Source organism: Pan paniscus, chromosome 4 (assembly GCF_029289425.2).
Source record: "Pan paniscus chromosome 4, NHGRI_mPanPan1-v2.0_pri, whole genome shotgun sequence".
NCBI lineage: Eukaryota > Metazoa > Chordata > Mammalia > Primates > Hominidae > Pan > Pan paniscus.
The window spans coordinates 42,546,346-42,799,213 of NC_073253.2; the positions used below are offsets into that span (position 1 = coordinate 42,546,346).

The window sequence follows — 252,868 nt, forward strand, 5'->3', positions numbered from 1 at the left end:
TAAGATTCACACTTCTGTGAGAATCTAATGCCACCGCTGATCTGACAGGAGGCAGAGCTCAGGTGGTAATGTGAGTGATGGAGGACAGCTGGAAACACAGATGAAGCTTTGCTTGCTTGCCCACCACTCACCTCTGTGTGGCCCAGTTCCTAACAGGCCATGAACCGGTGCCAGGGGTTGTGGACCCCTGCTCTAAGTAATAGTTTTAGCATCCCCAAATAGATTTATATAATTTGTACAATTGTGTTTATTAATGTGTACTAATAGGTACAGTTATTTTCTGGGTAAGTTGAAGTATTTGCCTATCAAAAATCCACAGCCCTTACTATAGCAGAAAACAAAATAAAAACAAAACAAAGCAACAAAATAAAAGCACAATTAGATTTTGTGTTACTAACTTAGAATATTCCAATTATCTAATACAGACATATTTAATTAGAATGCTTATTTATAGAATGCTTACATAAAAGCTATGTAAGTCTTTTTCCATTAGTCATAAACTTTATTATCCTTATCACTCTTAATCCTCTGAAAAAACGAAAAGGTCCTTGACCAAACTGAAAAGTTACATCTGCTAGATATGTTAAATTGAGGTTCTCCAGAGCCTTCAGCAGATGGTTCACAGAAGTTGACTGCTAACCCAAGAGCCTCAGAATAAGCTAATGATTACATGGAGTAGATAATTTTGGCTCAAGATCGTTGGAAGAAGATTCTTCTATATATTACACTCTCTATTGCATATTCTTATATACTATGTTTGTGGTAATACTATTCTCCTTTATTGCCTTAAAGTATTCTACTTCTGACTTAGCTTATCATATTCACTTTACTAGTGATAATGAGTTACTATGTCTAGACCAGAGTTGACAAACTATGGCTTACAGACCTAATCTGGCCTGCCACCTGTTTTTGTAAATAAAATTTTTTTGGAACACAGCCACAGCCATTTTTTTAACATGTTGCCTATGGCTGCTCTTGTGCTACAACAGCAGAGCTGAGTTGTGACCAAAAAACAATATATGGCTCACAAAGCCAAAAATATTTAATATCCAGTTTTTTACAGAGAAAGTTTGCTGATCCTTGATCTAGATAATTATCATCATAACTCTATAATTCAGCTATTCCAAGCTATTTTTAGCTCAGCCATTTAAATAAATGATGTTAAGGTATGTTACTCTGACTTTCCAATAGCAATACTCTTTGTCCAAGAAGCATAATGAGAAGGAAAACAACAACAACAAAAAAACAGAAAAAGCCAAACAAACAATACTCTGCATGCAATATATAAATGAAATAAAATGTCCTTGCACCAGGGAAATTACAAAATACAGACAACAACTATTTGTCAACAGTACTCAGAAACAGTATATCTGGAGTTCCATCAATGTTGAATTATCTCTTGTATATCTTTTTGTTAATTTTTTTCTATAAAACAATGAGACTCTTTAGTGCCAATATAGGACCAAGATTAATTGTTCTGTTGAATTATTAGTTAGGCCATTCCAACAGTGTAATTTCTATGGTAGTCAGTCTCTAAGATAGTACCTAATGATTTTCGCTTCTTGGTGTTCATGCACTTGTACACTGTACCTCTCCCACACCGTGCTGAGGTTGATATATGTGACCTCTATGGCAACAGTGATGATATGTCACTTCCAATGTTAGGTAATAAAAGACAATGTACTTTCTGCCTTATTCTCTATCATACAATTCACTCTAGGGAAACTTAGCTGCCATGTTGGCAGCAGCTCTGTGGAAAGGCCCATGTGGCAAGGAATTGAGAAATCTTGCCAACCGCCCATGAGAAACTGAGGCCTCAAGTCCACAGCCAGGTGAGTGAGCCTTCTCGGAAGTATGTGGATCCTATACTCTATTCCAGCCTTCAGAGAACGGCAGCCTTAGCTGACATCCTGGCTGCAACTTTGTAAGAGACACTAATCCAGAACCACTCAGATAAGATGCTCCAAAACTTATAAACCCTCAGGAACTATATGACATAATTTTCTTGTTTTCAAGCTTCTAAATTTGGAATCATTTGTTATAGAGCAAACGATAACTGATACAATTTAGCTCCCCAACTAAATTCCCCAACATCCCGAATGAATTATGTATCATTTCAAAGAGTACATAAAACCCTTTATGGAGAGAGAATTCTGAGAATAATGATTCTATCCACAGGAGTGAAGCTACTAGAAGCTTTCATAAAAAAATTACTTTGGTTGACATAGTAAATACTACGTCCCAAACTGTGAGGCACAGCAAACACAACAAACCAGTTTAAATTCCTTAAACCAAGTAGTTATAAATAATAGAATTGTCTTGGATTTTATTTTGGCCAACCAGGGAAGATTCTTTACGATTGCTAACATTGTGTATTATACCTAAACACTTCCAGTGAATTGGAATAATCTACCTCAAAGCTAAAAGAAAAGGCAACCTGGCTATCTAAAATAAACTTGGAAAATCTTTGAGACTTGTTTTTATGATCAGGTCTGGGAAATTTGGGGTCATGGTTCTGAAATATCTCCCGGGCCTTTCCAGTTATACTTATCTCACTGGTGTTCAATGTCTATGTTCCAGAATCTTAAATGCTTGTGTGCAGTCACCATCCTGACAAATGATTCAACAAATGATTCAAAGAGAAAAACCAGAATACAATTATTTTGATAGACACGTAAAACTGAAAATCAAATATCCACAGATGAAACTTCACCTTCAAGGAAAATCTCCAACAGTGGTAAAGAGCTGCACAACACTTGAAGTTTTCTCCTGCAGCTTTGATTGAACAAGCACCAGTAGGAGGGACTAAAAATAAAGAGGTTCCTACAAACATAGAAAAAGACTGTTTTTTTTTTTCTGTAGCAATGGAAACAAAATATCCACAAGAACCAGTTTTAAACCCATTCAGTTGGTCAAGAATAACCTGCATCAGTGAGCCCCTCTCGCTTGAGTCAGCTCACGGGGAAAGATTCACTCCAATAAACACCCCTCTCAGTGCCAGCTAATCAGCAGCAGTCTCACCTGAGTAACTGAGCTGCCGCAGATGATGTCCAACCACTCATACCCCTGAAAGTCTGTCAATTCCTAGCACTTCATGCTTCCCCTAAAGAAAAATCTGATATAAGGCTGTCTGCTGTGCCTGACTGGCATAGCCCTCCCTGATTATAGGAAGCAACGCATTCAGCTTTGTCTTGTCAATATTTTTGATGTTGAGTGCTCGTCTCATCATCTTCTGACCAATTCCCCTGATTCTTTTATCATTTTTTTAACCTCTTCCTGTTTAATACTACTAAGAGTAATAGTAAGGATGATGATGATTTTGTAACTGCTACTCACCATATGCCATGCACTGTGCCAAGGGCTTTCATTATCTTAATATCTGGCTACCAGCACTTTTTAGATTTTCAGGTAGCACTCACACCTGAGGCTATCCCTGGCTTATTCCATGTGTCAGTCATTTGCTGGTTGCCTTCGATTCATTCCTCACCCTTTCTCTGTTCTGTCACGGAAGGCTGACTCCTGCCGGTGGAGTTTGCCAGGCTCTTCTGTCAGCTGGCTTCCAGCTCATTTCTGCTAATGGGAATATGTGGTGAAAGATGAAAGGCTGGAAGGGAGAAAGGAAGAATATTTCTTCCCTCTCTGCTTCTGGAGGTGGCTTGGCCAATATCTGTGTTTCTTCCCATTGCTCCAGCTCCTTTGAACATGCCTTATTTCTTTTGGTGATGAAGGCATGATGCTGTAGATATCTAGGTTGTTTGGCAATCCTGTTTGGATTCTCAGCTTTTACAACACCCAATAATAAATTATTTTTAAAACAGCTTCAGTCTTTGTAATTTCCTAGAACACTGACAGAATGAGCAAGAATAGGTGGTAGAATTTATACCAGGTAGAATTGAGAGTCTTGAGATTTAGTCCCAAGTCTGTCTCTGAATCACGTGTGACCTTGAAACAATTACAGGTTGGTGCCTTAGTTTTGCTATCTATATAATGGAATTATTGATCTTTAAAGGTTCCCCTCCTGGCCACTACCCTGCCCAATTAGAACCTTCTATAATGCTGGGATTGCAAGAATTAGTTTAACATTTATAAGAGTTATAACTGTTCTATTCTCTCATGTAAGAGTTCAAAAATTGCTTTAAAATGAAAATGCAGAGCCCTCATTTAAAGAGCAGGAAAAAAGTGTCATTAAAAGTGTTATAAATAAAGATTTTCCTTTAAAATTTGTATTATTTATAAAATGCTATAGAGGTAATAGTGATATATGAGCAACAATTAACTTAAAAAGTACAAAAAATTTTCTGGCATTATAATATTATACAATATATAATACTACTTTATTAATGTCATATCTTGATTAATGTTAAGATTTTTCAGGCTTGCTTTTCCACAAACTCATTTAATGGATCATCAAAATTTAAACTTTTAGAAATTTTATTTTCAATTGATGCAATTGAAAGTGACATTAGTTTCTCTTGGAAAATGTCAGATTGCAAATAATTTTTGATAATTTTAAATTTTGATGAGGATCTTACTGCTGATGCAATTGTTATTGGAGCTGTTAAGAGTATTTTGTAGCCTGTTACATTTGGGATACATTTCTGATAGATTATTATTGCTACTATATTTTAAGACTAGTTAAGTATAGTAGTGAGAAGGCGGAAAGAGTAGAACAAAGAGTTTGATCTGTAACTGACTGAATAATCAATTGAGATAACTCACTACTCTCAGGTCAGCCTGATAAATTGTTTTGAAATAAAAATTTTAGCATATGTAGAGCTGATGATTCTCTTGGAGCAATTTTTCTAAAAATATTTAATTCTTTATACAAATTAGTTTTGTATAAGACTAAATTTAATTTTAAATGTAAATTTATACAATGGTTTCTTAATGTTTCCTTTGACATTTCCTATAACTTGTAGAGGCTGTACAAGAAATTAAATGTGGCTTCTTGATTTGTATAAAATTCAAAATGATGGTTTATGCAGTCTACCAATGTATCTTCAATTATAAGGAAAAAACTAATTTAAACATGGTCTCAGCTGCCATGATGGCACCTACCTGCAGTCCTAGCTCCTTCGGAGCCTGAGGCAGAAGGATCCCTTGAATCCAGGAGTTGAAGGCAGAATCCCTTAAGTCCAGGAGTTCAAAGCTATAGTGTGCCATGATCATGTCTGTGACTAGCCACTGCTCTCCAGCCTGGGCAACACAGCAAAAGCCTGTCTCAAAAATAAATAAATAAATGTGAAATTGTTTTACTCATTAATAGTTTGCTCATTTGAAGCTTCATATGAAACTAGTGTATTTTTCTATCAAATGCCACCATCTTTAAATTTGTTTTATATTTTTAAGCCACGATCTTTAAATTTCTTTTCCATTTCCAAGCCTATTTCTCTTTCTAAGCAGCTTTGTAATGTTGAGGCTATTTTCAAAATGTAAGATTCTAAACTCTTTAGAGAATTTTAATGACTCCCTGATATGCTTTCTCGCAATGTCCGTGTGTGCAGTTTTATTTTGTAATAATCTACTGAGAGTTTACTGCCTGTGTCCTGGCAGTACCTATCTTGGCCTCAGGCCAGAATTAATATTTGTACAGACACCACAAGGTTAGGCTCCAGGGACTGATGGCCAAGCCCATCTCCCTCTATGGGTCCCAGTGATGCCTACACGCAGAATCCCTTCTTTCTCCCTTGGCTGCAGCCACTGCTGCTCTTGCGGCTGCTGTCACTCTCCCTGCTGCCATCCTGGTCCCATGTCCAGGTCCAGCAGCCTTAGTCAGTTAAATATAATCTTTTTGTGTACTTAAGACCTTGAAAGATGAGCAGAATACTGCACAAGAGGAGCCAGGGGTGTTTATCTTCTTTGTACAAGAAATTTTTGTAGCCTCAAATGTGAGGGACTTCAGTCATTGAGACTTACTGGCACCAGTAAGTCTAAAATCAGGGGCCCAGACACAGAGCCACAGATGCTCAGGAAAAGCCTTAGCATTGCCAGGGGACCCAGGGGATTGAGTACAATTGTTTCCGAGATGTTCAACAACATATTCAGTATTATAGGTGACTGAGAATCTTCCAGAAGTGGTGTTACGTGAAGATCGGTGTGTTGGAGCAAACAGTATCTGACCACCTTGAGGAAACTTGACAAGTTTACTTACATGCCAGCATGTTATCTTTAGTACTTCTTGAATATTCTACATGATTCATTCACTGTAGGTGTGAGATATATTGTACTTTTTTTTTTTTACAATGATACTGTAAAAAATTTAATGGAAACGTGTTTTAAAACAAGTTTTGAAAACTTTTTGTTATGGAAAATTTCAAACATATTCAAAAGTAGAGTGAATAGATAGTATAATGAACCCCGCTTTAGGTACCCGTTAATTCAGCTTCAGTGATTTCTTGACTGAATTTTATCTACGTCTCCATTCCCTTCCCTCAGTCCTGGGTTATTTTGAAACAAATCCCGAACATCCTATCATTTTATCAGCAAATATTTTAATAATATCTTTAAAAGATTAAGTACTATTATTTCACCTAAAAAAATGAATGATTCTTAATACTATAAAATAGTTATTAGTTAAATTTCTCTAATTATCTCAATTTTTTTTCAGAGTTTGTTTGAACCATGATCTAAACACACACTGCATACTGCTATTAGTTGGTATGCTTCTTAAGTCTCTTTTAATATATAATTGTTGGCTGGGTGCCATGGCTAATGCCTGTAATCCTGGCACTTTGGGAGGTCGAGGTGGCCAGATCACTTGAGCTCAGAAGTTCGAGACTAGCCTAGGCAAAATAGAGAAACCCTGTCTCTACAAAAAAGTACATAAAAAAATTAGTTGGGCACGGTGGCGTGTGCCTGTGGTCCCAGCAACTTGGCAGGCTAAGACAGGAGGATTGCTTGAGCCTGTGAGGTGGAGGTTGCAGTGAGCTGAGATTGCACAACTGCAATCCAGCTTGGGTGACAGGAGTAAAACTCTGTCTGAAAAACAAAAAACAAAACAAAAAACAAAAAAGAAAACCCTGTCTCAAAAAAAAAAAAAACAACACGAACAAACCCAGATGTATGTGTGTGTGTGTGTGTGTGTGTGTGTGTGTATATGTGTATATATATATATATATATATATATATATTTGCCCCATCTCCTCTTTTTTCCTTTGTAATTTCTTTGTTGAAGAAACTGGCTCATTTTGTCCTGTAGAATGAATCATGGTATGGATTCCGCTTCTTGCATCCTGCTGTGGTCTGAATGTTTGTGTCCCTGCAAAACTCATATGCTGAAATTCCAGTCTCTAAGGGAATGGTATTAGGAGATGAGGTTTTTGGGAGGTAATTAGGTCATGAGGGTGGAGCCCTCATGAATGGCATTAGTGCCCTTCATCAAAGAGATCCAAGAGAGACCTTGTGTTCCTTCCACCGTGTGGGGACATGGTAAAAATATGGTTGTCCATGAACTATAAGTGGGCCCTTGCTAGACATCAAAGCCTTGATCTTGGAGTTCTTAGCCTCCAGAATTTGAGAAATAAATTTCTGTTTTTTATAAGCCATTCAGTTTATTGTATATTTTTTAGAGCAGCCTGAATGGGCAAAGACACACCTCTAGGTGATTGTTTAACACATTCTGCTGTTCTTTGTATTTCTGTAACTTGTTCCTTGTATTTTTGTAGGCTTAAGAGATTTCTCTTTGATTATTTGGTGTGTGGCTACTTCATAGATGGTCTTGTGTACTTCTATCCAGACACAATAATGTCGCTTTTTTGTGATGTTAGCAGCCATTAAATCTTTTTTCAGATCCATTATTTCATGAGGGTTTACAAAAGGATTATATTTAAATTGTATCATTATTTATTAGCTGGGCTATTTCTATAAAGATAAACCTCTCTGTATAAAATATGGTTATTATGGTCTGAAGTATAGTATGCATAAAAAAATAAGACTTATGCTTATGCTTGATTCTTTCTCTTTATTTATCAGTTTTCAAAATAGTGAATTGCTTCTCCAGCATCCTCCATATGTGACCAATGAGTTTTTAAAAGAATAATTATGAATTCATGAGTTTAAATTTATTTGATGTGTTTTAATCCCTACTAATGCCCACATTGTCTCATCTTTGGCCAGTGAGAGAATTGCTTGGCTCTTGAGTCCTTTGACAGGCTCACACTAGTCTTTTATAGTTTCCTTGCTTTTTGGTATAGTCTGATATTCCAGCTTCATCTGGCACATTTTCTGTCCCAGGTTTGGAAACAGCTATTTCTCCAATGTATCCTGTGTTTTTTAGTGGAAATGATGTTTTCAAACTACAGTCAAGTTTGTAGGTGTTTCCAGTAGACAGAGCCAGGAGTTTTAAAAAATAAAATAAATGATGAATTCATACTGATACTTCTAATTCAAACTCAGGATCACAGGGTTTTTGTTTAACATTATCAATCTTATGTCATCTGTATCTTCTTTCTCCATGAAGAAATTGGTTGCTTCTCAAGGACACCAACATAATTATTCATTTGCTTTGTCCCACAGAACATAACCCCCAAAAATAACTGTATCAACACTATACCAACGATGTGTTTAGTGCAGACAATTTATAATTATTTTATTTTATTTTTAGAGAACAAGGTCTCACTTTGACACCCAGGCTGGAATGCAATGGCATGATTACTGTAATCTTGAGCCCAGAATAGCTGGGACTACAGGAGCACTCCTTTACACCCAGCTAATTTAAAAATTATTTGTACAGGCAGGGCCTCACTATGTTGCCCAGGCTAGTCTTGAACTCCTGGGCGTAAATGACCCTCCTACCTCAGGCTTCTAGAGCCCTGGGATTACAGGTGTGAGTCACTGCACTGGCCCAATTTATTGTTATTTATATAGTACTTTTTGTCTTTAGGTTTAATCCTACTAGGATTAAACAACCAAATTATTGTGTTATAAAGTCATTGGAAATAATTTGTGTGATCTATTTTTAAAATTTTGTTTTTGTTTTATAGAATTTAATTTTTAAATTTAATTTTGTTTTATAATTATGTAAAATATTTATGTGTCCTCAAAGTCAAATATACAAAATGAAATATATTCAGAGTAGTGCAACTTTTGCCTCTGCCCCTACTCTATTCTCTCTCTCTCTCCCATAGTTTTTTTAAAATTAAATTTTTGGTTTAGTATTCTATTTTTTATAGTTATTATAGTGTGTCAAGAAGATATATAAAGTTGGTCAGGGTCATTAGCAAACTAGGTATCTTTCACAACCTGAAGTTGTAGAATCTGGGGGTGAGGAGGGAAAAGGAGGATGGAGGTAGGCATTGGGCTTCTGATGGGCACAGCAAGAGTAAATATGACCTGGAGATTGAAGAGTCTGCTGTTGCTTGCTCAAGTAAACAAAGGAAAATGCTATAAATACCTGGGAGATATTAGAAAAACTAGAATGATAGTGAGAAGCAAGGTAAAGATTCATTCAACACTTATCAAGAACTCATTGTTTTCTAGGAATGGTGACAAGGCAAGACTGATCAAGTTTCAGGGAAGGTCTAATTTCTTAGTCAGTATACATTTTCATTTGTGATTCCTTGGGTTCTCTTATTTTATTCATATAGTAATGAAGTAGTTGAGAAGAAGTTGACTTTGAATTGGGCATATCAGGAAATGTTTCTAAGGTTCTATAGTGTCTTGTTTCAGTAGCTGGCTCTTGGTAGATAGACAGCCAAAGAGATAGATAGAGAGGCAAAGAGAATAGATTGAGAGGCAAAAGCTAGACAGGGAGACAAAGAGAAAGGGCATCCCAGGAAGAAGGGGACAGGTGACCTAGGTGTGTTTGTGAGCATTCATTCATGGCTGTTCTCATATGAATCATTTCTTTTTCTTTTTTGTGTGATGAAGTCTTGTTCTGTTGCCCACGCTGGAGTGCAGTGGCGTGATCTTGGCTCACTGCAACCTCTGCCTCCTGGATTCAAGCGATTCTCCTGTCTCAGCCTCCAGAGTAGTTGTGATTACAGGCATGTGCCACCACACCCAGCTAATTTTTGTAGTTTTATAGAAACAAGTTTTCACCATGTTGTTCTTGAACTCCTGACCTCAAGTGATCTGCCCACCTTGGCTTCCCAAAGCACTGGGAATACAGGTGTGAGCCATTGCCCCTGGCCAGGTAACTATGGAAGGTGATGGATATATATATATATGTATTTTTAAGAGATCGGGACTTGCTATGTTGCAGGCTGGTCTTGAACTCCTGGGCTCAAACAATCCTTGCACCTTGGCCTCCCAAAATGCTAGGATTACAGGTGAATCATATGAATCATTTCTAAAACCAGGACTTGGGCCAAAATAACTTAACATGCCTAAAAATACTAGATGATTTGGCAGAACCAACAAGTATAGGATAAATGGAACATTTTAAAATAAGGATAATTTATTTTCTCTCATAGAATTATGTTATCTGGAGTAAGATGATTAATTGTGTGTGTCCACTTGACTGGCCACAGGGTGCCTAGACTAAATATGATTTCTGTTGTGTCTTTCTAGATGTTTCTGGATGAGATTAGCATTCAAATTCGTGGACTCATTAAAGTAGATGGCCCTCTCCAATATGGGTGGGCATCATCCAATCTGTTGAAGGCTTGAAGAGAACAAGAGAAGGAGGAAGGAAGAATTCACCTTTTTTCTTGCTGCCCACCTGCTTGGGCTGGGACATTGCATCTCACCTTCTCCAGCCTTTGGATGAGGATTTACACCCTGGTTCTCAGGCCTTCAGGCTCTAACTGGAGCTACACTATCAACTTTCCTGGGCCTCCAGATTGCAGATGGTGGATCACGGTACTTTTTAGCCTCCATCATAATGTAAGCCAATTCCTAATAATAAATCTATTTCTCTCTCTATCTATATATCTATCTCCTCTCTAGTTCCGTTTCTCTGGAGAACCCTGACACATAGAGTTAGAAATTAGGTTTTTTGCTTTTTGCTTTTTTGGAGATGGAGTTTCGCTCTTGTTGCCCAGGTTGGAGTGCAATGGCGTGATCTTGGCTTACTGCAACTCCAGTTCTCATGCTTCAGCTTCCTGAATAGCTGGGACTACAGGTGCATGCCAGTATTCTTAGTAGAGACGGAGTTTCACCATGTTGACCAGTCTGGTCTTGAACTCCTGACCTCAGGTGATCCACCCACCTCAGCCTCCCAAAGTGCTGGGATTACAGGCGTAAGCCACCGCGCCTGGTCGAAATTAGTTAGTTTTTTTTTTAAATTTAAATAAGGCCCGTCTGTGAAAAAGGCAAAAAGAGCCCTTTTAAACAATCCTGTTATTTCACAAAAATCTCAGTTGTTCTTATCACAGCTCTAAAAGTGAAATAGTCAGGTGAAATGGGAAAAAATAGTTCTCGATTATTCTAAATGGTTGTAAGGCACCCCTTGTTATAGTGCTCCTTTTATTTTTTGTGTTACTTGTCAGGTTTGTGAGGAAGTAAAATACATTCTTGGATACAGTAGTAAGAGAGAGAAGAAATTACTGCATTTCATCAACTTAAGATGCCATGGACTATAAGATGTACTGTTATTTTATGCACATTAAGAAAGAGAAAAAAACTGTCATTAAACCATAACACAATATAAGATCCATTTCAATTTCAGAGATGTTAAAATGTGAAAATAAGTGTGCATTTTAGAATCAATATGATATAGTAATTGTTGACTGCCTACTGTGTACCAGGCTTTGTTGCTGATCCTTGACAAACACTATCTTCATTAACCTAGTGATGTGTGTACCCCTGGCCCTATTTTACAGATGAGAAAAAAGAGGCACAGTGAAGCTAAATATATTGGCTAAAGATCACAAAGCTAGTAAGTAGAACAAGCTACTTACCTACTTGAACAAGAAACTTCCTCTTTTCAAACCTCTGTTCTGTTCTTTTTTTTGTGTTTTTTTTGAAACTACGACAGTCATTTATTCTCTCTAACAGTTACTATTGGTGAGGAATTTTGGAGTAATCTGATTGGGTGTTCTGGCTCAAGGGTCTCTTATGAGTTTGCAGTCAGATGTCAGCTGTGGCTACATCATCTGGACACATGACTGAGGGTGGAACATTCAATTTCAAGGTATCTCACTCATATGGTTGGTAAGTTGGTTCTGGCTGTTGGCTAAGAGTCTTAATTTCTGGCCACATGGGCCACTCCATGAGGCTGCTTGAGTGTCCTCTCAACATGGTGTCTGGATCTTTGGATTACAAAAGACTAATGTGGAATCTGCAATGCCATTTATAATTTATCCTTGAAAGTTCACACACTTCTGCTGTACAAACTTCTGTTCTTACCCGTGACTCTTTTGTCAAGCTGTGTCTTGATAAATTGTAACACTTTTGAGTCTTTGAAGAAAGTGATCTGTTTTTAGTGTGGGTACTTTTCATTGATCTCAAACACTTGTAGCATAATACTGGGAAGATAATGAGTCACTGAGTTTTAAATCATTACTTGAGTAATGTTAATGAACATCTTTTGGGGTATGTATTTGAATGCCAGCTAGTTATTGACTATCCAAAAAGTGGTTTTCCTTGGTCTCTAGACAGGGACTTTGCATTTGTCAAGAGTTCTTAAGTAGATAGAAAGAAAGCAAGATAAATCAATAGATAGATTTAGATACAGCCATATGAGAGGGGATTTAGTAGGGGAATTGGCTTACATGATTATGGAGGCTGAGAAGCCCCACAACAGGCCATCTGCAAGCTAGAGACCCCAGGATACCTGTAGCATGTCTCAGTCTAAGTCCGAAGCCCTCAGAACCAGGGAGGCTGCTGTTTAACTCTCAGTCTGAAGCTGAAGGCCTGAGAACCTGGGGGGCCACTGGTATAAGCCCTGAAGTTTAAAAGCCAGAGAGCCTGGAGTTCTGATATCCAAGGACAGGAGAAGAATGTATCCCAGCTCTAGAAGAGAGGAAATTTATTTTTGTTCTATCTGGATCCCCAGCCAATTGGGTGGTGCCAGCTCACATTGAGGGCAGATCTTCACTGGTCAGTCTACTGACTCACACACCAGTCTCCTCCAGAATCACCCTCACAGACACACCAAGAAATGATCCATTACCAGTTCTCTAGATATTCCCTAATCCAGTCAGGTTGGCACCTAAAATTAACCACCACAGGGCTTTACTTTATATGTCTAACATTCCTCAAAGAGTTCCTGGCCAAGGGCTATTGTTGTGTTCAATGGTAGAATGCTAAAATGCCTTTTATCAAGACAGTTCCATATTGCTTTTAAAACGCTCTGGGCTATTTCCATTCTAAACTACTGAAGCATACACTTGTGGAAAAGCAGCAAGAATCCTAACACATAATCTAGTTGAGAGCAGAACTCAGAAAATGAGACACTTAACAGGTAAGCATTTGTCTTTGGGGTGAAACTTCCCTTTGTTTTAGTGTGGACAAGTTGAGTGAATTATTTTAGTAATGTATTTGTAGAGCAAACACCTATCCAGTTTTTTGGGGGAAGTCCAAGATGTAAAGTAATAATCTCAAATGCAAAAGTTTTAGAGTAAGATATTAAGTGTTTGTTTAATAATATAAATGTAGTGTATTAGCAAGTTAATGAAAAAAAATCCTAAATCTGGATTTAGACTATCCTTTACATGAAAATTATTGTGTTAGTGGAATTACATGTCTTTTTGTTCAAGCAGCATCGTTTCAAGGTTGGGAACCATGGCAGGAAGATCATGCAGGTCTGGACTTCCTTTCCCCTCAAGGCAAATAGAATTCTGTGATAAAGATATAGAGCGGCTTGAAGCTAGATGAACTGGACCATTGGTGTCCTACACAGAAGCTATTTAAGAAGGAACAGCCCTGATTTGGAAAAATGTTTAACGACTCACTCTAGTGATTGTCCCGGGTGTGTCTTTGAGATGAGGGCAGCCTCACCCTGAAGGAACTGGGTTCTCATATTCCTGCCATCCTGAGGTGAAAAAGAAAAGGGTCTTGGACAATGGAGTGAAGGCAATCAATCCTTGTTTCTTGGGAGCAAAGAGGGAATTGAGATTGTCCTCTGGTATATGGTAGTGTCTGAAGATTTCTGTGGATGGGGGTGCAGCTGACTCCCACTCCTATTAGAAAAAAAACCTGTGGGAGTCGGGTAGAGAGAGTCAACTTGTGTTTGGTCTGTGGCTTTCAAAGTAACCACCTTTAGTCATGCTATAGGTTGCCTTCTAGGGGTATTCTATTCTTTCAAATCTTTTAGTGAAGCCTTATTTAAAGGGATAGCCCCTTCCTAGATGTGCCTTGGGGGCATTAATGAAAGGATCTATGTCCATACTTGGGGTCTACATGACACTGGGGAGGCAGAAAGAGTCTAGGGCAGGGGGTTAGGTCTGAGCGGAGATGCTGTGCATGGAGTAGCCCAATAATCCAGAAACAGCATCTGTCTGGGGGATCCCAAGAATTTGCAGAACTTGCCATCATTCCTCAGGTTTTCACTGCTATACTTGAGAAAGTAACCAAATGAAAGATGTGACTTTCTGCTTTTACAGGGATGTAGGTCAGGCTATTGTCATTTGGGCATTGAAGAGAAGGTTGCCTTTGGAAAGCAGGAGAACTTGGGGGGAATAGCTGACTTGCACATCCTTCAATACTCCACTTAGCTATCATTCCTTCTAACGTCTCCTCAGCTTCATGTCTGAGTTCAGTGTCTTTTCTAGTGTTCCTTTAGTCCCCGGATGCTATCATTTACACAAGCAAATAATAATTACAACAGACTCTTATTGAGTACTTACATTGTGCCAAACACTAAGTTAAGTGCTTTACATGGATTATCTCATTCAGTAATTTGGTAATCTCTATTTTTCAGCAGAGGACACTGAAACCTAGAGAAATTATGTGATTTGCTTCAAGTCCTACAGAGGGACACTCATAGAGCCAGATTTTAAACCAAGATGGTCTAGTCCAGAGCCAGTACATGCAGGATTTAGAATATACTCATTTTATTTTTCCCCTTTTCCAGTTTTTTTTTTAAAGTACTATGAGCTTTCTTAGAATAGTCTCTTTCCTTTATATCTGCATCCTTATCTTTTAGTATAGGGCTAGGCACCTTAGTAAGTGTTTGACAAATGTTTGTGAAAAGGATAAATGAAAGACAGAGCCTAAGGCATAAAATTTTAAGACAATACACTGAAGCTGTTACAGTTTATTACTGAATAAATAAAGTACTCAGCACTCCTCTTGGTACATAATCATCATTTAATAAGTGTTAATTGTTTGTTATCATTAAGTTAGTTATTTTATTATCATTTAAGGCCGGAGGATCACTTGAGGCCAGGATTTCAAGACCAGCCTGGGCAACATAGTGAGACCCCTGGATCTCTGCAAAAAAAAAAAAAAGTTATATTTATTTAGAAAAACAATTATTTTTGCATAGGAATGCATCATATGTCTTAATTTTTCAAAATTTCCTTCGCTTTAATCACGTATTTCCATATGATTTTAGAAAGAGGTGAATGGTTAGTTTCTATGCAGTATTTTGAATGTATAGGAGTTAAATGTCACTTTTGATAGTTTTCCCTTGAAATTTGAGCTGTGCTTGCTTGAAATATGAATATAGTTAAGTAGAAAAGCAGGCTGCTACAAGTTCAATTTAAGAAATCTGTAGTGTAACAATTTGGGAATGAAGATGACAGTAAATGTAAATGGTTTCTTATCATGTGTGTCCAGCTACACAGCCTGAGGACAAAAGCCAACCACCAGATTAGAGGAATATTATGATTTTGGTATACAAAACTTAGCTTTCTCATTTTTTGCTTCACAGCCAATCTATTCCCATTATTCTTACTACAAAAGTTCCTAAATTGATTTTACATTAAAAATTTTATAAATCTAAAATGTATTATGATACCTACTTATGGTATTGGAATATCCTGATGTGGATGTCTTTGAGGAGGTATCTCAAGTAAATTATTATATCTCATTATTGTTATATTTACCCTTTACCCATTTGTGGCAGAGCCTGGTGGTTGTACATTCAAATATCCATTCTCTCTCCTCCTTACGAACAGAATCTTGCATTTATATGGCGGCAATACACCCAAATAATGGACTTAAGCCTTCCTTGCAACTAGGTGTGGGTGGATTATCTGCTCAAAAAGATAAAAATGCAAGTGCTGTGAGTTATTTTGGGAAAATCTCTTTTAAAAGGAGAGAGTAGACCCTTCTTTCCCCCTTCTTTTTTCCCATTGCCTGGAATGTATACCTAATGCCTGGAGCTCCAGCAGCTATTCTGGAACATGAGGTGACATCAGGAATAGAAGCCATAAATGGCAAACAATAATGTAGAAAGATCCTGGGCCTCTAACACCATGAAGCCTTAACACTAGCATTGAACTACCAATTTCTGGCCTTCTGTTATGTGAAAGAGGTATAAACTTTCATCTTATTTCCACTGTTACTTTGGGTCTTTCTGTTATATATGGCCAAACCCAATCCTACTAAATAAACCATTATTTTAATAAAGTATCAGAAACTTTTCAAGAGAACTTTCTTTGTATTTCTATCAGTGTGTCAAGGTGCCTTCATTATGTGGTGTTTTGTTTTTGTTCATCTCTAGCCTCCTGGTCCTATCTTCCCTTCTCTAACACTCTTGTTAGTTTCCCTTTAAGATGTCAGCTATTTTGAGGACCCTTATTGCCATACTCCTGTTTTCAGTATTACTGTAAGGATCTTATCATTTTCTCAGATATCGCTCTTTTCTCTGAAATTTGCCTGGGGCCGCAGCATAAATCTACAGTTACAACCATGAAGATAGAAGTTGCTCATTAATTCAGAGGGCAGGAACTTGTGAACATAACTGTTGTAAGTGATATTTTATTTAATAGGATTTGTGGATACTAATTTTTAGATGGTGTTTCTAGGATGATAGATTAGCAAATAATGAGTTGAATACAGATAGTCTTGATTTCAACCAAGCATTTGATAGTCTCTAATGAGAAACAGTGCATACAAAGAACCCTGACCAAGGAGTCTAGAGCTTTGACTCCCATCTCTGACATTCATTAGCTATAAGAAAATATATCTTTTGACTTGGAAAAGACATCTAAACTCCTTGACCCTCTGTTTCCTTATCTGTAAAATGAGCTGTGATAATGATAAAATGAGTTGTGATAAATATTAAATGAGTTAATGCACATGTACAAACATTTTTGTTTTTAGTTCTAACGTACTTTGCAAATATAATGTACTATGCAAACATAACGTACTTTGGGCCAATGGTAAAAAATCTGAGTCCAGAACTAAGTATAGTCTTGCTAGCTATGTGATTTGGGCCAAATTATTTAATGTCTCTGAGCCTCAGCTTTCCTATCTATAAAATGAAAATGATGATAGTACAGCCTTACATGGCTGTTATGAGAATTAAATGAAATAATATATGTGAAGACTCCAAGGCAGTACCAGGTACTCAAAAAATGAAAAATATTAGTATTCTTATGGTTATTGCCATTATTACTTTCTTGGAGATAAATGGTGAACTTGGAGATAAATGTCTTGCTGACATTTAGAGTAGATAAATGGATGTGTAGTTGACCCATACTATAAAAAGAATATCTATTACTAGCTTAAAATCAACTTAAAGGAACAAATTGGGTAGAATATTGCAGGCTCAGCCAATGTTTTTATTAATGTGATGTGTGAAGATCAAGTTTGCTTATTACATGTGATCATAACACCAAGTTGATAGGAATGAAACCATGGATGTAATATAATGGAAAAGACTTGGAGTTTGAACACTTTGGCTTTGAGACCCAAAATTCAACCATATGACTCAGTTTCTTCATCTGTAAAATGATATTAATGCTAGCAAAATTCCAGGAAGATGCATTGTGAGTATATGTTTTAAAGTATCTCACATAATTCATGACTCATTCTGAAAAATGACAGTAGGTTTGCTTGTTTACCATTTAAAGTAGATCCAATAAATGGCAATAATATAAATACCATTTACAAGCTTCAAACTTATGCAATTTCTTTTAAAAAATAGGGAATTTGAATTATTTCAAATTTTATGCACAAAATATACCTTTACTAGTATTTCCAATTCATGTACTAAAAATTTGCATGTACTAAATGTACTAAATGCATGTACTAAAAATGAATCAACCTGGGCTGCTACTCAGGATATGGCTGGATTTTTTGGATTCTGAAACCAGCCTGAAACATTGGGAAGATTTGAGAAGAGCAATTTGACCAAAACCTGATGGTTGTTCCTAGAAAGATCAATTTTGATAGAAGACTGACAATACATTTTTTTGTCTCTCAGCTGTATCTCGAAGACAATGATGCCCTGCTGGTATGGGGTAAATGCTGGCTGAAGCTGACTAGATAAGCTAGATTTATGTAATAAGTTGGATAAAACTGAAATTTGAAGCTATACTGGGTACCTGTTATTTTCCTGTTTGTCGTTCAGACTACAAGAAGGGTCTAGCCACAGATATCTACCAACAATGGCTATATCAAATGCGGTCTTTCAGTCTTACTTGACTTCTAAAGCCTTGTGTTTTTATGGCTTTGCCATAGCTACTGTGGTGAAGAGCTCTACGTGGGCCCATGCATTTCTCTTACCTGAGGCTAACACTCAGAATCTCTGGCCTATCTTACCATTACTAGATTTCTATGAAGTCCTACATAGAAGACTAGCTGCTAGTGGCTGCCGAAGTGGCCACCGCCTGGGTGTTCAGAGGAATCCACTCCTCATAGAGCAAATTTTGATTAGGGGGAAATAGGAATCAGGATGGAGCTAGCAGAAAAATTCCCTCCCTACTTCTCCCTGTAGTGGACTGTTCTGAGTTATGATTTTTCCATATAGCCTGCCCAGACAGGTCCTGCATGGCCAAGTGGGAGTCAAGCAATGCTTGTTTTGGAATAGTAGCCAGTGTGATCAATGCATTACCTTACATTTGCTTCCCATATTCTGCTGCTTCAATTATCTTTTCCTTTTCTCTTGCTGCCCTGGGATTACGCTTGTCCATAAGCCTTGCCTCACACTCATTTTTTTTTTTTTTTTCTAGAGAACTCAGACTAGAGCACTTACTATGAGCAGTAAATTCAGCTAGGTACTGAGTCCGTACTTTCTAAAAGCTACCATTTAGGTTAAGAGACAGACACATGAAGCGTATAATACAAAACCACACATGATGACAACACATGATCTCATCTTTGAGATCCTCCAAAACTTGGGTAGTTATCTCGGGTTCTGGTGATTTCTTTTTGCACTACTTATCACATCCTAATTTGCCTCTAACATTGCAGTTAGTCCTCTGAGATTTATTTAAGCTCTTCACCTTATGTGAAGGCCAGCATTTTCCTTGGAGTTTCAATAGCATATTTTGAATGTGTTTGTTTCTGTGGATATTTTGCTTTAGAAAATATACCACTTAGTTTTTCTTTAATAATAGCATTTTATCATAGTTCTCTTTTAAAATCAAATTACTGTCAGATTTTTTGGCTATTCTTCTGAGTCAGATAATTGAATATAATGATGTTGTTTACCCATAGATACTATTTAGACTAATTTTTGTTCTGCTTTGTTAAATTAATTTAGCAGTCCTTGCAGCCTAGCTAGCTGCCTGTATGGTACTATGGTGGGTGTTTTGGACCCAGACTTTATATTTTTGAACACAGTTGTCTCTAAGTGGAGACAAAAATGTGACTCAATTTGAAAAGTGCCAGAAATTTGCTTTAGTTGACTAAAGGTAGAAGATAAAATGTGTTGTGGGGGAAGTCTTTTTCTTCATTTGGGAGGATTACTTTGTTGTCTTATTCATGTAGATATAAATTAGGTATATAGGTTAAATATTGCTGCTTAACAAATCATCCTAAAACTTGCAACAAGAACAGTAATTTATTTTTCACAAAGTTTCTGAGGGTCATTAACTCAGGAATAGCTTAGCTGCATAGTTCTGGCTCAGGGTCTGCCATGAGATTTGCTAATCCATCACTTGGCAGTTATGATGTTGATCAGGGCTGTAGTCTTCAAAAGGCTTTACTGGGGCGGGAAGATCCATTTCCAAACGGGCTCACTCATAGGGTTAGCCAAGTTGGTGCTGGCAGTTGGAGGAGTCCTCAGTTCCTCACCACTTGGATATCTCCATGGGGCTGTTTTGGTATTCTCATGACATGGTAGCTGGTTTCCCCAGCATGAATGATCAAAGAGAAAACAAGGAGGGGGTAGAATGTTTTAAATGACATAGCCTTGATAGTCGCACATTGTCACTTCCATTGGATTCTGTTGGTTGCACAGACCAACCCTGTTACACTGTAGGAGGGAACTATACAAGGAAGGTAATGAGCACCAGGAGGCAAGAGTCATTAGGGAGCCATCTGGAGGCTGGCTACCACATTAAATTATATCTGTTATTTTTCTTGAAAGCCTTTTAACTGTGGAGTAATCCAAATGCAAATCTTATCAGACAGGGATGAGAGGTATTTTGTTTGATAATAACATTCTCAAAGGCTGACCTGATGGGAGATCAGCATGCATCTCTGTAGAGATTAATTTAATGGTAAGTGATTTTTCTTCCTCCTCTGCTGGAGAGACCACCAGTGGTAGTGAGAAGGGAAAAAACGAGATGCCCATTGGAAGGACTCACGGGGATGGGGTAAAATCTTAAGTTTTTGGTTTTAACTTTAGTAACTCAAAGTTCCTGTAGCTCACACTTCTGGCAAAATTCCCACAGAAAGTTCTGTGATTCTCCAAAGGGCCCCTGGCTTCATGCATGCCCACAGTCCAGCCTGTTAGGAGCAATCATCACATGGGACTGCTGTGTTCTCTCTCATGTTCCAGCTTCCCTGAGTCCATGTCTGCAGCCTCCATTTTTTTTTTCTGGAATATACTTTTTTCCCTGAAGCTACAAATCCCCTAGGAGCCAAAGGGATGCTGGATCCAGTGCAGCTGATTTCTCACAGGGAAATCAGCCCTTTCTCTAACTTTTGGGTCCTACGTCATTGCCAGGGCCCTGAAGCTGCACCACCTATGCCCAGACCATCGCAAGGTGTTTCATGAAAACAGGTCCTTTATATCTTTGATTAACTATCCACCAAAAATGCGCAAGGACCAATAGTAGCGTTTAGGCACAGTTAGTCTAAAACCACAATCCAAAAGGAAACATGCCTCCAAAGGAAATGGTGTTTGCAGAAAATGAGCTCGTCCTATAACATAGATAACATTTTCTTGTCTCAGCTTGAGCATTCTTTTTTCCTTGAGAGGTACTCTCTTAACTATTTCTTTTTTCATTATGGCCTGTGACTTGCATACCCAAAGATGCTTTCTGGTAGGCTTTCCTAGAACAAAGAGTGAGGCTTCTGTAATGCCTTATCAAAATCTCTACTTCTTAGGCTAGCAGGGTGGCTCATGCCTGTAATACCAGCACTCTGAGAGACTGAGGAGGGAGGATCACTTGAGCCCAGGAATTCGAGACCACCTTGACAACATAGCAAGACCCCCCATCTCTAAAAAAATTAAAAATTAATCGGACACGGTGCTTCAGTGAGCCATGATCACACCACTGCACTCCAGCCTGGTGACAGGGTGAGATCCTGTTTCAAAAAAACAAAAACAAAAACTCTACTTCTTGCATATCAAAAGCTCTTGCATAGCTGGACTAAATCCTTCTTGGTCATGGTGTATAATTCTTTTTACACATTGTGGGGTTTGATTTCCTAATATCTTAGAGGATTTTGTGGCTGAGTTCATGAAAGATGCTAGTCTGTAGTTTTCTGTTTTCTGGAAGAGATTGTGTAAAATTGGTGTTAAATTTTTGGTAGAATTCTACAGTGAAACCATCTGACAATTGATCGGCTTCTCCTTCCCTCTTTCCTTCCCTCCCTCCTCCCTTCCTTCGTCTTTCTCTTCCTTCCTTCCTTTCTTTTGATAGACTTTATTTTTTAGAGCAGTTTTAGGTTCACAGCAAAATCGAGCAGAAGGTACAGAGATTTTCCACATGCTCTCTTGTCCCCATGCATGGGTGCCCTTCCCCATTATCTACTTCCTTCACCAGAGTGGTGCATTTGTTACAACTGATGAACCCACATTAACACATTATTATCACCCAAAGTCTGTGGTTTACATTAGGCTTTACTCTTGGTGTTATACCTTCCATGGATTTACACAAATGTATAATGACATGTATGCACCATTATAGTACTGCACAGAGTTGTTTCACTGCCCTGCGAATCCTCAGCCTATTCATTCCTCTCTCCCCTGGCAACCACGCATCTTTTCACTGTCTCTGTAGTTTTGCTTTTTCCAGAATGTCATATACTGTAGTATGTGACACACAGCACAGCACATAGCTACGCACAGCACGTAGCTTTTTCAGGTTGGCTTCTTTCACTTAGTAATAAGCATTTAGGTTTCCTCTATGTCTTTTTATGGCTTGACAGTCATTTCTTTTTAGTGCTGAATAATATTCTATTGTTTGGATATACCACACTTTATCTATTCATCTACTGAAGGACATCTTGTTTTTTTCCAAGTTTTGGTAACTGTGAATAAAGCTACTATAAACATCTGTGTGCAGGTTTTTGTCAATTATATCCAGTTGATTGATGGGTCACTGAGTTCAACTATGTCCTTATTGATTTTCTGCCTAATGGATCTGTCCATTTCTGACAGAGGGATATTGAAGCCTCTAACTACAGTAGTGGATTCATCTCTTTCTCTTTGCAGTTCTATTAGTTTTTGCCTACTTTATTTTGATGTGTGCTTGTCAGGTGACAGGTTGTTATGTGTTCTTGGAGAATTAGGCCTTTTATCATTATGTAATAATGCTCCTCTCTATCCCTGAGAACTTTCCTTGCTCTGAAATTTGCTCTAACATTAATATAGCTAGTCCTGCTTTGTTTTGGTTAGTGTTAGCATAGTATATCTTTCTTTATTCATTAACTTTTAATCTATGTGTGTCTTTATATTTAAAGTGGGTTTCTTGCAGACAATGTAGAGTTGGGTGGTTTTTTGATCAATTTGGATAATCTGTGTTTTAATTGGTACACTTACACCACTGACATTTAAAGTGATTAGTAATATATTTGGATTAATATCTAGCATATTTATTACTGCTATTTGTTCCTCCTTTTTCTTATTCCCTTTTTGTCTTCCACTCTTTTTCTATCTTTTGTGGTTTTGATTGAATATTTTATGATTCCTTTTTTCTCCTTTCTTCACATATCAGTTAAATTTTTTTTTTTACCTTTTTTTCAGTGGCTGCCCTAGAGTTTGCAATATATATTCACAACTAATCCACGTTCAAATAACACTATACTGCTTCACAATTAGTGCAAGTACCTTATAATTAAAAAATAATCACAATTCCTCCCTGCCATCCTCTGTGTATCACTGCTTGCATTCATTTCACTAACACAGAAGGATACATAATCAAATACAGTAGTCCCCCCTTATCTTCAGTGGATACCTTCCAAGACCCCTAGTTGATGCCTGAAATCAAAGATAGTACTGACACTGATTGGCATCAAGTGGAACACACTTCTGTTCACGTCTTCCACCCACAAATTTAATGCCTTTTTCATCTTAACAAAGCACTTATCATGCACTGTGACTGTAACTTTTGCAGTCTGAGGTCTGACAACAAAACTAGCATGCATTTGTTTTTCTTTCTGCACAGTTCATGGATTGAAATTCATTCTTATTGTAGAATTTAGCAACCTCAGCATTTGGTTTTTTCCCCTTTCCCTATTAAGTAAAAAAACTCACCTTTTCATTTAAAGGGAGCACTTTAAGGCTTCCGTTTGGCCTATTCAAACTGCCACCATCACTACTCTTGTGCTTTGGGGCCAAGCACAAGGACTGCGATACTGAGGCAGCTGATCTGATTACCAAAATGGCTGCTAAGTGACTGACATGTGGTTAGGGTACACAACAGAGGTCCCCCACCCCCGTCGGTCGCGGACCTGGACCTGTTTGTAGCTTGTTAGGAACGGGCGGCAGAGCAGGAGGTGAGCACCCGGCAAGCATTACCTACCGCCTGAGCTCCACCTCCTGTCAGATCAGCAGCGGCATTAGATTCTCATAGGAGCGCTAACCCTATTGTGAACCGGTATGCGAGGGATCTAGATTGAGTGTTCCTTATGAGAATCTAATGCCTGATGCTCTGAGGTGGAACAGTTCCATCCAGAAAGCATCCCCTCACCACCCTGCCGTCCGTGGAAAAATTGTCTTCCACAAAACCGGTCTCTGGTGCCAAAAAAGTTGGGGACCGCTAGTATACAGCATAGATACGCTGGATGAAGGGATGATTCACGCCCCAGGCAGGATGGCATGAGTTCATCACATTGCTCAGAACGGCGGACAATTCAAAACTTACGAATTGTTTATTTCTAGAATTTTCCATTTGGTACTGGTATTGTATTGTATTGTATTGTGTTGTAATTATTTTTTGAGACAGTGTCTCTCACTCTGTTGCCCAGGCTGGAGTGCGGTGGCGCCATCTCGGCTCACTGCAACCTCCGCTCCGCCTCCCGGGTTCAAGTGATTTTCCTGCCTCAGCCTCCCGAGTTTAGCTGGGATTACAGGCATGCGCCACCAGGCCCAGCTAATTTTTGCGTTTTTAGTAGAGATAGGTTTTGCCACGTTGGCCAGACTGGCCTCAAACTCCTGGCCTCAAGCAATCCACCTGTCTTGGTCTCCCAAAATGTTGGGATTACAGGTGTGAGCCACCGCGCCTAGCCTTCATGTAATATTTTCGACCTTGGTTGACCATAGGTAAATGAAACCAAAGAAACCGGAACTGCAGATAAATGGGAACTACTGTACATTGTTGTTATTATTTTTTTGAACAAACTCTTCTCTGTGGGATTAATTAAAATAAGAACAAATAAAACTTTTAATTTTACCTTCACTTATTCATTCTTTCTTGTTCTTCCTTTTTGTAGATATGAGTTTCTGACTTATATATTTTCCCTTCTCTCTAAAGAACTTACAACATTTCTTGCAAGGCAAATCTATTGGCAATCCATTCCATCCATTTTTATTTGTCTGAGAAAGTCTTTATTTCTCCTTCAGTTTTGAAATATAATTTTGCAGAATTTTAGGTTGGCTTTTTTTCTTTTTATCTCAACACTTTGAATGTTTCACTCCATTCTTTTCCAGCTTGCATGGTTTCTGAGAAGCTGGATGTAATTCTTATCTTTGCTTCTCTGTAAGTTAGGTGTTTTTTTCCCCTGTGGCTTTTTTCCTGATTTTTGGTTTATCTTTAGTTTTCTGTAGTTTGAATATGCTGAGGCATAGTTTTTTGACATGTATCCTGCTTGGTGTTCTCTGAGCTTCCTAGATCTGTGGTTTGGCATCTGACATTAATTTGGTAAGGTTCCCAGTTATTATCGTTTCAGATATTTTTCTTCCCTTCCTTTTGTCTCTTTCTTGTATTGTCATTGTGTGTGTGTTATACCTTTTATATAGTTGTCCCACAGTTCTTGAATATTCTGGGGGGTTTTCAGTCTTTTTTTCTCTTTGTTTTTCAGTCTTAGCAGTTTCTGTTGAGATATCCTCAAGTTCAGAGATTCCTTCCTCAGCCATGTCCAATGTGCCAATAAGCTCATTATTCTGTAGTTCTGTGTTTTCGATCTCTAGCATTTCTTTTGGGTTTCTACTTAGAATTTCACCTCTCTGCTTACATTGCCCATCTGTATGCATAGTGTTTACTTTACACATTAAAGCCCTTATCATCTTAATCATAGTTGTTTTAAATTCCCAATTTGGTAATTCCAACATCCCTGCTATATCTGGGTCTGGTTCTGATACTTAACTCTGTTTTTTCACATTATGTTTTTCACCTTTTAGTATACCTTGTAGTTTTTTCTTTTTTGGTGTCATCTGAAATAAAGATAATTTATTTTTCACTTTTCAAACTGAAGGTCTTTTTTTTTTTCTTGCATAATTTTCCTGGCATCACCAGAACAATGTTTAGAGGAAATAATAAAAGTGAACATTCTTATCTGGTTCTCAATCTTCTGAGGAAAATATTCAGTGTTCAGTCTTTCATCATTAAAACTGAGGCTGAAGCTGGCCACCGTGGCTCACGCCTGTAATCCCAGCACTTTGGGAGGCCGAGGCAGATGTATCATTTGAGGTCAGGAGTTCAAGATCAGGCATGCCAACATGGTGAAACCCTGTCTCTATTAAAAATACAAAAATTAGCTGAGTAGTAGTGCGTGCTCCTGTAATCCCAGTTACTCTGGAGGCTGAGACAAGAGAATTGCTTGAGCCTGGGCCTGTAATCCCAGCTACTCTGGAGGCTGAGACAAGAGAATTGCTTGAGCCTGGGAGGCGGAGGTTGCAGTGAGCCGAGATCGTGACACGGCACTCCAGTCTGGGTGACACAGTGAGATGGAGTGAGACCCTGTCTCAAAAAAAAAAAAAAAAAAAAAGATAAAAAGATGCTAGTCACAGATTTGTAGTCTTTATCAGCCATCTGTAAATAGCAATCATTTTTTTCTTTCTATGTAATTTTTTTTTGATAGCCTGACATGATGTACTGGGTAAAGAGAACTTTGTAAATAAGCCTTTAGTAATTAAGATGTGGGGTGAGGGGAAGCCTTCCATAGCCCTGTGGTTAGGTCTCAGTCTTTTAGTGAGCCCATGCCTCTGGACTGTAAACTTAGGGAGTGGTTCTCAGTTTTTCCCCTTTAGGTGGGACAGGATGGCTAGAGGAGGCTTGAGTTGGGTATTTTTCTTGTGTTACTAAGAAGGCTTGAACCAGCTGGTTGGATATTTCCTTTCCCCCAGGTCAGCTAGGCTCTGATAAAACCCCAGCAGGTTAGGCTGTGATTTGTTTCTTCTGAGGGCAGGCTTTGTTAAGAAGAACAGAATGCTCTGGAGCATTCACAATTACTCATTTTCTTTCCTTTTACTGGAATCATTAAGGGATGCTTCTCTGATATTTACTCTCACAAAAATGTGCCATCTTCCCCATCCCCCTTGACTGGGTATCCCTGGAGTTTTTATCTTCCAGACTTGTCCACACTGAGCCTCCAGCAATTTGTCAATTACAGTTCAGATTCTCCCACCCTGTCACCAGTTCCACATAGGTTTCTGCTCATGAGCTCCTGCTTTGGTAAATTATGATTCTCTGTATTTACCTGCTTCCCAATTTGGGGGGCAGCAGTTTGCCCTACAAGCTCTCTTCTCTTATGGACCTAAGAGGAGCTGTTGATTTTTCAGGTTATTCAGCTTTTTACTGTGATTAGGGCAGAGTGACCACGTCAAAGTTTCTTATATGTTGGACCAGAAATTGGGAGTCCAAGATTTCTTATTCAGAAGCTTTTAAATTATAAATTTGATTTAATGGCTATAGGGGTAATTTGGTTATCAATGTAATCTAGGCAGAGTATTGGTAGTTTGTTATTTTTAAGGAATTGATTGGTCTATTTCTTCAAAGTTGTTGACTACATGAACGTGAGGTTGTTATGTAGTGATATGGTTAGGCTTTGTGTCCCCACCCAAACTTCATCTTGAATTGTAATCCCCATAATCCTCATAACCCCCATGCGTCAAGGGAGAGACCAGGTAGAAGTAATTGAATCATGGGGATGGTTTCCTCCATGATGTTATTGTGATAGTGAGTGAGTTCTCATGAGTTCTGATGGTTTTTATAAGGGGCTCTTCTCCCTTCTCTTGGCATTTCTCCTTCCTGATGCCTTGTGAAGAAGGTGCCTTGCTTCCCCTTCACCTTCCACCACAACTGTAAGTTCATGAGGCCTCCCTAGCCATGTTGAACTGTGAGTCAATTAAACCTCTTTCCTTTATAAATTACCCAGTCTCAGGCAGTTCTTTATAGCACTGTGAAAATGGACTAATACATGTAGTATTTCCTTATCATCCTTTTACTGGCTGCAGGATCTGTAGTGATATCTTATTTCATTCCTGCTATTGATAACTTTTGTCTTCTCTTTTTTTATTTTTTACCAGTATCGCTAGAGGATTATCAATTTTATTGATTTTTTTAAATCCACCCTCTTATTTCGTTGACTTTCTCTATCATTTTCCTATTTTTTATTTCATTGATTTCTGCTCTTATTATTTCCTTTTTTCTGCTGGGTTTGAGTTTGCTTTGATCTTGTTTTTCTAATTTCTTGAGGTGGGAACTTAGTTTATTAATTTGAGATCTTTCCTCTTTTCTAATGTAAGCATTAGAAATGTAAGTGCTGTAAGTTTCTCAGCATTGCTTTAACTGCATCCCACATATTTTGATATGTTGTAATTTTAATTGCATTGAAATTTTATGTGTTTAAAAATTTTTGTTTGAACTCCATCTTTGACCCATGGGTCATTTAAAAGTGTGTTGTTTAATTTCTAAGTATTTTAAGAAAATTTTATCTTATTACTGATTCCTGGTTTGTTTCTGTTGTGATTAGAAAAACACTCTGTATGATTTTAATTTTAAAACATTTGTTGAGGTTTTATGGCCCAGGAGATGGTCTACCTTGGTGAATGAATGTTCCATGGGCACTGGAAAAAAGTGTCTATTCCGTTTTTTTTGGGTGGAATGTTTTATATGTCAATTGGGTACTGTTGGTTAATTATATTTTTCAAATATTCTATATCCTTGATGATTTTCCATCTAATAGTTTTCTCATTTGCTGAGCAATCAAAAGCTCTTTAGTTTTAAAAAGAGGCTTTTTGGAAGAATCATCATCCTCAATAATAAACAGTTAAAGATCAATTTCAAAGCAACATGTGCTTTCTTTCCTTCTAGGAATATCTCTGTTGTTTCCAAACTCAGGCTAGAATCAATCAGTGGTCACTCTTTCCTTTTGCAAATAACCCAAATTATATTCTAGATTCTTTATTTTGGATGCAGCTGAATAACCTTCCAACCTGACTTATATTTATAGTTTGCTATTTTCTTCCCGTATATTTACATAGTCTGCTAGTTATTCCCCATACTGCCAAATGTCTTCTGAAATAATCAGCTGTCAGAGGTGAGAAAAATCTGTTAACACATGATGTGTGGCATAGCACAGAGCTGTGATTAAAAAATGATCTGGAGTATTAGAAATTCAAGCTGTCCTCTTCTAGCTAAGCTTTAAGCAAGTGCTAGTCACCTGCCCAAGGTCATTTGACTTTTGCCAGATTCTCTGTACTTTGAACGCTCTTGTAATACTTCTTATGTGGCACCATTTACAACTTCCTTGCATACCGTCTAGATATTTTACATGGAACTGCTAAGTAAACTGTGCTTAATGTCTTGGATCCATCCAGTCTCTTGGGCCAGAGCTCTGGGAATCCCTAATCGGCGGTTTCTCTGTTATTGCACACATTGCACGTATCTCCTGTGGATTCTGCCTCCAAAATTCCTTTCAAATTTATCTCTTTCTCCTCATCTCCACTGCCATTGGCTTGGTTCAGGCCCTCATCAAGACTTTCCTGGATAATTCCAATAGTATGCACACTGGACTCACCTTGCTTTAATTCATCCTCCATGTTACTACTGTGAGAATAATCTAAATATAAATGAAATCACATTTCTCCTTCTTTAAGTCCTTCTATAAATCTTCTCATAGGTACTGGGATCAAATTCAAGCGATAAGTTAGCTGACAGATATTTGCCTACCTCTCTAATCTCATTTTCACCAACCTCCCTTCTGTGCTTATTTGCAGCCACTTAAACTGCAATTACCTTAAGTTTATGCTATTTATTGCTCTATGCATTAGCAGTTATTGTTGCTTCTGCCTTACATGAATTTTCTACTCATCCTTCAAGACCTAGGTCAGGCATCATCCCCTCTAAAATGGCTTTCTGGTGTGGGTTGGATGTTTCTCCCATGTTCCACAGCATCTTCTACATGATTCCTTCCATATGAGATGCTGTATTGCATTGTGTTGCGGGCTCTGAAGCCACAGTATGTGAGTGTAAGTCGCCCTTTTTAATTTTTTTTTTGACAGAGTGTTGCTCTCTCACCCAGGCTGGAGTGCAGTGGCGTGATCTCGGCTCACTGCCACCTCTGTCTCCTGGGTTCAAGCGATTCTCCTGCCCCAGCCTCCAAAGTAGCTGGGATTACAGGCCTGTGCCACCATGCCCAGCTAATTTTTGTATTTTTAGTAGAGACAGGGTTTCCCCATGTTGACATGCTGCTCTCAAACTCCTGACCTCAGGTGATCAGCCCGCCTCGGCCTCCCAAAGTGTTGGGATTACAGGTGTGAGCCACCGCGCCCGACCATAAATCAGTTTTTTAAAATGACTACCTGTGTGACCTCTGCAAGTTTTTTAGCTTTTTTCATTCCTCAGTTTCCCTGTCTGTGAAGTGATAACAGTATCTGTCTCATGTGGTTGCTTTGGGTTTTATATTGAGGTGACAAACATGGAGTCCTTAGAATTATGCCTACATGAGAGTCAGACGCTCAATGCATGTCAGCCGTTCCCAGTAATTTATTTTCTTTTCAGTTTGCTGTTTCATAAGATCCTAAACTTTCAAAGGGATGGAACTAGTCTTTGTTTTCTCAGCATCTAATGCAAAGAAGGCATTCAATACTTTGTGAATGCATAAATGAACTATAAGCACCATATGTAAGGTGTTATTTTACTTGGTGATACTTTCCTATTCCCCAGTACTTTCTGACACATTTAGCTCATACAAGAACAAGCTAGCAGTGTGCATAGCAAGTCTTTAAACAATTATAGTAAATTATAGCATATATATTATATAAGATAGTATATTATTTATTTCCAAAGCAAGGTTTCTTAAGTTAGAGAAGAATAATCTGTAAATTTGATAGAACTTTATTGTTTGGGTGATTTGTTTTGAAAAGCCAGCACTGTTCTTTCTTGTTGGTGTGTGGCATCTTCTATGATACCGTGTGCCACTAGCTTCAAATTATGACAAAATCCACATATTGTTCATGTTGTTGACATAGGGGAAAATTCTGTTTCCTATCTTCTTTGAATCTCTCACATATTTTTGCATTTTACACAATGTTTCATAATCATATCATGTGTGCAATAGACTAAAAACAAGCAAGCTCCTGCCATCTCCCTGAGAAAAGGCTGCTAAGTGGCACAAGATTTCATTTTCCAGCAACATTGTCTGGCAAATATATAAGACGTTCATCTTCCTCCATTTCTAGATTAATATGTTTTTATTTAATAAAACTAACCACATTGTGTAGCAGTCCATAGTCTTCTGGATGTCTATATTAGAATTAGGTTTGACTGTGAATGATAGAAACTCAAAATAACAATGGCTTAAACAAGTTAAAAGCTTATTTCTCTTATGTAAACAGAAGCAGTCCTGAGCTAGAATGGCAGTTCAATCATCAGAGACCAAGGCTGTCTCCAGCATGCTGCTCTGCCATCCTTAATACACAGGTTCAACTCCTAGTTTAAGAGAGCTCTTCCTTTCCAGCCTTCACATCATCAGTCCAGCCAGCAGGAAAACGAAAACACCCTGCTGCTATTTAAGGACACTCCCTGTAAGTTGCATATGCGTCCCCATTTATCAGAACTTGGTCACAGGGCCACATCTAGCTCAAAGGAAGTCTTGGGAATGTAGTCTTTGTCCTGGGTGGCCATGTGCTCAGCTGAAAATTGTGGGTTCTATTTCTGAGAAGGAATAAATGTATATTAGATAACTACAACCAGTCTGTGCTACTTTGTCTTTGCCATTTAAGTGTCTGAGCTTACTTGGGTCCAAGATTAAAAAAATAGTGGGGTAAAATGGCCTATTGATGTAAAAAATATGTATTTGATCCTTCAGAAAGGGTCAAAATTAGGGTGTTAGCTAGTATGAGACTCTTTTTAAATTTTAGAAGCTATGTTAATTTTATGAATTGACTCCAAAATATTTTTTAAAATTTTAATATTGTTATAGAAAATGTTTCTCATAAAGGAGCAACACGAAAATAAACTGGCATATGACACCAAAGGCACAGGCAACAAAAGACAAAGTAGACAAATTGTACTTCATCAAAATCAAAAGCTTTGTGTATCAGTGGCCAGGTGCAGTGGCTCATGCCTGTAATCCCAGTACTTTGGGAGGCTGAGGTGGGAGGATCACTTGAAACCAGGAGTTTGAGACCAGCCTGGGCAACATGGCCAGGCCCTGTATCAGAAAAAAAAAAAAAAGAAAGAAAAAAAAGAAAGACATACCTGAGATATCTGAGAAGGGAGAAATATCAAGAATATGTGAAGAACTACAACTCAACAACAAAAAAACCATACAATCCAATTTTAAAAATGGGCAAAGGACTTGAGTAGACATTTTCTAAAGAAACTATATAAATGGCCAAAAAGCACATGAAAAGATGCTCAACATCACTAATCACTAGAGAAATGCAAATAAAAAACACAAGGAGATACCCCTTTTCACCTATTAGAATAGGTATTATTTTAAAAAATCAGTAAATAAGGGTTGGCAAGAATGTGGAGAAACTGGAACCCTTGTGTAGTGATGCTGAGAATGTAAAATGTTATGACCTTGGTAAAAAACTGTATAGTGGTTCCTCAAAAAGTTAAAAATAAAATTACCTTATGATCCAGGAATTTCACTTTTGAGTATATACCCAAAAGAATTGAAAACAGGGCCTCAAATGGACATTTATACACTCATGTTCATAACAGTATTATTCACAATAGCCAAAAGGTGGGAGCAATCCAAGTGTCTATCAGTGGATGAATGGATAATACAAATATTGTGTCTACATATAATCAAATATTATTCAGCATTAAAAAGAAAGGGAATTCTGATGCATATTACAATATAGATAAGCCTTATAGACATTATGTTAGGTGAAATAAGTCGGTCACTAGAGGACAAGTACTGTCTGATTCTACTTATATGAGGTATCTACAATTGTCAGATTCATAGAGACAAAAAGTAGAATGGTGGTTGCCGGAGCCTTGGGGGAGGAGGAGTGGAGATGTTTTGTTTAATGGGTATGGTTTCATTTTGGGAAGATGAAAGGGTTCTAGAGATGGATGATGGTGATAGTTGTACAATATGAATATATTTAATGCCACTGAACTATACTCTTAAAAATGGTTAAAATGCTAAATTTTATGTAAATTTTATATTTTACCATTTTATATAAAAATATTTTATATTTTTATACACATGCATTTATAAAATCAGTCTTAAAGGCATTTCTAGAATTTTTTTTCCCAAGAATCTTGATCTTATTTTGAAATGTTATTTTTTTTAAAATGCTATAAAACATACACAAAACAGAGATAATAACATATGGAAAAATTCCTAGTTCCCTTTACTTAATGTTAACACCTCAATTTGTAATAAATATTTTCTGTGAATGATTAGACCACTGCCCCAATTGTTGAGTGCCATTTGTATTCATCCCTCTCATTCCAGTGATTTGAAAAGCCAGCTATGAACTTTTCATATCTGTGAACTGAACTGAACTAAAAAAGCCTTAGAAAACCTGACTTACTATAGATTCTGCAAAAATAGCAGCATTGTACAGACCAAGAGTTGGCTAACTTTTTCTGTAAAAAGCCAGATAGTAATTAAACATCCTAGGCTTTGTGGACCACATTAGGCCTGTTGAATAGTCTTTAAAAAAATTTTTTTAAACATCCCTATAAAAATATAAAAACTCTTCTTAGCTAGTGGGGCCCTGAAGTAAAAGGCTATAATTTGCTGACCTCTGGAAGATCATGAAGCCCTTTTGTCACCAAGCCACAGTTAATAGGTAGATGTGGGCATGAGATAAAGGTAAGCCAATCTTTAGAGTGCCAGCAACCCCTCTCTGGGCCTGACTCAGATAGAATGAGTGAAGCACATTGGGTTTATTTCCTGAAACTCTGATAAGGAAGCATGTAGAAGTAAGCCACCCCAGGAGGAACAGAGTGGGTCCTAAGTGAGAGACGAGGGGGTGGTTATTCCCTAGAATAGGCTCAGTTCCAATCCCACAGTATACATATAATAAACCACTTTTTGTTGAGGGAATTTATGTGTTCCTTGTAACCAGAAGAACCTAAATTACTTTCATCTATTACAAATGTAAATTGATACAACAGAAGACAGCCTGGCAATATTTAATAAAGTTGAATATGGGCATATTAATGATCCAGCAATTCCATGCTTAGATAGTTTTCCTAAAAAATTATTGGACATGTGTACCAGAAGACATTTATAATAACACTCACAGCATGTAGCAGAGGGTCCACAGAGTCTCTTTTAACCTGATCAAATCCCAGCTCTGCTCCTTACACAGCTGTGTGACCTCGGATAAATTGCGTAGTTCTCTGTGCCCCATTTTCCTGACGTGTGGGGTGAGAACAATTATTTTATCCTTACAAGGTTGTGATGGGGGTTAAATAAGTTAATATACATAGAGTGCTGGGCACAATCCAAATGCTATATTTTTATCTATTATTACAACTCTCATGATTATAGCATCATTGTTCGTAATAGTTAAAAACTGAAAACAAGCTAAACCTCTATTACTAGAGCATGGGTAAATAAATTGCAGTATGTTTATACTATAGAATCTTATAGCATAGGAGTAAAAAGAGTGAACTAGAGCCACATATATTAATAGGTACAAATCTTGGACACATAGTGTTAAAAGAAAAGTCCAGGCACAGAAGAACACATGTAGTATGATCCCTATGTTATAACATAAGCAAAATTAAACCTATTCTTTAGAGACACACATATAGGTAGCAACAGTACAAATTAAAAATGGGAAAGAAACAAAACTCAAGATAGTGAAGAGGCAGATGGGATTGGGAAAGAGCTTCAGAGACCTTTGTGAGGTTCTTAAGTTCATGAATTTGGTGGTAGGTTCATGAGTGTTCTAAATGTGGAACAATTAACCTCAATGAACCAAATCTTTAAGAAATTTTCTTCAAGAAAATTTACATGGACGTGAACTGCGCAGTGGAAAATCTGGAAATAAGAAGGAAAACAAATAGTTTTAATAGTTAATATGCTCTTTCAAGAATTCATCCAGGAACTAAATTGGTTGAATGAAATTTGCTCTATGAAATACTTTTTGATGGAAATTTATCACTGCTAGTATACTTATTAGGATGTTTGTCTTAATATGTCTCAATAAATTCAAAGTCATTATGATCTGATAGTCATATTTAGCTGAATAAAATCATCCTGTGCATAGTTAACAAAAACTTATGGTACAATAGACATCGAATTTATATAATGAGCTTTACATATTCATAGGAAAAACAAGGTTTTGACAGAAGTCTGGGTGGGAATCAGGTGTCAGGTAAACCTAAATGGCCAACTAGCTAAAAGGCAAAATAGCAAGAAAGTATTCATCTCTGGAGATAAGAGAAACAGGAAAATACCAAGAAATAGATCATCAAGGCAGAAAACTAACAGATATTTGGGACCCAAACTTGACACTTGACCAAATGGACCTAACAGACATCTATAGAACACTGCACCAAACAACAGAATATACATTCTTTTCATCTGCACATGGCACATACTGTGAGATTGACCACAGACTCAGCCATAAGGCAATTCTCAACAAATTAAAAAAACCTGAAATCATGCCAACCACACACTCAGACCATGGAGCAGTAAAAATAGACATCAATACCAAGAAGATCTCTCAAAACCATACAATTACATGGAAATTAAGCAATCTGCTCCTGAATGACTTTTGGATAAAGGCAGGAATCAAGAAATTCTTTGAAACTAATGAAAATAAAAATACAACACACCAAAATCTCCAGGATACAGCTAAAGCAGTGTTGAGGAAAGTTTATAGTGCCAAATGCCTATGTCAAAAAATCAGAAAAATCTCTAACAACCTAACATCCCACCTAGAGGAGCTAGAAAAACTAAGAGCAAACCAACTCCAAACCTAGCAGAAGAAAAGAAATAACCCAAATTCGAGCTGAACTGAACAAAATTCAGATGCAAAAATCCATGCAAAAGATTAATGAAACCAAAAGTGGGTTTTTTTAAGAATAAATAAGATAGTAATAAAAAGGAAGATCCAAATAAACAGCATTAGAAGTGACAAAGGTGACATTACCACTGAACCCACAGAAATACAAAAGAAAACCCCTCAGAGACTATTATGAACACCTCTATGTACACAAATGAGAAAACCTAGAAGAAATGGTAACATCCTGGAAGTCTACAGCCTTCCAAGATTGAACCAAGAAGAAATTTAATAACTGAATAGACCAATAATGAGTTCCAAAATTAAGTCATTAATAAAAAACCTACCAACCAGAAAAATGCCCTTGGACCAGATGGATTCATAGCCAAATTCTACCAGATATATAAAGAAGACCTGGTAGGCCAGGCACAGCGGCTCATGCCTGTCATCCTAGCACTTTGGGAGGCTGAGGTGGGTGGATTATCTCAGGACAGGGGTTCAAGACTGACCTGGAAAACATGACGAGACCCTGTCTCTACAAAAAGTACAAAATTCACTAGATGTGGTGGTGCATGCCTATAGTTCCAGCTACTTGGGGGGCTGAGGTGGGAGGATCGCTTGAGCCCAGGAGATCAAGGCTGCAGTGAGCTGTGATCACACCACTGCACTCCACCCTGGGCAACAGAGTGAGGCCCTACCACAAAAAAAAAAAAAAATAAATAAATAAAGAGCTGGTATCAATTCTACTGAAAGTATTTCAAAAAATTGAGGAGGAAGGACTCTTCCTTAACTCATTCAGTGAGGCCAGCATCATTCTGATAGCAAAACTTGGCAGAAACTCAATGAAGAAGAAAACTTTAGGCCAATATCCCTGATGAACATAGATGCAAAAATCCTCAACAAAATACTAGCAAATCGAATTCAGCAGCACTTCAAAAAGCTAATCCACCTTGATCAAGTAGGCTTTATCCCTAGGAGGCAAGGTAGATTCAATATATGCAAATCAATTAATGCAATTCATCACATAAACAGAACTAAAAACAAAAGCCACATAATCATCTCAATAGATGCAGAAAAGGCTTTTGATAAAATTCAACACCTGTTCATGTTAAAAACCCTCAACAAACTAGGCATCAAAGGAACATGCCTCAAAATAATTAGGGCCATATATGACAAACCCATAGCCAACATCATAGTGAATGGGCAAAAGCTGGAAGCATTTCCCTTGAGAAATGGAAGAGACGGATGCTCACTCTCACTACTCATATTCAACATAGTACTGGAAGTCCTAGCCAAAGCAATTAGGCAAGAGAAGGGAATAAAAGGCATCTAAATAGGAGGAGAGGAAGTCAAACTATCTCTCTTCATGGATGATATGATTCTATACCTAGGAAACCCCATAGCCTCTGCACAAAAGCTCCTAGAACTGATAACTTTAATAAAGTTTCAGGATACAAAATCAATGTACAAAAATCAGTAGCATTTCTATATACCAATAATGTCCAAGCTGAGAGCTGAATCAAGAATGCAATCCTATTCATAATCACCACAAAAAGAATAAAATGCATAGAAATACAGCTAACCAGGGAGGCGAAAGATCTCTACAACAAGAATTACAATAAAATACTGCTGAAAGAAATCAGAGACGACACAAGCAAATAGAAAAATATTCCATGCTAATGGATAGGAAGAATCAATATTGTTAAAATAGCCATAACTGCCCAAAGCAATTTATACACTCAATGCTATTCCTATCAAACTACCAATGACATTCTTGATAGAAAAAAAAAACCGTTCTAAAATTCATATGGAACCAAAAATGAACCCTAATAGTCAAAGCAATCCTAAGCAAAAAGAACAAAGCTGGAGGCAATCTGACTTCAACTGTACTACAAGGCTACAGTAACTGAAACAGCATGCTACTGGTATAAAAACAGACACATAGACCAATGAAGCATGTTAAACAACCCAGAAATAAAGCCACACACCTACAATCATCTGATCTTTGACAAAGTCAATAATAAGCAATGGGGAAAGGATTCCCTTATCAATAAATGATGCTGGAATAACTGGCTAGCCATATGCAAAAGACTGAAACTGGACCCATACCTTCCACCATATACAGAAATCAACTTGAGACGGGTTAAAGACTTAAACATAGAACCCAAAACTATAAAGACCCTAGTGGGGAGAACCTAGGAAATACTATTTATTCTGGACATAGACCTCGGCAAAGATTTCATGACAAAAGCTGTAAAAACAATTGCAACAAAACAAAGAAATTGATAAATGAGACCTAATTAAACTAAAGAGCTGGGACACAGCAAAAGAAACTATCAACAGGGCAAACCGATAGTCTACATAAGGGGAGAACATTTTTGCAAACTAAACATCTGACAAAAGGTTTAATATCCAGAATCTATAAGGAGCTTAAACAAGCAAAAAAGAAACCACCTCATTAAAAAATGGGCAAAGAACATAAACAGACGCTTCTCAAAAGAAGACATACAGGTAACCAACAGGCATATGAATAAATGCTCAAGATCATTCATCATTAGAGAAATGCAAATCAAAACTACAATGAGATACTATCTCACACCAGTCAGAATGGCTATTATTAAAAAGTCAAAAAATAATAGATGTTGGCAAGGTTGTGAAGAAAAGAGAATACTCATACACTCCTGGTGGGAATGCAAATTAGTTCAGCCACTGTGGAAAACAGTTTGGTGATTTCTCAAAGAACTTAAAACAGAATTACCACTAGACCCAGCAATCCCATTACTGGATATATGCTCAGAGGAATATGAATTATTCTATCATAAAGACACATGCATGTGCATGCTTATTGCAGCACGTTTCACAATAGCAAAGACATGTAATCAACCTAGATGTCCATCAACAGTGGACTGGATAAAGAAAATGTGGTACATATACACCATAGAATGCTATGCAGCCATAAAAGAGTGAAATCATGTTCTTTGCAGCAACATGATGCAGCTAGAGGCCATTATCCTAAGTGAATTAATGCAGGAACAGAAAACCAAATACTGCATGTTCTCATAAGTGGGTGTTAAACATTGAGTATACCTGGACACAAAGGCAGGAACAACAGACACCAAGACTCGCTTGAGGGTGAAGGCTGGGAGGAGAGTGAGGATAAAAAACTACCTATTGGGTATTATGCTCACTATGTGAGTGATGAAATCATTCGTACACCAAACCCCAGTGACATGCAACTTATCCATGTAACAAACCTGCACATGTACACCCTGATCCTAAAATAAAAGTTGGAAGAAAAAATAAATAAATAAAAAAGAATGAATTCAATGTTGAGTTGATCATTTGGATGATAAGTTTGATCAATGAAGCTGGCACATGCAGTTTAGGAGTGGACATATCTGTGGACCACGTCACTTCCAAAAGCCGCTGCATAGTTAGCTGTTTTCTGAGGCAACAGCAAATACACTGCCTTCAGGATATCTTCAGGGGGAGAGTACAGCGATTTCTAGAATACATCAGCCTGTAAGCTTTTATGACAATGTGTTGAAATAAGAAGTTAATCAGAGCGTTCATGAGGTCTAAAGTGCGAGACGATATGCCTCTACAGGGCACCGCTTCCTTTAGGACCTTGTTTACAAAGAATGAGTAATTTCCGTGGCCAAAATCAATGCTGGAATATGCTTTCTTTGCTTTCTTTCTGGAGGTTGGGGTTTGATGTCTTTTGGAGTACTTATACTTTTTGGTGCTGGACCTAGCCATTGTGGATGTTGTTCCTCTGATCAGTTATGAATGGAGAGGAGAAGGGCCCAAGAATAGGTGGGAGTGCTCATCTTTATTATTATTATTATTATACTCTAAGTTCTAGGGTACATGTGCACAAAGTGCAGGTTTTTTACATATGTATACATGTGCCATGTTGGTGTGCTGCACCCATTAATTCATCATTTTCATTAGGTATATCTCCTAATGCTATCCCTCCCCCGTCCCCCCACCCCACGACAGGCCCTGGTGTGTGATGTTCCCCACCCTGTGTCCAACTGTTCTCATTGTTCAATTCCCAACTATGAGTGAGAACATGTGGTGTTTGGTTTTCTGTCCTTGCGATAGTTTGCTCAGAATGATGGTTTCCAGCTTCATCCATGTCCCTACAAAGGACATGAACTCATCATTTTTTATGGCTACATAGTATTCCATGGTGTATATGTGCCACATTTTCTTAATCCAGTCTATCATTGATGGACATTTGGGTTGGTTCCAAGTCTTTGCTATTGTGAATAGTGCCGCAATAAACATACATGTGCATGTGTCTTTATAGCAGCATGATTTATAATCCTATGGGTATATGCCCAGTAATGGGATGGCAGGGTCAAAAGGTATTTCTAGTTCTAGATTCTTGAGGAATCGCCACACTGTCTTCCACAGTGGTTGAACTAGTTTACAGTCCCACCAGCAGTGTAAAAGCGTTCCTATTTCTCCACATCCTCTCCAGCACCTGTTGTTTCCTGACTTTTTAATGGTCGCCATTCTAACAGGTGTGAGATGGTATCTCATTGTGGTTTTGATTTGCTTTTCTCTGATGGCCAGTGATGATGAATATTTTTTCATGTGTCTGTTGGCTGCATAAATGTCTTCTTTTGAGAAGTATCTGTTCATATCCTTTGCCCACTTTTTGATGGGGTTGTTTGATTTTTTTCTTGTAAATTTGTTTAAGTTCTTTGTAGATTCTGGATATTAGCCCTTTGTCAGATTCGTAGATTGCAAAACTTTTCTCCCATTCTGTGGGTTGCCTATTCACTCTGATGGTAGTTTCTGTTGCTGTGCAGAAGCTCTTTATTTTAATGAGATCCCATTTGTCAATTTTGTCTTTTGTTGCCATGGCTTTCGGTGTTTTAGTCATGAAGTCCTTTCCCATGCCTATGTCCTGAATGGTATTGCCTAGGTTTTCTTCTAGGGTTTTTATGGCTTTTGGTATAACATTTAAGTCTTTAATCCATCGTGAATTAATTTTTGTATAAGGTGTAAGGTAGGGATCCAGTTTCAGCTTTCTACGTATGGCTAGCCAGTTTTCCCAGCACCATTCATTACATAGGGACTCCTTTCCCCATTGCTTGTTTTTGTCAGGTTTGTCAAAGATCAGATGGTTGTAGATCTGTGGTATTATTTCTGAGGACTCTATTCTGTTCCATTGGTCTATATCTCTGTTTTGGTACCAGTACCATGCTGTTTTAGTTACTGTATCCTTGTAGCATAGTTTGAAGTCAGATAGCGTGATGCCTCCAGCTTTGTTCTTTTGGCTTAGGATTGTCTTGGCAACGTGGGCTCTTTTCTGGTTCCATATGAACTTTAAATTAGTTTTTTTCCAATTCTGTGAAGAAAGTCATTGGTAGTTTGATGGGGATGGCATTGAATTTATAAATTACCTTGGGCAGTATGGCCATTTTCATGATATTGATTCTTCCTATCCATGAGCGTGGAATGTTCTTCCATTTGTTTGTGTCTTCTATTTCGTTGAGCAGTGGTTTGTAGTTCTCCTTGAAGAGGTCCTTCAGGTCCCTTGTAAGTTGGATTCCTAGGTATTTTATTCTCTTTGAAGCAATAGTGAATGGGAGTTCACTCATGATTTGGCTCTCTGTTTGTCTGTTATTGGTGTATAAGAATGCTTGTGATTTTTGCACATTGATTTTGTATCCTGAGACTTTGCTGAAGTTGCTTATCAGCTTAAGGAGATTTTGGGCTGAGACGATGGGGTTTTCTAAATATACAATGATGTCATCTGCAAACAGGGACAATTTGACTTCCTCTTTTCCTAATTGAATACCCTTTATTTCTTTCTCCTGCCTGATTGCCCTGGCTAGAACTTCCAACACTATGTTGAATAGGAGTGGTGAGAGAGGGCATCCCTGTCTTGTGCCAGTTTTCAAAGGGAATGCTTCCAGTTTTTGCCCATTCAGTATGATATTGGCTGTGGGTTTGTCATAAATAGCTCTTATTATTTTGAGATACGTCCCATCAATACCTAATTTATTGAGAGTTTTTAGCATGAAGGGCTGTTGAATTTTGTCAAAGGCTTTTTCTGCATCTATTGAGATAATCATGTGGTTTTTGTCTTTGGTTCTGTTTATATGCTGGATTACGTTTATTGATTTGCATATGTTGAACCAGCCTTGCACCCCAGGGATGAAGCCAACCCGATCGTGGTGGATAAGATTTTTGATGTGTTGCTGGATTCAGTTTGCCAGTATCTTATTGAGGATTTTTGCATCGATGTTCATCAGGGATATTGGTCTAAAATTCTCTTTTTTTGTTGCGTCTCTGCCAGGCTTTGGTAACAGGATGATGTTGGCCTCATAAAATGAGTTAGGGAGGATTCCCTCTTTTTCTATTGATTGGAATAGTTTCAGAATGAATGGTACCAGCTCCTCTTTGTACCTCTGGTAGAATTTGGCTGTGAATCTGTCTGGTCCTGGACTTTTTTTGATTGGTAGGGCATTAATTATTGCCTCAATTTCAGAGCCTGTTATTGGTCTATTCAGGCATTCAACTTCTTCCTTGTTTAGTCTTGGGAGGATGTATGTGTCAAGGAATTTATCCATTTCTTCTAGATTTTCTAGTTTATTTGCATAGAGGTGTTTATAATATTCTCTGATGGTAGTTTGTATTTCTGTGGGATCGGTGGTGATATCCCCTTTATCATTTTTTATTGCACCTATTTGATTCTCCTATCTTTTCTTCTTTATTAGTCTTGCTAGCAGTCTATCAATTTTGTTGATCTTTTAAAAAAAACCAGCTCCTGGATTCATGGATTTTTTGAAGGGTTTTTTATGTCTCTATCTCCTTCAGTTCTGCTCTGATTTTAGTTATTTCTTGCCTTCTGCTAGCTTTTGAATGTGTTTGCTCTTACTTCTCTAGTTCTTTTAATTGTGATGTTAGGGTGTCAATTTTAGATCTTTCCTGCTTTCTCTTGTGGGCATTTAGTGCTATAAATTTCCCTCTACACACTGCTTTGAATGTGTCCCAGAGATTCTGGTATGTTGTGTCTTTGTTCTTGTTGGTTTCCAAGAACATCTTTATTTCTGCCTTCATTTCGTTATGTACCCAGTAGTCATTCAGGAGCAGGTTGTTCAGTTTCCATGTAGTTGGGCGGTTTTGAGTGAGTTTCTTAATCGTGAGTTCTAGTTTGATTGCACTGTGGTCTGAGAGACAGTTTGTTGTAATTTCTGTTCTTTTACATTTGCTGAGGAGTGCTTTACTTCCAACTATGTGGTCAATTTTGGAATAAGTGTGATGTGGTGCTGAGAAGAATGTATATTCTGTTGATTTGGGGTGGAGAGTTCTGTAGATGTCTATTAGGTCCACTTGGTGCAGAGCTGAATTCAATTCCTGGAAATCCTTGTTAACTTTCTGTCTCGTTACTCTGTCTAATGTTGACAATGGGGTGTTAAAGTCTCCTATTATTATTGTTTGGGAGTCTAAGTCTGTTTGTAGGTGTCCAAGGACTTGCTTTATGAATCTGAGTGCTCCTGTATTGGGTGCATATATATTTAGGACAGTTAGCTCTTCTTGTTGAATTGATCCCTTTACGATTATGTAATGGCCTTGTCTCTTTTCATCTTTGTTGGTTTAAAGTCTGTTTTATCAGAGACAAGATTGCAACTCCTGCTTTTTTTGTTTTCCATTTGCTTGGTAGATCTTCCTCCATTCCTTTATTTTGAGTCTATGTGTGTCTCTGCATGTGAGATGGGTCTCCTGAATACAGCACACTGATGGGTCTTGACTCTTTATCCAATTTGCCAGTCTGTGTCTTTTAATTGGAGCATTTAGCCCATTTACATTTAAGGTTAATATTGTTATGTGTGAATTTGATCCTGTCATTATGATGTTAGCTGGTTATTTTGCTCGATAGTTGATGCAGTTTCTTCCTAGCCTTGATGGTCTTTACAATTTGGCATGTTTTGCAGTGGCTGGTACTGGTTGTTCCTTTCCATGTTTAGTGCTTCCTTCAGGAGCTCTTGTAAGGCAGGCCTGGTGGTGACAAAACCTCTCAGCATTTGTTTGTCTGTAAAGGATTTTATTTCTCCTTCACTTAGGAAGCTTAGTTTGGCTGGATATGAAATTCTGGGTTGAAAATTCTTTTCTTTAACAATGTTGAATATTGGCTCCCACTCTCTTCTGACTTGTAGAGTTTCTGCCAAGAGATCTGCTGTTAGTCTGTTGGGCTTCCCTTTGTGGGTAGCCCAACCTTTCTCTCTGGCTGCCCTTAACATTTTTTTCCTTCATTTCAACTTTGGCGAATCTGACAATTATGTGTCTTGGAGTTGCTCTTCTCAAGGAGTATCTTTGTGGCATTCTCTGTATTTCCTGAATTTGAATGTTGGCCTGACTTGCTAGGTTGGGGAAGTTCTCCTGGATAATGTCCTGCAGAGTGTTTTCCAACTTGGTTCCATTCTCCCCATCACTTTCAGGTACACCAATCAGATGTAGATTTGGTCTTTTCACATAGTCCCATAATTCTTGGAGGCTTTGTCCATTTCTTTTTATTCTTTTTTCTCTAAACTTCTATTCTCACTTCATTTCATTCATTTGATCTTCAATCACTGATGTCCTTTCTTCCAGTTGATCGAATCGGCTACTGAAGATTGTGCATGCATCACATAGTTCTCGTGCCGTGGTTTTCAGCTCCATCAGGTCATTTAAGGACTTCTCTACACTGTTGATTGTAGTTAGCCATTCTTCTCATCTTTTTTCAAGGTTTTTAGCTTCTTTGTGATGGGTTAGAACATACTCCTTTAGCTTGGAGAAGTTTGTTATTACCAATCGTCTGAAGCCTTCTCTCAGCTTGTCAAAGTCATTCTCTGTCCAGCTTTGTTCCATTGCTGGTGAGGAGCTGCATTCCTTTGGAGGAGAAGAGGTGCTCTGATTTTTAGAATTTTCAGCTTTTCTGCTCTGATTTCTCCCCATCTTTGTGGTTTTATCTGTCTTTGGTCTTTGATGATGGTGATGGACAGATGGGGTTTTGGTGCGGACAGCCTTTCTGTTTGTTAGTTTTCCTTCTAACAGTCAGGACCCTCAGCTGCAGGTCTGTTGGAGTTTGCTGGAGGTCCACTCCAGACCCTGTTTGCCTGGGTATCACCAGCGGAGGCTGCAGAACAGCAAATATTGCAGAACGGCAGATGTTGCTGCCTGATCCTTCCTCTGGAAGCTTCGTCTCAGAGGGGCACCCAGCTGTATGAGGTGTCAGTCGGCCCCTACTGGGAGGTGTCTCCCAGTTAGGCTACTCGGGGGTCAGGGACCCACTTGAGGAGGCAGTCTGTCCATTCTCAGATCTCAAACTCTGTGCTGGGAGAACCACTATTCTCTTCAAAGGTGTCAGACAGGGATGTTTAAGTCTGCAGAAGTTTCTGCTGCCTTTTGTTCGACTATGCCCTGCCCCCAGAGGGGGAGTCTACATAGGCAGGCAGGCCTCCTTGAGCTGTTGTGGGCTCCACCCAGTTCGAGCTTCCAGGCCACTTTGTTTACCTACTCAAGCCTCAGCAATGGCGGATGCCCCTCCCCCAGCCTTGCTGCCACCTTGCAGTTTGATCTCAGATTGCTGTGCTAGCAGTGAGCGAGGCTCCGTGGGTGTAGGATCCTCTGAGCCAGGCACAGGATATAATCTCCTCGTGTGCCATTTGCTAAGGCTGTTGGAAAAGTGCAGTATTAGGGTGGGAGTGTTCTGATTTTCCAGGTACCATCAGTCACGGCTTCCCTTTGCTAGGAAAGGGAATTCCGGGACCCCTTGTGCTTCCTGGGTGAGGCGATGCCCCAACCTGCCCTGTGTGCTGCACCCACTATCTGACAAGCCCCAGTGAGATGAACCGAGTACCTCAGTTGGAAATGCAGAAAACACACTTCTTCTGCATCGCTCATGCTGGGAGCTGCAGACTGGAGCTGTTCCTATTCAGCCATCTTGGAACCTCCCTGCTGGGAGTGCTCATCTTTATAGAGACATGTCACAGTCAGACTTCAGAGGCTTCTCTCTGATTGGAGGTTGCTTTACCTATGTCAGAATCACCCAGCAATAGCACTGATTTGTTGTTAAGGGCAAATCTTGTTCTTGACCACTTAAAGCTTTCCTAAGAAGGAGGATTGAGGCTGATTTCAGGGCAGAAAAGAGGAGTACTCATTCTTTCAACTTTGTTTCTTAGCAATTTGCAAGCATAATATACAGTATCGTCAGATTTTCAAAATCCCATCAAACTGGGAGGGTTAGTGAAAGGGAAGGAAAGTTGCCATAGGCCTTTTCTCAGGGCCACTTTGTTCATAAAAGCATTCATAAATTCATTTTATGAGCAAATGAATAATTAAATAAGCCACTAAAGTCTCAAAATGATTATTTTATTTAAAAAAGTATGGCTAATCTGGTTTTAAGAATTGTGACCATTACTTTAAAAATGCTTAAGTTTTTGTCTAGACTCATGCTCCGCAGGAGTGAGTATGTACAACCGAAGAATAAAACAAAAACTCCCCTATTTTATTGTTAAAATTGTGACATGTGGACTGTATTTTTTAACCTTTTATAATGACATTAATATTATTCTTGCAAATTTCACAGATTTCATTGCATGGTCTGCATTTACTTGATATTGATTTTTTGTTTTTTGTTTTTGTTTTTTTTTGCAGAGACAAGTGAACATTTATTTTTATGCCTTTCTTCCTATGTGTATTTCAAGTATTTTTCAAAACAAGGCCCCAGGACTCTCCAGATTCAATTATGTCCTTGGCCTTGGTCTACTGCTGCAGGAGTCTTAGGGAGCCTTGTACAAATGCTAGAGTGACTCATTTACCAACATTAAACCCTAGGATAGATGCAACAAAGCGGGACTCCTTCTTCCACGGAATGTGCTGATTTCAGACAATGCAGCACCCAATGTAGAAAACGCCGGAATTTTTCCTTGGAACTGGACTGTGATGAGAGGTGCTTGCCATGAACATAAGCTACTGTCTTTTCCTTTCTTTTTTTGAGATGGAGTTTTGCTCCTTGCCCAGGCTGGACTGCAATGGCGTGATCTCGGCTCACTGCAACTTCCACCTTCCAGGTTTGAGTGATTCTCCTGCCTCAGCCTCCCGAGTAGCTGGGATTACAGGCATGCACCACCATACCCGGTCAATTTTTGTATTTTTAATAGAGACGGCATTTCTCCATGTTGGTCAGGCTGGTCTCGAACTCCCAACCTCAGGTGATCCACCTGCCTCAGCTTCCCAAAGTGTTGAGATTACAAGCATGAGCCACCACACCCGGCCAGCTAATGTCTTTTCTTTGACACTTCCTTTCCAGTTTTTGAAGATAAAGCAGGAAATAACCTTCTCTGAAGATACTTGATAAAAATTCCTAAAACAGCAAAACACATGCTTCCACTTCATTGATAAAAATTTACCGCAGTTTGGCACGTGGGTCTAGTTCAGCTGGCGGATGAGCTGATTGATGCGTTCACCCCGATAGCCAGGTGTGCCCATCTCCTTGAGGAAGCCCACTCTATTTTTGGTAGCATGACGGGCCACTGAGAGGTGGAAAGGGCGCAAGAACCACGAGATCTCCTGGAAATGCTTCCCTGGGAAGGCAATTTCATGAATGAGGTCTTCCAAGCAAATGATGCCAAACTTCCCCAGGTGCTCCTCAATCACTGTATTGTCTGTCAGAGGGATGGTCTTATTCTTGACCTTGGCTTGTCCACGTTTCAAAATGAGTTCTCGGACAGACTTCAGATTTGGAAATCCCCAGGTCACATAAGGTTCCACTATACACAGCATTTTTAGATTCTGGGGGGTGACTTTTACAAAGACACCACTAAAAATTTTCTTTAGGCGAAGTCTTGCAATGATTCTCTGCACCAGTAAACTCACGCCATCAATCCTTTTGATGCGTACAGCAAAGGCCAAGGAATGTTTATCTGGCAATTCCAAGGCTTGAGGTTTCACTTCTAGTCTTCTGAAATGTCACGTTTCTGCTGCCAGGAATCATGTAGGAATGATTCCAGTCGCTTAAACCTGAGCCCTTTTCCTTTCTTCTGCTCCTTCTTTGCCAAAAGTGCCTGCTTTGACTGGGTGGCATTGAGGGCTTGATAAGCCTTACTCTTTTTCAGGAGATTTTCTGGAACCAAAGGGATTTTTCTTTGCTCTTGCTCCGCCATCTTTCTAGTGGTGCAGCTACTGATCATCTACTTGATATTATAGTTCTGTTATTAACCAAAAGATGTTTGTAAGGTCACTCGAACATGTGCTTTTAAAACATATTTCACTTGCTTTCTTAATCAAATTTATCCTTAAGTAAAAGAAAAAGACATACAAGTAACTATAAAAATAATAGGCTTGGTGCCATGGTTCACACCTGTAATCCCAGCACCTTGAGAGGCTAAGTGGGGTGGATTGCTTGAGCCCAGGATTTCAAGGCCAGCCTGGGCACCATAGCAAAACCACATCTCTACAAAATATATGAAAATTAGTGGAGAGTGGTGGTGCACACCTGTAGTCCCAGCTACTTGAGAGGCTGAGAAGGGAGCATCACCCGAGCCTGGGAAGTCAAGGCTGTGGTGAGCTGTGATTGTGCCACTGCACTCCAGCCTGGGCAATACAGTGAGACCCTGTCTCAGAAATAAAAACAAAAAACAGTGTATGAACATTTCAATTATTCACAATTGCCACAACTCTTAATGCTGTCACTAAATGTCCTTCACTAGGAGCTTCTTCACAGACAAGGTAGACTGGCTAATGTGTAATTTCTGGAATGTTATCTGTAGTTTCTCCCCTTTCTCTCCCACTCAAGAAAGTAAATCTGAAATGAGGTAAGAATAATGTTACTATAGGGATACTTTGAAAAAGCTCTGAATTCTAAAGACAACAGACATCGTTTGAAAATAGCCATACCATATTGTAAGTAACACACCTCAGACTGTTCATTACACTAAGAGGGAGGCTGCTGCTTCCAGGGGTGCTTGGGAGTGATGGATCTTTAGTCAGCTCTTGCTAATTTTGCTTTCAAATTTCTCTCTATATAATTACTTAGTTAGCTTAATTATAGCATAGTTTTATTTGCTGCCATTTAGAAGTAACTATCAGGTGGAGAACATTGATTCCCTCTTCTTCAATATATCCATGTTAAAGAGCTTCCACAAGCCTAACGATCCTGGCCTCTCTTCCTGCATCACTTACTCTTCCCTGGAACAAATGACTTACTGATGGGGAGGTGAAGACCGGACAGCCACGCGGGTCTCAGCCCCTTCAGGATTCTCCCTGGGATATGACTGTGGGGAGCTCTGTCACTGGGAAAGGGTCACTATTTGCCAGCTGCTTGTGACTGAGTAGGTCCTTCTGCTTAATGATTTGGTGCTATATTAGAAGCTTATTGTTGCTCCACACCTAAAGACTGTTCTCCAAATAGCTTGCCAGTAATAAAGCTGATGTTTTCTTCTCCATCTTTCTGGCTCCTTTGACTCTCTCAATTGGTTCTGTGCTTCAGTGAGGAGAAGGAAGGATGCAAAGTATTACAGTAGCTAAAAGAAAAGCATTTTTAAAGCCCAAACAATAATCTGTCTGCTAAGATACTGAATGACCAGAAAGTCCAGAAAATGAGGAATACTGGTTCTGTAAAAGTTATGGCTAACTTAGGGTTAACTCAAATTTCCTTCTAAAATTCAATGAATTATTCTAAAATATGTATGAGTTCACCACTGATAGGCTGTTTTTTTTTTTCCTCCTCACTTCCTCCTCCTCCAGACAGACTGGGACAAAGGATAAACACCTTTTTGCATAGTGGCCTGCAGGAGATGCCCACAATATGATTAATCCAGGCAGTGCAGCAAGTCTGTTTACTTTGCATCTCTCACACCCTGAGAATGGACAGTGTAAGAACCTCTGTCTCTTCTCCCCTTCCCCTCTGCCTCCATCCCAAGATCCCAGCTTTAGAATGAAGCCTGGTGTCCTTCAGCAGGAGACACAATAGATTGAAAGGACTGATGACTAGTATACCAGAGGTCCTCGGTCTCCAACCTATTCAAAAGGCAGACTGGAGTCCAAAGTCAAGAACTGTTTCATGCATTTTTCCAGGCTCTTGTTTTGTGCTCCATCATATTATGTCTATATAGGACATGGACTATATTGTATCCTCCTTTCCATGATTGAGTAGGTAAAGGATTGGAGTTATAGCGGCTTTTTCTTTCATTGATGACTCAGGATCTTGTAATGATTCAAGGTCATCAACAAGACTACCCGTGATTATCTCACAATAATATAACTGTGGCAGAGGTGACATTAACTCAAAGCAGAAGCATGCACTGACAGGTATGAGTGTACTCTAGGAACATTTTTATACCCACAGTATTAGTTTTCTATTGCTTTAACAAATCACCACAAATCTAGCAGCTTGAAACAACACAGATCTACTGTCTTACAATTCTGGCCTCTCGCTGGGCTAAAATCAAGATGTGGTCAGGGTTGCTTTCCTTTCTGGAGGCTCCAGCGGAGGTTCTGCTTTCTTGCCTTTTCCAGCTTCTAGAGGCCACTTGCGTTCTTTAGCTTTTCCTCCGTCTTCCAAGCCAGCAGTGGCAGGTGGAGTCTTTCACACATTGCATCATCCTGACTCTGACTCTCCTGCCTCCCTCTTTTACTTAGAAGGACCCTTGTGATCACATTGGGCCCACCCCGATAATCTCCAGGATAATCTCCCTATCTTAAGGTCTTTAGTTTAATCACATCTGCAAAGTACCTTTTGCCATGCAATGGAACATATTCATAGGTTCCAGGGTTTGAGACATGGATGTTTTTGGCAGTGGGGGTGGGGGTGGGGATTTATTTTGCCCACCACAGCCACCATCAACAGAATGGGATTGTCATAGAAGATCTGGGTCACTGATGGTACAGTAGTGAGAGATGAAAAATACTGTCCTTAGTAGGTGACCAGAAATATATTCTAAAAAATACTTTCTATATATATGGGTTTTCTTGTCACTTGCTTATTTTTCTTCTAAAAAATAGAGAGAGTTGCCTTGGATTTTTACTTTCTGTGCTGTGTCTCTACATTATAGTTCCAAAAATATGCTTAGTAAAACATTTTACCCTTGGAAGGCAGGATGATGACAGTAGAGGTGAGGTATTTCTTCTTCTTTTTTTTTTTTATTTGAGACGGAGTCTTGCTCTGCCACCCAGGCTGGAGTGCAGTGGTGCAATCTCGGCTCACTGCAACCTCTGCCTCCATGGTTCAAGCAATTCTCCTGCTTCAGCCTCCCGAGTAGCTGGGATTACAGGCAACTGCCACCACGCCCGGCTAATTTTTGTGTTTTTAGTAGAATCGGGGTTTCACTATGTTGGCCAGGCTGGTCTTGAACTCCTGACCTCAAGTGATCCACCTGCCTTGGCCGCCCAAACTACTGGGATTACAGCAAGATATTTATTCTTTTCTTTCTTACTTCTCTTCTTCTCACATTCCCTTCTCCATCTCTTCTCTCCTGCTTGCTCTTTTTCACAAGTATTTATCTGATGCCAACCATGTGCCAGGCACTGCATGAGTTACACTGTGCAGATACAGAGATGAAGAAGATATAATTCCCACTCTTAAAGAACTCACAGTTTATTGAGGTAGGCAGACATGGAAATAGCTGATTATTATAAACAGAGAGATAAAGGCTATGCCAGGCATCCATAGGGCTTAAGCAAGGAGAGAGCGAGAGACAGTGGTTTGTAGATCACTTGGCCTCTCAGGGCAGTCTTCTAAGAGGGGGAGTTACTGTTTTAGTTGCATTTTGAAGGACACAGATGTTATTCAGGCAGATAAGGTTGGTGGTGGTGGGGAGAGGGTGTGTGGGGCACGCAAATAAAGTACTTTCAGGAAATGTTTTCCTTTGTGCATGCGGATGGGAGACCCAAGGTCTAGAAGAGGCAATGTGGGGCCTGAGATTGACGGTCCCATCTTGTCTGGCAGTACTCTGGTATGGGAGGATGTGGAATCTCCAGAGAGAGGCGCAGGAAGCATGTTTGCCAGGAGATAATCTAGGTACCAGTTAAGGCAGTAGTTCTTTAGACTGGGTACACCCTGGAAACACCTAGGGATGTTAAACAAACAAAACCAAAACAACAGAACATCCACGCCAGGGCTAGACCCAGGCTAACTAAATCAGATTCTGCAGGGGCCAGGAGAACCAATGAGCTAAGACAGAGCAAAATATTTGAAGGTGTTGGGGAGCTTTTTAATTTTTTTCTCAAACACAGAGGAAAGGGTTAAGAGGGAGGGAAAAGAAGAAGGATAGGAGGTGAGCAGATGGGAGGGCAGATGAGTGGAAAAATGGCCTCAGAGGGCGACACATGTTCTCTGATCATGAGACTCCTAGCACTGAGACATGAAGAGAAGTAGACTTTGATGTAAACTTGTTTCTGTGCATTATAGATTGAAACAATCTGAAAAGTTCCTTCAGCGTTTGACAAGAAAGAGATCTAGAAGAATTGAGAAAGGCTGAGGAGGGAGGAGCCAGGCTGGTGTCCTCTTTGCTGGGGAGACCAGTTTAGCTTTTGCCTGTCTTATATTTCTATGTTTGGAAATAAAGCAACAAACAATGTTCCATGCTCCCCTTTCCTGACTTGTTGACAATTTTCTGGCCTAGGTAATTTCTCTTTGACTTCCCCGTCTTTCACTGCATTCCTAAGGCTAATGTTCCTGACCTCACCAGTGCAGAGATCTCCCACACCCAAGTCACTTGTGTCCTGCTTTGGCTAATCTGAAAGCTGGGTCATTGTTCTCAGGTGACCTGAGAGAGAGAGAGAGAGAGTGAGAGAGAGAGAGAGAGAGAGAGAGAGAAATTAGAGTAGCTTTGTGCAGAGTAAGAATGTCATAATAAAGGAATTAGCCTTGAGATTAAGTTGAAGGTTGTCAAATCCTGGATGAGTTTCCTGAGAAGTCCGAAGATCTTTAGTAGAAAACGGAAAATGTACTAGGACAACAGAGAGAAGAAAATTCTAATTTTGTTTTGGGTTCTCATTCACTTATTGTAGTAAAACATAATGAACTAAAAAGCAATTAAAGCCCTCTGAATCAATACTTTTATCACTGTAAGTGGATTTTTCTCTTACTATGCTAAGAGTGTCCTTGTTCAGCACACGGAATTGGCATTGAAGTTGCCCAAGATCACATGCCTGCCAAGTTATGGAGCCAGAAGGTAAACGAGGCCTGTCAGACATCTAAGCTGGGGCTCTTAATCACTGTACTACACTCCCTCCCATTCACTGGCCGGAAAGGGAGGATGTTCTAAGCAGGAAGAAAAGAATAAATAAAAACAGTGAGGCATGAAATCACAAGCTACATTCAAGAACTAAGGGGAAATTATTTTGCTAAGAGTAGAGAGATTACGTGTGAGAGAGAGATGGTTCAAAAGGTATGGTCGGGCTGGGCGCGGTGGCTCATGCCTGTAATCCCAGCACTTTGGGAGGCCGAGGCGGGTGGATCACGAGGTCAGGAGATAGAGATCATCCTAGCTAACAGGGTGAAACTCCGTCTCTACTAAAAGTACAAACAAACAAACAAACAAAAACCACACAATTAGCTGGGCATGGTGGCGGGCGCCTGTAGTCCCCAGCTACTAAGGAGTCTGAGGCGGGAGAATGGCGTGAACCCGGGAGGCGGAGCTTGCAGTGAGTCGAGATTGCGCTACTGCACCCCAGCCTGGGCGACAGAGCGAGACTCATTCCCAGAAAAAAAAAAAATAGGTATGGTGGGCTCAGTTTATAATGTCTCAATTGTAGTCTAAGGTATTACAATTCTTCTATAGGTATTTGAGAATCACCAAGAATTGGAAGCATGAATGTAATTGGCTTAAAGTGATGTTTTGAGATGATCGATTTGGAGCCAGGTGCAGGAGGGAATAGAAGAAATGAGGTTAGAGAGTCCAGCAATGCTATTGCTCAGTGGCTTGGGAGGGGCAAAATAGAGGCCTGGACTGGAGGCAATGGGAATGAAAAGGAGGAATCATCTCTGAAAGAATTGGTGAGGTGTGATGATTGATTTACTACTTAGACCAAAAAGAAAGAAGCCTCTAATAAAATGCTAACATGTACTGAGCACCGATGATGTGTCAGGCACTGTTCTACATACTTTCCAGGTATCAGTCGGTTCTCACAACAACCCTATTATACAGGTACTATCATTAGCATCTCCTGTTCCCAGGTGAGGAAACTAAGCGGGCCTCAGATCACATAGCTAGTAGCAGAGCCAGGATTCAGAGCCAAGCACCTTGGTTGCAGGCCCCATGCTCCTTACTCTCAGACACCCTGCTTCTCCCTGGGCCCTTAGGTGTGTGGTGCTCTACCTGCACGTAACCACTGTGTCTCGTTCATCTCCACAGGCGTCCAGGCAAGCAGGGAGTACTTCTGCCTCACAGCTGTAAATTAGCTGTTGCCAACAAATAAGTGTCAGAATCATGACTTGAACCCAGATCTTCTAACTCTGTCTCCAGTGCCCTGGCCAAAACTTCATGCTTGAGACTACAAGGGAAAAAGAAAAAAGAAAGATTCATGAACCAAAATAGTGCACTGGGGGCAATGGAGACGATATGATTTCAGGATTTAGGATGAAAAATCTGATTTTAAGCAACTTCAGGAGTATGCTTTTCTCATTTTATGTTCAGTAGAATTCCTGAGGCTGTGGTCTGTATAAAGGGGGAATCATTTCTTTTCTCAGCAAAAGAGAAGATTCTGACAGCCGTCATGTAGGTTTACATTCTAGATGAGTCGGAAGGAAAGCGACACCTTTACCTAGGGGGAAAGGATGATTGATTCTAAATTGGGAAGAAAGGATTTAAGGAAGGGAGCCTACACTAAGAGAATCCTAATACGGTTTTAAAAGCGTGTATCTTCTTCAGTTGTCCTGCAATGCCCTTTTAAGCTGGCTTACACATAAAGAAACCAGAAAGATGAATATATTACACATCATAAAATTAGAGGCTAATAAGCATAATAAGAAAATTATGTCCATTGCAAAATAGCCAACTAGAAACCAGGGGCTGCCAAGTGTTTTCTTTAAGTGCACAGGAATATTTTCCAGTCTAAGTGATATAATAAAGTCCTGCCTTGGTTATACTCAAATAACAAAATCCAGTATTGAATTTGATGATATCTAAAGACCTAGATCCACTGTCCCTCCAGGGCCCGATGAAAGAAAAGAATTCTCTAAGGAGCTCAGTCTGAAGACATTCATGCCAAGGCTAGTTCCCAATGTTCTTGTTGCTGAGTTTTATTTTAAATAAGTTTTATTTCAATGTAGTACAGTCTTTCTCTTGGTTTCCCAGTCTCTCTAGTCTCTCTGGGCAAGGCTGTGCTGCTAGAGACCTCTTAGAGGAATGCTAGACTGAGTGAGGCAATTCATTTCAGTGTGTGCTGGAGGCTGCCATCTGGGGACATAATCTCTCTGGTCTATTGTTTCCCGAAATCATCATTTATGATTAACATCTGCAGAGTACTTTCTGCCTTCCAAAATGTCAAGAGTTGATCAACTGAAAGAGTAATACTATATCCTGGAGTAGGCCTTGTCAGTTTCCCTGATGAGGCCCCATCTCCTCTCTCTTGTATAAAAATGTATTATTTTTTCACAAGAAAGGGTTTAGGGGACATCTGCTTACATGGATCTGTCTAGGATCCACAGAATATTGTAACCAAGAGTCTTGGGCCAATAGAACACCTTAGACGTGCTTATTTTTTTCCAGCTATACAGATAAGGCAAGTTATGATATAATTGAGGACTCTAAAATAACACTGTGGTTCTTCTCTGAATGGTGCTTCCAACAGAGCTGGTTCAAGAAATCTCTTGGCTTCTGGGCATTTTATCTTCACTATTGAGAATCTCATCACCTTGAAGAAGTCAAGGCAATACAACACAAAGAATTTTTAAAACACAGTTTCCTTCCATTTCCTTACTAATCCTTTGATATGAGCAGGCTAGCCCTACTGCTTTACAGGTGAAACTCAGAGAAATTAAGCTACTTACTTCAAAGATGCATACCCCAGAAATATGTTAAACTGAGCCTAGAACTAGGTTTTTTTGTTTTTGTTTTTGTTTTTTTGAGACGGGGTTTCGCTCTTGTTGCCCAGGCTGGAGTGCAATGGTGTGATCTCAGCTCACCGCAACCTCTGCCTCCTGGATTCAAGTGATTCTCCTGCCTCAGCCTCCTGAGTAGATGGGATTACAGGCATGGGCCACCACTCTCGGCTCACGCTTGTAATCCTAGCACTTTGGGAAGCCAAGGTGGGGCGGGGGATCACCTGAGGTCAGGAGTTCGAGACCAACCTGATCGACATGGAGAAACCCCGTCTCTACAAAAAATACAAAATTAGCAGATCTAGGTTTCTTTACACTGCATTGTACTGCTGGAATCAAAGCACATACCTAACTCTGCAGCCTTAGTGCAGTTGGTGGTTTTCAGGGGACTTAGTAGTATTTGTTAGAGAGTCTCTTTGGGGTTCTGCAGGCCCTTCATTCGTGTAAGAATCTTTGATGTGCACCCCAGTACTTAGGGAAATACTGACTTACATGTCTCAGAGACTCATGAACTATTTCCTTTCCAAAATGCTCTTCTTCTCCTACCTGTCACTTCATGATTTGTTCTACCATCTTGCCATCCAAATCAACTGCAATTTCAACAAAAAGAGAAAAAACTATTATAAAAAGGACTGTGGAAGTAGTCAAAATTGGCTTATTTTTTCTGCGTGGGCCTTTCCTCTGGCTCCTCACCTCCACTACAGATCGTACTCCTAACAACCTAAATCACTCACTTAACACTTGCATTTCTCTACCTTTTCTCTCTTCACTTAAGTAGGATTTTAATGCACTGAGAGGTAAAAACAGATTATGGAGAGGAGCTCAAATTCTGGATCTGCCACTGAAGTTTAAGCTGCATGTCTTTGTGCATACCCATTCTCTATCAGTGCTTTCTCCATCTTTAGGACATTCTCTAATGGAAGACAGGGCCTAAAATTCCTAGAATGATAGGAAATGGGAGCTCCTGAGGGTCTTAGTCATTATTATATTCCTAGTGCTAGCACAATTACTTATACCTACTGGTGTTCAAAAAGTAATTCTGAATGAATGAATAGGGCCCTCCCAGAGCAGTTGGCAGGCCACATCTCAATCTTTCACATTGCAGGGAACTGCAGGGAACAAATATTTGTGAATGCTGTTGTGCGGGTGCTTTATATGTGTAATCTCATTTAATCCTTGTAATAGCTCCATGAAGTAGGTTTTATGAGCGCTGTGCTCCAGTGAGGGAAGCAAGGATCACAGATAGAGGTGAAGGAATGTGCTCAAGATCATAAGTCAGTGATAGGACTGGAATTGGAAGTTCATTCTGCCCATCTTTGGAGCCTGTGTTTTCTGATACACTGAGCTACTCCCAAAGGACATAGGTATTGTCTCTAGAAGTCACCTTATTTTATTTCACTCTCCTCCACCCCTTCAGAAGGAACCTTGAATACCACTATATTCAAATATTTAAACGTTTTCTCTTGGGCTCAGTTCAAAGTTTTCTTTTTTCCCCTTGGCTGTTTGTCTACTTTCTCACCTATGATGTAAGTATTTCACAAAATGCTCCTGAAGTTAAAACCCAATATAACAATATCAGGAGCAAATTTAGAGAAAAGATGTCACATGACTTAAGAGAGCTATATTTAGCAATGTTTATAATACTGTAAAAATATTTTTGTGGAATAGCTCTTACTACAGAAGTTTTTAAAATACTTAATCAAGAGTTGAGTTTATTACTGATTCTCTAGCATGCAAGCAACCTCCACCTTTTGTAATTGTTAGTCCCCTCCATGGTGAAGTGACTCCATGGCTGAGCTGGGTCTGCTGTACATCCAGACCCTCAGACATCCTCAGGTGTTAGATCTGCCACAGGAAGCAATGAGATGTGAGATGTGTCGGCTTTATGTCTGAAGATGTCTTGTGCCATGACAAAATTTAACTGGTCCAATATTACTTAACCATGCATACTTTGGAGTAGTCAATAAAGATTCCAAATGGGTTCAGAAACCCGGGAACAGGAATGAGCAACCTAAAGCTCTGGAAGTAGTTTCATGACAAAATGTTAGAAGCTAAATGTTATGACATTTACCTAATTTTCCTTCATATTATACATGTTTTGTCTTCTCTACTAGACTGTAAACGACTTGATAAAAAGAATGTTTTTGTATTCCTCCACTGCTCTTATCACAGTGCCTTTTAAAGAACATTTTTTCAATAAACATGTATTTTTCCTATTTATTTTCCTATTTCATATATTACACCTTGCTAAATGCTTCATTGTTTCATTTTGGCCCTCATCAGCAATGTGAGGAAGGTATTTTTTCCCTTAAATTAGTGGTTTCATGGTTATCCCTATCAGTATATTTACCTTTTCCTATTTCTTACATTCTTATTTCTTTTATTTCTATTTCCTATTTCTTATGGAAAACGGGATAACTCTTTTATCTTTCCTAAGTAGCCAACATAAACTCATATTTTTCCGAAATAGTTGATTTCTATAGAATCCACTAGCCTGTTAGAACCAAGGTAATTCTTCTACTTAGAGTAATAAGATAAGGTTCTGGAAGGAAAAGATATTATGCGGATCTCAATTTTCTTAGCTGTGAAGTAAATAAAAAATAAATATGGACTCATGATGCCCTGAATTAATAGAAAAATAATTTCCTGGAGACCAGGAGAAAGTGTTCCTTAGGGGAGATGACCACCTTCTTCTTGGAGCAGCTCCTGCTGGTGTAAGGGATGGCCATGGTCTGCAGACACAGTAACCTTTGGTAATGAGATCACATCAATTTTTTTTTAACTGAGCAAAAATCACTGAAGTTGTTGAGTAATTCATGTAAACAAAGAGGAACAAATTATTGAGTGCCTACTATGTGCTAAGCGCCCTGCTAAATGCTTCATTGTTTCATTTTGGCCTCTCAGCAGCAATGTGAGAAAGATATTATTTTCCACAAATTAGTGGTTTCATGGTTATCCCTATAATTATGTTCACTCACTTGTATTCTGATATACTTCCTCGAATAAGAAAAAAATAGGGTAGGGCTCCAGGTTTTCCACAAGAAGTTGCCCAGAAGTTCAGACACTCACATGAGATTGTGCTGGCCATGGCAATGCCATCTATGTATATCTTGGTGGAAAGAAAAAAAGATTGAGAATGGCTGGACTGTAACTTGAAATGTAACCCTGGGCAGAATCACTGGGGTTTCCTATCACTGGGGAAATAGTAGGTGGCTCATTCATACATATTTTTATTTTTAAAGTTGTATTATTTAAGGTATAAGTGAACAGCACATCCTCAAGTTATAATTTCTCACATGTTATGACTTAGGACAAGTATAAACAAAAACCCAGGATGGTTTACTTACAGACAATGTAGAGGCGAATATTAAGTAATTAATGGTGATACGAATGGATGATATGCAGATATGACAAAATCTTGGAGATGACATGTGATTGACTGGCATTTGGAAAACCAGGGTGCTGCCTGGTCTGAGGTCTGGAGCTCTGTGTCAATCTTTATTGAGTAGCACTCACTCACCTTCTAGGACCCAAAGAATCTTCTCTGGGTGACTTTAGGCACTCCAGATTGGAGTGTTCAAGAGTGGAATAAAGTTGAATCTGAGTCAGACAATCAGTACCCTAATATGTCAGTTCTCCCTTCTAAATATTGGCAGAGAACAAATTTATTTTATAAATTTGTATATATCTATCTATAGAGAGAGATGGGGGGAAGGAAAAGAGAGATTTGTTATAGGAATTGGCTCATGCCATTTTGGAGGCTGGGAAGTTCTGTAAGCTGGTGTCTGCAAGCTGGAGAACCAGGAGCTGGTGTTGTACAGATCCAAAGGCCTGAGAACTAGGGGAGCAGATGGTATAACTCCCAGTGGGAGTCCAAGGGTCTGAGAATTGGGGGCAGGGGATGAAGAGGGGAAAGTGGGTGGGGAGGGAGCTGCTAGTGTAAGCTCTGAGGTCTGAAGAGCCTAGAATCAGGAGCTTTGATGTCCAAGGACAGGAGAAGATGGATGTTCAGCTCAAACAGAGGGAGTGAATTCACCCTTCCTCCTCCTTTTTGTTCAATTTGGGCCCTCAACAGATTGGATGGTGCCTACATGCATTGGTGAGGGTGGATCTTCTTTATTCAGCCCATGGATTCAAACATTAATCTCTTTTGGAAACACCCTCACAGACACACCCAGAACTAATGTCTCACCAGTCTTCTGGGCATCCTTTAGCCCAGTCAAACTGACACATAAAAACCGTCACATGGGTGAAACTCAAGGACTCTTATCAACCGGCTTTCTGTGGAAGAGACAGAAAACAATCTGTTTTTCTTTGACATTGGTGAGGCTTCCTTGACTCTTGCTTTATTTTATTGTAGTGGTTTTCTTCACTTCTCAGAATGGAAAATAGTCCAGGGACAGTTTATCAAGTACTATCTATGTGCCAGACAGTGCTGACTAGAGAAATGACAGAATCATGCCCCTGAAAAGCTAAGTAAAACATTTTTAAGGGGATCTCGGGATACTGATCAGGGAGATGCAATACATTAAAGATGCTGATTAAGGACAGGTAAGCCCAGTAAATAACAAAGACTTCTAAGAAAATCTCTGTGTATTATACTGTGGTGAAGAGGGAATTGGATTCGAGAAAATTCAACACAGAATCATAGCTGCGTATGGATGGATGCATTTGTGAAAGCTCAGGTATCCCAGGTATCCAGTTTGCCCTTAAGCCACTACTAAAAGATAGTAGTTACCCTTATTTCTTAATATCTTCAAAGATGGGATTTCCACATTTTCCCCACAATGCTTATACCCAGGCTATTTTCTAATGTCTATCCTAAATCCCTCCTCTTGAAAGTTAAGCCTGTCCTTTCTTGGGGAATGGTTGTCTCATGTTTCTTTCAATATCATGAATGATTGAAAAGAACTTCTTATGAATCTGCCCTCCCTGTCCATCTATATTCCATTCCAAATTCTACTGTTCTCAGCACCTCTGGCCATGAATGCTATCATCCTGTTTTTTCCTTCTTGTATTTTTTTTCTACCCCCAGATAATTGCACCATTACTTTTAGTGTTTCCTTCAAACTATATAAACATAAATTTCTTTTGGCTTGTCATGCCTTCTCCCATATTTCAAATCTCTAAGGTTTCACATTCTCCCTTTTTGCATTTTTTATTCTTCTTCAAATTTCTCTTCTCTTATAAACTCTAAATTTTAATTTTATTTAAGGTCCACATCTTTTTATCTCTTAGCTGGATTTAAATTCCTTCTTAGAATCAGTATTGCCTCTTTCATTCCAAGCCTCAGAGTGTATTTAGGCATTTTCATTTCTCTCTCTCTAGAGATATCTTTGGGCTGAAGCTTGATGAGAGGAGTCTGCTTCATGGAGATCTGTAGAGATGGGCTGAGAAGGAAGTGAAAATGCTTTCATGTGCCCACTGCAGTTGGTGCATCCCATTAGGGGCAGTTATTGGGAGGTACATACTTCTTAAGGGAGTCTCAGATTATTTCTTACCTCTGGACCAGAAGAAACATGGACAATGGTCACCTCTCATATGTATGTACCATCGTACATACAAGACAAGGGAGCCCACCGGTTTAAATTGTGCTTTGCTGTGTTCTGAGCGTTATCACTACATTATTCAGTGTGTGAGAATTTGAGGGAAAAAATTATACTTCCACTGTTTTGAATGCTTTTCTGGGCTGTAATTTCCAGGACCTGGATCTTTAGGGGTGTATTACTGTTATTGCAAGAAGGGAGGGAGCAGATGGAAAATAAATATACTCAAGGGCTCAGAGGCTATTACTGATGCTGGAGGCAGGTAGTCAGGCAACAGGAAGTAAATACAGTGAAACAGTGGGAAAAAGACATTTACCTTTGGTCTCTTGAGCTGCACGAGTCAGGAGCTAGGGGATGATTAGTCCCAGGGCTTCTGCATGGGGCAGCCTTAACAGGTGGTTCATAGAATATTCTACTCGTATAGCAATTGACTCTGAGCAGCTGCATCTTATAGACCTAAAAATAGCCCCAAAATGAGATTTCTGAGACCCCAGAGCTGCATACGGCAGAGCTGGTGACAGTAATGACAGCTGGGCATCAGTGATATTGAACAGCTCTTTGCAAAGCTCCTTCCATGCCTATTGTTGGAAAGAACCTGGTAACAACCCTGTGAGGGACAAGGGCAAATGTCACTAAGACTGTTGTGCAGATGAAGAAACTGAGGCTGAAGGAGCTTAAATAAATTGTCCAAAGCCACGTACTTAGTTTTAATGTTACCCCACGCTTCCCAGGGCATAACAGCTTCAGGGTAGAATTGGATCCTAATAACATTTTCTAAGCAGTATTTCTTTTATTGCTATTCACCAACTTTTGGGAATTCCAGGTCTCCTAAAATTCCTTATAATAATAACATTAATAATGGTAATTGCATTTAAAATTAGCTATTATTGTTTAAGCATTTACCACATGCTCTTTAAACCTCACAAAAATCCTAACACCTCACAGTGTTATTGTTACCCCTACTTAAAAAATATATATATAAAAAAGGTTCAGAGAAGTTTAATAATTTCCTGAGATAATACAGCTAGTGAGCAGCTGGTCTAAGATCATAACCACCGGATATATAGTTCCAGAGTCACGTATTTGCATTAGGACATATTCAGGTACTCATTTAGGGAGTCCCCAGGGATGTTCCTGTGTGCTAATAAGCACAGCCCTCCTGGCAACAACAGCCTTTCCTCCTTTCCCGCGTGTGGCACATTGGGTCTGCTCTGACTCTTGGCCTTGGTGGATGTGGGTCTGGGTCTCTGTTCATGGTGGCTCTGGCTGCTTCATCTCTCTCCCCATTTCTATTCCCTGTTAAAGTGGCAGTAGTCACTTCAGTGAAGGAGGACCCAGTGTAAACTACTTCTCCAAGAATCACAGCCTGATGCTCTGGTTTCTTAAAGAGATGTCAGCAGTAAATACCTTTTTACCTTTGTATGTATCTCTTCTTCCTAAGAACTTGGGCATGAACCCAGAGGGGCAGTGCAGAAGGGCATGCTCTTTGATCTGTGAAAAATTGCTCTTCTCTTTCAACTGCTACTTCTCAACTTTACACAAATCATGCTGCCCCTCATCTCTTTCATGCCTAAGCACACTTTCTTACCTTTCACCTACATAGGGCCCAGGGGGCCATTCAGATGTGAGCAAGACGGTCTGACCTCTCAGAATTAATATTTCCTTTGGGGTCTTAAACTGGAAGACCCATTATCCCCACTGTTACAATCATTGCTTATTATACATGTCTTAAAACCTCTCCTACTAAGTTGTGGATGTGAGGGTTTTTTTTTGTTTTTGTTTTTGTTTTTGAGATGGAGTTTCTCTCTTGTTGCCCAGGCTGGAATGCAAAGCTGCGATCTCAGTTCACTGCCACCGAATGTGAGGATTTTTTTGGGGCAACACATCTTTGCATTTCCATACACAGCAGGGTGCTTGATATGTAGTTTATGATATGAATGAAAATATGAATGAATGCATGTAGGTAAACAACATTAAGTAGTGTAGTTACTGTTGATTTTAGATTATATTTCTATCAGAATATTAAATTAAACCTTGGCTTGTACTCATTGGAAAGAATTTACATTTTTATTAAAAAAGAATGTTAAAATAAACCCAACTCATTTCTGCCACAGGGTATTTGTACTTTCTATTTCCTTTCACCGAATACTCTTCGCTGAATCTTGCATGGCTTCCTTTCTCATTTCTCTTAAATCCAATGTAACCTTCTTATAGAGGCTGTCCATGATAGCTCCATTTAAAATATTATCTACAGACGTTCTTTACTCTTTTACTCTGATCTATTTTTTCTTAACAGAGCTGTTGAATGTTTTCTTATTGTGGGTAAAATAAAGTTCCATGAAGATTGAGATCCTTGTCTTATTTCCTGCTCTATCTCTAGGACCTTGAATAGTCACTGACACGTAAGTAGTGATGGTGGCAGTGGCCCATCTGGAGCAGCTGCTGTGGGAATGCCAACTGCAGCAGGGGAGGCATGGTTGGGGCTGTACACTCCATGGAGCTGGCAGGGCCTGGGAACAGGCAGAAGCCTCGCCCCCTACTGAGTTGGTGGGATGGGAGCCCTGTGATCCTGGGCAGGGCTGCAGCTGCCCAGCCATGGCTCCAGATCCAGGCATCCCTGCACTCTAGGGAGCCCAGGAAGCTCTCCTTCTCCACAGGCTCAGAAGTGCCCACTCCTGCTCCCTGGCCTCTCCCTGCTCCTGGTGCCTGCTCCAATTTCAGAGCAAAGTTGAAGCCAAGCCCAGGCATTGTTGCAACCAGCCCTCACACTGCCTCAGCCCCCTCTGAAACTTTGGGCACCAGTGAGCTCAGGGAGGGAGGCTGGGGGCTGCTGAGGGCAGTTCGGTGCAGGCCTGTAGGTGCCCCTTGGTGCAAGCAGTCTGGGCACCATGGAGAGCATGTTGATAGTTGCAGGAGGCAGACAGATTTCTAGGAGGGAAGGGGTGGGTCCCTGGTGAAGATCCACCTTCGAGCCAGGGATGACCTGCAGCCTTGGGGCCAGGCTGCCAGTTCCAGGTGGGGTCCGTGACCCAGGACGAGAACTTATGGTGCATTTTCCAGGCCTGCCCGTGGCCACCCATGGTCCATTCAATATGCACTTCCTCCCTTCTGAGCCCATAAAAATCCCAGACTCAGTCAGACTTGCACACTCATTGGGATTACCTGCCTGCTGAAAGGACCTACCCACTGCAGGTCTCCTCTCCGTTGAGAGCTGGACAACCTGTCTGCAGAAAGGAGCCACTCACTTCAGGTCTCCCGCAAGCTATTCTGTTACTCAGTAAAGTTCTCACTGCCTTGCTCACCCTCCAGTTATCTGTATACCTCATTCTTCTTGGATGAGGGACAAGAACTTGGGACCCACTGAAAGGTGAGATTGAAAGAGCTGTAACATAAACAGGGCTGAAACATGCTCCCTATTCACCACCTTGCAGGTGATGAGAAGGAGAGAAGAGCTGCCACCTTTCTGGGAGCCTAGACCTTGGAGCTCCCCAAGCCAGGGCCGTGGCATGCTGTAACACCCTCTTTGGGGCTCTGCAGTTCCTGGTGTCTTTGAGTTTTCTGGCACCATTGCGTTCTCCATGTCCAGACGCTGGTGCCCACAGCGGAAGCTGCTTGCAGTATGTCTGGTCCAGCTGTAGCTTTACATGGAGCCAGCACCTGTGCTGGCAGCTGGAGCTGCCTGCCCTGCTATAGCTGGTACACCTGGCTGTACACAGTGGCCAGACCCTGCACTCACTCACTCACACACCTCTCACTGCTCTGCAGCTGGCTCACCCTTGGCAGGTATGGGATCTGGGCCAGTAGCGCAAGCTGAGTGCAGCTGCTGGACTGAGTGGGCAGAATGAGCCAGCGGGCACAAGCAAAACCCAAGTAGAGGCACTGCTGGCCACAGAGATTTCCAGTTGGTGAAGCGACACCCTAAGGACCCTGTGACAATAGGAGCTCAATAAATTGTACTGAGTCAATGAATTAAGCCAAGAAAGGCTCCCTAAAGGGGTGTGTGCCCACATGCAGAGGTTTCCTTAGTTTTTGTTAGATGCCACTCTAGTGAAGACATTCAAAGTTCAACAGTTTGGTAACATCTAAAATGTCGACTCCTCAAAAAAGTTAATTGTTTATTGATCTCTTGTTATTGCTCCTTGAAAATGTGTATCTAGACCTATACAACTCTTAGTTCAGAGTCCATTATTTCCTAGTATTTACAGCTGGACAGTCTCATGATGAACAACAGCTTATATGAAAACCTGGTTTTATCTGCCAAAATTGAAAAATAAGTAGACTTGAGTGCAGTGTAGATTTTAAAAATACATTTATACTAAAAAAACAAACTATTTTGCTGACATTAAAATATTTGACAAATTTTGGACCTTTGCTTCTGGTCATGATGAAGTAATAACGATTAGATTTGCTCTCTTGCCTGAAATAAGTAAAAAATAGGACAAAGTATATGAAACAATGGTTCTCAGGATATTGGACATCAGATCGGCAAAACAGTGACCTTTGAGAGACAGTAAACAAGCAAGGCGAACCCTACAGTTGCCCCAGCTTACTGTCTTGAGACAGTGTCTAGGCTGTGGAACAGGGAGAAGAATCCAGAACAGAGCTTGGCAGCCTCCCTGAGTCTAGGGGCTGGAGCTGGAAGTCCAGGTAAGTTAAGCCAAGTGGTTGGAGTTCAAGGACAGAGTACCAGAGAAAGAGAGATGCACAGAGAACTCAAGAGACATGCATAGGGTCCCCTCAAGCATTCCGCTGAGTACTGATCAGCTCATGCATATGTAAAACCCAACTGGGCTCTGGGAATAACCACTCAGAATGATTAGAGGGAGCAACCTCTCGGGCTCACATGGCACAGGGAATAGTGCCTGCTCCCACCAGCGGTGGTGGAAAATGTTGTAATTCACAGGGTATCCAGTGAAGTATTAAGAAGTATTTTCTCTCAGTAGCACAGCAAAATTAGCTGTATCCTAAATGCTACTCTGGTCCTGCCTGACAAAGCCTGAAAGCAAGACTTGAAGTTTCCAAGTAACTTAACCATGTCCCAGATTGTGATAAATACGAAATACAACCTGCAATTAGGTAAAAAGAAAAAAAAAAATCTGTCAGTAGAAACTGACCCCAAACTGACACAAATGTTAGAAATGCTAGACCAAGACGTTAAAACAGCAATAACTATATCTGTTCAAGAAGCTAAAGGAAAGGTTGAACATGTTAAGTAGAGATATGAAAGATATTTTTAAAAGACCCAAATTGAACTTCTAGAGATTAAAGCAACAATAAGACCAAAAGCACACTAAATTGTGTTAGTGGCAGATTAGACATTACAGAAGAAAAGACTAGGAAACTTGAAGGCATATCAGCAGAAACTATAATTGACAGGTTCAACAGTCATATCTCAAAAATTGCTAGAATAAGTAGACTAAAATTCAGTAAGAATATAGAAGACTTAACTAATACTATCAACCAACTTGACCTTTTTGATATTTCTAGAACATTCCACTTCATGACAGCAAAATACACATTCTTTCGAGTGTACACAGAACATTCACCAAGGCAGGGCATATTTTAGACCACATAACAAATCTCAATACGTTTAAAATAATTCAAGTCACACACATTATGCTCTCTGACCACAAGTGACTGAAATTAGAAAGCAACTGAAAGATATCTGTAAAATCCCCAAACATTTGGAAGATAAAGAAACATTTCTAAATACACTGTGAGTCCAAGAAGAAATTAATAGAGAAATTAGAAAGTATTTTGAACTGAAGGAAATGAAAATATAACATATCAAAATTTGTGGCATACAGCTTAAGCAGGACTTAGAGAAAAAAATACAGTGCTATATAACTGTGTTAGAACAGAAAAAAGTTCTCAAATCAGTGACCTTAGCTTCCACCTTAAGAAAGCTGTAAAAGAAGAGCAAATAAAATACAGATAGGCAGAATAAGGAAACAATAATTATCAGAGCACCATTGAATGACACAGAAGACAAAAATAATAGGGAAAAGTTAATGAAACCAAAAGCTTATTGAAAGGTCAATAAAATGGATAAACCTCTAGCCAGACTGATTAGGATTGAGAGGTGGCGTCACTACAGATTACAGGGATATTAAAAGGATAATAAGGGAATACCATGAACAACTTCTTGCCAATAAATTCAACAATATAGATGAAATGGACAAATTCCTTGAAAGATACAAATTACTAAAGCTCATTCAAGAAGAAATAGATAACCTAAATATCCCTATATCTACAAAGTTTGAGTTTGTAGTGAAAAACATCCCGCAAAGAAAAATTCAGTACCAGATAACTTCAATGGTAAATCCTACCAAACATTTAAGAAAGAAACAATACGAATTTTCACAAACTCTTCCAGAAAATTGGAAAGGAGAAAGTACTTTCCAACTCATTTCATGAAACTAGAATTGCATTGATACCAAAACCTGACAAAAACATTACAAGGAAAAAAAAAATCACAAATCTGGAGCCTGGCTCTGGCCAAAATTCTATGTATGATCTTTTAGGGCTGACCAAGGTAATTACAAAGGTTTTATCTAGCAGGTCTCATGAGGAAAGCTGCCCTCCCAACACCAGACTTGCACTGAAGTTTCTGAAGGGAGTTGCAGTCCAGGACTCAGGCCCCTTGGCTAGCCACTTGGAGAGGCCTTTGGTTGGGACATCGCTGCCAAGACCTCCCTCCTCATTGGAAAGTGGAGTTGGGGAGGATTTGAAGACACTTTTCCCCACTCTGACTCAGTACTCAGTACTTTTCTACTCTGGTCCTTCCCCTTTACCCTCCCTCCCCACCCTCTGGGTCCCATAGAATGGTAGGAGCCTTTTATATGGCGAGCCCTTGACCATGAGACAATGTCCCTCAGTCCATGCTGAGACATCTGACCCCAACTGGATGTCATTCTATAGGGCAAAAAGGGGACATTGAGGGAACCAGCACTTTCTCCTGTTTGGCCTCTTGCTTATACTATTGCAGTAAGTGATTCAGTTAGGGGTGTCTAATCTTTTGGCTTCCCTGGGCCACATTGGAAGAAGAATTGTCTTGGGCCACACATAAAATACACTGACACTAATGACAGCTGATGAGCTAAAAAAAAAAAAGCAAGAAAATGTCATAATGTTTTAAGAAAGTTTACAAGTTTTGTTGGGCTATATTCAAAGCCATCCTGGGCCACACACAGCCTGTGGGCCATGGATTGGACAAGCTTGGATTCAAGGCTTCAATGTTATTTTCATCTTGGTTTGTCTTAATGGCTACTCTGACATCCAGAAGCTAAGCACTCTCCAACTCAGTTCAACTCTTGACAAAACCAATATTCTTCATGAAATATAGAAAATCAAACCCTACAATATATAAAAGGAATATGTATCATTACCAAGAGAGGTTTATCCCAGGAATGCAAGATTGGTTTAACATTTGAAAATTAATGAAAATAATTCACCATATTAAAACAAATTTAAAAATAATAATCATATGATCATCTCAAAAGATGCAGAAAGAGCATTTGACAAAGTCTAATAACCATTCCTGATTAAAAAAATAATCTTAGCAAACTAGGAATAGAAGAGAAACATCCTCATTTTGATTAAGGACATTTATGAAAAACAAAACTAACATCATACTTAAAATGCTTTCTTCCTGAGATAGAAACAAAACAAGGTTATCTGTTATTATACTTCTATTGAACTGGAGGTTGTAGTCCATTCAGTAAAGCAAGAAAAAAAATAAAAACGTCTAGATTAGAACAGAAGTAGTAAATTAGTTTTTATTCATAGATCATCTATGTGGACAATTTTATGGACTCTACAAAAAAGTCACTAGAATGAATAAGTAAGTTAGCAAGTTTGCAGGATACAAGATCAATATACAATTAAAATTGCATTTATATTTACTAGCAACAAATAATGTGGAATTAAAATTTTAAAATAATATTATTTATAATAGAATTAAAATCATGAAAATCATGAAATATTTAGGGATAAATCTGACAAAAGATGTGCAAGACCTGTGCACTGAAAACTATAAAATATTGGTGAGAGGGATTAAAGAAGACCTAAACAAACAGAGAGAGATAATGTCTTCATGGATCAGAGACTCAGTATTTTAGAAATTTCAATTGTCCCCAAATTGATTGATAGATTCAATGCAATCTATCAATCTAAATTCCAGAAAATTTTATGTAGAAATTGACAAGCTGATTCTAAAAGTTATATGAAAATGCAAACAGCCAAAGAACTTTAGAAAGGAGAAAGTAGAAGGCTAACACTACCTTATAAGATTTTAAAGTCTTATAGTAATCAAGGTCAGTATGGTACTGGCATAAAAATAGACAAATAGATCAGCACAACAGAATATAGAGTCCAGAAATAGAACTACACATATGGGGTCAACCTGATTTTGACTAAATAGCAGAGACAATTCAAGGAGGAAAGATACTCATTTCAAAAAATGGTGGTGTTACAATGGGATATGAAAGAACCCCTGATATTATACACAAAAATTAACTCAAAAGGGATCACGGACCTAAATGTAAAACCTGAAACTAAAAACTCTTACTGTCACTGAACTGAGCTGGGTCCATTTGCCAGTACACAATTGAAAGCCAAACACTGAAGCGCTAGGTTTTTGTACAAAGAAAAGTTTGTGGCAAGGCTGTTGAGCAAAGAGATCAGTGCCTGGCTCAAATCTGGAGCTGGGGTTCAGGGCAGATTTTATAGGCAGAGGATAATGAGGCATGATGTGATTGGATCTTGCAATGAGGTGATGCTGGGAGGTCTAATTTGACTGGCTTCTACAATGGGGTGACACCAGGGCTTGATCTGATTGAATCCTTGATCCTGCCATTTGCCTTCTGCATCTTAATTTGGCCCCTGTTTCTTGGTCCAAGCACTTATGTTCTGCTCATCGCTGCATGCTTGGTTCATCTGGGTATGCTCAGGTTACATGACCTTCAGCCTGGGGGCGGTCTGTGGCAACTGAAAAACAACTCAGCTTTGTTACATAAAAGTTGAACCAGATTGATTTGGTGATTAAGAAAACATGGGGAGAAAACTCTTTCTGGCCTTAAATTAGGCCCTTCCCTTCCCTCCCCTTCCCTCCCCTTCCCTCCCCTTCCCTCCCCGTCCCTCCCCTCACGTCCCCTCCCCTCCCTTCCCTTCCTTTCCCTTCCCTTTTTTTTGAGACAGGTCTCACTCTGTCACCCAGACTAGAGTGCAGTGGTGTGATCTTGGCTTACTGCAACCTCCATCTCCCAGGTTCAAGAGATTCTCCTGCCTCAGCCCTCCAAGTAGCTGGGATTACAGGAGCACACCATCATGTCCAGCTAATTTTTTGTATTTTTAGTAGAGACAAGATTTCCTCATTTTGCCCAGGTTGGTCTTGAACTCCTGAGCTCAAGCAATCCGCCTGCCTTGGCCTCCCAAACAGCTGGGATTACAGGCGTGAGCCACTGCACCTGGCAAAATTAGGCAAATATTTCTTCATGAAACACCAAAAACATGATATATAAAAAAACAAATTAAACTGAACTTCACTAAAACTAAGAACTTCTTCTTTTCAAAAGATCCTTAACTGGCACAAGACAGGGAAGCCCTCTCTCACCACTCCTATTCAACATAGTGTTGGAAGTTCTGGCCAGGGCAATCAGGCAGGAGAAAGAAATAAAGGGTATTCAATTAGGAAAAGAGGAAGTCAAATTGTCCCTGTTTGCAGATGACATCATTGTATATTTAGAAAACCCCATCGTCTCAGCCCAAAATCTCCTTAAGCTGATAAGCAACTTCAGCAAAGTCTCAGAATACAAAGTCAGTGTGCAAAAATCACAAGCATTCTTATACACCAATAACAGACAAACAGAGAGCCAAATCATGAGTGAACTCCCATTCACTATTGCTTCAAAGAGAATAAAATACCTAGGAATCCAACTTACAAGGGACCTGAAGGACCTCTTCAAGGAGAACTACAAACCACTGCTCAATGAAATAAAAGAAGACACAAACAAATGGAAGAACATTCCATGCTCATGGATAGGAAGAATCAATATCGTGAAAATGGCCATACTGCCCAAGGTAATTTATAGATTCAATGCCATCCCCATCAAGCTACCAATGACTTTCTTCACAGAATTGGAAAAAACTACTTGAAAGTTCATATGGAACCAAAAAAGCACCCGCATTGCCAAGACAATCCTAAGCCAAAAGAACAAAGCTAGAGGCATCACGCTACCTGACTTCAAACTATACTACAAGGCTATAGTAACCAAAACAGCATGATACTAGTACCAAAACAGAGATATAGACCAATGGAACAGAACAGAGCCCTCAGGAATAATACCACAGATCTACAACCATCTGATCTTAGACAAACCTGAGAAACACAAGAAATGGGGAAAGGATTCCCTATTTAATAAATGGTGCTGGGAAAACTGGCTAAGCTGAAACTGGATCCCTACCTTACACCTTATACAAAAATTAATTCAAGATGGATTAAAGACTTAAATCTTAGACCTAAAACCATAAAAACCCTAGAAGAAAACCTAGGCAATACCATTCAGGACTTAGGCATGGGCAAGGACTTCATGTCTAAAACACCAAAAGCAATGGCAACAGAAGCCAAAATTGACAAATGGGATCTCATTAAACTAAAGAGCTTCTGCACAGCAAAAGAAACTGCCATCAGAGGCAACCTACAGAAGGGGAGAAAATTTTTGCAATCTACTCATCTGACAAAGGGCTAATATCCAGAATCTACAAAGAACTCAAACAAATTTACAAGAAATAAACAAACAACCCCATCAAAAAGTGGGCAAAGGATATGAACAGACACTTCTCAAAAGAAGACATTTATGCAGCCAACAGACACATGAAAAAATATTCATCATCACTGGCCATCAGAGAAATGCAAATCAAAACCACAGTGAGATACCATCTCACACCAGTTAGAATGGTGATCATTAAAAAGTCAGGAAACAACAGGTGCTGGAGAGGATGTGGAGAAATAGGAACGCTTTTACACTGCTGGTGGGACTGTAAACTAGTTCAACCATTGTGGAAGACAGTGTGGCGATTCCTCAAGGATCTAGAACTAGAAATACCATTTGACCCAGCCATCCCATTACTGGGTATATACCCAAAGGATTATAAATCATGCTGCCATAAAGACACATGCACATGTATGTTTATTGCAGCACTATTCACAATAGCAAAGACTTGGAACCAACCCAAATGTCCATCAATGATAGACTGGATTAAGAAATTGTGGCACATATACACCATGGAATACCATGCAGCCATAAAAAAGCATGAGTTCATGTCCTTTGTAGGGACATGGATGAAGCTGGAAACCATCACTCTCAGCAAACTATCACAAGGACAAAAAAACAAACACCACTTGTTCTCACTCATAGTTGGGAATTGAAAAATGAGAACACTTGGACACAGGAAGGGGAACATCACACACCGGGGCCTGTCATGTGGTGGGGGGATGGGGGAGGGATAGCATTAGCGATATACCTAATGCTAAATGATGAGTTAATGGGTGCAGAACACCAACATGGCGCATGTATACATATGTGACAAACATGTTGTGCACATGTACCCTAGAACTTAAAGTATAATAAAAAAAAATTTTAAAAAAGACAGAAAAAAAAGAGAATAAAAAGACAAGCCACAGATGGGGAGGAAATATTTGCAGATCATATATCTGATAAAGGACATGTACAAATAATATATAAAGAACTTTCAAAGACTAATAATAAGAAAACAAACAACGCAATTAAAAAATGGACAACATATTTGGATAGTAGTTTTACCAAAAAATATATATGTATGGGAAATAAGCACATGAAAATATGCTGAACCTCATTCGTTACTAGGAAAATACAAATTAAAACTACATTCAGATACCACTACAGACTTGTTAGAATATCTAAAATGAAAATGACTGACTCTCTACCATGTGTTGGTATAGATATGAAGTAACTGGAACTCTCATCTACTGCTGGAAGAAATGGAAAATACTACAGTCAGTTTGGAAAACAATTTCTAAAAATAATTTCTGAAAATGTTAAACATATACCTACTGTCTAATCCAGTCATTCCTTTCTAAGGTATTAATCCAAGAGAAACGAGCATATCTCCATACCAAGAGTTATACATAAATGTTTTCAAGAACTTTATTTTTAATAGCCCCAAGCTGGAAACAATTATAATATATCCATCAACAGGTAAAAGGGTAAACAAATTATAGTATGTTCACATAATGGAATTCTATTCAGCAATTTGAAAAAAATTAACTATTGATACACACAGCAATATGGATGGATTTCAAAACAATCGCATTGACTGGAAGAAGCCAAACAAAAAGATTAGATAGTGTATGATTCCATTTATGCAAAATTATAGAAAATGAAAACTAATCTACAGTGACAGCAGATCAGTAGTTGCCCAGAAATTGTTCATGGGGCAGAGATATGCAGGAAAAAGGCATTACAAAGGGTTGTGAATAATCTTTTGGAGGTAATAAGTATGCTCATTTTCATAATTTTTGGGATGGTTTTACAGATATATTCATATATCAAAACCTCCAATAATGTACACTTTACATATATGGATTATATTGTTCATTAATTATGCCTCAATACAGCTCTTAAAAATATGTAACAACTTTTCATTAAAATCTTTTAAAAAAGAATTTTACTTATTTTGCATTTTTAAAAAGAGTGAATTGAACACAATTCAATACCTTCTGAGTGACTCTGGGTCATCATTGTGAATATGAATTATTATGAGACAGCCTCAAAAATGAACTCAGATGAGTATAAGTGATTGAGTTTATACCTGGGATTTTGGTCTGTTCTTCAAGTTCTTCAGGCCCCTCTCTCTGCTGTCAGTGTTCATGACCCCCTGCCACCAGCACATCCTCCTCTAATCTGAAACTTTCTTTAAAGCACCGTAGGCCAAAGGTGTATTGCCAAACCTTTCTACAGACTAAAGTTCACAGGCCACCTCAGCAGATGCCATCCCCCCCTTATTTCTGAATACTAAGAAGTTCTCACTTGCTCAACATCGTTGGGCTAGCCCCAGCCTTCTCTCCCTCTTCATTTTCAAGGTCAATCCCAGCCAGTGGGACATGTGTTACCTTTCAAAGGCATGGCTAGTAAACGTTCTCTGTTCAGTAAGTGAATGAATGAAAAAGAGATGAAAAAATTCTATAACCTGACATATGGTATCTTCTTTTTGGTGCCTCTATCTGAGTTGCTGATCTTTCAGTGCTGTTTTCTGGAAATGCTGCACTGTGGGATCCTGCTGTGGCTTGTGGTGACACGGACATTAGAGACCAGGGACCTAAGGTGTTAGTCACATTACATTGTGAACATCTAAGTCCCAGAGATGAAAGGAACAGCGTGATTGCTGTGGAAAATGACATACACTTTGTTTTGTTGCTAGCTCTGTGTATATGGAAATCGGGATAATTTTTGTCTGCCAAGACAGCTAGATATTTTCACATTTCTTTTTCTCCTCTTGATCATCCTAAATGTTTTAAGTTATTTCTGGTGCCTCTTCTATCATTTATTTTGAATGCAGTAAGCCTTTCTCTGCAGGTTTGTTGACGTCTTCTCATTGAACTTTCCTGGAAACAAGCATGTTAATGACATATTTAATGTCGGTATAAGCCATTGATTTGGGTTTGTAATATTTGCTGGAACATTGTGTCCTGAATAAAACATAAAAACACACTAAAATGTAACCTAAGAAACTGAATATTTAAATGGTCACGAATGAGAAAGCACAATCCAATTATTTTTTTCCCCTGGAGTATAAAGAATGTGGAAATCTAAATCTGAGGGATTCATATTTGATTTTAAGAAGTGTTATGTTTCAGAAAAATTCTTTTTAAGAACAAATAAAGAATATAAATAATGACATCTAAAAAGTTTCTTGCTTAAAATTGCTTTAAAAGGTGTAGTATAGATGATAGTAAAAGTCACTTGCTGGCATTTATCATTGAAATGTTGGTCTTTAGAAATGAATTGCTGTAAAAAAATAAATTTGGTATTGCTGCTGTTCTTAAAAAAGCATACTGAAATCATAATCCCTCTGAAGTTGATGACTTCATTTTTTTCATTGTTGAAAACTGTTACTCTGCTATTGGATTAATTAAGAGTCTGTGTTCAGAAATCTTTTTTTTTCTTTTTTCTTTTTTTCATACAGGGTAATGCTTTGTCACCCAGGCTGGAATTCAGTGGCACGCTCAAGGCTCACTGCAGTCTCAACCTCCTGGGCTCAAGCAATCCTCCTACCTCAGTTTCCCAAGTAGCTGGGACTACAGGCGTGCACCACTACACCTGGCTAATTTTTCTATTTTTGTAGAGATGGGGTTTCACCATGTTGCTCAGGCTGGTCTCGAACTCCTGGGTTCAAGCGATCTGACTGCCTTGGCCTTCCAAAGTGCTGGGATTACAGGAGTGAGCCACTGTGCCCAGCCTGGAAATCTTAACTTTGAAATAGGAAAACAAAATTAAGGTTTTTTTCTTGCTGTGGTAAATGGTAGCATTGGCCCTAATCCTTCAACCCTTGCTGTGTCTCTGTCCTTTGCTATGTGAATTTACAGTTCCCTTCACTCCGGTGAGTGGAGGATATTTTCTCTGCCCTGTGATATTGTGCTGGCTGAAGAGAATAGAACAGAAGCAACAGTGTAACAGTTCTGAGTCCAATTCTTTTGTGATTCTGTTTCTCTTGTGCCTCTGCCATTACCATGAAAGAATATGCCTCCTCTCAACTGCCCATAGGTGGAAGAGGGTGAGGGGCACAAGGAACAGAGCCACCCAAACTGAGCCCAGGCTAGATCAGCTGGGCCCTGGCCCACACAGCGATGTGCAAATTAAATAAATGCCTATCGTGGTATGCCACTGAGATTTCATGGTTATATGTTACACAACATTATCATAGCAATATCTAACAATACTGTACAAAGAGAATTTCAATGATAGCACCAAAAATAGTTATCCACAGTGAGTTTTCTAAACATTTGTAGCAAAATGACATATATAGTGTTTTGCTTGTGTGTTAAGAGCCTAGATTAAAAATAATTGTGGTAGCAATTCTTAGAAATATAGATGTTAATCAATCCATGATAATATTAAATTAAATAAGTCATATGAAAAGTATAAAAGTTTGGGTTGTGCTTGCCTTACTTATTCATCTTTTACACAATGTCTGTTACCTTTCAATACATTCAACAAATTCTTACTGAATTTGAAATAAATGAATGAAGGAGTGAAATATCTTTTCCTTCCTTAATTTTCATTATTTTTTTCCCCTTAAAAGTTTACTACAAAAAGGCAAAACATCTAAAGAAGAGACTTCAAACAACAAACAAACCAATCAGAAATTCACAAATCATTGCTCTAGGTCAGTGGTTCTCAATGGGATGTGACTGTGCCCCTCAGGGGAATTTGACAATGTCTGGAGACATTTTTGGTTGTCATATCTAGGGGTAGGGTGCTAATGACATCTAGTAGGTAGAGGCCAGGGATATTGCCAAATATCCTACAAATGCACAAGATAGACACCCCCCCCATAATAAAGAATTATTTAGCCCTAATAATTTTGTGTGTCCTTTGATTATTTTTGTATTCTTTTGTCTTGCAGGTTCCTAAATCTTTCCCTCTTGTTTCTTTTTGCATTCTCCACGCAGTCTCCAAAGATCACCTCTACTTTTCCTTTGTCTTTTTCTTCCCCAGCCTTTCCAGAACTGCCTCCCTGAATCTCATGTCACTTTTCAGTTTCTTCCTTGTTGTCTGTATTCTTATCCACAAAAACTCTCTTTCAGTATTTTGACATTGAAGATGGGCTTTCTCTTTCTGGGAGCTATTTTAGCTTAATCCCCTCTTCTCTCTTCCTCCCAGATTTTCTGGAGATCCTCTTTCCCCTGATCAATCTCTGCTAAGGTTTGTAGTGGAAGATTTAGTATAGTGTGTCTGTACATACTTTTTTTTGTTAATTACAGATAATTTAAAGTTTGTAGTGTTACTGGTTTTGATGAAGGTGTGGAATTTGTGTATGTATCTTTTTTCTTCTTTTTGACCTATGTTGTTTTTGGGAGGATGTGTGGAGAGATTCAGATTTAGGTAGCCACCATTATCTCAGCTATCCAGAAATGATGTCATTTGTTTTTTAACTTTGCTTGTAGTATCCTGGTTGTAAAGAAGTTTTGCAATTTTGTGTAGTTAAATCTGTCTTTCTATGTTGTTTGTGGACTTTCATCATGCTTGAGAAATGTTTGTTCCCCTCAAGATTGTAAAAATGTAATCTCATATTTTTTCCAGTATGTTTTTTTAAACAAAAATTTAAAAATCTGAATGTATTTATATTGTAGGACATAGGATTCAATTTTTTTTTTCTTTTTCTACTTCTATTTTAGAGCAGAGTACATGTGCGGGTTTGTTACAAAGGTATATTGTGTAATGCTGAGGTTTGGATAAACTGAAATCATTACCCAGGTGGTAAGCACAGTACTCAACAGGTAGTTTTTCAGCCCTTTCCCCACTTTCTATCTCCTCCTCTCTAGTAGTCCCCAGTGTCTATCATTCCCATTTTTAGGATATAGGATTCTAATTTTAATTTTTCCTATAGATAGTAGATTTAAAAAATAATATAGGATTTCAGGCAGGTAAGTGTCCTTCCCAAATTCTTAGGCTAAAGAAATATTAAAGCCTGTATAGGGCATTTGTAAAGAATTTTGATTTGAAAATTCCCTGGTGCAACCTATACCAACTTGTGAATAAGCATTTGAAATACAAGTATTTAAAGATTAGGAAATGATTGTGCTCTGTGCACACAATCAGGCGTGGCAAATAAATTTTGATTCATGTACCATCTCTAGTTGATAATGGCTGCCTTGGAACTCTGGGTTGAGAAAGGCTGTCAGGCCAAATTTGAGCTCAGCTGAAAAGAAGGACATAATGACTACTGATAGGGAGAAGTGAGCTCTGCATCAGTGGAGATGCTGTGAATACAACACATTGCCATTCCCATAAGCACCTTTAATTTTGATCATCATTGCCTAGGATGGTGTCTGGCATATGGTAGAGCTTGAGCACAAAAGTTAGGCTGCCTGGGTTTGGTTGGATTCTGGCTTTAGTACTTACTAGTTTTATAACTTTGGGTTGATTATTCAGCCTCTCAGCATTTCACTTTATCTGTGAAATGGGTGTAATAATAACATCTATCATATAAAGTTGTTTTAAAGAATAACAACTTATATGTAAAATGTTTAGAATAGTCCATGATTTATTATAAACAATAGTTATTATTATTATTATTCCAGATGTTAGTTATCTGTGGAATGAATATATTCAGCTGTTTTATTACAATGTTCCTTGTGTGTATAGGAAATTATGCTAGTATCTGTGAGTCTAATGGTGTTAACCACTCTTTTGGAAAGTTTAATTATACTCAATAAGAGAATCATATTCAACATAGATGTTCTATTTAGTATCTACTTACCCGAATTATAGAAAAATTATATTGCCTTTAGATATTAACCTTGCAAATCCAGAAATTTATAATGTGACCCATTGTCTTAACAAACTCAGAAAAGTTTATTGGGAGAATGAATATGAGGTGTTATGAGCTCCTCAGAAGAAAGTTGCTATTAAGTACAGGATCATAAAATCATGAAATGTGAACTAGAATATTGTGAATCTTTGACATTTATCTCCATAGTTGAATCTATATTAGGCTAATAAATTTCGAATGGAGTTAATTTTAGTAATTTCAGAAATCTTATTTAAGTACGTCACACTTAAATAAACTTTGCACAGCAGATGCTATAGGTGAGAACGTGAACTTGAATCCTATTCTCAGGAAGAGGTTTTCAAAAATAAAGAGAGCATATTTCGATTTGTTTATGTACATTTACTGCAAAGGAAGAGCCAAGCAGTCATCAATAGTGCAGCTGTGGATAACTATTGGCTTTAAGCTTTGCTTTAAATGAATCTGTGTGTGTTCTGCCTTGGATCACTTCCTGAAGTCAATACTCCTTGGCCTCAAAGGACCTCTCTGAGATCTAAAAAGATGTCTATCCATGGAGATAACATTTAGGGAGATTACTACTGTGTTTTAAAATTCATGTTTAAAATCCACTCTCTTTAAAAATAATCATTGTTATCTTTCAGGAAACAAATCACATGCAATTACGTAACTGTGTTTCTATTTTCTGTTGGAAATTTTAGAGAAGATTATCAAGGTTATCTGTGCTCAATGTGTGCATCTCAGATCAGCAGCATCAGCATCACCTGGGAGCTTGTTAGAGATGGAGACTCTCAGGCTCCACGGCAGACTTCCTGAATCAGAAGCTACAATTTAACAGGATCCTCGGGTGATCTGAAAATGCAATAAAGTTTGGGAAGCACTGCTGTTGGTCATTAGACAATCTAATGAACTAAGACTTTTGCCGAGCATCTGGTAGGTGGAGGGGGTCCATCATACAATTCTGAATGGCAGTCATTTAGATAAGTACAAGTTGGCTAAGGTGGGAATAAAATGTTTGCTCAAATGATCTGTTAATTTTTGTAAAAAGAAGAAAGGGCAATAATACCAGGAGTTATTAAATTGTAATACCCGAGGGTATTAAAATGAAGAAAGGCAGTGTCTGATGGCTGTGTGTCAGGGGAGTCATGCCCTATTGCATAATTAGGAGTGTATTGTTTCTGTTCTCTGCTTTTACAGTCAGATAAACATTGAACAGACATCACATCTGTTTAGTGATTCAGGAGTTGGACTTTCGAGGGGGAAAGTTATCTAATTATAATGTCACTAAACGTGTGCTAATTTCACAACACTCATTTTTCGGTCTTCTATGGAGAGTGAGATTAGGAAACATCCAGAAAGGGCAAGTCAGGTCTGTAGAATGAAGTCAGCAATCATTGGTTAATTTAAACAAAACAGCCACCCAGCCCAACCCATACACAATCATCCTGTTGCCTTCTGCAGACACTTTCTCTGTTGGAGCTGATATCCAAGGACATTTATCCTCTCTTTCCCAGGCTTAAAGCACAGGTGGATTTAAAGCTCTCTTTCGTATGGTTTGTCACGAAGTAACAGTAACTGATAGATGGTGTCTCCACTCTGGATATAGAGCGAGCTAATGAGATTTGACGATGGCCACTGGTTAAAGACCCAGGACTGATGAGTGCGCTAGTGACTCTAGTGACCCCAGCCTACTGATTTTTATTGACAGCCTGTTGACATAACTAAGAGTTTGTGATTTAAGCTTTTTTAAGCCCTTAAATAAAATAAAAATAAGGTCTTTCTAATAGTACTTCTTTGTAATTTGTCTTAATTAAACATACCACCTTTTTTGGAAGCACTCTGTTTTTTAGTTATTTGCAAAATGGCTTTGTCTAAAGAGAAGTGTGTGTGCGGGTGTGTGTGTGTGTGTGTGTGTGTGTGTGTGTGTATTTTTTACCATCCCGCCTCCTGCTATGGCAAAACTCAGCAACATATGAAACCCGAGAGCTGTAATTGATTTTTCCATTTCTATGTTCTTGGGAGATGGAAGTAAAAGGGTTACATCAGAATCTTTCTAGAAACATTCTGCTCTAAATCAAACTCTGCTGGTGAGTAATCGTTGTTGCCTTGGTGAGCTTTATTGCCATTTGCTGATGCAGCTTGCTGTAGCCAAACTACCACAAGGGACGTATAATGGGAGCCCTGTATTCAAGCCCTTCTTGGAAGAAATCTATAAAAGAGCAGAGATGTGAACCTAGCAATAAATCCTAGAGGCATTTGTGCTGGAGCCATGAAATGATACCAATAACTCCTTAGTAACACATTAAAGGGACAATAAAGGGAACTCGCCAGGGAATTTTATGTATTAAGGCTATTTTTAATTGAAACTCATCAAAGAGACAACAGAGCATGAGACAGCAGCTGTTTCCCCATTGCTTTTCATTCATTTTAGATTTTATTGTGAACTCTACTTTTATCTTGCCACTTAACAGCTCATTATTTAAAACAGCCTCAAAGATTGGTCAACGCTACTCAAGAGCCCCTAAGTGGGTTCATCAACCTATAAGCTCCACACTTGTTCTCACCCTTTCAGAGCTGCTTTCTGTGATCTCATCTAGACGTCCTCAATAAGTCAGTTAAGTAATCGGCCAGTCAGTTTAGGCTGAGTTGGTGCCTACTATGTGTCTAGTAGTATGCTAAGTGTCACAGAGAATATGAGGAAAGAGAGATCACTGCTCCTCAAGGGGCTCAGAGCTTATTTAGAGCTGCTCAGAATAAAACAAGGGGGCCAGGAGAATAATGCAAAGTAGAGTTAAATGCTAAACCGTTTAAGGAGTGGGGATCTCAGGGTGGTGGGAATAATGAGGGAGGGTTTCTTGGAAGAGGAGGACCCGAGATGGGCTCTGAACAGGAGGCAGAGAGTAAGGGCAAGTGGGAGGTGTTGTAGGTGCAGACAGGGCTGTCTGAAGCATGAGCTTTATGTTAGAGACTGGTGGGAAAACTTGGATGAATTGGGGGTGGGATGTAGGGTAAAGAAGATGATATAGGAGGACTTCACTTGGAGAAGACCAAACTGGAGCCAGAGAGGTAAAACTGTGGTGCCTCCAAGGCGGGAGAAGATAAGGGAAGGGGAAGGGGAAGGGGGTATAGTGGGGGAAGGAAGAGCCGAAGAGACATTGTAAAGGGCTTGAGGTCTCTTTCCCCCATTTTAGAAATTCCTTAGCTAACTTCCTTCTACTCAATGTTTCTCAGAATGTGTTCTGTGAACCACCTACATTGAACTTGTTAAAAAGGCAGATTTTTGGCAGACTCCTTGGACCTACTAAATTAGAATCATTGGAAATACAGATCTTTAATAATTCCTATACATTTTACCCAGGAGGAAATGGAAGCTCAGGGAGGCTAAGTAATTTGCCCAATTATCACAAAGCTCAGAAAGTAGTGGAGCTGCGGCTTGCATCCAGCCTCCAAAGTTCATTCTGTTTCTATCCCAGTTGCCTCTCTGTTTACTCGATCTCTATGTTGTATGGAGAAACTAGGCTGGCCACATTTGTGTTGTGGCTTTCATGTGTTTATGTTTTTAAAAAAGTTTTTTCTTGTGTGCTGTATGTTTGCGGGACAAACATTCTGACAATAAAGGGAATAAAAAAGTTATCCTCAATATTTTACCTCATCAAGTGAACTATTTTCATTTATAATGTTTCTAATGGGCTGGGAGAGATAGCGTAAATGTAGCAAAATGTCCACAATTAATCAATCTGGGTGAAAAGCTCTTGGTTCCATTTTTTTGTCTTTCCTTTTTTTTCTATAGAGTTGAAATTTTTCAAGATGAAAAGTTGCTAAAGAAAGAGAAAGGGAAGCGGTTTGCTCCAGTATTCCTCTTTCTACCTTCCCACTGACTGGGAAGCAGCAGTTAGCAGAGCCACAGCCTTGGATTAGAGATAAGAGGGACGTGTTGAGGAAGGTGGAGTCTCCCCCACAGCCCTGGACCAGGTACGTCTGTGCTAGCGTTCAACACAGAAATAAACACCTATCTTATTTAACAACAACAAAATGACAACACAACCACTTTTAGTTATCAGTGTGGTTTCTGGACTGCTTGGGTCCAATCCCAGTTCCTCCGCTTGCTAATTAGGTGAGTTATTGAAACCTGTGTCCCAGTTCACATGTTTTAAATGGGTGTAATATCACTTTTCCATAGGGTTGTTTTGAACATTGGTCACAACATGTGACACATGTAGAATAGTGCCTGGCATACAGTAAGCATTCAATACATGTAATTACTATTACATGCATTTAATACGTGTATCACATGTAATTAAATATAACTATAAAACACCAACGAAGTTGACAATGAACTGCAAACCTGGCTCTGAGGGACACTGGGCAAGTTTTTGTGGAAGTCAGAGGAAGAAAGTGAGTTTCATATTGGTTTGGGATTTGAGGTAGTTCTGCAATAAAAGGAATGTTGGTGTCAAACTAGGTATAAATCTGTATTTTATGTGATAAACAACCTATAAAAAGGCCATAGGAAAAGCAAGTCTATTCATTTACTTTCAGGCTCCAGTGCCAACAAAAGCCAAGAAGAACCTCTGGGGCAATCAGTCTGTGAGTGCCTGGGATATATTGCTGTTACAATGGGGTCAGTGAGGGCCAGTTGAGAGAGTGCTAGGCTGACAGACAAGGACCTGGGCTTCCAGCTCTGCCACCTACCAACTGTGTGATTTCTCTGGTTTTAGTTTCCCCATCTGCAGGAGGGGGTTTGATTTTAAAGATCTGGATTCTTAAGTAAGCATTGCCTGGAGGAGTTTCTTTGAATTTAAGCAGAGATCATTCAATAATGCTTCACCTTTCATTTCCAATATAGCAGGCAGATATTTATTGTTATGCCAGTCCTTTGATGCCTACTGACTCAACCCATGCCCTCAGCTTTACAGCCTGATGCACTTATCTGGGTGGAGACGTTTGCTTTCCTGCATGGATCCTTGTTCATTTGTTCATTCATTCATTCATTCATTCATTCATTTAATATATATGTATGTGCCAGACTCTAAGCTAGGCTCTGGCTACACAATGATAAACAAAACAGCCATAGTCTCTGCGTCCTGACATGTAGAGTCTCATGGATGAGGCAGCCAATAAACAAGGAAGCCAACAAAAGAAAATATACTTATAGAATTGTGTTAGGCACTATAAAGGAACACAACGAGCATCACTTGGTAGGCTGGCTGGGAGATTTCTGAGGATATGAATTTAGGTAATCGTCTAAATTTTAGGGGAAAGAAAGCTCTCTTTTTATTACTCTCAGATATAATCACTTTAGTAGTATTAGGCATTATATCTACATCCATCTCTGCATCTATGTCTCTGCTGCTCAGCCTGTGTCTGTATCCGCATCTGTTTCCATTTTCATTTCCATATCTATATCTATCTCCAAGGAAGCATATAGCTTGTATTATTTTACAACTTGCTTTTTTATTTGTGAAACAAATCCCAGGCATCATATCATTTCATCTGTAAATATTTCAGCATATACACATGTTTTTCCTAGGGGGGGTTCGTACTGTACTGAGGTGGTAAGGGAAATAACAATGACAGCTATCAATCATTGCATTTGGGCCACTGAGAATAATTGGACAAACAGTTCTTACTCTAATAGCTTTCCAATAATAGCAGCAACAATCATTAACATTTATTTAACATTTACAACTTTATCCCAATTTTCTCATTTTATTCTGTTAGGAAGCATTTTTTACTCATTTTACAGACAAGGAAATGGAGGATCAGAGAAGTGACACAGACATCCTCAAGTTGACAAAAGAGGAGAGACACTGCTTACACACTGTCAGTCTAGGTCTGAATTCTCTGCATCTTGATGTCTTCTGATCACCAGGATATGCCCAGTGCTCCTAAACTCTAGTTAACAAGATGCATTGGGATTTTAATTGGATATTAATTAATAATTTGGACTGGAAGTGTTTCCTCAGCATGACAGAGCAGATAAGACCAAAGTAAATATTCGATAATGTATTTAGTAAGATCCCACTTTTAAGAACTTACTGGCACATATGCAATGTGAAAGAATTATACCTTCCAAAAAATATAAAGAGGCCCTCAAATTCTAGGAAATACTGGATACCAAGTGAGCTGTTTGATTTCATTTCTGTCTGTGAGTTTTTCAGTTTCTTATAAAGTAACATGTTCTTTCCTAGCATATACATTTGAACACAAATTTCAAGTCCTGAGTCATATTATTAAGCACAAAGAGCTAGATATGTAACCCATGGATAGGGAGGCAACAATGGATGTGCTTCCTCTCCAGCAGAGGAAATCAAGCCCTCCTCCTTGTTATTCCAGTCTATCACAGCAAACTGATTACTAGGATGCATTTTGAATAGCTCATCTAAAATGACTCGAGGCAAGCAGACACTTGAGATTTTATAATCAACCTTTGGGCTTCTATAGATCATTCTTATGCACAGAGGGCACCTTTGACAGATGAATAAACATGCGTGGGTTTTGCTGGGGATTAAACTGGTCATTCTTGTATGCTATTAAAAGATTTTCTATCTGGGTTGCCAGATTTCTGCAGAGACAGAGAAACAAGTATTTTTTAACTTGAAAAGATTCCATGATACTACTAGTAATAATAATAATTAAACTTTCCATCATGCTTTGTAGTTTATCAGGAGCTTCTAATTATCTTATTAACAACACATTGAATTTAGCATTCTTTTCACTTTCAATGTTTTAGATGAGGGAACTTAGACTAAGAGACATTTAGTAACTGGAAACCATGTGCTTCAAGCATGGGTTCCAGTGTTTTCTGTAGCAATTTGTAGCTTTGCACACTCAGCAATCATAATGAACAATAAGATTTCAGTTCCAGGGATGGTGCTAATATCTTTCTTGGATGATGAAGGTTATCTAAAGAGGAGACAATCCAATCTATCACCTTCTTATGCTTCCAGCTCTGCTGAGGGAGTGCATTTTGCTTCCAGCACAGTGCTCAACTCACACAGTTCCCATGGAAACCCAGGGGCTACAGAGGTGTCTAGACCCTGTTTGGCACTCTAACCAGAAGTATTCCCAGAGACTACAAGCACACTGCACACCTTGGCTCAGTATCAAACTGGAGACAGGCAGAGAAAGAAAGATCTTCCTCCCCTACTTTCCTGGGGAGGTCTTGAGGAGACTTCCTTTTTGTTAGTTGTTTCCAAATTGTCCCTATCTGAGTGGTTCTCAAATGGTGGGTCTTCGCGTGGTCATGAAGGGCCTGCAAGAAGATAAGGGCACCAAGCGTGGCCTGTGGCTGAGATAAATGAAGCATCTCTCATATATGTGTTATGATTTTTCAAGTAAATGAGGTTGCTATTGGGCTTAATTAAAATAAAAACTAATTTAAGAGCAATGCTACATAGCTTTTTGCCATGATGTATTTTTGTAACCAGTGATTATGAAAACTACTGCCACTCTCACATGGGGAATGGCGGAATTGTTTACTGTGAAACTCTGCTCTTACATGGAAGGCTGGGAACCCCTGCTTACTTCCAGAGGAGTAGGGCTGCGATATGCAGCTGATGATGTTCTCTTCTTTATGTTGCTTACAGCTATGATGGCTCCCATTATTGATGGGACACAGAGTCTCATCCTTTGAGGTTAGAGCCACAAGGATCCTCAGAGATCAGCCAGTCAGAGTCCTCATTCTAAAGATGAAGAACCTAAAGCCAGGAGAGGTGGAGTGACTTGCCAGAGGTCATATACTTAGTGGAGGCAGGCTGGACCCAGGTCTGAAGCCCTCTGACTCTTTGAGTCCAGAGTACCCACTTGGCTGCCACTATCTGTAGTAGCCCTTAATTATAATGGCCTCATTATCTGAATCTTCATAGCAATAGGTGGTAGACCTTTGCATTCCCCTTTTATAGATGGAGAGGCTGAGGCACTAGGCAATCGGGAACTTGCCCAGAGTCATCCATCTAGTGTATATGAATTGGGCTGTACCCCCGGGGCACCTCAAAGCCCATGTGCTTGACTACTGCACCATGTATATATGGGGTCATATGACATTATTTTGTAATCTGCTTTTTTCACTTAAAAATATATCATTAAATTTTTCACTAATGTTTTCTACCCCATGATTTCAATTTTATTATATACATTATACTCTGGTACGAGCAGCTTCACTGTCAAATTTCACTAATGGAAACAGTGCTAAATTTTGCAGAAAATTATTTGTTATTTCCTTAGGCTAAATTCCCAGAAATTAAATTGCTGGACTAAATTTAGGCATACACATTTAAAAATATTTTGCTATGTGTATTAGTCTGCTTGGACCATCATAACAAAATACCACAGACTGTGGTTTCAACAATAGAAATTAATTTTCTCACTGTTCTGGAGGCAGCAAGGTTCCAGCAGTGTTTGGTGTCTGGTAAGAACTCTCTTCCTGACTTGCAGGCTACCACTGTGTCCTCCCATGGCCCTTCTCCTGTGTGTGCATCAGAGACAGAGAGGTCTCTGGCCTCTCTTTCTCTTCTTATAAGAACACCAGTCCCATCGGATTAGGGACTCACCCTTATGACCTCGTGTAACCTTAATTACCTACTTAAAGTCCCTATCTCCAAATATAGTCACTTTGATGGCTAGGACTTCAAAACATGAATCTGGAGGAGGGAGGAACAATTCAGCTCTAAGGACAGTATTCCAAACTGTCCTTTAGTTGGGATGTACAGTTGATGTGTCTACCATTGGTGCATGAAGAGCTTTCCCCTGAACCCTTGTCAACACAGTATTGTTTAAAAATATTTGTCAATTTGATGGCTAAAAAATCATCTTTCATGGTTCTAATTGCAATAATTTTTCATACATATACATTTTGGATGCATTTCCTATTTATTCCGTTTATCCATTTTTCTATTTGTTATTTATCATTTGAGACTTACTTGGGCGTATATACTTTTTGTCATATGCTACTAAGTTTTTTTGCAGGTCATTTTTACTTTATAATTTTGTTTATGAGTATCACTTTTTAAATTTTATTGTGATTTATTAGATAATATTATACTTTAAAATATGATTTTTAATTACCAGCGTGTATCTTTGCTTCTTTATTTTATTTTATTTTTATTTAATTTTTGAGATGGAGTTTCGCTCTTGTTGCCCAGGCTAGTGTGCAATGGCGTGATCTTGGCTCATCACAACCTCCGCCTCCCAGGTTCAAGCGATTCTCCTGTGTCAGCCTCCTGAGTAGCTGGGATTACAGGCATGTGCCACCATGCCCGGCTAACTTTTTGTATTTTTCTTTTAGTAGAGACGGGGTTTCTCCATGTTGGTCAGGCTGGTCTCAAACTCCCGACCTCAGGTGATTCACCAGCCTCGGCCTCCCAAAGTGCTGGGATTACAGGTGTGAGTCACCGCGCCCGGACTTGCTTCTTTATTTTATACAGGAAATACGAATTTATTATAGCAAGCCTAAGAGGCATAGACAAGCAAGACAAAGAAAAAAATCACTTAGATGTAACCCCTGTAGACATTTTTGGGTATAGCCCTTCAGACTTAACCATGCAAATATATACATGTGAATATCTATGTTATACATAGCCTTTTAAAAGTTTTGTAAAAATGGGATCATACTTGTACCAAACCTGGTTTATGCAACAGCCCAAATTTGTTTGGTCCTGCTTCTCCTTGCTTGTCTGATGGAGCTGCCCTAGGTAGCCCTGGTGACCACCCCTGCCCCTGCCATTGGCACCACCTCCAACAAGACACACCGTGAGTGTCTCTGGATGGGACCCACAGAGGCCATAGCATTCCCAGTGGCTGCTTGGAGAGGCCAGGCAACACAACCCAGAGAAGGAGGGAGAGAGAGGGCTATTGCCCTGTGGGGGGACTTTGACAGTGAGAAACAAAAGGTGGAAGGGACCAGCAGAAAAAGGATTCATCTTGCCTTCATCCAGTGGACTGTTCTGACAAGCAGTGGTATGGGCACCTCTTTAGAGATGTTTTGTTTGTGCAACATTGTGATACTTAATAATGCATCATGATGAATTTGCTCTCCCTCCTTCCCTGCCTCACTTTTCTGCTTCCTTCATTCATGTTTCCTTAGGATTGCACCTCCAAAAAAGCACTGGAGCAAAAATGTTTGCCTCATACTGTATATCCTGGAGAATTTTGGCTAAGACTCTTTTTGTATTTTTATCCCACTGTGGCAAATTGATTTGTTTAATTTTGAGCAATTAGCTTTAACTATCTTGAGTGTTGTGTTGAGAAAGATTCTGAAGCTCTGCTCTAAGCTGAAAAGAAAGTCATGGTTGAAAAGTAATATCTATGATGTGTGTTTGGAATGGGCTTGGCAGAGTGGTAGAATGTGTAAGCTGAATTGACTTCCTGAAAGATCATCCGAGTTTATACAGCAGTATACTGAACCCTACATACATACAGTACTATGTTTTTCTCCTATACGCATATATGTATAATAAATTCTAATTTATAAATTAGGCACAGTAAGAGATTAACAACAATAACTGATAATAAAATAGAACAATTGTAACAATGTACTGTGATAAAAGTTCTATGAATGTGGCAAATCCCAGCCAGGCACCATGCCTCTCTGCCTTCTTCTCCACTTTTGCTGTTTCCTGTCACTTCTCCTTTGAATTCCAGTGTCCTCTCTGGATAATGTATTTGAAATGTGACTGTTTATACACTATTTTGGTTCTTCTAAGTGGAAGGGGTGGGCATAAAATGCTTCTGGTCAGTCATCTTGAAGCCCACTTCCCAGGTACAGGGAGGTTTTAGGGCAATGAAACTGTGCCATATGATACTGTAATAATGGTGGATACGTGTCAAACTCCCTTTCTCTCTCTCTCTCAAAATATCTTATCGTCTGTACTAACCTATTTTCAGATTGCAGTTGATCACTGGTAACTAAAACTGTAGATAATGGGGGACTACTGGGTATGATTGTCATTTCTTGTGTTGCAGATTTTCTTCTAAAATAATTTTTCTTTCTCTTGGGGTACACCCTTTAGAAATTCTTTACTGGGAATCTCAGGTTTTGTTCTTCTGAAATATTTTTATTCATTCTTGAATGGCAGGTTTTTGGAGTATAAAATTTGAGGTTCATGATTATTTATTTTCACTGAGCACATTTAAGAAATTATTTTAAGTGGCCTCCACTGTTGATTTTGAAGTCAACTGTCAGTCTATTTGTCTCTTCTTTGTAGGTAATTTGTATAGTTTCCAGCTGCTCTTAAGATAGACTCTGTATTCTAAGTATTCTTCTATCTTACTATGATGTGTGTAGGTGTGTCTTTAAATTTATTTATTCTGTGTGGAATTCATTGTGCTTCGTGATTAAAAAATGCATGGAATATTCTGGAATATTATTTATACAATCTCTTCAAGTGTTGTCATTCCTTTATTCTTTCTTTCTTTCTTTTTTTTTTTTAGATGAGGTCTTGCTCTTTCGCCCAGGCTATGGTAAAGTGGCATGATTGCAGCTCACTGTAACCTCCACCTCCTGGGTTCAAGCGATTCTCCTGCCTTAGCCCCTGGAGTAGCTGGGATTACAGGCATGTGCCACCATGCCCAGCTAATTTTTGTATTTTTAGTAGAGACGAGGTTTTCCCATGTTGGCCAGTTTGGTCTTGAACTCCTTACCTCAGGTGATCCACCTGCCTTGGCCTCCCAAAGTGCTAGGATTAACAGGCATGAGCCACTGCTCCAGGCCTCCTTTATTCTTTTTGTAATCTCTGCTGTTTCTGAAACTCTGAGTAGACGTATGTTGGTCCTTCTCATTCTTTTCTCTGTACCTCTTAACTTCATTGCTATATATGAAGTGTGTGTATAAGTATATATGTGTGTGTAGTTTTTGTCTCTTTATGCTGCATTGTGTATAACTTTTTTCTGATTCATTAATTCTTTCTATTTCTAATCTTCTGTTTAATTCATCCATTAAGCTTTTTTTTCCATGATGTTCCTTTAAATATAGTTAATAGACTTTATTTTTTAGAGCAGTTTTAGGTCCACAGCAAAACTGAATGTAAAGTACATAGAGTTCCCACATAAACTCTTGCTACACACATTCCAGCCTCCCCACCATGCACATCCAACACCAGTGTGGTCCGGTTGTTACAATCAATGAACCAAAACTGATTCTTCATTATAAACCAAAATCCATAGTTTAAGATTAACTTTTTATGTACATTATATAGGTTTGACAAATGTTTAATGACACATATCCACTGTTATAGCATTATATGGAATAGTTTCATTGGCCTAAATATTCTCTGTGCCTGAGGGGTGGGCTTCAAGATGACTGACTAGAAGCATTTCATGCCCACCCCTTCCACTTAAAAGAACCAAAATAGTGTATAAACAGTTCCACTTCAAATATATTATCCAAGAGAAGACACTGGAATTCAACAGAGAAGTGACAGGAAACACCAGAAGTAGAGAAGGAAAAGGTGGAGAGGCAGCACCCCTGGCCAGGATTTGCTGAGAGCCGTGAGTAAGTTCTTCATGTGAGGAAAGAGTGAGTGAAAGCCTTCTAGTGCCCCACATCCTCACTATGAATCATGCAATGCTGGCCACAAAATTACCTCTCAACCCTCCTAACCCCTGAAACCAACATGGGGGAGTTGCCAGGAGACCATGGGATGAAACGACACCAGGGAGGGAGCTCGTGCTGGGTCCCATACCTTTTCAAAGACATAAGAAGCTATAGCAAGGCCCCACTGTCAAACCCATGCTTTGACAGACTGTAGACTGTCCTGGAGCACAGTGGCACTGGGACTGAGGTGTTATGGAAACCCAGGCTGTGGTTGCTGGGACTAGGGAGTGAGCTGGGAGCGCTCCTGCAGTTGGGACCAAGAAATGAATGAGGTGTGGGGTGCAGCTGCTAATGCTGGGAAGTGAGCACTGCTGAGATGAAGACCAGAAGGCAAGTGGTACTTGAGTTGCCACTGGGATTTGGTCACCAGCTGGGTGGGGGTGTCCTGCAGCCTGGTTGGGGACATTACTAGGTCCAGGCTACTGCTACCAGGGCTGGAGGACAAGCCCCACCAGGACTGGGACATGAGAGGGCTATGCATTTTCTACTTGCTGGCGCAGGCTTGGACGCTGAGTATGGCTGCACCCTCTCCAGTGGCAGAGCCTCAGCACTGCTGCTACCACCCCTCAGCCAAGCACTCTGCCAGGAGTCCAAGGGATGCCCCACCCTTGCCTACCATGGCTGCTGCCAACTTTTACCCTTGCAGGGCCTGAATATAAGCCCACCCAACCTGACTTCCCTCCTACACCCCTGCAGCAGAGCACATGGCATGGGGTCCTGGAATTGCCCAACCTAACCCACCACATAGGGCATCAGGGCACTCCTCCTGGGGGCCTGAGGTTGGGCCTAAACTCTCAACCACTGCCATCTTAGTTGGCACCTACCCGCAAGTGCCACCTGTAGGCCTGGAGACTGGCCCACCCAGCTCATTTCAGCCACTGCCAATATCAACACACACTGCTTGGAACCCAGAGAATTGTCCTGCCAATGCTACTGTCATTGCCCATCCCACACTAGCTGCCCAGGGGACCAAGAATCCACCCACTCTCCTAGTTCACCACTGCCACTATCAGCATCTAAGTAAGTAAGCCACTTGGAAGCCCAAGAATTATCCACTTAAAACATAGAATGGCTGAATAAATTTTAAAAGCCGTGTTTCCAACTGCATGCTGCTTACAAGAAACTCATCTTACCAGTAAATACATAAAGACTGAAAGTTAAGGGATGGAAAAATATATACCATGCAATAAAAACCAAAAGTAAGCAGGAGTAGCTATATGTATATCAGATAAACACACTTTAAATCAACAGCAGTAAAAAAAGAAAGGCAAAGAAAGTCATTACATAATAATAAAGGCATCAATCCACCAAGAGGATTTCACAATTCTAAATATATATGTGCTCAACACTAGAGCACCCAGATTCGTAAAGCAAATATTACTAGATCTAAAGAGAGAGACAGACTGTAATACAATAATAGTGGGGGACTTCACCACCCCACTCTCAGCATTAGGCAGATCATCTAGACAGAAAATCTAGATTAAAAAACATTGGATTTGAACTGTACTTTAGACCAAATGAACCTAACATTTACAGAACATTCTATCCAACAACTGCAGAATATACATTCTTTTAATCAACACATAGAACATTCTCCAGGCTAGACTATATGTAAAGATGCAAAATAAATCTAAAAAAATTTTTAAAACTTGAAGTCATATCATGTATCCTTTTAGACCACGATGGAGTAAAAATAGAAATCAATACCAGGAGGAACTTTGGAAACTATATAATTACATGGAAATTAAACAACATGTCCCTAATGACCATTGGATCAATGCAGCAATCAAGATGGAAATAAAAGCATTTCTTGAAACAAATGAAAATGGAAATACAATTTACCAGAACCTGTGGGATATAAAAAAAGCAATGCTAAGAGGGAAGTTTATAGCAACAAATGCCTACATTAAAAGAGTGGAAAGATTACAAATGAACGATCTAACAATGTACCTCAAGGAAGTAGGAAAATAAGAACAAATCAAACCCCAAATTAGCAGAAGAAAAGGGATAATAAAGATCAGAGCAGAGCTAAATGAAATAGACTAACAAAACACTACAAAGCATCAATGACATGAAAAGTTGGTTATTTGAAAAGATAAACACAGTGGCTCATGTCTGTAATCCCAGCACTTTGGGAGGCTGAGGTGGGCGGATCACGACGTCAGGAGATTGAGACCAATCTGGCTAATACGGTGAACCCTGTCTCAACTAAAAATACAAAAAATTAGCTGGGCGTGGTGGCGGGTGCCTGTAGTGCCAGCTACTTGGGAGGCTGAGGCAGGAGAATGGTATGAACCCAGGAGGCGGAGCTTGCAGTGAGCCGAGATGGTGCCACTGCCCTCTAGCCTGAGTGACAGAGCGAGACTCTGTCTCAAAAAAAAAAAAAAAAGATAAACAAAACTGATAAACTTCCAGCTAAACTGACCAAGAAAAGAAAAAAGAACCAAATAAACAAAATGAAAAATGAAAAAGAAGACATTATAACTGATACAACAGAAATACCAAAGTTATCAGAGACTATTATGAACAACAATATGCTGACAAACTGGAAAATCTGGAATAAGTGGATAAATTTCTGGAAACATGAAACTTCCCAAGATGGAATGAGGAAGAAATAGATGACCTGAACAGACTGATAGTAAGTACGAGATTCAATTAGTAATAAAAAGTTTCCCAAAAAAGAAAAGCCCAGGACCAGATGGATTCACAGCCAAAGTCTACCAAACACACAAAGAAGAAATAATACTAATCTTCCTGAAACTATTCCAAAAAATAAAAGGGGGGAATTTTCCCTAACTCATTCTACAAGGCAAACATCACCCTAATATCAAAACCAGACAAGGGTACAACCAAAAACAAACAAAACAAAACAACAAGCTTATTTCCCTGATGAACATAGACACAAAAATTCTCAATAAAAATACTAGTAAACCAAATCCAATAGCACAATAAAAGGATAATAAATCACAAACAAGTAGGATTTATATCAGAATGCAAGGATGTTTAATGCCTACAAATAAAAAAACATGCATATCACATCAAAAGAATGAAGGACAAAAACCCTATGGTTATCTCAACAGATGCAGAAAAAACATTTGATAAAATTCAACATCCTTTCTTCATAAAAACTCTCACCAAACGATGCAGAGAAGGAACATACCTCAAAATAATAAAGGCATGTAGGACAGACCCACAGCTAACAACATATTGAACGGGAAAAACTTAAAAGCCTTTTTTTCTAAGGACTGGAACAAGACTGGGATGTGCACTTTCACCACTCCTAGCCAGAACAACCAGGCAAGAGAAATAAATAAAAGGCACCCAACTTGGAAAAGAGGCAGTCCAATTGTCCCTCTTTGCTGATGATATGATCTTATATCTAGAAAGACCCAAAGACTCCATCAATAAACTCTTAGATTTGATAAATAAATTCAGTAAAGTTGCAGGATACAAAATCGATGCACAAAAATTGGTAGCATTTCTGTATACCAATAATGATATAGTTTGGAAAGAAAATCAAGACACCAATCTCATTTATAGCAGCTACTAACAAATACCTAGGAATAAATTTAACCAAGGAGATGAAAAATCTCTGCAAGGAAAACTACAAAACATTGATTAAAGAAATAGAAGATGACACAAACAAATAGAAAACATTCCATGATGATGGATTGGAAGAATTAATATTGTTAAAATGACTATATTGCCTATAGCAATACACATATTCAGTGCAATCCCTATAAAAAGATCAACACCATTTTTCACATAATTAGAAAAAACAATCCAAAAATCCATATGGAAGCCAAAAGGAACTCCAATAACAAAAGCAATCCTGAGGAAAAAGAACAAAGCTGGAGGCATCACATTATCTGATTTCAAAATATATTGCAAGTCTATACTAACCAAAACAGCATGGTATTGAGATAAAAATAGACACATAGGTTCATAGAACAGAATAGAGAACCCAGGAATAAACCCATATATTTACAGCCAACTGACCTTTGACAAAGCCAACAAGAGGTTAAATTGGTGAAAGGATACCCTCTTCAACAAATAGTGCTGGGAAAACTGGATAGCCATGTAGAGAAGACTGAAACCAGATCCCTGTCTCTCACTGTATCGAAAAATCCACTCAAAGTGGATTAAAGACTTAAATGTAAGACCTCAAACTATAAAAATGATAGAACAAAACATAGGGAAAACTCTCCTGGACATTGGTTTAGACAAGAATTTATAACTAAGACCTCAAAAACACAGTCAACAAAAACAAAAATAGACAAATGGCAAAGGAAACAATCAACAGAGTGAACAGACAGCCTGTTGAATGGGATAAAATATTGTAAACTATTCATCTGACTGGGTGCTAATATCCAGAATATGCAAGGAACTCAAACAACTCAACAGGGAAAAAAATCCCATTAAGAAGTGGGCAAAGGACATGAATAGACATTTCTCAAAAGGAGATGTTCAAATGGCCAACAGTTCTATGAAAAAATGCTCAACATCTCTAATTAAAGAAATGCAGCCTAGGTGTGGTTGTTCACACCTGTAATCCCAGCACTTTGGGAGGCCGAGACAGGCAGATCACTTGAGGTCAGGAGTTCAAGACCAGCCTGGCCAACATGGTGAAACCCTGTCTCTACTAAAATACAAAAATTAGCCAGGCATGGTGGCAGGTACCTGTAATCCCAGCTACTTGGGAGGCAGAGGCAGGAGAATTGCTCGAACCCAGGAGGCAGAGGCTGCAGTGAGCCGAGATCATGCCACTGCACTCCAGTCCAGGCGACAGAGTGAGAGTCCCTCTCAAAATAAAATAAAAAAGAGAAATGCAAATCAAAACCACAATGAGATATCACCTTCTACCAGTCAGAATGGCTATTACTAAAAAGACAAAAAATAGGCCAGGCATGGTGACTCATGCCTGTAATCCCAGCACTTTGAGAGGGGGAGGCGGGTGGATCACGAGGTCAGGAGATAAAGACCATCCTGGCCAACATGGTGAAACCATGTCTCTACTAAAAAAAATATAAAAAATTAGCCAGGCATGATGATGGGCACCTGTAGTCCCAGCTACTCAGGAGGCTGAAGCAGGAGAATGGCGTGAACCTGGGAGGCAGAGCTTGCAGTGAGCCAAGATTGCCCCACTGCACTCCAGCCTGGGTGACAGAGCGAGACTCCGTCTCAAAAAAAAAAAAAAAAAAAAAAAAGACAAAAAATAACAGATGTTGGTGAGGATGCAGAGATGAGGGAACTCTTCTACACCGTTGGTGGGAATGTAAGCTAGTACAGCCACTATAGAAAACAATATGAAGATAAAAAAAAAACACCTAAAAATAGAATAGCCATTCAATCTAGCAATCCTACTATTGGATGGCTACCCAAAGGAAAAGAAATCAATATATCAAAGGAAGACCTACCTGCACTCACGTGTTTATTGCAGCACTAATCACAATAGCAAAGATGTGTGATCAACCTAAATGTTTATCAATGAATCAATAGATAAAGAAAATGTGGCATATACTGAATGGGCAAAAGCTGGAAGCATCCCCTTTGAAAACTGGCACAAGACAAGGATGCTCTCTCTCACCACTCCTATTCAATATAGTACTGGAAGTTCTGGCGAGGGCAATCAGGCAAGAGAAAGAAATAAAGCATATTCCAATAGGAAGAGAGGAAGTCGAATTGTCTCTGTTTGCAAACGACATGATTCTGTATTTAGAAAACTCCATCATCTCAGTCCAAAAACTCCTTAAGCTGATAAGCAACTTCAGCAAAGTCTCAGGATACAAAATCAATGTGCAAAAATCACAAGCATTCCTATACATCAACAATAGACAAGCAGAGAGCCAAATCATGAATAAACTCCCATTCACAATTGCTACAAAGAGAATAATATACCTAGAAATACAGCTAACAAGGGATGTGAAGGACCACTTCAAAGAGAATTACAAACCACTGCTCAAGGAAATAAGAGAAGACACAAACAAATGGAAAAAAAATTCCACCTTCATGGATAGGAAGAATCAATATCATGAAAATGCCCATACTGCCCAAAGTAATTTATAAATTCAATGCTATTCCCATCAAACTACCATTGATATTCTTCACAGAATTAAAAAAACTACTTTAAATTTCATATGGAACCAAAAAAGAGCCCATGTAGCCAAGACAAACCTAAGAAAAAGAACAAAGCTGGAGGGATTATGCTACCTGACTTCAAACTATACTACAAGGCTACAGTAACCAAAAAAGCATGGTACTGGTACCAAAACACACATAAGACCAATGGAACAGAACAGAGACCTCAGAAATAACACCACAGATTTACAACCATCTGATCTTTGACAAACCTGAGAAAAACGATCAATGAGGAAAGGATTCCCTATTAATAAATGGTGCTTGGAAAACTGGCTAGCCATATGCAGAAAACCGAAACTGGACCCCTTTCTCACATCTTATACAAAAAATAACTCAAGATGGATTAAAGACTTAGACGTAAAACACAAAACCACAAAAACCCTAGAAGAAAACCGGGTAATACCATTCAGGACATAAGCATGGGCAAAGACTTCATAACGAAAATGCCAAAAACAATTGCAACAAAAGCCAAAATTGACAAATGATATCTAATTAAACTCAAGAGCTTCTGCACAGCAAAAGAAACTATTATCAGAGTGAACAGGCAACCTACAGAATGGGAGAAAATTTTTGCAATCTACCCATCTGACAAAGGTCTACTATCCAGAATCTACAAGGAACTTAAACATGTTTACAAGAAAAAAGCAACACTATCAAAAAGTGGGCAAAGGATATGAACAGACACTTCTCAAAAGAAGACATTTATGCAGCCAACAGATATATGAAAAAAAGCTAAACATCACTGATCATTAGAGAAATGCAAATCAAAACCACAATGAGATACCATCTCATACCAGTCAGAATGGTGATTAATACAAAGTCAAGAAACAATAGATGCTGGAGAGGCTGTGGGAAAATGGGAACACTTTTACACTGTTGATTGGAATGTAAATTGGTTCAACCTTTGTGGAAGACAATGTGGCAATTCCTCAAGGATCTAGAACCAGAAATACCATTTGACCCAGCAATCCCATTACTAGGTACATACCCAAAGAAATATAAATCATTCTACTATAAAGACACATGCACACATATGTTTAATGCAGCACTATTTACAATAGCAAAAACATGGAAGCAACCCATATGCCCATCGATGATGGACTGGGTAAAGAAAATGTGGTACATATATACCATGGAATACTATGCAGCCATAAAAAGGAATGAGATCATGTCCTTTGCAGGGACATGAATGAAGCTGGAAGCCATCATCCTCAGCAAACCAACATGGGAACAGAAAACCAAACACCACATGTTCTCACTCATATGTGGGAGTTGAACAATGAGAAAACATGGACACAGGAAGGAGAACAGCACACTGGGGCCAGTTGCGGGGTTGGGTGGGGGAAGGAAGAGCATTAGGCCAAATAGCTAATGCATGCAGGGCTTAAAACCTAAATGATGGGTTGATAGGTGCGGCAAACCACCATGGCACATGTATACCTATGTAACAAACCTGCACGTTCTGCACTTGTATCCCAGAACTTAAAGTGAAAAAAAAAAAGTAGTATAAATACACAATAGAATACTTTCCAGCCACAAAAAAGAATGAAATCCTGTAATTTTTGCAGCAACATGGATGGAACTTGAGGTTATTATGTTAAGTGAAATAAGCCAGGCACAAAAAGATAAATCTCACACGTTCCTGGTTACATGTGGGAGCTAAAAAATGTGATCACATGCAGGTAGAGAGTGGAAAGATAGATATCAGACTAGGAAGGGTGGGTGCTGGGGAGAGGGAAGGGTGAAGAGAACTGGGTTGTAGGGTATAAACATATAGTAAAATACAAGGAATAAATTCAATGCTTGGTAGTAGAGTAGGATGACTATACTTAACAAAAGTTGTCACTTGTCATCCTGGCTGTACCAGCTGAAACTTACTAACTTGCCTGCACCTCAGTTTTTTCATTTATGAGGAACTGCATCACCCCCATGAGATCTTGGAGCCCTCTTCTAGCCTGGGCATTTGCTGAAGAGCACAGATTCTTTCATGAAACTGGCACCTGCAGCTGTCAGTTTTTGATTTATGGTTTAGAACACAATTTGCCCTAAGTACTTTTAAACACAGATTTTATTTTAGCTTGAGTGTTTTACAGGACTCTTGTATAGCTACTCTACTCAAGTAGAGTCTTGTCTCACCTTGGAGATATCACTGAGACTGATATCTTGGAGAAAGCCTATGTAGAACCCTGGGGTTTGAATCCTCAGAGTCGATAGTGACATTAGAAGGGAAGGCTTGGTTTGGGGACTGCTGTTTTAATCCTCTCCCTTTCTTCCTTTCACTCTCTCTCCTTCCCCTGATTTCTGCTTGCCTACTTTCTCCCTCATTCCCTTCTTTCCACAAATAAATATTTATTGACCATTTACAATATGGTGTGGAATGCAGTGGTGAACAAAACAAATATGGTCCTAGTCTTTAAAAAGCTGACAATCTAGTGAGGGAGACAGATACTAAACAAATATAACACGTGCAGATCTGTGTCATAACATATTGGCACAAGAAATGACACATCATTTTTTAAAAAAATCAAATTAAGTTTAGCTTGCACAGATAATTATTTAGTCTAAGGGATACAAATATGTTTCTGGGTAGCCTGTTTCCCTTCCCTGGGGTTTGCAAAATCCAGGAGTTTATGAACTCCAAGGAATTAAGAAATACAGGAAAATTGAGAAAAGGCCTCTGGTCTTTAGGCCATCAACTGGCTGTGCAATGATCTCAGTCCAAGCCTCCAGTGTCCACTGGGAGGTGGGAGACTCTGCTGCTCCAGGCACCCACTCTCTTGGAGCCACATGCTATATTGATTTATGGTAATTCACTTGGAAATACTTCAGTTCAAGGAGTGTGATGTAAGTACAAACAAGTTAATCTGAACCAACACCTTGAAGTTGGTTAAGAAATAAAAGAGATGTTAGAAATAATTTTTGGGTAGGTGATATTAGTGGTATTTAAGATATCTCTTGGTTAGGAGTGATGTAGCAAGAGCTGTAGCCCTGGTAGGAATAAAATATTAAAAGCTCAAGCTTGATAATTTGAGCTGGTAGTCCTTCCTTCTCCAGTTCACAGAGGATCCTGTTGACAATTTCTAACATTAGAAGAATCCTAACAGTCACCAAAAGGTCCCTGACCGTCACAGTCTGATCAAGTTAGCCTAGATCTCTTTCTCATATGCTTGGCCAATAGTGTTTTATATATTTATTTAAATTGACAGGTAAAAATTGTAAATGTCTGTGGTGAACAACATGATGCTTTGATATATATAAACATTGTGGAATGCCTAAGTCAAGCAATTTAACTTATGCATTGCCTTGCATACTTTCACTTTTTGGGCTGAGAATACTTAAAATCTACTCTGTTAGCAATTTTCAAATATTCAATGTACTGTTATTAACTGTAGTCACCACGATGTACAATACATCGCTTGAACTTATTCCTCCCATCAATAATGTCTTGATTGAGGTCCACAAGGCCAGAGTGCATCATGCCCATGACATAATGCCATGTAGGCTCCCCAGTGGAGATGGTGCCATCTGGGAAAGGCTGTGTGGGATGAGGCATCTGTCCCCGACCCTCCTGGGACTGACCACACCTCTATTCTTTGTCACCTGCTCCTTCAGTTGCTCCCTTTTCAGATGATCTAGTTCTACATGTTTTGAGATGTAGAATTTAACACATGGTGGACTAAATCTAAAGTCTCTGTGTTCTGCCCTGGGGAAAAGGAAACCTCTCACCACCTTGTGAGGGGAGGGCTTAACACCAATCAGACTTTCTTCTTGGGCCCACTGCTGAGAAAAGACAGCCTGGGGTAATTTCTCAGTCAAGTTATTCTGCTACACAAATAATTACACAAATAACAATTTTAGTTTTAACTTTAATTTCTCTGAATTGTCCATCCAAGTTTAGTTAGCTATTTTTGAAGGTCTGATAGAATCTACTTGTTAGGACTTTTCCTGAAAGACATGAGAGAAATGGCAAATGAAACCCTAGACATGAGAATTTTTTTTGGTTTCGGCATACATACACTGAAGGATTCAGGGTAAGCGTATTTCAAAGAAATCACCAATGTCCTTGAGGTAGTAATGATGATTCTAAGGAGAATAATGTAAAAAGTTGAATGTTACATGCATTTACATTGTTCTCTAAGCAATTGGTCTAGTTCGGCCCTGGTGGGATATTTTGCTTTCTGAAACCATGCTCACCCACACATACATATTGCAAAGCATAAAAAAATCCTTTCAAAGAAGACAAAGCATGATCTTCTGGGTTTTGCACTCCAATGAGTCTATAGTACATAGTACACAGAGATACTTTCTTTTTCTTTTGGCTATACAAACAGAAGGAATCTAGCACTTTGATGAAAATACCAGACTTCTGCTCTGCCTAGAGTGTACACATTTTCCCTGTGGATTTTTCCTCAGTTGAGATGATGAAAACATTGAACCAGAAAAAAACAAAACAAAGCATCAATTTATGCTTCCATTTGATGTCCTGCAAAATGGAGACAGGCATGAGTGCAGCACTCAAACAACAAATTGAACCACATGTATAATAAACAGGACTGAGCTTTCCTATTGCTATGAAAACATTATACATTCTCTGATTTGCAACATTTACATATCTCGTTATGAGCTAGATGCTTAAAATGCTATAGAGGATTTCATTTCACCTCTTTTGTGCAATACATGGTTTCCAAATATCTCATAAATCTTTATTTACTGAGTCTAGTGTCTTTTTAAATTTGCGTTTGCAAACTATGATTGCATTATGTTCCTGGAACCCTGGGATATGAATTTACTATTGCATTTATAGGCAGCTTGGTTAGAGACTCTTATTAAGAAATGTTGGGGGAGGAATAATCACTGATAAAGACATATTTGAAATTCATCTGAACACATTCTTTTGTAGCAACAACAGAACTTAAATCTGCAAAAAAGAATACATTTGCTCATCTTTCATTTCAAGAAAACTTCCTTTAAATGTCTTGAATTTATACACTTTGGAATCTTATATACACTGTTAATTTGAATGCCCTTCCTTAAAGGCTGAGCTTTTAAAGAAAATAAATAAAGGGTAGAGCACTAATTGTCATTTTATCCTTGAGGGAGATTGCATTAATTTTTAATCTGCAGCATATTTGCATTTTACAGTGGCAACCAGGTCTGTGCATAATCTAGAGATCAAATTGTTCCTGATTCTCAATCTCTGATGAGCTATGCCACGCTTAGAAGGTGGACAAGCGGTGCATCTTGATGTGGAAAACAGGTTTTTCTTTACATTTTCTCAATCCTAGGAAGAATGGACATCACAAGGAACTGCCAAGGTAGAGAACATCATCTCTGCCCTCTAGAAGCTCACAGAATAAAGGGATGATTTCCTAAGGATGGGGCTTTCACTGCTGGTGGTTCTGCAAAGATTGTATTCATATATAGACATCTTTTAAAATGTCAATAATGATACATTTTTTGTAATGTGTATTTGAAAACACTGATATCGAAACCAATATTATTTCTCAGGACAAGGCTAAAGAAGGTGGCAATGCTGGATGAGTTAATACAAAGAAAAGTATATTAGTTTAGTAATAATATGGCAGATACTAAGATAAGGCAAGTTTTCTCCACCAGCTGCTCTAACTGCCTGAATATCTGCAAGAGTCCTCCAGTCTGTTCCTTACCAAATCTTTCCTTCCTTCCTTCCTTCCTTCGTTCCTTCCTTCCTCCCTCCCTTCCTCCCTCCCTCCCTTCTTTCCCTCCCTCCCTCCCTCCCTCCTTTTGAGACAGGGTCTCACTCTATCACCCAGGCTGGAGTGCAGTGGCAGGATCACTCACCACAGCCTTGACCTCCCAGGCTCAGGTGATCCTCCCACCTCAGCCTCCTGAGTAGCTGGGACTACAGGTGCACGCCACCATGCCTGGCTACTTTTGGTATTTTTTGTAGAGATGGGGTTTTTGCCTTGTTGCCCAGGCTGGTCTCAAACTCCTGGGCTCAAGTGATCTTCCCACCTCCACCTTCCAAAGTGTTTGGATTACAGGCATGAGCTGCTGCACCCAGCTTTCCCATCTTATTTCTGCTGGCACCCTACTTTCCCTTCCCAAGCCTCTAGCACCCTTACCCACTCTTTCTAGTCTTGGATAACACGATGGTCACGAGACAGCCCACCCTGCCTCAGCTTGCCCTCCGTGGGCTGCACCCACTGTCTAACTAGTCCCGATGACATGAGCCGGCTACCTCAGTTGGAAATGCAGTAATCGCTGGCTTTTTGCGTTGATTTCGCTGGGAGCTGCAGACCAGAGCTGTTCCTATTCGGCCATCTTGTCAGCCACCTCATGCATTTTAATTACTAAACTCTTTCCTTGAATGCTCTATTTTCAGAGCTTATTTATGGCATGGTCATGCCTTCCCATAGCTGAAAACAAAATTAAGGGAAATAATTGTGCAAAATGTCTTTAACTAAACCTTATAATAACTTTTTTTCTCCAGTTGTATCTTAGGAAAAATTCTCAATATGGCCATATTTATACATGCTCCTTTATCCTATTGAAGAGCTAGAATCAGGAATGGACTCCTGTTTACAAATTTCTATGGTATACTTATAATCTGTGCTATATGATGTAATAAGGTGTATCTTATTTAGAAAATGCAGTTCTGGGGATAGAAGCTCTGAGTTAAATCGGTGCTATTTGGTCCTCCTGGCACATCTCCAGAGAGGATGAATGTTCAGTGGTATGGCATGGTGGTTCCATTCTCTTCAGCTCTTTCTGCAGATGTTGATTAAGCCTCCCTGGCTGGGTTCTAATGGGTGGTGTTTTAATGTTTCATTTTTCTTTTTGTTTTTTGTTTTTTAGCACCAAAGAATCCTATATTTCCTGTTGATTTGTACTCTTGATTTCCTAGCCATTTTTGTGAATGCGACTTTGAGCCCCCGTTATTCTTTTTTTTTTTTTTTTTAATTATACTTTAAGTTTTAGGGTACATGTGCACATTGTGCAGGTTAGTTACATATGTATACATGTGCCATGCTGGTGCGCTGCACCCACTAACTCGTCATCTAGCATTAGGTATATCTCCCAATGCTATCCCTCCCCCCTCCCCCCTCCCCACCACAGTCCCCAGAGTATGATATTCCCCTTCCTGTGTCCATGTGATCTCATTGTTCAATTCCCACCTATGAGTGAGAATATGCGGTGTTTGCCCCCGTTATTCTTGTGATTTGCAGCCAGTAGGATGTTTTTCTTATTTTTGGCAGATCAAACATAGTTACTTGTATACCTTTTTCAGGCATTATTCATCAAAATTGTTATCAGAAAAGAAAATACTGGCAAGAAGGGAGCTTTGCTGAGTAAATGGAATAGACAGTGCTTCTTAAATGGAGAAAAGTAGACTAGATCATATTAGAACTCACTGGTTAAGTGTCACAAACTGTGAAGGATCTGAAATTTGACCTTCCTTGCAAGCTAACAAGTTAGCCTCCCATAGTTTCATGGATGCTGGTAGAAGACATGAGACTCCTGGAGAAATAATAGTATTCCTCACAGCAATAGCAGCAGCTAGAGTACTAGCAATTTTGAGTGGGTTCCCTAACCTCTAATTCTCATAGTGTGATACTAATAGGGCCAGATGACACCTGTGCAGGCACTGGATTGCATTACAGAGAGGAACCGTGAGCACAGGAAACCCAAATCTTTTATAATAGACAGTGAGCAAGCCTGCTTTTTGCTCAGGAAAGAAAAGTGCTCTGGGAACCACTCTATCTTCCAAGACTTTTTGTTATACAAACATCCTTGCAAAGATAGTCTGGAACAAGGGAAGTCAGCGCCTTGCTTATAAGACATGTAGAAACATGAGAGACCAATGGACAATTGTTTCCCAAAACTGAGAACATAAAAGAACATGCTTTTCACTGCAGTGACTCCTTGGCTGTGAGAGTTATACATTAAGTGAACAAGTTAGCATCATAATGAATTAATATCAGGACTACATGGGCAGTGCTAAAAGAGGTGTGCTTCTTTCTACTTACCTGATGCTTGTCTAGCATTTCCAGTTAGATTCCAAACACTATATATATATATATATACACACACACACATATATACAAATATATATACACATATATACACACACACATACACATAGACACACTGTTTCACCCTGTTTATCTCTTATAGAACAGAGCACAGAGTTGATTGATAATGCTAAGAACAGTGTAGGAATTTAAGGATTGCTTATTCTTTATAGCTCAGAAGGCAGCTGTCTTGGGTTTCTTCAGGGCTAAACATAATGAGGTTTTAGCATTTTTTGGCTATGTTATTTTCTAGTATTTTGGTCCAGTGTCTAGCAGAACCCTTGGCAAAAAATGGCCACCTGGAAAATCTGTTGACTCTGGCTCTGGCTACTGCCTTTTCAGCCATCCATGTCCTGGAGGACTTGGCTGAGATCTTGTTGAAAGGAGGCAAAGATGGGCTTGCTTCTCCAGTCAGATCGGGGATGCTGCTTGTGAGGGGTGGGGGAATGGCAGGAAGCCATTCTGGTGGTGAGAAGGAGGACACTCAGGAATGGGAAGAAAGGAAAGACTTCATATAGCTGCGTAATGATCTTGGTAGGTGGTGGGAAGCCAGGGTCTATTTATCTGGTTGTAAGCTGCAGTAATCAATTGCTTTGGGGGTCTTGTATTTTTTCTTATGAAAAATATTATTTCCACTTTTTATTTTTGGTAACATTTCCCTCCTAAATGCAAAAATAATGCATGCTTAGTATGTAAATTTGGGAAACACAGAAACATAAAAAAAAAAATGACCCTAGCATTTGGGATCTGGTAACCTGAAGCTCCCTTCCACACTCCCGGTAACATACATACCTTGGTGTATCTGGAGGCTGGATAGTAGAATGGTATTGTGAACAGGGTGTGGTCAGTGTCAAAGACAAAGCCAATCCTAGTTAAAGTGGTAAGTACAGATTTTATCAGTAATATACGATTGCAATGGGGAAAAGGGTCCCGAGTGTACTGCACTCAATTTTAATTTGCACAGAGGTACACATGGCGTTTCAAGAGAGAATGAGGGAGTGTCGGTGGGAGTGGGGAGGTTGCTCAGTAGAGTCAAGGAAATGTAAAATTACAAAAAGCAGGATGATGGGGAGAGGGTTTGTCCATGTGAAACCCATCTGGGATTGCTAACTGTCGCATATCGAGCTAGGCTCCTACCCTCCCGCAGAGGTTAGGAGACAGGGGCCCCATCTTCAGGAATTGGCTGGAATAAACAGTCAATTCAATTGGCAACCTTGAGTTTTCTCACAGGTACTTTAAGGACACTAGGGTCATCCTAGGGATGCAGCCTTGCACTGTTGGAAACTATGTTAGTGTTTCGTTCAGATCTTCATAGGCCGAGGTTAAGACATAGTCAAGAAGAGTGCTCCAAGGGGCCTGGCTAGAGTTTGATCGAGGAGAATCTTGGCCATGAGGCAGGCTGGGTTTAATTCCTGGCTCCACTAACACTGTAGGTGATTTATGTAATCTTTTTAAGTCTCTGTGTGCTCCTACCTACCCCATTCCATACGTACCTCATTGTGTCTCTCTGAGGATTAATGAAGGTCTGTAGCCCAGTGCCTGGCACATAGTAAGCACTCAGCAAACACTAGCTCTTGTTATTATTATTGTTCTTTTCTCCCACAATGCAATCATAGCTTACATCCTCTTTTGTAACCTGGTTTCCAAATTTAGAGTTATGTCATGAACACTGCTTCTGGTTTTGGGGTTCTTTCTTCAAGCAAATTAATCTCTTTTTTGTTTTGCTTTGTTATTTTGAGACAGAGTCCTGTTCTGTTGGCCAGGCTGTAGTGCAGTGGCGCAATCTCGGCTCACTGCAATCTCTGTCTCCCAGGCTCAAGCAATTCTCCTGCCTCAGCCTCTTGAGTAGCTGGGATTACAGGCACCCACCACCATGCCCAGCTAATTTTTGTATTTTTAGTAGAGGCGGGGTTTTGCTGTGTTGTCCAGGCTGGTCTTGAACTCCTGACCTCAGGTGATCCACCCACCTCGGCCTTCCAAAGTGCTGGGATTACAGGCGTGAGCCACTGCGTCTGGCCAAATGAACCTCTTACTCAGCAGTGGATGTAAATCAGGCTGACCACTGCAGGAAACAGCAAGCTGGTGTCTGAAGTGCCTCGTCCACTCGGGAGTGCATTGCTCTTGGGCCTGACTTGGGAGGTGGCCCGTGAGGAGAAGGCACAAGGTTACAGGAGACACAAACAAAAGTGTAATCCTTTTGAGGCCCACAGAGTGAGGACTCGTCACACTCAGCCCAGGCAGGGGACTCAGGCCCCTTTGTAGAGATGGAGAAAACCTTTGATTTGGGGGATAAAAGAGAATTTTTTGATCCTGTTCATGAAGGAGGGCGACATAATGTGTTTAGAGGTAACCTGATGTCAGGTGCTTTTGCGCCAGACATGGCACACTTTTTTTCTTTAGATCCCAGCTAGAAACCTGGGGAATTCTCTTCCCTGAGCAGTTGTTTGGGCCTGTAGGCACCCTGTGCCCAGAAGGCAGCTTTGTCGAAAGAAAAGAAAATCAAACCCGTGTTCTGCAACAGGCCGAGTTCCACCCAAAGCCCCCCCACCCTAGAGACTCAGGGACAGGATGCCTTCTCTGAGAAGTCTGTGGTGCTGCCCTCTGCTACCTCACCTATTTGGAACTCACACAGTTTTTCTTTTGTCTCCTGGATTTAAATCCCAGCTCTGCCACTTTCTAGCTGTGTGATCTGGGGTAAGTAATTAACCTCTCTGTGCCTCACTTTCTACACATGTAAAATGAAGATGATAATGATACCTCATAGGGCTGTCACAAATATTAGATGCACCTATAAATAAATTACATCAGTGTCCAGTATGTGGCAAACAATAATTATTGTTTTTAATAATCACCATCATATAGCTTCAGTGTTCTCAGCCTGATTGGTGCAGTTATTACTAACTCTCTACCAGATTCTCCAACTCATTGCAATACACACTAGGTCAGGGCCCTTCGTGGTCTTAGCAGATTTAAATATTTTGATACTCACCCAGGAGGGTGCCTTTGTCTTTTGTTTAGAGAAGTAACGTTCCGCTCTGTTTTGGGGCTCACTTTTCCCTTTGGTTGTGGGAGAAGCAGCAGGGTTCATTCTGTTTATTAAAGAGCCAGCTTATCCCCCTAGCCTAGTCCATTCTTTTTTTTTTTTTTTTTTTTGAGATGGAGTCTTGCTCTGTCGCCCAAGCTGGAGTGCAGTGGCGCGATCCGGGCTCACTGCAAGCTCTACCTCCAGGGTTCATGCCATTCTCCTGCCTCAGTCTCCCGAGTAGCTGGGATAGCTGGGACTATAGGCACCCGCCACCACGCCCGGCTAATTTTTTGTATTTTTAGTAGAGACAGGGTTTCACCATGTTAGCCAGGATGGTCTCGATCTCCTGACCTTGTGATCCACCCGCCTCAGCCTCCAAAGTGCTGGGATTACAGGCATGAGCCACCGCACCCGGCCTCCCAGCCTAATCCATTCTTTATGACAGGATGCAATGGCCCCTCTTAGAGGCAACTTGTTGTCCAGGAGCCTCAGCTACTCTCTCACTCCAGACAAGCTGGAAAAGGAGCAGGGATTCTTGCAGAAAGCTTTTCTGTGGCCACTGGTTCTTAGGTGGGAGGTCAGAGCTCTCAGAGCTGTTGTTACCAAAGAGGGCTTTGCAGGCATAACAGCAGCACATGGTCTCATGCATATGCTCTCTTGAATGATTTTTAAACTGGTCACTTCTGGAATACATCCATATTAATAATGCCTTTTGGTTCTGCAGTGATCATAACCCAAGTCTTCAAGCTCTGGGATGAGACAGGGCCTGGCAGGGCTTCCATAGTTCCTCTATGTAGGTAGATAATGTGCTTTCGCCCTTCTCTGGAGCAGGAAGAAAACAGCAGCAATGGAAAGGTAGGCTGGGGCTGGGAGCAGAAACCTGCCTTCCAAAACAGCACCGTGCTGTGGCGTCTGTCCCAGGATTCAGCCTTCTGTGTTGCGTTGTGGAGCTCTCGGAGTGGTTTTTGGTTCATTGGCTTGCAAAATGATGGTGGCCACCACCAGCTTGGGGGCTGCTAGCAGAACACAGCCCAAGGCTTGAGACTAGAGAATGACACTTAGTGCAAATGAACAAAAAGGCAGAAATGGCTAAATCTCTAGGGCAGTCTGTTAGTAGCTCTCACCTGGCCCTCACCTAACCTGCCTGGGAGAACACCCAGAGCTCCTAAGCAAGGTACAGTTCTGCCCTGCCATGGGATTAGACTTCTTGATTTGAATCCCAGCTTCACCACTTGTGAGATGCTGGGTAAAATGCTTCACCTCTTTTAGCCACAGTCCGATTGTCATACAATGGAGATGCTAATAGTACCACACTCATCATAATGAGGATGAGAATGGACACTTTACGTAGAAGCTGAGCAGAGGCCTGGCCCACAGCAACTGCTCAGGGAATGTCAGCCACGGTGGCATTGATATTACTCCATAAGGGATCTGCGCACTTACCTCACCCTGTCTCCCATGTTGTACACTTCTTGAGTGAAGAGGTGATGTTTCTCTTCCTGTATGGGGCAGTGCAATGAGAAGGGAGCACGCAGACCCTGGAGTCGGCCAGTCTGCACCCGACCTCTGCTGCCTGACAGCTTTTAACTTTGGGCGCATTCCTTCACCTCCTCGTGCTTCAGATCCCTTTCTGTGAATGGGAGAACAATAGGATCTGCCTTCTAGGGGTGTTGTGAGGATCAACGAACTCATCCACATGAAGCCCTTCCACTCAGCACTGGGTGAGTGCCCAGAAAACACTAGCAATGATGGCTCCATGTCCAGGGAGGACCTGGCTCTCTGCCTCTCATCAATTTGGTACTCAACAAATGCCTCTGTGCTGGGTTGGACCCAACATGCTGGACCTGCCTCTTGTGGTTCCTTGCTGTTCCCCACTTTTCCAAAGTTCCATTGAAAGTCTCTGAATGTATAACCCAAGAGCAACAACAGAAATATGTTGGAGGTACCAACTGGCCCTGTTTGACAGGTTCTGAGTGGTTTCTTGGGATGCAGGACTTTTCCGTGCTAAAGCCAGGACAGTCTTGGGCAAACCAGGATGGTCAGTCACTCTACTATTGCTCACAACTTCCATCCCAGGGCTGGTGCTAAGGCGTTTGCTCCTAGAGGCAACTGTCCTGGAGTGAGTGGCAATTTTGGTGATGGCTTTTCCCTCTGCTTTTTAATTAATGCTGCCTCTCTCTCCAATGCTACTAAAATCGGCAGCCTGCAACCTGACACTCTACCCTCAACAATGAATGCTGGGGTGGCTTCCAAGGGAGTAGAATATGTTGGCCAGGGAAGGTGGAAAATATCTTGAGCAGCTCACAGTTATTTCATCAAAGTCTGTTTCCAGGCAATCACACCAATTTCTTGAGAGGTTGGTGCCAATGGGAACTCGGGGCCCATGCAGCACAGACTGGGGGTTGATATACCTGATTCTAATAATCACTTTCTTCTCTGAGCTATGTGACTTTGGACAAGATTCTTAACTTCTGTGGGCATCTAGTTTTCTCATCTGTAAAAAAGGAAGGACATTAGATAATCCATCTAGGACCATTCCCTCATGCTCATCAAGGCAGAGGCATTGGCTATGCTGGCCTTGGTCTGTGGAGGGCAGTGGGAAGAGGATGTCTCACCCTGGGCATGTTATTAAGCCCTTTTAGCCTCATGTATCAAATGAGGATAATTACAGTACCCTGTATTGTTGCTAGAATAATTCTTTAAAGGCTAAGTATCTGGATTCAAGAGACTGGTTTTCATGTGAGCCTGTAAAATCAATCCTTTATTCTATATCCATACCTCATTCTTTAGTTCAATCATTAAATAAATATTTACTCAGCTCTTACTGTGTGCCAGGTACTGAGCTAGGTCCTAGGGACACAATAATGAATAAATTAGCAGGTCGTTTCTTTTCTTCCTCCTCCTCCTTTTTTTCTTCTTTTTTGTAAACAACAATTTGTTAAGAACTTACGGTTGCAAAAATTTTAGGTCTCTAACCAGTATAATCCTTCCTTTCCTTTTTAGTACGGAATCCCTGTATTCTAGGATTTGGCAAGCTGTCCACTGAAACATTATTTTTCCCAGCCTTGTTTGCAGAGGTGTGTATGTGTCATGGGATGAGGGCGGTGGGTGGGCAGAGTAATATGTAACTGGAAGTCACTGAGTGGGGCTTACAGGGAAAGCTTTTTAAAGGAGGATGACTCAGTCAGCAGGTCCCACTGCCTTTCCTTGTGTCTCCCTTGTCTGTTCCTAGAACACTCAAGTGAGAGCTTGAGCTCCAGCAGTCATCTTATAAGCCTGAGGACAAGGGCCACAGCCTAGGGATGGTGAAGCCTAGAGCTGGAAAGAGCGTAGGTGCCTGATGGTGCTTTGGAGTCATCATACCTGCATTGCTCTTATTTTATAAGGGGAAAAAATCCTTGCTTTATTTAAGCCAATATTTAAGTCTCTGTTACTAGTAGCTGAATACAATTTCCAGTTGATTTATCTAATATGTATGGAGCAAAATGCAGAGACATATTTAATTGTTTTTCCCTAAACATCAAGAAGTGAAGGCTATAGAAATCTAACACATAAGAACTTAATGTTCAAACTCAAGACATTCATTAATCTTTCTCAATACCTACCAAGGGAAGCTGATGAAACTAGCCTTTTCCTCATATGCTTACTGTAAAAGAGGTAAATTTGAAATACCTTTAAATCCCGGTTTCTCTAAGGTTTGACACCATGGAATAAAATTCACACAATTAAGTGTTTTATTTCAGCCTTTTTTGGGCTTAAGATGATATGCCCAATTCATCTTTTTTTATTAGTAGAGTGCTCACAAATTCTCAAAACCTTTATGAGAAATCCATGTGGTTTTATTCAATCTGCAACCCTAATATGGTTGTATTTTTAATAATGCTAATGGAATTAAAATTTTAAAATTCTCCTGGCACATATTTTCACTCACTCCAAGAAATTATAAAAATAGCTGGCATTCACTGAGTACTTACTCTTTGCCAGCCTCTCTGATAAATACTTAACAAGCAAAATATCATTTAATCAGCTCAACACTCCTATGAGGTAGGTGTTATTATTATTGCCATTTTGTAGGTGGGGAAACTGAGGCAAAGGGTGTTTAAGTAGTCTGCCCAAAGTCACACAGCTAAGAAGCAGTGATGGGATATGAAGTCAAACAGTCTTAAAAGCAAGCTATCCTGTTGCAAAATAGGTAAGTGGCTTTGAACAAATTATTTTACTGTTTAAAAAGAAAACTTGTACAGTTTTCATATGACTATGTGTCAAAAAGAAGGTATATTTCAAGAAACTTTATGTAAATATGCCCAAGGGCACAATGAATCTGTCCACGATCTTGGCCAATGTCTAGGAAGACCTTTGTCTTAAGGGATGGTAAAATAGATGCCTCTTGATTTGAAGACAACCAATAACATGCAATATTTGTGCTTTGGCATCCTTATTTAGAACATCTGCATTTTTCTAACCATGCAGTTAAGTAGGAAGGTGGGGAAGATATTCAGTATGGAATGCCTGATAAGTCACCAGGTACTTAACGGAATGAAAACCAGGTAGTACCTGCCCGTCAGCCCTGTAGGGAGCTAACTACTATTGCCTCTTTAACAGATGAGAGAAGCAAGGCCCAGAGAAATCAAGTGATTACCAAATACTGATGGCCAGGCTCAGGCTCAGGAGGCTCAGATTCAGTTGGTTTGAGATGAGGCCCAGGCATCACTAATTTTAGCAACACCGTTGGTTATTCTATTTTGCAGCCAAGGTTGAGAACCACAACTCTATACTCCTCAGAGGTAACAAGTGATAACACTAGACCACATACTTGAGCCTTTGGTCAGCAGTTACAAGCGTTTACACTCTCTGGCCTGTGGATCCCTTGGACTCTGTTGCTGTGACCTGGTGCTTGCGCTCTGGTGGCTCCTCCTGAAATGGATTCCTCACCCACAGCACTGGCCAGCATTCTTTGTGCTGATTTTCATTGCCTCACTCTGGTAGAAGAGAACGAAACTCCCAGAGTGTGTGTGAGGTTGGGTTCCCTAGGAACCAGACTCTGCGATGGAGACCAGTGTGTAGGCAGCTTACAGGAGCGAAGGCGGCGGGACTGGGCAGAGGGAAGAGGTGAACTGCCTTGTGGGTGCTGATTCCGTAGGAGCTTGGGAGTCGGAGAGACTCTTCAGGGTTGTGCCACTTGGCAGCAAAAGGGCTGGCCATTGACCAGTCTTTGGATATGGGTCCACCTCCCTCTACTCAGGAGCCTGTGATTCAGAGAAGGGCAATTCCTGTAGAAGGACTCAGCTGGGAGCTGGGAGCTTCTAATACTCCCAGCAGCTGGCCAAATGATTGTTTCAGTCTTGAAGAGGTACTGGGGGGCCCAGTGGAAGGAAACAAAAGGGCCCACCACAGCACTCACTACACAACAAAAAGGAGAATAGGAGAGAAAGTCTGTCTGTCTGTGGCTTTGCTGTCACTTTGTTGTTGGTTTCACCACAAGACAGCTGTGACCATTTACCTCTCTGGGTGCGTCCTGCAGGGGCAGTTCCTTTCTCCAAGCCATGTCTCATATTTTTGCAGTGGAGTATCTCTCTGAATGATACAGATCATCCCAATGAGAGTGAACCTGGAATGAAAACTGGTATAATAGTGTGGTACTAGGCATGAGTCTTACCTTCGAACAAGGTCCTTGGAACCTGGGGTAAGGTGATGTTGGACTCTAGTAGTGCTGTAGGAATCACACCTCTTTTATAGTGAGCCTCCTCTTGTCCTGGAGGGAGACATGACCTCATCCCTCAAGGCTGCTCACTGCAAATGCAATCTTGGGAAATGGCCCAAGTAAAGAGTTGTCAGGGCCTTGCATTCTTGGTGTATCCAGCAAGCTGAACATGAGAGATCCATGGAGGAGAGCAGGAGAGGGCGTTCCGGGAGAAGGAACAGCATATGCAAACTTTTCTAAAGTATTTTCTGTGGAAGCTTGCCTCCTGAAATGTTATAGAGGCTATTGAAAAAAAAAAAGAGTTTCAAGGTCAAATACATTACTTATTTAAAAAGGTTGGCAAGATTTTTGTTTGTTTATTTATAACTGATGGGTTTCTGAGAGCCTTTAATACACTAATGAGCATTGTGAATATTCAAAAAGAGGGAACAATATGTAACATTTCCCTTTTTTTCTGGATCTTGGAGCCATTTTTGGTGTAGTACACTGAATGCTATATTGCATTCTAATGGCCACAGATACTAGGATAAGGTCCCTGTTGGAGTTTTAGGAAGGTCAATAATGCTGCTCAGATTGGAATCCACTGAGAGATAGATCTAGATCAGTTGCATGCAGATAGATATATCACATTTGTTATTGCCAATGCTATGTAAGGAATGTGGCCTAGGTGGTTCAGTAATTCTAATATTCTACCCAGATGTAGGCAGACCTGTTTACCCAGCTCCCAGCTGTGCTGGAAAACCATAGGCCTCCCCACCTTGGAGGAGCAGGTAATGTGTGCTACCTACACGCTAGTAGGCTCCAGGGAACCAGAGAGAGGAGGGAAGGACTCAAATGTTCACAGCAGATTATTCTTCCATGTTCACCAACGAGGTTAGTCAGGCCAGGAGCACTACTCTGATGGACACTCCTCAACAGACATGAAGCCATGAAGACTGGGGAGTAAGTGTTCCTCCCTAACACCCCGTCAAGATTGTATGATGTGTCCAGGTCAGTGTTTTGATGCTAAGCCAGGCAATACACCAAGGGTGCTGAGAAACAGGCTTATCACCCTAACAGAGCTGACAGAGGGACACAATTATCCTCCCAGAGTTAGGGCACTTTACAAGTTTCTCACTGCAGTTGGGGCATTGGGGAGAGAACACGAGGAAGGGATGGAGATTCCTCAGAGTGCCCCCTCAGAGACTGAGTGAGTGACTGTCCTCTATTTTTAGGAAAGGAACCTGCACACTGAAGGCAGAGTGAGTGAAATGAGCCCTGACACTGATTCTGAGACTGTTGTACCAGACACTATTAGTGTTCCATCCATGTCTCTTCAGCTGTCCTATTGCAAGCACTGCCCCTCTCTGCCTGAAGGTTTCCTCTTAGTCAAAAGTCTTCCAAGCTGGAAGTTAATGCTCCTTGGAGTAGTCCTTAGCCAATGCTAGATGAAACTTAGAGGTTCAAAACCCCACTTCCTTGCACCTTGGGTGGGATGACTCTAAGCCATGTTCTATAAAGTCTCCAGAAATCCCTGGTGGGATTGAGCCCTGCTCACCCATAGTGGTAACCTGATTGATGACACATAATTTATTTGCTTCCTTCCCATACCCATCTCACATCTCAAATAAATGACTTTCACTCAAATCCTTGTCTCAGGATCAGCTTCTGGGTAACCCAAACTAAGACTCATGTTATCCACAACATCCATCCATTCATCCTTCCATCCATCCATCTATCCATCCATCCATCCATCCATCCATCCATCCATCCATCCATGCATTCATCCATGCATCCATGCTTTCATCCATCCATCCATGCATCCATGCACCCATTCATGCCTCCCTCTATGCATCCATCTATCTGCTCATCCATCCTACCAAGCTATCATATGCCAGGCAACATATGAGGTTCTCAGAATAAGGGATAATAAATCACAGCCTTTGAACTAAAGTTGCTCAACTGAATTGCTTTATATTCCCCATATCACCAGGCAGAGATACTCAATACACCAGATACCAAAGGGGCATTGGAAATTCTGAATAATCTTCTTTTCAAAGGCTTGAAGAGGGTTGTCAAGCTGAGCCATCCCCGCTGGGGCAAACAGTGCCTGGCACATGGTGGATGTTCAAGAAATGTTCACCGAATGAGTGTTCAAATAGGCAGAGTGCACAGATGGATTCATTGTAAAGTAGGTCAGCTTTCTCTGGAATCCCTTGCTTTCTGAATCCTTGCCCCAAACTGTAAATTTATAGTAAATTTACAATTTAAAAGATGATCTCAGAAAATCAAAAAACTCACTTAGGTCAGGTGAGTGCGAGATCCCTTGGAGGAAAGTTTTACACTTAAAAGAAGAGGCAGCAGGGAGATAGATGAAACCAAGTGACTGGCGCTGAAGGCCTGCTGCAACAGTGTGCAGAGATGTGGAGTGGCAGTCTTTTCTGGTACCTTTCAAATTACAGAATACAAATAAGGTTAGTCCCAACTGCAAGAATGAACAAGGCCATGTTTTGAGTTCTTAGGTTGTCAGTTACTAAGTGCAACCCATGAGCCATCATTTGTGATGCTTATACAGTTGGGAGTTATAAGAGTGACAGCTCTTAACCTTTCCCCTTTGCAGTGTGGAGGGGTCTGATGAGGCCTGATCCCTGATGAGTTGCCACAGGGCTGAAGCATGCAAATGGCTTGTGTGATGGGAGAGTTCGTACTAAGCTGTTGATTCATGGTGGGCTGCTGATTCGTGGTGGGCTCTTAGAGACTATGAGGCAGAAGGGGCTTGAGCTGGTTCTTAGAACATGAGTAGGATTTGGCTAGGTGGAGGAAATAGTAACAGTCCCTATTTATCAAGTACTCTGTGCAGGCTCTGGGATAAGAGCTTCTAAACAGAATCTCATTTAATTCTCCCAAAACCTAAACAAGCACCTCTATCATTATTTCTGTTTCAAAGACGAATGATAGAAAGGTTAAATAATTTATTCATAACAAAACAATGAATAAAAGACAGAGCCAAAGTTCAGAGTCAGTGGACTTCCTTAAGGGCTTGTACCTTCAGCAACCCTTTTGAACAATGCTACTGCTGTGCTATTTCTTGGAGGGGAGAGAGGGAGGGAATTTAAAAATGAAAAAAATAAAAAAGAAAAGAAAAAAAAGAAAAAGAAACCATTTTCCAATGATCATGACCTTGAATGTCAGGATGAGCTTCTATCCACTGCTTCCTTGGTGGTGGCATTCCTTGTGGGTACGGCCTAGTCAGAGTGGAAGCCAGGGCTGTTCCCAATCCCTTTCATTCAGTACATAACACACCACTGAGCATTCCTATCTGAGTGCTGACAATGGTTCCTTTGGGTGTGGGTTCAGGTGTCTTATGCAGAGGAGTCTTCAGTGACCCAGAAGGAAGCTAAGGGGTGAACAGGCCAAATTCTTCTGCTGGTCATTGAATGCGGCCACAGGCTATGGAGCTGAGGCATCTGCCCTCTCTGCAAGGGCTCAGCCAGAGACACACTGGAGTGTCGAGTACCTCTGCTGCACCGTGGCCTTGCCGTGCTTTCTCATGTAGCTCATCTCCTGCCACCCTGGTTTCTTATTTTAATTTTTAATTGCGGTAAAATACACAGAACAAAATTTACCATCGTAACCATTCTTAAGTTCAGAAGTGTTAAGTACATTCACATTGCTGTCTAAATGATCTGCAGAACTTTTTCATCTTGCAAAAACGTGAACTCTGTACCTATTAAATAACAATTCTCCATTCGCCAGTCCGTGGTGACCACCATTCTACTTTCTGTTTCTACGAATTTGACACATACTTCACAGAAGTGGAATCGTTCAGTATTTGTCTTTGTGTGACTGGCTGATTTCACTTAGCATAATGCCTTCAAGTTTCATCCTTGTTGTAGCACATGTCAGAATTCTCTTCCTTTTAAGGGCTGAGTAATATATTGTATGTCTGTATATGCCACATTTGGTTATCCACTCATTTGCTGATGGACACTTGGGCAGCTCCCACCTTTTAGCTATTATGACTAATGCTGCTATAAACATGGATGTGCAAATGTCTCTCCGAGATCCTGCTTTCCATTCTTTCGAGTAAATAGACCATCGTTTTCTATGTTCAGTGGCCATCGTAGAGGGAAAAGAGGAGGAAAATGGCAAACAAATAAATAAATGGAAAACTCCAAGATGCTCACAGAGGACTCCATAAGAAGCCATAAAGATAGTGTAACAACCCAGCAAAGGAGGAGCGAAACCTCACAGCCCTAGCAGGCAGTTTCAAAGACAATTGCTCAGCCCAAAGAGTCCAACAGCTCTCAATCTTAGTGGGGCTAGAAAAGAATCTGGAGACACCATATCCAACTCCCTCTTGATCTTTTCAATCTGACATCCCTGTTGCACCCTTGCTTTAGGTTCTGCATTCAGCTGGAGCATTATTCAGAATTTGTTTTTACAAAGGATGGAGTCTAGATAGGAAGCCCTAAATCCAAGCCATAATGACCAGTGACTCCCAGCTCTGCTCCAGAGGCCCAGACAGGAGGCAAGAGCCTTGAAAGAGATTTTTCTCAACCTTCAGCTAGCCTGTCTCCTTAGCTGTGGAAAGCAAGCCTCAGCCTGTCACCAGGGCCCAATCCTGTACCATCTGGGCTCTCAGGGGAAGCTGTATGAAAGCGTGAGTTGCTGCAGCCTTGCTATTTAGGGCTGGCTGCATGGCAGATGTCCTTTACACAGAAGCCATATGTACCCCTCCCTCTGTGGGGAGAGAGGAGGAGTGCTGCTCGAAGGTCCCCATGAACCTTATAGGGAGGTCTCCATGTCCTGTAAAGTGGCCTGGTCCTGGGGGATGCAGGGTGGCCCTCAGCACAGGGAGGGATGCCTTGTGTCTCTGGGAGGGACTATCTCTTCTAAGGCTTTCAGCGACAAGTGCCGGACTGTGGCTGGGTCCAGGGAGACAGGGGAGGGCAGAAGGCAGTAGAAGTCAAGTCAGGGCACAATATTTATGTGCAGAAAGCCCAAAAGAGAGGCCTTGGTGTCATTTGTCCCACTCTGCACTAAGTACTTTTCTGGCTGGCAGCTCCACTATGAACTAAGTGGAAAACAGGCCTGGAAGGGAACAGGGTATGGCTGGTCCCAGATGTGTGCCTCCCAGAGCCTGTGCACTCTGGATCACAGTGAGAGTTTCTTGTGGCTGCAGCATTGGGAATGCAGACTGGCCCCTCCTTAGAGGTCTGCACTTAGCATCCTGTTAGAGCTGCAAGGGGCCCTGGAGACCATCTGGTTCAAGCTGGTCATTTTATAGTTTTAATCAAGCCAGGAATGTGAAATGACTTGCTCCAGGCCACACAGTGTGAAAAAGAGCAGATCCAGCAGCGTGACTCCAAAGTTTCTTCCTTCTGCCCTGCAGGGCCTCCCTGAAGGGTCAAGTTACTAATATCGTCTCCTACTAGTTGTCTCAAGTGTGATAAACACAAGTTTTAATCAAGGAATATGACATCATGAGGACATATACCATGCAGGCAGGTAATAACAAGTGGATGCAGGAGGTAGAAAATAGCTTTGGCCAATGTAGGAGATGCCTCTTTCTGTAATCTCCTTGTGATTAATTAAGTTCTCAAAAAATGCCTCCCTTCACAGAGAGAATCTAGATTCTCAGGTTCCATTTAGTTAGTCTCTGGAGTTGAGCAAATATCCTGTCTCCTTTTCATCCAAGTTACAGAGCCCAGACCCTCCAATTGTTCAGCCATTGCTCATCCCTGAGTGTCTTCTATGTTCCAAAAGTGTTCCATATATTATCTTTAATCTTCACGACAGTCCCAAGTGTCAGCTACAGTTACATGTTTTCAGGTACAGAAACTGAGGCTGAGAGTCTCTTATTCGTTCAAAGCTCTAAGACGAGGGACACACACACACACAGAGGACTGACTATGAAGCACCTCCTTCCAAAACATCCCAACTCTGGTGAGAGACTCCTGGGGAGCCAACTCAGTAACACATGAGACCCTGGGATTCATATTGTTTATAAAGTGAGCCCCTGAAACTGCACAATTAGCCCATTGATGTTATTCAAGGCTGTATTTTGAGGACTGGGCACTAGGATGAACAATCACGCAAAGGGTTATGAACAAGCTAGCTGCTGATTCACCCTGCAGTTTCTAAGGGCATTTAGAGCTCAGGTCAGAGCTCTGATCTGCCTGCATCAGAGATCTTCTCCATCGAAGGACAGGAGTGTGAAGGGGCTGCCTGCCTGGCTCAGATGATGATGCTCTCCTCTGCAGCAGCACCTGCTGCGTGTGCCTTTTCTGCAGAGGCATATCCAGGAGGGAGCCTGTGAGGTACTGGACATCAGACAGGGCTGGAGGAGACCTTAAACATCATCCAGACCAGTGACTTCCAAATGTGTCTTTATCCATACAAGACTTTACAGGGAAGTCATAGTAGATGCTGTTGGTGCCTTGCACATATCCCCTTCACTCACCCAGGGGTCTTCTGCAGCAGTTTTCAGCAGCGTCTGCATAAACATGTCCCTGCCCCCACGCTGAGCAAGCCCAAGGTGTGCTCTGCCATCTCTCAAAGGCCCAGCACTAGAGAGTTCTGTTGTCACAGCCATGCCCCTGCAGTATTGCTTCTTTTGTTGACCTTCCTCCTATCCTTGTCCCACTTCTCCACTCCTTCATGGTGCTTTTTAAGATCATCTCCCAAATAAATGGATTGCACCCAATTCTTGTCTCAGGGTGTGCTTAGAAGAACCAAACAAATACAGATAATCCTAGGTTCTAGGGGAGCTCTGAGGTAGCCTTAGTTTGCCCAACTCAGAAAATGTTAGTCTTGTTCAGTGCCTTAGGTGATGGCTAGTCAACCCGCTCCTTGAATATCATATATCTTCCTATCTCCCCATCCCCAAGAGGCTTGTGTAGTACATATAGAAGGATCAAGTCTCTCTTAGTTTTAAGTGATGGGTAACTCAAACTGGCTTAAGCCAAAAAGAGAATTTATTCACACAGGAAATGAAAAGTTTGGAGAGTTGAGCCTGGACTACCAGCAGCCCAAATGGCACCTTTGTGAAAATTTAAATGTGTCATCATGAAGGCACTATCTGGCCATCTGCCAGAAAACTTTTTAGTAAATAAACAAACCAGAATGACTTTGAGGTGAATGGCACATTCCAGCCCCGAGAAGAGCTGGGCTTAGGCTGCATCCAGATTTCTGTCCTCTCTCTATGTCTCTCTCCTGCCATCTCTTAGAAATGCCTTCTATAGGGTTCATTCTCAAGCGAGCTCTTCCCTCATGGTGACAAGGCAGCTGACAGCAGTTTCAGGCTTATATCCCATTTTCTCAGCAACCTCGGTATAAAAGATCATGCCTGCTTCTTCCAACTGTACTGACCAAAGCCCTGGAATTATGTCTTATTTGCTGTGATTGGCCTGATTTGTGTCACAAGACACAAATCATGAATCAATCAGTATGGCTGCAGTGATGTCATGCTCTGCTTGGCCACGGCTGGGTCTCACGTCCATGGTGGAATTAAGGGAACATGTTAGTACTCCCACCCCAGCCCTAACACCCTGAGACTGGGAGGAGGGCTGGGTTCCTGAGACAAATCAGGGAGCATTGTTGGAAGAAGAGTAGTGGCTATGGAGGCTGAGCAGGCAAAAACAGTAGATGTCAATTCTAGCAGCGTGGCTGAAACTTGAATGTGCATGAGTCACCTGGGGATCTTGTTAGACACAGGTTCTTGGGGATCATTCTTAAAGATTGTAATTCAGAAAATCTGCGGAGGGGCCCATGAATTTGCATCTCTGAGAATGCTGATGTTGCCAGTGCCCGAGCACACTGCGTCATGGTACACTGCGTCAGTGATCATTAGATTTCTCAAGCTGCTGCTGAAGCCCTTGAAGCAGTGTGCCCTGGAGGCAGGCTTCTTTGAAGATCTGCGAAATATGGCCATAGAGAAAAACACTCAGCCATATTTTCCTCTCTCTCTTCCTGTTTACCAGAAGACAATGGGACTTGGCCAAAGGATGCTTGTGTGGTGTTTCTCTTTGAGGAACGTTATATGACAGCTTGGGTACCCCACACAAGACTCTTTACCCCTGCATATCTTTCCCTAAGAGAATTTTTGATTTGGGAAGAAGAAGGGATAGAGAATGCAATTAAGGACCCAGGGCTAGGGTGGAACAGATGAAAGTGATTTGTCTTTCAGGAAGGATAATGAGTTTCTGAAAGTAGAAATAGTGTAGGGAGGGACTGGATTTTTAAGAAGCCTGAAAAAGGCCAATGCCCTGGAATGGCTATATACTAGGATGGGATCCTTTCAAACACATCCAGATGTACCTATGGACTGACCTGCTGAGCTAGGAGCTGGGTTCAGAGGAGGTCTGATTGCTTGTACAGCTGCAGAAGTAGGGGCAGCAAGCTTGCATCCTATCTCACCTACTTGGCCAGCAGAAATGCTAACTTCAGTGCAGCATGATAGAAACATAATAAAGATGTACTGTGAGCCACATATGCAACTTAAAATTTTCTAGTAGCCAGATTATAAAAGTAAAAAGAAAGAGGTGAACTTGATTTTAGTAACATATTTTACTTAACCCAATATGCTCAACACATTATCATTTCGGCACATACTCAATTTAAAAATTCCAGGTCTACATGGATGTAGCTAGAAGACATCATCCTCAGCAAACTAACACAGGAACAGAAAACCAAACACCACATGTTCTCACTCATAAATGGGAGTTATACAATGAGGACACATGGACACAGGGAGGGGAACATCACACACTGGGGCCTTCTGGGGGGTGAGGGGGTGAGGGGAGGGAACCTACAGGACAAGTCAATAGGTGCAGCAAACCACCATGGCACATGTATACCTACGTAACAAATCTGCACATTCTGCACATGTATCCTGGAACTTAAATAAATAAATAAATACATATTCCATTTCTAATCCCACTCATACAGTGTTATGATTCTTCAGCATAAACATGAAAGCATGATTTACTTTAGAATTCAAATGTCAACTCTGGAATATTATAAAGGCAATGACAAGTCATAATAATTTCATGAAGTCATCCTTGCTAGAAAAAGCTGTCTGTCATCTGTAATACATACATACATTGTGACTGAGCCATTTCACATTGTTCCCCATATAAAAACCTTTGAAATGTGCTGTGCATTTTACAACACAGCACATCTCAATTTGGACTGACCACATTTCAGGTGCCCAATAAACACGTGGGGCTAGTGGCTGCTGAATTGGATGGTACGTCTTTAGTCCTGGCAGACCAAAGCTGCCCACCATCTCTTCCTCATTTTCTTCCTCTTACAGAGCACTGTGGGTATCGTTTGGATGCTGAGCAGAGATAGTACCAGGTCTGGCAAAGGCTTAGCTTCAACGGTGGTGGTGGCTGTGTAGACTCAGAACAAAGCATGACAACTGGCTTGTTTTGTGACAAGGGCTCTCCTGCCTTGCTTGCTCTGTGCAATGTGTGAGTCATTGTGGGAGGCTGGGAGGAGGGGAAGGATGAGGTTCTCTCTATTCTGAGGGCTCGTCACAGGCCCTCGGGTGTGTGGGGGCAGGAAAGAGGGACTGACACAGTGGAGAATGGGACAGTGAGGGGCTTTGGAAGAAGGAGCCTGGATTCACAAAAATAGATCTGTACTCTGGGGTGGGAACAAAACTCAAAATACCATTTGTCTGTGCAGGGGAGGAGCAGGACGAGGGAGAGATGAAAGAGCTACACGCTTTTATGATTCAAACACTCAGGAAAGAGAATGAAGACCAGAGCCATTGGAAATGTCAGGCTCTGGGATTCTTTTTAAAATCAGATCTTAGAGTTGTCTCAATTTTCCAGAGTTTTGTCTGAAGAGCCATTTTTCTTTCATGCGTCACACACCTGTTTTCAGTCCTTCCTACTTGATTTGAACATTAAAAAAACTTGCTTCATGAACAAACTTCCACTGGGTTCTGAAATGTGCAGATGTATCATCTTTGAAAAGCATCTGGTCAAATGGTCCCTCACAAGACAGGGCCATGGAGCTCTGAGTCTTTTGGGAAAAGCACTTCACCCTAGAAAAAGTGACAGTGATCTCCAGGACTCATCAGTACAGTGGCTATGAGCTCAGGCTGGGTTTGGCTCAGCCATCCTGTTACTTTTCTAGGCCTCTGTGAAGTTATTTAATCTCCCCAAGCCTCAGTTTCTTGTTCCACCACATGTGAATAATAATAGTTCTTACCTCACTGGGATGTTGGGAGGATTGAAAAAAAAAAAGATGTATATTATGCTTAGCTCCATGCCTGGCACAGGTAATCATGATGGTTTTTCTGCAAGAAACACCAGCTCTTCTGGGCTCCCAGCCAGCCTCTGCAGTTCAGTGATGAGGCTGGCCAGGGAGAGTCTTCTCCTTTACCAAATTGCTTGGCTTTAAATTAGACATGACTGTGTAACCTGACAGATGCGGGAGATGACACACAGAGAGGAGGGAACTGGCTGTAGCTGCTTAGGGAATTGATGGCAGAACTCAAGACAAAACCCAGAATAACTATTTTCCAGTGCTTATTTAACAGGGTCTTCTGGCACCTGTGAGTTAAATTTCAGAAAGCGCAGAGAGGCCATGGAGAAGGCAGGGTTTGAGTATGTAGCTGCAGAACAAACGCAGCAGCCTGATATAAAGGCAAATATGAAACCCTGAAATGCAAGTCTAACATATTCAATAGGATTGGTGAATATGTAGTCATGAAAAATCTTACAGTGAATATTGATTTGACATGGGAAAAACACTTTTGATCTATGTCAAGTAAAAAAACAGGAAATAAAACTGCACATAATTTAATGCCATAAATTTAAAATCAATCAATCAACCTATCTATCTATGCCAAAATGCTCTAAACCAGATGTTATGTTTCTTATCTCTGTTGGGTAATAGCATTTTTTCTTGAGGCTTTGGTGTATTTTCTACAATGAACACTTGCTACTTTCATAATCAGGAAAAACAATACAGGTTATAAAATATTTCCAGTCTCCAGTTCACACCAGGAAGCCTGCAGCTCATTCTCATCTCTCTCAGCCTAGCAGGACTCCTAGAGGCTTCAAAGCCTGCTTTGTTTACAAAAGGATGATTATGTGGGTGTCCAGGGAGATAGACTGATAGAGAACAAAGTGAGACATGTTTTATTGAAGACGATAACCAGAGTCAAGACGCTCTCCAACAAAAACCTTCAGTGAATTCAGTGGATGGCTGGTACAGAGTAAATTGGGTAAATGGCAAATGGGAATGTTAGCAAGCTCTGTGGTGGAGGACCATAGACTTCTTCATCTGTCTCTATGGGGCAATAATTAAAAATAAAGTTCAGCATGATTGTGATTTTTATTTAGTTGGGGATCAGTTAACCCAGTTAATCAGGAGTCTGATGAGGTCAGTGGCTATGGTTCCTCCCTCCCCCTCATCTCACTGGGTTTCTGACCAGCTTGTCTCCAAATCACATGGGAATTCTGCTTCTGTTCTCTCAGGCCCTAGAGTCTCACCTATGGCTGTCTTCCCACGCCTGTCCATTCTGTCTTTTTGCCCTGATTGAAGTTCTTTGGAGTTGGATCCAGTTGTTCTTCTCTACCCAGCCTCTTTGGGTCTGTCCATTGTCTACACAATCTTTGTTGTGTTGACCCTACATTTGGCCCTTTGCTGATTCCTCAGATCCCTTCCCTGTAGCTTTGGGGCAATCAGCCTTGCTCCTCTCCCATGTCCACTGACCCCACCCAGGTCACAGCCCTGCTCCTATGTGCTCAGGAGAGATGTCTGGACATCACTGGCCCTCTGGCTTTGCTCTGCGCCACTGCCACAGAGTCTCTGCAACTCTGTTATTCTTGACAGCCATTCTCCAGCCATAAGTCAGCACCAAAGCCTGGGAGATGGGACACTGACAGATTAAAGAGGCCCACCCTATGACTTGGTTCTGCCACCCCTAGTTGGGAGACTTTGGGCAAGGTACTTGACCTCTCTCAGCCTCAGTTTCCTCATCTGCAAAGTGGTGACAATAATAGTCATCTGATGAGTTGAACTGTTACATGTAAAGTATGTCCAAGTTGTTTGGCCCATAACCGGTACTCAATAAGTGTTAGTTGTTACGATGTTATTATTTTATTATTATAAAAGCAGCCTAACCTAAGTGGTAAGAGGATAGGCTCTGGAGTCAGACAGACTTGGTAAAACTGCTCTTCTGACTGTGACTACCTGTGGCATACCCTGTGTGCCTCAATTTCTTCTTCTGTAAAATGGGACAATACAGAGCACTACCTCTAGGACTTGCTGTCGAGATAAAATGAAATAATGCAATGATACACTTTCAAAATGCCTGATATATAGCACCATAAAATGTTTGCTGTTGTTTATATGACAGATGATGGTCAGCTTTTTCTAGCAAGGATGACTTTATGAAATTATCATTACTCATCATTATATTTATAATATTGCAGAGTTGACACTTGAACTCTACAGTAGATCAAGCTTTCATGGCTGTGCTGAAGAACCAGAAACTTATAAGGGTGAGATTAGGACCAGAATTGGCCAGCCGGGTTTTCCCTCTGTCCAGGAGAATGAGCTCATTTTGTCCTAAACCAGATTCTATTTGTCTTGAGTGCACATGAGCTGAAACCAAGGGGCCTCTGAATCGGGGAATGTACTGGCCAGCAGCAATGTGTTTGGAAGCATACATGGATCACAATGTTAAAGATCTAGCCTCATTGCTTCACATAAGGAGAAGTGAGAATCCTCTCAAAAATTATCATTTTTTTGTTCAAGAATATTAAAATGACTCAAAATCATCCTGGGAATCACTAGGTACAGGAAAATATGACCTCATGGAGTCCTTGGAGATGGCTAGATGTCTTCTAGAGAAAGGCGGCCTTTGACATCGTTACGAACCCTCCCTATTTTAGAAAAAAATCATAAAGCTCAAGGAGGAAAACTTTCCTGCTTGCAAGGAACATGGTTTATGAAAGTTAAGCCTTGCCATCATTTCAGTCAGTCACAGATGAATTCCCATTTATTTCCTGAATGCCTTTGTAGCAAAATCTATTTGTTAGAAAGCAGCAAAATAGATTTCTAGATTTGCCAAAACAAGTCACTCAAGTACTAATGTAATAAGAGGTTGCTTTGTATATTAAATGAGGCTTTGATATCAGATATTCAAAAGTTTTTTTATCCATTGTTTTATTAAAGATGACTGGACTTTATTAACCAGGTACCAGCTGCTTTTTCTAAGAAAAATAAGCACCAAAGAATCCAGGGACCAGGGCTAAGCTGTGAGTACATCAGTAGAGAGTGGAACATCAAATTGAGACCTCCGTTTTTATATCTAGACTTCAGGGCCACATTATCTATGCACCCAACACCTAGGTAATTGGTGTATGCAGCAGGGAAAATGTCGTCTAGGTTAAGCCTGTTTACTAAGAAGCTCAGCAGAGAACAGCCCGTTGATCCTGACCTCAAGGACTATAGATTCAGCAGAGATGATGAAAAAGAGGTACCCGAAAACCAAACAAAACCACAAACTCAGCAGCTATCCTCAAGTAGAGTTTTTCTCTTACACATTAAATAAAAGTGTAAAAATAAGCTGTGTAAAAAAGGAAAGTAAGGTCTATCTGCAAATGCAACAGTCAGTATTTTGTATGTTTCACAAAGGCAATGATCAGATATTGTTCACTAAACTCTAATGCATGTCTAGTGTGTGCTATGGCAAATGTCATGCAAATCAGTCTAAATACAGCAAATCGTCTTTATGCTTTAACATGCTTACAAATTGCAGCAGGTGCATGTTAAAAACATGGACTCCCTGGCACCACCTCCAGAAAATCAGATCTAGTAGGCCATGGGTGAGTCTGAGAACTTTCATTTTTCTTAAAGAATCACATTAGGTGGTTCTGATGCAGATGGTCCACAGACCACACTTGGAGAGACACTTGATATAGCAAATACAGTAAATTACAAGCCAAATCAGAACACTACACATTGTAAAAGCAAGAAAACTAATAAATCCACAAATATAACTATGTAATAGTTGCATGAAAAAAGCCAACATAGCTAAAAAGCTGTCTCAAAGCTGTGTTTTTAAAAACATGCAGGTAAGTGTTTGAAGGGGCTAGTTAACCCTTATATGAGGCACAAAAGTGAATTCAAAGCCAGCTAGCTAATTTAATAGATGATATTAATCAACGACTTACATGTTAATATTTAATGGTAGTCCAGTGATTCTCCACCCTATATGGATGCATGTTAGAATCATGTGGGAGCTTTTGATAAGCTGATCCCTGAGGCTCCAGCTCCAGTGACTGATTGACTCAATTGATCTGGACTGGGGCCCAGGCATGGGCATGGTTATAAAGCTGCTCAGATGACTCTGATGTACAGGTAGGACTGAGACTCTGTCTACCTCCTGTACCCATACTCTCTCTTTCTCTTCTTTCTCTCTCTCTTAAGAAGATAGGTTAGGAAAATACAGTCAGAGAGATTAAGCAATTTGTCCAGGCTATAAATCAAGTTACCAAATACTGACGTAAGCTCCAAAGTAAAAAAAACTAGACAACAAAATGGTCAAGGAAAGGGAAGTTACCCTGGTTGAGAGGAGATATGTGAAATCAAGCTGCTCTGGTCTCCCTGCAGCTCAGGAGGAGAAAAATCAGCAATGAGCAAAGAGAACTGCACAAAAGACTATCCTGTGGGAGCAGAAAGCTTTAAAAAGGGGACGAGTTAATGGGTGCAGCACACCAACATGGCACATGTATACATATGTAACAAACCTGCACGTTGTGCACATGTACCCTAGAACTTAAAGTATAATAAAAAAAGGGGATGCTTTCTTTTGATGAAAAGGGACAGAAAAGCACTAGAAGGTATAAAGAAGTGTTCCAAGGAGGCAAATTAACCCCTTCCTCTCGGTGAGTAGAAACTCGGTGGATAAGGGTTGCATGATATGGAGGAGGCAGCTTGATTGCCCTTGTCCTTCCCCCAACCAATGCTCAAGGCGAAGTTACTCATTGTTGTTAACAGCACTCTCTCCCTGGAGCCTAGGCCCAGCCTCAATGTGCTGAGCCGAGCACTCACCTATCACTAATTGATCAGATTGGCTGCAACTTCAAATCTATCTGCCTTCTCTGGCATAATGGAAAAGGTATGGTCTTTGCACTTAGAACCAACTTTGAGCCCAGCTTTGCCCATTCCTAGCTGTGTGGTCTTGGGCAAATTACTTAAGTTCCTGAGTTTTAGTTCTCTCATAAGTTAAAAAGAATGGTTTAACGAAGAAGACAAAAAATACGTATCTCATAATATTTTGTGAGGCAAGGACAAGAAGAGTGTCTGGCACATGGTAGGTCCTTAATAATGATAGCCAGAATTATTGGGTGTCTGGGAATAAATATGATAAATGGCCTTGAGGTAGAAATATGAACGTAGGTAACACTCCAAAATGGCGCCTTGGAAGGCCTCCCTTAGTACAAACCTTAGCCCATGTGCAAATCCACATTTGAAAAGGAACTTTCAAGCTGCGAATGAAATAAGCGAGACTTGCCAAATCACATGAGCTCACTGTATGACCCGCTGGCTACACATGGAAGAAATGCTGCTATGACAAAGCAATTCTCTGCTCTGTGATGTTTGCAATTAGTCCCTCAATTAAGAGAACATTAGGAAAAAAAAAGTCACTCAGGGGCCAGAACCTGAAAAGAAGAAGCCAAAGAAGGGAGGTCTCTGCCTATCTCCCCTGCCCACAGGGCCATCTTCTCTCATCTCATCCTAACCGCAGCCACACGAGGTCTATTATTATCATGATGGCACCTAGTTCACCAATCAGAAAATTGAGGTCAGAGAAGAGAAATATCCTTCATGGAAGTGGTGGAGCTGAAATCTGAATTTATGTATTTAAACCCCAGAACCTGAGTTCTTTGCCAGGTATTAGACACAGTCATCTAGACTCCTTGGTAAAAAACGAAGAAACAAAATTCTTCCAGGGAAACATGCGTGTAATATTCTTCTGCTCTTGGGTCACTCCGATTATTGAAATAATCTGTAAGCAACAGCCATTTCCACTAAATAAGAGCCTTGTTCCTCCTGTCAGTTTTATTTAGTTCAACGAGAGAATTATGGAGGGCAAAGTAGTTGTAAGCTAGTCAGTGGTTATTTGTGGATGTTTATCATTTTGCTTTGATTTGCCCATATTAAAGAATGAGAGAATTCAAATACTTTATTAAGTATTCTTCCATGTGAGAAACTTCATAAAGTAACACTTCAGGTCCTTTAATAGTTTGAACTGCTGTCGTTGGCAAGGAACACAGAATCTGATGTAAAGAAAGTAAAACAAATCCAGTATCTCTATGTGCTCTGTGCTACATACAGAATCAAGATAAAATCTCATGGAACAAAAGTTAGGTAGGTAACTAAGAATGCACAACGATAGTTTTCTTCTTTTATACTGGATTATGAGGGCTGTGTGGTATGGTATCTCTGGATTGGTGTCCATGGGGTTGGGCCTCCCAGCAGCAGAGATGGTAGGGCCCTCATGGAGGGGCTGGGGTTTGTGGTAGGTATTTGGATAGAGCTGGCAGAGGCTTAGAAACCAATGGCTTTTAAACCTTCTCAGAATGCACTTTCTTTTCCTGCAGGTAAGAGAGAGAGAATTTTATTTTAGAGAAGGATTTGTGGTTTGAATTAGAATAGCACTATTGTGACAAAGTTGGCTTTCAGTCTAAGTGATATATTTGCTGAAAATTGTATCGTGCCTTCAGCGGGAGCTCACAGTGGTTTATAGCTTACAACTATGTTTTGAAAATAAGTCCATAAGCAGTAAGAGAGCAGAAGTTCTTTAGAGTTATGTTGATTTAAATGTCATTTTGCATCATCCTAGGAGTTACGATGGTATAGGTTTGGTTCCCTGGATGAATGTTGGAGCTAGTTCTTTCACATAGCACTATAGTTTTGAATGCTTCTAGGATTTTATGAAAAAAAAGGTATTTGATATTTGGTCACATTTGAACTAAATCCTTGAAGTGCTTAAAAATGTGCTGGGAAATTTCGACAAAATTTTCTCAAATGGTGTCTATTTCTTTCTTGTAAATCCACCTATCAAAAGGTGAAGTGAAATGTCACATCAGGTAGATCAGGGATTATTCATTTGAAAAGTTTATGAGATGATATGGTCCAGGCCATGGAAAGGATTAAATATTCAATGAAACCTAGAGAAACCTCAAAGACAGTCAGACCAGAGATCTCAGAATACCAAATGGATCTTCAAACTTATCAGTTTCCCTCAAGCTCTAAAATGCATGGATTGCATGATGTGACGAATGTTAAAAATGGCATCTCAGACCACGTCTGCCTGAATTTTTGTGTCCTGGAAACTGAATTGGCAAATGGAAGGCAAGGCCTAACTGGCAATGCTTAGACAAAAAAAGTGCCCAGAAGTCTCAGTATATTTAGAATGATACTTTGCTCATTAGAAAATTAATGAGGTAGAGAAAATGATATTTTCAAGTCTTCAAGGATTCTTTGGAGGAAACGAGGCTAAATAATGGCCATCTTAAATTGCAAAGGCAGAAGCCAGGAATCGCAACTGTTAAATTCAGTTTAGCCTAAAGCTGCCTCCTTACATATTTTATATTCAGTAAAGGTTTCTCTGTACATAGTGAACTGTAACCTACCTGGATGTGTAAATAGACCATAACCTTTTACCAGGTTTAGGCCAATCAAAGGTGGCCAACTGTTTGAACCATGTTCAAATATGACAAACACCTAGTTGTAACCAACCCAGCTGTGACTGTTTCAGTATCTCATCTCTGTTTTCTGTACATCACTTTTTTTCTGTCCATAAATCTTCTTTGACCATGTGTTAGCATTGGAGCCTCTCTGAACCTGTTCTTGTTTGGAGGCTGCCTGATTCATCATTTTTTGCTGAATTAAGGTCTGTTAAATTTAGTTTGTTTAAGGTTTTTCTTTTTCTTTCTTTTTTTTTTTATGAGACAGAATCTCGCTCTGTCACCCAGACTGCAGTGCAGTGGCATGATATCAGCTCACTGCAACCTTTGCCTCCTGGGTTCAAGCGATTCTTCTGCCTCAGCCTCTCAAGTAGCTGGGACTACAGGTGCATGCCACCATGCCTGGCTAATTTTTGAATTTTTAGTAGAGACAGGGTTTTACCATATTGGCCAGGCTGGTCTCAAACTCCTGACCTCATGATCCGCCCGCCTTGGCCTCCCAAAGTGCTGGAATTACAGGCATGAGCCACCGCGCCTAGCCAGGTTTTTCTTTTAACATTACATTTGAACATATGATCCATCAGTCCTAAAGAAACTAAAAGCAATGCAAAATGAATTGGTAATGAATTCATGGAAAATACAAGCACTATTCTAGAAATGGGTTATGAATCACTGAATTAGGAACATTAAGAAGCAAACAGATTATTCTATTCTGGGAATTTTATGTGCTTTCTACTTGCCTTTATTATTTTATTTGTTCATATCCTTTGCCCACTTTTTGATGGGGTTGTTTGTTTATTTCTTGTAAATTTGTTTGTATTCTTTATAGATTCTGGATATTAGCCCTTTGTCAGATTAGCAGATTGCAAAAATTTTCTCCCATTCTGTAGGTTGCCTCTGATGGCAATTTATTTTGCTGTGCAGAAGCTCTTTATTTTAATTAGATCCCATTTGTCAATTTTGGCTTTTGTTGCCATTGCTTTTGGTGTTTTAGACATGAAGTCCTTGTCCATGCCTAAGTCCTGAATGGTATTGCCTAGGTTTTCCTCTAGGGTTTTTATGGTTTTAGGTCTAAGATTTAAGTCTTTAATCCATCTTGAATTAATTTTTGTATAAGGTGTAAGGAAGGGATCCAGTTTCAGCTTTCTACATATGACTAGCCAGTTTTCCCAGCACCATTTATTAAATAGGGAATCCTTTCCCCATTTCTTGTTTTTGTCAGGTTTGTCAAAGATCAAATAGTTGGGAAAATTATTTCTTTAATCTTCACCGCAATACTGGTGGAGTTGTGGGGGGAGGTGGGGAAAATATTGTGTCCCCAGTTGTCAAATAAAGCTAAGGCTTATGGAATTTGACCTGAGGTCACACAGCTATTAAGTGGCAGAGCCAGGACTCTGAGACAGCTAGGCCTGTGCAAGTCCAGAGCCATTACTTCCAGAAAATGTTTGATCTCACAGGTGGTGAAACAGGATTTGCCCATCTTCTGTTTCCCAAATCAACAAATTGCCTCCATATAGCCAATCCTGGGCACAGGAATAGCAGCTCCCTAACATGTAGGCTACCTTGTCTTTTCCTTTTGGCTTCACCTGCTTTTGGACACCAGCCTTTGAATACAAAAAACCCTATGTGGAAGATGACAGCAACATCAGTAATCCTTTACCAACAATCCCCTAGCCATGTCCCCTTCTTTCTAAACATGTAGTTTAAAATCTACTTCCAGGAACGTTTTCTTGATTGATTTTATCCAGCAAGTTTTTATTTTTAGCATGTTTTTATTATTATTTAAATAATATTTTTATTTTATTTTATTTTAGATTGGAAAGAAAGGGAGGGAGAAGATGGTAATACTCAAATCTCGGTGCCTTGCATCCTGGGCAGCTTCTCTTTTTGTAGAGTGGGATATATCTTATCTTGTTCTTCCAGGATTTCTCTTTCTACCCTGCTCTCTGGCCAGAAGGATGACTGCTTGGACCACAAAAAATGGGCTCCATTTGGTCATGGCCAAGGGAGGGGTCCCAGTAGAGGATTACAGAGATGAGGAGATGAAGATTGGGGTAGGGATTCCCTGCTTTCCTCCCTATGAGGAACCTCAGGCTGGCTGTTTCTCTGGACAAAACACAACTTATTTTCCATTATACGTCTCTTCACTACTCTCTCATTTTGAATTCCAGTCACTATATTTTCCCCTCTTTCCTTCAGCTCTAGGGATGGTGGTAGCTCCACTGTTCCTATCCCTGGGATTCTGCACCTTCCCTTACAGTTTCCCTATGCCCTGCCTGCACTATTGTAAACAGTCTCTCCTTAGATCATCCTCGTATGAGCACACTTCTGCTTCCTGCTGGGTTCCTGATTGGTACTAATTGTAAATGCTTCTCCTAACTGGTGCTTCTTCCTGTGTCCCCTCATACTGCATCATTTTTATTGGCAAGCAAACCTGCTGTCCTGTGGTCAGTGCTCTCTGGGAGAGTCCAGTCATTCAACTGGATATTCAACAGGCAAGCGGTTGCTCTGTGGATGTATATCACATTAGGCCAGCCAGGAATCATAAATTCACATTCAGAGAGAAGATAAGGCTGGTGTGAGTGCGATTTACAGAAATCATTCATTACATTCCCTTCCCACTCATGCCTTTTAATGGTAGCACTGTGTGTATTTTTGGGTGGCATGCTACCAGTCTTTCTGTAGAAAGGAGAGGGGGAACTGGGGATGTTGATGCTTTTTGTACAACCACTAATTGAGTTGGCTCTGAAAATTGAGTTCTATTTGAATTCCTCAGACTATGTGGACAAATATGCCCAACCTCATTTGATAATTGAGGACACTGAGGTCCCTAGGAGGCTAAATAACTTGCCAGATCACATGAGCAGTTGATGGCAAAGCCAAGGCTAGACCTGGGTCTCCTGATTCCTGATCAGAGGCGCTCGTCCATGAGTAGTAGCCTGTGTTATTGTTTCTCAGTACTATTCAGCTTAAGTTTTTATTTCTCTGCTAGAGGAGTTTTTCTCATCTTTGTTTTCTCTTACCAACTGTATTGCCCCCAGACTGCCCACATATGAAGCATACAGCAAAAGAAAAGGGCATGCTACTGGGAAAAGGAGGAGGGGAGGTGGGTGCTGAATCAGAGGCTGACAGTTTCTGCTGGCTGCCTGGGAGGGAGCCCTGCTGGGCCTCCTCTCCTATTTTACTTTGACAACTCCGCCACATACCAAAGGCATAAACTTGGCCTTCTCTGAGCTTGTTCCTTCTGTCCCCCAGATTGTGCTGGATGTTTTAAATGAATTGCATGGGAGTGGATGACTCACATGTGGGATGGTAATGAAATTTTGGAAATGAGTACCTACAGAGAGGCAGAAAAATTGCAGGCCCTGCAGGACTTCAAGATGCTGAGAGCTTATCCACGATGCAAGGGAATTATAAAAGTCTCAATTTAGATTTATTAAATAAGTAGGACAGGAAATAATATAAAATATATGGTACAGTAAGTTGATTTTTCAAAAGGTTCTCTTTCTTTCTCCGTTTCACTCCTTTCCCTGCCTCCCTCTCTGTGACTACCTACACATACACAAATAGGTGTGCGTGCTCAGAGATTCTATTACCGACACAAGACGAACTCCTTTTCTCCTCTTTACTGTGACCTAAGATGCATTTCAGCATGATGACTTTGGTAACAATTTTTGCACAATAGTTCTTCAGATCTGAAGACTGTCTTGCTTCCAGATTATAGGCTCCAAGTTTTGGCAAACATGATGCCATTTTGTAATCCTTTCAATGGTTCTATGGGTGTGAGCAGCACACACAGTCTCCTTATGTTGCAGCAGGAGAAACTAGGTGGGGAGGAGGGATAAGAAGCAGACTTACTGTGTTGTGGAAAAGTACTAGCCGGGGAGTCAGGAGGGCTGGATGCTGGCCCCGCTCTGCCGCTGACCAGATATGCAAGACCTCTGACCTCCATGAGACTCTGTTGATAATTTGGGCACTGAAGGACTTGCCAAGATGATTGCTAAGCTTCTTCCCAGTGCTAACATTGTGTAACGAGACATTTTAATTGTGTGTTACAATTTACATACCATTTCCACGTCTATTCCCCCAATCTTTACAATTCATCTAACAAGGCAAGGACACTGGAACCCAGAGAGGATAAGGGATTGGTTTTGAGGACACAGAACTCATAGATAGCACAGCCAGGTTTAGAAACTGAGTTTGTGACCCCAAAGCCATGTTCAGCCTGTGAAGTTTTTTAAAAGGTATATGTGCTTTCACTTCTTATGGTAGAAAATGTGTGATTTTTCAACACTACTTTTTTAAAAAGGTGACTTTTCAAGTATATCAATCTGAATATTGTGTTCAGTCGAGCATGGTAATTTTCCATCCCAGAGCTGCTCAAGAGCCAGGCCATGAGTTGCTCTGAAGAAGGGCGAACTTTGATCTCACTGGAAGCTAAAGTCCTCTGTAGAAAACCATCATGCAAAGTGCATGGTCCATGTACGTGGAAGTGTGCATTCAGCCTTGTGTTATGGAGGTGTCTCTGGGAATGTTCTCTTTATGCAGTTGCATTTGGTAAGTCAAGTTATATTTTGAATATGCAAAACTCATCTGCCCTTTAAAGTGGTCCTCTTAAGAAATTCTTGCATAGTTTAAAAAGAGAAAGAATATTTTCTAACCCAACTTTACTTGGTCACATTCCTAGCTAAGCAACAGAGCAAGGGGGACTTTCAACTAGGCAGAAGGGGGAGACTTTGACCAAAGAGGGCGAATGGAATCAGCTCCCAGTAGTCACTGCTGCTCACCGCCCCTTCAGGACTGAAGCACTTGTTCCTGCAGCTGCTGGGAGTGTTGATTGTCCATAGCTCACAGCTGAGCCCCTGTACCAGGGTCTGCCTAAACTCAAGAGGGTGCCTAAGCCAAGGCTACATTTCAATTTCCTGAGGCAGCCTGTATCCCATGACTGCTTGATACGGCGGTATTCACAATATAAAACCCTGGCCCCTTTGCTCCAACTGAGGACAACTCTGCAAGGCCAGTCAAGCTCCAGAGCTCAACTGTGGGCTTGGCTGAGGCCTTTGTTGTGGCTGCATCACAGCCCAGCTGATCCCTTTGCCCAGTCCTGCCTTTCTCACTCCCCTGTAAATGTATTGCACCCCAATCTCCACCTCAGAGTCTGCTTCCTGGGACCCTGATCTGTAATACGCATCTTCCTTTCTCTCCATCCTGAGATGGAAGATTCTACAAAACTCCTTTTCTTTGATTATTATCAGCAATTCTCCTGGATGAACTTGGGAGGTGAGAACCAATATGGAGGCAAACTGGTTGTGGCTGTTTGTGAATATTGCTTCATGTGTACATACAGTTTTGGAAATTGGGAGCTGCCTTTCAAAACAAAGCCATACAAAGAATAAGTGATTTGGCAGAATAAATGGAATATAGAGAAAATGATGCTGCATAGTAAATTTAGAGGAAATTCTACCACATATGCAAATACTTCAGGTAGGAAAAAATAAAGTCCTCTCTGCCTGCTTCCTGAGGGTCCTGTCTTCAGGCCACCCCATGTCTACAGCAGCACGATCGGGTGCACCTTCCTTCCCATAACTTCACTGATGGTGCATTTCCTGCATGAATTCTCTACCCTAAGTGTCAGGGTATTTGTATTTGCCTTGTAATCAGCTTAATATGCTGTGAATTTTTCTCCCTAACAGAGAAGTAAATTATTCAATTATAAAATCTAAATAAGTCTGCATAAAACTAGCTATATCCTAAATCATGGTCAAAACATCATAAACTGGTTCCATAATCAATAGCATTTCTCAGGTTCTAATGTTCTAATGTTTTTGGACAACCAAATCATCTGTGCTGAGGGCCACACACAACTAAATTCAAAGACTGTTATGGTGCACAGAAAGTTATAATTGAATGATGTTGTCTGACTACTGGGTTGCTACATTTTTAACTATAGGTTAACAAGTATGAAAAAAACCATAACAACAACAATAAAAGCCATGCTAACCTCTAACAATCAGGTCAGTTCTAACATGACTGTGAGGAGATTAGGTAGAAATTGTGACGTATAATTTGGAGAGAACTCTGGGATGGGCGTCTGATTTTGTAACTTTATCAAACTTTTTCTAGTTATTGCACAATGATTGTAGAAGTGCTCAGAAATGTGAACAGCTTTTATAAATGTCAAATTATTTTATACATTAAATATGAATTATACACTCAATTTCAATGTGGTTCTTCTATATGATAGGCAAGTACGGAGCTCCTAAGGGGACCTCTGCAGCTCCCACTGCCTTCCAATGCACATGGCAGCACAGCAATGCTGGCTTGCTTTTCCTTATTAAGAAGGAAGTCAGCTAAGAGGTGAATGTGACAAATGAGCCCCATAGAAGCTCTCAAGCCATTGACTTGGGGTGCACTGACATTGGAGTTGGGTTTCTGGGGCTGTCATAACCAGGTCAAAAGATTCTCACAGCAAAGTGTCACTTGCCGGCAGGTGCCACACTGTGGCCCCTTGGCATCACTCATTTCCAGCTATACTTAGGAAAGCTAATCAATTTTTCATCTTCTCTTGGGAGTGCCAGCTTGAAAAACACAGTGTGAAAAATGCCCCTGCCTTCTGCCACAGAGGGAGTCCATGCAGAGAGCCCTACTGGCAGGGAAGGCTCTGAAAATAAGCCACTGCATCAAGAAACAGGTGGTGAAGGGGAAGTGGGGGCATAGCTCCCACAGTCTTATTTCTATGTGTAGCATTTGAAACTGAAGAAGGAGTTAGAACTAGCTCTCGGCTAAGTCTCACACTCAGAAATTCACGCAAGAGCTTGCTGCTGCCAGACACACCACTGCATGACCAGCATGGTGTTCTCTGCTTTTGGAACAAACTTAACTCTTTCAGAGGTGGTTGTGTTCTTGTACCTAAATATTCTCTTCATCCTAAAAATTCCTTGTATGGAAGAGTCATGCTGCCCTATATATAGGAAATTCAGCATATGGGCTGAAGAACTTCTGGGGACTGGATATATATTAACATACTAGAGTTGGGTTGGAGCTTTCATTTCCATTTGGTGGCTAAGAGATTCCTTCCTTAAGCTCTTCAGCATACAGCAGAGTTGCTTCAATTTTTATCTTGGAGGAAGAAAAGGGAGCTTGTGACCCACAGGAGGCACAGCTAACCTAAATTTGGAGAGAAGAGAGAATTCTATGACTTACCATGGAGTTAGGCACAAGGAGAAAATCTTTTCTGTTTCATGGTGGGTTTTGTGTGTGTGTGTGTGTGTGTGTGTGTGTGTGTGTGCGTGCGAGTTCTCTCAAATTCTAGGAGCGTAATCCCTGGGCTTCTTCAAATCTGTCTGCTCAATTATTTCTATAAGGGGAAAACTCCAGCAGGATTATAGGCTGCAGAAAAAGTCAAAATTAGAGACGGAGGCAAAATGAGTGGTAGGGTTTAAGGTAACTGGACTAAGGATCTGACAACCCAAGTTATACTCCTCACTGTATCATTTATTAGCTCAGACACCATGGGAAAAAATCACTTTTACTTATGCAAGCCTTAGGTTCACCTAAGAAGATAATACAGGAATTATAGCTGCCTCTTGCACCAGCACTCCTTCTCTTGGCCCCATACACTTCACAGTTGTAAGGATGGGCATGAAAGTTTTTTGCAAACTATAAAGCACAATTTTTCCAGAATTGGACACATCTTGCTCAAGTGCATGCATGTGAATATGTGTAAGTGAATACCAGGCTGACATATTGTTGATGTTCAAGCTTTCCATTTTAACTTTCAGTTTTGTTTGCTAATGGGGTAAATTGGAGGGAACCATGTTAGGAAAGAGAGATTGCTTGTGATATTTATGATGTTCATGGCAGGGTGGATGCATTAGCCAATCTGCACTCGCCTGTGGACAGGAAGTTTACAACTGTAGAAATTTTGCCTTGGTTAGACTCTGTCCTGGGATGGGGCTACATTATTCTTCGGGCAGTGACAGGTGGACCTGTGACAAGGTTCCAAGTCAAAAGTCTGCTATAAGAGAAGAATGTCAAAGGTAAACATTGGGAACTCAACATTGCTTTTTTCATTCCTAGAAAGTCCAATTATGGTCCAAAATATTTTCCATTGCATCTCTCTGGCCTGGAAGACCCTTATCTGATCTTGAAAAAATGTTTAATTTAAGAACTCTTTAATGTTTTGTTTTGATTTGGTTTGGGGTGAGATTCTTAGGGAGAAAGAAATCTTCCTTTTTTTTTTCTTTTTAAAATAGATATTTTTACAGGAAAATCCTCTAGGATTAAAGGAGCAGTGTCTATATGGGGAAAGATAACTGCATTCTGCAATACCTGTGGAACTAGTTGCACATGCTTTTGTGTGCAACTTAAAAAAAGATTGTTTTCCCCTCTACTGCAAGGAAAGAACTGGATTCCAACACCACTGTATTAGGCCAAGTTCCCTTAGTATGGCTTTCAGATGCAACAGACAAAGTACTGAATAACCCTCCCATTGGCACTGCCCTAAAATTGCATGGCTAACCTTAGAAGCCAAAGCAGGTGAAATTAAACAACAGGCCAAATGTAAAGACAAGGTGTGTGTTTCCATGAAAAAAGGATCCTCAGGTTTTCTTGTCAAGTTCAAGACCAGTGAATGCTTAGAAATATTTCCTAAGAACATTTTTAAGAGAGAGAGGGAGAGAGTGAGTGAGTGAGAATTTTTCTTAACTTTTAAGTTCAGGGATACAAATGCAGGTTTGTTACACAGGTAAACTTGTGTCATGGGGGTTTGTTGTACAGATTATTTCAACACCCAGTTATTAAGCCTAGTACCCATTAGTTATTTTTCCTGATCCCCTCCCTCCCCTCACTCTCCACCCTCTGATAGGCCCCAGTATGTGTTGTTCCCCTCCATGTGTCCATGTTTTCTCATCATTTAGCTCCCACTTATGAGTGAGAACATGCAGTATTTAGTTTTCTGTTCCTGCATTAGTTTGCTAAGGATAATGGCCTCCAGCTTCATCCATATCCCTGCAAAGGACATGATCTCATTGTATTTTATGGCTGCATAATATTCCATGGTATATAAGTACCACATTTTCTTAATCCAGTCTATCATTGATGGGCATTTAGGTTGGTTTCAAGTCCTTGCTATTGTGAATAATACTGCAATGAACATATGAGTGCATGTGTCTTTATAAAAGAATGATCAATATTCATTTGGACATATACCAAGTAAGGGGATTGCTGGTATATAAAGGAATATAAATTGCCACAGTGAGGAATCACCACACTGTCTTCCACAATGGTTGAACTAATTTACACTCCCACCAACAGTGTATAAGCATTCTTTTTTCTCCACAACATCACCAGCATCTGTTATTTATTTATTTTTTTTACTTTCTTAATAATAACCATTCTGACTGGTGTGAGATGGCATCTCATTGTGGTTTTTATTTGCATTTGTCTAATGATCAGTGATGTTGAGCTTTTTTTCATATGCCTGTTGGCTGCATGTATGTCTTCTTTTGAGAAGTACCTGTTCATGTCCTTTGTGCAGTTTTTAATGGGGTTGTTTGTTTTTTTCTTGTAAATTTGTTTAAATTCCTTATACTTGCTGGATATTAGACCTTTGTCAGATATATAGTTTCCAAAAATTTTCTCCCATTCTGTTGGTTGTCTGTTCACTCTGATGATAGTTTCTTTTGCTGTGCAGAAGCTCTTTAGTTTAATTAGATCCCACTTGTCAAGTTTTGCTTTTGTTGCGATTGCTTTTGGTGTCTTTGTCATGAAATCTTTGCCCGTGACTGTGTCCAGAACAGTATTGCCTAGGTTGTCTTCCAGGGTTTTTATAGTTTTGAATTTTACATTTAAGTCTTTAATCCATCCTGAGTTAATTTTTGTGCATGGTGTAAGGAAGGGGTTCAGTTTCAATTTTCTGCATATGTCCAGCCAGTTATCCCAGCACAATTTATTAAATAGAGAATCCTTTCCCCGTTGCTTGTTTTTGTCAGATTTGTCGAAGATCAGATAGTTGTAGGTGTGCAGTCTTATTTCTGAGTTCTCTATTCTGTTCCACTGGTCTATGTGTCTTTCTTGTACCAGTACCAAGCTGTTTTGGTTACTGTATCCCTGTAGTATAGTTTGAAGTCAGGTAGCATGATGTTTCCAGCTTTGTTCTTTTTACTTAGGATTGCCTTGGACATTTGGGCTATTTTTTGGTTCCATACAAATTTTAAAATAGTTTTCTCTAGTTCTGTGAAGAAAGTCACTGGTATTTTAATGGGAATAACATTGAATCTATAAATTGCTTTGGGCAATATGGCCATTTTAATGATATTGATTCTTCCTATCCATGAGCATGGAATGTTTTTCCACTTGTTTGTGTCATCTCTGATTTGTTTGAGCAGTGGTTTGTAGTTCCCATTGTAGAGCTCTTTCACCTCCCTTGCTAGCTGTATTCCTAGGAAGAATACCTGAATTTTGGACAATTAGTAATAACAGTGTAAATTTATACTGGTATATTTTACCTTTTCTCCAAAGAACTCAGTGAACCACAAATATTCAGCACTCACCACTTTCTTAGTCCTCATATCTTTAAATTCATTTTATCCACAGACTTCAAGTAGTTTTCTATCAGCTTTTGAATCTCAATAGAGGTGGGAGTGGTGAGAGGTGAGGCTGTGTGGCCATTGGACCTGTTTATTGGTTGAGACAGACTTGGATTCAAAGGATTCTTCTTTTTGCAGGTTATGGTGAGGTTTTTTGGTGAAACAGAGGCTAGGGGCCTGTTGGCAACACCCTCTATTTTGTTGATCTAAACTCTTGATGGTCTTTTTCCAAAGTGCATTTCTGTATTGTCTTAAATTACTTGAACCAGTAAAATTTTCACTTGACCTCTTCCTTTGCTCTCATGGTAAATCAAGCTCTTGACCCTCTCCATCAACATCAGTGAAATAAGAAAGCAAAGGACTAGAAGGGATTGGTTTCTCTATGTAGTTCTGCCAGGCTTTGATTTGTAACTGGAAAATCACTGGCTCTGGGCTAACCTGAGTTTCTGCATCTTTTTTTTTTTTTTTTTGACGGAGTCTTGCTCTGCTCCCCAGGCTGGAGTGCAGTGGTGTGATCTCGGCTCACTGCAACCTCCGCCTCCCAGGTTCAAGCAATTCTCCCACCTCTGCCTCCCGAGTAGCTGGGATTACAGGCATGCACCACCATACCTGGCTAATTTTTGTATTTTTAGTAGAGACGGAGTTTGGTGAGTTTCTGCATCTTTATTTTTAACTGGGCATTGCTTTCCTCACTCAACCTGTAGATATCTGTAGTAAATATAACTGTTGTCTGTAATGACACAAAAAAGCAGGAGAGGTACACTTTGGATATGTAAACTGTATGTCTTATGAAGTGCTATGAATTGTCTGTTACCACACTTCATAATATCTTGCAATTTTAGTAGGTGAAAATACGTTAGCCTCTATTTGCTGACTAAGGCCTTGCCCCTACTATCTTACAATTGAGAATGTTAAAAATGTTCTCAGTTCAGCAGTTAATATACATTGAGTATCACAGTCCAAGTATTAGATAAGGAGCTAAGCCTCTTTCTAAATTATAAAGGGGACAGGGGAAAAATGGGACCCAACAAGCCATCTGTAGTACATGCCCCCAGCACAGTTCTGCAGAATTGAAGGCAAAAGTTGCCTGTGAAACCATGGTCAAGACAGCCATCTGGGAGGAAGGGGCTCTTGACCTTGGGGCCATCTCTGAGCATTTGCCTTGTGGCAAATGAAAGCTGAAGCATTGCTCTATTTTTCAATATGCCCAACTCACTCTAAGCCTGAGGATGATCACCATGCTGCATGAATTTTGTAACCAGTCTGTGAAATTTGGCTGCTGCCCCACGGCCAAATTTGAGAGTGGTTGCTGGGCCTGGTCCAGCCATAACCACCCTGGTTGTGGTTGTAAATCCCTGGGAGGTTGTGAACGAGTGTCTGTAAAAGGCTGGTTGCTTGAAGCTCTTTTTCTGCTTGGAAACTGCAGAGAAGTAGATACCAATAGTTGAACATGCCCTGCTTTGGATGGAGCCCCGGCATCAGACCTCTCCTCCCTAGTCCAATCTCAGGCCCCATCCTCTTCTCTGTTTCTTTTTAGTGTGCCTGTCCCTGTTCCCCCATCCTAACAATGCTGCCTGGGTTTTTAAAGCACATAACATTCTTCCGTGAATCAAGTCATTATAGTTGTTTTGAATTCCAGAGCATTTGATTGATGTGACTGTTTGTATAAGCAACATCCTCTTCTACTCCGAATAAATTTCCAGCCCCTCTTTGGGAAACTGACTCATAGCAGAGCTATGACACTGAAGTGCGAGGATTGGAGATGGAGAGTGCTGTCTCCAGTTAAATTGGAGATGGTGCTTAGAAATCATCACTTAAACCACCCCCCGCCCAAAAGAAAAAATAAACCTCCAGATGCACTGATCCTATTTCCTCAGGACTCTCAATTCAGGGTGGTATCATTGCCCTACAATGATCAAAACTCTTTTGTGTTTTGCTATATCAGTGGCAATCAGCATCATTAAAATTCATGACAGTGTAATTTTATATACTTTTAGAAATGATCTAACAATGATCTAATAATTCAATGTATTAAAATGAATGCTAAAATTAAAGAAAAAATATCCAAGAGAAAAAACAAAGAGAAACAGACTGGTGGTATAAGAACCCAAAAATCATTAAAAAAAAGAAAGAAACACCTAAAACATTTTGGTTTGATTTTTACCTTGGGGTGAAGGCAACAATGCTGTCTGAAGCTTTGAAAACCATTGGTAGAGAATTGAAATGAGACAAAACAAAATAATAAAGAACTGGAATAAAAATCTTCACCAAGTCTGTTACCCTGCACAAGAGCCAAATGTAACTTTGAAACCTGATGCTAATCCCAAGTGCTCCAAGTTACTGCCTTTGCTCTTTTTAATATGCTGGCTGATTATGGAGCTAATAATACATATAATTGAAAATCGCTGTTGGATCCTTTGAAGTTTGCTGCCAAATAATATCCTACAGAAGAAAGGAAAAAAAAATTTAAACCCTTGGGGAAATTCTTCAAACAATGCTTTAAATATTCAGAATCAACAGTTAATGGTGTTAGACTTACCTCAAGAAGTTCATCATGATTAGAAAATATACTATTAAGTCAGAAAAGCAATCTAATAGTTTCTATCTCTAATAAATGTCACCAGGCAGTCATTGTCTGAATTACTTAATTTCTGCCTCACTCTGGCTCACATTAATATTTTATTTCTAGAAAAGTATGTGACCAGAACAAAGTGCCCAAATCAGTTCTTGTCAGCCAACTTCATCCATGACTTTGGAAGCGACGCTGCTAAGACAAAGTGGTTCTTTAGGAGAGACAATGTCATGCTGCCGAGGCTTTCATTTTAGGACAGGGTTTTTGCAGTGAATTAATAGCCTCTGGAAATGGTGCAGAGCTACAATAACAGCTTTCTCGTTTTGATTATAAGGCAGAATGGTTTCTGGTTTTCTGTAATATTTGCATTGTGAATGGGATTCCGTTTTTTCTCATTTAGATGCAGTGATCAGGTGAGAGGAATCTGAGCCTGTTCCATCAAAGCCCTATATTGTGACCAGAATACAAATTACTTGATTCTGGTTCTTTTAAAAATGTAGCTTATTTTAAAACTGCGAGAGTCTTAAGGCAATGTAAAAATGAGAATCTGAGATGGTGCCCAAGCTGAAGTCACTAAGTGTTGCTCTGGGTTCCACGCATGGCAGCCAGCTGCATACCTCTCCACCAAAATGCTTTCATCACACTACTCTAATGAGCTGGATCTTTAAGAGTATTGATGGGAATACAGCTTAAACAGTCAGGATGGTGGGGAGGAATGTTATCTCAAACCATCACCATATTCACAACTCCAAGGAGGTTGCTAATTGAGATAAGAGGCATCATAGCCCATCAATTCAGCAGCCAGGTGTGAAGAGTGAGAAAAATGGAGTGGTGGGTTCTAGTCTTCCCCTCAGACCTGGGAAAATTACTGAAGTGCCTTTCCCTTATTTAATTTTCTTCCCACTAAAAATGGAATGGTGATGGTGTGTACCTAATCGTAATGCTGATCAAAATCTCTGGAAACGGCTTTTTCAGAGAGAAGGTTTCCTAATCTTAACAATGTAAAAAAATGGCTTAAGGCTGAACTAGACTTTTTCAAGGCATAGTGAAACCTCTTGTTTTATTACTAAGGTTTATACTTTTAATCAGTGCCATTTCCAAGCCCCTGGCATTTCCTATGTAAAAAGATTTTGTATAACAGTTTAGCTCCACATTGAACACTAATTCCTCTTTCATGTGACTGTCCTAAAAATATGTGAAACAGCTGTCATGATGCCCTAAGTATTCTTCCTTCCAGGCTAAACAAGTCCAGTTCTTCATAGGCCAAGGTCTTAAGCGCCCTTGTTGTCTTAGGTCATCCTAGCTGGATGTGTTTCAGTTTACTGAGGTCCGCGTTAATGGTGAATTACTGGGAGCAGAGCATGGGGCTCCCATTGTGGTCTGTCCATGTGGAATCTGGCAAGAATTTTCACTCCACATATTCAGCCTTCCATGGCTCTTTAAAGACAGCTGAAGTCTGATCAGTTATTTTTGGAGGCTACATCAGATCACTGGCTTATGTTGAACTTGGAGTCAATTAAAACTACAAGTCTTTTTCACACATGCTCCTGCTAAGCTACCGTGTGTGTATGTACCTATATATAGTTATTATCTGTTGAGTGCTTATTATAGGCAAGACAATGTGCTAAATGCTTTGAATCTTTTGCATCTCATTTAATCCTCTCATTAACCCAATGAGGTAGTAAGTAACCTTAGCTCCACACTGGGTTAGGCTGAGGCTCCCACCAGTAGAGACTTGCCTAAAGGGGTCTGACTCCAGAGCAGATAATCTTGAGCTTGGTGCTATTTTGTCCTCTGTACTGATGTGATGTTTTTGTTGCTGATCTTTCTTGGAAGACGGACACAGAGGGCCCACCACCAAAAAGCAGGACTATGAAATATAAATTGGGTTGGAACTGCTCATCCTCTTAGCCTACTGGAATCTTGTTGGATCCTGATCTTGCCCCCAAATATATTAGCCATTCCCTTAAAGCTTCATGCCGCCCATGGATTTCATCAGCTGCCATTGCTCTTTTTATTCAAGTCATTACCTCAAAAAATAGAACCAAGCCAAGGACAGAGAGCTCCAACCCACACCAGAGCCACCATCATGCTTGGCTTTGGTCACTATTCTGATCAAGTTACAAGCCCATTGTACTGTGACTCAGTCATATTTTTCCTTCTTTTCCATCAGCAAGATCACCTTGCCAAATCCCTTGCTAAAATTCAACAGCAAAATTTCTAAAGCATGCTTTTAATGAGTCTAGCACCATTGCCACAGAGAGCAAAAGGGCCAGTGTGGCAAAAGTTGAACAAATGAACACTACGAACACATAGTGAAATTGTGTTGGTTTTAACTGATCATCATTCCCCGTGCTAAGGGAGCAGGGACCAGCCCCAACTCTCCATTCTAGACTCCGGTCTAGGACTGATATCAAGGTCACCAGCTTCTAGTTTACAGCATCAACCTTCTTTCTTTTTTGAACATCTGTTCTACATGTGACCATATTCACTTTTTCTGTAGTTTTCCCCATTTTTCAAAATTCTTGAAAGATCAGTGACAGTGGTTGGATGCTTTCATTGTACAGGTTCCTTTTGTATCTTGAAAGGTATTTTTTTCTTGGCAAGGAGATGTGAACATATTTAGGACATTACCATATCTTTTGAAACTTTTCCAGGCTAAGTAACAATTTTATTTTACAAAGAAGACAAAAATAAAATGAAAGTTAAGTGATTCTGTAGGGCCTTTCACTTGATGATCTGCATTTTATTCCATTTCCCTTTAAACTATTGAAATGCCTTTGTTCTATCAGTAAAGTGTTATATCATTATGTCTCAGTATTGGATCTGCTTTTAAAACTGGTGTTCCAAGGTGTGTAGACACCCTCGGATGTGATTTTTTAAAATGAGATAAAATCATGGGACACATTACTAATATCCTAGAAAAATAAAAACATTAGGAGATAGACCCCATACTATACTGGATATTTACAAACTTTAACATACAGCACAAATCAGCTGATTGGAGAGAATAGAGCTTCTTCAGTTTTTCTGTACTTAATGGCTTGACAAATAATATTAATAGCTAATTTGATATTTCTATCATGCCCTGACACCACTAAACTTGAGTCTGATACAATAACTTAAATGGTCTCTGTGGGCAATGCATCATTTGAATAAAAACAGTCTCTGGAGGTTGCTTTCATCTTCCAGGAAGGTTACTTCTTCCCTAAGATGTCATCCAATATGGGGGTTTGGGGAGAGACCTTATATACTCTCACGGCATTGTGCAAAGATGAGATGCTTAGCTTCATGCTGGTTTTCTGTTTGTATTGGCTTATTCTTGATTGGCCTCTAAAGCAATGACCTGGGTGCCTTTGGTTTTCGGGTTTCTGGGTGCTGTAGTGGCCTCCACAGTTGCTGTTTTTGACCAGTACTTGTGGTCTGTTATTTTGGCTTGCATATGCTCCCTGGAAGGATGGGCCATCTCCCCCTTAAGGACTCAACTTCCTTTCAGATCTCACAGGAGGCAGGTCCTAGGATTTCTGTGACTTCTCCAGCAGTGCCCTGGGCTAGTGGTTCACTCATCCTTTGCTATGAGGTCAGCTTGTCCACCCCAGTGACCTTCAATTCCATATTCATCCCATGCAGGAACTGGGTTAGCTCCTGAGTACCAATCAGGCCTCCTTCTGTGTGACCATGTGTTTTGACCTCTACTCCTGGAATCCCACGTGGGAACTGAAAGAAGATGCCCTTGCCTTTCATGCTCTCCTCCTTGTACCTGTCATCCCCATTCCTGCAGGCCAAGCCTCAGGAAGGAGTAGTCAGGAAAAGGTCTTACTGTTTGCCCCTCTGCCTTCTTTCACTTCTCTGTCCCCTTTCCAATTTCTCCAAGGCAGGAAAAAGAGCTGGCATTTCTTTGGTTTCCCCAAAATTATGACCTGTTTCTTTCTCGTTCCAGCTAAGCTATGGTGGTGAGTGTACCTATCTCCTCTGCACTGCAGTAATTCTTTCTCTCTGAGCTGAGTCCGCAAAGTTCAGATGTTGAGAGGCCAAGGGGAAGACAGAAGAATTAGAATAGCTTTGTCTCAAGGCAATGAGTGGCCTGGCTTTCAAGGCTGCCCTCCTGCTGCTTGTTGTTATGAGCTATACATGCTCTTCCTTGCTGTGACTTTCCCTGGCCTCTCTAATGAAGCACCTGGCAAAGAGTGGGGCACTTAGACTCTCTCCATCTCCATTTCTGAAGAATCATCTTCATTCACTTAGGCAGCCATAATTACTGTTAGACAGGAAAGAGGAAATTATAGCATCTTTTCTTTGGATGACAAAAAAAAGTCTTGCTTTCATAAAAATTTCTAGTAAATGACTATGGCACTTTTGGGAAGCGCCTTTTGAATTCTGAAGGTTCGCTTCCATAAACCCTAACAAGGTGCATTTGATCAAAGAGGAAATGGCCCTGGTTCAAGGCAGGAGAAGGGATCTGAAGTTAGGAGGGCTGAATTATCAACCATTGGTAGAAACTTGCTGGGCTGATTACACCACTCACTTAATTCCTGCCTGCCCTCTTTCCTTGTATCTAAAGGGAAACAAGAAATGCTCACACGGTTAACACATGAAAAGTAAGATGACACTAGAAAAGGAAGTGACTACACATTGCCCAAGCTTTGCCCCTATCCTTTTTGACCTCTTTTCCATATATACCTTGCCAGTTGCTTCTAAAAATATAAATCCGCTGGTTCCACACTTCTAGAGCCACGTGACTGTAACCCAACTCCTGGACCAAGCAGCAAGAGTGAAAATATTTCTCTCACTGTTCTGTCCCTCCCATCAATGACATACAGGGTAAGCAAGGCTGAGATCGAGGGACAGAAACTCTTAGATGATAAAATTGTGGTCTCCACAAAATGTAAGGAAAAATTGTTCCTAGTATTTTGTGAATTTTTGTTTTATAAAACATAGATCCTCCATTTCTTTCATTTAAATTGTTCAAATGTGTGCTTGATCTATCTGTAAAGATAGAGAAAAAGGAGATTTCTTTTTCTATTATTTCCAACCATTATCAACCATTTGCCTCTATCACTTTTGGTCTGTTGAACAATTGTTTCCTTCCAGTGGTCTGAGTGATTGTCATCTGGGGTCTGAGTGATTGTCATCTGAACATCCTTGGGAGGGTGGAATTTTACCTTGAGCTGAGAGTGGGCAGGGCACCCTGTGCTCCATCTTAGAACTCATCTACATCTGAATTCATCTTAGAACTGGCAAGACCAGAAGCCAGCTCTCAGCGCACTAGGCAATAGACTTGAACTCCTGAAAAAATGAAGTCTGAGGTGCAAGGACACCTTGTTTTTCCATGAAGTAAACGTTTAAACATTGAGTTGGGCCCAGTGGCCCACACCTGTAATCCCAACACTTTGGGAGGCCAAGGCAGGAGGATCCTGCTTGAGGCTGGGACTTCGAGGCCAGCCTGGGCAACACAGAAAGCCCCTGTCTCTACAAAAGAAAAATAAGAAAATTATCCAGGCGTAGTGGCATGTACCTAGCGCCTGTAGTCCTAGCTGCTCAGGAGGCAGAGAATCACTTGAGCCCAGGAGTTTGAGGCTGCAGTGAGCCATGATCTGCAGCTATTGCACTGCAGGCTAGATGACAGAGTGAGACCCCATCTCAAAACAAAACAAAAAAGGTTTAAACATTGATAATGACCCCAGGTTACATCTGGCTGAGATAAAAATTTCAGGAGCCAATGTAAGTAGCAAAGATACTCCTTTCCTCTTGGGAAAGAGGGTAGTTCTCCACTCTCACCTTTGGTTAAGGTCAGCCATGGACCATAGCTGCTGGTGGAACTTGAGGTGATGACAACCCAAATACTCTCAGCTGCCAGTCTATGCACAGGGGCATTAACACTTACTGTTGGTATAAGCCTATTTGTTTTATGTCTGTCTCAATGCTCTGTAGTTTTTGATTGCTTATAAAGGAAAGGAGGAAAACATTAGAGGCATGTTTTTGTGGTTTTTCCTTTTGTTATATCACTCTCTCTCTTCTTCCCACTCATACAGGATGGTCTTATCCACTTCTTTCCTGTCAGTCAAGTCTCACCAGTACAGTTGAATGTCTTCATGAGGTCTAGCTTGGCTATTCTAGCCCACAGTGAAATTTTGTTTATTAGTTCATTGCTTGCTCACTCACTCATTCATTTTTGTTTTAAAATTTTTAGTGAGGTACAACTATATTCATTAAGATGCACAGTTCTTAACTATGCAGTTCGATGAGTTTTGACAAATGTATGTAACCACCAACACCCTAAGCAAGGCCTAGAATATTGCTGCCATCTTTCCTAGTCAATTCCTATACTCTGAATTCTATCCTCTAGATCAGTTTTGCCTGTTCTTACCACATGTACTCGCTTTGTGTACAGTTCCTTCTGTTCAACATAATGTTTTTGAGATTTATCCATATTATTGTATATATCGGTAGTTCATTCCTTTTTATTGCTAGTAGAATTCTATTGTATAAATTTATCACAGTTTGTTTATTTGTTCTTCTATTGGGAGAATGTTGGAATTGTTTCTAAATTTTTTGCAATACAATAAAGTGCCAGTAAACATTCTCAAACAAGTCTTTTTGTGGACATCTATTCTCATTTTTCTTGAGTAAATACCTAGGAGCGAAATTACTGGGTCATAAGCCAGGTGTATGTCTAACTTTGTAAGAAACTCCCAAACTGTTTTTCAACATGGTTGTACCATTTTCAATCCCATGGGTAGTGACCATTGGTATGGTCAGTCTTTTAAATTTTTTCATTCCAATTAATGTGTGGTGATATATCACTGTGGTTTTAATTTGCATTTTCTTGCTGGCTAATGAGGTTGAGCATCTTGTTATGTGCTTATTGGACATTTCATTTTCTCTTTTGTAAAGTGTCCATCTAAGACTTTTTATTTTTTTAATTAGACTGTCTTTTTATTTTTGATTTGTATGTTTTCTCACATTTTCATTTCTTGTGGAATATATATTGCAAATATTTTCTCCCAGGTCTGATAATTTTTGGTGAAGAGAAGTCAAGTTTATCAATTTTTATTTGATGATTTTTTTTTTGCATTCTCTAACAAATCTGTGCTTATTTGATGCTGAAAAGACATTCTCCTATGTTTTCCTCTAGGAACTTCCTAGTTTTAGCTTTTATATTGGAGCCTGCATTCCATCTTGAATAACTTTTATATAGCATGAGAAAAGCGTCAAGGCTCATTTTTTTGTGTGTAGATATCTACTTTTCTAGTATCAGTTGTTGAAAAGTCTTTCCTTTTTCCTCATTAAATTGCATTGGCACATTTTATCATAAATCAATTAACAGTATTTGTGAGTTTCTCAATTGTCTATTGAATTCAAGTGACCTATTTGTCTATATTTATGTTCATACCATACTTTGTTAATTATTGTAGCTTTATGGTAAGTTTTAAAATCTGGTAGTGTATATGCTTCAACTTTATTTTTTCCTCAAGATTGTGTTGTCTACTCCAGTTCCATTACATTTCCATGTAACTTTTAGTTTCAGCTTATAAATTTCTACAACAAAGTCTTTGGGATTTTAATGGAAGTACATTGAACTTATAATAAGATAGATCAATTTGGGGACAACTGACATATTACACTATAGAGTTTTCCAACCCATAAACATGGGGTATACACACACACACACACACACACAAACACACGTGCATGTACATAAACATTGACCTTGTTTTGAGGCTTTGCTGAATTTGTTTATTAAATCTCATAGTCCTTTTTTTTCTTCTTTGAGGATTCCTTGGTATATTCTAGGTACATAATCATGTTGTACATGAATAAAGACTTGCTGCTGTGTGCAGTGGCTTATGCCTGTAGTCCCAGCACTTTTGGAGGCCGAGGCAGGTCGATCACTTGAGCCTAGGAGTTTGAGACCATCCTGGGCAACATGGCACAACCTTGTCTCTACAAAAAATACAAAAATTAGCCAGACATGGTGGCACGCGCCTGTGATCCCAGCTACTTAGAAGGCTGAGGTGGGAGGATTGCTTGAGCCCAGGAAGCAGAGGTTGCAGTGAGCCATGATCACACCACTGCACTCCAGCCTGGGTGACAGAGCAAGACTCCGTCTCAAAAAATAAATTAAATTAAAAATAAAACAAAGACTGTTTTACTTTTTCTTCTTTTTTATTTGTATGCCTTTCATTTGTTTTTCTTATGCCTTTATTGATTTCTTAAAATCTAATTTTGAAATGTTTTTGGCATTATTTCTTCAAATATTTTTCTGACCTACTAAAATCCCTTAGCCTTTGGCAGCCCTTTCTCCCCAGCTGTCCTCACTCTTATCTAGCTTTTACCCCTAAGAAACTGCCATAGCTTTCTGTTTATCTATGAAAGGCTTGTCTTTAGGAATTCAGTTCATCAAGGCTTTCTTGCATCAACTGCTCTTCAATGATTTTTATATTAATTAGATTTTTCTTTTTACATGTATTTGTATTATCTCATGTAATCTTTGTGAAGCCCTCTGAGGTTTGTATCATTTCATATTCAATAGGCATGTGACTGAGATAAAGCACAATTAAGTCACTTTGTTAGGTTCACCCAACAAATAGTGGCATAGCTGAGATTTGAAACCTGCTAACTGACTCCAAGGCTTGTGCTCTGGGTCACTATGAGTTTTCTTTGTGTCTTGCTCACATATTCATCACCTAAAAACCATGTGTCACATTTAGCAGCTCTTCAAATATTATTTATACAATGAATGAGTAAGGGGAACCTGTTTTTAAAACTGTCAAACTACTTACTTGAAGAACACATGGGGAAAAGCTTCGTGATGTTGGTCTGGGCAAGGACTTTTTTGGATATGACCCTAAAAGCACAAGCAACAAAAGTGAAATTAGAAAGATGGGATTACATAAAAGTAAAAAGCTGGAATTACTCCTGTAATTCCAGTACTTCGGCAGGCTGAGGCGGGCGGATCATGGGATCAGGAGATCGAGACCATCCTGACTAACACGGTGAAACCCCATCTCTACTAAAAAGATACAAAAAATTAGCCAGGCATGGTGGCAGGCACCTGTAAGCTCAGCTACTCGGGAGGCTGAGGCAGGAGAATCGCTTGAATGCGGGAGGCGGAAGTTGCAGTGAGCCGAGATCATATCACTGCACTCCAGCCTGGGAGACAGAGCAAGAGTGTTTCCAAAAAAAAGAAAGAAAAAGAAAAAAAGAAAAAACTAAAAGGCTTCTGTGCAGCAAACAGTCAGCAGAGTGAAGAGACAACCTACATAGTAGGAGAAAATATTTACAAATCATATATCTGATCAGGAGTTAAAATCCAAAATACATAAGGAACTTGACTCAATAACAAGAAAACAAATAACCTGATTAAAAAGTGGGCAATAGATCTGAATAGATATTTCTCAAAAGAAGACATACAATGGCTAACAGGTATATGAAAAAATGTTCAACATCACTAATCATCAAGGAAACACAAAATAAAACCACAAGGAGATATCACCTGGCACTTGTTAGAATGACTATTATCAAAAAGATGAAAGGTAAGTGTTGGCGAGGATGTGGAGAAAAGGGAACCATTCTACATGGTTGGTAGGAATGTAAATTAGTACAACCATTATGTAAAACAGTGTGGAGGTTCCTCAGAAAATTAAAAATAGATCCACCATATGATCCAACAATCCCACTTCTGGGTATATAGCCAAGGGAATTGAAACCTGTATGTCAAAGAGATATCTGCACTCTCATGTTCACACAGTAGTATCACAGTAAGCAAGATATGGAATCAACCTAAGGTACATCAATAGTTGGATGGGTAAAGAAAATGTGGTATATATACACAGTGGAGTACTACTCCACCTTAAGTAAAGAAGAAAATCCTGTAATTTGCAACAACATAGATGAACCTGCAGGACGTTAGTTTAAGCGAGATCAGCCATGCCCAGAAAAACAAATACTGCAGGCTCTCACTTATATTTGGAATCTAAAGAAGTTGAACTCCGAGAAGCAGAGTAGAATGATAGTTACCAGCGCTGGAGTGGTGGTGGGGGAAGAGGGTTGAGGAGAAGTTGTTCCAAGGATACAAAATTTCAGTTTCAGATAGTAAGAATAAGTTCCAGAGATCTATTGTACAACATGGTGACTATGGTTAATAACAATGTATTATATTCTTGAAAATTGCTAAGAGGGTAGGTGTTAAGTGTTCTTACCCCCAAAAATGATAGCTGTGTGAGGTACTGCATATGTTAATCAGCTCAATGTAGCCATTCCACAATATATATATATATTTTAAAACATCATGTTGTACATGATAAATATGTACAACTTTTATTTTTCAATTAAAAAATGAATCAACTTTTAAAAGGCCTATTCTCTGGTGAGTAAGCACTTTCTGCACTTAAAGTTCATACTAATAATCTGGCAGTTTTAAAAATGCATTATAAAATAAAGTATGAGATTCTATGCTGACATTTAAGAGAAAAATTTTGATAGAAACAGTGTCAGCACATAATATGCGCTCAGTAAATACTTACTGAATGAGTGATCAAAAGACAGGCTAATGTTACAGTAAACCTCCCTGTAGATGATATTATATATTTGTGGCTTTTGGAGAAGTACACGATGCACATTTGTTTTCAACTCCTGCCTTATGTTCTGACTTCTTCCAGCCTTCATAGCATGCAACCTCCAACCCTGAGAAATGTTACAGGGTAGGAGGCTTGAATTGCACATTCTTTACCGGACCCCCACATTAACTGAGGTATCTTGTCCTACTTCCATTTGGCTCACTCTTCAGAAAGACTCTTTGAAAACAATTCATTTCCTCAGCCGATCATAGCTCCACAAAGAAAGGTGTGAGCTGGTTACAGAGAGTAGAAAACCAGGGCCAAGGTGGCTCTTCCCCCAGAATTTGAAGTGGTGATGCCCATCCTCAAATACAGTGTGGGGACACAGAAGCCACCGCAGGCCCAAGCTGTGGCAGGAAAGTGGTTTTCTTCCCCTGCCTTTTTCTATCTCCATAGGATAATTCTTTTGTTTGGTTTGAAGGATGGTATTCTAAATGCAAACTAAGTACTTTCCAAAGTTAAGGACCAAATGTCAGACATCAGCCACCTGGTTTATTTGCAATTTGGCGTTATCTGCACATCTGTGAATGGGTGTCTCTCAGTACATTCCTGCTAACCATCTCTAGTCCTCTTTCTCAGATCTCCTTGTTGAAACCATCAATAAATATGTCCTTCAATGGCCTCAATAGTAATGTTAGACTCTTAAAGCAAAGGTAATTTTATTTTGTAGGAATGTGCAGAGAGGAACTGGAGGAAGGAATTATTGAGTCTCACGAACTTTTCAGTGGCTTTTGAGGCTGGACGTAGAAAAGGTGCCGGGGGTTCCCCATGACTCTTCAATGATTAGTGCTCACCATGCTGTCCATCAGCAGGGGCTGAGCTAAGAGACTTTGACTCTAACTGCCCTTAAATCCCCTGGAGGCAGGAATCATCTTGTTGACCTGGCACAGAATACGGGCTCAGTTGGTCTCTTGGGTGAATAAAAGAAGGAAAGATCATGTTGACATGATGAGACTTGACCCTGTCCACCCCTACGTGGACTCACTGCACCCCTTTCCTATGGGCCAGCCATTTTCCATTTGTGAGCAGCATTAGCTTGAACCACTTATTGGGGATTAATGATTCCTCTTACTTACGGGAACCTGAGCTAGAAAATATTTGGTTCTAATAGTGTTGGCAAAGATTCAATAGATTGTATTATGATATAGATTTTCCTGTGTTGTGTCTCTTTTTTTAAGTTACAAAAAAACTGTTTTAGGCTTAAATGTATTCACCAGCCATTTAGTACTCTTAGACACACTGCATATTTAATGTTCCACTTGACTGCCTACTGAAAGAAATAAATGCATAATAAAATGCTTTGGAAAATGCTTAATTTTTCAACTGTTCATTTAATACATAACAGTTCAATAAGGTGGTGGATCGGCCTGGTCTACAACTATTGAAAAATAGAAAAATTACCCTCACTGGAATGTTGAATCTGTGAATATTAAGTCTGTCAATGTAATTTATGACTCTGCAGGTAATATACTGGTAATTTGCATACTAATTACTATGGTGGAAGCCAAACGACTTTCATTCACTAAATTATCCTGCCTAAATGGAAGCCAGCAACTGCCTCTCTGTGCTGGGGAGAAGCTTGTTTAGGAGGGAGGAAATGGAGCTCTGGCCAGGAGGCCTCTCAGAGCTGAAGAGGCCCCCTGCTGGCAGGCTGCAAAGCCCACAGCTTTGCCCAGAGCCCAGTGTCGGCTTCTCAGATCCAAAGCCCAGTGGATTTTCCAAGTGATTCAAATTCAGAAAACAGAAGAGTGAGGTCAAAGGAGTTCGCTCTAGGCAAAAACAATACATGTTTGTGTGTCCAGTAACAGAAACAAATAGAAATTTGAAGGCAGAAAAATAATCCGTCCCAGCTTCCTAAAAGGAGTCCTTTTAATGATAGGCATCTGTTCTTTAATTCTTTCAAAAAGAGGTTTGATTCTCTTTTTGTAAATAGGAGTGTGTTTGGAGAATTGTGGGAGAATCAAATGATGTTTTAAGTCTCCTGGGTGCAGTATGCATAAGAAAAGATATTCAGCCTCCTCAATCATCAGGAAAGAAAGCAAAGCAAAACACGGAGGCATAATCTTCTAGCAAAAATTAAAAAGATTGAAAGCTTTTATTATTGTCAAGGGCATGGGGAATGAGCACAGTATAAATTGGCATATCTATGAGGTGGGTAGTGTAGTAGTAGTCATCGAAATAAAAATGCACATCTTCTTTGATGCACCAATCCCACTTCAAGAAGTGTATCCTATAGAAATACAAATGTATAGTATGAGCCATTTGAAATTACTGCTATTCAACCATTTTTTGATATACACAAACAGCAATTTGAAATGATTCAACTTAACACAAGGGTGTTCATTGTAGGAAGTTTGTAATGATGACAGTTTAGAAAAAGTCTAAGTGTTCAGCAGGAGGAGACTGACTAAATAAGTAATGGTACCTACGAAGCTTTTCTTAGGTAGAGCTCACTTACACTGACATGGAAAGATGAGCATGGAAGATAAAATAAACAGACCGAGTTGTGTAACATTATACATAATCCTATTTTTGTTTTTTAAAAGTGTAGCATGTGTGTATATGTATTTTGATTTGTGTATAATATAAATGTAGAAAAAGATTGGACAGCTATATCCTAATGTTTAACCATTGCTTTTTTTTTTTAAGACAGAGTCTCGCTCTGTTGCCAGACTGGAGTGCAGTGGCATGATAGCAGCTCACTGCAACCTCCGCCTCCCGGGTTCAAGCGATTCTCCTGCCTCAGCCTCCCGAGTAACTGGGATTATAGGGGCGTGCCACCACACCCAGAAATTTTTTTTGGTATTTTTAGTAGAGATGGGGTTTCACCCTGTTGGCCAGGATGGTCTCGATCTCTGACCTCGTGATCCACCCACCTCGGCTTCCCAAAGTGCTGGGATTACAGGTGTGAGCCACCGTGCCCAGCCAACCGTTGCTCTCTTTAAACAGTAGGACTTGGGATAGAGTCTAGGGAAAGACGTTTTAGCCTTTTGTGTTATTTGAATTCAACATAGCCATAGCTCTTTTTACAGGTATTAAAAAACCCATAAAACAAAAGATAATGAAAATAAAGCATAAAAGTGATAGGGATTTACTCAATTAAAAAGAATACTTGGTGAACTAAGTTTATATGCAGTAATATAATATTTGCTGTGTTTGACATATAAAGACTTTAACATATGAAACTTTTTTAAAAAGAAGGATGGGCCTATACTTTACGTGTGTAAGGATATTTTAAGAGAGGTGGTAAAAATTAGGACACAGATTATATTAAAATTCACTATACGTAATTCAAATGTAGCTCAGCGGCTCACAGAGTATGCAGTGTCAAGCCAGCTATTTACTATGATCGTGGTGAGCCTCAATTTTAGAAAATGGAACTCATGAAGGCTTGAAACGGCACATAAGGACATGAAAGTCACAAATGAACAACTAGACTGGTTCACTAACTGAAGACACTATTTTATCCTTTTTTTCTTCTTTGCTACCAGTGCCTTATTGAGGTAATTTTATACACATTAAAATTCATAAATCTTAAGTGTATACTTTGATGAAGCTGGACAAATGTATTCAAGGGTATGCTGGTAAAGTGGCCCTCTGTAGAAAGACCCAAACTTGATTTGTAGCATTTGTTGGTTTGCATGGTTTAAATACTCCCACCATAGCTGATTTTAATCTAGCGATGGTTTAACAATTGGCTTACAAAAATTCTACCCTCAGGAGTGTAAGAGACACACTCAGCATACTACTGATTGTGTTAAATCATGTAACTATATCCCAAATCAAGAAACAGAAGGTTTTCGTCACTCCACAATATTCTGTCATGGTTTTTTCCGGTTAATTCACCCCTTATCCTGCCATAGACAAACACAATTCTGGCTTTTAGCACTGTTAATTAGTTTTGAACTTCATATAAATGGTTCTACAGAGCAGATGCTCTTTTGTTTGTGATTTCTTTTGCTCACCTTAATATTTTTAAAATTCATCCATGTTGTTGCAGAAAACACCATTTTAAAATCGTGTGTTTACCTGTAAATCAATTATCTATGTCCTTGTATTGATCCTTGGTCTATTACTGGAATAGAACCTGCACTGTAAAACAGTTTTCCTCCTTTCAAACTCCTCTTTCTTATTTACTTCTTCTAGTTGCTCAATGTATTATGTTGGCCACCCTGCACATAGGTTGCACAAGAAAGCAGATTTTATGATTATTTATTTTGAAATTTCAAATGTCACATTTTATCAAAATGAGTAGAAAAAAATAATAGACTATCATGGGAAGCTGTTCCTCAGTTGATTTCTTTTTCTTGGTGTGTGTGTGTGTGTGTGTGTGTGTGTGTTGGTAATTTTTGAATATCATTCAGAAAGCCTGGCCACAGATAGTATGCAGCAGCCAGCAGCCAGACTCAAATCTGAAAACAGCCTGACTTTGGTTCAGCAGCTGTGAGTGCTTTCCATGGCAACGCTCCAGGCTCATCATAAAGACCACATTAGAAATCAGAGGCTAGGGATAAAGACCACAATATCCAGGCAGAGGCCTTGGTGGCTGAATGCAGGAGCTTCCCAGATAAACTGAAGCCTTCGATCCCTGTGATGCCGTGCGCCATCACTAAGAATTTCTGTAACACTTTACAATTTCATGGTATTTTTAGTCATTGCCCCAAGATTTTCCAAAATAGCCATTCCAACTGCCCCAGAATTGCTGTTTTTTAAATTTTTATTTCTATTTCAATAGTTTTTGGGGTATAGGTAGTTTTTGGTTACATGCATAAATTCTTTAGTGGTGATTTCTGAGATTTTGGTGCACCCATCACTCAAGCAGTGTAAACTCTACCCAATATGTAGTCTTTTATCCCTCAGCCCCCACAACCTTCTCCCTGAGTCCCCAAATTCCATTATATCATTCTTATGCCTTTGCGTCCTCGTACCTTAGCTCCCACTTTTAAGCGAGAACATATGATATTTGGTTTTACAAAGAGAGAGGGAAACAATGGGATCTTGAACCAGAGGGGATTTCAAATTTTCTGTTCCCATTGGGGATAAAATGCTGATCCCTAAATTCTGATCAGCATTTATTTAAATGTGTCAGTTGGGGCTAGGTGAACATTGGGGATGGAGTTCAAGGAAGAATTTCTGGGCACTCGCATTGACTGGATTTTTATTATAAGCTGAGCTAACTTTTGGGTTTAAATGAACTGCTATAGACCCAGCATACACCCCTCTCCTTTAAACCAACTAGGTCAGATTCCTGCGATCCTTGGAGCTTGTGTGCTGCCAGATGGCTGCCCCAAGGGCCCCCTGGGAGGCAGGTGTGAGTTTCTGCTGCGTCCTGGTTTCCAGGCTTGGCCTCTCCCCTCTACTCTGGTCTGGCTCCATTCAGGTGGTCTGTTATCCTTTCTCCCTGTTCTGGGAGGCAGGTAGGCTGACACTGGGCAGATTGTGGAGACAGGTAAGAGGGAGGGACAAACACACCACTGCCGCCTCTGTGTGGAGGGCCCACCTCTTGGAGGCTGCTCCCTGCCAGTGCTCCATGTGGCAGAGGTACCAGAGCAGATAACTTCCAGGGAAATGGGGCCTCTCTGCTAGCTGACTTTGGGCTCAAGGACTCCCCAAAGGCTTTGCTGAAACTATCTTGACCTGCATGCAATCTAGGAAGCTTCCACCCAATCTTCCCTGCCTCTATCATTCACTGAGGTCAGACTTGCATCTTGGTGATGGCTCTCCCAGCCTTTCCTGGCCCCCTTCCTATTTCTTTCATTCAGGTACTTCAACTAATAAAATCTCTGCACGTTTTTTGTTTTGTTTTGTTTTGTTTTTGACACGGAGTCTCGTTCTGTCACCCAAGCTGGAGTGCAGTGGCACGATCTTGGCTCACTGCAACTTCTGCCTCCCGGGTTCAAGTGATTCTCCTGCCTCAGCCTCCTGAGTAGCTGGGATTACAGGCACCTGCCACCATGCCTGGCTAATTTTTGTATTTTTAGTAGAGACGGGGTTTCACCATGTTGGCCAGGCTGGTCTCAAACTCCTGACCTCAGGTGATCCGCCCACCTCGGCCTCCCAAAGTGCTGGGATTACAGGAGTGAGCCATTGTGCCCAGCCAAAATCTCTGCACATTTAATTTTGCCTTGACATCTGTTTTTCAGAGTATCCGGTCTAATGCAGGCTATTCAAGCACAGCTTGCATGTCTACTTGTGAAAGATAGCATAGGTAGGATTCAAAATCAGGCAGGTGGTGACTTGCTGATCTTAAGTTCTGCTTCAACGCTGGCATGTATGATCTACTTTTCTAAGTTCCCCTGAAATTCCTTCCCTAGCTTTGGCCAAAGAAGGGCTCCTTCACAGCAGCAGCAGCAGCAGCTGTCTTGGCTGTTGCCACAGCCACAGGGGGACTGTGGAGGAGCGGCCCTCGGCAATGCATGGCTTGGTGTCCTTACTCAGCATGTGTTCTCTTGTCCATGCCATTTTTGTAGCACACAGGACACCTCCCTGCATTAAAGGCAACTCTGGGCTTAAAATCAACAATAAAGTGGGAATGAAGAGTGGATGGATGTGAAAATCTGGACCAATATCCTTAGTTACTCTAGAATCAACCAGAAGACAAAGGAATGCTGTCCAGACACTGCTCCTTCCGAGTATCACGGAGAGCAGTAACAGAGTCTGCCCGTCAGGCCAGATTCCAACAGTAGGTAGTAGACACAGGAGGAACCAAGAAAAAGAGAGAAGAGACTAAAGATCTTTGCCTTTCCCTAACATTTCTAGCTGCCATTTTTAGTCAACTATTGAAAATTGAATAGGAAAGTAGTTAAACAAAAATCCTGAAGCCTGTTTCCTCTCTTCCAGCTTCAAAGGGTCACTTACCATTAAGTCCTAGGAATGTGGTCAGAAAGTTGGGATAAAGAAGGCTACTCTCTTTTCTGGTGGCTCAGTTGAACCAAAGCTGGTCACTCTGGATCCTAGGGATTCCTCAAGGGCTGGTTTGTTTCAATCTGGCAGGGAAATCTAATCCCTTGTATGGAGGGCCCAGAGCCCAGTTCTGTCCAAGGCCTTGCTAGAGACAGCCAGAAGAGAGCCACATCTGGATCCAGCTTTTGGTCTCATCCCAATCCAGATTATACTCTGGGAACTGGGCCAAGTTCTATAAGCATCTGAGAATTGGAGGAGGATTTGGGACTAGAAAGTGAAGGATGATGTTTTCTGGGGCTCACAGTCAGGCCTTTGCACAATCAGGCTTTAGTGGACCAACTGTCTCTCTCATTCTTTTTTTTTTTTTTCGAGGTGGAGTTTCACTCTTGTTGCCCAGGCTGGAGTGCAATGCCCCGATCTTGGCTCACTGCAACCTCCGCCTCCCAGGTTCAAGTGATTCTCCTGCCTCAGCCTCCCGAATAGCTGGGATTACAGGCATGTGCCACCATGCCCAGCTAATTTTGTATTTTTTGTAGAGACAGGGTTTCTCCATATTGGTCAGGCTGGTCGTGAACACCTGAACTCAGGTGATCCACCCACCTTGGCCTCCCAAAGTGCTGGGATTACAGGCGTGAGCCACCGCGCCTACTCTCTCATTCTTGAAGTGTGAAGAAGAGTCCTCTGTGCTCGAGCCAGGACCTTCTCCGCCTCTCACGAAGGGTTTCATCAGGGCTGAATCTGCACATGTGCAACCCACTACAGGAATGTGTCTAGTGAAATTATTGGTTTTACTCGATTTTACAAAACAAATGAATGTTTTTTTCATCCAGCAATAATTTGGGGCAATGAAACAAAAATTTCCAAACTTGGGGGACACAGAAGGGATATAGCTAAGCCATAGAAGCTTGACATATGCTTGTTAAACCATCAGGATTTGAGAGCAAAATTAAACCATTCTCTGGACCCAATTCACAAGGCAGCCCTAAGAACTTAGAGACACATGGCTAACAGGAACTGGACACACTAAATTAGCTCCCAGATGCACAGTCTAAAATATAGGCATACAATTTGAATACCAATTGTCCCTTTGCCAAACCTAGCAATATTAAGCATTATTGGGAAGATGGTCTCATTGCAATTCATCCTGCTTTTGCAATCTTCGCAGCCAGCAGAGACTTGATATATCTATATCTTTCCTCCTCTCCAGGAAAAACGTCATTTGCAAAGCTAAGCCCGTTGGCAGGGGCCTCTGGGGTTGCTCTATTATGGGCTGTGGGACACAAATTAATTATTTCATTTCTATTCTGGACACAATTGCATGCATATGAATTCCACAGGTGCATGCTTTTTTATTAAAAAAAAATAACAAGGGAAGTGGAGTTAGACCTTGGAACAATTTGTTCCATAGAACTGAGTGAATCATCTCCTATAATGAGCAGCGTTGGCCAGAACTGCAGCAAACATTGAACATTCCCATTTATCAATTATTCAGGGGCCTTCTGCCTACCAAGGACATTCATTAATATGTGAAAAGCTGATTGGCTCTTTGCTCGGTTACTCAGCGTCCATCGGAAGGATATGGACTCACTTGCCATTCTTACTGAACAATTGTGTGCATTTCAATTAAAGATAAGAGGCTTCATTACGGAGAATTTTCCCCAGAATGTCTCTCCCCATAACTGAGGACCCAATGCCACGTGATGTGGAGTCCTTTTGTGAGGACCAGGAAGCAGACGGGGTTGTGCTGTGTAAGCCTGCATCCCAGGAGCGGTTCTTGTCCAGTCAACAAGTCTTTGACTGGAGAGAAGCACGGCTCTCAACCAACAAGTTTTTGTTGACTCTATGCCAAGTCCTTGCTACCCAAAGAGTTGTCTGTGGCATGCACGTGGATGCTTGTTAGAAATGCAGAATCTCGCCTCTATCCCAAACCTACTGAACCAAAGTCTGCATTTTAATCCAAGTTTGAGAAGTACTTTAGAAAGCAACAGGGTACTGAATGCTGGAGATATAAAGCATCCTGGCCTCTGCTTTCCCAGAGCTGCGATGAAGGTTGGGAATGTGTTAAAAGAAAACTCCTTCCGCGAGGGGCATGCTATGGTAGCTGTTTGTACCACGTGTTAGGTAACAGAAGAGACAGTGGTTGCCTTCACTGGGGTGACAGGAACTCTGGAAGGTGATGGTTTTCCAGGTGAAGAAGGGACAGTAGGTTTCCCTGCTTTACTGCTATCTCCCTATGGCCTTCGGTCAGGCCTGAACTGTGGTGAGAGTCTCTGCCCCTGCTCTTTGGGATTCCTCAAATGTCCTCCCTTCATTGTTCCCTGAATTATCTAGATCAATACAAACCAATCCCTCCTCTGCTTAAAACTTTTAATTGCTTACAGGGCAAAGTGCAGACTCCTTAGCTGGCGCACAAGCCTTTTGCACCTGGCACACATAGAGCTTTCTAGGGCTATCTCCTGCCATTCTCTAGCCTGTCTCCTTCTGCTCTGGTTCTCCAGAACTGCCCATGAATTCCCTCACATGCCTTTCTGGTTTGGGCACCTGACCTTTTCAGCAGCTGTTCCTTCTGCCTGGACTGCTTTTCCTCCACGTTCACTTGGTGAACTTCTCTTCATCCTTCAAAGCTCTGCTCTAGCATTACATCCTCGGTGAGGCCTTTCGTGAATGACTCCTAAAGAAAGTTAATCATCTCCGACTTTGGTCTATTTCGGCACTTTGCATATCTATTACTTTATAGATCAGGTTCTATTATTTGCTTAGTGGGCGGTTTATCTGCAATGGTAGTTGTAAGTCTATTTTTTGAAGGCAGGAAATATGTTGATTTGAATCCTCAGAATGGCACATAGAAAGCTTTAAGTATTGCTTTTTGAATGAACTATAATTTGAAAAAAAAATGGAAAGCATGAAGGTGCTGCACATGTTGAGAGATGTGCAGTTCTTTTGATCTGGTTTCAGCACAAAATGAGTGAGGGGATGCAGATATACACTGCAAAGGTAGCTAAAGCCTAAGTTGGGAAGGGCCTTAAGTGCTCCACTAAAGAGTTTGAACTCTCAGAAATCACTAGTGTTATTTACAGCAGGGGGATGATGTTACAAGATCTTTGTTTGGATAGTTGGCTGGAGACAGAGGAATGAGGGATGGGCAGTGAGAAAAACAGGAACCAGGGAGGCCAGAGAAGCTGCGATCCTAAAAGCCTGCATAAAGAATGACAGAGGCCTGAAGCAGAGCTAGGAAGAAGAGGAAGGGAAAAGAGTCCGTGCTTGTCTCTTAGAAAAGTGCCTTCAAAACAGCCTAAACAGTGATCTTATTGTTTGAGTGTTTATACTAAGGCCAGTGTGTTATTGGAAGCATTTGCTTTAGTAAACAGACATTTGTGAAGTTGGGTCAATACGGATGGGGGTTGAGATGGGGATAGGGGGTGCGTTCTGATTAATCGAATTTTCTGGTGAACTCAGAGTATTGGAAAATTCATCCTTTTTGTTTTCACCAATATTACATTTTTTTTTCCTGCAGTAACTATTTTCCTGCATTAAGTTATAGAACAGAAAGAACATCTTGCATTGGCCTTTGAGTGGGGCCATGGGCTAACAAAGGAGCAGAGTGGAAGCTGGGAGGTTGGATTTTGGTCCCAGTTCTGTCATGGCTTTGTGCAAGTCACTGAACCTTCCTGGGCCTTAGAATCCTCCTTTTAAAAGTGAGGTGTTTTCCTCAGACCATGCTAGAGGGAATGTAAAATGGTGCAGCCTCCGTGGAAACAGTCTGGTAGTTTCTCAAAAGTTAAACAGAATGATCACATAATCCAGCAATTCCACACCCAAGGGAACTAGAAAGATGTTCAAACAAAAGCTTACACATGAACGTTCATGAATTCTATTCATGGTAGCCAAAAAAGTGGAAATGACCCAATGTTCATCAACTGATGAATGAATTTTTAAAAGTGGTATATCCATACAATGGAATAGTATTCATCCATAAAAAGGGAGACATACTAACACATGTTACAACATGGGTGAACCTTGAAAACCTTGAAAATGAAGTGAAAGAAATCAGACACAAAAGGCCACATCTTACAGGATTCCATGTATATGAAATGTCTAGAACAGGCAAATCCATAGCAAAAAGTAGATTATCATTTGACAGGGGCTGTGGGGGAGAGAGAAATGGGAAGTGCCTGCTAAATGGGCCCAGGGTTTCTTTTGGGGGTGATAAAATGTTCTGGAGCTGCTAGGTAGTAGTGATGGTTGACAATATTATGAATAGACTAAAAACGACTTAATTGTATTAATACACTTTAAAATGGTTAAATGGTGAATTTTATGTTATATGACTTTTATCTCAATTAAGAAAATGAGAAGTTTAAACTTAAATGTCTCAAAGATTTCTTAAAGCTCTAAGACTCTGTGATTTAATGACACCTTTCTAATACACAGTAAATGATCACTAAACATGTGATGAATTGAATGGAAAGAAATGTTGCAATATAACTCAGACTATAGACAATACTTTCCTAATTGTAAAGGTAGCTGGATCAGATGACATCTTCAGGGTCCTGATATGGTATAACCTGTAGGAAAGAATCATCTTTAAATTAATGCATTTCACCAAATGTGTGCTGGTAAAGGCTTAACAACCAGTTCTCCAAGAAAAAAATAAAATATGCAATATATATGTATGCACATTTATTATAAATTTTTGCATCACCTCCCTGCAAAAATACTTGCACTCGAATCCTTGTCTCTGGATCTCCTGGGGAACACAAACTGAAATATCTGTGTAATCTATTTCCTGCATTAAATCTTCTCTACTTTTGTACTTGTATAGTTTCTATTTTCCTGTTTAGACTCCAACTGCTGCCTCTCCACTGTGACACGGATCCCTGCCATAGCCCTACCTTTCTACCTTGCTAGGAAGGAGAAGGAGTCCTGCCAGGCCACTGTTCCTCAGAGCAGCCTGAAATATAGGTCTGAATATATATAAACAATATAAATTAAGAACCTATAGGAGGCAGAGAATCCCCATTATCATTATGCATGGCATCATTGAACCACTCCTCAAGGTCTGGAAAGTGTTTGAATCCAGCCTGTTTGATTTCAAATTCTCTCAGATACTGTTCTATGGTGACTCATGCCTGGGCAAGTCTCAATGTTCTAGTCTTTTCCTTCTCAGGATTAAAAGGGCCCATTCTAGCTGTCTGCTACATGGTGCATCTGCAAAATAGGGAGCTGCAAAGGAGCTTTCTAGTGGGTTTGCTCAGTGCTGGACTACTCGGATGGGTGGGCTACTCAGGAGTTTATTGCACCAAACAAAAAAGCGTTGGAGGGGAACTTATGTTTGATATTTCAAAACTAGCATTAACACAGTCATGAGAAAAAAATGCCACAGAATTTTGTTGCATTTCCTCACAAGTTTTATGACTTGTGCTTTGTCATAAAACAAACTTATTTTATGGCTTGGCGTTGTGCTTGTTTTACATGACATCTGTGCATAGTGTTGCATGACTATCGGATAGACACACAGCCCTATGTGACTAATGCCCCTGTGGTTGTGTGATGCAGCAGCCCTGGGAGAAGGAGGCATGAGAATAATTTTGATGCTGGTGGCTTCCATACATTTCAATATGCTCTTGAGTCTTTAATATACAGGGGAACTAGAAATCAAGAAGTTATGTGACTGCATGACATCTGGCTCTTAGGAGGTCAAAGGACGTAAATATCCAAAACGACAACAGCCAAAACCCAAGGTGTCTGTTAAGGGAAGCAGGCTTAGTGGGAAGTGCCCAGGAAAATCTCCTTGGAGGGTTTGTTCCTCAGGGAAGAGAGTAAGAGAGGAGAGAGAGCCCTTGGCTCGCATAGCTAATTGCAAGCAGGAGGAAGCGAAAAAGAACATGATTAGCATGTTTCTCTCCTTCCCTCTATAAAGATGACAGAAGCAGGCAATCTGCTGTTTGTGCAGAAGGGGCACAGGGAAGGAGAGAAGAGAGCATCTGTTCTGAGAAACTGCTGTTTAAAAATGCAAGAACACAAAGCAAAGGAGGAAATCTCCATTGTGCAGGCCACTGGCTCTGAAAACCATGAGAACTGGAGAGGTACCTGCCGAGAAAGCCTCAGGTTGCCCTGACTCTGGATCTGGCACCTGGGCTCAGAAGCCCTGTTGGGGGCCTTCTTCTCTGCCCTTCAAAGCTGAGGCTTTCAGTTGTGGTCCCTGGCTGTGACCTCCAACTAAGGAACAGCCTTCCTAAGGACAGACACGCCACCCATGTCTGCAGTCAGCCATCCTCACACTTACTGACCAGGGCTGTCAATTTTTAAAGTGAGTTAGCAAAGCTTCCTGGCCAGAGAGTGAGTCACAGTCTCCACCCTCACACCTCCTCCTCTGTTCTCTGTCCAAGAATTGATGCTAATTATTTTTGTGGAAAATAAGGGGAGCCAATGTCTCCAATGGATGATGTAACTGGGAATCCCAAAGTTTGAAGGCCTCCATGCTTCTAGAAGAATCAGGGAATGCCTTCGAAGGAGCCAGCAGAATGACCTCTCAGCCAAGCCAAATATCTGATGTCCTGAGGGTTGGTCTTGGCCTCTAGAGCCTCCCTCTTTTGTGGGAAGTATCAGGAGCAAGGTCCCCTATCACATACCTCTAGCTGCCTTTGATAGGCAAATCCACCTACTCAAAGGCCATTCATCAGAAGGGATGTAGTGTGACCCCAGATTCTGTAGGTACTTTTCTATTTATATTCTATCTCAGTTTATTTGTAGACTGAACTGGATCGTAAACATGTGTGGGTGGCAGCCATCCTTGCATTCCTGGTGTTGATGAGCTCAATGCTATTCTAATAGTAGGTACTTAATAGTTATTTAAGTTTGTGAATAATTGGCCCTCAGATCTTGCACCTCTATCAGTTAAAATGAGAGAAGAGAGAAAGAGACCCCCCCATATTGTTCTATATTGTTTTATACTCAGTACCTGTTTTAAGAAGAAACAGGGAAGCGAAACCAAAAGCAGGCAGCCCGGCACCAGGCACCAGACCCAAAACCAGACCCAAAACCAGGCCTGGGCCTGCCTGACTTTACCTGATAGTTAAAATTCAACCCATGACCTAGCAACCGATCTTATCCATAGATTCCAGACATCGTATGGAAGGACATTGTGAAACTTCCTGTTCTGTTCTGTTTCACTCTGACTACCAGTACATGAAGCCCCTGTCACATACCCCCTAGATTGCTCAATCAATCACGGCCCTTTCATGTAAAATCTTTAGTGTTGTGAAGGCACAGAAATTGTGCACTCGAGAAGCTTGGATTTTGAGACATTAGTCTGCTGATGCTTCCAGCTGATTAAAGCCACTTCCTTCACTACCTCGGTGTCTGTGGGGTTTTGTCCACAGCTCGTCCTGCTACAAAAATAAACCAGCCTTGCAAATAAGAACAGAAATCTGAACAATCTTCTTTCCTGATGATATGGTTTGGCTGTGTGCCCACCCAAATCTCATCTTGAATTGTAATCCCCATAATCCCCACGTGTCATGGGAGGGACCCCATGGGAGGTAACTGAATCATGGGGGTGGTTTCCCCCATGCTGTTTTCGTGAAAGTGAGTGAGTTCTCATGAGATCTGATGGTTTTATAAGCATATGGCATTTCCCCTACTGGCATTAATTCTCTCTCCTGCCACCTTGTGAAGAGGTGCCTTCCACCATGATTGTAAGTTTCCTGAGGCTTCTCCAGTCATGTGGAACTGTGAGTCAATTAAACCTGTTTTCTTTATAAATTACCCAGTCTCAGGTATTTCTTCATAGCAGCATGAGAACAGACTAATACACCTGAGTCCCAGGGGTCTTTATCCCGCTACTTACTGGAAGAAAGGATCACTTTCAAATCTATTTTCTCATAGTAAAGTGGGAGTAATAATAGAACCTTCCACAGGATTTAATGAGGGCAGGCATATAAAACAGCACCATATCTAATGCTAGCTGTTTTATCATCACTGTCATCATCATTTTTCAGATTGTTATTTCTAAGATGAAGCATATTTTCTCCAGAGATTCTGTGAGCAGGGTGGGCACCCTCTGACTCTCCCCTTTGAAAGAGAATCATAGAAACATGGATGACAGATAAGAAACCTAGCAACAGTCACGCTGATATTCTATCAGCTCTCTGGCAGCCATTTCTCCATGACTAAGCACTTGCATTCCTTAGCCTGTCTGCAAATCCAGTGATATCCACAGACACATATCTTTCCTTCTCCTGTTAGTGAGGCCAAGCATTGCCATTTCCTTGAGATAAGTACTGCCTGTAGCCCTGCCGTGGGTGTGAAGGGATACTTTCATCTGGTTTCGGCTTGCTTTTAGGTCAAGACAATTTATCCTCAGGCTTCAGGCTCTGAGGAAATTATTGGCAGTTGTAAAGAAAAGATGTATTGGTATACCTGTGCTCTGTGACAGCCCCCACAACAAGCCCTGTGCTCCTTCTCACCCACAAAGTCCAAGGAGGCACCTGGTTAGCTAGGATGATTGATGGGTTTATGACCTGCCTTGCAAGAAAGCCTGTCACTGAATCACATTTTAATATTGTATCCTAGTCTTTTAAAATCAGGGGTTAATATAATAACAGACATTTAAAGAATGTTTATGTGTCTTCAATACAACCATCACAGAACACATTATTATTATTTGCTGGCGCTGATACTCTCAGTCCTAGTGCTAGTAACGATATTTTAAATTTGTAATGTGTTCATTACATTACAAGTCACATTACAGATGGTGAAATGAGATGAGAAAGGTGAAGTGATGGTGTAGGTGGGGCTCAGGCCCAGTGCCATGGGTATCTGTGCTCCAGAACCTGTCCTCCCTTTGTACCACATTGGCTAATGTGCTGCGCTGGTATAGTGAATCACACAATAAAGTCCTCTAAGAATAAAGACCAGAAAAAAAATTTTCATTGCCTGCTTTCTTGTATCAGATAATGTTTTACTTTGGCTTCAGAGCGTCAGTGAGTTCAGAAGCAAATGCCAAGGTCAACAAACCATATCAGCCTAGGCTTCTGGAATTCAAATGTCCCCATCCATTTCTATTTCACATGATTTTTAAATTTCCATTTTAATGGTTTTATTGTTTGTGCTTTTTATTTTACCACTTCAGTCATTTGGGAAGTAAAAAGGGAATACACATGCTAAGAAAGACAAATCCATCCGTCAGTTATTTCAGTTTGACTCAGTAGGAAAAAGGATCATAGAACTTTCCTTTTGTGCCAGATGTTTTGTTGCTCTGCTTTCTTGGGAAATGTCTATTCAGGGTAAGGTTGCCAGATAAAATATAGGGCACCCAGATAAATTTAAATTTTAGACAAATAATGAGTAGTTTTTCTATAAATATGTCCCAAATATTGCATGTTAATTTTTATACTAAAAATTATTTATTGCTTATCTGAAATTAAATATAACTGGAGGTCCTGTATTGGATCTACTAAATCTGGCAATCCTTATTCAGAGCCACAAAGATCCTAGACATGTAACTTGTTTTTGCACCTAGGCACAGAATCTGGCTAAGGATCAAGGTGCAAAATTGAAACAAGTTTATAATAACAGTTAAAATCATGAAGATGAGCTGGGCCTGTTTAAAGACAAATTTTGAACATCTGGCCTTTGGAAACCATTAGGTTCACTGGCTGGAAGTTCATTGCCTAAGGCCAGAGGTGGTACACTCTACCAGGATAGGATCTGATTTTTAGCTTGAGATCCTTGAAGACCACCTGTACCTGCGTGTGGTTTCCCAGAGGCTGGCAAGCAGAACTTGACTGTACCTGCCTCTCCAGATCGAATGTTTTGCCCAGTTTTCCCAACCTTTTTTTAAATTGCATTTTTAACTCCCATTTTCCCATATGTCATATTAGCTTTCACTGATTCCTTGAATCCTGCTTCCTCACTCCCACCTCCATGTAAAGGAGGCAAAATTCTTTCTCTGTCCCAATCAAAAATATCTGCCAATTACTTGTGGGATCCTGAGGGTATTGTATTGGAACACCCAGCGTCTTCTCATGGTCTCCTTCCCAGTCCCCTCATCGTTGTCTGTGCTCTCAGTTAAATGAGGGGGCCTGGCTGCTGGAACACATCCAGTGAGCCACCAAGTGGGCGTGGCTGCTGGCCTCCTCTCCCATGGACCCCCAAGCCTGCAGATCCCTACATCTCCTCCAACCTCAGTACCTTGCTGTGCTACAGGTGGAAAGGCAGAGCACCATCCCTCATGAACCCTGTCACTCTGCTCACACATGGGCCCCAAATCAAGTGGGGCTGCTTGGGGCCCCCACGAGTCACAGAGTGCTTGAGGACCAGTGCTCCTTCTACCTTTTCCTGAAGTCCTCCCCACAGGGCTGAAATGACCGATCCCTGGGGCCTAGCCCGGGGTGCATACTTTACGTCTGCTTTCATTTCACCTGACAGCAGAGGGCAAAACCTTCTCCTAATAACAATAAAAGCCCTCATGCAAATTAGCTTATCATGGAAGCTCCAGTCTAGAAGCATTTCTAGTGGTTTGCTAAACATGCTTCATCTTAAAATTCAGTGGGGGAACAGACCCTACAACTCACACTGTGTTCTCATGACACAAACCATGTCTGACAAGGGGACGGTAGGTAGGTGGCCTCAAAGAAGGTTGTGCCTGTGATCCTACTCTGTTTAAATCTGTGTTCCAAGGGATTTAGACTGCCTGTCAGATGCTCATACCCCTTTCCCCTGATGCTGCTCTTTTGCAAGCATGAACTGCAGATTTTTAAAATTTACCCCAACCAGGCTAGTAGCCAATAACCCAAGATGCTGCAGAAGGGATCCAGGGGCAAGGCATCCTGCTGAGTTCAGAGTATGTGCTCCCCATTGAAGACAAGGAATGGGTGGCTAAATAAAATCTTTACAGGGCACCTGAACATGCTTTCTCTTTTTCTCCTGTATTTTTTGCTCCCTTCTGTACAAGTGATGGATGATGTTGCCTGCAGAACACTGAGAACCTCCATCCCCATGTGCCGATGCATCACTTCTCAGCACTGGTACTCTGACCTGACTGTGCTCTGCAGGCGCCCCTGGGTGTCTTTGTTCCGTGCTAGAATCTGACCGAAAGGCACTGGAAGGGACGGCCATGTGATGTGTTTCTCCCTTCTAAGGAGGGTGCCTCTCATTTTCTCAGTGTAGTTTGTTTGAATGAATCCAAGATTTCGTATGTCCCAGCCACTAGGCTGGAAGTCCCTGAGGGCAGGTTCCCCCAAAAGTTGACCTTGAAACAAGGATTTGGGTGCAAGTAGTTTGTTTAGAAAATGATCTCAAGAATTACAGTGAGGGAGTGAGGAAATGAGGAAGGGAATGGAGGAGAGTCAATAAAGGGAGCGTTAATGATATTCCTGATGTGAATTCTAGAACTGGGGCTTAGCTTTCCTGGGGAGTCTTGGATAGTCTGGAGCACACTTCACATCGTCCCACTTAAGGGCAGGGAAGCCGGGGCATTTACCCAACAGCTCCTGCCCCTGTGGGCTGAGGGACACTCCTGTCCATGGGCTAAGCATGCCATGGCCAGAAAACACCCTCAGGCAGAGAGAGGCTGGATGCCTGTGGCCTGCAAAAACCTGTATGCTGGGGACCTTCAGGATAGGGGGATATAAGTGGGGCACCAACAGCCTCTGTGGCAGGAACTATGCCTTCTTTCTCTCTGCATCCTTAACACCTAGACAGCACCTGGCATTTCTGATACTCAGTAAACATTCGTTGAATAAGCACATGAATGAATGAGGAGCACAAGTAAAGAAATATAATGTAATGGTTCAGCAAATGCTACTCAATAGGAAAAAATTATCTAGGACCTTTGCAAAAACCAACTCAAGTGCCAATGACAGCAGTTAGTAGAGGGCATACCAAAACAACGGGTCTGTTTTCAGTTTGAAGTTCTTGACCAGAGTGGACTGGGAAGAACCAGCAAGTTCGTCAGATGTAAGGCCAAAAAAGAGCATCTCCCCATAAGGCACCTCAGAAAAGATAACGTGTGATGCCAATTAAAGATACCACCTCATTTCCTGGCTTTATCTGGGCATAGAAGACTCAGAACCCCACTGGACAGCCTATCTCACTGTTATGTAGCTTTGGTATTTAGGCAAGCCTTTTTAAATTATTTATTTATTTATTTATTTATTTTGAAATGGAGTCTTGCTCTGTCACCCAGGCTGGAGTACAGTGGCACAATCTCAGCTCACCGCAACTTCCGCCTCCTGGGTTCAAGCAATTCTCTGTCTCAGCCTCCCGAGTAGCTGGGATTATAGGTGCCTGCCATCATGCCTGGCTAATTTTTGTATTTTTAGTAGAGACAGAGTTTCACCATCTTGGGCAGGCTGGTCTTGAACTCCTGACTTCATAAGGCCCACCTTGGCCTCCCAAAGTGCTGGGATTACAGGCGTGAGCCACCACGCCTGGCCTAGACAAGCCTTTTTATAATGTACCATAATCTGCCTCCTAATGGCTCACTGTTTTCCAATGCTTCAAATTCCTGCCTCAACATCACTAGCTGTGTCACTGTGGTTCAGAGGCTTATTTTTTTTGGTGCCTTGTTTTCCTCACCTGTAAAATGCCTATGGTAAGCATTGTGCTTAAAAGCTGGACTCTGACTTCCAGCTGCCTTGGTTCCACTTCAGGTTCCACTGTGTACTAGCTTGATTTAGAATGGGCTTCCATAACCTCTCTGTGCCTTTGTTTCCTTATCTTCAAAACAACAGTATAGCACTAACACATGGGGTAGCTGTAAGCACTTAGTAAGTGATACATGTGTTAGTTGTTATTTTACCTCTTAAGGGTGTGTCAGGTATTAGATGAGAGAATACACATAAAGCTTCTGTAGAACACAGTGTCCGATGTAGGTTAAATAAATGTCAGTTATTATTTTTAAACTGCAGCAATATTAAGATATGTTGCCATTTATTTGTGGCCCCTACTACCTTTCACTTCCAGACTAATCACCTGTTCTTCATAGCACTCATAGTCAAGTGTTCATCCCTGTGCGTGATGTGACCTGTGCAAATCCCCTGGGACCGTCACCCTGCCTGCCCTCTGTACTTTGACTGTGGCGATGAAAATTGCTATGCTCCAGTAAAGTATTTTCTTTTAATCTTCTTCACAATCACTCAAATATCAATTATCATCAGCAAATGGCACCATATTTGAGCATTTACCAAAAGGCTGGGTCAATGCAGCCTACAGCTGCACCTTACAACATCTGCTGTCTACAGAGACCTAGCTTTGTATTTTGGCCAAATAGCCTCATTTTCTCTCCAACAAGTCCTGCCCCACTAGCCCAATTTCAAACCAAACAACAGAATCTATGTTTGGAATTCACAGAGAGATTACATGCGAGAGCAGTAATCTCCTCGTCCACTGAAGCTGAAGTTTCATGATTCAGCTTCAAGTGTCCCCCATGGCCACATCTTGGGCACTGTCATGCATCTGACATTAGTTTTTTCTAAGACCTGACCATCAATTGCCCACTTTGAGAATTCCCTTTTTTCAGCTTTTTCATCTCTTTGAGACCTTATACCTTTCGTTCTGTTGACTGCAGTCACCAGTCTTGTGCTCTTGCCTCCACAAGCCCTCAGGGAATCACCCGGTTTCCCTCCTGCCCCTCTGTAGCTCTTTCTCTAGTTCTGTCATGGGACTGCCTTAAATCCTAACATCCTTCTCTATAATGTCCTTCGGTGTTCTCACTGACACCCACACCTTCCACTAGCATCCACGCTCTGACAACCTCCAAGTCTAAATCCCTAGCTCAAACTTCCCTCCTCTCTTTGAGACTGGCCCACACACTGCTAACCTCTAACTAAACATTTTTATCTAGATTTCCTACTAGTCCCAAAATTGACAATGTCCAATATGAAACTCTTTATTTCTTCCCATCTCCAACCTCTTCATCATGCTGTGTTTTCTGTTTTGGATAATGACACAACTGTCCAAACCTGAAACCTGGGAATTATTGCAGATTCCCTTTTCCTCCACTCCAATGGGATCCCATTGATAGTATTTATTATGTATTTCTTGCATCTGTGTCATCTTCTGCATGTCCCTTGTCAATGCCATTATTTAGACATTTTCCCACTCAGACCATTCCAACAGCTTCCAAAAGATCTCCCTGCTAGCATCGTCTCTCCACTTCTTTCCCCCTTCTACCTTTGTCCTCTACTAGACCATTGAAGCCACTTCCTAGCTTGCAGGCATTATCATCATTGACATGGTATTTATAGCTCTTCATCAACCAGACCCTCCTTACCTCTCCAGGTATTTGTCAATACCTAAGGATTAGTATTTTATTTCTCAAAACCAACCAGTTAAAAATATTTTTTAAACACCTTCCACATGCTTAGGATTGTGTTAGGTCTTGTGGAGGACATAAAGAAGTTTAGTAGATGTAATCTTCAACTTCTAAAGACTTTCAAAATTAACATGAAAAAATATTGCATAATTAAGTGCTTCATTGTGTGGCATAGTCTATAGAAGCAATATGAAGTGTATCTTTAGGCTGCTTTCCAAGGTTTATAAAAGTTCACAAACATGTACAGTCAAGCATCGCTTAATGATGGGGATATATTCTGAGAAACGCATCGTTAGGTGGCTTTGTTATTGTGTGGACATCATAGAGTGTACTCGCCCAAACCTAGATGGTATAGCCTACTACACAGCTAGGCCATATGGTATAGCCTTTAGCTCCTGGGCTACGCCTGTACAGCATGTTACTGTACTGAATACTGTAGGCAATTGCAACAATATGGTAAGTACTTGTGTATCTAAACAGAAAAGGTACAATAAAAGTACGGTATTATAATCTTACGGGCCCACCAGCATACGTGCAGTCCATTGTTGACTGAAACGTTGTTATGCAGTGCATTACTGTATATGCACATAAATTATGTATGTGAAAGTCCCTGATAAAAAGTTTATAATACAAATTTGCCTTGGTAACTCTAGTTATTTTTATTATGAAGAGAGAAGGAAGTCACCTCTATCAGATAACATACCTTCATTAGTTAACTTCACAAGAGTGCTTATTTTATTGAATATTCATTCTGTTCTCTTTTCAGTAGGAAGAAAAATAGTTTCTGTAATTGAAATACAAAAATGGGCCATTGCTTTCACTCCTTAGTGGGACAAAAATCAGACAGAGTCAACAGCAGGTCAAACGGGCAAGGGAAGGAAGAAAAATAACACATAGCTTTAGCATAACCACCTAAATAAATGTGTTGCCTGGCTTCAAAATAAAGAAATCTAGCTTAAAGCAGATGATCTCTCAAACAGATGGGACCTCCACAACCAAGAGCTAGCTACAGGTCTAGCTCTTCCACTATGAAGCCCAGGCAGGCTGGCCTGTTGTGATGCTCTCTTGTGAACCCCCAGTGCAGAACTCCACAGGGAGGCTACAGCACAAGTACCCCTGTTTTCCTCCCAGAAAAACAGATGGACTTGGCTTTGCAAAAAGGGAATCAATTTAGAGAAAGCCTGGAGTCTGTGACTTTCCTCATGCAAATTGCTCTAAGGTAAGGTATCAGAAGTCCAGGGGAATCATATAATCTTTCCTAGTTCTTGCTCATTAACTTGTATGGGCTTGAAACAAAGCGCTAATAGGTTTAAATCATGCTAGAGGGTTTTCCAGGATGGGCAGAGTTTTGGACTAGGAGCCAAGAGGAATAAGCTCTCTTCCTAGCTCTGCTGTTAACCGGTTGTGTGTGCAACAAGAAACAACAAAATGATCAACAAAAGCCCCTTAATTTCTGGAGTCTCAGTCTCCTTATTTCTCATAAAGCCTTGTTGGTGATAAAAACATTCAGTGTCAAAAATATTTCAGGAAGTTGAGTGTTCTAAGAAACAGAGGCAATCTGAGACTCTCATGGCAAAGCTTTCAAGCACCCTGACCATTTTTATCCCAGGGCCACAACCCCTTCGTGACTTGCCTCTGTGCCTAGTTTACCATCATGGTGAGCAGAAACACCTGCTCACTTGTTCCAGGGCCAAAATTAGATTTGAAAGGACCTATCGTATTAACAGAATGTTTGGAAGTTTTGAAAACACTTTCACATTTCCCATTTCATTGAATCCTTAAAACACCTTTGAAATAGGCAGAGCTAGTCCTCTTCTTGTTCCTAATTTGGGGGTGAGGGAATTGAGGCTGAGAGTCCAGAAACAGTGTACCTCTCTCGACTCCTCCCAACTCCTTCCAACTCCCCAGCCTCTCTCTCTTCTTCCTTGGGCTCCTATGTCTGTTTTTCAGATCCTACTAGATCCTCTGTGCTTTTGGATTAGAACCTAGAAGCTTGGATTTGTCTTCCCACCCACCTGTAAAGACAAATTTTGTCTCCTGCTCCTTTTAATCCCAGGGAGAGAAATGAAAAATCCCACCTTCTCCGCAAGCACATACTGACTGCCTCCCCTATGAGGGTTTTCTGCCTGTTCTCCTCCTTCCTCCACTTTTACTCTCCATCATTATCAAAAGCATTTATTTATTCCACAAATGTTCCCCAAGTTTCTAGTTTTTTGCAGGGCACTATTTAGATATTTGGAAGTGAAGGTAGCAGGCACACACGTGAGGTGCTCCAGTCGGTGGGGCAGCTAGCTGCATTGTCAAGTGGTATGCTTGTTTTATGATTGCTCTGTCTTCCTCTTCATTTGTATTTTCAATCTTGGATTGTAAAATACACAGAAGGGGTCCCTGCATTTTGAACTCACCCCTAAGTGGTATATGGAGAGAGATACCTCAAAGGGGTGTTTTGTTTTGTTTGTTTGTTTTTGCTAAGCTGATTTCCATTGATATCAAAAGTCAGGACTGGTAGAAACAGAAAAACAAAACAGTTTCATCTTAAGAGAAATACCTGAAGAAATGGTGGCAAAACCAGTATCATTTTAATTAATTAATTAATCACAATAAATATTCTTAAGTCTATTTACAAGACTACAGAGATTCTTCTACACTCGGTGTTGGATTAATGGAAATTTTATCCTAAGAACCAGCTCCATTTACTAATGCTCATTTGTGCATCTGGTACATGAAGCCTGCACTGAAGTAGAAGTTCAAGACCTTTCTAATTCATTAGTCAGTGACTTATTGATTCTGAAAGCTACAGACCCTGCGCCTTGTCATCATTTTCATAAAGCAGTCCTCAGGGTAGTGTTCACTGTAAAATATTGAGCTTATTAGGAGTTTTTGGGCCTCTGATTAACTTTCACAGCAAAAGCTATGTTAAGTAAATTAGGTACCAAATAAATCTAAAATGATTGTAGAAAGTCATCAGCTAAATTAAGACGCTGACAGCTCACATAACAAGATGCAAAGCAATAGTAATTAAGAAAAATAATCACCTCTGCTGCTGAGAGGATACGTTTGGCCCCAGGTGAAGTAGCTCCCAAGGCATCTGCTTTCTAAAAGGAAAGTCTTGCTGTTTTGTTCTGCTGTGAAGGGGTGAGGGTAAGAGATCCTTTTCTGTATTGCAGTATTCACCACATACTCTAAAGGAGAGCATTATCTTTGGGAAATAATCTTATGTGGGGCAGAAAAACAGATTTGCAGAATTACCCAAGATCTCTTATAGCCCTAGTGTGGCAAACATTGTGAACTGGCCCCACTGGCACACACAACTCCTTTCTCCCTGCTTTCCTCTAATGGAGAAGTAAGAAGATGAAAACATTCACCTCTTAGACTCCTTCGCCAGGAGTAGTGGTCATGTGACCCAGTTCTCGTCAATGAGATGGGCGTGGGAGTTGCTGGGTAGAGCTTCTAGGAAAGCTTTTAAAACGGACAGATGAGACTGGATGCCCATTCTGCCTTTTGCATTCTTGTCTTTCTCCCTTCTTCCTGCTTGGAACATAAACAGGAAGTCAGAAGGAAACTGGGTTGCCTGCTCCTCACTGCCTGCTCACTGGAGGGAAGAGCTGTATCTGCTGAAGCCATTTTCAGCATGGGGTTTATTGTTTGAAGTCAAATACAAGCCTAACTTTAGGACTTTTCAGTTCAGAGGATAATTCCTCAGCAGTGCTGTGGGCTTTAGTAGAAGTAAAACCACAACCAAAAACAACAACAGTATTGTATCTGTCTGCGTACCAATTTCCATTAGTAATTTTTAGGCAATGACATGAATTTTTTTGGAGAACTGAAAGCCAGCCCTGTGAATGCAATGCAGGTGTGCTTGTCATCAGGTCCTTTACTCTCTTAATCTGGTGACAATTCTCTTCTCTGAAGATAACTTGCGACCAATTCCAGGGTATTTGTTTGAGAAGCAGGATTGTATTTTCCTTGCTGGCTCCTTGGAATAGTGCATCTGTTTTAGCTATCTTGAGATTTAGAATTTAAGTTCTTCCTGCTCCAAAGGATGCTTCTAAATGTATAAACATAAGATGGCGTTTCTTGGCTGTATTGTTTTTACCTACAATACTTTGTTTTTTCTTGTAATCCTGGAAAATGAAGCAGTGATAACAAAGATTATTAATTCAGGCCTAAAAGAGAGGGAAGGAGAGAGAATCAGTGAGTGAAGAGCCTTAACTCCCTTATTATCTCCTGGGTCACATTGCCTGTTTTTCTTGCCAGTCCACATACATTTTGGACATTCCTTGCATATTCAAGGAAGAAGACAACAATATACAGTCTACATTGGTCAACAGTGAAGTGAATCACAACATCTTTCCTTGCTTTCTTTTTGTATTTTGGGCCCATAAAGAGGGTATATTATGATTGAGAGTCAACTTTTCTCCCTGCCAAGGGCCTAGGAGTATATGTTTGAAAGGTTTTTTTGTTTAGTTTAGTTTAGTTACTAAGCATACTTGGGATTTGGTTATGTTCCTTCTTGAGATATGATTTATTTCCTGGACAAATATTTATTAAACACTATATTAGTAATCTATTGCTACATAAAAAAATTACCCCCCAAAACTTAGTGGCTTAAAACAAAAAAAAGCATCTATTATCTCACACAGTGTCTATGGGTCAGGAATCAAGGAGTAATTTAGCTTGGCCATTTAGTTGCAGTCAAGATCTTGGCAGGGCTGCAGTCATCTAAAGGTTTGACTGGGGCTGGAGAGGCCACTTCTAAGATGGTGCATTCACATGGCTGCGGGCAGGAGGCCTGCCTCAGTTCTTCACGGGTTGTTCACAAGAGGCCTCACTAGTCAGTGTTACTCTTTCCCGGCATAAGTCTTAATTGTGCTTGGCTCCATGCTCTGAGTTCTTGGTTCTACCCCCGAGTCATATTTCTTTTTCCATAAAAGGTAGACTGTATATGTAGCTGCAAAGTTTTCTCAGTTACAAGACAAAAGTGTAATTTTTTTGTAACTTAGCTTCAAAAGTCACAGACCATCATTTCCTCAAAATCTTATTGGTTGCATAAACTAGACCTATTCAATATTTAAAGAGACCACACAAGGGCATGAAAACCAGGAGGCAAGAACCACTGGGGCCATCTCAGAGGCTGATTATCACAAACATTTACCAAGGCCAAGGCTCTATGCAGGGCACACTGGGGACAGAAGACCAGGTTCTTTTTCTCAAGAAACTTATACTCTAACTGGGATGATTAGACACACACACACACACACAAATAATGTGAAAAATATCGCTGACTTGTATAACCAAATTGCTGTAAGGAAAAAGCACTCACTTGGTGTATTTCTCTGTTTGTTTCTCCCACTAGTTTTTAAGCTCTTGGCAAGGCATTTCTCATCTTTATTCCCCACAGGGCTTAGTTCAGAGCCTTGCCAAAGTAGATCTTTAGTAAATATTTTCTGAGTGGACAAAACTCCATGGAAAGGTCAAGAAAGTCTGAAAACTAAGAATAGGTCATTGGGTCAAATGATTCAATTTTGATTATTTTAATTTTCTAGGAAAATAATTCCAGGAGACTCTTGGATTAAAATTGAAATTGCAAGGCATAAAGAAGGTGGCAAATTTGATCATTCAGCAAATTTGGAAGTAAAAGGGAGGGTGAAAATGGATTTAACTTGAGAGGAATTGGCCAACAGATTCTTTTTTTTAAAGTTTAAGTTTAAAGTTTTTTTAAAGTTTGAGTTTAAAGTTTTTAAAAAAGTTTTGTGGGCATTTTTCTAGCTAAGGGAGGAGTCATAAAGAGAAGAGAAAATGGAAATGAAGAAGAGAATGTTGATAACTGATGAAGCAATATCCCAGGAAGGGTTCACAAGGACAAAAGGACTAGACATTGAAAAGAAAAGGAATATGTCTTTTTTGGAAAGGACAAAAGATAAAGAGACATTGTAGAGTGAAGAAAAGGGAAGCTTTGTTAGGTCATGTTGAATGGCCTTGATTTTTTTCAGTAAAGTTGGGGGAAGGCAAGGTCATTCCACAGACTGAGGGGATCCAGAAGGGGATGAATCCAACAATGGAATATGCAACAAACTATTGGAAGAAATTACAGCGTGAGTGACCCGAATACTCACTGGATGGCAGTGAGGGGCATCTGGGTTGGGAGAACCAGTATGCAGGAGGACACAATATCCTCTATTACTACTGGAACCATGGATGAAAAATAATAGCTACCTACACAAATGGCCATAGCTGGGAACCTTGGGAGACAGTCCAGCAGGTTTCTACCCTGACTGAATGTTCTAGTTCCATGATATAATTTCTTTCTTTTGAAGGTCACTAGGAACCTTGGGCTGAGAAGAAGTGGCATAATCTGCCACTTAAATGTGTGATGTGCAATGTGGAAAATATGGAAAGTGTTTTCAATCTTTCTAGCAATTCTTAACATGAGCACTTTAAGATTCAATTACTAATGAGCACTGCTTCAGATCATATAAATGATGTCAATACCCTCTTCATATTAGCCAATGTGAAATCAACACTTAATTCCCACGTTCTGTAGGTAGGTCCTACATCAAACTACATAAAGACAATGGCATTTTATGGAAAACATTCTCAAATGGATAGGAAATGACTAGATTGGGGCTTAGGAGACCTAGTTCCATTCCAGCTCTGCCACTATCTCACCCTAGGCAAGTCACTTAATCACTTGCCTAGTGATAGAAAGATAGTAACCACTCATTTGTAAAGCTAGAAAACTGGATTAGTTGCTCTCTAGTTCTTTCCAGCTTGAGCATTCCATGATTCTGTGGTCTCCAGTCCATCAAATCACCTAGATTTTCCCCTGTGAGTGCCACACAAGTTGGACACTAGGGGTCACATTTAGATAACCACTCACAAGCACATCTGTCTGAATCTCCTAAACACGCTTCATTTACTTCAATAGGAGGCTCTTAGTTAGATGATGATTGACCTAGTTTCTCGATACAAAGTCCTTAGATGGGATCATGTTATTTCCTTTTCTGGCTGGCTGAGAAATCTAGGGGAAAGTGAGAAACATGGGTTTCTCTGACTCAGAGACTTTCATTTTGGGTTAATGCTATTTTCTTCCTGTCACACATGACCTCAAATTAGGCCAGTCTTTTACTCATGGGGCAGATAGATTCTTCTTGAAGCTTTCATAGATTTCGTCCACGAATGCTCCTTAGCTGGATGGGTAGTGTCCCCATCCAGATCATGTTATTAAAAAATCAGAGTTGCCTTCAAGGAAAACCAGTTTTGATAGCTCCTCATTGAATGATCAATATTTCTTCCACAATCTATTTCATGGCAAAATGAACAGTATCTTTCACCATCTGTTTCATGGCTTATTTTGCTTTCAGGGGAAGTCAACCAGAGAGATGGGCTTCTTCCCCAATCTCTTTGCCAGAAGATCCCTGAAATCTTTCTTGACCATGTTTTAATTATAGCATTAGTTTGTCTAACTTAAGTCCAATTTTCCTCATTTTAAAGGTCAATTCTGAGGGAAATTAAAATGATTAGCCATCACAGGAGTGATAATGTTATAAATAAACCTTACCAAACTTAATAGTAATACTTCCCTTCATCTATATGGCTTTACAGTTTTCCAAGGGTCTTTACATATATTGTCTCATTTGAGTATCAATTGTAGTTTTTCTTTCCCCTTTCCCCCCATATCTCCTTTGCCAAAAAATAAAACCCAAGAGGGGTATAGGAAGGAAGGGACAGCAGAGAAGGCAGTCGGCCTGGAGAAATGGGTGAAACACTCATTTGTGGTGACCTGGATTGTAGCCCGATTCTGTTTCTTACCAGTTGTGTGTCTTTTGGCAAGTTACACTCACTCTCTGAGCCTGGATTTCCTCACCTGTAAAGTATGTATATGAATGCCCCCTCTACCTAGTTGCACTGTGTTATTACCATCCCTCTTTTCTCATTCTCTCTTGAAGCTTCTCCAATCAAGTTTTTGACCCTATCACTCCTCAACATTGGCTATAGTTGAGGGCACCAGTCTTGTGGCTTCATACAACATCTATATGTTGAAATACCTACATTTCTGTAATCTGGACACCTCCTTTAAAATTCAGACTCATATATCTAATTGCCCTTCCAGCATCTTACTCGAATGTTTGTTGAGTCTCCAAATGGAACAGATCCAAAACAGAACCCCTGAGTTTTCTTTTCTTTTTTTTTATTATTATTATACTTTAAGTTTTAGGGTACACGTGCACAACGTGCAGGTTTGTTACATATGTATACATGTGCCACGTTGGTGTGCTGCACCCATTAACTCATCATTTAGCATTAGGTATATCTCCTAATGCTATCCCTCCCCCCTCCCCCCATTCCACAACAGTCCCTGGTGTGTGATGTTCCCCTTCCTGTGTCCATGTGTTCTCATTGTTCAATTCCCACCTATGAGTGAGAACATGCGGTGTTTGGTTTTTTGTCCTTGCAATAGTTTGCTGGGAATGATGGTTTCCAGCTTCATCCATGTCCCTACAAAGGACATGAACTCATCATTTTTTATGGCTGCATAGTATTCCATGGTGTATATGTGCCACGTTTTCTTAATCCAGCCTATCATTTTTGGACATTTGGGTTGGTTCCAAGTCTTTGCTATTGTGAATAGTGCCGCAATAAACATATGTGTGCATGTGTCTTTATAGCAGCATGATTTATAATCCTTTGGGTATATACCCAGTAATGGGATGGATGGGTCAAATGGGTATTTCTAGTTCTAGATCCCTGAGGAATCGCCACACCGACTTCCACAATGGTTGAACTAGTTTACAGTCCCACCAACAGTGTAAAAGTGTTCCTATTTCTCCACATCATCTCCAGCACCTGTTGTTTTCTGACTTTTTAATGATCTCCATTCTAACTGGTATGAGATGGTATCTCATTGTGGTTTTGATTTTCATTTCTCTGATGGCCAGTGATGATGAGCATTTTTTCATGTGTTTTTTGGCTGCATAAATGTTTCTTTTGAGAAGTGTCTGTTCATATCCTTTGCCCACTTTTTGATGGGGTTGTTTGTTTTTTTCTTGTAAATTTGTTTGAGTTCATTGTAGATTCTGGATATTAGCACTTTGTCAGATGAGTAGGTTGCAAAAATTTTCTCCCATTCTGTAGGTTGACTGTTCACTCTGATGGTGGTTTCTTTTGCTGTGCAGAAGCTCTTGAGTTAAATTAGATCCCATTTGTCAATTTTGGCTTTTGTTGCCATTGCTTTTGGTGTTTTAGACATGAAGTCCTTGCCCATGCCTATGTCCTGAATGGTATTGCCTAGGTTTTCTTCTAGGGTTTTTATGGTTTTAGGTCTAACATGTAAGTCTTTAATCCATCTTGAATTAATTTTTGTATAAGGTGTAAGGAAGGGATCCAGTTTCAGCTTTCTACATAAGGCTAGCCAGTTTTCCCAGCACCATTTATTAAATAGGGAATCCTTTCCCCATTGCTTGTTTTTGTCAGGTTCATCAAAGATCAGATAGTTGTAGATATGCGGCATTATTTCTGAGGCCTCTGTTCTGTTCCATTGGTCTATACCTCTGTTTTGGTACAAGTACCATGCTGTTTTGGTTACTGTAGCCTTGTAGTATAGTTTGAAGTCAGGTAGCATGATGCCTCCAGCTTTGTTCTTTTGGCTTAGGATTGACTTGGCGATGCGGGCTCTTTTTTGGCTCCATATGAACTTTAAAGTAGGTTTTTCCAATTCTATGAAGAAAGTCATTGGTAGCTTGATGGGGATGGCATTGAATCTATAAATTACCTTGGGCAGTATGGCCATTTTCACGATATTGATTCTTCCTATCCATGAGCATGGAATGTTCTTCCATTTGTTTGTATCCTCTTTTATTTCACTGAGCAGTGGTTTGTAGTTCTCCTTGAAGAGGTCCTTCACATCCCTTGTAAGTTGGATTCCTAGGTATTTTATTCTCTTTGAAGCAATTGTGAATGGGAGTTCACTCATGATTTGGCTTTCTGTTTGCCTGTTATTGGTGTATAGGAATGCTTGTGATTTTTGCACATTGATTTTGTATCCTGAGACTTTGCTGAAGTTGCTTATCAGCTTAAGGAGATTTTGGGCTGAGATGATGGGGTTTTCTAGATATACAATGATGTCATCTGCAAACAGGGACAATTTGACTTACTCTTTTCCTAATTGAATGCCGTTTATTTCCTTCTCCTGCCTGATTGCCCTGGCCGGAACTTCCAACACTATGTCGAATAGGAGTGGTGAGAGAGGGCATCCCTGTCTTGTGCTAGTTTTCAAAGGGAATGCTTCCAGTTTTTGTCCATTCAGTATGATATTGGCTGTGGGTTTGTCAGAGATAGCTCTTATTATTTTGAGATATGTCCCATCAATACCTAATTTATTGAGAGTTTTTAGCAGGAAGGGCTGTTGAATTTTGTCAAAGGCCTTTTCTGCATCTATTGAGATAATCATGTGTTTTTTGTCTTTGGTTCTGTCTATATGCTGGATTACGTTTATTGATTTTCATATGTTAAACCAGCCTTGCATCCCAGGGATGAAGCCCACTTGATCATGGTGGATAAGCTTTTTGATGTGCTGCTGGATTCGGTTTGCCAGTATTTTATTGAGGATTTTTGCATGAATGTTCATCAAGGATATTGGTCTAAAATTCTCTTTTTTTGTTGTGTCTCTGCCAGGCTTTGGTAACAGGATGATGCTGGCCTCATAAAATGAGTTAGGGAGGATTCCCTCTTTTTCTACTGATTGGAATAGTTTCAGAAGGAATGGTACCAGTTCCTCCTCGTACCTCTGGTAGAATTCAGCTGTGAATCCATCTGGTCCTTGACTTTTTTTGGTTGGTAAGCTATTAATTATTGCCTCAATTTCAGAGCCTGTTATTGGTCTATTCAGAGATTCAACTTCTTCCTGGTTTAGTCTTGGGAGGGTGTATGTGTCAAGGAATTTATCCACTTCTAGATTTTCTGGTTTATTTGCATAGAGGTGTTTATAGTATTCTCTGATGGTAGTTTGTATTTCTGTGGGATCGGTGGTGATATCCCCTTTATCATTTTTTATTGTGTCTATTTGATCCTTCTCTCTTTTCTTCTTTATTAGTCGTGCTAGTGGTCTATCAATTTTGTTGATCTTTTCAAAAAACCAGCTCCTGGATTCATTAATTTTTTGAAGGGTTTTTTGTGTCTCTATTTCCTTGAGTTCTGCTCTGATCTTAGTTATTTCTTGCCTTCTGCTAGCTTTTGAATGTGTTTGCTCTTGCTTCTCTAGTTCTTTTAATTGTGATGTTAGGGTGTCAATTTTAGATCTTTCCTGCTTTCTCTTGTGGGCATTTAGTGCTATAAATTTCCCTCTACACACTGCTTTGACTGTGTCCCAGAGATTCTGGTATGTTGTGTCTTTGTTCTCATTGGTTTCCAAGAACATCTTTATTTCTGCCTTCATTTCGTTATGTACCCAGTAGTCATTCAGGAGCAGGTTGTTCAGTTTCCATATAGTTGAGTGGTTTTGAGTGAGTTTCTTAATCCTGAGTTCTAGTTTGATTGCACTGTGGTCTGAGAGACAGTTTGTTATAATTTCTGTTCTTTTACATTTGCTGAGGAGTGCTTTACTTCCAACTATGTGGTCAATTTTGGAATAGGTGTTGTGTGGTGCTGAAAAGATGTATATTCTGTTGATTTGGGGTGGAGAGTTCTGTAGATGTCTATTAGGTCCGCTTGGTGCAGAGGTGAGTTCAATTCCTGGATATCCTTGTTGACTTTCTGTCTCTTTGATCTGTCCAATGTTGACAGTGGGGTGTTAAAGTCTCCCATTATTATTGTGTGGGAGTCTGAGTCTCTTTGTAGGTCACTAAGGACTTGCTTTATGAATCTGAGTGCTCCTGTATTGGGTGCATATATATTTAGGATAGTTGGCTCTTCTTATTGAATTGATCCCTTTACTATTATGTAATGGCCTTCTTTGTCTCTTTTGATCTTTGTTGGTTTAAGGTCTGTTTTATCTGAGACTAGGATTGCAACCCCTGCCTTTTTTTGTTTTCCATTTGGTTGGTAGATCTTCCTCTATCCCTTTATTTTGAACCTATGTGTGTCTCTGCACGTGAGATGGGTTTCCTGAATACAGCACACTGATGGGTCTTGACTCTTTATCCAATTTGCCAGTCTGTGTCTTTTAATTGGAGCATTTAGCCCATTTACATTTAAGGTTAATATTGTTATGTGTGAATTTGATCCTGTCATTATGATGTTAGCTGGTTATTTTGCTTGTTAGTTGATGCAGTTTCTTCCTAGCCTTGATGGTCTTTACAATTTGGCATGTTTTTGCAGTGGCTGGTACCGGTTGTTCCTTTCCATGTTTAGTACTTCCTTCAGGAGCTCTTGTAGGGCAGGCCTGGTGGTGACAAAATCTCTCAGCATTTGCTTGTCTGTAAAGGATTTTATTTCTCCTTCACTTAGGAAGCTTAGTTTGGCTGGATATGAAATTCTGGGTTGAAAATTCTTTTCTTTAAGAATGTTGAATATTGGCCCCCACTCTCTTGTAGAGTTTCTGCTGAGAGATCAAGCTGTTAGTCTGATGGGCTTCACTTTGTGGGTAACCTGCCCTTTCTCTCTGGCTGCCCTTAACATTTTTTCCTTCATTTCAACTTTGGTGAATCTGACAATTTTGTGTCTTGGAGTTGCTCTTCTTGAGGAGTATCTTTGTGGCGTTCTCTGTATTTCCTGAATTTGAATGTTGGCCTGCCTTGCTAGATTGGGGAAGTTCTCCTGGATAATATCCTGCAGAGTGTTTTCCAACTTGGTTCCATTCTCCCTGTCACTTTCAGATACACCAATCAGATGTAGATTTGGTCTTTTCACATAGTCCCATATTTGTTGGAGGCTTTGTTAGTTTCTTTTTATTCTTTTTTCTCTAAACTTCTCTTCTTGCTTCATTTCATTCATTTCGTCTTCCATCGCTGATACCCTTTCTTCCAGTTGATCAATCGACTACTGAGCCTTGTGCATTCATGACGTAGTTCTCGTGCTGTGGTTTTCAGCTCCATCAGGTCCTTTAAGGACTTATCTGCATTGGTTATTCTAGTTAGCCATTTGTCTAATTTTTTTCAAGGTTTTTAACTTCTTTGCCATTGGTTCGAACTTCCTCCTTTAGCTCGGAGTAGTTTGATCTTCTGAAGGCTTCTTCTCTGAACTCGTCAAAGTCATTCTCTGTCCAGCTTTGTTCCGTTGCTGGTGAGGAGCTGTGTTCCTTTGGAGGAGGAGAGGTGCTCTGATTTTTAGAGTTTCTTGTTTTTTTGCTCTGTTTTTTCCCCATCTTTGTGGTTTTATCTACCTTTGGTCTTTGATGATGGTGATGTACAGATGGGTTTTTGGTGTGGATGTCCTTTCTGTTTGTTTGTTTTCCTTCTAACAGTCAGGACCCTCAGCTGTGGGTCTGTTGGAGTTTGCTGGAGGTCCACTCCAGACCTTGTTTGCCTGGGTATCAGCAGCGGTGGCTGCAGAACAGCGGATATTGGTGAACCACAAATGCTGCTGCCTGATTGTTCATCTGGAAGTTTTGTCTCAGAGGAGTACCCAGCCGTGTGAGGTGTCAGTCTGCCCCTACTGGGGGGTGCCTCCCAGTTAGGCTACTCAGGAGTCAGGGACCCACTTGAGGAGGCAGTCTGCCCATTCTCAGATATCAAGTTGCATGCTGGGAGAACCACTACTCTCTTCAAAGCTGTCAGACAGGGACATTTAAGTCTGTAGAGGTTATTGCTGTCTTTTGTTTGCCTGCGCCCTGCCCCCAGAAGTGGAGCCTACAGAGGCAGGCAGACCTCCTTGAGCTGTGGTGGGCTCCACCCAGTTCGAGCTTCCTGGCTGCTTTGTTTACCTAATCAAGCCTGAGCAATGGCGGGCGCCCCTCCCCCAGCCTCGCTGCTGCCTTGTAGTTTGATCTCAGACTGCTGTGCTAGCAATAAGCGAGGCTCCGTGGGCGTAGGACCCTTGAGCCAGTTGCAGGATATAATCTCCTGGTGTGCTGTTTGTTAAGCCTGTTGGTAAAGCGCAATATTAGGGTGGGAGTGACCCAATTTTCCAGGTGCCATCTGTCACCCCTTTCTTTGACTAGGAAAGGGAATTCCCTGACCCCTTGCTCTTCCCAGGTGAGGCGATGGCTCACCCTGCTTTGGCTCATGCACGGTGTGCTGCACCCACTGTCCTGCACCCACTTTCTGGCATTCCCCAGTGAGATGAACCTAGTACCTCAGTTGGAAATGCAGAAATCACTGTCTTCTGTGTCGCTCACGCTGGGAGCTGTAGACTGGAGCTGTTCCTATTCAGCCATCTTGTCTCCACCCCCTCCCTGAGTTTTCTTTCTTCTCCCCTCAACTGCTCCCCTCGCAGCCTCCCCATTTTAGTTGATGGAAACTCTATTCTTCCAGTTGTTCAGGCCAAGAGCTTTGGAGTCATCCTGGATTCTTCACTCTCACATTAATTTATTAGCAAATTCTATCAGCTTCGCCTTCAAAATATATCTAAAATTTGACCAATTCTCATCACCTCTGTTATTTACCACTCTGGTTCATGCTACCATTCCTGCCCATCTAGACTATCTTAATTGTTTCCTTACTGGCTTCCCTGTTTTCACTCTGGCCCCTGTAATGGTTAGTTTCATGTCAACTTGGCTAGGCTATAGTTCCCAGTTGTTTGGTTAAATATGTCTAGATGTTGCTATGAAAATATTTTTTAGATGTGACAGACATTTAAATCAGTAGACTCTGAATAAAGCAGATTACCCTTCATTATGTAGGTGAGCCTCATCCAATGAGTTGAAGATCTAAATTATTAGGTGAGCCTCATCCAATGAGTTGAAGATCTTAAGAGTAAACATTGAGGTTTCCTGGAAAAGAAGGGATTCTACCTCCAGCTTGCAACATATGATTACCACATATACAAATGTAGGAGTTTCAGCATATAGATGTGGTATTAAGTCACAAGACTGGTGGCCTCAACTATGGCCATTGTGGAAGAGGACCTGATGGGGTCAAAATCTTAACTGGAGGGGCTTCAGAGAGAATGAGAAGAGCGGGGTGTAATGAGAAATTCTGCCTGAGTTTCCAGCCTTTGAACTCAAAACAGCAACATCAATTCTTACCAGAATCTCAAGCCTGCTGGCTTGCTCTGGGGATTTTGGACTTGTCAGCACCCCCAGTTGTATGAGGCAATTCTTTAAATCGCTCTCTTTCTCTTACGTTATTTCTTCTATTAGTTCTGTTTCTCTGGAGAACCCTTCCTTCCTTCCTTCCTTTCTTCCTTCCTTCCTTCCTTCCTTCTTGTCTTGCTCTGTTGCTCAGGCAGGAGTGCAGTTCTCTTCATATAGCAGTCAGAGGGAGCTCCTTAAAATGAAAGTCAGTGCATAATTCCTTGATAAAAAACAAACAAAAAACACCGTTCTCCTGGCCTCTCATTTCAAACAGAGCAAGAATCCAGGTATTTACAATGGCTTGCAATGTCATCTGGCTTACCCATTCCTTTTCTAATATTGTCTCCTATTCTCCTTTTCAAGCCAGTTCAAGTTAGACAGTGTTGTTGTAAGGATACAGCAGGAAATATCATGGACAAATGTGGATGATACAAAGACAGGAAACAAATTACATGTCAGAGGCCTAATGGGAATTGGAATTGGGAACTGGAAAGTTGAGGATCACGGCTACTCTTTCTTTCTCTCAGGACTTTACAGTCTCTCCTTGCCTTGCTTCCCCTCTGCCCCGCCATGTATATTCTCTTCTCTGCTCCACTCTGCTCACTGTCTTGCAGACGGCTTCCAAATGGATGACTGATGGATTGACTTTGGTTCAACAAGTATTTAGTGAATGCCTAATATGTGTCAGTCACTGTTCTAGGCCCTGTGAAGAAGGCACTGAAGAAAACCAACAAAAATGATTGCCTTTCTAGGGCTTATGTTGTAGGGTGTGTGAGTGAGTAGAGAGTGCAGAAGTTAGGGGGGAAATACAAAATAAACAAAATAAATATGCGAACTATACATATGTCACATTGTTATTAAAAACTGTTTCAAAAATAAAGCAGGGAAGAGGAACAGAGAACATTGGAGAGGTGCAATATTTATCAAGGTGGGAGGGAAGGTCTTATTGAGATGACCCATAAAAAAAATCTGTGTGAAGTAAGGAAACAAGCAAGGAGAAAGGGTGGCTGGGGAGAGTAGAAGGAGTGAGGTTAGATTGCTGAGTGGTAGAAAGTGGATTAGGAAGGGCCCTGAAGGCCATAAAGTTTCTGGCTTTTATGTTGGGTGGCATGGGGAATTCTTGGAGGGTCTTGATCAGAGGACTTCCATGGTCTGACTCACATTTTAACAGGATCACTCTGGCTACTACGTTGAGAATAGATAGTAGGAAGACAAGAGCAGAAGGAGGGATTCCATTAAAGAGTCCATTGAGAATGACAGGGACAGCTTGGACCACAGTGGAAGCAGTGGTAGCCTTCCACTATTCTGGTGTGGGCTGGAGTGGATTCTTTGTAAAGGGTTTGTGGAATAGATAAGGAAGAGACCAAAACATGACCAAAATATGATTAAGGTCTGCTTTGAATAACCCTCCAGGTGGCTGACACACTCTCTGTGAGCAGATGATCACCAAATTTGATCACTAAAGATTCATTTTTCACCCACTGTCCCGACTCCCTGGGGTATTTGACAGCACTTGTTCTACATGAGGAAACTAAATTTTAACATAATTCGTTCAGTGAATTATTTAACTAGAAAGGAGCCTTAGCATCTTTCACTGACTTTTATCTCTATTCAGAAATTAGTTGATAACGTCTTCCAGGAGACCTACGGCCATCCTACTGATATGAACCAGATCATACCTGCCCTGATGGGATGCCAGAGAAAGACTGCTGCAAGGTACTCGCCACTCACAGACCTCTCCATTTATCTCACTGATGCAAAGGACCCTGAGGTAATTTTTGAAAACATTTTTTCCCATCTTAAGAAGATAAATGAAATGAATTGAAATGTTGGAAAACTTATTGAGATAGTATGAGGATTATAGTAAATGGAAAAGTGAGATAACCTCTAGGAATTTCACTCTGGAGTACTCGTCTATCCATTTAACTCACTGTGCCTCTTCCTTTTGTGCACAGTAGGGCTCCTCTGGAAACAGAACAGAGGGAAGAAGATACCTTCCTTGAAGCCCAGATGTTCCAGAAGCCTGCGCCTCATTCACAAAGTCACCCCAAAAATGCCCTAGAGTTTGGAGTTTTGAAGAAGTGGGAAGAAGGCCTGAGTAAGGGCCTGGGAACCAAGTTAGATCCTGCTTCAGCATCAGCACATGCCAGCGATGGTGCACACAGGTGGAGAGCGGCCTGCCCGTCTTTTCCATGGTGCCCACAGACCCATTTAGGATGAAAGATCAGAAAATTCTCTTCATGTCACCGCTTCTGAAACATGTGAATATTAATATTTGGTGCCTAAAAGGTCATGGCAAATTTTCGTTGGTTTTATCTTATTCATGATTATAGAGTTGAAAGAATACATATTCCCATGGGGATCAATGAAGACATTCTCATTTTGAATGAAGTAGAATATAAGTTGTAAAGATATAGAATTTTCCTGAACTGAACCTTGAACCAAAAATCCCCTCAATTACCCTGGAACTAAACACAGTCCCTGAAGATAAAAAGGAGTTTCAGGATGCCACAGGGCTGTCTGTGCAGTATGGGGCTGCTTGCTGCATCTCTGGTATCTGAGGCAGATAGGCTACTCAGGCCCCTCTCTGGTCTTAAGGTGGGCTGGCTGAGATGTCAGTTTCTTCCTCAGTGACAGCTTGGGTACAGTATGTGTAAACTGATTGTCAGCTGAGCTGAAGGGACTCTGCCCATATTGGAGTGTTCTACAAGAAGAGGTGTCAAACATAAAGGTCTAAAATGACTATGAAAGGAGTATGGGAAACCACTGGGACAATTGTGATCACAACTGGTGGTAGCCTTCTAGTTTGGGTGAGAAAGACAGAAAGAAGGAAGATGTGTTAGTCAGGGTTCTCTAGAGGGACAGAACTAATAGGATATATGTATATATGAGAGGCAGTTTATTAAGGAGAATTGACTCACGTGATCACAAGGTAAAGTCCCAAGATAGGCTGTCTGCAAGTTGAGGAGCAAGGAAGTCATTGGTGGATTGTTCTGGGTACCAAAACCTCAAAAGTAGGGAAATCGACAGTGCAGCCTTCAATCTGTGGTCAAAGGCTCGAGGGGCCCTGGCAGACCAATGGTGTAAGTCCAAGAGTCCCAGAAGCTGAAGAACTTGGAGTCTGATGTTTGAGGGCAGGAAGCATCCAGCACAGGAGAAAGACGGATGCTGGAAGACTTAGCAAGTCTGTTCTTTCCAATTTCTTCTGCCTGCTTTTATTCTAGCCATGCTGGCAGCTGATTAGATGGTGCCCACCCAAATTGAGGGTGGCTGTGCTTCTCCCAGTCCACTGACTCAAATGTTAATCTCCTTTGGCAACACCCTTACAGACACACCCAGGAACAATACTTTGCATCCTTCATTCCAATCAAGTTGACACTCAATATTAACCATCACAGAAGGAGAACTTCAGGCTGAGTCCAAACACTATGGCCCCAGCCCCAGCTTCCCCTTTCTGGGTTGAATAACCAGACTGAGCCTAAGAAAAGGAAAAGAGTTGACTTTCTCCCAAAAGGCCTGCAGCGGGTTAGAAGGCAATGGTTTGGGGACCATACTGAGTGCCTAGGATGCTCTGGACCACAAAGCTTGAAGTCAAATTGTTCATGCACTTGTTTCATGATAGAAAGAGAGAGAGAGAGAGAGAGAAATTTCCTTTCCTTGAAGAATGGCAAAACACGTCTCTTGTTCTGGGGGCTATATCTTGAAGGGTATCTGATCTCCCCCTCATGGGAGGAACTAGAATGCCCTAAGGCAGCCGTGGCTCCTGGAGCTGAGAGATCTTTCTGACACTTTGTGAGAGCTGCAAGGCTAAGTCTGGAGCCAGAAAAGTCCATGTGGACAAGTGCAGAGCAAGCAGATCTGAGACACATGTGGGAGCAAGCTGGACATGTCCAAAAGTCAGAGGAAGCAAGAGCAGACATGCATGAGCAGGCAGATGAGGCTGGTGCCCAGGCAGCAGGCTGAGGCTCTGGCTGGGCTTTGGATGCTCCTGAGAGTCCAGTTAGAGACCAGTGAGCAAACTCACAGTGAACTCTTATTCCTCACGCAGCAGGACGAGGGATTAAGCACAAAGCCTTAAAGGTCTGAGTGTCTCTTTATCCTGACCTCAGGAAAGAGAGGCAAGTATCATGTTTCTAAAAGTCTGAGAAGTCTTCACATGACAGCCTACACCAAAAGAACTCAAATGCACATCCACTGCATACACGCATGTGTGCACACATATACATGTGTACACATGCATGCCCACACACAACCCTCTGGAAGAGGAAGTAAAGAGACTTTATGTTTTCAGCCCCTCTTGAGGAAACTTAAACTAAGTCTTTCTGTGGGGTTAGTGGTGGAGACAGAGAGGGTCTGGGGTCACCGAGGCCGAGGTGGCTGGACCCAGAGGGTAGAGCTGAGGGGATCCCCTGAGACTGGGAAGATGGAGCAGAAGCAGATGGCAGATGGCAGCAGGTGAGAGCAGACTGGATTTCTCCTAAATCACCAGATCCAGCCAACCTTTCTTTCCTTAGGGACACCTCCAGATCCCATTCCAAATGAACTCTTTCTCTGACCTTTCACCTCAATTCAGAATTTGGGAAATTTAGCCATGATCTTAGGAACACAGAGGCTTGAAACAATCTTTTCTAACCACCCGTTTGTTCAGACTGTGTAAGTTCTGCTTCTGCATCCAGTGTCAAGACCCAAGAACCATTTTAAAGGGGAGCCATCCTTTGAAATTAAACTTCTTTTAATAATAAAGACAGATTTCAGGGTTGACATAAAAGATAGCCACAATAAAGCCAATCCTCCAGTGTATAACATTTTTCAAAGTTTCCTTCCTCTTCATTGCTGGTGTTCATGTACAGTCTAGAGTTAGTCTACATTAAATTATAGATTGTTTTCAGCAATAATGCAAACATTTGGAAGCCTTCAAACTCTCTGATAACTAACTTCTACATTCTCTCTGCTATTATTATATAGAAAGGGAAATTTTACCTGATGCTGTTAAACTCCTCACGAACATAGTGATCCGAATTGGCTGAAGTGGAAAACTAAATGTTAGTTGATTTTCAAAACAAGATTTCCACTCTGAATTCCCATTTTTCACATGTGATCATATGCCTTGTTGTGAATTTGAACTAAAAAGAAAATCCATGCCCACTGGATTAATGCTAGAAGATAATCTAGAGCATAGTAATTTCTTAGACTTCACTTTATTAGCCACTAAACTTGGAATGATTATTTCTACGTTCAATTATTAAGTCTATATCTCCATTTCTTAAAAAGGTCTGAGGCAGCCCCTTTGAATATTAATACGCATTTATTTTCACCTCTCAAATAAAAAAATAGTTCACAGTGGTACTGATATGTCTTCATTTAAAAAACATTTAAATAATTTTATCAAAATCTAAAAAATATATATTTATAGTATTTTAAATAATCAACTATTATTTGGTATATTGCAGTTTTCCTAAATAACACAACTCTATCAAACTTGAAATTTGCCATTTTGGACTTCACATTATCATAAACAAGTTGATCACATGGTTCAGTTCTATCTGAAAACCAGCCAGAAAACCCAAAGTCATCAATCTTTCCCCCACTGTCTTGGACCGGCAGCAGGCACCATATTAATTCTTACTTCTCAGCATCAAGTATCTAGATGAATCTTACCAATTCTCCTTTTACTCTGTTGCCTGGCATTGATTCTACCTTAATTGGAACTCCATCTTTGCCTTCTCGATAAGTTAGCTTGCTTTCTCATTCCTTTTTTTCTTTCTTTCTTTTTTGTGTCTTCCTCAAACTTACCCTTACCCTGCTATCTCTTCCTGTTTGATTATTTCACTCTGAAGTTTTGTCACAGTTTTTTTTTTTACTGCAGCTTCCAAGGTCATTTGAAATTTGTGTGTTCATGGTAATTACCACTCTGCTATAATGTTGGAGTAAAGGCAAAAATTATCATTCATTCTATATTGGCTTTTCTCAAACTATATTCTACAGAATTATAATTCTTCCAGATGTTAATGTTTGTTATGAGAAAAGGTTCCGTGATTAGTGTGGCTTGGGAAATGCTGGTGATTCATTACACACATTAGCATTTAAAAGGCTCCAAGAAGTCATATGATAAAGAAAATTGCTTAATTTTATTTAATCCAGTATTTCCCAAATTTATTTGCTAAAAGACTCCACCATTACCACCACCACTTTCATGAAATATAGTTTGGGACACATATATTCATGGATCTTACAGACTAATAGAGTTAGCCAGTCATTATCCAGAGGACACAGGTAAGGATATATCTACAAACTGAGTTAATTACTCTTGAGGAAGGGATGGCAGTTCTGTGAGAACATGTAACAAAAGACAGTGACTTAGGCTAGGGGTAGAGAATACTTTCTCAAAGATTCCACTCTTTTGCTGAGACCTGAATGGTGAGTAGGAGCCAGGGGCCTGCTGGGGGACACGGGGTGGGGGAGGAATCTTCCTCACTCGCACAGTCCATACTTAACGTCTGAGTGGAGTGGCTGGCTTCTAGGTCAGCTCTGAAGACAGGGATTGGGAGCAGAGATTTCATTCTCTTGTGACATATGGCCGTCCATTTTCGTTTCTGTTAACACTGAGATTTCTTTAGAGAAAAGGACAGAATAGAGAAGCTACTAAAGCTTTTCAGAGAAACAAAATCCCTCACAGGATCAGGAGACAGCTGGGATGTGGGAGGTGGTAGCTGGAGGGAGTGAGGAGAGAGATACCAAAAATAACACCCATTTTTGTAACAAGACTTGGTTATTTTTACAAATGATTGTATAGATTGTTCAACTGTGGTCTGTGAAATACAGACTGTCACTCGTCAGTAGTATGGTATATTGGGTAGTACAAACCTCAAGAGTGTAACATACTTCCCACCACACACTTGTTAATTAGATGCTGAAATTATCCACCTTTACCCATGAATGGACTAAAGTTAGTGTTTAAAGGATTGAGACCAGGTGCAGGAGACATTCACAATTAGGGAAGCAATTGTGTGTTTATTTAAAGACCATAAAGTTGAAGCCTCTTTTCTTGATTTGATTTGACTTTTTTTTTAGATTTTCAGGGAAGATGATATGAACATTCTGCTCTCTCTGGCAGAGCAGCTACTTTTGAAAAATCCAACATGCACTTGCTTCTAGGTTCCTGTAAATTCAATACAGTACAGTAAGCCAGACCTTAAGTGCAGCATAAAACACATGATGATGGCTTGTCAGAGGTGATGTAGGTCTTGATAAATGACCAACACAGAACTATTAATACACAATTTAGCATGGTAGACACTTGGCTTTGGAGGTCAGATGGCCAGAAATCTAGTCGGAAAAGAGAAAGAGATAGGAGAGAGAGAGAACACAAACAAAATACTGAGACCTGGGAGTGTCGGTAGGACGGGTTATCCTAAGAAAATAGGATCTCTGAAGGTTGAAGCTAGGAGAGGGATAAGAAACCAAGAGCACTAGGTTTATTGCAGTTTTCCTAAATAATATAACTCTATAGAACTTGAAATTTATAATTATATTATATATTATAAATAACTCTATAGAACTGTATAGAACTTGAAATAACTCTATAGAACTTGAAATTTCCTGTTTGCTGCTCCCAAGCAGTGGTAAGCCTATTGAGCAACTTGAGATTTCAATCTGGCTCAATAGCGTACATTCAGTTCGGTGCCATGGCAATTCTTCACTTGGTTCCTCACCTGGCAGCAAATCCAGGACTACTAGATTGGCCCTGGGGGTTCAGGAAGCAGAGTTAGAAAAGGGCAACAGGTTGTTGTGCAAGGGGCAGCCGTTAGAAATGAACTCTTCTGGTCCCATGTTGATCTTTGGGATGGGGTACTAAAAAATTAACTCCTAACCATGAGCAGTGGAAACATGTCATGGGAAGGCCTTGCTATGGGCTTGCTCTGGGGGAACATCACTAGTTTGTAGTGAAAGCTGAGAAATCTCTCTGTGATTTAACTGTCAATATAATGCAGTCTTCAGAGTGTGGGTTCTGGAGTCACACAGACTGAACTTCACATCCTCACTCTGCCTCCTGGTTAACTGTTGCATCAGTCAGGTCCGTTCAGGAAAACAGAGCCATGCCAGGTAATAGGTGAGATTTAACATGGAGAACGAGTCACAAATGGTTTGAAAGAAGTAAAACTCTAAACAAGAGACAGGAGGCCACCCAAAGATTAGCAAAAGCCAGAAAGTGCTACCATTCTTAGGACTGGAGGGTTAGGGGCGGCCTGGTGGGAGGGGACTGGAACATGGAAGAAAGGCCCTCTCATGGGATCTGGGACACGAAGAAGGTGTAACCCTTGCCAGAGATGCTGCCCAGAATACACAGGGAGAAATATCCTGGCTTCTCCCTTCTTTCTACTCATAAATTTCCCTCCAGTGACCCTCTTGGTGAACCAGAAGCCAGTTGGCAAGGGAGCCTACAAAATAGACTTTGCTCGGCCAGCAAAGCAGAGGAAGGCGGGGAAATAGATGTGAGGTCACACAGGCAAACAAACATCCCTTCAGTTCCATGATCCTGCTGCGTAATGTCCCGTAGCCTCAGTTTCCTCACTTGTAAGATGGAAATAGTACTCCTACCTCACAGGGCCATTAAGAGGATTACATGAGCTAGCACATGTTTCAGTTAGGTTTTCTTGAACAGTCTCACTCAAGAACCTCAAGTGATTGGAGTGAAGGGAGGAAGACTGTTAGAAAGAGATACACGAAACCAAGGAAATAGGGGTCCAAGCCCAGAGCTTTACAGTAGCTGAGGAGGAGCCAGACAACCCATCCCAAGAAGAGCAGGAATTACTGTGGAGCTGGGTCTCATGGAGACTGAGGTCAGGAAGACCCTCAGCATCCAAAGCACTCCTCTGGATCTCAGCAGAGGGAGGTGTAGAGTTTTGCTTTTTCTCTTCTACATTAAGATGACCCCAAATCTCTCTCTGGGTCTGGTTTCCTCTTTTAGCTATCAGGCAGTTATCCTCCAGTCTAAAGTTATCCCTTACTTATCCTCTAGCCTAAAGCTTTTCTCTGAAGCTAATAAGTTTTTGATCCTAGAATTTCTGCTTCCCCTGGCTTTGGCTTGATCATGAACATTTTGCCTCCTCTCAAACTTAAGATCTTTCAGCTTCAGCTTCCACTGAAAATTGTTTACTTCCTCCAACATTTCCCAATTTAATTTCATTGGAACAAGAATCTTATAGGGCCAGCTCTTTTTTATTTGGTAGAACTTTTCATTCGAGATCCTCTCACAGCAGGTATGGCTTCAATGTTTTGGGGGAAGTGCCCAGGCTTGGTCCAATTATCAGTTTTGGAGGGAGAGAGGCAGGGCGATGTGGTCTAAAATGTGGTTGCCCCACACCGTCCCTTCAGAAGGGGCTGTGGATGGATAACTAAGAACTTTCCCCCACCACAACCACCACCTCTGGGGTAGTTTGGTTCCTATAACCTCACAGGATCTAGAACTCTGGGCCACCTCTGTTGACTTCTGGTTCAGACCTCAATGGTTTCACATTCCACCTGTTGTTTCTCTTCTGATTCTAGTACATAGAGATACTTGTCTTGTTTTAGCATGGCCATGGCTTTTGATTTTCCTTTTTCTTCTTTCTTTTTTTTGTTTTGTTTTTGTTTTTGAGACAGAGTTTCACTCTTGTCAGCTAGGCTGGAGTGCAATGGTGCCATCTCAGCTCACTGCAACCTCTGCCTCCCAGGTTCAAGTGATTCTCCTGCCTTAGCCTCCCAAGTAGCGGGGATTACAGGCGCCCGCCACCATGCCCAGCTACTTTTTTGTATTTTTAGTAGAGACGGGGTTTCACCATGTTGGCTAGGCTGGTCTCAAACTCCTGACCTCAGGTGATCTGCCTGCCTTGGTCTCCCAAAGTGCTGGGATTACAGGCGTGAACCATCGTGCCCAGCCTCTTTTTTTTTCTTTTTTATAGGTCATGGCAATCAATGACTTTGAAGCAAAACAAAGCCTCAATTTTTGAATTCACAATACCATCTTGTCTGGAATTCATGCCAATAATTTCTAAAACTTAGAACAAATACAAAGCTAGACATTACCAAAATTAAGTTCTTATGAGAAACTCTTTTAAGAAGAGGGAGTGACCAAATGGAGAAAAGAGGAAAAAGTTGAAGATAACCTAGTTCGCAGATTGAGAGAACATGAAGACGATAATATCACTAAGGGTATCTGAAAACTAGAGTACTGCAGGGAATAAAGCTTCAGGCATACATAGTTTGAGAGATGGAGATGAAGATGGACTCCTTATCTTAAAATCAATAACCCTCTCACCAAAAAACCAAAACAAACCATAAAACCCATAAACAACAATAACAATAAAAATCAATAAACAACCCAAATATGGGTATTCACGAGTGAATGAGTCAAAGTGATGAAGGGAAAATGAGCTTAGATAAAGATAATTTTCGAGACTGAAATGAGAGGGTCACTTTATCTTCAAATTATCAGATCCTACTTGCCATCACCCCCACAGCTGGCCAAGAACCCTAAACCAACAAACAAAAATTCAAGAATAAAATGGGACTAGGCCATATATGGAACCACATGAAAAAAATGAACGGCTCACAGGCTTTATCGTTGAGTGAAGGAAGGTTCTAGGGAGAAAAGGATCATAGAGTAAGACTTTGCAAGCATATCTCAGCTTCTGTGGTGTGGTGGACAGAAAGGAGGACAAGACAGAAATAGCTGACTCAGCTCTGCCTCCCACACTTTGGGGGTCAGTGTGGGTTCAGAGCAGCACCCCAGACTGGCTGTGAATGAGGACATGGTCTTTTCTCAATGCCCCTGTGGCCTGTCAGGACTTATCACTACTTCGTACCTCATCAACGCATTTGTGGGAGCTCCTTCCTTATGGGGTGGGGATAGGGCAAAAGAGGATTGAGAAGTTTCTGGCTTTGGCATTCCCAGGGAGAGAAAGGCAGGGCTTTCTGAGAATTAGAATGTAAACTGTGGGGCTTTCTTTAGCTCCATACCTATTTCCAATGCATGTCAGACTTACAGAGTGAATACAGACTGACTGAAGAGAGAAGGAACTGTCTTCAAGAATGGGACACTTCCCTGGTTGAACATATTCTGGCTGGATTGCTGACTGGACAAAGGAAGACTCACTTGGTGCTGCCAGAAAAGAACACTCTTGGCTGACATCTGCGGGGTTGTTCCTGGCCTCAAAACAGACAGGATATCGACTAGTTGCCTCCTGAACTATTACATGGAGGCTGGAAAGTGGACCAGGCCATGGTAAACCAGAAGGAGATGAATCAAAGTGAGTTGAATCTAGCCTGGAGGCGTGGAGGGTTGGCTAGGGAGTCAAGAGATCTAGGCCCCCTTCTGAGTCCTGAGACTCTCTCACAGTGTGGCCCAGACTTCTTTTTCTTCTTCAACAAAAGGAAGGATTGGACATGATTATTTTCAAAGTCCTTCTAGCTCTAATAGTCATTCTGGTAGGTGGGAAGGGGGTGGGAGGTGGGGACAGACAGGGCATAGACAGTGGTTCATTTGGGAGCAGAGGGAATAATTCAAGCTTAAAAATCAAACTGATAAAAATGGTAAAGAGAAGAAAGGACTTAATCTTTCTCCCCTTGGAAAGATCAAGAGCTTTTAGATCTGGTCTCATTAAAGTTTTTTTCTCTTTTCTCTCTCTCTCTCAAAAAAAATTCATATTGTAATTTATGTTACTCGTAATCCCTTGCGACGACTTTAATACTTTTTCAGCCTCTGTGTAGCTACTGGTTTTCACATTTAAGACAGGAAATCTTCATTTAGTGATCTTAAAAGTGTTGGTATGGACCCCACCAATGGCCACACTCTAGGAAACTATGGAAACTGTGACTGGTGTTTTTGTTCCTTTTCTATTTATTCAGATCCATCCCTTTGCTTTTTCTTCCAGATAGAATCGTCCAGAGGAAATGCCTTTTTACAGTCACAACTCTAAAAAGTTCAGTCTTTATTCAATATTTCTTGAGAGCTGCTATGTGTTGAATGCTAGCACTGAGATAGACGCTAGTGAGCAAGGAGAAAACAAGACAAATGGGATCCCCATGTTCCTGACATGTACAAGGATTTGTGTGTATGGTGTGTGTGTGTGTGTGTGTGTGTGTGTGTGTGTTTAGACGGCACAGCCTGGAAACAGGAAAGCAGAAAAATAAGTGAAATGATTATCAGACTATGTATTATGATAAGAGCTATAAAGTAGACAAAGGGTTGAGATAGAGTAAATGGCAGAGCAATGATGTGTCCATCTGGGTGTGGGGAGGTGATTATGGCTTGGATCTGTTTTCCCACCCAAATCTCAGGTTGAATTGTAATCCCCAGTGCTGGAGGTGGGGCCTGGTGGGAGGTGACTGGATCATGGGGGTGGATTTCTCATGAATGATTTAGCACCATCCCCTTGGTACTGTCCTTATAATAGCGAGTTCTTATGAGATCTGGTGGTTTACAAACGTGTGGCACCTCCTTCCCCCCCACATCCTGCCCTCGCCATGTGATAATGCCTGCTTTCCCTTCACCTTCCACCATGATTGTAAGTTTCCTGAGGCCTCCCCAGAAGCCAAGCAGATGCCAGCATCATGCTTCCTGTACTGTCTGCAGAGCCCTAAGCCAATTTCACCTCTTTTTCTGTATAAATTACCCACTCTTAGGTATTCCTTTATAGCAATGTGAGAGCAGATTAATATAGGAGAGGTGCGAGGTGAGTGGGGTGCTTTTGAGTTTGTAGCCAGAGAAGGCCTCTTTGCTAAAGGAAGCAGCTACACCAAGAGTGGAGACCTGTTGGGTGGGTGAGAGTGACCAGTGGAAAGAATTACTGCATCCTCAGAGCAGCTGGGGAGATGGATGCACTAGTATCCTCTTCTCTACACACTAGAATACATGAAATTTTTATCTGTGAGATTTAGTTTAGCTATCAAAAAGAATGTCCTAAGCTCATATATATTCACATATATGTGAATATACGAAGCATTGTCAAGTCTCCTTAAGGCCAGTCTGGAACTGCTCAGCAGGCCCCACCTTCTTTAGCACAGGCTCCAGAGGAAGTGGGCTCAGTGTGTTGCCTCTTTCAGTGGTGAAGGCAAGCCGGGATACTGTGTGCAAAGTTTGGGACTGAAAATAATCTCCACTTAAAAAAAATCCTTCCATCAGGAGGAGATCGAAGAATTAAAAATAGAATCAAATAATAATAATTGTTGTCGTTATTATTTTTATTAGATTATCTAATTTATGCCAGGCTCTTTCTAATTATTTTACAAGTTTATTTTAAGCCCTGACTCATCTGCATGAAGTAGGAATTATTGTTATCCCAATTTTACAGATAAAGACAATGAGGCCCAAAGAGCTCAAAGTGCTTGCCCAAGGTTCCAGAATACATTCCCTTAACCTTAGGCAACACTGCTTTGGAGGGGTTAGTTTCATATGAGTTAGTTTCATATGAGTATTTTAGGTAGCACACATTAGGTAGCACAACATTAGAAAGTAAGAAGTTCTTTTCGGAGTTAAGAGAATGCCAGTTTTCCATTTGAGAGTGAGATTTCCCATCATCTCCAAATTAGAATCTCTGGGTGTAGAACTCAGGTATTTGCACTTTCTAAACACTGTTTGCACTTTCTAAACACTGTTTGCGAAGCATGGTTGTGTGGGCACTCACAAGTATGGAGCCAAGAGAGTAGACTCTGAATTCCTTCAAAAATAATAATACTAATAACAACAACAACAATAATAATAGTGATAATAATGCTATTTCTTGAGTGCCTTCTCTGGGTTAGACATTTAGCTGTTTCCATGTGTGATTATATTTAATGTTGACAACTCTACAAGAATTGTATGATTTTTTACATTTTACAAATGAGGATAAATCTAAACTTAGAGAGATAAGTATCTTGCCTAAAGTCATATAGACAGAGAGTTGCAAATCTGATGTTCAAACCTCATCTGCCTGTTCATGTTCCACAACTTCATGCTTGTTATCTGCAATTCTATAGGCTCATTTTTAGATTACAGAGATCAACCTAAAATTTTTGATCTTGTCTCATCTCAAAACATAACCAAATGAACAAATGACATTTTTCCAGGTATATGGTCTTTGACAAGTTGCTTAGCCTCTCATTTTCTTACTTATAAGATGAAAATAGTAGTGCCTACCTCATGAGTTTGTTGTAAGGATTAAATGGGATACTCCATGTATAGCCTGGAAAGCACCTGGCATTTGGTAAGCACTCAATAGATGTAGCTGCTCTCACTAGTACCATGATTATACTGCCCAACTCTTCCTAAGTGAATTTATGCAATTGTTCCATAATTAGAATTTCTGTCCACCAATATTGATTGCTGGTTTCCTCTTGGCCATATTGAACTGACAAAGATCAACCTACTCCTTAATAAGCAAAAACAAAGAATCCTCAGATGTCTGTGACTATTCCTGTGTTCAAACTTCTTTCTCCCAACTGACTTCCAGGAAGATATGCTGCGTCGTCAGCTGAGCTCTAGTTGCCAATCTGCAAAGTCACTGTCTCCTTCCTACTATCTTCCCTTTATCGGGGAAACTTACACTTTTCACCCATCATTGACATCCTCTTCATTCAGTCACTCATTCATCCAGCAAATATTTATTGAAGACCTATTCTGTGTCAGGCACTCATTATTCCAGGCACCATAGATGCAGCAGTGAACAAAGATCTCTGCCTTTTTGAAGCTTACATTCTAATGGGAGCTGAGCAAGACAGACATAAACAAGTTGAGTATAACATATGTTAGCTGGTGATAAGTTCTATGGAGGAAACTAAAGCAGGGAAAGGGGATAAGGGTTGCAGAGAAGCAGGGAAAGGGGGTGATGCAGTTTTATGTAGCATTGTTAGAGAAGCCTTCACAACGGGAATATTTCAGCAAAGGCTTGAAGGAGGTGAGGGAGTGAGTCATGAGGATTTCCAGGGAAGAATTTGCCAGGTAAAATTTAGCACATAAATAGTCCTTGAGGCAGATACCTTTAAGTGGCTGCTGCAGATTGAGTAAAGGCTGCAGACTGAGTGAAGGGGACTGTGATAGGCTATGTGCTCAGAGAGATAATGGGGATGGGTATGCATAGGGCCCTGTAGGCCACTGTAAAAGTCTATTGCTTTTAATCTGAGTGGAATGGGATTCATTTGAGGGTTCTGAATGGAGAAATGTTATGCTATAATTGATATTGTTACAGGAACTCTAACTGTTCCATTGAGAACACCTGCAAAAAATGGCAAGGCTCGAGGTAGAGAGACCACTGCGTGACTTGCAATAATCCAGGGTAATTTAAGAAGAAAAGAGGCTGGGCACAGTGGCTCACTCCTCTAATTCCAGCAGGTGGGTGCATCACCTGAAGTCAGGAGTTCAAGACCAGCCTGACCAATATGGTGTAAACCTGTCTCTACTAAAAATACAAAAAAAAAAAAAAAAAAAAAAATTAGCCAGGCGTGGTGGTGCATGCCTGTAATCCCACCTACTTGGGAGGCTGAGGCAGAAGAATTGCTTGAACCAGGAAGACAGAGGTTGCAGTGAACTGAGATTGCGCCATTGCACTCTAGCCTGGGCAACAAGAAACTCTGTCTCAAAAAAAAAAAAACGAGAAAGAAATATTTTATTCAAAGGATATTGTGTAGCTCATCAAATATATCTACAAGGTCTAAAACCAGCTCCATCATAGTATAGAACTGGTCCTGCAATGCCCTCTCCACTGCCAGCACTGCATCCCCAATGTTGCAGCCTGCCCCCACCAATGTCCTTGATACTGGACCCATCTGCTAGAACCACTGCCACTGCTGCATCTGACAACCAAAAATAGCTGCCATCATGCGTCACTTCTGGTCACTGAGCTTTTGATTCTAAGTCTGGGGATTGTCTGTGCTTGGTGGACTCTGGTCAGTAGCTATGCCCATGCTTTAGCTACAAAGGCAGCATACAAAGTGTGTGTCTGATGCTCTTAGCTTCTGTCAGGGAGGTGGGTGATTCCCAACCATAGGGCAGAGATTCAGTTGTTAATTGGGGGAAAAAAATGACAACTGCCCCCTACTGGTGGGTCCTTGTGTTCCTTAGCTGCTGCATTCCTACCTGGTTGCATACCAAATGGCAGTTTGGGGTCTGTCGTCTTGTTTTCAACAGCGGCAGCAGCAGTAGAGTATCAATTGTTCCCATAGTCACCCACAGCAAAACCTCACAATGTTGCTGATTCATATACAGAAGGGAGCCATGTTTAGATGTTACTTCCCCATTTTCCCATTGTTCATAGCTTCTTACCTAGTTCATCACTGAAGGCCTGTTTTTTCCCTCCGTCTGCTCTTATCATTATAACTGACAGTTCAGAATGGGGACTAGATGGGGAAATTGACAAGAGGTGGAAACAAGAATGAGTAATAAACATCCTGGTAGTTTCACAGCTGTTGATATTTTTACTTCAATCACTTTATCATCAGATGATTCATGTTATGAATGAACCACGTGTTTGAAATAAGCAGAATTTAGAATTTCCCATTCCTCATTTATCTTAGAGACTGGACAATGAGGCATTGTGTCACTCCCTGAAAGACCCCTTCTCCTCTCTCCCCTTTTCTATTTATTTCTTTATCTTTGAGGCCCCATGTCACTCTGTCACCAGGCTGGAGTGCAGTAGTGCAACCGTAACTCAATGCAGCCTGGAAGTCCTGGGCTCAAGTGAGCCTTCTGAGTAGTTGGTACTACAGGCATGCGCCACCACCCCTGGCTAATTTATTTTATCACAATTTTTTTTTTTTTTTGGTAGAGACAAGGTCTCATGTTATTGCCCAAGTTGGTCTTGAACTCGTGGGCTCAAGCAATTCTCCTACCTTGGCCACCCAAAGTGCTGAGATTATAGGTGTGAGTCACTGTGCCCAACCCCCTTTTCTATATAAATTCAATATTAACAGGTACAAAATGACCTAGGAGGAATTTATATGATTTTCAAGCCCAAAAACTAAAATGACCTGAAAAGGCTAATTTGTAGCCTCTACTTGCAAAATGCTTAATTCAAAAGTTAGTATTTAAAGATAGTTATCAGAAAGTGGGAGTATATTACCCTCCTCCACTCTTGTTTGATATTGTACTTTTGATGTTCACTCCTTGCTTAAAGCTTCTGGCACTGTAAGTAAAACCATGATGGGACTTTAGAAGACAGTTTCCCTGGTCAAATTAAATAGGGAGCTGCCAAAAATACCTACATCTGGACTCACTCAAGATCTATTAAATGAGAGTCCCTGAGGCCCAGCCCCTCACTCCTCCTTGATTCTAACTTACAGCCAGAGCTGAGAACCACTGTTCTAGGCCTTGGAGGCATTTGTGTATTGAATCAAAGAACAGCCAGGTGGTGGCTCAGCAGGTAACTCAAACTTGACTCAAGCAAGAAATGGGAATTTATTAGGTGGCCTAAAGATAGTATAGGCTTTAGCACGGGGGTGGGCGGGGGGCAGGAAGGGGGAAACAAGACAAGTTAGTGAACTTGAGGCTGTATCAGGGGTAGGGGAGAAGAGATGAGGTTGCAGGGAACACTGGTGCTTCCTGCCAAGGTCACACCATTCTGTTCCTGAACAAGACCTTAAAAAGCTGACTTTCACCCAAGGGTAAAATCAGCCTTAAAAACAGGTGGATTGCTGTCTCAAATGAATCAAACAACGTGGGTTGAAGAGGGTGGGCCTTCCCAGGACCAGAGACAGACCTGCAGGAATAATAACAGTCAGAACTATTAGGTTGTGTAAGACTTTGATTTGGAAGGCAATGCTGCAATGAACATGGTATCTTGAGAAAGCGCAGTTAGCAGAAGCAGCAGTGCCAGAAGCCCTAATAGATGCCTTGCAGGCCTGAACAGGTGGTGCAAGCTGTGAGGCCCATGCCAGCTGCTGCAGCAGGAAGAATCTGCAGGAGAATCTGGTGATGGGATTTGAGAAGGCTTTCTGGCTTCATGGCTTCCAAGCTGGATTCCCCAGCCTTCCTAGGGATTCTGGTCCTCAGCATCCCTTAATAAACGGCTGTTGTGCTTAAACCAACAGAAGCTCTGTGTTTATAATTAGTATCTCCAAATGACACACATTCATTCTCATTTAACATTCATTCAACCCAGTGGGATAGAAGATATTATCCCTATTTAATAGAAAAGAAATCAAAAATCAGAGAAGTTAAGAAGCTTGTCCGAGGCCAGACAGCCAGAAAACGGCAACACTGGAGTCAGATTCACATGTGAATGATCCCGAAGCCCATGCTCCTTCTCTGTCCGGCTCCAGGAAAGGGACCACATACGCGGCGTAGTAGCAGCGAGCCTGTCTTTGGCGCGGCCTCCTTTGTCTTCACGGTTCAGTTGAGGAAAATGACCTGAGCCCCAAGGTTGCCTAAAATTTGCCTGCTAGAGTCTGCCTTTTACTAAAGTTCCTCACAAGAATGTGGGCTCTGATTGGATGCTTCTACGGTTTTGTGTTTTTGTACTTCATAATTTCCTAGCAAAATGTCTCTCTGAAAAATGACCTCCTTTCAGCATTGAACTACAGGAAAAGAGATTTTTCCCATGTCTAAGCCAGTGGCAGGGTGGTCATACATGTGTGGCTCGGAGACCCAGTTTTAGAAGAACTGAGGCAGGTGGTGAGTGTCCAGGAGAGAAGAAACCCGGGGTCACTGTTGGCCCCTCTTCCTGAGGGCAGCTCACAGATGCCACCTACCCGTGGCCCCCAGAAACAATGCATTTAGACCCCAAACCACTGTTCTGGAATAGCTCTATCCAACTTCCAGTTCTCTAGTTCAGCAAAGTCCCTGAATTTAAAAGCTGGAAGAGACCTTACAAATTTCATTTTGCATATGAGAAAACTCAGAAAGGATTTTCCTGAGGTCACACAATTAGTGGCTGGGCAGGATTATTGCTTACAACAGAAACTACAGAAAAAAAAATTGCTTAAAGCAAAAAAAGCATATGGCTCTTTATGCTTCACAATTTACCTGGGAGACATATACCGAGAGATGAGACATCGTGTGAACTGTAAACGTCCTACAGGAACACAGGCGTGGGGGACCACGGAGGCCGCAGCGGTTAGAAAAGGCTTCAGGGGAGGTGAGGGGCTAGCGTGGGCCCCTGGAGGACGAACAGGAGAGCCTGGCAGAGAGAGGGCGACGGCGAGGAAAGGAGCAGAGAGACAGGGCCCCTCTCTGGCTGGGCCTAAGGAAGGGGAGGAACCCTGCCACCCCACCTCACCCCACCCCTGCTCAAATCTCTGGATCCTGGAGCAAAAATGGGAAAAAGCGACCAGACAGCTCTGCGGGGTGGCTCCTCCCTCTCTCAGAGAGTGTTAAGCAAGCCCATGTGCTGGGACGCGGCTAAGGGGATCCGGGCATGCTTGGCGGGCGGCCAGGAGGAGGCGCCCGCCCCTGCCCGAGGCAGCCCCTCTGGGCCCCTCCCCGCCGCCCTTCGCTCTGTCCTCCGCCTGGCTCCGTACTGTAGGCTCCCAGTCACCTCTCCACCCGCCTCCCTCGTCGGTCGCCTATTGCTGCTTTAGCCGTGAAAGGCCCAGAACACGCTGCCTTTTCCAGTTAACGTGGGGGCTGGAGGGAAGGAGAGAGCTCGTACTCCCCTCCTTTTCCCTCCCTTGTCCTCACCCCTGCCCTGCTTGTCTAGGCGAAGGAGGCCCAGGAAAGCGGCCCTGCCCGCAGTCCTGCCGGCCTCAGCTCGCGCAGTCCACCCTTAGATCTTACAACTGAAGATGGCGCTTTCAAATCCCAGTTTCATTACATATTTGTGCTTCCTATCTACCGGATACCGCGAACTGCTCTTCATGCTACAGGGGGAGAAAAAGATGCATTCAGACCTTCAGTTTGTTTACTACAGTAACCATGACGCTGGAAGACCGGGCGTGCAATATAAAACCCAGGAAGGGAGCGATTAAAAGAATAGAAACAAGACAAACAGGCAACACAGCCCAAATCCCAGAAAGCAGAAGGGGCATTGCTCTCAGGTTGCTGCCTCGGCCCCGTCAGCCGGGGAGAAGGGCTTTTTGGAGCACTTGTTAAGTGCCACAAAGCCCTACCAGGATTGATAAAAAGCGTTTTCCTCTGAGGTTTTCATGCATTCCTTCAACAAATATTTACCAAGTGCCTAATATGTTACAAACATTGTTCTAATTGACAGACATCTTTGCCCTCATAAGAACTGACATTATCATGGAGGAAAGAGAAAATAAAGAACAAACATAATAAATAAGTGAATTACATATTGGAAGGTAATTTTTAAAAAACAGAGCAAGCTAACAGCATGAGTGTGTGGGGGTTCCAGTTTTAAAGAGAGTGGCCTGGGTGGGCCCCAGGGGGAAACCTGCTGGCAGGAAATAGGCAATCCCAGATTAGCCTGCTGTGCCTATGAGCTCACGGGCCCTTCCTTGTGCTCATACATGTGCATAGAGCTGGAGACCCTTGCAGAGGGTGGCTGTCTTTTACTGCTTGAATAGGATGAGAGGTGGGGCATCAGTTATTCACACTTTAATAGACCATTGCAGCTTTGACTTCCCCTGCTTCCATTCCTAACCTCTGGAGAGCTGCGAAATGGTGCCGATTTCCGAAAACAGGTAGGAAGGTAAGGGAGGAAAAAACCCTAAAATGAGGAGTTGTGTGCTTTGGAGAGGCACTGGCATCCCCGGATTGACTCCTGAGAAAGCTAATGGAAGATGGATCCAGCTTTAGGGTAGGAACTAGCTATTTATCTACTAGTCAAGGGACATATTTTAACCATCCTGAATTAGATTTTGCAATCAGGTTGATAATAATGACAATAATAATTAAAATAGCTGGTGTTTATTGAGTACTTACTAGGTAACAGGTATCGTGCATAGGTTTCACATGTAACCTTTTAGTTTTTTCTTCAGCTAGAATGTCATGTAAGCTCCATGAGAGTAGAGACTTTATTTTGTTCACTGCTGTGTCAGAATCAATGCCTGGCACCTAGATGGCACTCACTGCACGAATGAATGAATGATTGCATTCTGGTAAAGAGGTTCAAGGCGCTCTTGCTCTGGGCCTTACAATGAGATGCTGAGGAGGTTTTAGGCCCTTCCTCTTCTTCAGAGTGCAGCAAACATAACACATACCTGTTTCTTGTTATTGTTGACTGCTCTATAGATACTCCAGGCATTGTTAGAGGGACAGTTTCTTCTCTTTACTGTGTTTTCCACCCTCCCCATCTCCTTGATGGGCAGGTGGTTAGAGGAGGAAAAAAAGGGGGTGAGGGGAAAACAAAACTTTATCTTGCCATTCATCCATGACTTCATTTACATTTAGTTCTTACAACAACCCATTTTACAGAAGAGGAAACTGAGACTCAGAAAGATTAAGCAGCTGTCAAGGTCTTGTGCAAGTTAATGCCAAGGAGCCTCAGCCCCTGGATCTGTGCTCTTACCCATTACACTAGATGGCAGGGCAAAGAATGCAATATCACTATTTTGCATTTTTTCTGTTGTTTCGCTTACCCCATCTCCAGGGGTAGGGCAATGTTTAGGGCAGGTTCCCTACTGTCTAGGGGGATATTTAAAAGCATGCCAAATATTTTGACAATGAATTCAAAGCAAGAGATCACATTATTTTCTTTCTTGGAATTAACAGTGAACTGGCTAGAGTTCATTATTACTAACAGTTGGCTCAGTGGAGGAATATTGGGCCATGAAGCTTATTTGGGCACAGGGTGTTTGTTGTTGTTCGGCTGCTTACCTCCTTTGGGGTTGTCAAGGAATAGGGGTTTGTTAGTGCCTATTATACATTTGGTGCTTAAGCAAGTTACTGAGTGGGGAGGGCCAGGAAGGATTAAAATTGCAGCAGAAGTCCTGCTTAATCTGACTGCATTGATGGCTGGCAGCTACTAAAGAGAATAATAATAAAAAAGACTACTACCAGACCATCCTGGCTAACACAGTGAAACCCCATCTCTACTAAAAATACAAAAAATTAGCCGGGCGTGGTGGTGGGCACCTGTAGTCCCAGCTACTCAGGAGGCTGAGGCAGGAGAATGGCGTGAACCCAAGAGGCAGAGGTTGCAGTGAGCCGAGATCGTGCCACTGCACTCCAGCCTGGGCGACAGAGTGAGACTCCATCTCAAAAAAAAAAAAAAACCAAACAAAAAAAACAAATAAAAAAAACTACTACCTAAAACATTTTAATTGTACATATACCTGAAGTTAATATGTAAACATATAAATTCATATAAATACATATACATATAAATTCAATTGTCAGTTTTTCATGGAAAGCTAAGACCTGTGCTTTGGTTCTAGATCAGCTGATAAGAGTTCCGTATGATCCTTCTGGAATACATCATATCCATAGTGAATAATCTATTATTTCCAGTTTTGGTTTCTTTCAAGTGACTCAACAACATAAAGACAGTTTTCATGCAAGCTGACTGTGGATGACTTACAGATTTTTCGTATATTTCCCCCTATGTTATTTGAGTTGTCTTTCTCACACCTAATTTGAGAATGAAGTTTTTGTGTATGTGTGGTTCAATTTTATGTGTCTTTTCACAGCATTCAAATCAGTTTTTGTAGAAACAGTTTTTTAATTCACATGCTCTAAATTTATCTATTAGGTGAAAGCACTACTGATGTAAGGACATAGGGCTACAAACATGGCTGATCCTTGGCAAGCTCGTAACTCAAGGGAAGAAGTAGACACAGAGCGACTTCCTAGCTGAGAGACTTCTCTATGCCATGGGCATGGAGCAGTAACTTTTCTAGAGGAAATGGAGATCGTAAGTAAATTTGGAGAGTCAGCCAAGTGGAGGCTGAAGAAGGGAGCTTCTACTATATATGTACCTGAGACATGTCACTATTCTAGCCCTCCAGAATCTCACAACTTATTGGGAATATGTCCTAGAAATGTGTCCCCATATGCCTTACTCATAATCCACAGAGGTCTCCTCCCCTAAATCATTGTTTAGAACCAAGGGGTTCAACTTGCCTTATCCCCCAGATCACTTGAGGTGAACACCCCACCCACAGATAGCTGCCTACGCCTTGGAGTCTTTATGGAAAAGAAAAGTCAAGTCAATTATATTCCCCTAACAAGGAATTTACACTTAGGAAACAGAGAAACTCAACAAATTGGTGATGGGTGCTCAAATGAGAGGTCATGAAGTCAGGTTTGGGTAGCTATGATGGGACCATTGGGGTTTTGAGAAAACAGAAGTACAGATGGACCAGGTAAAGAAAAGCGGAAATCTAGATGAAATAGTTATGCAAAGAAATAGGCAGTCCGTAAGAGAGAGGGAAATGAAGTGTGGCTGGTCTTCAAGATTCCTGGCTTTCTCCCTTCCTGGGTCTTAATTGTTTTGCATTTCCTGAATCTCTCTGTGACCTTGCTATAGTCTTGCCATTTGACATCCCTTTTAACTTGAGTTAGTTTGAATAGGTTTGTGGCCCTTGCAATCCAAAAAAAAACAAAAAACAAAAAACAAAAAACCCAATTAGATTAAGAGACAAGGTGAGAATAAGGTAGTGTTAAATTGTATGTTTCTATGCATTAAGAATTCCCAAGAGTTCAGAGAAGAGAGAGATGGGTCGATATCTTAATTTTTTGCTCTTCTATTCCGCTAAACTTGGAAGATAGGCTCAAATAAGCTCTGCCATTAGTTCTGCCCAGCCCATTTCAAACATCGAACACTGCATTTACCCATCCTTGCCTCTTGGCCAGGATTCCATCCTTCCCTCTGTTGTTCCCACTCTGATGTTGTATTCTAGACCCGTATCTCCTGTCTCTGCCCAGTCCCCAGTGTCCACCAGTTTTAGTGTACTGGAACTGAGATTTGCCTTTCTTCCTTCTTTGGAGCTTCCAAGACTGCCCCTACCATTGAAGCTGCTCATGTGGCCAGTTCCAGCTACTGGCTGAGGCCTCCTCCCTGACGCCTTTCTCCCTACACTCCCTCTTTATTATTGGCTATAGAAACCTCTCTTAGTCACACAGGCTATTTCCCAGGATCTTGCCCTTCCCTGTCCTTGATCTTTTAATCATTATTATCTCAGGAATTTCACAGACAAGGTGGGACTTGGCTGGGCTTGGAAGGATAAGTGGATGTGGTTTGGCAGAGGGGCAGGAGAAAGGCAGTCCAGTTGTGATGGTTTATACCAACTTCATTCTCATTGGCTTTCAGACTATGGCCCTGTTTTTAGTAAGAGCATGATATCATTGTCGTAGGAATGAAGAGCCATCTGTTTACCATTTTACGCAGGGACAAATGTATACGTTTGTTAGCTGTGATATGAAAATTTTTAAAGTCAGTACTTGCACATGATGCCAAAGCTTAATTCCATGAAAGGCCCAAGAAATGTATGAGTCATGTTTCCTGTAATTGTGAGAAGTTGTGGGTTAAATGGAATAAGGAGCATCGGTAACAATACTCTCAACCATTCCAGTTAAAAAAGGTAGCTACGCCTGTAATCCCAGCACTTTGGGAGGCTCAGCGGGCAGATCACAAGATCAGGAGATCGAGACCATCCTGGCTAACACAGTGAAACCCCGTCTCTACTAAAAACATACAAAAAAATTAGCCAGGTGTGGTGGCAGACGCCTGTAGTCCCAGCTACTCGGGAGGCTGAGGCAGAAGAATGGCGTGAACCCGGGAGGCGGAGCTTGCAGTGAGCCGAGATCGCGCCACTGCACTCCAGCCTGGGTGACAGAGCGAGACTCTGTCTCAAAAAAAAAAAAAAAAAAAGGTAGCTATACTCAGTACTCAGCAGAAGACTGACTGATTGTAACATTACAACTACCACTTTAACTCCTCAGGTTAAAGAAAAAATATTTACCAATCTACTATATCATCTGAAAGGGAATATCTAGTAACCTCTCAGTTATACGGTATTGAGAATAAGTGAACTTTTTACATAATTGAAAGTTATTCCTTTAAGTGGTAAAATGTTTATTGGAAGTTGTATCAGATTTTCCTGCTTTTATCAAACAGAGAGTTTTAAACTAAATTAATACTCCTAGGTGGTTCAAGTTCTCCCTAGACATTTTGTAACATCTGTTTGCCACAATTTCCACTGATGAGCAGGCCTAGGGTAGCTATGCTTTGAAGCATGTGACTCTCCTCCCAACTGATTGAATAAAAATGGGCACCTGTTTCAAAAGTAGCCAGTCTACAAGCTGGCCAATGATGATTGACCTACAGTCTGGCTTAAAAAGTTGAGTTGGACAAATAGGATGCTCAGTAATTTAAGCCAAATATGGAAAGAGGTAAAGATTTGCAAGCCGAGCCTAAATAAAACCTCTGTGACATAAAGTCAGGGCTGAAGAGTCCATGATGGACTATAAGTAAGCAAAGCTGTGAGGAAGCAGTCACTGTGGTGAGGCAGATAAAGTCAATTGAGGGAAGACTAAGGAGCTGATATGCAGAGATCTCTGTTCCTAAAAGCCAAAAGAATCTAGCTAGAATGAGGGCCCTTCCTTCATTCCTTCAGCACCATGTGTAGGCGTTCAGCCATCCTGAAGTGTTCAGAGCAGGGCAGCTAACACTGAGCGTCTCCAGTTTGCTCTTCTCTTTGGGCTGGGGCTACTTGTCCTTGGTAGTCTTCCGGGTTCCCATAAGTCCCCTGTCTTCACTCTTGGGAAGTCTATATTTTCCCGAATCATCAACATTTCTAGGCTTCACTCCGGCTCCTCTGTTTTGGCCAGTTGGTTGCCATTTTTCGTCACTTTTTCAGTTCCTCCTGTCCTAGGTCTCCTGGGATTCTGGGTTTTGACTTTATTGTGGACTGGCTTCTATAGCCTTCAGATGTCCTGCTCTCTTAGGTGTGTGCTGTTGTCTAGAAAAAGAACCAGTTGCCTCACGTCTTCTGTAATCTTCAAGGTTGGATCTTCCCAAAGTGAACCACTGCTCACTCCCAGAGGCCTTTGGGGGCTATTTCAAGTTTGCAGCTGTTTTGGAGAATAGGGGGTACCAGATGTCAGAGAAATACCAATTGGCTAACAATGTATTATGTTCTTTTCTTTTCTTTCCTTTTTTTGGCAGCAAAGGCTTGCCTTTCAAGTCCCTTGCTTATTTTAAAATTAGTTTGCCTTCCATGAGCTTAAACTATTTGAGCTGTAGGGGGTAAATGAGCTGAGATGTTTGTTGTGCTAAATTTCAGGGAAAAGTCAACCCGAATTAAAATTCGACCTCAGGTAATGAACAGAATAAATATTGTTAGATAATTAAGAATTGATAATAGTGCTGATTCTACCACGATATAGAAAATACCTGAACACAATATTAACAAACAAAATAGAACAATTAAGAGGGAGAATTTTAAACTTTCTAAATGCCAGGTGAGCAAACATACTATTAGTAAATCTCTTACTGCCCATTTTCTTGAGAGATTGGAATACCTATGCTCTGTCTAGCTTCTGGATTCCTGTGGGCCTTTTATGTCTGATAATCTGGAGATGAAACTAAGGGTCACAGCTTGGCCTAATAGCATGAGAAAGTAAAGTGACCCAACATCTTTAAAACACCAATCATTTTCCCCTCCATATGCTTTTAGAAAGAAAACATGGGACAAATTGACTCCAAGCATAGCTTCCCACCTCCCCTTTCTCTGGCCCCAGTTTGGAAAAGAAGACAAACAGCTCTCCCTGCAATCCTGCATCTTCCTGTGGAGCACTCTTACCCTGAGCTGTAAAAGACTTCTGGGTACCAAATAAAGAATTTAGACATGCATCCCTTCTGAGAGAGAGTCACAGGAAAGTAAAGGAAAGGAAGGTTTGGGAGGAAATATTAAAGATGTGGCACTGTTTCATTCAGGTGACAAAGTCATGGTGAGTTTCTTTGCCTCCATCCATCCATGCATCCATCCAGCCAGCCAGCCAGCTATGTAGCTTAGAATGAGAATTCAGAAGTAATGTTTGCTGAGGAATGTGTACTAACATGTGTATTTGAAATGATTTAGAAAACATAATAGAAAGCCATGTCTATATGAAAGTAAGCCTGATTTGCTAATTAATTTGACAATGACAATGGCTTTGCCAATTATGTTATATGGTGGACCTTTTCTATAAATTGTATGAGCCAATGCAGTTTCATTGTTTTTTTAAAAATAAAATATTTAAACAATTTATAAGATGGTAGAAATTTCACTCTTCGCGTTTATTTAAATGAATGATAAAGATGCCAGCTTAAAAATGTGGATGGGTGTAGAGTTTTAAAAAATTATTTTACCCTAGAAATACTAGAACAAAAGAATTGAGTACCACTGCTATAAAGAATGGTTAAGGGAGCTATGGTATTTTGCTTGGGGAAGATGAAGAGAGGTGGGAATTGTGGAGGTGGTGGGGATGTGGGGACTTGTTTTTAAACAATTCAACTAAGCAAGTGTTATAAACACTTTCTTTGTGCAGAGCACGCGACAAGGTGCTGTGGTCACACAGAGATGAGTAGATGCTGATGACATTGCCATGCCTTTAAACTAGGTTAATTTGTATCAAGAAAGATTTATGCTATACATCATTTTGGGAGGAGTAGGTGCTCTAATGAAATAAAAATGGGGTATCATAACTCCAAAAATGTTAATCTTGGGAGTGAACCATCTTCCTCATAAAGAGGGATAGACCAATGATGGGAAGCCCTGCATCAGACTTTTAAAATAAGATCTGGCATGTGCGAGAATGTTCACAGCAACACTACGCACATGGTCACAAACCAAACCAACCCAAATGTCCTCTTCAGTAGAATGGATTGAAAAATCACATATTTAAACAACAGAATATTGTAGAACAATAAGACCAAATGTCAAGAAACTACAACTATGCACAATATGGATGAATCTCACAAACGTTATGTTTAGTAACAAAAACGACATAAAAGGTCACCTACAAAATATAGAAAATTAACTCAAAAGGTCAAATCTAAGAACTATTGGTGTTCAAGAGGAAGTTGAGCAACAGCAAGGGGTAGAAAGCTTATTTAGAGATATAATAACAGAAAAATTCCCAAAACTTGAGGAAGGTATACATATCCAGGTACAGGAAGGTCAAAGAACACCAAACAGATTTGATCCAAGTAAGACTAACCCAGGGCATATAATAATCAAATTTTCAAAGGTCAAGAACAAATAGAAAATTCTAAAAGCAGCATGAGAAAACAAGTAAATAACATATAAAGGAGTGTCAATTCATCTGGCAACAGACTTCTCAACAGAAACCGTACAGCCCAGGAGGGAATCCTGAAAGAAAAAAAAAACTGTCATTTAAGAATACTGTATTCAGCAAAGTTCTCCTTAAAATATAAAGGAAATATAGTCTTTCCCAGGCAAACAAAAACAGAGAATTCATCACCACCAGACCCATCTTATGAGAAATACTAAAGGAAGTTCTTTAATCTGAAAGAAAAAAGCACTAATATTAAAAAGAAAACACAAACATTTGAAAATACAAAACCTACTGGTAAAATTAAGTACATAGACAAACCCAGAATAGTCTAATACTGTAATTTTGGTGTATAATACACTCATAACAGTAGTACGAAGTCCCCCATCAACCTATCAAAAACAATAATACCTACAGAAACGTGTTAAGAGACAGGTAACATAAAAATATTAAATTGAGGCTGGGTGCAGTGGTGTATGCTTGTAATCCCAACACTTTGGAAGGCTGAGATAGGAGGATTGTTTGAGGCCAGGTGTTTGAGACCAGCCTGGTCAACATAATGAAACCACATCTCTATAAAAATTAAAAATTAGCCAGGCATCCTGGCGTACACCAGTAGTCCTAGCTACTCTAGAGACTGAGGCAGGAAGATCTCTTGAGTTGTCTCAATGTACATATATATATATCTGTTCTTTTCTTTGTGATCTGAGACCAGTTGCCATCTCTTTAAAATAACTTATTTCTATGAGATGGTTTTTGTAAGCCTCATAGTAACTACAATGCAAAAACCTATAATAGATTCACTAAAATTAAAAAGCAATACATTAAAACATACTACCAGAAGCAATTACTTAACCACAAAGGAAGATGGTGAGAAAGGAAGAAAGGTGTTAAAAAGCAACCAGAAAAGAAGCAACAAAATAGCAGTAGTAAGTCCTTACTTATTAATAATAACACTGAATGTAAGTGAACTCAATTCTCCTATTAAAAGGCACACAGTGGTTGAATGGATAAAGAAACAAGACCCAACCATATGCTGCCTACAGGAAGCCCATTTCACCTATAAAGACACACATAAACTGAAAATAAAGGGGTGGAAAATGATGTTCCGTGCAACTGGAAACAAAAAAAAAGCAAGAGTAGTTATATCAGGTAAAAAACTACAAATTAAAGACTGTAAAAAGAGACAAAGGAGGTCATTATATGATGATAAAGAGGTCAATTCACCAAGAGGATATAACAATTATAACTATCTATGCACCTAACACTGGAGCATCTAAGTGTATAAAACAAATATAAATAGAACTAAAGGGAGAGATAGACTGCAATACAATAATAGTAGAAGACTTCTACACCTCACTTTCTATAATAGACAGATCATCGAGACAGAAAGTCAACAAAGAAACATCAGAGTTAAACTATACACTAGACCAAATAGGCCTAACTAACATTTACTGGCCATTTCACCCAACTGCTGTGGAATACACATTCTTTTCATCAGCACAGGGAACATTCTCCAGAATAGACCATGTCTCACACTACAAAACAAGTCTCAACAAATTCCAAAAGGTAGAAATCATATCAAGTATCTCTCTGGCCACAATGGAATAAAACTACAAATCAATAACAAGAGGAACATTGAAGACTTCACAAACACATAGAAATTAAACAACGTGCTCCTGGACAACAAATGGGTCAATGAAGAAATTAAGAAGGAAATTAAATAATTTCTTGAGGCAAATAAAAACAGAAATACAACATACCAAAATCTATGGGATACAGCAAAAGCTGTGCTTTGAGGGAAGTTTATAGCTATAAATGCTTATATCAATTAAGTAGAAAGGCTTCAAATAAACAATCTAATGATGCACCTTAAGGAGCTATAAAAGCAAGAACAAACCAAACTCCAAATTAGTAGAATGAAAGAAATAATAAAGATGAGAACAGAAATAAATGAAAATAAGACCAAAAAAAAAAAAAAAAAACCAATACAGAAGAAAAATGAAATGAAAGTTGTTGTTTGGACAATATAAACAAAGCTGACAAACCTTTGGTTAGACTTTGGTTTTCAAGAAAAAAAGAGAGAAGACCCAAATGAATAACATCGGAAATGAAAAAGAAGACATAACAATGGAAACCACAGAAATACAAAGAATCACTAGAGACTATCATGAACAACTATATGCTAACAAATTGGAAAACCTAGAAGAAATGGATAAAATCCTGATCACATACAACCTACCAAGATTGAACCATGAAGACATAGAAAACCTCAATAAATAAATTATATAATGAGATCAAAGCCATAATTAAAAGTCTTCCATCAAAGAAAAGTCTAGGACTTTTCTTTGGCTTCACTTCTGAATTCTACAAAGCATTTAAAGAACTGATGTCAAATCTACTCAAACTCTTCAAAAAAATTGATAAAGAAGAAATACTTTCAAACTCACCCTACAAGATCAGAATTACTCTGATGCCAAAACCAGGCAGGGACACACACACACAAAAAGAAAACTACAGGCCAATATCAGTGATGAACATAGATGGAAAAATTCTCAACAAAATACTATCAAACTGAATTTAACCATACATTAAAAATATCACTCCCCATGACCAAGAGGGATTCATCCCAGGGATGCAAGGATGGTTCAATGTAAGCAAATTAATAAGCATAATACATCACATTAACAGAACCAAGAACAAAAGCCACATGATTACTTCAATAGATGCCAGAAAACATTTGATAAAATTCAACATTCCTGTATTAAAAGCCCTCATCAAATTGGGTATAGATGGAATATATAACAAATTAATAAAGGCCATATATGACAGACTCACAGCTAACAACATTGTAAGGAAAGGGGAAAAATGGAAGGCCTTTCCTTCCTTTAAAATCTGGAACAAGACAAGGATGCCCACTTTCACCTCTTTTATTCAATATAATACTGTAAATCCTGGCCAGAGGAATTAGGTAAGAGAAAGAAATAAAGGGCATTCAAACTGGAATGAAGAAGTCAAATTAGCCTTGTTTGGAGATTACATGATCTTATACTTAGGAAAACCTAAAGACTCTACAAAAACTGTTAGAATTGATAAATGAATCCAGTAAAGTTTCAGGATACAAAATCAACATTCAGAAATTGGTGGCATTTATAACACACTGAAAGCAAATAATCTGAAAAAGAAATCAAGAGAGCAACCCCAGGCCAGGTGCAGTGGCTCACACCTGTAATCCCAGCACTTTGGGAGGCTGAGGCAGGCAGATCACAAAGTCAGGAGATCAAGACAATCCTGGCTAACACGGTGAAACCCCATCTCTACTAAAAACCCAAAAATATTAGCCAGGCGTGGTGGTGGGTGCCTGTAGTCCCAGCTGCTCAGGAGGCTGAGGCAGGAGAATGGCATGAATCCAGGAGGCAGAGCTTGCAGTGAGCTGAGATAGCGCCACCACACTCCAGCTTGGGGGACTAAGCAAGACTCCGTCTCGTCTCAAAAGAAAAAGAGAAAGAGCAACCCCATTTACAATAAAAGAATACAAAATACCTAGAAATCAATCTAACAAAGAAGTGAAAGATCTATACCAGGAAAACTATAAAGTAGTGATGAAAGCTGCTATAAAGACACATGTACACGTATGTTTATTGCGGCACTATTCACAATAGCAAAGACTTAAAGACTTGGAACCAACCAAAATGTCCATCAATGATAGACTGGATTAAGAAAATGTGGCACATATACACCATGGAATACTATGCAACCATAAAAAATGATGAGTTCACGTCCTTTGTAGGGACATGGATGACGCTGGAAACCATCATTCTTAGCAAACTATCGTAAGGACAAAAAACCAAACACTGCATGGTCTCACTCATAGGTGGGAACTGAACAATGAGAACACTTGGACACAGGAAGGGGAACATCAGACACTGGGGCCTGTTGTGGGGTGGGGGGAGGGGGGAGGGATAGCATTAGGAGATATACCTAATGTAAATGACGAGTTAATGGGTGCAGCACACCAACATGGTGCACGTATACATATGTAACAAACCTGCACGTTGTGCACATGTACCCTAGAACTTAAAGAATAAAAAAAATAGTGATGAAAGAGACAAAAGAGGATACAAAATAATAGATATTCCATGCTCATAAATTAAAAGAATTAATTTGTTAAAATGACAATGGTACGCAAGGCAATTTACAGATTCAATGCAATCCCTATCAAAATACCAATGACATTCTTCACAAAAATGAAAAAACATTCCTAAAATTGATATAGAACCACAAAAGACCCCAAATAGCCGAAATAATCCTGAGCAAAAAAAACGAAGCTGGAGGCATCACACTCTCTGACTTCAAAATTTATGCAAAGCTATAGTAACCAAATCAGAATGGTACTGGCACAAAAACAGACAAATAGACCAAGTAACAGAAGAAAACCCAGATATAAACCTATACATTTACAGCCAGTTCATCTTCAACAAAGGCACCATGAACATATAATGGGGAAAAGACAGTCTCTTCAATAAATGGTGCTGGGAAAACAGGATAACTACGTGCAGAAGAATGAGACTAGGCCCCTATCTCTCACCATATATAAAAATCAAATCAAAATGGTTTAAAAACTTAAGTCTAAGACCTGAAACTAGTCTGAAAGTACTAGAAGAAAACATTGGGAAAATGGTCCGGTACATTGGTCTGGACAAATATTTTCTTGTGCAAGACCTCAAAACCACAGACAGCCAAAGCAAAAATAGATGAATGCGGTTACATCAAGCTATAAAGCTGCTGCACAGCAAATGAAACAATCAAAAGAGTGATGTGACAACCCGCAGAGTAGGAGAAAATATTGGCAAACTATCCAGGGAACAAGAAATTAAAAACCAGAGTACATAAGGGATACAAACAACTCAAAAGCAAAGAAACAAACAATTCAATTTAAAAATGGGCAAAAGATCTGAACAGACATTTCTCAAAAGAAGACATACAAATGGCCAAGAGATATACAAAAAAATGCTCAATATCGCTAATCACTGGAAAAATGCAAATTAAAACTACAATGAGATATCTCACTCCAGTTAAAATGGCTATTATCAAAAAGGTAGGCAATAATGGATGCTGGTGAGGACACAGAGAAAGGGGAACTCTGTGCACTGTTGGTGGGAATGTAAACTAGCACAGCCACGATGGAGAACAGTATGAAGGTTCCTCAAAAAACTAAAAATGGAACCACCATATAATCCAGCAATTTCACTACTTGGTATATACCCAAAAGAAAGGAAATCAATGTATTAAAAAGACATCTGCATTCCCATATATATTGTAGCACTATTCATGATAGCCAAAATATGGAATCAACCTAAGTGTTCATCAGTGGACTAATGGATAAAGAAAATGTGGTATATATACATAATGAAATAGTATTCACCCATGAAAAAGAATGAAGTCCTGTCATCTGCAGCAACATGGATGGAACTGGATGTCATTATGTTAAGTAAAATAAGCCAAGCACAGAAACAAATATAATTCTCAGTCTTACGTGGGAGCTAAAAAGTGGATCTCATGAAGAAAGAGAGTAGATTGGTAGTTACCAGAGGCTGGGAAGGGTAGGCAGGAGGGAGAGATCAAGAGAAGTTGAATAACGGGTACAAATGTATGTTTGATAGAATAAATAAGATCTAGTTTTACATAGATCAGTAGCTTGACTAGACTTTACAATATCTTTTTTTAAAGACACTTCTATAAAGAAATACAATATCTATTGTATCTTTCAAAATAGCTAGAAGAGAAGAAGTCAACTGATTCCAGCAAAAAGCAAAGGCAAATATTTAAGGTGATGGATATTCCAAGTACACTGATTTAATCTTTGCAAACTATATGAATGCATTAAATTATCACATGTACCCCCAAATTATGTATATTTATTATGCATCAATAAACATTTTTCAATTTAAAAAATTAATAGAGCTGACTATGATTTGTCTTTTTATGTATATCTGTTACACATCAATAACTTTTTTTTAAAATAACAAAATCTCATGGCGTTCAATGTTAAGTTAGTCCTGGGTTGAAAGGATCATCCTGTTGCTCTGGATAACTGTACATGAAGTAGGAATAAAGACACCTCAGAGGTGGAAGGCCATGTTGAATAGAATTTAGGATTTTGCTGTGCCCATTCAGAGTTCTGCTACTGCTGCTTCTACCTCATCAATCACAGGCCATGGTCCTCCTCCATCTCCCCACCTCATCACTAGAGCTGTCAGAGCTCTGGCTCTCATTCAAGCTGTGAAATGGCACACAATTTGAAACTTATTTACTGGGTCTGAGCCAAGGCCATATCCCATTCCTGCTCATGCATCTCAGTTGGCTCAGCACAAACTTCCATTCCCTTCACTTTCAGTCAGGATCCAGATAAGCCAGGACAGAGCTAGAGCTCCAGTGGCCTGATTAGAAATCTTTCCATCCTAGCTTAATGGGAGGGTTCGGAGTTTCAGCTCCTGACACCCAGTGGGTGGTTTCACACGTTTTAGAAGGTGATTGTTCAGGTGATTGGCAGCTCAGGGAAAGAGGGAAAAGCCTTTTCTGTGAATCTCGCAGGCAGGGTTGCAACGCGGTGTGAGCATGGAGCAGCTTGGCACAAAGCAGCATTGACAGTCCCCTGGCTGGCTGCGGGGATGATATCAGATCCCGACTGGATGCTGCCCCCATTCAGTCAAAGCCGTGCAGCCTGAAAGAAATGGCACATGTCCCCGCGGGTCAGCTGGCCTGGAGAAAACATGGCCTCAATGTGACAGTCCCCACATTCTGCAGACTTAAAAGGGAAATCCCTTGGATTCTGCCTGGACTCCTGGGGCTCAGCCCTGGCCTTGCCCTGGGGCTGCAAAGAGAAATAAAAATATGGGAAGGCCTGTGTGTGGCTGCGATGGATTCTTCAACGATCAGAGGCCGTTTCCTGCCTGTGAGAAGTTGGTAGCCTGAGCGTCTTGTTCCTTGGATCCCTCCTTTCCTCTGCTGCTGATGTGTCCAACACCTCACCCCCTCCCTATTGCTTCTCCTCACCCCACCTCACTCCCACACACACACATACCCCTACCTAGAGGCTGAATCAGAATGTTTCTTAGCCTTGACTCACTTTAGCAGCTCCTTGCTATCAGGTGTAACTCCACACCCCATTTTATTTTTCAAAATTTTGTGAAATGAAAACATTAATTCAAGGCTGATTTTCTTTTGCTGCCACAGATGTCCACATAATTATTGGATCCTCATAGTGGCGAAGGTGGTCTGCTGTCCCTACCTCAAGGCAGACAAAGGGAATGGCAGTTAGATCCAGAGAGACACGATAAGACAAAGCGATTCAGAGATGTAGAGAGCAGAGTCTGGCAGAATTAGATATAGAATTGCACTAGGGAAGAGTACTGGGTTACATGTGGGTTTTTGCAGAATCCACTTGACCTGCTCTCTACTTGGTGCCTTGTGGCTGCCACTAACTTCTGTGCTCAAAGGGACAGTATTTTTCTGATTAGCCAAACCCAGATTCTGCTTATATTTGCACCCAGATCCTTATATGATGTGAATAGGTCTGTTACCCTCCAACATCAGTTAATTAGGATAAATATTTCTCACTTTCAAAACAATTTACACAGAGATGGGATTTTGTTTCAAAGTAGAAGGGCAAATGTAAATGGGAATATCTGTGTGAATACTCAAAATCCAAGTCAAAGAGAGTCTCAAGTTTACTGTGGACTCAGGACTGCAATATGACCTAAGGATTAACTTTCTGTCAGAATATAAAATATGTTGCTTTCTATTAAGAAGAAGAAGAAAATAAATATATCTTAATACCTGCTATGTGCTAGGCACTTTACATATATTATTTTATTTGATTCTAATCATAACTCTCTAAAGAGATATTTAATTCCCTTTTCACTAATGAGGCAACTTGAAGAGGATACAGAGCAGCCATAGAGCCAAAGCCAGAGTTGTAACCCACACACTGAAGCCACTAATTCCACATGACCTCATCAAACCATAACTCTGCCATCTTCTTTCACCACATTTAATTTCATTTTGTTCCTGGTACTATGCTGGTGCTATGACTATCATAAAAGAATAAGATGATCCCTCCCTTTGAAAGCTTACTCATTTGAGAGAAATTAGAACCAAAGACACAAAAGCATTAGAGCATATCTGGTATATAACTGAGATGGAGGAGGATCTTGAGTTAATGAGTGAATCAGATTCAACTAAGTACAAATAGATGGATGTCAGATGAGGTCCAATTAGGGAATCCACCCTAGAACACATGGAAAGGTTTCATGGAAGGAATGGCACTAGGTCCTGAAAGATAAAGTTGGCAAAGTGAGAAAGGAAAGATTGGCTGGCTGTCTCGGGGCAAGAAATTCAACCCCCTGCAGTGGTTAGCCCCAATACATTCATTTCCGTGGTAGTTGGTAATAAAGAGATTTAAATTGCAACTGAATTTGATAAGAAACTATTGTTGTAATTTATCCTTTGTTTTTCTGTTCCTTATTTTCTTTTTCTATGTCATTTTAAAATTATGCCTTTCAAATGGAGGGTTTTTCCTTTTTTCTGCTTATGCAAAACTAAGCAAAGAGGGGCTATCCATAGAGAAAGCTTGTCTTCTATCTTTTTGGAGTTGCCTATTTAATCCCTTGAAGCCTCAACTGCATTCCCCTATATCTGTGTTGTTTGAAATTCGTGCCAATAATTGACAGGAATGTAAATATCCTGGCTCTTTCACCTCTCATGGAGGATGACTCTGTGGCAGGTGTTTTATCCTGGATCCAAGAACTTCCTCAATGAAAATTCACTTCAGTTGCCATAGTCATAGCTGGGTTGATAATCCACTTCTAATCATCTTCCCTGTCTCACTTTCTTATCCCACTTGCCCACTTCTTACCTCCTAAATAAACTGCTATCATTCTAATCCTTGCCTTTGATTCTGCTTCTAGGAGAGCCCAAACTAAGACAAACGTATAAATAGATCTATAGTCAGAGAATGAAAAACAAACGGAAATTATACATATTTATGAATAAATTATATTTTCCATATGTGGCATCAGTTGCAATATTTGTACTGAATGTGGGCTATATTGGTACAATAAACTCAAACTTTCAAATGATTAAAAATATTTTTCCTACTTGGGTTTTTTAAATGCTTTGGTATTCTCATTTGCTTATGAAAATAGCTGGTGGCTTAAGAATTTTCAGGATTTCAAATAAAATAATGAAGCCACTAATTAAAAGACTCTTCCTCAACTGCTTATCTTGTTCCTACAAACTCTATGTTAAAGTTTTACTTTGCCCATTGATGTTAAGCACCAGCTTAAAATGCATGTCTGCTGTAGTTTTTCTTCATATTATTCCTGGTTTTTGAAAAATTATTGTTTTCATTTTCTCTTTTCTTCTAGGTACCTGACTGGATAGGAAAGATGGATGTAAACAATAATATAAGCTGAATAATTTTCAAATCTACCTGCTTAATTACAAGTATTTGCCCACGGAACTCCAAACAAGGTTTTCTGTGGATAATGCATTTTATGTTTTTGAAAATAAGTTGCATCTTTATCTGCTAAAGATATGGCCACTTTCATAGGAAGCCTATATGTCCAGATTTCCAGGAAGGCTTGGGATGAGAGCATTGGAAGACACCGGTCTCAGCTCACATCTCATGTTCCCAGACACGTATAAGATTCTCATCTGACCACAAATTTCTTCTGCTGGCATACTTCAGTTTTAAGTAATTGAATTTCTTTATGGACCATGTCAAAGGATTATTTTCTTCATATTAGTTTTTATCTGTCTTGTCTCTCTAGTTTCTGAAACTTCATCTAGCTCTCTTCCTCTTTGTTATTTCCTTCAGACTTTTCTAAAAACAGTTTGTACCCAAGAGGATTTCATTACCCCCAGAATACACTTCGTAAGGGAATCTTCTAGTCTATGATCAGCTGTAAATTGCACTCCAATTGTTTCGTGTGTAATCTAGTTTTTCCTTCAGCTAAACTGTAAGCCCTTGAAGGCAGGAATTGAAGCATCTTTTTGTATTTACCATAAAATAGCACTGAACACGTAGTAAGAATCAATACATACTGACTAGTTGGTTCACTCTTGCACTGTATGACAATAAATACAATATCTGCAGGTCCTTTAAGTTTAATTGAGAATTCAAACTAGGAAATCGCACATAGAATGGCACCTCCACCATGGCTATCTTGCTTATCCAAACAATTTTGCAGCTGTTTAAGGCTGTATAGCTTACAAAGCACTTTTAAATGTTATGTTTATTTCATCCTCACAGTAGACATTTGAGGGAGAAAAGGCAGGGATTAGATCTCCATTTCACAGTTGAGAAACCAAGGGTAAGGGATTTGCACATGGTTATGAGGCTGGTATATTGTGGAGCTGGAACTAGAGCCCAAGCCTTTTCAAATCAATTTATTCCATAAAGATCTTACTACCTATAGTGCTGTGTATTAAACTGGAACTAGGCTCAGAGGAAATTTACCATCTATTCTTGAGCATTGTATTCACCCAATTTTATGACCAACCTTAAAGATGCCCCGTAAAGTGCTTTCGCTTAATGCTTATGAGCTTAGGTACTGTAGTCAGCCTGCCCCAGCTTCGCCACTTAATCTCTGTAAGCTTCAGTTTGCTCAGCTCTAAAACGGAGATGATAAGTATACTTACCTTCTAGGCTCTTTGTTAAGATTGGGCCAGACTATATAGCAAGGATTTAGCATAGTGCCTCCATAAATATTAGCAATTATCCCATTACTCCTTTGTAATCTTTGGACCTTTTTATCCCTGCCTTATAAATCATAGCCATTGTTTTGAAACTTCATTGGTTTAACTCTTACATTTTTAAGTTTACTTTTATTCTACTCTACATATAATAAAATGTACCCACCAGCAATGTGTCAGAGTTTTAGTTGCTCTATATTCTTACCAATACATAGTATTTGCAGTCTTCTTCATTTTTGCCATTTTAGTGGGCATAGAGATGTATCTCACTGTGGTTTTAATTTGCATTTCCCTGACGATCAGTCATACTGAGTATCTTTTCATGTGCTTATTTGCCATTCGTATGTCTATTTTTGTGAAGTGACTGCTCAAATCTGCCAATTTTTAATTGATTGCCTGATTTCTTATTGAGTTGTAAATTCTGGTTCTTCATTAAATATGTGTATTGTATTAGTCAGGGCTCTCCAGAGGGACAGAACTAATGGAACAGTTATATATATATATATATATATATATATATATATATATATATATATATATAAAGGGGAGTTTATTAATTATTAACTCACATGATCACAGGATCCCACAACAGGCCATCTGCAGGCTGAGGAGCAAGGAGAGCCAGTCCGAGTTCCAAAACTGAAGAACTTGGAGTCCGATATTCGAGGGCAGAAAGCACCCAGCATTGGAGAAAGATGTAGGCTGGGAAGCTAGGTCGGTCTCTGCTTTCACATTTTTCTGCCCACTTTATATCCTAGCTGTGCTGGCAGCTGATTAGATGGTGCCCACCCAGATTAAGCGTGCGTCTGCCTTTCCCAGCCCACTGACTCAAATGTTAATCTCCTTTGGCAACACCCTTGAAGACACACCCGGGATCAATACTTTGTATCCTTCAATCCAATCAAGTTGACACTCAGTATTAACCATCATATGTATCACAAATATTTTCTCCCATTCTATGATTTCTCTTTCTATTTTCTTAGTGGTATTTTTCAGGGAACATAAAATTTTAATTTTGAAAAAATCTAATTTATCAAATTTTTTTTAAAACCTTTTTTTTTTTGCATTCTAAGAAATCTTCGCCACCTCCAAGATTGCAAGTATTTACTCTTGTGTTTTATCCTAGTTTTATAGGTTAACTTCTTATATTTAAATGTGTGATCTATTTTGAGTTAATTTTTGTGTATCATATGATGTAAGGGTTGAGGTCTATTTTTTTGCCTAGTAATATCCAATTATTTCAATACCATTTGTTGGAAAGTTATCCTTTTCTCATTGAATTGCCATGGCATCTTTTTTAAAAAGTCTATTTACCACTGATGTGTGGACCTATTTCTGATCTCTCCATTAATCTAAATGCCTGTTGTTCTGCTGATACCAGACTCAGTTTCTTCAGCTTTATAGTAAGTCTTGAAATAAGGCAGTGTAAATCCTTCAACTGTGTTCTTCTTTTTCAAAGTTGTTTTGGTTCATCTAGGTACTTTGCATTCCCATATAGATATATAATGAGCTCATGAATTTCTTACTGCACACATATACAAAAGCCTACTTGGAGTTTGATTGGAATTGCATTGAATCTATACATCAATCTGGGGATAATTCACATCTTAACAATATTGAATCTTCTAATTTGGGTACGGCATAACATTCCATTTATTTAGGTCTTTTAAATTTTTTCTCAGCAGTATTTTCTAGACTTCACCATACAGGCATTGTACATATTTTGTTAAATTTATCTCAGTGTTCCATGTTTTTAGAAGCTATTATAGAATTCCATGTTTTAGAAGCTATTGTACATTGAAAGTTAAAATTTTATTATTCAATTATTCATTGTAATATATGTAAATACAAATGATTTTGGACTTTTATCATGTAAACTTGTTAAATTCACTTCTTAATTTGTAGATTTCTTAGGATTTACTATGTACAGAATTACGTTTTCTGCAAATGCATTTTTTATATGTGTGTGTATTAGTTTGTTTTTTATTGTTGAATATTATTTCATTTTATGAATATACCCCGATTTTTAAACCATTCACTTGTCAATTGACATTTGGGTTATTTTCAATTTTGAGGCATTACATTTAAAGCTCCTATGAACATTTTTAACAATTTTGTGTGCGGACATGTGCTTTAATTTCTCTTTGGTAAATATCAAGGAATAGAATGGCTGGATCAGAAAACAGGTGTACATTTTCCTTTGTAAGAAAACACCAAAATATTTTCTGAAGCGGTCATGCTATTTTACATTACCACTAGCAGAAAACGCAGTCTATTTCTTCACACTGTAAGTGAGAAGTAAGGAGGAAATACTGTAAGTAGCCTCAGCTCTCATTTTATTGTTTGCTGTAATGGTCATTTTCTTTCTTTTAACCATCTTCTGGATGACCATCTATGCTCCAGACACCTGCTCCCTCTCAGAGGCTTAAGCACACAAAACAGTTCCTGCCTTATGGCCTCCATGCAAGTTTCTTTCTAGGCCCAGGACACTCTTCCTGTATCTCCTCACAGGCCACCTCTATCTCGTTGATCAGCTCTCAGGTTGTGTATCACTTCCTGCGAGGCCTTTTTTAACCATTCTATCTAGGTAGCTCCCACCCCCACCCCATCGTACTCTATTGTTTCTTTCCTTTGTAGCACTCATTACTACTTGGAATTTTATTATTATTTGTTTATTTACTTGGTTTTGACTATCTCTCTAGCTAAACAGTAAGTTCAGTGAGAGCAGTTTTATCTACCACATATTTATAAGTGCCTAGGTTAGAACAGAGTAGATGCTCAGTTAATATTTGCTGATCGAATAAATGAGCATCCCCTTCTTGGGGAACTTCAGAGTCCTTGCCCTACCTTGACCCCCTGCTCTACATGTGATTGCCAGGCTTTGTGCCACCTGACCTGCCACCCTGGGTGACTCAAAATGCACATTCCCATGTTGAAGGCTCTGAAAGGCCCTTCAGGAAAAAAAAATTCCATTTAACTCAGTATTTCTCAAAAGTATTTGATAATCTAATCCTTTCTTTGTGGCTTCTTTATTTGCTTCCTACACAGGAACATCCTGTAGAATCCTTATTTGGGAAATTCTAGCTAAAGCCAAAGCTAGATCCCAGCTCAGTTAAGCAGACTGAGTTGAATGCATGTATAATGATCAACATCCCTTCCTCCCCTTCCTCCTCTTTAGAAAGGATGAGGTGAAGAATATGGTGAAGAACAGTGCTATGTGTTGCACATACTTGATCAATAAAAATACCTTTTTGTATTTGATGCAGTTCAGTTGTTTTATATTTTGATGTCTCCCTCAAAATGGATTTATCAAATCAGCTGATCAAATTGTCTTGCCTTGATTTGAATGAAACTTTTCAATACAAGTAAAAACAGGCCAAATAGGATTATAAAATAGGAATTGTGAAGTTTCCTATAATTCTTGTATACTTTGAACATCTTCAAACATTTTCCAGTCTGTAAATGTTTAGTACATATAGGACTACTAAAGTTGGTTGCTTCTCCTTTTGGGAACATCTTTTCCGTTAAGTCTTTGAGCACAGTTATAGTAGCTGCTTTAAAGTACCTGCCTGCTAAATTCATCTGTGTTATTTCAGGATTGGTCTCCCTTGATTGCCTTTTTCTCTTGAATATGAGTCACATTTTTCTTTTCTTTTTTTTGTATGTCTAGCAATTTTTTATTGTATCCTTGACATTGTGGGCAATACACTAAGGATATTCTCTATTCTGTTATTAGGTTGGTGCAAACATAATTGCAGTTTTGCCATTACTTTAAATTACTTTTGCATCAACTTAATATGTTCATTCAAAGAATATTGACTTTTTTAAAGCAAGCAGAACCAAAGTCTTAAATATAATTTCAGTGCTTAGCCTTAATTGGGTTGCTTGGAGTCTGCCCCACACATGATGATTCAAGAGTCAGCCAGAAATTTGAGTGGTTTATAAGCAGATTTGAGGACTCTTCCTCTCTGACTCTGTTCTTTCTGGAATTTCTCCCCTCACTTTCTTTTTTTTTTTTCTGGAGACTGAGTCTCACCCTGTCCCCCAGGCTGCCAGGCTGAAGTGCAGTGGTACGATCTCGGCTCACCGCAACCTCTGCCTCCCAGATGCAAGCGATTCTCCCACCTCAGCCTCCCAAGTAGCTGGGACTACAGTCGTGCGCCACCACACATGGCTAATTTTTCTATTTTTAGTAGAGATGGGGTTTCATCATATTGGCCAGGCTGATCTCGAACTCCTGACCTCAAGTGATCTGCCCTCCCTGGCCTCCCAAAGTGCTGGGATTACAGGTATAAGCCACTGTACCCGAGAACCCCTCACTTTCTAGCTGGTATGATTGTCTTGATCTCTGTCTCCTAATTCTTTAAGCAATAAGATTATGGGTTTCTATGTCCTGCAGAGTGTGGACCAGGTCTGCCTTTAGGCTAAAAGCTGTGAAACAAAACAAAAGAAAAAAATAGGAAACTCATCTAATGTCACTGGTCTCTTCTAGATTTCAAACCCTTTCTAGTATCTACCTGCTCTTACTTACTCTCCAATACTTTCAGGTGGTGGTTCTAAAATACTTGGTCCAGAGTTTCTCATTATTATTTGCAATAGGACCTCCTCAGCCATTACTGGAAGTGGAAACTGTCCTCGTGGGAATGTCCAGTTCCGACCACAATTGAGAGAAGACCTGAGTGGAGACATAATTTAGGCTTTCTTGCAAATCATATGACAACTTATGAAAATTCGTGTGTAAGTGTGACCCTATAATGGTTTTTGTGTCTTTTGTTTTTTTTTTTTTTTTTGGATGGAGTCTCACTCTGTCGCCCAGGCTGGAGTGCAGTGGCCTGATCTCGGCTCACTGCAAGCTCCGCCTCCCGGGTTCACGCCATTCTCCTGCCTCAGTCTCCCAAGTAGCTGGGACTACAGGCACCCGCCACCACGCCCGGTTATTTTATTTTATATTTTTTTGTATTTTTTTAGTAGAGACGGGGTTTCACCATATTAGCCAGGATGGTCTCGATCTCCTGACCTCATGATCCACCCGCTTCGGGCTCCCAAAGTGCTGGGATTACAGGCGTGAGCCACCGCGCCCGGCCTTTTGTGTCATTTTTTAAAGAGTGTCTTACATCTAAACAAGTTAATTTCCTCTCAGAGGCCATTTGCCAGGGCTCCTTGCCTACACGCAGGAGAATGGTGACAGAATCTTCCCACAGGCTAGGGCTGGGCAAGCAGAGCTAGGCTTCCAGGGCAGAAGTCCTTCAGAACTATTTCCCTGGAGGCAAAAGCAGACCCAGAAACTGCCTCTTCTATATGTTGGCCTGGACTCTCTAGTGGCTGCTCAGCTTCCCAGAAAACCTGCCTCTCTAGGCATAGAGAGTTTCACTGCCTGGTCATTATTCACCCTGGTGGCAGAGGCATCCAAACCCACTTCAAGTGGCAGGAATTCAAAATAGTTCTCTTGCTCAAAGACATATTGGATATTAGAGAAGGAAAAAAAGAGAGAGAGAGAGAGAGAAAGCTAACAGAGCCGGTCTTTGGGAATGCATTTTCTTCTTGGAAACCTGCATGCAAGTTTACAACTGGTTCTTGCGTAAAATGTCATTAGACTGGAAATAACCCACTCAGTATGCCCTCTTGGCATCATTCCACCCACACTGAACAATGTAACACTTTCCTCTCCCAACCCTCTCCATCTGCTTCTGCTACCAGAATATTGCCCGGCCTCAGAAAGTACACAGAGGGATGGCCTCCCTTCCTCACGTGTTATCCCTAATCCTTCCACTCCCAACACAAAGGAAAGGCCAATCATAATTCACTCTTCAAACACTTGGCCACTCAGAGGAGTCTGAAGAAACTTGGGACTCTATTGGAAAAGAGGAAGGGAGAAGAAATTGTTGAGCAGATAGCCAATTATATCAACTTCACCTCAATATTTTTAGTAAACCTATTTGGATATTAATATGTTTTAAAATATTTGTTAATAATTGACAACACGGATCATAGTCCACTTGTTCTCAAACCTGACTTCATATAGCAATCATTTAGGGAGTTTGAGAAAATGCTGATGCCAGGGTGCTTCCTCCAGAGATTCTGGTTTAATTGGTTTGGGACACAGCCTGGGCGATGGGATTTTAAAAAGCTCTCAGATGATTCCAATATACAGAAAAATTTGAGAACCATTGTCGTAGTCTGCTATGGTTTGAATGTGTCCCCTAAAATGCATGTGTTGGGAACTTAATCCTCAATGCAATAGCGCTAGGAGGCAGGGCCTCATGGAAGGTGTTTAGGTCATGGGCACTCCACCCTCATGAATGGATTAATGTTGATTATAAAAGGGCTTGAGACAGTAAGTTTGATCCTTTGTGCTCTCTCATCCTCTCTTTACTCTTCTGCCATGGGATGACACAGGAAGAAGGTCCTCACTGGACGCCAGCCCCTTGATCTTTGACTTCCCTGCCCCCAGAACTGTGAGCCAATCAATTTCTGTTTATTATAAATTACCCAGTCTGTGGTATTCTGCAATAGAAGCACAGAATAGACTAAGACATAGTCCATCACTATTTCACACACTCCATCTAGAAAAGAGAGCCAGAAAGGTAGTTGCAGTTAAAAACTAATGTCAATAAAGCCAGACCGTTCATAAATGGTATTTTTTAATCTACTGTAATTGGTATGTGTACATACAAAGTTAAAACTCCATTTTAGCATTTGAAATAATCATTTGAGTCTCCTCCCTGTGCCCCCCACATGCTAATCAGTAGAAAACCCGCCTCCCTCTCTAGGAATCCCCCTCATTCTGACCTTGAATTTGTCCAAGAATATCTTGGCGCATACTGAGTACCAAGTGCTGGTCCTGATTCTAATCATGGATAAAGAAATGTGGGATGTATTCACTCCTCCAGCAGGCCCTTCGTCTTCTCCTGCCATCGCTTCTGTGCCTGCCACATGATGCCATTTCGTTAAGACAGATGTGCGTGTGCTGTCTGCTGCTACCAAGATCACTCTGCCGGAAGCAGCCAGCAATAGTTATTTGGCTATTATAAAAATAATAAAGCTACACTTCACTAGGTACCCACTGTGTGTTTTTATTCACTCTTGCAAGTCCTTAACTCAAAGGAAAAAAATTGTTTTGTTTTGTTAGCTGGTTAGATGAAACTTGAGCTAGAAAAGTTTCCTTTCAAAACTTGCTCCTGACTTCTTTACCTGCCTGTAATCTAAGTATCCCCTCTTACTTATACAAACAAAAGGTGAGCAGGCACTTAATACTCTGGAAGTTTAAATGACATTTATGACTTAAAAAATAACTTTACTTTTTGTTGCAGTACCTCTTTTTATGCAGAATTGGCCCATAGAGACTTAAACATTTTATAGAGATGGAGGTAAAGAACGCTTCTGAAATGAGAGAGATAAGATCTCTCCTCTTTTGAAGTTGAATATGGTTTTGACTGAAGTATACCAGCAGGACAAGGCCTTGAGGGCCCTATCAGGATAACCGACAGCAAGGGAAGGTGGGGAAGGGGCTGTGGCCCCTGACCAGGGCTCACTAGCAGTCTTGGATGTTCCTGTTTGGAGTGCTGGTTCAGCTCATCATGTGTCTGAGACCAGAACACATCCCCAACTCCCCAGGAATAAGGGGACGAGGTAAGTGTGAGCCAAAATGCTTATCTTGGGAACTCCAACAGGGGGCCTCACCCAGTCCATTAAGAACCCTGAATGCAGCAGTGAGAAGGGGCAGCTGCAGTCCCAAACACGCATGCTGGGGCACTGTCTAGATGGGCAGCCACTAGCCACACATGGCTTTTGAGCCCCTAAAATGTGGCTATTCTGAATGGAGACATGTTGTGCTCTAAGTGTAAAATGCACATTAGATTTTGAGGACTTACTGTAAAACAGGATTATAAAATTTCTCAATTGTTATGTTGATTACCTGCCAAAATAGTATTTTGCATATATTGGGTTAAATATGGTATATTATTAGATTTAATTTCATCTTAATGGGGTTATTAAAAATAATTAAAAATCACATATGTGGTGCATATTTGTGGCTTGCATTGCATTCCTGTTGGACAGTGCTGGTCTAGAAGATCCCATTGTCACTGCTGGAGCCATTTGGAAACAGGTAGTGTCATTAGGATGTCTTAGTTTCAAGGAATAACAACCCCAACTCAAAGTGGTATTAATAATAAAGAAACGCATTATCTCAGAGCAGTTCGAGGCTGGGGAGCACCAGTGTTTCGAACACCATGGCTTGCTGGCATCATTAGACCCAGTGCTTCTCACTTTCCCACTTTGCTGTCATCTGGCTCATGCGAGGTCAATGTGTATCTATGGAAGTCCCAAGCGTCCATCTAATGTCCAGAGAAAACTAGGTGGCGGGGGGGTGGTGTTGCCTTTTCTTATCTCCCTTATTAGAAGTGGAGACATCTTTCTAGATGTCTAATTAGCCATAATTGGGTCACATAGTTTTGCTGAACCACTCACTGGCAAAGTCGTCGGATCCTGAATGGCTTGGAGTAATCTAGAGTAAGAAGTCTGTTGGGGAGGAAAGAACCAAGGCCATGATAGGAGGAACGAACATTTTGGACCAAATAACCCTTGATGTTCTTGGACAATTTAGTGAAACATCACAGGTCTCACAAGGACTACTACATATTCTGCTACTGAGACAGGGCTTATTTAGTTTGAAACACAAAAGAGATGTTATTGTGTTTGTATTCACAGGCTATTGTAGCTTAACAAACAAATAACTTTATATAAATAGACAAAGCAAATAAAATCCCATAGTTCCATGTGGCAGAATGGAAAGAACACTGTATCCAAATACCACAATCTAGAGAGTTGGCTTTACTAACACCTTGACTACTAATTTGTTGTGGCACCTGTAAAGCTCAGCTAACCTTTCTGTGCTTCTGCTGGTTAACCTCTAACATGAATGTCCAAAGGTTATGAGTCCATATGGCAAAATAATTACATGAATTCTTCATTTATTCTCTAATACAAACATATAACGCATGGTGATAGAAATGGAATATAACATATTTTTAAAATACATGTCTTAGAGAAAAAGGGAACATCTCTTTTAAAAATAAAAAAATAGCAAGTGTTTGGAAAGTTGAAGTTATGGGGCTCATAGGGAGTAGGTGCTGTCAAAGTTCCTTTGGAAATGAGGGTCAAGAGAACTCTATTTATTATGAGAGACCAAGTTCCTTGAATTAAGCAGGGGGCTGGACAGCACCTCCATCCAGGGAACTGGGACTGAAATTTTTCTGCTTGACCACATAGCTATGGCTAGAAACATTCTACTTGTGTAGAGAGGAGCCCATGTAATAAAGAGAACCAGGCCAGCACAGGGCACAGGTGTAATGCATTACCTGCTTGAGCTGAATGATTGGAACTTTCATGTAAGACTATCCTGGAAGTGTGAGGTCTAGAAGGCCAGGCTAAGGCAACCATGGGAAGGAACAGGCATTCAGGAAAGTTTCATGCAAGATGAAATCTCAAATAAAATCTACAAAGCACACACAAAAAATTATTGCAACACGAATCCATTATGAGATTCAACGAGTGAGAATTCATACCCAAAGAAATTGGAATGACATATAAATTTCAAATAACTTTAAACTTAACATGCTTAGAATTCTTAAAGAGATTAAGGATGTATTAATAGCATTCTTTCGATATTAAATGGGAGGTTATATGGCAAGAACAAGAAGATATAAAATAAGCTTGTTGAAAATTAAATTTTATTCCCTGAATTAGGAAAAAACACACTCAAAAAGTAAACCTTAATACTTAGCATAAACAAGAGACTGGGCAGACTTGAAGGCAGAATAAAAGAATTGGAAGATTGTGCTGAGAGAGGTCATACAGAACTTAGCCTAGACCTAGCCTAGAAAGAGGAGATAGAATAAAAGAGTTCAGGTAAAAGAAAAATAGAGAAACACAGACCACACATCCAATGGGAGTTCCAGAAGGAATGAATAATAAAAATTGGGCAGAAAAACTACCTAAAAATATAATAACAGAAAAAACATTTAATTGAAAAAATATAAAAATCCTCAGACTGAAAAATCATCCTGAATGCTTAGGAGGACAAAAATAAATAAAAATAAAATTCACATTTAGATAGAGTGGTCTAAAATTAAAATGGATATTAAACAATTAAAAAGTTGTCTTGATTTTATGAAATTATTTTGAGGCTCAAATGAACAATGGGTGGGAAGGTGCCCTGTGGAGAAGAGCAGGTAATGCTACGATGTGCTGGGGTTAGAGGTGATGATCAGTCATATCTCCCCCCAACTCTGAGTTTGGAACCAGTTGAGAAATAGCCACAAAAGATAGAGAATGAAGATACAAATATCAGCTTCATTATGGATAAGTCTAGATTGGAGAACACTATCCACCTTCAAGCAAGATGATTCTGATACATAATAATACTTAGGGGCTGGCCGCAGCAGCTCACGCCTGCAATCTCAGCATTTTGGGAGGCCGAGGTGGGAGGATCACTTGAGGTTAGGAGTTTGAGACCAGCCTGGCCAATATGGTGAAACCCTGTCTCTATTAAAAATACAAAAATTAGCCAGGCGTGGTGGTGGGCCCCCACTTGGGAGGCTGATGCAGGAGAATTGCTTGAACCCAGAAGGCAGAGGCTGCAGCGAGCCAAGATCGCACCACTGCACTCCAGCCTGGACAACAGCATGAGACCCTGTCTCAAAAAACAAAAAACAAACAGAAAACAAAAAACAAAAAAGAGGAATCACTTGCTGCATTCCTTTTCTTTCTTTTTCTTTTTCGAGACAGGGCCTTGCTCTGTCACCCAGGCTGGAGTGCAGTGGTGTGATCTCGGCTCACTGCAACCTCTGCCTCCCAGGTTCGAACAATTCTCCTGCCTCAGCCTTCCCAGTAGCTGGGATTACACCTGCCACCACACCTGGCTAATTTTTAAATTTTTTTGTAGAGAAGGGGTCTCACTATGTTGCCCAGGCTGGTCTCAAACTCCTGGACTCAAGCAATCCTTCTGTGTTGGCCTCCCAAAGTGCTGGGATTACAAGTATAAACCACCATGCATGTCCACTGTACTCATTTTCTATTGCTGTGTAATAAATATTTTAAATTTACCAGCTCAAAACAACACAGATTTATGATGTCACCATTCCTGCAAGTCAGGAATCTAGACATTGCTTAACTGGATCCTCTGCTTGGGGCCTCACAAGATTGTCTGCAAAGAATTGACCAGGTCTCCTTCCTTCCTGGAGTTCAGAGTCCTCTTCTAACCCTAGGGGGATGTTGAGCAAGAGTTAGTTCCTTGTGGTTACAGGACTGAGGCTGGAAGTTTCCTAGAGACTTCCCACAATTCCCTGCTTTGTGACTCTCAACATATGCAGTTGATGTAATGGCAACTTGCTTCTTCAAGGCCAGCAGGAAAGTCTTGCTTCTTCAGTCTGCTAAAACTTCTATCACAACATAATTATGGGGTGATAGCCTGACATCTTTGTTGTATAATCTAATCTAAGCAAGGGAGTGATTGCCTATCACTTTTGCCATATTCTGTTGAGTAGAAGCAAGTCACAGATTCATCCACACATACAGGGAGTGGATTACAAAGGGCTTGAACAGCAGACAGCAGGAATTACCGGCAGTCATCCTAAGGTCTGTCCACCACGCTCACTGTCCTAATCTATAAAATGGGAATATTTGTTATGTGTATCAAACAAAATAATAATATGAGAAAGGGCTTGACACAAAGAAAATGCTCAGTAATGTGAAATACCCTTTTCTGGCCCAAGAAGAGGGTCAGTGACGATCAGACCACAGGGTAGTAATTTAAATTTTTAGCCAATGCCTCAGTGCTGATGCAGATTGTCTAAGGGCTGTATTTTTAAAAACACAGAGAGGATATGTCATCTGCCCAAGGTCCTATAATGATAGAGCACAGGCAACCTGGAGTCTTTGTCTGACTTCACAGTCAGCACATCACAGTGCCCAGCCGCTCCTGTCCAATGACCTGAGGCCTCTCAGTTCCCCTGTAGCCCTAGAATTCATGTCACTCTGAAGGTCCACCCAAGGGCTCTGCTTTTTAAACTAAGTCTGGAGTCTCCAGATTTCTTTATGTACCCCTTCCTCAAATTTGAGCATACATCCCCAAAATGTGTATCTGTGTTTGATTGTTTATAAATTATACATATAAACTATCATATTAGTTTATTATAAAACATACCCAAAAGAACTTTTCAAAAGATAGAAAACATGTAATAAACCATACGTTAAAGTTTTCTGCCAATTGCAATGGCTCTTGGGCTGGTATTTGTTGGGGTTTCCATTAATGATTGATGGTTTAAATCTATACTTCAGATAAACTTCTTGGTGGAGTTCAATACACTTTGGCCTCTGTGTAGGCTTCTTTGTGGATCTGATTCAATTATCATTATTTTTACTTTGTAATATGATTGAAGGAGTAGGAAAAATGTCTGCTTTGCCATTTTCTTATTCTTTGCAGAATTATTAATTGCATTATTATTAATTGCACTATTATTTGATTTAACTTATTATTCTATTTAACTTGTAATTCTATTTAGTTTGTAATTTAGAGGGCAGGAGTCTTTTAAAAAATTGTTAGTTGGCAACATACAAACTGTATTGCGTCACAATACACTAAACACCAGTGAAGGAATGATAGTATAACAGTCAACCTCTTCACGGTGTGAATTCCCACTTTTCCTTCAGGATAACTCGAGTTCTGTTTGTGACCCATGACCAGCTTATATATGGACCAAGTGAGAGTACCAGTGCCATTATGTATACTAAATGTTGATCAATCTAGATTGCTTATGGGGTAGGATGAATATAAATAACTTTGGAAGTTCTGCAAACCTGTCTTTAGAGACCAGTGAATAGGATTTTTCAGTTGCGAATCCAAGTTAATCAATATTGGAGATTCTGGCATCAATATGAATAGTCATTTTAAAAAAGTATTTATCACACCTTTGCCACCTCTAATGTGTAACATTTCCATATGTCACTTAAGATATCTTGCCAAGTGAGTTAAATGAAGCTTAAGAGAATTCAGTTTTATCTCAGCAGAGGGCGTCCCTTCCTTCAACAAGAAGCTGTCTTAAGACCTGGAACCTAAGCAAAGAGGTCATGAGAATAATCTCTAAGTCTAAAAGGACTAAATGAAGTTCATCCATTATCCAACCCAATGTCCTAATTTCCTGTGTGAGCTGAAGTCCAGAGAACTGCTCAGAATTCCATGGTTAGCTGATGACTAAAGCAGGACTAGAATTCAGGCCTCCTATCCTCAGCTCAGGGCATTCTCCAATATTCCCCACAGCCCTTTAATGCACATTTATTAGGAAATATTTATTAGGAATAGTAAGGCTAGCTCATTTACATTTAATGGAATCACTGATAAATTTGGATTTTAATCTAGCATCTTATTTCATGATTGATATGTTCTACCTCTTCTATGATTCTTTTTCTCATCTCTTGACTTCTTTGGGATCAACTAAGATATTTTAATCATTAATCTTCCCCTTTACTATTTTGGAAGATTTACAATAACTATTCTTTTAGTGGCTGGCCTAAAAATTATTATTGTTTTCTATTTATTATTTTATTTTTAACCTTTCATTGTTAACTTATCCAAATATAATATAAATGTTAATCTCTATCATTGGCCTATACAATTCAGAAAGATTAGAACACTTCCATCCCATCTATCTGCATCCCAATTAATTGGCGCTTGTCACAATTTAAAATTCTATGTAATTTAAAATTCTATAATATATTTTTATTGTTTTTTGGTCTTCACTTCCTGAATCTCAGATTTTCCATCTGGATCATTTTACTTATCCCTTAAATAATCCTTTAAAATTTTCCAAACTCTCAGTTTTTTAGAAAAAAGTATTTATCTTTACCATATATAATATAAATGGATATATAATATAACAATATATTAATAAATAGAATATCTCCTGGGACTAGAAATCTAAGTGAGCAATTATTTTCTGTGAACATGTTGACAATACTATTTTACTGTCTTCTGACTTCAATTATTAACTTTTAAAAGTCAGCTGTCGATTTAATTTTATTTCTTTAAAGATAATATGTCCTTTTCTCTATGGCTGCTTTTAGTGTATGGTGTGCTTACAGTTCAGTTTCTTTGGTTTCCTATGGTTTCACTATAATGTTTCTGGCAGTGCTGTTCTTTAAATTTATATTGTGTAAGCTCTATTAGGCTTCTTGAATCTATTGATTGATGTCTTCTATTAGTCCTTAATATTCTTGGCTATCATATCTTAAAACATTGCCTTTAGTTTATTCTGTCTGTTTTCTTCTTCAAACACAGCAGAGTTATTTTATAGTTTGTGACTAATAATTCCAACAGACATTATTTCCAGTCATTATGGGTCTATTTGTGTTGTCTGTTGTTTCTGCTGGTGTTGTTCAGTGAACTCTGTTTCCATGTATGACTGGTTGTTTTTGACAATGTGTTGGACATTGTGTTTTAAAGATTATTTGTACTAATTTTCATAATAATTTGAGGCCTAGCATAACATCATCTTCTTCCAAAGAGGATTTTCCTCTGCCTCTGCCAGACACTTGAGGTGCTACCAGTCTGGGTCTATCTTAAACCAAGTTCAAGGCTTGCAGTTTCCTGGACCACCCGAATGACATAAAGCCAAATCAAAATTCTTTGCAGGGATTAGCTTACTCATGATTTACCTTACCTGGATCCTTTGGGATCCCAATTTAAAATGGTCATGATTTATTAAAATCCTGACTTCTGGTGGATTACAGGTCTTGCCTTTTGCCTCCTGGCCCCAGGAATTTACCAAAAATGAATTTCTTTAGGCTTAGCAAATGTTCTTAGAGCAAAATCAGATTCAGATGTTGGTTTTACTCTCTAGGTTCTCCTCTTCTTGATTTTCTTTTTGTAATTCCTCAATATATTGTTAATACTTTGATTCTTTTAAGAAGTTTTTTTAATATTTCATTCAGTTCTTTATGTTTCCTTAGTGGGAGGATTGGTCCAAATTTTCTAATCATCAATTATTGTGAGTAGAAGTTTCAGTTTATGTATTTATCAGAAGGAAGAATATCTTTCATAGCTTTCTATTTCTACTTTATGTTTATGAAATTGTTAGTCACTATAAAGCACTTTATATATACCAAGTATATATATATATATATATATATATATATATATAACATATCCTACAGAACCAAAATTGTTATGTAGCATTTATCAAGTCCCTTTAAAGACCCAATCCGGTATGATATGAAATTGTTTATAAGATAATTTTAAGTCGTGACTACTTCAGGTGTTTGATATTCAGTATGATAAATGTGTGCTTTACCAACTCATAAAAATATAATGGAAGATTCAGTGATCTATATATAACATACATACATAATATCATATCCCACCAAGGGTGCTTATTCATCCCACTGAATGAAAGTGTATTCCTCTTCCCTGGCCTCTTTCAGGTCTTTTCTCTATCCTCATCTTCTCAATGAAGCCTTTCCTATATATCCTATTTAAAATTGCAAACTCCCCCACCCTATTCCTGCATTTCTTAATCTCTTCTTGTTTTTCACTTTTCTCCATCATACATACTTATATACTAAACATTATATATCCTGGCTCTATCTATCACTGCCTCTCCAATCTTGGTAAATCTACTTAACATCTCAATTCCTCATTTTCCCTAGATATAAAACAGCATGAAGAAAAGCATCCCACTCTTCTTCATCTGGATGCCTCACAGTGAGTATGGTGATAGATCACAAAGGGGGTTAAATTTTAATAAGATTGTTACCATTATTGTTGCATAATAGCATTTTTTATATTAATATGCTGGATTGTAAGAAATGACCACAAATTCCTCCTATCTATATATGCACAAATACAGTCTAATCTTCATTCTCTTATATCTGGATAGCCTTATGACCTGCTTTGTGGTAAAAATGACACTGTATGTTTTAATTGCAGGCTTCAAGAGCCTATGTAGCATCCACTCTTACCCTCCTAGAACCCTGAGACATTTATGTGAAAAAGTCTGGGATAGCCTTCTTGAGAATGAGAGACCACATGAGAAGAGAGGCCCAGCCAACTTCTTGCATCGATTGCCAGTGAGTGAGAGTGTCTTCGACCATATAATCCCAGTCAAGCCACTGGAAGAATGCAACCACATATGTAACAATAAACAAGACCAGCAGAAGAGTTGCCCATCAATCCCAGCCCCAACTGCTGACCCATAGAACCATGAGAAAATAAATAGAAAACTGAGAGAAACTATTTGCCAAAGAGCAAAATTGACTAAGTCTTATAAAATATTTGAATAGTTATTTGTCCAAGAAGCAAAAGAATAAAAGTTATACTCCCTTTTATAGTAATAAACCCCTACCTACCCAACTTTTCTGCAGATAATAATTTAAAACTTCAGAAAAATAGAAAAATATCTGAGGGCAAATAAGAACAGACAGATATTACAGAAGAGTCTATACTTGAAGAAGGAAATACCATGAGTTAAGTTTTATGTTTTCCTTTTTTATAGCTTTTATCCTGAGAGCAGGCTATAGCTGGTGCGACATGGGGGGTCACTGAAACTCAGATAGAAACCCACAGTTTTCCTGGCTTGCAGAACCAAATGTCAGAGTTCAAGGCGGCCACAGCTTCTTGAAAATAAGAGGGAAATTCCATGAAGGAGATAATCAGAGAGAGAGAGAGAAAGAGAGAGAGAGAGCGAGAAAGAGAGGACACCCAAATGTTGCCTAGAAATTTCTGGTTGAACCCTATGTCTCACATTTGTGGGACAGAGCTCAGGCCTCTCAGCTGAGGCTAAGAAAACGACTTGGATTTGAGCTGCTGCCTACTTCAGGGCACACAGAATTTGCAATTTGAATTCAGCCAAGATACCTGCCTGCCTAGAAAAAGCTGCACAATATTCTTTAGAACAGCATAACAGAATACAGAGTCTCTTCAATATATCATTTATAATAGACAGAATACATTCCAAAATTGCTCAACATTTGAAGAAAAAAAAATGACCCATTCTCAAGAGAAAAAAGAACAATTTGAAGATAATACAGGTGATAGAATTGGCAGACTAGATTTTAAAGTGGTTATTGTAGCTATACTTAAGGACATAAAGAAAAACATTCCTAATAAATGAAAAGATAAGAAAGCTCAATAAAGAACTAAAAACTATTTTTTTCTTAAAAGAACCAAACAAAAATTCTAGAATTAAAAATTACAATATCTAAAATAAAAAATTTACTGATTGGCCTTAACAGTAAAATAGAAATAACAGAAAAGTTAGTAAGCTTTAAAATCATTCAATAGAAGTTATTCAATATGCAGAACAGAGAGAAGAGACATTGAAAAACAATGGGCAGGTCCTCTGGGAACAGTGGACAATATCAATAGGTCTAATACATATGTAACTGGAGTCTGAGAAGGAGAAGAGAAAAAAATTGATCAGAAAAAATATTTGAAAAAAAGTATAGGTGAAAATTATTCAAATTTAGAGAAAGGCATAAAGTTACAAATTTAGGAAGGAGAGCAATCCCCAAGCGGAAGAGGATTAAACACACACCTACACATGCCCACACACACACAGGAACATCAGAGTCAAACTGCTAAAAACCAGAGAACACAAAGGATCTTATTGTAGACTCATTCTACACCAAATAAAATACTACATCCAGAGTTTCATGAGCTGTTTTTATTCAGGAAATTTTCAGTGTAGGATAAATTGCTGCTTTTCACTGGAGACACAAATCCTGGGTGTGAGGAGCTCATCCACACAGTCAGGGCCCCAGGAGGTAGGTGGTTGAGGAGGAGACTACCAGCCTTTCACTTCCATTTCAGCTGGGGAAGAGCTTCTGGAGGAGAAAGGATGCTGTGAGCTCTCTGGAAGACAGGAAGATTTTGACATAAATAACTCTAAAATCAGGGAAAGAGAAGTGAGATCCTCATGGTAAACTTGAGAATGACCCAACCAGAGAATCTAGTGCCTTGGAGCCAAGGGAGTTTTTGAAATGGAATTAGCAGAAAGAAATCTGGGGGGAATGGGGAAGGCCCAGAAGATTTTGATCCTTACAGCATGTATTTCCTCATATGCTTTCCCTCCTTTCTCCCACAATTTAGCATAACCCTATTCAGGGTGGATCACTTTGAAACATAGGGAGGTAGATTCTTTCCCTTCCTTTTCACCAATAGATCAGAGATGTCTGGAGGTAGCTGCCTTGGGGAATGTGTGGCCTTGTTTTGACAAATGTGGACCTCTTAGTTCATAGAGGATGATGTTAATAATTGAAAACAAATAAATAACAAAACCTCCAAATGTAAACCCAAAGTTTGCTGCTTGTTATAATTATGTTTTTCATACTAGACTAGAAATAAGGCTATTGTGTTTTTGTTTGTAGTGTAAGCCTCTTTTTCTCTTTTTATTGCCCCTCCCTTAATTCTTCATCCCTCCATCCCACACCATCTTGTTTTAGGGGCAATATTCCCAAGGGAAGGTAGTAGTCCAAGAAATAGCTGGAGGCTGGTTGCCTGAGGTTGAGGCAAGGGCCTGGTGTGATCCCAGGCTGAACACCAGTGGGGAATAGTGCAATCCAGCAGCATTATGGCCGGTCTTTCAGCCCGTCTGCAGCTCTTCCTGGAACACAGGCCTTTTCCTGTGTTTGAACTCACCGCCAATGGCTGTCCTACCAAAGGTAAACAGCAGCAGTCTAAGCAAACTACTCTGTTTCCAAAAGAAAGCTTTTAACTTTTCTTCTGGAGGAGGCAGGAGGGGGTTGTTTGAGGACTGGGTGGAGGAGAGAGAGGAGGTTAGACCAGAGGAAACACAAGTGACCCTGGAGCCTTGCCCTGCTGTGTTTCTTTCTTTTCTTTTCTGTTTTTTTTTCTTTTCACCGCTCTCATTATTTTTGGCTGGCTCCTTTGTGCGTGCTGCCTCTATTCACTGACAGCTGCTTTGAACATCAGTCATATCAGGTCATGTGCCAAGCTGTGCGCCTCTGGTCACATCGCTCTGAGGCCTCGGGTTTTTTAGCTTCAAAGCATCTCACAAGCAGCGACCCGCCTCCTTCGGGGAGGGTGTTAAAAAAAAGGGGAAGCTTGGGACAGACTCACGAAACCTCTGGTGTTAAGGCTGGAAGCTTTGATCTCGTTTTGCAGAGGAAGAAATTAGGACTGAAGAAGTGCGGCAGAGGCCTACTTCCAGGGCCTTGTGGTCAGGACCGGGGGTAGAAGCCAGATCTATTCTTATCTAGTCTGAAGGTGTTCTTCCCACTCTTTGGATTTCAAACCAGATTTCTTAAGAAGTCTTAGCCTACCTCAAATGTGTCTCATTGATGATGACATTTTGAGAGCGAGATGGGTGAAGGGGTGGGGCAAGGCGAATGCCCCATGGACAGAAACATCCTCCTCCTCCAAGTGAAGCCTCTTTTCTTTGGTCTCATTTACTCACATATTCATTCATTCAAAGTTGCTTGTTGAACAAATTTCACATGCCAAGTGTCTTGCAGACACCGGAATACAGCAGTGACCCAGCAAAGTCTGATTCCCATGAAGCTTACATTCTGTTGTTTGAATTTGTTTCCAAGGAGGATTATTTTTTGGTGAAAGAGTTCTGTTGATTTTTTTTCTCCTTTAAACAAAATAACATCTTTTCAACATCTAGCCTTCAGAGTATTAACTGGCATTCATTAAGGACTTGCAACACTAGGTATAGTCACCATCTAAAGCAAATTAGCTGCTGATCTTCTAACCCATGGTAATGTAAAATCTATGAAGAAAAGACACCTAAAAAGAAAACTTGCCTAGACAGCATCACCTCCACTCACTAACAAATGTGGGAAAGAAATAAACAAGTCGATGGCATAGTTGGTGAGTTAAACTCCTGTGGCTTGTAGTCTACAAAGGGACACTAATACGTGTAGTTGGTGAGTTAAACTCCTGTGGCTTGTAGTCTACAAAGGGACACTAATACATTCACTTTTTTGTTATCTCATATATGATATAGGGTGGTGAAAAAATATGTGACTATTTTACAGCAGACCCCCTTGGTTGGTGGTGTGGTGAAGGTGGATGCAGCAGTTAACAGCCTTAGTTAGTTTCAGAGTCAAACTTTGAGAGCCACCCACCTGTGAATATTCCCACCTGGGATATTTGGTTTGAAAAGTTAGAGCCAAAATTGTAAACTAGCAGCCTCTCAGCTGCTGAGTATATCACTTATCTTTTGTTACATAACAAATTATACCAACACTTGCTGGTTTTAAAATAAATGTTTATTATCTTATAGTTTCTATAGGGCAGGAATTCAGAAACAGCTTATCTGAGTGGTTTGGCTGAGGATCTCTGATGAGGTTGCATTCAGTGTGGCAGGGGCTGCCATGGTCTAAAAGTGTGACTGGGCTGGATGCTGGATCCATTGCCAAGACAGTGCACTCAAAAGGCTGTTAGTGGGAGCCTCAGTTTCTCTCCGTGTGGCCCTCTCCATAGATTACTTGGGTATCCTCATGACATGGCTGCTAATTTCCCCCCAAAGCAAGCAATCCAAGAAAGTGTAAAAAAGGAGGGAACCCCAATGCCTTCAGTGACTATCTCTTCTAAGTCCCTTACTGTCACTTCTGCCTTATCCTGCTTTTATGTCCAACTCACACTGAAAGGATAGGTAATTAGATGTCATCTCTCAAAGAAAGGAACATCAAAGAATTTGGGGACGTATTTTAAAACCCTAACACTAGGTCCCCTTCACACATATAATTTATTTTTTTCTTAAGTTATTTTATTTTATTTTATTTTGAGAGGGTCTTGCTCTGTTGCCAAGGCTTGAGTGCAGCGGGGTTATCACTGCTCACTGCATCCTTGACCTCCCAGGCTCAAGCAATCCTCTCACCTCAGCCTCCCAAGTAGCTGGGACCACAGGCGTGCACCACTCTGCCCAGCTAATTGTCTTATTTTTTGGCCAGGCGCAGTGGCTCATGCCTGTAATCCCAGCACTTTGGGAGGCCAAGGCAGGCGGATCATGAGGTCAGGAGATCGAGACCATCCTGGCTAACATGGTGAAACCCCGTCTCTACTAAAAATACAAAAAATTCGCCGGGTGTGGCAGTGGGCAGCTGTAGTCCCAGCTACTGGGGAGGCTGAGGCAGGAGAATGGCGTGAACCTGGGAGGCGGAGCTTGCAGTGAGCCAAGATTGGGCCACTGCACTCCAGCCTGGGTGACAGAGTGAGACTCCATCTAAAAAAAAAAAAAATTAAATTAATTTTCTTATTTTTCTCCTGTAGAGACGGGTCTTGCTATGTTGACCAGGCTGGTTTCAAACTCCTGGCCTCAAGCAATTCTATGGTCTTGGCTGCCCAAAGTGTTGGGATTACAAGCCTGAGCCACCATGTCTGGCCCAATTCTAAAATTTTTAAATTGTAGATTCCACATACGTATTCAGATTTTTTTCTTACTTTTTAAAAAAATATGGTCACACTAGGCCTACGTGCTCACAAAACACTTTATATTGAACACAAACTCTTCAATTTGCCATACTCCCCACCAAATCCTCTGTATTAAACATGGCACACTTACTTAACACATGTGTGTTACCTGCTTGGATGATTTAAATAGTTGAGTT

At 40.4% G+C, this 252,868-nt stretch overlaps 1 long non-coding RNA gene and 1 pseudogene across 1 annotated transcript; one reads left to right on the plus strand and one right to left on the minus strand.

Annotated features, from left to right (window-relative positions):
• The first annotated feature begins 1,711 nt into the window (after positions 1 to 1,711).
• LOC103784764 (uncharacterized) lies at positions 1,712 to 204,010 on the plus strand. The gene is made up of 12 exons (XR_010112119.1): positions 1,712 to 1,832; positions 10,510 to 10,824; positions 11,763 to 11,818; positions 16,682 to 16,797; positions 79,663 to 79,894; positions 82,752 to 82,933; positions 102,834 to 103,006; positions 111,774 to 111,847; positions 112,845 to 112,962; positions 193,967 to 194,122; positions 194,307 to 198,768; positions 203,370 to 204,010. It is a non-coding gene; the product is annotated as an uncharacterized LOC103784764 (long non-coding RNA).
• LOC100971288 (ribosomal protein uL30-like) lies at positions 46,069 to 48,015 on the minus strand (annotated as a pseudogene).
• Positions 204,011 to 252,868: the final 48,858 nt, after the last annotated feature.